We start from the raw sequence: 279,744 nt of genomic DNA, 5'->3' as shown, positions 1-279,744 counted from the left end.
CAAGTACGACATAGCTAATTACATAATAATAAATAATAAACAGTCAGATGATACATGGTCAAATAAATGTATCAGGTTTATCACACGACTCTGCTGCTTGATGCTGCTTAGCAACAATGCCAGCAGCTGCATTGTAGATGGAACTATTTTTCCATCTACAATAAACATAATAATAGCATGAAAACCAGTATGAATATCAACTTCCACATTATAGCCATCATTAGCGCTGGGCAATATATCAATATTGTTGATAATGTGATATGAGATAGATATTGTCTGGGATGTTTGATATCATAATATCATAATAATAATAATAATTTGCCTCTACCTGTTTGGTCATTATATACACACTATTGATGATTGTTCATCAAAAAGCTCTTGCAATTAAAAATCTTATCAAAACACCAATAGTCATCCATACAATTTCGTCACAATATCGTTATTGATTGAAGTTTCTATTTTAATATTATTTCAGTGTGCTCGTGTTGAGTAGGAAGAAAAGGAAGTCTTTGTCAGGCACTATTCCCTCCAAAACATGTCACCTTACATATTTTGTCATATCTGTGTGTTTGTATTTAGGGCGTCTTTGTTAACAGGGATGGGAAATTATTTTCAAGTTAGGGCTGACAACGTAGTCTATCATTTTAAAGATGACAAAATCAATACATGTCAAACAAACATAATTATATGGTATGCACTGCAAAATGATTAGACATATGCAGAAATAAATGGACTATAACTTCAAACACTTCTCTATAAACAGACATGTCAGAGCTGGTCGTGTTTGCTGACTGAGTTCAGTTCACATAAAGATAAATTAGACTATTCTGTATATGCTAAGCAGCACAGCAAGGAGCGCCTAAGGCTTGAGAAGACTTAGCTAATCTTGGGATCCAGCCCAAGCGAGTGCAATTCTCTGACCTTACTCATTAGTGTTTTTTTGTTTTAATTTTCATCACAGCATTGTTGTAAGGCTGCATAATGCTTGAAAATCTTCCGCTTGTAACCTAGATACCACTGAGCCTTCGAGGAAAGGAGCAGTGTGTCAAGTTCACCGGTTCAGAGCCTTAAAAGGCGCTCACGCCCACACACAGACCCAGCAAAATAAAGCAGCAAAATCTAATCTTATCACAGTTTGAGCCACGGTGTAGCAAAAATATTCTCTTTGTTGGATTTGACAGTGCGTTTAATCTTTAATTTCTTAATTTCTACTGTAAAACCATTAAGTTCAAGCTCCCCATTCACAAATAATCACTTACCTATAGCCTTGCTGCATACATGTGTGTGGAAACTGTGTGTGTGTGTGTGTGTGCATGTGTGTGTGTTGATGACTCATGTGCAGACCCAGTTCTTGCTCCAGTGGTAAACACTGTAGACTTTCCTGGAAAGCCCTTGTGCTTCTGACTAAGATGAAAACAAAGCGTTGCCTGGTAGTGGCATCACTTTCCCTTTTTAATAAGGTAGCACAATTTTTTGTTGTTGTTTTGTTAGACAATGGCTTCATTTTTAATTTATGACATCATTGTTCATACGCAGCACTTCGAACAAAAGCAGCCTCTGGTCAGATTTTAATGGTGGTAAAATATTGACATGTTTGTTTTTATATACAAAGTGTTCAATTATGTGTGTGTGTGTGTGTGTGTGTGTGTGTGTGTGTGTGTGTGTGTGTGTGTGTGCGTGCGTGTGTGTGCATAGTGTCATATGTAATATATAGTATGACGACGCTGGTGTTTTTGTAAATTATTTTTATGGTCTTAGTGTGACGGCTTCAAAGCAAACTTTATTAGTCATTCATTTATAAAGTGAAATTACTGTTTCCCTGTAATTGCACTTCTTTTTTCTGTTCCTGATCAGATCACTGGCTATGTGAGTGTGATCTTCACACACACAGAAGCACATACAGTTCAGTGAGTCTCCCTCTTTATCTGGATAAGGGGCAGCCCAGATTGTCACCATAGGAACTGATAAGAGTGCTTAGTAAGTGACCACAACCACAGAAGGGCCCCAGAGAATCATGGGAAAGCAGCTCACACTGACATGATGAGGCACTAAGTTCAGAAGTCTGGTATAATGCACAGAGAACTAGTCATTACTGAACAATAAGCCCAGGCAGGGTGAATCAGAGGCTTATTTTGCTGTAATATTCAACTTTGTCAACTTCCTGGCTCTCATTATTATCCTGCTGATCGCCAGACACTGATCGACAAAAACTCAGAGTTTGTCTCATTTGTAAGAAGTGTCCCTAGTTAGGTAGCATTTTTAGGCAATATTGTCACTTACTGTCCCGTTACAGTAGGGGGGATAGGACACATCCTAATAAAGGTTCCTTGATTTGACCATCAAGTGGTTCCTTAGGACATCTCATCAGACCATGTGGGGAGCCAAAACTTTGGTTGTAACTTGCCTGGCATAGTCATCCTACCAGAAATTGCCTAATTCCACATTAGCTAAGCAAGTATCTAATATTACATTTACATAATGTTTTCTATGGTATAGTTTTGCAGTTACTTTTGCAGTTATAGGTTTGTTAGTCATGTACATTTCCTTGCTAGCTTGTCTAAATTCATGTAACCTTTGAGACAAAATGGATTTCTTATAAGGGATATTCCTAAGTAGGAACCAAGGTGATGGGAGGCTTCCCTGCAAATGAGACAGATGCACTGAGGTAAATTTATTTTATAACAAACTAAAATCAATAAAATTATTTTAGCACAAGTGCAAACCTAGAAATGTATGTAGCTTACATGTATGTGCTACATTGTAGCACAGCAACAAAAAAATCCCATAGATAAGTTTGGTACTGTCAAAGTAATCTTGGAAAAATCATGTTTCTCTGCTTGGTTAGCCATCTGTTTATCTGCAGTAAACTAGGAGTAACATGTTTTTGACAAAAGATGGTCAGGGTTAAAGGTACCCAATGTAATCTGTGGCCACCAGTGGCGCTATAGTGCACACTAAGAAGACGGGGTCCCTGTTTTCTTCTTGAATTTAATTGATGCATGCAATTTCCTCTCAATCTGAGTTTACTTACGAAGAATAACACTACTTTGACCGTCTTTGACAGCCAGCCCTTTAGCTTGTAGCGTTAACCCGGAAACTAGGCTACATCTTATCCCGCATAGCGGACACCAGAAAAATAGATGGTAACAGGCATGGTACACAGAAATATATTTTATATTGTTGATTTGCAGAATGCATAGTCGTTAGAATGGGTTTCCTGAACCAATATAGTTTTAATAAGCAGGAATATGAGACACTTCATACTTATTTTTGGTTGAAATTCAACAACAATAATAATAATAATGATAATAATGAAAAACAATTACTTCCAGTTTAAGCCACAACCACTTTTTTCACAAATGCGAATTGTTTTGCCCCAAAACAAATACAAATAGTGGTGCCTCCACACACCCCTAGTGCATGGGGATGACCAATTACTAAAGCCAATATAAACAATGCAACTTTCAAAATGTCCCGTAGTAAGGCCTTGCAAATGTTTTTTTAGGAAGCAAATGCATTCAACAAGTTCATTAGGCCTCAAGGACACACAGAATGTGTTTTGGTGAGACATGTTTAATGTAAACAAAACCAGGAGAGTTTACAAGGAAAACTACTTTGGGTAGCTTTAATTTGTTTAGAAAACAACAAAATGGACCCGTTGTCTTGACTGAGACAAATATGATTTGGTGTTGTCCAATCAGAAATGTATTTGTAACAAGGCCGTGTAAAAACAGTTGATAGTATTGTCACGGTCAGATAGTTTGTGTGTGTTAACAGTTGTGCAGCTAAAGCAGCATGCTTCAAATTTTGTGAATAGACATTAAGCCAAACTGATACCAACTGATTAATTCATCCTGAACGTGACATTTAAGAAAACCGCCCACCTTAACACGACACAGTCGACACGTTAGCTCTGGGCTAAGCACAAGTGTAGAACAAATGTCGTCGGCTAATATGCTAAAGCTCTCGGTACATAGAGTAATCACTTCTGTGCAAACACTCCAGCCTGTTTGCTGATATGCCCACAAAGACTGATGTGAGGCCCTTATCAGCCTGACCCCCTTTTTCTGGTAAATATAAACCCAACAAAGTGTTTCGCATTTCACTTTTCTAGGAAGAGATTTATGGTAAATGATATTTAATCTAAAAATCCCACTGCTGCTGTAATAAAGAAAATGAGTGGTAAGTCCTAGATCAAAAACGTGCATGCTAGTAAGCTCATTATGGATTATAAAAATGGTTCAAAACATTACAGTAGCACACATGCAGGCAGGCAAACACGCACACAATCTGCAGGAGGGTCAACATGCGAGCAAACTCACATACACATACACACAAACACACACACACACACACACACACACACACATATACTGAGGGCTTTATTTAGAAGGCAGTAGATGATTGGAAATAACTTTCAAAAGCAAACTCAAAAAAGTTGGCAGCTATGGAACACACTGAAAATATGAGAGAACAGCAAAGCTGCAAGCCTATACACCAGACTGTTTACTTCAAAAAATAAACCAGCATTCTTTAATTACTATATACTGAGTGAATCTACTTTTAATAGTAGAACCAGACAGCTGACACAACATGAAACCGCTGGATCATTTCCTCACATCCATTTCTCTGCAGGGACAATAAACCACACAGATCTAAGTCTGTAGTCCTGATACATCTCAAAAACAGGATGTGTACCTTTCTGCTATCAGTCAACAAGCGCTAAGAAACTCCCACACACCGTTGCTTCCTTGCTGTTTACACATTTCAGTGACATAAAAAACCCAGTGACGTGACAAGCCTCAGGAGGGTCACAACACCCAAACGTTGGGCATTTCCTCCTCATTTTGCGGCTTTCAATGTCTTTAGCTTGTCTGGTTTTCATTTTCCGACACAATGTTCGCCAACAACATTAAAGTGTGGTCCTAAGCTGTCACTCAGAAAGGAAAACGAACACCCCAAATCAAAGCTCCACTTGGCAACCTTCCGCAGTGCTTTGTGGACCTGAGATCGGCTCCTCCTAAGACGTTTCAGAAGCAGACGAGGGGTGATGATGCAAAATTCTAGCCGAGGGTACTAATCATCTCTGTCAGATGCACAAAGATGCACAGAAAATCAGTGCGACTGGATGTGTTGTTAGTGGGAAGTGAGTTAGATGGGTAGTGGGAAGATGCTGGGCAGCCCTGAATGGCCCTCTAGTGGGAAGCAGACTATGGAGAGAGAGGAGCAGGGTGGGAAATTAAAAACAGCCAAATCCTATTACATTTTGACTGCAGCTGCTAAGTTTATCTGCTTCACCAGCCACACTGGTAGGTAACAAAAATCATTTGGAGGTGCTATTCTGGTGTGGCTGGTAAAATAGTAAAAGACATGTGGAATTTAGGGGTTTGCCTGCCACTGCGGCTTGTGGACAGAAAGAAAATGCAAGAAAACAGTCCAACAGCACTGGACTGGGGCTGCATTGCATTGAAACAATATCAGGTTATCATGACACAACTCTGCTTCCTAAATTAGAAATAAAATGCAAACTACTAAGCAATCTCATTGCAAAAAGGGATCTGAAACAAGTAGGGGGATAAAGAGTATCATCATTGTTTATATGACCATGCAGTAAGGCTGGGAAATAATTCGATATTATCACTTATCACCAATTATTGACTTTAACACAATTTTACTGTGATGAAATAATGAGAAACTTATAATATATAATTCTGGTTCCTAAATTAGTAATAAAATGCATATATTAATTAAAATCACCACCATACACCAAACAAAATCTGAAACAAATGACCATGCAGCAGGGCAAGGCAATAATTCAATATTATCGTTTATCACCAATTTTAAAAGTATTGTGATGTAATGATATCAAGCTGTCATGACACAAAATTCTGTTGTCTAAATTGATTACAAAAGGCAAGTACAAATTAACATCTACCATAAAATGAGATCTGAGACAAATTAGGGGACATTATTTTCGAATTAAGAATTGCATCATTCTTTATGTGACCACGCAATTATTCAGTGTTATCATTCATCACCATATTTAACAGAATCGTATCAAGATGAAATAATGATATAAAACTATGCTGACACACAATTCTGTTGAGTGAACTAATTATGAGGGGTAAATACTAAAAATGAGATCTGATCACTATTTGAAAGCTGATCATACATTATGTCACTGTGCAGTTCAAGGCACGCAACACCAATTTGATCACTTAACATGATTCCACAGACGTCATTATATATGGATATGAAAGTAATTTCTCAGGATTATCGTGGTATTAATTTTGTCTATAGCGCCCAGCCCTAGTTGTAGCAGAGAGCAGTAGACGTGCTCGGGCATTAGAATGGACTGTCTAATGATAACTGTTGAGCTGCCTTAATCCTGGGTTGATCTAACAATGTAATGTGCTTGGCCCTGCTTCGGTAGAGGGAAATGTGTGGGCCGACACCACGACGACTAGATGTCTGCAGCCTTCTGTGGACAAAGTGTGAATATTTTCCCATAAGGAGGCTCTGGACTGGCCGTATGCAAGGGGATTCAACAGCACAGACAAAGACACATGCCTCCTCAATATCCCTGTCGCCCTTTGTGGTGTGTTTGGGTGGGATGGCGATGGCAGTGGTGGATGGTGGGTGCTGCTGGGCTCATGCATGTCCCTTGGGGAGCAGCGGTTACCTCCGTCATGGTATTTATAGTGCACACACTCCCAGGTGTACAAAGTAAACATGGCACATGTCATGTTGGAAACTAACCTTTTCTTCCACAAGCTGATCATGCAATCATTTATAACTTCAGCAAAACACAAGCCAAATCTTATTTTTAAATAACAGAGCATCTAAAGTGGTTTATTAGGTGTGAAAGGGGATGGCAAAGTAGACATAGACAACCAGGATGTGTTATGGACTTTTACTTTGCTCTCTAGAGTCTGTTCATATTGAATCAAGGCTACTTTCTCTCAACCATTATCCAATTAACATTCATAAGACGTGATGAAAATGTTTTATTGCATTTTAGGAAGCTGCGATCTGTCTAGGCTCCTAATCAAAACGCACACATATATCAGGGTGGCAGATGCAGCAGCAGAGACATTTCTCTTAATGTGACTGTATTGATGAGCTGAACTGTTATTATTCCGCAAATGACAGATACAAATTTGCCGATGCTTCCACAGCGGTGACGGATCGCTGTTTCTCTGTGATTTCTTTTCATTCTCAGTGCAGAGGCCTAGTTGATAATAAAGACGAGTGGGAGACACATTACAGGATTTCATCAACTGTCTTTCTTTCTAACGTAAACATCAGAGTTGCTGTCGCTTTCAAAGTTGGTGTGCTTACAAGAAAGCATTGTGACAACTAACACAGGTAGCGTATGGGTTGGCTTAATCAAGGCCAGTTAGAAGTGGACAGATAAGAGTTTTGGAAAGACGATGCTAATACTTTTAGACTGAAGTCTTCATATTTTATTCTGATAGTCAGTACTTTTGACCATTTCCATGTCAAAAAATAGTACAAGTATTTAGCGTTTCCTGCTGAATTTCCTTCTTGTCAGGGTGGAAAAATCTCTGAAAAAGCACTGGGATCATCATGGGAGACTAAAACTTTGCAATGAAGCCTATTTTTTCAGGTTCTTTAAGACAGGGAGAGCCATATCAAATATTCATCGCTACAGTAGGTGAAACTCTGGGATACATTAGTCCTTTTAATGAATAATTTCTTCCTCTAAACATACGGTTACAATTAGATAAGTAGAAAACACAGCTTCACTGCAGGTGTTACATTTATGTAGCTGCAATCGAAGAGGAATGAACCACATGACCAGCTGATATCTGATGTGTAATAAGGTCAACATTAGCCTGATGTAATCAGCCCAACCGTAACATCTATGCTCCAATCAAGATCTGACCCAATTTTTCCAATGAAACTGCTTTTGTTACAGTAACTTTACCTTGCATGGTAACTTAGCCCTTAATTAGATCAGGAAATGTGAGTCAAATCTTGTTTATTTCCAGCTTGAGCAAAACACAAACAAAACACAGTCTTCCTAATGAGATAATATAATGCCAATGAGTAAAGTAAACCTCTTACCTTGGTGGCTGTGTGATGTCATCGTCGACACGCTGGTCCTGTTGCTGTCCACACTGGACAGCTCGGTGGTACAGAGGGCTTGGTGTGTACTGCAGGACAGATGTGTTTGTGTGTGCTGTGTGTGTGTGCACGTGCGTGTTTGATTTACAGTGTTCAGTGCAGTATTTTCCTGCTGAAATGTGTGGATCTCTGTGAATGTGTGTGTGTTTAGACCGCTCCAACACACAGTTCAAGCAGGTCCTGTCGCGAGAATCCCTCGAAGTTGGAAACACGAAACAGACCAGCAGCCAATCCCCATGCGCCTTTGACTTAGGTAATCCAATCAGGCTGCCACCTCTCTGTCTAGCACTGGTACCAACCTATCAGAGAGAAAAAAAAAAAGGGATTGAGTTACTATAAATTAAAATGAGAGTATCTCAAGCTCTCTATAGCAGGAATTGCAAATTCCATGTGATGCTCATGTGATGTACAAAAGGCTTTATTATTGTTCAAGTTTTGACCACAGCTGAGAACTTATGCCTGACCAATAACCACCGAGGAAATCAGCATAAATAGCACATAAGCTGTTATTAGCTAGGCACACAGCAAATTCTCCAGTCCTGATTTTTGACTGAAAATTATTGATGGGAGAGTTGTTTGTCCACTTATAGAGCTGATATGACTGTTCAAAACAACATTAAAGTCTTAAATTAACTCTGACAGGTATGGACTTGGAGAGATCCTGGTATGTGTTGATTTTTGCCCTCTCAGTGACATTTATTCTGTTGATTTTGCTGTGCATTCAGCTAACAGGAATCCAACTGTAAGCCTTGTAATAATAGTAAACAGTTTAAATGGTGCCAGAGGGTATTTTGTGAAGCAGTAGTAACAAGTTAGCCAGAGCAGTGGAACAAGGAACGGTCAATTTTTAAGTTTTCAATGTGCAGTTAAAAGAGTTATCTTGTGGTTGCAGCAACCAAATGATCTCTCACTTGAGGAGTTTGTTATTGCTGGTAGTTTTCACAGTTATCTGGCTGGCTGCACAGTCCCACCAAAATACTGTCAGCAGCATGCAGATCCAAGATCACCAACCAGAACGCCATCTCATTCAATACGACCTGAGAGGTTTGGCTTTTTTGAGCTTACACTGCAAGAAGCTGTAAACCAATCAGGCAATAAATTGGTTGTCCCAGACATTTTTTTGTTTTCTGACTGCAGCGCTCCAAGATTGGCAAAGAAAACATGGAAAGAGTAGGTTATGATGTATCATTTTTATAAGGATCAGTGAAATTTGTGTGGTGGAACGTTCTATTTTGAGTGTTTGAGCCTAGTCGCGATTTTAAAGATCAAGAGCCCAAAAGTTTCATTGATGAGTGAATTTTACAGAGCAAAAAGCCTTTGGTGATTGCTCTTTTCTTTGTTTTAGGGAATAATGACTGTTCACTTCTTTGTTTTGGAGAATAATGATTGTTCTTTTCTTTGTTCGCAGCATTAGCCTCGATTCCTCGGGCCTGGAGCAGCGGTGTCAGATGTAATCACAGCCTGAGCCCAAACCAGCAAGTAGACTGCACCACTACAAATAGAATGGGTAAAACTGCCCCAGGGCAAGGTGGGGGTGTGGGGAGAGTGTGTGTGTGTGTAAGTGTGTTAGCGGGATCTCAGAGGTCCAGAGAGGCGGGATGGGTGTGGGTTAAGAGGGGGGGTTCGGGGTTGGGGGTCTCAAGACAGAGGGCCAGACAGACAGGCAGCGCAGCCGCGGGACAAATTGCCAAAAAGTCGGTCACTGCACACCCTCACTTGATGGAAAAGGGGGGTGCACTGTGTCGTGGGGGAGTAGCTTACGCTCCAGGGGGGCTCCATGCAACACCATTCTCTCGGGGCATCTCATCTGTCTGGGTGTGTGTGCGTGTGTATGCATATGTGTGTGTGTGTGTGTGTGTGTCCCAGGCTATTGTCCCTAAAAAAAGAGTTGGCTTGATGCAGGGTGACAGATCTGGGGAGACCAGCCCTGCAGCCCTGGAGTAAAAATAAAGACCTTGAAAATGGGTTAGAACCAGTGATGTACTTGGAAATAACAAGGTGGATAAACCGTGACCCCCTGTCGCTCGTCATCAAATCACCAAAATCAACAATTAGATTTTAAAAATATATCTATATTCTTCGCTTGCTTCCCCCTTAAAGGACTTAATCTCTGTAGATAAACACTACAAATTCATAGAATGAGAGCCTAAAAGATGACAACAGTGAGTTTAGTTAGATTTATTCAACACTACGTCCATAAAATAAAGTCCCGAGCATATATAAACAAAATCCACCATTTTTGACTATTATTTACAAATATGGACCCCCTTGTGCGCCATAGCAGCTTCTAAAACAGACATATTATGTTGCTTTGATGGTGCCACAGCCTCAACAACCCGTACGCCTCCATTCACAAAAAAGATTGACGCATGCAGAGAATTACCACCGCCCATCCCGAACCATTCACACACACACACACACACACACACACACACACACACACACTCGCACACATACACATGCACAAACACACACTTTATACAGGCCTATGCCTTCGTTTTGGGCATTTACCTCGTCAACAACGTGGTTATAAGCCGATACAGGCGTACTGACACAGTGTATGTTGCATTAAAGCCTAAGGCCCGACCGTGCACTAAAAATAGCTCTCCAACAATCGGCATAATAAATATCGCCTGTCCATTCTCTGCTCTTGCCTACACACTTCCCGCCCGCTACAGTGCAATAAACCGTAGTGGAAATACTATATATTTGAATTGTGAAGTCATTCCGACCCAATTTAGAAAGGATTATGAGTCAAAATCTGCGGCAAAAAAGGAAGCAAAAACAGCCCAAGTGGAAACTTCAGCCGGACATTGTTTTGATGAATCCTGTGCATCGCATCCTTGTTAATATCAACATCAAAGAGGCACAGCTCGGCTACATTTTCCCATGAAGAGGATATTAACACACCACAGCTCACCTAGACGGGGCCAAGAGCCGGCCAGTTGTTCCCACATATGTCCACAGTTTTTATTTCTCTCCCATTTTAGCCAGGGTTTTCTCAGGACAGGGCGAAAAATTCATCTCCTGACAGATTCCGCCATACTGGATTTTTGTTACAGCGTCACATGGAGCGCCCCTGCATTTACCAGAGGCGGGGTTTGCCTGATGATATTGTGATAATCTACTATACACAGCGTCATATTAGATTTGGATGAAAAGCTGGTGCCTACACAACATGAATATGCTTATCAAATTAATGGCAAAGTCAAAGAGCGTGCCCCGTAACGTAGTCCTATAGTAAAGCTCTACCGTAAAGAATATCACTATAATATTCCCGCACTATTCCTATGATATTCCAACAGGGACTTGAACTGAGTGTCTGTGGTAACCTATAATATAAATCCCACTTTATTGCATTTTTATATGCTATCAATGTAACATTTCCTCTAATATTACTATACATGTTTAAAGTGTGTCTATATTATTTAATAGTAAGCTTGTAATATCCTCAGCCTTATTTATGGCATTCTTCTCTCCAAAGGTATCATTATAATATTCCCTAAAATATTTCTAGAGGGACTTGTGGTGTAAGTCTATAATACTCGGTATTTAGTTTTTCTAACCTTATCCCACTCATGTTTATTTTTTGTCTCCTATGGTATTTAAATAACATTCCTATAATACCAGTATAATATTCCGGTATAAGTGTGTGTTTTTCTAAGTGAGTCATAGTGAGTTTTTAATAACCTTATCATACTTTCCCTCCCATGTTATCAATGTAACATACCTATTATATTTCTATAATATTCCTACTGGGCCTTGGTGTATTTGAATCTCAGTAGTCACTTTGTAGTGACCTGATCATACTTATTTATGTTTTTCCAATCCGCTATAGTATCATTGTAATCTTCCTACAGTATTTCTACATGACACTATGGATACTTTGTTATTTTGTAGTGACATTTAAATTAATCACCCTATAATAAACTTGGATGCTGGTTCTTTCTCATAAGGAATAAACATATATGAAAACACTGGTCTTATCCCATAGATTAATAGTCATTATAAGGGTAACCTGAAACAAGCAGTGGTGCTCCATCCAAAATGCCTCATCATTTTTGCATTAGATTCTGTCTGGACTGACATAGGTTAGGGTGGGTGGGGATGGGGGAGATCAACTCTAACAAAAACAGATCACTATAATGTGTAATATACTGTACACGATAAAATGTAATATACTTTGTTAATACTTTATAAGATAGATGGTATCACTATAATATTCCTGTAAGGATTGCTGTACTTCTGCACATTTAATACAGTGTAATATCAGCATTTGCATTGTAATAACACACTTCCTCACCAGGCTACAGTGATAAAAATTTGCTGCCTGAGATCTATTGCAACATTAATATCTTTCCTTACAATATTTACTTGAGCTTTCAGCATTTCACATAACCAGCAGTGGCAAAATGAAGCGACCGTTCTTATCCAATTCTTGCTCATTGCAACATGAAAATCATCCCCACTGCCTGCTCTAATCTAATATGCTTTTATTTCCATTACCTTATATTTGATTTTGCATCTCAGCCGCCCACAGGCAAAGCCGCAATACCATTGCCAAGTTTAGCTGACTTGATTACTGTAATATGCTAACCTGTTTCTATGTAGGCTACATCTGCTGACAGAGGGTGTTATTATTCATCAGAACAGGTAGACGACACAGTTCATCCTGATATGACTGAAGCTCACAAATGCTGGGCTGCACTGATATTCTGGTCCTGAACTGGATTTTGGAGATTTTAGTTACACTGGATCTGAACCAAATCAACCCACTAAAAGTGCAGGAATTAAACAGACAAAGTATCATTGAACTCCATTACTGCCAAACTTTGTGGCACAGTGCCATTCGGCAATGAAAACAATATTAAGCTATTTAATGACTGTCACACACAGTCTTAAACTATCCACACATTCTTTTAACCCATTTATCATTTTGATTTTTCTCTTTTATTTGAGAAGGGAAATGTCTCTTTTCCTTTCCAGGCTCTCCAGAGGGAGGTCAGAGGTCAAGTGGTACTCAATAGTGTGTTTACATGAACCTTATCCCACTTTATGGTATATTTATCTCCTATTTTTATTCCTGTACTACTGCTTTTGCAATCTGGCACCTTGTATTGTACATCCCAGTTTTAGAACAAGCAATAAATAAATGATTACACATTTAACTAATGCATAAATAGCTGTTAATATCAAGCATATGCACCAGAGCAGATCATACGTATGAGGTAACGGTTCATGCTTTTTGTCATATATCTCAGAGGATGTAGTATAAAATCTTGATGTCACCAGCCTCAGTGTCTACAGCCATCTTTCCAACTTAAAAAATTGTTCAGTGGGTCAGTTGTATTTTGTAATCTCCTATGGTGTCATTAAAAATGCTGTTGCATATATTCTTTCAGTCTAATTCTCCACACAGTTTCTTATATTTCTGAGGGGAAAATTTCTCTTTTTGCTTTCTCTCCTTTCCAAAGGGAGGTCAAAGGTCAGAGGTCAGCTATAGAGCAGTACTCCGGGCACCTGGCAGTGGTTCAGTGACTTGCTCTAGGGCACTACAGCAGGCTTCCTTCCGAGTGCTGCCCACCATCACTATCACCACCATCATGAATTTTTTATCTGGGCTCAGCTTTGTGCTGCTGACTAGATTGGATACGAGTTACATTTATTAATCGAGGTCGCTCCTCTTTTGGAGTACAAGGGAGGCCTGCTGGGACAGCCGTATCCATAGCAACAGAGGATTATAATTTCTCTGGATGAGCTACGGAGCATCAGTTACGTAATGCGGTCGGTCTTGGAGACATCTCTGATGTTGTTGTGCTTAAGTAAGCTCTTTAGGGTGAAAACCTCAGAGATATGCAGATCCTCTCTCCCTGTAGGTGCTTTATATGAATAAAAACACAAGCTATAAATATATATACACACACACACACACACACACACACATATATATATATATATATACACACACACACACACACACACACACACACACACACACATATATGTGTGTGTGTGTGTGTGTGTGTGTGTGTAAGGTCAGTGGGCTGCCAGCACAAGCCTTTTGTTTACACCATACTCCACAAAGCACATTCATTTTGAAGAATTTAAAGGGGTAATGTCACTTAAAACCAGAACTCATGCATGCTATTTCCAGTGTCCAACATAGTCTGATCAGTACTTGTGAGTTTCTCAAAGCTAAAAACCGCAAAAAACAGGAGCTGAACCTATGATTTTATTGACCAGCAGAAAATGTGTATGAGTTTTCTTACGCAGGAAAATTATCGCCCCGCTTTGAATGTTATCACAATGGGTGCCATCAGTCGTGATCACTGCTACAGGTAAGGGTAAGTGGGTCCATACTGCACCTTCTAGTGAGTCAGAAGACTGTTATCATCTATTCCTATTGTGAGTTGGTCTTTAACAATCAAACGTGAGCTTTAGCCACTTTCCTTAGCTTTACTTAGCTACTCAGCTAAGGTTAGGAAAATGTCATGGTTAAGTTTAGGAAAAGCTTCATCGTCATGGTCAAGGTTAGGAAACATTACAAAAAGTTTGTTAACATTAGTTTACTAAAAACAAACACCGCTCTCATTTAACACGGGAATCAAACTCCAGTCTCTAATGTGAGAGTCATGTCTTTGACTGACCCACCCAGTTTCTCCATTAATATTTTCACTTCTGAACTGCCAAATATGCCTTTATCCCCTTGGAATTCCATGTCTGGTATCCATCTTTAACGTAATTCCCAGCTCATTCTTCCTGGAGCAGCGTCACGGTTTACATCTTAACATCTTGTGGAAAGAGCTCACAAATATTGATAGCCTAGACGCAGAGAGCACATTTATGAAATTCTTAACCTGAGCGGTATTTCCCCTTTAAGGCTTCATCAGGATATAATGATCAGCCACTATGGGGCCTATCATCCTTCTTTATGGATTACCTCAAATTCCAGTCCTTATTTGAACTCGAGTATTTTGTTTTGTATTACGTAAACTAAGTACACAGGCGAGCGCCGAGGGGCCTGCAGATGATGGGTCGAACAGTGAGGGGGGGTGGGGGCAAGCAGCTGGTAAGATCTTATCCAGTCAGCTGGGACTGATTTTTACCACAGTGCTGTCAACACAGCACCGCCATCAAGAGACAAATTCAGGTCAGTCTGCACTGTCAGTCTGTCATGTTTTACAGTGCTGGAGAAAATCTTCTCTCAAGTCATGTCTAAAGTTATTATCGTGAACTTAAACTGAAAGAAGAAAGTGTGTTTTCTTTACCAAGCTTTTTAAAGGGAAATGTGTACAAAATGATACACAACGTGTAGATATTTTTTGTTTGACAAGTAATTGTCAAACAAAGCAAGGAACTGCATCTTGAGTATTTCACTCAATATTAGTGTGATCTAGCTTCAGTGAAACATTGCTACCAGCGGGTACAGAATATGTTAGTGGTATTGTCTCATAATGTTTCTTCTAGCTTTTCAAGCTCTGTTTAAGGGGAATTTAGGGGAAAATCTTTAAATATTGATGCAAACTCAAACAAAAATTAAAATTAACTTTTGTAAGAGAGCAAAAAACTGAACTAAAACTACCTGGCCTTATTTCAAAAGTAAATAAAGTCAAGTAAAATATAGGTGGAATGATTTAAGCATTTGTGTTCACGTGCAGAGTAAATAATACCCAATACCACTGCTATTTGGATGAGAGAACATGCTGCATGTCAAACCCCACACACCCCACCTATGCAGCGTCATTAGTAACATGTGTTTACTTTGCTATTTCATGTCAAAATGGCTGCTGTGAAAAAAGGTCTTTTGGGGCTAAATGGTCTGAATTCAGATTTTTTTTTTTTTTTTTTGTTACACAACACCTGTTGCAAGCACACTTCCTCTGAATGTCTATTACTATAGCTTTAAAGATGCATTTTGCAAAACGTAGGGTTGATTGAGGAAAGGACTGTTTGGACTCAAATGACCAAAAACATTGAATAAGCACATTTATCAGTGAGTCAGTCTGACAATGAGAGCCCTGTGGGAAAAAGTACTCTTAACCTTTGTGGAAGTAACACCGTAACAGAAAAATACTCCAGTAAAAGTCAAAGTCCTGCATTCAAAATGCTACTTCAGAAAAAATAAAGAATTATTGTTAGTAGAAAGTAGTAAAGTATGAAAAGAAAAGGAGTCCTTGTGAAGAATAATAGCTTTTTAGAGAGTTGAATTTTTATCCATTAAGTATTTTAATGTAGCTTTAACTGTCTCATATCCCATTGGCTAGTTTACATGAGCAATGCATCACATCTGATGTTTAACATGGAAAAGCTTCTTCTGGAAAGTAGCCTAACTGGTAGGCTAACTCCAGCCGTCAGATAAACATAGTGCAAGGAAGTACAAGATTTCCCACTGCAATGTGTAAAGCAGAAAAGCATAAAATCTAACAACGGAAATACTCCCATTAAGTGTCAGGTGTCAGTACCTTCAGACTGTACTTAAGCGCAGTACTGTAGTAAATTCACTTGGTTACCCTCCGCCTCTGTTAGTTATGTCACCTGACCCTAAGAATATGAAAGTTGTTAGTGTTAAAACTGAACTTTTAAGTATGATTCATCACACCAGAGCTACTGAGTTTTCAAACTCACAAAATGGTCTAGTTTTATTCCCAAACACACCAAGCGACTGCACAACAGTTTCTGCTCGTATTGTCAGGGAGCATAAACGGACAGATCTTGGACAGCTGCATCTGTATTGTTTGTCTGTCTGTTTTTGCTGATGCAGACATAAGTGAATCACTCAGACGTGCGTGTGTATGTGTGTATGTGTGTGTGTTCAGAGCAGAAATGTCAGCGTAGGGATTAGATTGGCTTATATTGCCCCGAGCAGCACATTTGCAATTCAGTGAACATTACACTGGGGTTGCCAAGTCACTGATTATGTTAGTTTAACTGTTTTGCATTGCAGGGTGTAACTATTACCTCCAGTTGTTCAGTTTCTGTCCAATCTGTGTTGTTATAACCTCCTCTTTTTTCGACATTTAAACCATGCTGCAAAGCCTTTATACTAACGTACCTCACAAGGTTATGGCTAAAAAAAGTAGATTCTGAGTAATGATTTTCCAAAAATACAGCACGATTTGGCCAGTGGCTGTTAGAGGAGCAGAAATCAAAGCTAGAAAGTCAACAGGCAGAAGCATGCAGCCTGCGCAAACTACCACTCTCCTACCACAGCAGACACATCACACACAGGCTGTGGACCAGACCACTTGCAACACACACACAACTGGCTGTTAGTGGTTTCAGAAGGGAAGCCGTCGTCTCACCCAACGCGGTCCCACATGAGTCAGACACAGTGTGCACAGACAAAGCGCACCAGACCTCAGCGTCATAAAGAGGCTCGCTCTGCCAGCAAGAGCACACTCCTGCACATCTGAGGGCACGGCCGCTTATGATGACATTGTACAATAACAGGCTCCGGCTGTGACAGAAATCTGACACATGTAAACATAAATCAATGGCACCGAGAGTCATGGCTCATGAAATAAAAGCCCTGCTCAGTAGGTATATTTGAAAATAACACATAAAATCTTTCCACGATGCCGTGGAGCTAAAAAAGTTCAGGGAAAGAAAAGAGAGCGCAAAGACCCATAAAGAGTTCTTGTTAAAAAGCAGCAGAGTCAAGACTTCTTACAACAGAGCCAGTTAGTCTAAAACTTTCCATCAAAGGCTCACTGAGCTGCATGGAGTAATTACCTTTCACACAGCAACAGCTTCCAGGCCTTATTAGTGATACTGTTTGTGTGTTGTGTGGCTGACTCAGAGGGTGTTTGTGTGTTGTGTGTGTGTGTTTGTGTGTGTGTGTGTGTGTGTGTGTGTGTGTGTGTGTGCAGTCCTGTTAACTTGCATAGGTGTGTTTGCATATGCGCATACTGCAAAAAATCTCCATCCTAACAAGAAATTTAGTCTCGTGTTCAGAGTTAAAATCTTGTTTTTCTTCAAAGTGAAAAAAATCTGCCAGTGGGATGAGTTTCCAGTAGCCTATTTTCTTGTGTCAAGTGTCATTTTCTTGATCCTAGTGGTCTGATCTGCCTTATTTCAACATATTTATACTCGTTCCCTGAAAAATTCATGAATGAAGTGCAAATGCATTGGAAACAAGTGGGATTATCTCATCCCACTGGCAGATTTTTTACATTGTTTGAAGAACAACAGGATTTTAACGCTGAGACTGAATGACTCAAGATGGAGATTTTAGACGTATTTATATACATGTGCTTTTATAACATGTCCTCTCTATGTGTGTGAGAGTGTGTGCCTGTGCAGCAGCAGCGGCGGCACCAAGGAGTGTCCTCCTTTTCAGACGTAAACCAGCTTGCTGGAGTGATAAACCAAGAAATGTTGTTATGACGGGTCGGTCCTACTTTCTGCTGTCCTCAGGACGGCAGAGAGAAGCCCACCCAGTGTGCTGTTACACCGTGTCTGTGTGAGATTGGTAAAAATAGAGCTGGGATGACAGATAAAAAAAAAAACAGAAACCCAGAGATGAGAAAGTCAGCGATGTGCTGCTATACACCAAAACTTACTTCCTGTCACTTCAATTTTACATTAAATTGATCTCCTCACCATTAGGATTTGGAATCAATTATCAGTCTCTGTTAGTTTCATGCACTGCAAAAACATCTCCATCTTAACAAGTCATTTAGTCTCATATTCAGGGTTAAAATCTTGCTTTTCTTAAAGCAAGTGAAAAAATCTGCCTGCAGGATGAGATAATCGCACAGTTTCACTTGTGTCAGGAATTTTCCAGGGAACAAATATAAATCTGTTGAAACAAGGCAAAATAAGGCAGATCAGCCACTAGAATCAAGAAAATGACATTTGATTCAAGACAATTCTGGAAACAAGTGAAACTGTATTGGAAACAAGTGGGCTTATCTCAATCCACAGGCAGATTTTTGACTTTGTCTGAAGAAAAACAAGATTTAAACCCGTAATAGACTAAATAACTGGGTAAAATGTAGATTTTTTAAAAAAAAGTTATGATTAAAAAACGATAACCGTCCAGTCAATTGGTTGATCCGTTCATCAACTCTCATGGAAAACATGTTCAGACATTTTTGAGATGTCCCACTGACAGACAGACAGTCAAAAGTATTTTCGGAGCACATTTTTTAAATTCATTTCATTATTAAAACATGTAAATTTATTCTTCTTTTAGAGCCTTAATGTATCCCAGAGTTTCCCCAACCGTTAAATATGTGAAGTGGGTCACGGTACCTTAAAGAGCTGCTAAGCCACTTAAAAGAATTTCATTAGTTTGGGTTTCATTAGAGAGTTTTAGTGTCCCATGCTGGTCTAAATGCGGTTCTAGAGGCTTTTCCACCCTTATAAGAGTACAGTTTGGTTAAAAAAAAACAACAGATCCCTATTCATTTTTGGTATCAAAATGCTCAAAATATAAAGGAACAGAACACTGGCCACCTAAAAACTTCATGTCCTTCAAAAGCTCACATCATTTGAACCCTACTATCCATTATCTAATAAAACACAAATGTCAAAAAAACTGTGTATTGGTATAAGGTTAAAATTCCCAAATTAATTTGATAATGGCAGGGGCTTTTAACTGATGTAAATAAGAGCTGAATGCGCTCTTTTGTTGGCCAAAACACCAGAAAAGCTGCTGAAATACAGAAACAGCCTGATAAAATAAAGAGGAGGTATAACCAGCATCGTAACTAATGTCATCTAATTTTCCAATGTGAACGTCAGATCGCCTCTTCCAGCACAACTCATAACCGAGCGGAGTGTTTATAAATCTTTCAGTCACTGCAGATTTAAAACATTTAAATAATGTGCGCCCTGATGTTTCCAGGTTTTACCACATCATGAGATGGTTGTATTTTTCCACAGTGGGGTTGAAATGGAGGGCCCAGGCAGCCAGTAAAACTTATTTGGGCATGCAGTCCGCAAGCCATGCCAGCAGCATATAGCACGAGACATAAAACCCCAACCAGAAAGCCTGAACTAGACAAATTATGTTAAGTGTTCATAAAATGTCTCTGGCCGGTGAACCTGAGATGGAGAGATTGGGAAAGAGAAGGAATCTCCTTTTAACAAATGAAATACCACTCCGCACTCAGAAATACACAACATTTTCAAGTGTAACAAATGTTTTTAAGTGCAGTGTCCATCCTCTTTATAGTATTTATTTTACTTTCATATTTACTGGATGTGTGCTTGGTGGGTATCTTCAATCATTATTAATTGCACTGAACAGTGGCACCTCTAATTTTGTTGTACTTTTACAACAACGATAAAGGCTTTCTATTCACTTCTATTCTAGTCTATTCTCTTCTCATAATTTTCATCCTGTTCAGCACTGTAACAAATATGTTTGAATGTTAACAACTAACGGTGTAACACTGCAAAAAATCTCCGTGTTAACGAGTCATTTATTGTCATTTGAAGTGATCAAACCTTGTTTTTCTTCAAATAAGGTTATAAATCTGCCATCTTGATGAGATAATCCCGCTGGTTTCCACTGCTCATCAACGTGTTTCCAGAATTTTCTTGAACCAAGTGTCATTTTGTTGATCCTAGTGGGCCAATCTGCCTTGTTTCAATGTATTTATACTTGTTCCAACAAAAAAAAAAAAAAAAAAAAAAAAATTGAAACATGTGAAAGTGCACTGGAACCAAGTGGGATTATCTCCTCCCACTCGTGATTTTTCTCACTTTGTGTGAAGTAAAGTCAGATGTAAAGACTGAATATGAGACTAGACAATTTAAAGCTGAAGCTGAGCAGCTGAGCAGCAGACTCCTGTATCAGATCATCACCCAATCCTCTAGTTTATCTATCCTGTACACTTCTCTCCAGCCTGGGCTTGCTGTCCGTTCTCGGTGATAATCTACTGATCAAATGGGGATACGTGTACCGCTCCGGATACACTGGAGTACTGCACGGGGAGAGTTTTAAAAAAATGTTCATCTAAAAAATATGAGTCACCCATGATGTCTAAAAGTTCTTGAAAGTGTCAAATGTGTGGTCAGAGGTCAAGTTCAGGTTCAAGCCAAGTGATTTTACACATATTTACATAACTTTTTAGCTTTGTTTGCACAACACAAAATCACAAATAAGTAGTATGTACAAATTTAATTGTGGTAATAAAATAAAAAGTCTCTTTACGAAGATTTATACACATTTAAATAGTAAAAACAGTGCATAAAACGTAGCTAAAATAGAAACTGAAGACATGCGAGCCCATAAGAGCCCTAAGGTTGACTTTTTAGAGCTTTGTTGGTGACTTTAGGACGTTAGAGTGAGTTTTTTCCCTTCAAATATATCTCCAAAGACTTACAAAACTTCAAGGTGAAAGGTTGCGGGTTCAAATCCGCACACAAGCGGCTAGCACGCTCCTCGGTTTGGGCAAGGCACTTCACTCCTAACTGTCCCTGCCAAAAAAAAAAAAAGGTTGAAAACATAAATTTTATTTGATGACAGTGTGTATGAGGTTGATAAACATACTTAAGGGTGGATAATGGTTTACAAACGTACCTCTAGTGATTCAAAAACACCCGAAATGCGTCAAATTGATTTAGTTTTTTAAACTCTTTCGCACAGCCGTTGCGTCGTCCAGTTCGCTCATTCGTTGTTATGCCGCCATCTAGTGGACACTGCGTGAACGTAAGTGGCGCGCGACGCTGCAGCCACGTCATCACCGCGCGACCGAGTCCCCGCAACATGTGAAGAAAATATGGGGACGTTGTATTTTGATTTTTCACCTCGACTTGACACAGCCAAATGCGACCTGAGCGACTGAACTTGTAACTCCGAGACACAACACGACTCTATAGGCAGCTGACGACCGGTGGTGCAGCTGTACTCGCTCTGTTGTACTTTTCTCTTGTTTTTTCTCCCCCTCTCCTTACTCGAGTAGCATTTAGCTTGCTAACAACATGGATAACCCCGAGGAAAATGCCGTGGAGCTGCACGGAGATGAGGAAATTATTGAAGTCATCGACCTCAACGACGCGGAGCAAGGTCCTGGTAGGTGGCACTTTAACTCCTGATTAAAACTCATTTTCTGACAACTTGTAGCTTTGAGCACACGTTTGACACCTGGTATCAAACTGTGCATTTGTTTTGGGGAGCTGGAAAAGTGTTGTCAAATGTTATCATATTTACATAACGATATGATGACAATATATCATTCAGCCTCATAATCAACTTCAGTCAAGATGGTCAGAGCTAGTGATGCTTTTGACAGTTTTAGTGTCACCAGCCCAAATTTCCTTTTCCTTGTTAGTAAAGCTGACACGCGTCATCTGTCTTTTTCTATTCTCCTGCCGCCTAAAGATGACTTGGCTGATGAGCTGGAGGACGTGGACTTTGAGGATCCTGGGAACGGAGAGGATAACGAAGGCTGGGAGACGGAGGACGAGATGGAGGCCGAGGCAGAGCAGGATGACAGCGAGCTCACCTTCACCAAACACACCGGTACCGAGCTCAGCGCCCGACCTTTTCCCTCGTTGAAAGTATTTTTGGACAGGTCCAGCCTGCTGAAGGTGTGACTTGTCGTTCTGCCTGTGTCTCTTCCCCCAGGCTCTGTGTTTTGTGTGAGCTTGGATCCCGTGACAAACAGCTTGGCGGTAACGGGGGGAGAAGACGACAAGGCCTACGTGTGGAGGGTGAGCGATGGAGAGGTTCTGTTTGAGTGCACCGGTGAGTGTTGGACGAAGACAAGAGCGCGCATTCACAACCAGTCATTATCGCTTTGTGTTGTTCATTAGTTATCATTTTTATTTCGTTTTGTTAAGTTGTGTTTTCAATGCAGTTTAGTTTCCAGAGTGGGTGTTTGCACGTTTCAGTTTATTTTTTATTGTTTAAAAATGTTCAGTTTGTGTTTCTCTCAGTAAACACCAGCACCAACGCCTCCTCATGCTGCTTGTGTTGACACATGTGACCAAACTGACAGAGTCTAAAACTAATAAATAAACATGTTCTGTATATTTTCACTATATTTCAGTTATTTTTGTAAGTTCACATTTTCACTAACTAAAATGCCTTTTCACACCTAGTTTTAGTTTTCAGTTTCGTTTTAGGTAACCACAATAACCTTGTTCACAGCAAGTGTGTCTGGGACAGGTTTTTCAAACTCTGGTGTGTTTACGTAAGAGGAAGTGAGAACAATGCCATGAGAACTCGGGTATCAAATAGCCACATTGAGCTCATCTGAACATGCGAGTCCTCATCCTCTTCCAAGCAAGCCATGGTTTGGAAGTGAGAGCATAATTAAACCAACCGAAGGCAGCTGCAAAATGCATACTTTTTTTAGATATAGAGAAGCAGATAACAATGTGAAAGAAAACTGCGTTCTGGATCAAAGGGAACAAGCTGTACGAATGATTGCGTCCTGAAATAAAGCATGCCACAACCAGACAAAACAGGTGAATCCGTGGATCGTCTACTAAAAACTTCCTGGTCATCTGGTATCCACAGGACACAAAGACTCTGTGACGTGTGCCGTGTTCAGCCACGACTCGTCCCTGGTGGCGCTGGGCGACATGAGCGGCTTGATAAAGGTTTGGAAAGTGGAAAGCAAAGAGGAGATCTGGTCCTTCGAAGTGGGCGACCTGGCGGTAAGGGCTTGTATGGTTTAGCTGTTTGCCTGAAAAAGTCAAGCCAAGACATTTTTTTTTTTTTTTTTTTGAATTATACTCATTGCATAATATGTGGGTGTGCCAGTTTTGGCTGATATTGCCCCATCAACACTATATCAATACTGGCAAGTATACTTTAGAGAGTAAAACAAACAAAACAAAGTAGTTTGACATTTCTGTTTCACAATACCACCCACCAAAACAAGCATATACTGTTACTTTCCCTCAACAGTTGTTTGTATCTCAACACATAAATCCTGTACTGTGCAGGCCCCTGTGTGTGAGTGTGTGTGTGTGTGTGTTTATATGCATCTGCAAGCACTTGTGTAAATCTTTTTATAGGGACTGGTGGAATTTATGTAGACGTAAGTAAGGGTGACTGTCTCAGCCAAGAATTTCTGCTCTTGCTGAGGAACGAGAATGATTAAGCACTCGCCTCTTCCTCATCTGTCACTGCCAAGGTGCCGTTGAGCAAGGGATTTAACTCGAGATTATTCTTACATAGGAAAATGTGGTCGCTGTGGGCGATTTTCAGGTGTGCATGTAATTGGATTTAAAAAAAAAAAAAAAAAAAAAAAGATCTGTGTGTGTTTCTGCTTGTCAGCAAAACCGCCGTTAACGCCAGGCTGTCTGCTCTGCTTCCTCCTCAGTGGTTGGAGTGGCATCCCTGCGCTCCGGTGCTGCTGGCGGGAACAGACGACGGCAACATGTGGATGTGGAAGATCCCTGCAGGAGACTGTAAAACCTTCGAGAGTCCCGCATGCCAGGCCACCAGCGGCAAAGTCCTGCCTGACGGTAAGAGGGAAAAGTAGAGGAGGGTGGGCTATTAAACCAATTTTCACTTTTTAAAATGGAGTTGCAAAGAGTCTTACAGTAGTTGACAGTAAAAAATAAAAAGGCAAAAAGAAGCATTTAAAGTGCCAGACATGTATTAAACCCAGTGTCACGGAATTTTAAATAGACAAATGCAACAAGGATAATGTGGGTAAAAACTTGCTCAAAATTCACATTAGTCTGTAAAAATAGCCGTCTTTGACTTATGAATTTGCTCAAATCCAAAAGAAACGCTTTTATTATTATGTTGTTGTTTATTTGCAGGTAAACGGGCCGTGGTGGGCTACGAGGATGGGACGGTGCGGCTGTGGGACCTGAAGCAGGGAAATGCCATCCATGTCATTAAAGGTCAGTCTGGCAGCTCTCTCTGTAGTCACATTGTCCTGTCACATTTATATTTATAGGCATGTAGCCGACCTCATGTCCAGAGTAATATAAGGTTAATGCGGCAGAGACTGAGCCTCAAGTCAGATGGATCATGGAAGAGCGAAGTGCTTAGAAAAGACACGAGGAGAGAGTTAGAGGGTATTTTTATTTTCAAGATAAGATCAAGTTGCATGAAGTGGAGGAAGAGAGACTGGGGGAGAGGATGTGATTCATTCGGGACGGTGACGTCTGATGTGACTCTGCAGTTCTGTCTGGAGTGGAAAAGTCATTTCATCATTTAGAGCTGGGAGACAGAAAAGTCAAATTAAAGCAGAGGTCACTGTGGAAGTCTGGCTTACGTGGGTCCTGCACTTTATAAATAATACTCATATGGTAAACAGTTGCACTAAAAAGCTCTTGACTCTTGAGAGTACAAGTTATATTTGTCCTGTCTGCCCAAATTCATTTCTGCTAACAGTTAATGTCACAGGATTATACAGGAAATGACAAAAGATTTAAAATATTTGACACAAACTGTCTCCTTAACAGCAGAAAGGGAGCAGTCTGTTCAGGGAAAGACAGATTCAGTATTGTTTTTATCTTTTCTTCCCTTTGGTATTTGTCAGATTCCAGCAATTGAGTTCTGATTTTCATGGCCCTTCTGCCGTGCACTTGTTCTCTATGATTCTTGGCACACCAATCATGTTTCCTTGGGCAAAATTCAGCACAGTAGGTCATAACCATCGTGTCTCTTCTGACAGGCCAAGACGGACACCAGGGGGCGCTGACCTGCCTGGCGTGCAACAAAGACGGCTCTCTGGTGCTGACCGGCTCGGTGGATGGCTGTGCCAAGCTGATCAACACCGCCACAGGCAAGGTGAGCGCCAGGATAAGGGCTCAAACGATTCCTCGAGGAACTCAGATAACATGATTACTAAAAATCCTCGATTCATATTCTCTGCCTCGGAGCTTCATTTCATCTCTAGAACTCTATACAACAGGCTGTGGAGCGCACGGACGATAATTACTGTGACACGAACACGCGATTTGACGCATTGCAAACTATAATAGGGAGATGCACAACTTTTTTTTCCAAGTGCCCCCAAGTGGCTAACCCTAACCTCACTGTAACCCTAACCGTAACCAACCGTAACCAATGGAGGCGAGTACTTGCCAATCACAGGCGGAGTAAGGCAGGTCTTCATGGAATGTTGGTCGGGTAAAAAATGAGAAAGAGAGAAAAAACACAAGCGAAGAAGAGGCAGGCTTTTCTAGAGCACTGCAGAAAGTGTGTAAGCTATGGGACCAATAGTGACTACAACCAGTGTTTCCACTGCCAGGGACTGACTGGGACTGAGCATCTCTTCTCTTGCTGATACTGTCAGTAATCACTGGCTGCCCCCTGTGACTGAGGCATGCGACCTGTGAGAGATAATAATGCTTCTGAAATGTTCCCACAGTACCAGCCATTTCCCCCGTGAAGTGAGCCAAAAGTTTTGTGCTATTTAAAGAGAGTAAACAGAGGCACCGTCACTGATGACACACAAAGAACTGCATCTTAATCTTGGGATTAAAAACCATCCACGTTCTGTTCACCATTGCTTGTGCATTGTGGAAATGTTGCTTTGTTGTTTGTGACTTTGTTGTCCTGCAGTTTACAGTCTGTCTTCCGCATGTGTTTAAAGGTGGTTGGAGTGTTTTCTGTGGAAGGAGGGAGAGCAAAAGGCTCCAAAGACGAGGAAGAGTCCAACTCTGTCGAATCTGTGGGATTCTGCAACATGTGAGTGGAGATCTAATGTTACTCGTATTCACAGAAATGAAAAATTGTCTCACACAGCATGAGCTTTTGTTCAGCCACAGATTTGTCCTAGATTCTCTGATGTGAAAAGATATTTCAGTATCAAATTGTTTAGATGTCATACTTGAACACTGGCATATAAATTCAAAGTGGTGAGAGTGGTAAAACGTAATATTGGAAAAAGTATTCATACTTGGTTGTTTTATTGCAACATTTTCTAGGCAATTAAATTGTAGTGAAATTAAACTATTTGTCATTTTGCTGAGGAGCCCTCTGAAAAAGTCAAAATGAAATGAAATAAAATAAAATAAAAATAGTCACTGTAGTCATACCCAGTGAATCCAAGTGATGCCATATTAATTTTGAAAGAGATACAAAATATTCTATCCATGGTGAAAAATAAATCAGACGCACAACAAAAATGGACTGTAGTGTTCTTTTAACATAACTAGACCAGTGTTTAATCCAGCCAATGTAAAAAAAGATGAAAAATTGCAGTTCCTGTTGCACAAGGTAATGTCATGAATTCAACAAGGTGCTGACATAAAACACCTTTCCAACATGGTCTTTGTTACCCCAGTGTCATGAGGCCTCCTGGAGTGCTTCTTTTCACATTAATTAAAAAGCAAACGATGAGGTTCACTCAGGTTTGCTCAACCTTTTGTCCGGTCTCAGCCAGTTGTACCCCAGACAGTTTCTAGTGTACATTTCCAGTAATTTCACCTCTTAAATCCACTTCAGTCGTGAAGGGCATCCATGGATGAAGAGCAGGATTTGAAAAGCCTTTATTTCCCCTTGATGTCAAAATTGAGTATATTTTTACCTATTCACCAAGGTTTGAAGGACCGGAAAGGCCATTTAGTGGATGTAAATGCAGTTTTTGGAGAGGCAGCTGAAGGGTTCTTAGCTCTAACTCAGGATGACGGTGATGTGGACTTGCCTTTTTTTTTTTTTTTTCCTCCCAGAATCACTTAAATAGACAAAGGAATCAGTGATAAGTAAGACATAAGCAGTCCCTCATGGATAAGATTACTATTGAAAAACAAAACATCTAGCAGTAATTTGATGTTATTTAATGCCCTCTGGCAATTCATGGTACGGCACAGTGCAGTAAAAATAGGGACACATTAATAAATAAAAGAAAAACACTTAGTAGATTAAAAATTAATAATAATTGCCCATGACAAACTGTAAGCAACAATTCTGAAAGTGTATTTTAGTATCTGTGTCAGTAACTAATAATAACCCATCAGTAATATATGAAACCCGCTACATTATACATTCAGCATGTTTCCCTGAGTCAATATATTGCATATTTTCACTTCTCCAACTTAATGATTTGACTTTATGCCATGGAAATCAGGAGTCAGTCAGTGGTATAAAGTCTTTGTGTGTGTTTGCAGCCTGCCTCTGATCGCTGTGGCCTACCTGGACGGGACCCTGGCCATATACGACCTCTCCACACAGGGCCTGAGGCACAAGTGCCAGCATGAGGTAACCATCATTAGACTGTGTGTTAAGTGTGTGTGTGTGTGTGCGTGTTGGCGGAGGGGGGTTCATATGTTTAGTTTTACATCTGTGTGAGCATAGGCAGGTCGACATACATCCTGCCATGTGCGCCCCACTTTGTTTGACTCTGGATGCTGTATGGAGGCTCTGCAGTTGCGTCACATATTTCTTGGCTGTGCACAGATAATGTATAAATATGTAGGCAAACTTAACAACTATGATATGTGACCAGGGGCCACTGCTAACATGAGCTTCTACTAGATGTGTCAGCTAGTTTCAGCTTCCCAGCAGCCATTTTGACATGAAATAGCAGGGTAAACACAGTGCTCCTGTTGAAGTGAATTAAACGGCTGGTTTGTTTAGGTCTAACAGAGCCAGGGCACACGTGTTGTTCATGCTCGCTCACTGGAAAGACTCTGGCACGCTGAAATGGACCAGAACTTCAATAAATTCCATTCCAATTAATTCGTTCCAAAATTCTGAGTTTTGAGTTGAATTGAACGCAGCATTGATCAGATTTATGAATGGCTTTAAGGACAGTTTAAGGATTCAGTTGTGATCACAAAGTCGTGCTGAAATGTTCACAGCCATCAGTGACTAAAAGCTGAGGTCCTCCAATATGTGCGCCACTCACCTGAGAGCTCTGTGTGTGTGTGTGTGTGTGTGTGTGTGTTCTTCCAGGCCGGCATTGTCCACCTGCAGTGGGAACAGTCTTCTTCGGTGGTGTCCACCTGCAGCTTAGACGGGGTGCTGCGCTTATGGGACGCCCGCTCCGGCAGCATGGTGTCTGAGTTCCGCGGCCACACCGCCGAGATCCTCGACTTCACCCTGAACAGGTAGGACTCAGCTCCACGATCAGCTGGAGGAAGATAACAATAAACTTCATTTTGTATTAGTTGGTTGTCAATAACGGTTTTACTTTAAAAGTTCTGATTTGATTTTGAATAAACAGCTGCTGAAAATGCTGCTGCTCAAGGAAAAAGTGCTCTCTGCTCACAGCTTCCCATGTTAGATAATTTTATATTTGATTATTTATTGTTATAACTGATATCTAATAGTATTTACATGAAAGAGTTAGATTTTGCAGGGATATTTTAGGTGTTTGTAGCGTGAGAAATCATTTGAACTTCTTTCCCTGTCCCCCCTGCAGGGAAGCGACTCTAGCCATAACCGCTTCCGAAGACAACCAGGCGAAAGTCTTCTGCCTCCAAAGACCTGACCGGTAAAGAGGGGAAGGCGAGGAAGGGGACGAGAGGAGGGATTTTAGCCGAGGACAGATTCACACCCAGAACTTGCCACCGTTGATCAGACTTTCTTGTTCTCTGCCACTGGAGAGCACGTTTTTCTTCTTGGGGTTTCTAAAAATGTCCTCTTGTGTGGTCTCACCATCTTATCTGACTGCCTTTTTAGGATTATAGCAGGCAGCCGTGAAATGATGTTTTTTTTTTTCTGTGCTCTTTAACACTTCAGTTGTGTTTGATGTAGCTTGTCAGGGTGTCCTGGGTTTTGCCGTTTTTGTTTTGGTGTCTTTTCGAACCTGGCAGCCACATCAAACCCACTTAATTGAGTTTAGAAGGCAAAGAAGTTTGTGCGTTTTGGTTTTGGTCTGGTTTTAATGACAGAGAACAGACCTGCAGGGTTTCAAAGATGATCCTTCAAAACAAAATAATGGGTAATGGGTCTTCATTACTTTATTTCAAGTGTGCTATCGTACAGGAATCCAGATTAAACGGAGTGAAATTCACTGTGATGTATTATATCCTGTGTGTTTGACTTGCCAATCCCTTTTGATGTCTTGTCCTCCTGCAATATTTTACAGATAATGTCCTGTTATACCCCATATGATGAAGCTCCTCGGATTTTTTTTCCCTCATAATCAAGTTTGTTGTTTGCTTCCAGGAGTGAAGCAAACATTAGGACTTGATTGCTCAGACTCTTGTGTGTTATTCTCTGACGGTGTGTGTGTGTGGTCTTCCAGCTCTCAGACAGCCCGCTCTGTCAGGAATGATCTCGACAGATTTTAATGTGAACTCAAATTGTAAATACGGTATTATAATTAACATCCTTTCCTCCTGGCGACCAGCAAAACACGTTTTCAAACTCTGACTCGTATTTGTGACTTCTTTGATTCCTGTCATCGGCAGCACTAGAAATTAATCTATTCTTGCCCTTTGTGTCTTCATTATTTAGGCACTGCCGTATCACACACGACATAAAGATGCATTATGAAGGAGTTCATTTTTTTGGAAATGTGAGAAGGACATGAGGCATACTCTGGGAATTCAAGTGGCACTTACTTTGTTTAGATTCTTTTCAAATCAGTTTTTCCCCCGCAGTGATTCAGTCGTAATTTAGCTTTGTTTTATGTACTTAAGGTGGGCAGAGAAAAGCAAGGAGACCATCCTGAAATATTACAGTCAAAACACTGTATGAATCAACAAGATTATATAAATATGTGAAATTCTATGATGTTAAGATTTCCAGATGAAGTGGTTGAGTTTGATGCATTATATATAACACAATATAAATGGATAAATATTTCCCTTTAAATCAGGCATGATGTATTTAACCTATTAGGCGCTGTGGCATAATAGTTGGAACAAAAAGACAAGAGTAAAGATGCAGGAAAATCCAAATACATTTTCCCTCTGATTAATGCCCACTGTAATTTTTCTGCATTTTATGGGATACAGATTTGAGCATAAGGCCTTTGGTGCCCGACAGATCTCATTAAAAGCTTTAATATGACCTGTCGAAGTCATTTCTACCCAGAGTGCCATGTTCTGCGCTTCCGGCTGTCTCACTACCACAGCAAATCCATCATCCCTGCTCCTTTGGTCCGAAAGAAAAGCTGCAAAATGGATTGAAGATCAGATTATTGCTTCAGCACTTGCTTGAAACAGAAGTGGGGCAGACCGGCACCCAGGGGACTCGAGGGATTTGACCTCCCACAAACATGGGAGACAATCAGCCTCGTGCTCTGGTCTGTTGCCAGCCTCAAAAATATTTATTCTGTGACAAAATTACACAGGCAACTCAGACTTTGTCATTTCATAATACTGTTAACCTTTACCACAGTTTTTAATATGACCTGTTACTCTAAAGACAAGCAGCATTTTTATTTATAGCAACAATAGATGAAAAGAAAGGACCCAATTCATATGAAAGCGTAAATCTAATATGTCAAACAGAACTGTGTGGAACAGGATTGGGGCCACACAAAAATAATAAATTTTCCTAATCTCAGAAGTTTCATCGTAAATCAAAGAGCCGAAATGAACAGGAAAGATGAAATGGTCCCAACAACTGTGTGTTCACCTGTAACTTATTCACTAGGATTCATTACAGCTCATGTATGTTATACTGGCCTTTGATTTAATATCAGACATCAGTCATTCATCATAAACCTTCCATATAAAGGAGATTGCTTCCTGACCACAGCTACATAAAAACAGCCAGTAAAACCTGCAATGAAATGAGAAAGTCTTCACATATTACGTTTATTAAAGATGATTATTGTAGTTTACTTCTTTTAAAGGGAGCAATCTATCCTCAAATTTACCCTGCTATTGAATAAATGGGTCACTGCTAGTTCAACTAGAAATTCATTTTTCAGGAGAGTTTTATTGTGCCATAATGGTTTAGAGGCTTTTCAACATTGCAGAAAGGAAAATTCTAGGAAAACATAGGATTGAGTATGGTGGTATTAGCCACACGCAGTTCTTCACCTCATGTTTTGCTGCACTTTTTATGGTTGACTGGCCAGCAGTTGCTGTCTATGAACTGAGTGTGTGTTATTGCCTGTGCAGAATCCAGCCATCATGCTATTTTACTGCCCTGGCCCACATTTCCCACAGCCAGGAAACACATTAGCTCACAAGCCTCCGAAGGCAATATCTTGTTGCTATGCCAGGGCTTTTAATAAGACCAAATTGCCAAAGGAGGGCAAGTGTAACTGTGTGTGGATGTTTGCTCACACACGAGTGTATCTGTGTGTGTAAAAGAATGGGAGCCCGTTAAATGATAAGGCTGCGGCAGGACTGCATTTTATAGGTTTGCTCACGGCGTGTTTTTTGACCTTGTGGTAGAAAGTGGGCGTGAGGTCCCTCTTAGCACTGACCTACTACCACGAACACTGTCCCATCAGTTTCTTATTCAGTGGTGTTAATGCACATGACTTAAGAAAATGCAATCAGCGTTTTGACTGATCACTCAGAGCCTAATGAGAACCAGATTTGGCTGAACTAGTGGACAGATTAAAGGACCATACAAGTGCACCTCAAACTGGCAACATGCACTTTTCAAAGCTTGCAAAAGTCTTTAAATATGCACTATCCCTATTTTGTGCATAAAACTAAATAATCATACAATGTTAAAATAAAAATAAAAAATACAGAAAAGGGAACTCTGGCACTGAAATGAATGGAAATGAACGGCTAGGAGGTAGAAAGAATGCATTCAGGCATCTCAAACATTATGATATGTCTTTACAAAATGACAAGTGGTGATATAAAGTATCACCACGGAGCAAAGGGGCAAAAACACCAGTGTTGTCCTTTAGTAGAGAGGAAACTTCCTTGTGATGTATGGCTTCCTAACATGGCCCTCCTCCCAACACTTGCATGAGTTCCTCTTTAACCTCCCCCACCTCTCCTTTAAATCCTCAGCTATTTGATAAATTCATGCTTCATTTCTCTGTTTTTCCGATATTTTCTACAGTGTTATTTGTTGTCTTGGTTATCATGCACTGTTCTTTCTCTCCTCTTCAGCTCCTTCTCAGCTTTCTCTCTTCTTTCTCAGCTTTCCTCTCAGTTCTCCATTGCCATGAAGAAAAACAAGCGTCCGTCAGCATCCTGTGTACAAGTGCCTCTTCCTCATACCTGGATTCTCCACTCGAGCGGTCATTGTCTGTGTTGCCTGTGTTTGAATGTGCACATGCGAGTGTGTATGTGCACATACATTATATCCCATTCACTCACGTAAGGAGGGCAGACGGAAAGATATTTACACAGAAACATGTTTGCATAGTTCCCATAGGCATCCTTAGGCAGCATAAAACCACTGCAAGCATATTATGAGTATGATCATCTGCATTGCAAAAACATTTTAGGTAGGATATTGTTTTGGGGATGGCATCAATTTTTTTTATCCTGAGCATAGTAAGCAGAGGTTTGGTTCACCTTTCCAGGACAGGGCAGACACTGACTGCTGTAGGGACTTGAACCTGTGACCTGAGGGCTGTAGAGACGTCAGTATAAATTAAGCCACACTGCTGCATCATATGCTTGAATGCAATGTGCAAAAGCTCATTCAATTCATGTTGTTGGATGTCTCAATGCATTGTTCACTCTGTGTATTACATGCTCATAGGCTGCACTGGATGACATTAAGCACAGAGCTGCAGCACAATCCATGTTTCATTCATCTGCCTCTCTTATCTACACCTCCTCTTATGTGATTAGTGTAAATGTAAAGAGATAAATCAATAAAGGATCATGGCTTTCACTTATATTCACCTCAAGGGTGCACTTAATGAAAAGAGCGATGTTCCCAACATTAAGATTACAATGTTCCTGCAGTGCTTTGCAAGTAGAAAGTCGCCAAAACTTGGACTTTGCAAGTTTTGGTAACTTTGGTAGCACTTTACTTTCACTTCACTTGCACTTTACTCCCATATGCCGTCTCTGAAACGGAATGAAGTTGCTCTTCAGTGCAGCAGCTGCATCACACTCACCCCTCATCACCTCAGTGTTTCTGAGCATCATTACATACAGCTGGCATGGAGCTCAACTAGCAGTCAGGGGAAAACAGCACCTGGTAATGTGAGCTGTTCACCGGCAGCAGCTTAGCCAGGATATTTTCCTCATCTGTCACTGGATCATGTTTGGCCTCAAAGGTCAGCATTTGCCAGGACAAAGGCAGGGAGTGGCCATGGGATTATCGCCCTGGTGGGAGCACCTCCACAGGGCCAAACCCCCGTCTTATTAAATAGCTGCTCATCTTCACCAGGGCTACTGAAGTGACAACAGTTGCTGTAACAAACCAATTAAGCAGAGACAAGTGCTGTTGTGCTGCTAAGGCAAACACACCTGAAAATAGAAGAGGTAAGCAACATATCCATTAAAAATGCATCTATTTCATAATGATGAAGATAAAGTTTGGAATAAAAACATTTTGCACCTTTGCAGAGATCAGAACCATGACTGATGGTGCTTTAAAGAGCCCTCCCCTCATGAATTAAACCCCTAAAACTCATCTGCGTTCATCAATATTACATATTTAGGATGTTTTTTCCCCATGAAAAGACGCCCCTTCATGCCTTAAAACGGCTATGATATGAAACACTCAAGCGACCAGCAGAGCTGCTGCTAATGATATGCAAAGCGAAGTCCCGTCAGCTAGCAGCTGATTGGCTGTGGGATTTGTGATGTACCAAATCTTGCTGGCCCGGGCTCCATCTGAATGTCAGATTTTAGGGGCGTGCACACACACCTCCACCTTCATAAGAGGAGTGTGAAAACACCTCTAGTGACAAACTTTGCACAGATACAAGTCAGTACCATCAAGGTCAGACACTTTAGAGAACAGAAACATTTTTGTGTAGACGGGGAACTTTAAGCTACTCTAATCTGAAAGTCCTCCTTAATAAGTATTTAAAGGGGTAATATGCAGAACCAGACAATCATTGAGCTTAAAATTCTCTTGTCTGCACCAGTGAAGTTGAGCTATGTAGCTTTGCATCAACTTTATAGAGACAGTTTTTGATGATTTCAACTATGCTGCACATATAATGCTATCTTAATTATATTTCACTATGTATTCCATGGCTTTAGCGTTCTCAGCATAGTCAGGTATGGTGGTGTTTGATACCATTTAACATATCGAGCTGACAGCCTGAAAATCTGATTTTCAGAAATGATGATGAAGCACTTACAAAACAAATAAAATTCCAAATAGCGAGAGGAAAAGTACATCGACCCACTTCGCAGCTCCTACTCCTGTTCCGACTCATTTCCAGTAAAAGCAGATAAAAATAATCTCCTCACTTAGTACAGCTTAAACTAATTGTGTGTTTGTATTCCATAGTTAGAAAGTCACCTGAACATCTTCAAGATTAGATCAGTGATTGATGTCGTCTGCACCACAGCGTTCCTGGAACCCCAACACGCTTTGACATCTCCTCTGTAACTTCAAAGCGCTGCAGTTTCACATCCAGAGCGTCCTCCCTGTGTAATGTCTGGCCAGACGACGGCGGCGCAGGAACATGATGTTTAAAACCATTATCTGGCTGGAGCTCATCCATCTCGCCGCGTCCAGGCCTGCTGCAAACCGTCAGGGAGGGAGTCTTCCGTGTTTGGCCAACATCGCAGGTTAGCCACCGGCCCTCCATCCAGTCCCATGTTTAAATGCAGGACATGTTTGACTGCTGTTATGAATTTATGCATACACACTATTGTATGTATATGTTTGGATCGAACCTTGGGCAAATAGTGGTAGCAAATAAGTCTCTGCGTTAGTTTTAACCTACTTAGAGTACAGGGTGCCTGGGATTAACCTATATGGGACAATACAGATAGCACCAGGTACATTAATAACCTCTGAAAATATGATAAATTGATGCACCAGAAATAGCAGAAATAACACCAGAAAGGTTGATGGATTACAGGAGGCCGAAAAAGGCCAAGTGAAGCTGTTTTGCTGATTTGCATGGAAGCTGGGAAAAGGAAAAGTTGGAGATTTTCTAAAGTTAAAGTCATGCACAGTCCTGATGTGAGATGCATAGGAAAAATAGAAAACAGCCTTTATTTATGATGAAATTTCATATATTCCTCATGTTGTCGGTATCTTTGTGCCTCTGATATGAATGTGTAACGCTTTTATATAAATACGTTATTTGATATGGTCACATTGAATTTGCTGTAGATATTTGTTTATGATAATGAACTGAGTTAGAGCTGAGGACCCATTAAAATAAAAGGATTGAGGTGAATTTTGTTCAGATGGTGAAATAAAACCTTTCAGAATAAAAGCTCTACTATCCATGGCTTCCTTCATGGATTCCCAGGGTTAAAGGGAAAGCCTGGGATCGCACGTTTTCTGCATGTCCTTTGGAATTTGATTGAGTTTTGAGGGGGGGGCATCATCGATGTCCTGGAGGGCCGCATTTGGCCTTTGAGTATCTATGTTGTGCACATTGGCAAAGCAATCCCATGTGCCACCTCAGAAGCATTTCCAGATACTTTTAACTTTTTGAAACAGTTTTGGGAGGGACGAGTCAGAAATTTGCAGGGCTCTGGTGGCAGAGTGTTGATAGAAAGACTCCCACGTGGTTCTTCTGTGGGTTTCGGTGTTTAATAAAAGAGAAAAAGGAACAGAACTGGAAATGATTTTCACTTCTCTTTACATGATGCACGCTGATCCCCTGTCTCTTTGTCTGTCACTGTGCAAAGATGCTTTCAGCTGCAGAGATACATGACGGTCATGCATGTTTCTGGGTCTGCCTTGGGGCTTCTGCGCTCCATCATTGCAGGGTGTGAAATGGGGGGCCTCACATGTCCAAACCCACATGCCATGCCTAACCTGGAATGCTCTTATCACGTGCAGGCGACAGTGATGGCCACCTCCCAGCCTCCTCGCTGTGTGGACCCACGCCACTGTCCTGGACAGTCTTGTAAAATCTGAGAACAACACAGATAAAAGATTGCACAAGAAATGACAGAAAAAAAAAATTAGTAGGTCATGCGTCACTGGTCGCTGCTGTGTCATGTCTGGAAGAGGCAAACCCTTGTGTCACAAATGAAATCCCTGACCCTGCTGTCCCGTCTGTGACCAGCAACTCCCCTCAGGGACAGAGAGACACACTTCCCCTCCTCCTCGAGTGTGTACTTCCCCTTTAAAGGTTTTTCTGAGAGGAACGCCCTCAGACATGACTGTTTTCTCTGTCTCCCTTTCTCTCTTTATGCCTTTCCCTCTCTCGCTCTCTCAGGTTTTGATAAGACTGCTGTCTGGTGGAGTTCACTAGAAGGATCTGCTCACAGTGCAGGAGGAGCTCCCCTCCTTCATGATGGAGGCTGCGTCTTGTTTGCGCCCCTGCCTGTGGATGTGACATGCCTCGCACAACACTGGAGCCATAAGATACAGAGCTTTCACTGAATTTCTTCTCACAAACAACAGATGCGGTTTCTCATCACAACAAGGTAACAGTTTCTAATTCAAAGTTTGAATTCAAGTTTCCAATTCAAAGTCACTCTAGCAACACAGTGGTGTCAGTGATATATTATTATCATCAGCTCCAGTGCTTTGCTGCTGCTACTTATTCAATTTACTCTGAACTGTTTTATGTGTTTGTGCTTTTGTTTATTTATGATTTGCTGTATGCAGCATATGTGTTCAAGACAAATCATAAGACATATAAGAATTGTATATACAACTATACAAGTATACACTATCATATCGTAACGCATTCTATAGTATCGTACATTTCACTCAAAATTTTTATTATTGTATTTTATTATTATTTTATTATTAATATTTTTACTGTGACTAATACACATATTTTCACTCAAAATATAGCAATAATTAGTATTATTATTATTTTTTATTTCCATTCCATGGAAATTTCTGGCTCCTTAGAAAGGTGCTGGAAAAATTTTCAACTTTAAACTTGAACTTTTAACCTTTTAATGACTTCATTTGTCAAAGCTGACACAGGACCTCGATACTGCTCAGTTCCCTCGATTGTGTGTTTGCTTGCCCGCAGCCTGTGATGTGCTCATGTCATTCATCTGAATGTGAGAACAACTTTTACATTAGAAATGCTGATATACTATGATGTTAAATTCCTTTTTAATGTGATTATCAAATATGATTTTTCATTTCATAATAATCCAAGTAGACTTAAAATCAGTCTTACATTTGAGAGAAATAAAATAACCACACACATACAGTAATAAAGCTTGTGCACATACAGCTGCAGTATGTGGAACATATAGGTGTGGTTTATTGCAGGTCTATATATGGAAGGATATAATACACAATACAGAGACGTACTTTTGTTATTTCTGTGTCGCTTTATCAAACTCATACAAATGTAGCGTTCATTTTTGAAACTTGAGCGCATTGGCTCCAAACATGCAACATACAGTATAAAGGGAGAGCCAACTCCTCGATCTCACCTGATGAATTATTGAAAGACAGTTAACTCACGTCCATGAGCGCTTCTTCTCCTCTTACCTGCTCAGGGTTCAGGTTGTTATATGACCAAAATGTACATGGAACCATTAATATTAGACTTCTTTTCTCGTTTTTGGTTTTCCATCTCACTCTCGGCAAATCGCTCCTCTGCCCCCTTGAGATCGGCTTGTTCTTCATCCCTCTGGATTTTTCTTTCTTCCTGTTAGTCTCCACATCATGGAGAGTGGCCTGGAGTTCAATCAAATGTGCGCCTGAGGCCGTCTGGGCCTGCGCGAAAATCATGCACTTTGTCTTTTGAGCCTGAGCCCCACTTCGACTTCCTAAGCAGCAAGAGCCTCGTTTTTTCTCAATGAGGAAGGCTGCTCTTTTTCCTCCATCATGACAGCCGTGACATCTCAGTTTTCCTGGGTTGCTGATAACAGCTTGGCTGGGATTCAGATGACTTACGTTTTTAGTCCGAAAGGCTTGTTTGAAGGGTCTTTGAGAGGCAGAATTCCTGGACTTAGAACACAGGAAGGCATCATTTCTCTGTAAGCTTGGATATCATATCAGAGACCCTGCTAATAGTCTGTTCCATCACACAACCTTAGTCATGTCACTTAACTGTACTTTTTGTATTTTATGGATTTATTTACTTATTTGACATTTGTGATGTGCCCCGCTACAGGGTACCTGCACCTTGTTGGGCGTGGAGACGGGCTCTGAGGGAGAGAAGGCCTGGCGATTTAACCAGCGATGGACGGCAACGAGTCCCAAGCTCTGCTGTCCAAGGAACAGCTCATCTACGCCATCACCGTCCCGCTGTCCACCTCCATCATCCTGGCCAACCTCGTCATCATCTTGGCCATCGCCTGCAACAGGCAGCTCCACAACACGCCCAACTACTTCTTCCTCAGCCTGTTGGTGGCCGATCTGTGCACGGGCGTGGCTCTCCCTTTCATACCGTGGATGGGTCTGAACCGGGAGTTAAGCTTTAGCTCCTGTCTTGTGGTTCACGTCTTCCCAAACTTCCTGTTCCTGGCCTTTCTTTTCAACCTGGTGATGGTCCACTACGAGCGCTACATATGCATCGTCAGCCCCTTGCATTACAGCAGCTTGTGGATGCATCGTAGTTTTCCGTTGGCATTGCTCGTTGTGTGGACGCCACCGCTGCTTTATGCGTCCCTACCTGCTTTTGGGTGGAATAACTGGACAGGGCCGGACTGGAATGGCTGTTGTGCAGATAGCAGAGGGACAACGCCTCTTGGGAACTGCTCAAGAAATGGAACCGCTTGCTGCTCGTACCAGCGAGTTTTCCCCAACGCTTTCATCTACTTGGAGGTGTACGGGCTCGTCTTACCTGCTATTCTTACCATCGCCGGCATGACAGGCCGCGTTCTGTGGATCACCCGAGGCCAGCTGAAAGACATTTGCCGTCTCCATCGCTCGGTGGAGAGGGGAAGTCAAGCGTCAGACCGGGAACAGAGGCTGAACCTGCGATACACTCGCTGCGTGGTGGCCGTGTCGCTGACCTTTCTCGCTTGCTGGGTTCCCTACCTCATTTACATGCACGTCTGCGTGGCGTTCTTACTGGGCGAGACCAAATGGGGCTCCACCACGCTCATCGTGCTGTCCTGCATCGGCATCGGAAGCATGGCCGTCGTGCCGCTGGTGCTCGGCCTTGCCAACCGGCAATACACCGAGCCCGCGAACAAACTTCTCCAAAAACTCAGAGACCGGTGGAGACGGAGGATGCAGGAATCAGAGGAGATTTCACTCTAAGGAAAACAAATACATTTTCATATTTATGATGGTTAATATCCAGTTGGTGATGCAGCCATTGATAATGAACCATTGATGTGGATGGGCTGCATTCCCAATGATGAAAGCTGCTGTGAGAAAATGTTGCCTCATAACAGGGAAATCACTAGAAAACCAACTATGCATATTTCTCTTTGATTCTCTGTTACATTTGTTTATTAATGTCTCCCAAAAAGAATGCCTGTTATTTTACTTCTAGTGCAGTGGATATAATTGTATGCCATCCGTCTTTTCAAAAGTTTTACATTTTAGACATTTACTTGTATGGAAGCATGCTGCATGCACAATAGATATGAAGGGTCTATAAAAATGTCAAAGCAGTTACAGGAATGCATTTGCAAATACATGAATATATTAAATTTGCAAAGATGGGAGGTGCTGTTTTGCTTTTTACATTTGGATAACCACTTGAAATTTGCGACCATTTCAGAGTAAAAGGTCTTCCATCATGAGAATTCAAATGCCTTATTAGAGCCTTCAAAAGCAAGTAGAGCAAAAGACATTCCAGTTATAATTTTGACACCATTATTGCATAATCGTGTGTGATATACGTACACGTTTTGGGGAATACATTTTAATTTTTTGTTTATTCATTCAATCATTTTTACAGAGCTCCTCATAAAACATGCAAATATCTGTTTAAATAAATTGTCAGTACTGTTATAGGAAATGGCAAATGCAAATGACATTATTAAATCTGAGTTTTCATTTTGAGCCACTACTTTGCACATATGAGTGACAAATTTAAATTCAAACATAGGATTACATTGCCATTTTACATATTATTTCAATATCATTATTTCATATTATTTCAATTGTGCACACAGTCTGCTTCCATATTAGCTGACTTATATAAACTGACCCATGTGTTTATAGGCTAATAGGAGCAGGAAGGGCAACATGTCTGAAAGAGTTCAGTTGTGAAAATTGAAGACAAATCAAATCAAATCAGAAATTAAAAGAATGTTTCAAAAGTAGCCATAATTCAATAATGTATTAATCTTGTTATTTTCTTTCCTTTGAATGTTCTCTCATGAGTTTACTTTTCTGGCCTGCTAAATGTGAAAGATGAAATGTACTGTAACTTGCAGGACGCTCAGTGAACTACCTTTGTATCCATGTTATATTTCATAGAAATACAACAAGTCCTTTTCAAAAGACATCGTTTTTGTTCCTCTTTGTTGCCGACAAGTGGACTTGAGGTTTCCGTGGAAACGTCTAGACAGATGTGAACATCAGCTGCACTGGTTGGAGATGCTCTCCATCTGTCACCCCTCCTGCTTGCAGTGTTTACTCCTACTTCCCATCACCAGTGTTTATCTACATGCTGGTATGTGGGCTGAGGAGGGGGGATGCACTCGCAGTCCATAATACATCTAGAAGACACAGGGAGATTAAACCTACAGCAGGAATGCAAAGAAAACAAACATGACGGGGAAACTAAGCTCTGAGAATGACTAACTCCCTTTTTTTAGCTTTCCATTCTCATTGAAATAAATAGCTTCCCCCAAAAAGGAGGCCTGCTTGATGTGAAAGTTTAATATTTCAGCCATATGTGGATAAAATGTTTGATGAAAGGAAAACAAAATCATGCCTGTACTTTTGCTGTGCTTGTTTTCGAAAAATATCACTTCATGAGTCAAGGCTATCTTTTATTTGCTATTTTGCATGTACAATCGTTACATGCACAAAGAGAATGAGACAAAAGGCAGCATTATGCCTGCATATGACTCCTAACCACCTGATGCAAACATGCAGTTTTCTTAAAATAAAAATAACATTTATATAAGCAGAATACACAAGGTCAGAATTGTTACATGACATTTAGAGAGATGGATAATCATCGAAGGGTCTGTCAGACGTGTGTGTGTGTGTATTTGTGAAAAATGAGTGCAGGGGGTGTTTAAAATAGACACACAGTTTAAGTGTTGTTCCTTATTGTTTAGAGCCGATATTCGTACTGACGATTTCCTCGTAAGAATATCACATATGTGTTTATGGGAAAGAGAGATGTGAACAAGTGAAGGAGGAGAAGTTTCTTTCTCTAAACACTCTACATCAACAAGAGAAAGTCTTTCTCCTTCCTAACAAACACAAAGAGAACACACTCTGCCAAAATAAATCCTCAATCATTTACACGCACCAGATAGTATCTTCGGGTTTATGTTGGTAAAAGTGTGTGTATGTTCCAGTGCAGAGAGAACATGCGGCTGTCCAGGTAAACAGAGGTGTTACTGCCATATAGGTTCACCAGAGTCTTTGCAGTGAGCCGGCATGAACATTAGACTGGCTCTGGTTCTGTTTTATTGTTTTGAATTGAATTGAGTTGAATTGAATTGAAAAAACTTTAATAATCCCCAGGGGGAAACTTTTAAAGTATTCCCTGTATTGCTTTTTCCACAGATATCAAGCATCTGTAATCAGAACATGTTTTTAAGTGACAACAGAATACAGTTAAAGGTGATGTGAGTGTTAACATTTGATTGTAGGGGGCTTATCTCGCTGTATGTGCATGATATGATATTATGTGTGCTTCTCTACCTTCAATGTGTATAAAAGCCAACAGGAACACATGTTTGACACCACAAGATCCCCTTTTTATTCTGGACTTCATCACGAAACCTTCACACCGTTAGGCATGTGGGCTTCCGTTTCACAAAAAGGACAATCATATTAAAAGTGTGAGAGGAAGAACAATACAGTCGGGTCAGATCAGAACAGGCATCACTGGGGGTCTTGGCGAACATAAACTAAGATAAGAACTTTTCAAAAACACCTTGGCATCAACAACATGCCTTCAAGCAACTTCAAGCACGGCTTCCAGGAAAACTGTTGGATAATATAATAAGACAGTATGTTCTTTGTAAAGGCTGAACTTGACCAGATAAGCCAGGAAGCACACAAAGGAGCCATTTTGTTCGGTACCTTACACGCAGTATCACTTGTTTTTTTTTTTTTCTAAGAGTGCAAATACAGGCTGACCTATATAGAGCTTGATTTCATCATTTTGTTTTCATTCACATTTGGGGTAGCACCTTAGCGCTGACAGAGAGAGGACTGACAGGCAGGTCCAGTCACTCATCAGTGTACAGGGAGCTTTCAGACACCACTCTGCCTGCCTCCACTTCCACTCGGATCAGCAGGCGTTTCTTGGAGTCGGGAGAGCTTTCCGGGATGATGGGCTCCTTACGTGGAGGCTTCCCTGGCGGCTGCGGCTTCAGCGGCGAGTAATCGTCTGCGTGCAAGTAAGGACTTGGATTGGTTGGTTTGTTTTAAAAATCTGAGCGAAAGAGAGGGTTGATTTTAGTTGGACAAAAAAACAAATCAATCATGAGAGCACATTAGTGGTTATGAGATGGACACTTTTTTGACCCAAACATGAGACCTAAAAAATTCTTTCTCTTTACAATGGCTCTTCACATAGAACCAGGAAACTCAGATTGGAAAAAATATATATTGGATTAGAATTAGTTCAGTTTCAGGGTGTTAGTTGCTGTGTCCAGCCTCTTGTTAGCCTCCCCCAACAATCACCTTGTCTGGGACAATACAACGATGAACCTCTTACTGTCTGTCTGTACTGTCGTGTCTGGCTTTAATATATTTTAGTAAATTCCTGATTTAAAGATTGTCTTAGAGTCACAAAAGATTTTTCTTTGTAATAGAAACTCTCTATTCTCGTGTTTTCTTTAAAAAGCAGTTTAGCATAAAAGTAGTGTTACCACTTTGGCTCCACATGCCTCATTCACGCATGTACCGATTTTTTTCCGGTTAGTAACAGGTTGAAGACACTTTTTTCTGTTGCAGGGTGCCAAGGAAGCACCAGCAATATATGTGGAGGAAATATTGGACAATATTTCTGTTTGCCAGTGGGGTGCCAAAGAAGAAAAAATCTGGTCCATGCGCGATGTGGTCCCCAAAAGTGGTAATGCCACATTTTGTGCTAAAATGTGTTTTTAATCAAATCACTGAGAATTTAAACTACAGCCACTGTGGGGAAAGCCTGTCATGATTCCAAAACAAGCCTTACTTCAGTGAGTGCTGCAGTATTTTAAACCCAGCCACTAAAGTACAGACAGTGAAAGGTTTGTCAATGGCAGCTGACATTGTCCCTGGCAGGGCGTCACTGGGGCTTGGCTCACCACGGAGACACAGGTACTTTACAATGGCGATGCAGTTTTGTTTGGGCGATGTTTTAATGTACTCCCACAAACTGATTGCACCAAAACCAACCACAAAATCTGCCAGAACAGAACATGAAAGCAGATCCAAGCTGAGTGTTAGATTTGGTAGTCGTCAGCAAACAAGCAGCCAAGCACAAACACCCAACAGCAGCAGAGCAAAGCAGCAAGCAGGGCAGATTTTCACAGTTGAAACTAGAAAACACTGTGATTGGTGTATGTCAGGGGTCATCGACTACATTTGACCAAAGGCCACAATTTTTCAAAGCAGAAACTATGGGGGCCGGACTCTCAAATAACAAAATTTTAATTCATTTAGGCCTAATCAGTTATAGTTATAGCCCAATTATAGTTTAATATTTTCACGTTCTGTCAAAATGAATGTCATTTTTATTAGTCTATATCATTCGTTATATTTGTTCTTTTCTCCACCTTTCAGACGTAGAATCATCTCTCTCTGCTTGACAGGTATTGTTTTGATACAGTTACTTTTAAAGGAAAACTTAAAATGTGCCCTGAATGCAAGGTACATCATTGATGTATTAAGAATATGGGTAACACTTTACAATAACAGTACAACAATTAACGTTAGTTAACGTTAGTTAATGCCGTAATGGTTAATTAACTGTTAGTTAATAATTATTATGGCATTGAGTAATGTTAATATCTATAATAACCCTTAAATAACATATAAATCAACACCTTAGCATGAACAGCATTAGTACATGATTCTTAGACACATTAGTTAACGGTTAGTTAACTGTTACTTAATGTTCATTACCTGTTACTTAATGTTTATTATGGCATTAACTAATGTTAATTGTTGTACTCTTATTGTAAAGTGTTACCAGAATATGTTTTAACAATGTTGATGTTTTGTAGTGGATTGTTCCTTTAAAAAAAAAAAAAAAAAAAAAAAAAAAAGATAGTGTCTAAAAAAGAAACAGAATAGTTCTTACCTGTCTGACGCATGAGGTCGTCCATTCTTCACGGAGATGGAGAAGGAGAGACAGTCATGAGCAGGAGTATTTATGCATTATACTGTGTATTTCTGATACAGTGAATACACTAAACGCCCTTTGCTCTTCCCTCCCTGCTCGCTCACCTCTTCTCCTCGCCCTCCAGCAGCTTGCGGTAGGTGGCGATCTCGATGTCCAGGGCCAGCTTGAGGTTCATCAGCTCCTGGTACTCGCGCACCTGACGGGCCATGTCCTGCTTGGCCCGCCTCAGGGCCTCCTCCAGCTGGACGATGCTGTCACGGGCCTCCTCCAGGTTCCTCTGACCGTCTCCCTCCGCATCCAAAATGTCTCTCTCCAGGGACTCTTTCTGCGAGGGGAACAGAGCACAGAATAAATGGGATGAAATGGGTTTTTACAAATATTAGGATGTGACCATGAATATGCACTACACAACTGGATCCCAATGCAAGTGTGAGTGAGTGTGTGTGTTTGTGTGTGTGTGTGTGTGTGAGACCTTCTTCTTGAGGGCCTCCAGCTCCCCATTGAGCCTCTGGGTGAGGCGCAGCATGTCTGCGATCTCCTTCTTGACATCACGCACGTCCTGCTCGTGCTTCCCTGCACTGAGGACCAGAGCGTCCATCTGAGGAAGACAGGGGGGGACAAAACAGCAGCATCGGTCACACCGCTGTTGTGGTTTTCTTTTTGAAAATTTCAAATCACCGTCCTCTTCCTGACCTTCTTCTGGTTCCACTGCTCGGCCTCCTCCCTGGTGCGGGCGGCCATGTCGGCGTACTGCGCCTTGACGCTCTCGATGATCTCATCCATGTCCAGCGCCCGTTTGGCGGTGTCACGCACAACCACTGTGGTGTTCTGGATCTGCGACACCAGCTCCTTGATCTCCTTTAATGACAAGAACAGAAAGAACAGAGAGTTATTTGAGGGTGAGGCCATTTGCTCCCTACTCTTAATATTTCACATCAATCAGTAGCAGTAGCATCAAGTTTTATTTTCATCTTTTATTAAACCAATGAGTGTGGAGAGCAGTAGTTCTAAGCAACACTGTAGTGCATAATCTGATTGGCTCAGGCGGCCTGTCAATCAGTCTTACTTCATCGTAGCCCTCCCTGAGGAACTCCAGCTTTCCCATGAGGTCCTCTGCCTCCAGAGCCAGGTCCACTGTCCCCAAGTGACCTTCATCTACATCCTGTCACACACACACACACACACACACACACACACACACGGCATAAACAACATGTGAGAGCATTGTTCCTGATGACCTTTACAAAATATTATGTATCCACACTGATTAAAATTATACACATTTCCAAAAGTGGATTATTTAGTATCTATAAACTGCAGTATCTTGTCTTGCAGGCCATGCTGTTCCAGTCCTGTCCACTAGGTGTTCCGGTGTTTCCTCCCATTACACACCTGTTTTCTGTGTGCAAGCAACCCAGCTGTTCCTCATCATCACCAATCAGCCTCCAACACTTTATATTCCAGTCACTTTACCAGATGTCCACTGTGCTCCCTAGCTTTGTATCTGTCTGTTGGCTTGCTCAACCATTTGCTTCACTTTCAATTTTCAGCAAACATCTGCCTCTCTCTGTGTGTGTCTGCATTTCAGTCCATCACACAAGGTTTCATTCATTCATTCATTTTATTTACTTAAAACCTCGGAAGCACACTGAGGGAGAACCCAGTGTTCTCACCTTTTTGCAAATGACAAACTCATTTTCCAGTTCGGTCTTCTTCTGGAACTCATCCTCATACCTGAAACCGATTTAGAAGTCATTATGAAAAAAAATAATAATTTACAGCATTCATATGTGTGAGTGTGTCCATGTGCTGAGCAGATCCGGACTAGAGCATTGCTGAGGAAAGCGGCGCAGGATGAATGTGTCTCACCCCCTGTCCTTGGATCTCTGCCCTAACAGTTACATATTTTCACCCAAACCTTTGTGTGTATGTGTGTGTGTGTGTGTGTGCACATCCTCCGTTCTGCACCTCAGACATAGTGCAGGACCCTCCCTGAACCCAAGTTAACCCCTGAGGCTTGAGCTTAAGGTTGATGGATGGTAATCTCTCTCTCTCTGCAGCAGGGAAGCAGGTGGAGAAGCGGACAGCAGTGATGTTGCATGGCGTGGGAAAATGTTCCTGCACAAGTCAGGAGGCTCATCGGCACTACAGGGACCTTTACAGCTGTGCATTTTTCTGTGTGCCTCCCTGCCTCGGATGCTTCTGTTGTCATTAATTAGAAAACTATCAAGCACCACTGATTCATCCATCCTGTGCTCCTTTTATTTCTACATATTTCTCCTCAGTTCTTACTGTGCTGATGGGTCAAAAAGCTTCTTTAATTGAACTGAAAACAAAAAAAAAAGATAAATACACTACACACACTTTAATTAGAAAATAATTTCTTAGTGGTTTAGCTGGTGTGGAGGTACAAATAATCTCACAGGTTGAATTCAACAGCTGAGTAACACCAGGCTCACTTTTTCCAATTCCACTTATAATAGGTGACTTTCCCTCTTTGCTATTAAATTTGACCAGCTCGGTAACTGTAGCCCTTTGGCTCCTCCCACTCAGGTTTAAGTCGACCAATGAGAAGATTTCCAGAGCATTTCTATCTTCTGTCTTCATGTTTGTGTAACCACAAATCAAATTTGTTATCTATTTATAAGGGATGTTCATGATTAATCAAGGAGTTAATGCTCTTAGGAAATTAATCTACTAATGTTAGTGATTCATAGATGATAGCTCTATTATATAGATGTAGGCTATTATTTTTTTGCATCTATTTTTCAGTTAAAAAAAGGCCTTTTTAATTGTTGCATTGATGCATTATAGACTAAGTTAAAAGACAAGACAAGCTAAAGACAAGCACAGTTTTTGTCTATCTATCTATCTATGTATGAACCCAAAGGTCCTCGGTCCACTGACTTCATCCTGGTGTGATCCACCTCCTCCTGGCTCTTCCGCAGCTCGGCCTCCAGTTTGGCCTGGTCGTGCTCCAGGCCGTCCATCTGCTGCTGCAGCTCGCACTCCAGCCGCTTCACGGTGTCGTCGATTTTGCCCTTGTAGTTATCCTGCTCCTGGAGGATCTTCAGCCTCGTCTCCAGGACCTTGTTCTTATCCTCCAGGTGCTTCACCTGAGAGACAAAGACAAGGAGATGCCACCAGTGAGACGCTGGGACTAAATGAAAGACATGAAAGAAATTTAAATAATAATAAAAAAAAAAAAAAAGCTGAGGAGCAACAAAGCATTTGTAAGCATAAAAATACTAATGATGAAAATCTGACTTTGATGTTGGAAGATGATTTCAGAAAAGACATCATCTTGTGCATCGTTGTGGCAGTATGTCATGGTGTAAATTAAATCTCTGATGCCTGTCAGGCCTAAAAAAAATATGGAACTGAGGGCCAAAGTTAATGTGATGCATTTATGTCTGCGGCTCATGTTAAGGACATATGGAAACCATTTTCCAGTTTCTAAACATCCGTGTATGTGTGTGTGTGTGTGTGTGTGTGTGTGTGTGTGTGTGAGTTGTTAGTGGGTGTGTGTGAGTTGTTAGTGTGTGCTTCAGTCGTGTGTGTGTGTGAGGAAGAACGAAAGAATGTGAGAAGGTGGGGTCGGGACAGCAGGTGTATGTTATGCATCCAGTATGATTTTCGATTAATTTAAATTTATTTTTATGTGATAAAAAAACACCAACAACCTTTCTGATAAACTCCTATGTTTCAGGAATATTTTGACTGACTTTTGATCCTTATAAACCTGAGACGATAAGGAAAAGAGGCTACAAAACATGCCATATCATATCACAGTAAGAATTACATAAATATACCTTTTATATTAAAAATGTAGGAGATTATTGAGAGAAAAACAATACAAATACCTGGCATCAAAAGAAGCCTGCATATAGCATGGATTTATTAAATTGTCGCAATTCTCAAATTAGCCGCCAGATGGCGCATTAGCTGTAGATCCAGAGGGGTTTTTGTGTTTGAGAGGCAGAGAGGAGGAGAAGCCCGCCAGCGGCAGCTTTTGTTTTTATCCCCCTCTAGGCCTGTTATTTACTATGAACTTTACAACTTTTTTCTTTTAATACTGACAATAACTTTTCCGTTTTTTTTCTTAAACACAAATAAATCAATAAATAGGCTAAATAAGAATACAAAAATATAAAGTAGATTAAAAACTCGTATTTCTTTTTTTAAAGAAAGGAAGCTATACCTGATGTAAAAATAAAACAACATAAAATACAAAACATAGGACAATAAAATGAAATGTAAAAAAAAAAAAAAAAAACTTAAACTTTAGAGTTTTATAGCCTATAGAATAAGGCATGCACTGAGCGTGATAACCCTGAAGTTAAACACCAAGCGAGAGAGAGAGAGAGAGAGAGAGAGAGAGAGAGAGAGAGAGAGAGAGAAATAAAATAATTCTGTGGTTTCGCTGATTGGAAAAGACAAATTCAGTGACTTTTTAGGCTATAGCCTGTTGCTTTATTAAAAAAGCTTAATTTAATTTAATTTAATTTAATGTATTATATTGTTGATTAATTTTATTTTAAATTTTCCCTTTAATATATTATTTTATTGTATTTTACAGTAGGTATGGGCTCCTTGTGTTTAAAAATATTATACCTTTTTTATTTTTTCAGATTTTGTATTTTGATTGATTGATGAACTGACTGATTTGCAGGTTTTGTTAGGGGCTTTCTTTCTTTCTTTTTTTTTTTTTTAGTGTAAATTATTATTTGTAATAGGTTAAATAGGTCGTCAAACGGCTGCAAACCTTATTGATGAAGGCGACGAACTTGTCGTTGAGTCCAACCATCTGGTCCTTCTCCTTGGTCTTGGCGGACTGGTCCTGCGGGTCCACTTTGGAGTCGTGCGACGGGCCGGTCGGGTAGCTCCTGGGCGCTCCTGCCCTCCCGGCCGGGGAGCAGGACTGGCTGCTGTACGCTCCGGGCTTGGACATGTTGTTATGAAGCAGCAGGTGGACGTTTACCAGCCAGTGTCAGACAGAGGGCAGCTGAGCGGGATGGGCACCTGCGCACCTGCTTTTAAGGTGGACCGGGACCACCCGCACCTCCCCAAAACTGTGCCTGCGTCCAATCAAGAGACGAAGAGCGCACATTTCCAGAGAACAAAATAAGAAATACTTGAATTTCAACGTTGTACCGGTTTGTCCAGGTGATGCGCAGGACACCGTCAGCCAATAGCATCAACGGGGCCGGTTTCATATATCAAACCCCTGCTATAAAACGGTGGTCTACCTGCGTGTGCAGCTTCACCTGAGGTGTCTCCTGTGGCTGCAGCTCCCGCCCAGTCTCAGTCTCTGCCTCTTTGTCTCTCAGTCATCATCATGCCCAAGAACAGCTCCGCCAGCATGTTCGGGGGAGCCGGGGGTCGGGACTCCAGGGCGTCCGTGGGGAGCCTGGAGGGGCTGCGGAACATGATGCGCAGCGAGCCGGGGAAGGACTCCGCTCCCCACACGGCCGCAGCTCCGGCCCCGGCGCCGGGCGATAAGAAGACCATGCGGGACCTGAACGAGCGTCTGTCCGGGTACCTGGGCAGGGTGAGGCAGCTGGAGAGAGCCAACCAGGAGCTGGAGGACCAGATCAATGACATTTTGGCCAAGAGGGGGGCACCCGAGGACCGCGACTGGGAGGAGATCGAGAAACCCCTGGCTGACCTCAGGAAGAAGGTGGCTGTTCCTATGTGGTACCCTTTCTTTCTTTCTTTCTTTCTTTCTTTCTTTCTTTCTTTCTTTCTTTCTTTCTTTCTTGCAAGTGAGTTTCATCCGTAGTTTCATCTTTTCAATGCGAGTTTAATGAAAGTTTGAAATTAATTGATTTGTTCTCTGAAATAATCTTAAATCAAAGAATAGTAAACGAAATAATTCCCCTGTAGGCCTCAGATTATTTAATTTATATTGGAAATAATGGAAATGACAATATGTTTACAGCCGTGAAAACTATTTTAAGAGCAAATATGACACTATGAAAGTCTGATATTTGTTGCAGAGTGTACTCATACAATTTAATCTTTTTGATTATTTCACATTCAGTGCATTTTCTGTTTTGCATCAGCACAACGAGGATTAGTGACATGAAATATACAGCAGAATCTTAAATAAAATTTAATTTCCACAAAAGCTTTTTAATAACATGCCCTCTGCCTCTCAGATCAAGGACAAGGTCATGAACAATGCCAAGCTGCTGCTCCAGATCAACAACGCCAAACTGGCCAACGATGACTTCAAGTCCAAGTAAATGCAACTGCAAAATATCATTTTCTTGTTCTCTAACAAGCCTGTAATGCAGCAATTTTCTCACAAGAGAGAGGTGTAGAACAAGCATTGAAACCACGAGCTGTGTTCAGAGCAGGTCCTGGGTTATCTGTTGCTGCACAGAGTAAACAAAATAGGTTTTAGTCGTTGAAACATTGACAATTTTTACCCTCCAAGTCATGTAAAACTAGCAATTTCACACTTTCATGTCTTAACTATGATTTCCATTGATGTAGCTTCCCTCCTCAGTTTGCTTTATCAACTTGAGAAATGTTTATGACTAAATTAATGCCATTTCTGCCGTGACCGTCGATATGGGTCAGACACAGATCAGCACAATGGTGTTTGAGCGGCCGTGGCTCACTGCTGGGTTCCCTGTGCAGGTTGGAGGCTGAGAAACAGGCGCGACGAATCCTAGAGCAAGACCTGGCTGCCCTGAAGAAGGAAATCGATGACACGCAGCTGAAACGCGTGCAGCTGGAGAACCAGATCGAGTCTCTGAAGGATGAGCTGGCTCTGCACCAGAAGGACCACAAGGATGTGAGGCCTTGAAACACACACATTTACACCCCACAGAAAACACTGCACGTACAACATGTTCCAGAAACACCCATAAACACAGTAATGACATGTGCAAAGGCATTTAGATGCTCACCTAAACACACTCCAGAGACGTGCAGATGGCATATTTGCAGAAACATGTAGAAAACACAGCCTGCCACGCAAATGCATACCATATCTTACAATGAAATCACAAAGTAGCTGCTGCTGTTGTGTGGCTCTTGCAGGAGGTGGACGCCCTCCGTGAGAAGATCAAGGACTCCAGCGTGGTGGTGGAGATGGACTCGCAGGACTCCAACTTGGCCGAGACACTCAACAAGATCCGCGCCCAGTACGAGAAACTGGCAAAGAAGAACCAGAAGGAGACTGAAGACTGGTACCAGAACAAGGTACGTGGACTAAAGCATGGTGCCTCCAGTGCGAATAAAACAAGTCATTTAGTCCCAAAGAATCTTACATTTTTGAAGCCTTTCAAAATCATAGGTTTTCAATATTTTAAGATTGTATATGAGATTAAAATTACAAGTCCTCATATTCTCTCATCTACTTTGCCTCTGCCTCTTTCCTCTTTTCTTTTACCCTCTGATTACATTTATTTGTTGATTACATTTATTTGTTCTTTCTCTTCGACCCGTCCATCCCTTTGTTTTCTTCACTCTTTCCCTCTGCATCATGTTTTTTTTCCGTTGTTAGTTCGACAACATCAAGGTGGAGGTTGCCCTCAACACCGAGGCCTTGCAGACGGGCAGGACGGAGCTCAACGACCTGTGCAGACAGAGGCAGCTGCTGGAGATTGACATCCAAGCTATGCTCAGCATGGTAGCGACACACACACACACACAGGAACACACTCATGCACCATACAACTCCTCCAGCCCAGTCACACATGTGACGTGCCATAATACACAAACAGCAAAAAGAAATGTATGACCTGCAGCAAAAACCAACCACAGCATCAACAAGGAAAACAATGGCACCAAGCCTTATTGTTGTAACGGCAAAGTCATTCTCAAGACGAGTTTGGACAAAAACCTCTACATCTTTTTTGTCCACATCATAATCATAGTACAGCTCGTTCAAACCCACATGACATCAAACCTGCTTCCCATTACACACGAAAGGTAAAGCCCTTAAAGCCGTAAAGCAGGGCTCCACAAAGCCGACAGTGTTGGCATTGTTACTGTCGTGGGTGCAAATATTTACTTAAATCCTCATTCCTCTGTCATGTACAGAATGAGAAAGCCGCCTGGAGCGGCGTTAGTGTACCTATCGTTTTCACAAGCATTCCTGGCAACCCTGCTATTACACTGTAAAGCTGCCCTTTCAAACCAGACATGCTCTCCGTGCCTATCACCGCAGTCCTGTAGGAGCCACCTGGAACTGGGCTTACGCAAGAAAACACGGCAAGAACACGGAAAAAGGTTGAAGGTCTTGAAGTTGCACTGAACATCAACTCATATCTCCATCATCCCTCCCTCCTCAGCCTGTATTAAGTTTCAGTTCACTGTCTCCAGTACAACTTAGGAAGAACGTTCCCACCAAGGAGAATCGTCTTGGCTTTCTTGCATTTCTCAAAAATCGCTTGTCTGCCTCTCAGATCCACTCTCTGGAGGAAACCCTGAAGGAGACCAAGGGGCGGGGCGGTCGCGAGATGGCCCGCCTCAACCAGATCCTGCTGGGCCTGGAGGACGAGCTGACCCGGGTGAGGTCGCAGGTGGAGCGGCAGGTGGACGACTACCAGAACCTGCTGCACGTCAAGATGAAGCTGGAGGCCGAGATCAGCAACTATCGGCAGCTGATGCGCGGCCTTGCTGCCGACGAGGACAGGTGAGAGGACGAGCACGGGACATTTTGTGTTACTGAAATGCAAGACGGTCATTCCAAAACAACAAGGCTATTATGCAAATGGCATCAAGGGGCAACTTTGAAATATGAGCATCAGTAGCCAGAATTCATGTAACCCAACATGTTTACCAACGTGAGAGGCAAAAAGCTTCATTCTGTGGTTTCCTCTTTTGTGTTGCAGCCCCTTTTTGTCATTTGGGATGTATGTGTCTTTTCATAAAAATGTAGGCGACCGTCTCCCCCCCCCCCCCCCCCCCCCCCCCAAATCAACACAGATTCAAGCCTTTAGAAATGGTGCATTCGTGTGTGTTCATGTGTATGGTGTATACAGCATTTATCATCTTCTTCCCCAACAGCTTGGAGCTTTCTTTAGACGATGCGCTGCAGAGCGGTAAGTCCTGGACACTGCTGGGAAACCGTCAGGAGAAGTTCACACACAATGTCCTGTGGCGTGTTTTCGTGTTGTGACCCTGTTGATTGATCAGTGAACCTCCAGATCGAGCCTAGAAGCACAAGATGAAGACCTGGGTCGATTGCTTGGCCGAAATAATTTCAATTACTGTTTTTGTCTGCCTGCACTGCCAAATGGGCTGTGTTTGGACTTAGAGAGCTATCCAATTGGCTTCTTTCCACTTCAAAAAAAAAAAAAAAAATCCCAGAAAAGCAATTGAGTGTCTTTTAAATAATAATTTGATCCACGTCTACATTTGCAGATTTAAAACTCCTAGGGAGGTGTGTGCAATATGGTTGACATTCTACCCAGAATAAAGCCGATATCTCTAAATAACATTTTCTTTCTTTTAAAATCAACAGTAGAGGGCAGGGAAGGGGAATACTCTTGCAAACTAACCCTCACATCACATTTGGTATTGAACACCTCACCTAAACCAAGTGCTTTTGACATTTTGCACCTTGTAACTCGACACAGTCACACATGATCCTAACACGATGTATGGAAATCACAGATGTAATGATTTTTATGTACAAATCAATGTTTTTAATGTTTTTCCCCACGGGCACACGTGCAGGGAAAAGGAAAGATTAAGGACAAATAAAGCTGACATACTGTATGTGTATTTATGTAATTCACTCTGTTTCTTCGTGAAGGCCAGCCCGAGCCTGATGGGAAGGCGCCCCATGACCAAGAGGTGAAAGAAGAGGCTCCTGTGAAGCAGGAGAGCGCCCCCTCCAGTAAAGCTTCTCCCCCTGTCAGCACTGAGGCCCCGAACAATGGTCCCACTGAGGAGAAAGCCCCAAAGAAGAAGAAAACTAAGAAGGGCTCATCTTCTTCTTCATCTTCATCTTCCTCCTCCTCCTCCTCTTCTTCCTCCTCTTCCTCCTCCGAGTCAGAAAAGGAAGATAAAAAGCCCAAGAATGAAGGTGAAAAGGCCAAGAATGAAGATGAGAAGCCCAAAGATTAAAATTATGATTTGAGTCATATTTGAAACCTGCTGTCATATCAAAGCTTTGAACCCTGAGTGATTACAATGAATTGAATTTTGTCTCATTGATCTTTGACAGTAAATAAATATATTTGACTTCAATATCATGTCTTCCAGCTGTGATTTGTTACTGCACTTACGTGGGTTTGCAGAGGATTTATTGTAGTAAACTTTCTAACCAGTTATTTGTGTCCTCATTCAGAGGCTGCATCAGTACATGCTTTAAAAGTGACACAGTAAACAAGATATTTTCAGCTAGAGATGTTATCTCAAAAAATCTCTCATTTCCCGTCAGACCATCGTGCATTTTTGAGCTTATCTAAAGGAGTTTGGCAGGTATTTGTAAACCTGCAGCTGGATACAAAGTTTGTCACCCAAAGAGGATCAAGTACTTAAACTGATATGAAAACCTTAAAATTTTAAAGAATCGGCTGGACCGTCCATATGTGCCATGGGAATCAAAAGAACATTAAGACCCAGATCTGCTTTTTGTAAGAGTAATTTATTATTTTTTTCCAATGACAATGGTACAGACGACATGAAAGCACAGAGAGGAAAAGGGAAAAAAGGGAGATGAGGTGGAAATTTGAATTCATCAAATGCTTGGGGCAGGGCGGGCGGGAAGGCAGATGTAGGGAGGGAGGGCAAGCAAGAGTACCAAATGGAGTAAAAGATATCGTATCAAAAATTTCATTTTTTCATATATATATTTATATAGGACTAATAATTCTCTTTAACTATGCAAAGCAAGGAATGCCCTTTTTCCATTATCTTAAGCCTCGGCTTTCCCTAAGTAGAGCCAACTTTATTCAAAGAAGAGCCAACTTTGTTACTCATTTAAAAAAAAAAAAAAAACAAAAACAAAAAAACAAAACAAAACAAAAAAAAAAACAGACTGGACACGTTTTGGGGCTGGGTGGGGCATTAGAGGCATCCTGGAGTCCTGTCCAATGTGGTGCTGAGTCTCGGTGTGGCGCGTTTAGGCGTGTCCAGGGGGGTCGGAGAACTCTGGAGGGGCTCGGCCTCAGCGGGAGAACGTCTTGCCCCTGAAAGACACAAACACATCAGAGCCCAGTTCCACAAACACACACACACACACACACGTCTGTTGCACTGGAGAGCCACAAATCGCAATGAGGAGGGATGTAGCAACACACGACTTCCTTAGCTGCTTCATTGCTACACCTGACAGGATTTAGGAAGTGCTCAGATATTTATGGTATGTGTTCATGTGTCAACAGGTCCTCAAGCTGCACTGGCAGAGATGATTTGTAGTTATTTATGAAATGTAGCCCAATAAAACAACTGTTTCCCTGTAGGATTGCACTTCATTTCAGGGCTCCCACTCTGTCAAAAGTCAAGTTCCTGATTTTTCCATGACTATAAATGTTTTTTTTTTTCACTTAAGCCAAACTTTAAGTTCAACCACAAGTTAACTATTCTGTTACATTCTGTCGGGGAGAGGAACACAACATACCAGTAAACACAACAGAAAATAAATATTACATTTGGTGAATACCTAGATACTGTTTCTTAAATTGAAGCTGACAAAATTTCATGACTTGTTCAGAGAATTTATTAAATTCTCTGACTTGCCCTGTCTGGAAGAGATTTTTAAAAATTCAGCAGCCTTCCACAGAGTACATGAATCGTGGGAACCCTTGTATTTGAACAGTCTAAAGCTGATAATCATCTTATGAGGTGACTATAATGTGCCACTAAAAGGTCTACGGATTTTCAGAGATTTAGTTAAGGTCAGATTAGGGTTACATTTTCTGTGTAGATGCAGCAAATGGGCAATTTAGACTTTGTTGAACTTTTTGTGGCCTGTAAGGTGGTGATCAACACTGCAATATGCCAAACAGTAATGTTTTATTTAAGAAAGGGGTGGAGGGACGGGATCGCTCTAAAATGTGTGATGGAATTACAGGCTCAAGTTTTTATTTCCACACACTGGTGTAGAAAGAGGTCAACGAGACATATGCCGCTTTCTGCAAACTTAAAGTAATGTACGCTCATTTCATGATGACCTTTTACATTTCAAAAGGAAGAAAACTGCCTCCATTTTATAGCCTCCATGCCACAGTGTCAGATTTCTTGAACCCAGGCATCGTGAAACTATTTCATAACTGTCAGAAATGGCAGCTGTGGGGTTCCCCTTTGGTTTCTAGTTACAAATTAACCAGAAAACAAAGGATTTCTGTGCTCATGTAGCACTGGATTCAGGTATTTTGCAACAATGAAGCTAAAAATGCTGTATTTGTGTAACTGTGGCGAGGTTTTTGTGTGTGCGACAGGTTGTAAAAATTCCAACCCAACTCCCTTCAAACAGCGCAGAAGCGTCGGCGCTGCAGCGGCCGCCCGTGCACACACCTCTAAAGCACACATGGGGATTAAGTGGCGCAGGCCGCAGCTGAGATCACAAACCAGCAGGAGCAAAACACCTCAGAGGCTTCTGAAAGTCTGACCACACGGGAAAGAACCATCACATGCCTGCACGCTACAGGAGAGGCTGTGCAAACACTGAACTGAGTCGAGTTTTGCTTTCAGGCCAGAAAAAAAGGGCTCAAGAATCTCTCATGGGCTGATAAGTCAAGATCTGAAAGGTGCAGCAAGCAGAGGGAAAAGCTAAAATCTTGTAATTCAGCAAGACTGCAGAATTAAGTTCTTTGTTTTGTTGGAGGCTCAGCATCGTAAACCTTGATCAAGCACCTGACCTGTCTTTGACTTCACAACTAACTCTACATGGGAGGAGGCACACACGATAACGTGGGCTGAGCGCTGACACGAGGAAGGGGAGCGGAGGCCACTTACGAGATGGTCTTCATCTCCTTCTTCTCAGCGTCGGGCCGGGCGCGGTTCAGCACCTTGAGGAAGTCTGACGTCTTGGCCCGCATGCGTGTGTGAATGTAGGCCTGAGGAAGGGACAGAGGCAGGCGGAGTACGTTAGGACAGAGGTCAGGGAAATAAATGAAAGGTACATCCAGCACACTGCTGTAAAAACCAGACAATAATTGAACCTCAGTTGCAGTAACCCATGACTAGGCAAGGGGCAATATAAAAATTCCTTATCACAATAATCCAGGCCAAATAGCAATTCATGATATTATTCTGATAAGCATCAAAAAACTTAAAATGGCACTAAACCACACTGGAATCACTTTACCTTATATTTTTTTGAGAAACAAATATTTTTATTGCATACAGCGGTCCCTCGTTAATCGCGGGAGTTACGTTCTAAAAATAACCCGCAACAGGCGAAATCCGTGAAGTAGTCAGCTTTATTTTTTACAATTATTCTAGATGTTTTAAGGCTGTAAAACCCCTCGCTACACACTTTATACACTTTTCTCAGACAGGCATTAACATTTTCTCACTTTTCTCTCTTGTTTAAACACTCTCAAAGTTCAAACCTTCGCAGAAAAAAAAGTAAAAAAAAAAAAAAGCATGCAAAATTGCACTAAAATAAAAAAAATCCGCGAAAGGTGAACCGCGTTATAGCGAGGGACAGCTGTATATGAATTAGTAAATCAATACAGGATTGTATGTTGTTTTTCAAGTCACTCGTGAGGATATTCATGATCATCGCAATAACGGAAATTCATCAAAACCAGATTTTTTTTTTTTTTTAAACTGCGATCCACAATGAAATCCATACATGATCTATATTAAGTATTCCATAAAGGTTCTGTATACATGCAATTACAAGAGAAAAATGTCAGTAGTGTGCACTGTAGAACCAGTGGAAGTGGTAAATGTAAGGCAAAAACACAGTACTGCGGGCGTATTCATGACAGAGACACAGAGCAGTGATTAGTGAGCGCAAAGCCAGACTGTCCCACTTCCCCATCACCATTCACTCCTATCAATAAATCAGCGTGGCAGGTTGCAGATGCTGACATTCACAGACTCCCCCGCTGTTTTGCACCCAGTTTCTTTCTTCCTGTCTGAGCAGCCGAGACACTCATACAAGCATGTCTCCACAATGCTCGTCATGCGTGGAACAACAACTTTTATTAGGAGGTTACAACTGAGAGGTTCTTTGAAAATCCAAAGAAACAAGGCTCTGTTTTTTTGTTCACGCGTTCGCCAAACGCCCACGCGCTGCTCTGAAAACCTGTATGATCACTGAGGCTGGACTCCTACCTGTCTGGACTCTCTGCTGCGGAGGAGCTGCCTAAGGCCTAATGAGGAACTTAAATGGAGGGGAGACTTTACTATTACAGGGGAGGAACTAGGAGCTTCTTTTGTGCTGGTGATGAAATACAAAAGCTTTCAAGCTGTCATGTGGGTTTATGACATGTTTCGTTTTTATTCTCAGAGCCGCTGTCGCCCTTTGCAGTTGAAGACAAATGTAAATGTAAATTTTATAGTGTAAATTATGCTTCATATCTTGCTATCCACTTTGCTGCTGTAATACGTGAAATTTCCCCACCGTGGGACTAATAAAGGAATATCTTATCTTATCTCTTAAATATCAATTCCTCATGTAACCCTTCCTGAACTGCAACTCTGATAAGAACTGATCCTAGAGCTGTTTCCTATATATAAAGTTACATACCTGAAGAAACTAAAAATAAAGCCATCCTAACAAATTGTTCCATGTTGTGATCAAGTCCTATGGTAGGAAAATCTCTTTAGCTGGGACACAGATTGTCTTGCACTTGTTCTTCATCTATTATTCATAGAGTGAGGCTGATTGTTATGGGATGGTGCACATAGTCAATGCTGTTTATAGCATTATTCTCTTCTTAAAGATCATACCAGTGGATTTAAATTTCAGTCATTCATGCTTTAATATTTTCTCTCTATGTTTGGAGGAAATGTATAATGCAGTGGTGAGGGTGAACTGACCTTGGAGCACTTTATGTGGTAGTGCAGGTAGTCCCTGAAGGTGTGGATGAGGTTGATGGTGTTGTCTCTGGCGTTGGCATTGGTGTGACGAGGGAACAGGACTGGACGAGGCAAGGAGACACACACTGATGTCAAGAAACACTCCGCAAACACACACTGTGTCCCTCCATTATCACTTCATTAGAGCTTAAAAAAATGCAAAACAAAAATTCTGCTCTGGAGAAAATAAAACAAAAGACTTTCTAAGATATTTAACTTCATTTTCTGGCAGAGAAATCTGAATATCTTATTTAAATGCTATGTGAAATGCCTCTTCTCAATTCAATATTTTGAATAGCAATTTTGCGTCTGGATAAAAGCCATTTTTGGAGGATTAGACAGTTATTTCAGACGTAAACTGAAGGAAGTAGCCATGTTTCTCCCCTCTCAGTGTCGAGGTGCGTACTGACCGAAGGTGATGTATCCGATGTTGTCCCCGATGGCAGCGTCTGTGTCCTTGAGCTCCAGCGGCGGCTCCCTGTGGCTGAACAGCACCTGGGGGGCTGTGTGGCTCGCTCGCCGGCCCTCCTTGAACTCCTAAATTTACAATATGCAAGAAAGGGTTTTTTTCATTTTCAAAAATACAACACAGGAGGTGCAGTCACATAAATATTAAGACATGCTGCCTACAAGAATGGAAAAGGGGACAAATGCCAGGTGTTCCATGTGCACAAATGACCCTGAGCAAGAACTGTGCAACATGGTTTATCTCTTTCTAAATGTTCATTTTAAGCAAAGAAGTCATATAAATTTGGGGTTTTACCTCTTTAAACATGCTGTTAATATATATACATATATATAATAAATATATAATTATATATATAATAAATATACATGTTCAGTTAAACATATTTGACAGGCATGGCCACAGTGCAAGTTAAATAAATAGAATATCTATACAATTATATTTATCTATTATACTTATTTTTCTATTCTATCTTTTTATTAGAAATCTAAAAAATATCTGTAGTCCAGTAATCCAAGTTTAATATTGGAACGACAGCTTGGGCAAACATTATTATTTACTGACCTGCATGAAGACTTTGCCGATGATGACGTCGTCGTCGTCTTTGAACACGGTGCTGAACACCACCGTCACTCTGTCTTTCTTGGCCTCCACGTACCTGAAATGACAGAGACGGGGAAAAAAATGTTTCAGACCTCCACGAAAATGGGAATGACTTCCCTCAATCACTCAAAATCTTGGGATATTCGTTTTTAAGAACACCTATCGACCATTTTATGATTTAGAAGGAGAGCTGCTGGCTGTTTTGCAATGATGCTCTTGTTTTGTCTTGTGTTGTAAACCCAGCGCACGCTTTCTTTTGCAGCCCTAAAAACGCAAACTCACTCAATGCATGGTGTGTCCAAAGTCAGTGATTAATCATGTAAAATAACTGTAATCTCAATAGTGACCCAAATAATCGTGATTATGATTTTTGCCCAAATCGAGCAGCTCTGCTTTCAAGCTACATCACCAATTCATCAGCAACTGTCTTGTAACTGTCCAAAGCTGTGATCACTGAACTTCTCCGGCAGGTGCACAAGTTTCTCGCTCCTTTCCCATGAGATACTCAAACTCTCAACGGAGAGAGCAAGCACATGAAGGAATTTAAAAAATGTGAACGGGGCCTTGCATCCTGAAACGCTCAGCGGTGCTTTTCCCAGGCAGCGTTATGGCCACCTACATGGACTCGTCGTCTCTGTAGTGGACGACGGCCCTCTTCTCGCCCTCTTTGCCCTCTTCCTGGAACTTGAAGTATTTCTCAAAGACAGAGGCGAAGCAGTTCCTCTTTAGCATGCCCGCCTGGTGGATCACCTCCTCCTTATTGGCTGGTACTGCATCCAGGTCAAAAAGAAGGGACACGTTGTAGCCTGAGGGACAGCAAACCAGAAAGGAGCCGGAGCCAGAGAGAGACAGAGGAAGAGAGAGCTGAGTAAGTCGTGGTACAAAATCGACAGCAGGCTGTTGTTAACGTTCAGTCACAACATTTTATTTCAGTTTTCAATAAAGGAACAAGTGTGGTGCAGAACTTACCAGACTCTGGTGAAACCAGGAAATTCCCATAGACCCTCTTCAGCAGCTACAATAAAAATGGCAACAGACTTTATTTGTAATGCACTTCTCCAAATGCAGTTTACAGAAGAACCACTATGAATGAAAGGCAGCAAAGGAACACAGACGCTTCAATGAGAGAGTCTATATAAAGATGAATAAAAGATTTCTTTTTTTTACTTGTGATCGTGTTACGTCATGAAATCCTGATGAATTATTTATTTTAACTTGCTACTGCTACATCAGCAAGAATCTCCATCAAAGGCTTTTCCTGCAGATGCAGAGCGATGTGCCTTGATGCTCTGACAGCTGAATTCTGGGTGCCCCAAAACAAAACAAACACATCTGATACTTTCAAGGCCACAAACACAACCAGAAGCATTTAAGACCATTTTGCATTTCTTAAATCTTCAAAAGTTGAGGGATGCTCGAGGCATGTGTGAGCCTCAGAGACTCGGCAGGTGAAAGGAGAGAAAAGACCGGCGGCGACAAACAGAGCAGCGACACAAACCTTCTGCACAATAAAAGCTAATCCTGCGGAGGCAGACATCTTCAGCAGGTAAACCTCACGGATTAAAATGAACAGAACTAATAGCTAGCTGTCATTCAGGAATGAGCGAACATATGCAAATCAAAGTTAAATATGGGAGAAAAATGTACCTCTTGTGGGAAAGGGAAACAGAACAACAGATCATGTTGTTTAATTGTGAAACTCCATTGAGGCTTCATCATTTTCAAACTAAATATCTAGGAATCCTAACAGTGGGACTTTGACAAAAAGAGGTCTGTGCTTGATTATGCCCTCAAACTGGAAAATGATTTAAGATCCTGTGTTGTAATATCAGAAAACAAACAAGCCCTTCAAGAGCAGTAAAGCTCTCAGTTCTGCTTTTACATCACTTCCTGGGAGAGCGCCGGCTACTTTCAAAATAGACTTTTCGTGGGCTGAATCACTGATGCTGTTAAATCCCAACCACTTATCCATCTGCGAAAAAGCAAAGCAGCAAAAAAGAAAAAAAAAAAAAAAAAAAAGAAACGAGGAAGGCAGTCAATGGAAGGCAGCCAAGACATTCACACAGTGGCTGCCGCTCTCAGTCAGCACTTCCTCGCCCTGCGTGAGTCACAGAGCACACTTCCTGTTTCTGCCAGCAGCCTCAGCAGCTGCATTCTTCCTTACATGGCTGCACTTGCGGCGTGTGTGAGTGTGTGTGCGTGTGCGTGTGTGTACAGACAGCGACCCTGACCTATTCAGCTATTTTTTGCAATTCGATTCACCTCAGCTCTACACAAGTCATGTATCAGCATGCTAACCTGGTGCATTCCTGTCGACTTTTTCGACACAAGGTTTCTGTTTTTCCAGGCACAAGCTTCGTCAATCAGCAAAAAAAAAAAAATAAATAAATAATAATTCTTATATAATAATTCAAGCTACATTTGCGATATTTAGACGATGTGATCTAGCTGATATGCGGATGTGAGAATGCATGGTTCGGTATAAAAAGGTTTAAAAGTGTACGTGTGCTGGAGGATGTGAAAAAGGACGTTTATAACCACGCATACCTCAATCAAGTGGGTGGCCCCTCGAGTAAAAATAGCCTAACTCAAATCTGCCTGTTTCGCTCGAGAAAGGAAAATGCGTCTCATGGGCACATCAAATACAGTTCATAGATTCCATGCTCGTGTGTGTGTGTGTGTGTGTGTGTGTTCACCTCGTCAGCTCCATGCTCCTGTAGCTCCTTGTAGAACTTCAGGGAGATGCTGACCATCACCTTGGTCTTGTCCCCATTGGGGTTGGAGATGTGGTACAAGACGCCATCGAAATCTACAGCAGAGAGGAACGGCATTAACATCTACAGCTCATTAAGGAGAAACACGAGCGCGTTTTATCTAAACCATGTAGAATAAATTCGATCATTTCCACATGTGGAGGAGTGAAAGCTGGTGTACGAGCTGAACGTGTGCAACAGGTCGTTTGCACAAGACACCAACTGGCTCAGATTCAGTTTCCCCAACAGTGACAGCCAAACTGCTTTGTCGTGATAAGGACGATTTCAAGGAAACTGATACAAAGAATCAGGAAATTAAATACAATTCCCAAAAAAGATTTGAATTTTTTTTAATCCCCAGAACTGATGTTTTTTTTTGTGCTCAAAAAGGCCAAATAACACATTAATACCTCAAGTGTTAGCTCCTAATTTAAACGGTGCTGGTGTGTGTCCAGTGCTCAAGTGGCTTCTTCACGGAAAACATCATTCTCACACTTTTGGACATCTCTAAAATCAACACTGTCAACTAAATGAATGTAGCACTGTGGTTCCAGTGGGGCAGGAGCATATGAAAAAGTATGAACTGTTATGTAAGCTCTCATGTAACCTCACCTGCAAAAGTCACTTCGACTGCCTCTGGCTTGGTTCTGCAAGGACAAAAAACAATCTAATGTCAACAATGTGGGAAAACAACATGGAAAAAAGCCGGACACAATCTGAAAGTCAATGATAAATCCACCCTTATGACCCGTTTCAAAGGGGTCCCTCGACCTCTGACCTCCAGATATGTGAATGAAAATGAGTTCTGTGGTCTCGGAGTTGCATCAGTTGGGTTTGACTGGAAAGCTGAGGCTCTTGTGGATTCGATGAGCCACATTTGATTCATGTGTGATGATGTTAGCCCCCATAGGAGCCAGTTCATTGTAGTGAGACCCTTTACTGAAAATTGATGTCACTGTACAAAAATCACCCATTGTGACCTTTAAGATAATCAGAGCCTCATGAAACTTTACAACCACAAACTGGAAGATGATGACTCAAAAAACAAAAATCACAATAATATCGTAATCGCAATATTGAAGAATATAATATATATGCAATATGTGTCAAATCAGCATCAACATTTTTGACAGCAAGTCAAATCATGAATTTTTCTACAGTGTTCCTCAACATCTTTGGTGTCCTAATGTGGTATTATGGAGGAATTTTGGACCTTGCATGATCAAAACTGGTTAAACTTTGCACCTCATCTGTGTAACAGACAGTATCAAGATAAAAACTGCTGCAACGACTTATGACACATACTCGAGCACGGGCATGGCTACCAAATGCTCCTATCATAATGCTCTCCGGTTTATACACTCTGAATAAAAATATAAGAAGGTGCATAACCAGAACACAATGTTGAATATTAAAGATTTATTGTCCCCTCACTAAAATGCCACTAAAATGAATGGCACGGGGTTAAACATCCCTTCAGGTAAGAGAAATCTAAGCTAATCTGAACCGCATGCTGTTTTCCTGTCAGCCCCGCGGCAGAGGGGTAGAGCGAGGCGGGCGGTGCAGCGACTTGTCCGGGCTGCGTCCCCGCCGTGCCTCCGGGGGCTGGCGGCAGCTTGCGGAGCACCGGCTTGACTCAGCTTGACTCCCGGAATGCGGAAGCACCAAAAAGGGGCGATGGCTACAGTGTGGCAGCGGCTGTGTAATTGCCTCTGCGGTGCCGCTACGTGCTGTAATGCGCCATTAACTGTCAATAACAACTGCAACTACCCGCATTTGATAGCGGTGCGCCGTCATTATCGAGCCAACACTGACATTTTGACACGAGTTGGTCTTTTCTGCCGTGTTAGCTTGGTTAGCTAGCATGGCAGTGAAGATTACCAGTGACGGCTCGTTTTGTGGCTCAGTTTAGGCTTTAGGTGAAATTATTAAATACACAAAATGTTGCTTTAATGTTCTCAACATAATAATAATTTTAAAAAAATGCTGAGTTGAAACAGTAAAAAAAACAGCAGGCTGGTTAGCTCGTTAGCAGCGTACAGGCGAGCCGTGGACACACCCCACCTTTCGACAAGTCAGCCGCCGCGACCTAGCCTCAAAGCTAACGCCGTCTGCGTGTTTATTTTATTATTTCATCTTTCCACAGCTGCTTTATGGATCCCTTGCACAAAGCGTTTGAGCAGCCACATCCCAAATCCCCCGTGCACCATCTAGCTAATCCACCCGTCCTCTTTCGGAGAGGATGATGATGAAGCTAGCTGGAGTTAGCCCAGCTAGCCTGGAACAATGATTTCTCACCCGTTTGATGCGCCGTCAAACTTCAACGTCAGCGTCTCTTCTATAATCCGGTTGTTGATTTCTAACAGAATCATCGCAGCGGACGCTGGTGCGGAGAAGGGGGAATGATCGAGGTTGTTTTATGGGATTCAGCTTCTTTGTGTCAAATTCTGCAGCTTTTTTTTTTCTTCCTTGACAGACCGCTTCCGTCGAGGCTTCCGCCTGTCGCTTCCGCGTATTTCAGTCAGGACCCCGGAGGGATGGCCGCGGATTGCCTGGAATGAATTTCTAATAATATGTAATAACTGAGTCTTCGTTTGCTGGTGCTTTGCAGTAAAAAGCAGGGTTTAAGGTTTAATGTGCTTTACAGTAGGATAAAAGTTTGAAAATATATTTGTAAAAACAAACAAACACGAAAACAGTGAACATCAATAAAATTAATCCAAACTTTATTTCAGGCTCACAAGAGGGTCCATAGTAAATAAAATATGAATATGAAAAATAAAATAGGGATCCAAAAAATTCATCATGCAATCAAAAAAGAAAATACAGTTAATATGTAGGCTGCCACACCAGAAAGGAATCTCACACAAGGGCAACACAGGAAAACCTAATTTCCTGTCCTGTCTCCTGTTGACTATCATGACATTACATTTACAAGCCTTGTCCTTAACAACAGGCACAAACAATGCAGAGGTGATACAGTGTGGAAGGACATCAACAGGTTTACAAACCAGTGAGACACATGGCGAGCAGAGGACAAAGACGATGCCCGGCGTGACCTGGGTCTGGGTGTTGTGCAGTAATTTGATCTGCACCACAAGCCTTGGTATCATCTCGCACCATGATGGCATTGTAAACATCACCTGACCTGACCACCATGTTTTCAGAAAGACCAGCAGTGTTGACTACAAATACATCCCCGTTAACACAGTTGAGTGAATTCTGATGATGCTCATGCCAAACCTCAGCTGTCTGGGCCTCATGCCCCGTCAGTGCCGGGTGGTGAGGGAGGTTTACAGCTATTCATATCGCTGCCCTCTCTCCACAAGTCATTCACCTGGTGGTTATTATTCTGCAGCTCCCTGGCAAGTGAATCACATCCCATGCATTCTCATTTCTTTTAATAAAATGAGGATCTGCACTGGCATGTTTTTTAATGTTCAAGCAATGACCCCTGTCTGAGCCTTCCTGATCCTGACCAAAGTGGAAAAGCCTCTCCAGCTGCTGCATGTTGCCACAAAATCATCCCATCCAGGTTTAAGGTTATGTACTTATTTAATATCTTATATTTAACAAATTATATGATAAGGTAGAAATACAGTTAATATCCTATTAGTTAGATTTGTCCAGTCCAGGATGCAGCATCATTACCAATAGAGGCCAGCAGTGGTATAATCTCAGCATATAAAGAAATAACAATCGGCATTCGAGCACAGGTGGCCACCCCATAGTATAGCTCTATATTATCCAGAGAGGAATGAGCGTATGCTATATACAATATGATCAAGCTTCTCTAATGCAAGCAAAATCTTACCTTGCAGGATAAAATAAGATTGCAGTCGTTGCAGAACTGCAACAAGTGTTTTGCAAATATAGAATAGAATTATTATCTAATAAGTCAGCTTTTAAATCCCCACTGACAAACACACACTGAGCTATTTTCCTCAGCGAAAGATTGAGCAAATGTGTTAAAAAAAAAAATAATAATCATCCTCAGAACCTGTGAGACTCATCAGTGGTGCCAGATGGGGATTATTTGTAATTTTCTTTTCATTTTAATTAATCTCAAACCCAGCAGCACAATGATCAGTCTTCACCTTCACATTTATTTATTTATTATTCCAGTTGACTATATTCGTCACCAGCTCACATGCAACTCCATATGTACTGCATTCAGTTTTTCCAGCTCTTGAAAACATAAACCTTTCATAGGACGGACATTTGAGCAGGCTTGTAAATCTGTACATTGTCAATGATGTGATGTAATTTGGATTATATTAACATGCCAAGTGGGGAAAGCACGGACGTACAGGAATGAAAACATGCCAAAGAGTCACACGAGTCTGGTTCATCTTCACACTTTTCATTCCTGTTGTTTATTCAGCTCTCATGTGACAAACACAACAAACCGGCGGCAGCAGAAGTCATAAAGTTTTACATTCAGCACTTTTAAAATAATAATGGGTAGGTTAGGTGGTGTAAATGAGAAATATGCCTCAGAGTTACAGGCAACGAAGACAATAAGGCTGTCAAAGCTTTCAACACCAATCGAATAAGTGATAATTTGAGTGATTTATGTGACAGCTCATTATTCAACTCATTCATTTGATGAGAGGCGCTGAGCATTAAAGAAAAAAAATTACAATGGCAAGAGAAAAAATGGAGGTGTTCAACTAGAGACTGAAGAAACAGTGGGAAGCTGGATCCTTTCATTTAAATTGGCCTCTGCAAAGGTGTGCAGGATGACTTCTGTGTGTGGATTAAATCATTCTGAGGCACTAAACTGTATTTAATCATCAAAATCAATGCCTCAAATTGCTTTTGAAAATACGCTTTAATTTTGAGGTTGGAACTTCTCTTTCTAAAAAAAAACTGGAGGGATTAAGGCATCATCAAAATGTTTGACTTTATTTTAAATAGAATTAAGTGGTTCAACCTTGTAATTAAGAACTCACTGAGGAGTGTGGTGTGTGTTTTCCCTTTCAGACAGAATGCCTTTGGTCTTTTTGGTGTCATTTCTAAAGAATGAATGAGCAGTAAACAGCTGTTTATATGCAAAGCAGGTGGGTTCGGCGCATGCCAGCCTCTATTTATAGGTAATTACGCTTCACAATTTCTGACATGTATAAAACAGAATAGTGTGTGTGCATGTCTTTACTAATCTGATACAGAGACTGCATAATCACATTGTTTCTTCGTGAGTCCAGATGTTTACACAGAAACTTTTATAGATCTGGCTTCTCAGTTGTCAGTATGATGAGGAATAATAAACCCTAATGATAAAAATTGCTTTTATATACATTTTTTGGTCCAATAGGACATATTCCCATTCAAATTATGAACCAATTTTATTTTTTATACTGTTAGAAGCTGCATAACTGAAGTATTTTTTTCACTCAGCTTTGTTTATCAATATGATTGTTGATATGGGACATGCCAGTAAATTGAGTCCATTGGTAGTTTTAGGTACGTGCACATTCCTAGTAATTCGAGCGAAAAATGCATTTAGATGCAACCGATAAACAAGACAAAGAGCTAAAGCATGATAAAAGGAATCACTCCGTTAGATCTCCGTGGTTGGACATCTCACCCACAGCAAGCTACAGAGTTGCAGTTGTTATCAGTCAGTGACATCAAGATTTTAGTTTCATGTTCAGTGCCTTATTGCAGAAACATACCCAGGTGACATGTGCACATGACCAAGACCGTGTCCAGTTTCCAGGTTTTTATGCCTAAACCTAACCTAACTAAGTGGTTTTTTGGTCTTAACTTAACTGTCCCCCTCCGATGAGCCATATTTGGCAGTTCCCCTTCCTTCCCATTTATGTTATGTTATGATATACTTCCATTCAGCTGTGCTCAATGCCCTCCAGCTCAGGTAATGTAAGCTTCTCTCCTGGAAGCATGGCCATTATTTCTCCCTTCTTGAGATCAAGGATAGCATTAGTAAAGAATAGTAACTCTAATCCTCTGAAGTACCGAGTAAAACAACACACTTCTCCAAAACTATTCCAAAAAGTCCCATGTGCTAGTGCTGACAAGAAGGAGCCGCTCCATCCAAACACCCGAGGCTTGATTTTAAACCCAAGAATTCATCTGTGGGATCCAGATGGAACTAAACAGACTGATGCTAAGTGTTACTGAAGACACGCAACGTATGTCAACAGCTGAGACACCCAGTGGGCAAAATACCAGTGACAAATAGCCGATGTGCACATTAATAAGAGAATGACAGCTGAAACATTTCAAAATAAATCAAAAGTTACTTTACATAGTAATTAATTTCTTTTATATGCAGTAATTCAACTGCTTTTGAGAGAAGTAATTAGAATATAACTAAATACTACATTTTCAGTATCTTGCACAACACTAGATATTACACAATGCAGTAATCATTTTGTATTTCTAGCAACTCTGCTGGGATTCTGTCAAGTTTTGTCACAATATCCAGTTGTGTGTTTATCTTCCTCTTCATCATGGCAGCAGCCAGGCTGACACATGGAGGATCTGGATTATGTTTCATTTCCTTCTGACTGGAATACCTTCTTAGGAATGATCATGTCTGTCGCGTGTCATATTTCAATGCTGTTGACTGAGTACATATTTACGACATAAAACAAACAAAGAGCTGACAGGTGGGATGTGACAGTCATGGACTGTTGAATTGGATGAGTTATGGCCTCTCCTGTCAATACCTCACTTATGCATCGTTTTGTCTTTCTTTCCTTTGAATCAAGGACCTTGTGGTGCGGTACCAACGTGCCTGACTCCAGATAAGATGACTGTGTTAACATGAAGGCACCGTCAAAGCTGAAAAAAATGCAAACTTGTTTTTTTTTTTTTTTTTTTTTTTGGCAAGCCTGACACCTGAAAGAGCCAGGTGTCTTGTCTGATCACATGTCCTTGGTCAAGAAACTGAATACATATAATCTGGTCCTTTATGAGGATATTGTTGAGTTCGAAATTTAGTTTCAAACCTCTTCAACCCTGCTGAACCCATCGGTGTGCTCATCATTACGAATGCATGCTGCTTGAGTGAAAAATGAAGCACTGTAACCAGCAGATCCAGAATATGGATGTGACGTTGTTGTACAATATGGAGAAAAATGCTCTTTTTCTAACTTTGAAACTACTTAAGGGGAAATGTAAGCGTAAATCAGAGTTCAGACAATTAAGTGACACCAGTCTGACACCAGCAGAGTGTTTACAGTTAATGGGAAATTGATGTTTTGGAGCAGATTGGCAGGAGAAAGGAATTTTGTTTGTGAGTGATTTATTGGATTGCAGCGGTAACCGTTTGGATGATGAAACTTTTTTTTTTTTTTTTTTTTTAGATAAATACAATTATATGTGAGCATTCATGAGCATCATTGTGTTTGACTCATTCAACACCCCGCCTACCGTCTTATGTGGACTCTGTTGTACCCTCACACTATGTCACGTTTCTGATCTTTCAAAAAAACAAATTGCATTTTTACACCTTGAGGGTGCAAACCGTGACAATGACACGCTTTGCTTTGGTGGGCCGGCGGGTCTATTACACGCTTGATACTTGGCTGCATAAAACAATAGCATTACTGTACCAAAACAAGTATTATCTTTTCACTGGAGCTTGAAGAAAAAAGTCTCGGGATGTGAATGCCAAGATTCCAAAGGTTATCTGATGCACACACTGACGGTTTCTGAGGAAGTGCGTGATACTCCAGATTCCCGAGAAGGTGGATGTAAATAACAAGTTTCGGGTGAATTTCTTTTGATGTGTTGTTGAAAGGAGCCAAACCACCGGGTCATGCAGGGATGCTCGGTGATAATTAAGGAATTATACAGGTTTTATTCAGGATGCAATGTCTGAGATTCTAAGGGGAAAAAAGCCACAAAAAAAGCCACAAAACAAAAAAAATGGTTGAGAGAGAATTGTTTGTACCGCATTAAAAAATGGGCACACACCAGAGTTATTAAAGTGTCTTGTTTTTCATCTCGAGGTTTTTCCATTGCAATGTGGTTTTAGTTAGGTTAGTTTTTGGCGGAAGTTCAGTTGAAGTTTGAATGTTTTTGGTAGAGCTGGTACCTTTAAAACGTATAGTGGACGTTCACAGCAGGTGATATAGAGTAATACAAACAATAAATGTATAATCATTCTCTCTATCATTATTATTTTTTTATTTGCATGAATTCTTATGTTTAGGATGAAAAGTTGCATGTTTGGAGAAAAAAGTTAAACCTACAATTTACTTAGTGAGCAAGATATTTTCAGTTTTATTTAGTTATTTAGTTTCATTTTTGTTTTAGTGTACAATAGGATTTTTTTGGCACCTGGTTTTTGTTTGCATTTTAGTTGTAGTTGGAGCCTATGTCAATAACCTTGACACTCACGCCCGCACACACACACACACACACACACACACACACACACACACACATGCAGGGAGGCAGACTAACAGCACAATAAGACACTGTGTGCTTGTGGAGCCTGCGTGTCGCCTTGTGTGACAGCAAGCGGACAGCAGCAGTGATGCAGCCCTTCGCTATGTTGATTATTGCCTGTTTTACCTCTCAAAACCTGAGCGAAGTGATTTATGGAGACAAGGGGGGAGGGAATGTCGATACTTTTGTGTCTACCCAGCTAAAAGTCAAATAGCTGTGCGGCAGACTATTTGCATGCAGGTCTGATAAAGAGGAGGAGATGGTTGTTGCCTGGTGCCCTGTCATTACTGATGGGAGGTTGTTATTTTTCTCTGCACGCAGACGAGGCTCGTCACGCCATCTAGGGAAAGAGGAAGATGTTTTAATCTGACAGTTGAGCTACAGATGAGGATACAATAGTAGTTTTCAAACTTCCCTCACTAGGTTTTGTTATTTAAAGTAGCAAATCCGGAGACCAAGACCCAAAATCTATCTATCTATTGGATGTACAGTATGTTGTTTTGCAGTGTTGCTCTCCTTTAAAGAGTCATTAGATGTAAGAGTCTGACTTAGTCACAGTTGGAAATTTAATTTGAGATTCCAGTTCATGTTGTTGAATCTAACATTTAATTCAGTTTGTATTCAAATTAGGAAAAACATGAATTAAATTTCAAATGTTTTGCGCTTTAAATTTCAAACGTTTTGTGATATTTTCATCTTCAGAAGTTTTCGAGGTGAGGGCATCATATTCTTCATGCTCACAGTGATTGCATTGAATTTCATCAGTTTTCTATTCAACTTCCTTTAATTTGGTTCCGTTTCAAAATGTGCTGCCCGTCTGCCACCAAAACTCCAGGTGAAGCTGAAACCAGTTCTGATATGATCCAAACCATGATTATGATTGATGTTATTCAAAAGAAAATCCACTGTGGAAAATCAACTCGAGTTTGTTCATGCTTTCAATCTGGAACACTTCCATCTGAAATAGCATCTTGACACCAAGCTTCAATTTGATGTCTTTCTGGATGTCTTGTTCATGCAGAAAAAAAAAAAACTCCTTAGAATCACAGAGTTAATATCATCATTACTGTTATGGAGTGGAGTTACCATTTAAATAAGGAATTATCTCCATTTTGCTGTGAAACATTTCTTCTTCTTCTTTTTGTAAAGGGTGGAACAAATTTCAACAGCAGCATTCAAACAAACTATTTCATGTTCCATAAAGCATCACAGCTGACATCCTGAGTGGAAAGAAGTGAAGTTTTGTAAAGCACCTTACCCCACATCCACAGTTACCCAATGACTTGCAACAAGCAAATGTTGATATTGGGAACAGCTTTTCAACTTCGGTTGTTGATGGCACTTGTTTTATACTATTCATACAGACATGTATAATCAAAAATTCTCAAATGTCAGCTTCCTTTATGAATTGTGAACTCATGCTTTGTCAGTTCAGCTAATTCAGGCCTCATAATTGAAAGCCGTTGAGATTGCTGCTGCTGTCAAAACTGACAAATGATGACGCAGGCACATGTATGCAGTGACATATTGGGAAAGCAAATAGGAAATTGTGGCAACTTTCCCTAAAGAATAGATGCACTCTTTAACAGATTGCCTTTAAAAATCAGATTCGGGTTGAGGAACAGCACCTCCTTGATATCTACAGCCAAGCCAGCACAGAAGGTGAGTGCCTGAGTTAGTTTTATGTTTGTTGAAAAACACTGCATGCAAAGATAATAAAGAACCACACCGGTCTTATTTTGACATTTCATCAACAGCTGAAATTATGTTTCTCCAGCACCAATGTCGGTTGCATAACTGCATATATGTGCTTTTGATAGCTCAGAAGTTAAAGCTAATTTGCCCCAAAGTACAATCACTCATATTCAAAAAATGTGAAAAACTACAATGTGAAACTTGAAAGTTGCTGGTCAAAATAGGTCCAGTTTGGTCTTTTGAAGTTCTACTAAGCAGCGTGACACTTGGCTCCAAATGGCAGTAGAAGATAAAATGTTTGAATTTGAAAATAAATAAATAAATAAATAAATAAATAAATAAATGAATAAATACATAAATAAATAAATAAATAAATAATAATAATAATAATAAAAAAGTGAAGTTCTTCATCACTTGGGAATTATATATGTGATGTCCAAATAGTTTGCTTGTGTCAGGGAGAAAGTATAGAATTTTGCTTTTAAATTTTGTTTCATCAAATCCAAGTGTTCATACACAACACCAGAATTTTATTTCGGCAAATAGAATATACTGCGGGGTTTTAAAGGTGCACTATGCAAAATTTGTGAAGGCTTATATAAGTGACATAGAGAGTAAGCATAATTTTCAGCAAGTCAGGCTGATTTACATGCTTGTTTCACAGTTGTTCTCTGCTGAGTCTGTCAGGGTCCTTATTTAACTCAACCCTTTGCAATTTTTCATAGCGTACCTTTAAGTTGTAGTCATGGTAATAAAATCCTGCTTAGTGCAGGTTTCAATCATAATGAACTGATGCATAAATGTAGTAGAATTTATGTGTTTTTGGAGGGATTGTGCCCCAGTGTCATGACAGTGTCCATCTTTCTTCGTCCATAGCCATGTCCATCACCTATATCTTTGAAGATTACTATGATGAGCTTAACTCCACCAGCCACAGCAATTCCACCTACATCCCAGACCCAAAGACTTTATCATGCGAGCCTGAACAGCTGGGTCCCTCTGCAACTGTGGCCCTGTGCGCCATACTGGTAGTCATCTTTCTTTTAGCAATACCAGGAAACATAATAGTTGGTTGGGTGATTTGTGCCAATTGGCGGTCCATGAGTCCATCAGATGTGTACCTGGTTCACCTGACTGTAGCAGATACTCTGCTAGCCCTCACTCTCCCATTTTGGGCTGTGGCAGTGATCCATGGCTGGATCTTTGGAGACTTTATGTGCAAGTTTCTCAACCTTACCATTGAGGCAAATTTCTACACTAGCATCATCTTCCTGGCTTGTATCAGTATCGATCGCTACCTTGTGATTGTGCACACTGCTGAGACTCATCGTGACCACAAGAGGATGTGCAGTTCGTTTGTCTGTGCATCAGTTTGGGCCCTTGGCTGGGCTCTTGCACTGCCTGCACTTTTTAACGATGCGTTCAAACCAAACCCTGACTCCAACAGGATCATTTGTTATGAGCGCTATGACCTCGGACAGGCTGCCTTATGGAGACTTGTGACTCGAGGGTTCCGCCACATCCTGGGCTTCTTGCTCCCACTGGTTGTCATGGTGACCTGTTACAGTATCATCATCACAAGGCTGCTGCGTACCCGTGGGTTCCAGAAACACCGAGCCATGCAGGTGATAGTAGCCGTGGTGATTGCATTCCTGCTCTGCTGGACACCCCATCATCTGATGCTGATCGTGGACACACTCATGAGGTTCAATGTGGTGCCAGGCAACTGTGCTGCAAGGAAATCAGTCAACACAGCGCTGAATATCACCCACAGCCTGGCCCTTTTCCATAGCTGCATCAACCCCATTCTGTACGCATTTGTTGGAGTGAAGTTCAGGAAGAACCTCAGGCTGCTTGTTCAGAGGAAACTCAGGATGCAGGAGAGGATGTCAGGCTCCAGATTCAGCAGGTCGACATCTCAGACCTCTGACAGCAACGGGGCTCTCCTCTGAAGGTGTGGTGGACATCAACACATTTCCTGAAGGTTTCAATTAATTTTCAGCTGATTAAATCCAGATGAACTTGTTTTTCAGCTGAAGAAGGTGAGCAATTTCACTCAACAATTCCCTGTTGAAGGGACACTGGAAGTCAGTCAGAGACGGGGGTGCTGAGAGCAAGTTTTCAATTTTTAATTTTTAATTTTTATTGCCATTGCAGTTGCCATCACCACCACCTCCCGTGCTGGTGCCCTGTTGTCAACCATGGAAATGTATTCTGGGGCCATTGTAGACAGGCCCAAACAAAAAAAAAGGGAAATAATTGCATTGTGCTATGTTGGTGGTGAATGCTAACCAGAATGACATGGGCCAGTTGCTGACAGCAGGCTAATTCTTGTTGCACTGGACAAAAAGCCAAAGGATGAACAAATTGAATTCCAAGCTAAATTTGGACTATCAAGTTTTGTTTAACAGGTAATAGTGTGTGAGAAAATAGAAGTACTGAAGTGAAAAATACACAACACCATTAATGGGCTACATAAAATTGACTTTTATACTATTCAATGACATTTTACCAACCAGCCCTAAAATGGAACTGATTACGTTGACTTTGCAGAGCTCTTACCCTTAAAAATCTCAATATCAACATTTTTGATGCAGTTTTTTTTCCTTTTTGACAAAACTCATTAAAGCAGCATTGTGTGTGTGTGTGTGTGTGTGTGTGTGTGTGTGTGTGTGTGTATAATCTTTTTCTACTGTACAAGAACATCTCTGTAGTTGTCAGAGGTTTTTAAGTGGCCAGAGTAATAATGTTAGGAGTTTGGAATAATATAGCTTAACTAGTTGGTCAATTCAAACTCAAAAAAATGTTTGGCATAAAGAGTATCTGCTTGACTAATCGTCACCTTGGTCCTCTAGTTGTAAGGTACATTGCTGCCATCAGGTGGTTATAAAGCTTCTAGTGAAACCTTGCATTGCTGATTTCTGTAAACAAGTCTATGTGTAATTTTTCCTGATTCAGTTCTATTTCCGTCTTAGAAAAAATGTAGTGCTGTGCAGACCAACAGCCAGACTTACAAAATGATACATAATGTGTTTCCTGAAGTGAGGGCAAAGCAAGTTGGATGTTTTTATCCAAAGCATAGAGCACATTTTGAGTACAGGAGTCCCCATGCGACTTGGACCTGTAACTCTGGCAGTGTGACTGCTTTGCTCTTCCAGTTGAGCTGCAGGATTTCACTTACTACATGCCTTTTTTTTTTTTTTTTTTTTTTACTATTTTTTATTTCTATGTGTGGTAAAGTTTGTAAAACTCCAAAGTCCAAAGACATGTGAATGCTTCGAATTATATACAAATTTCCAGTTTCAAGAATCAATCAATGTAAAATAAAAGACATTGCAATTTCTCAGCCTTGACAGTGTATTTATTCCTGCTGGTACCTGCACCAGTGTCAATGTGTCATGGTTCTGGTTAAAACCCCACACTGTGGTCTTTATTTAACACAATGGTCCCAAAAAAGCATATAGGCCCCTTCAATAAATGTGACCTATGAATCCATAAGTGTGAAAATTTATGACAAATACCCGCTTTGAGCATATTATCCCAATTATTAGTGCATACAAGAAGAAAGAAACAGGGTCAGGTCAGAACTGAATGTGTTTGTGAGTGGGAAAACATGGCCTACACAGCTTCTATATAATCCTAATTAAAAACTGCATTAATTTCAATCGCAGCGACCAGGGTTCGAATCCAACCTCAGGTCCCTCGCTGCACGTCATCCCCCCTCTGTCCCCCACTTTCCCTGTCCATCTCCACCGTGACTGTCAAAAGAAGCAGAAATGCCAAAAAAATAATCTTAAAAAAAAAAAACTGGATTAAGTACAGCATTTTATATGTTAAAAAAAAAATCTGTCATCAATACAGCATGACGGACCAACAAAATTATCTGTTTCTGTATTCAGATAGGAGTATGGCTAATACCAGAAGTCCCATTAAAATGGATAAATGTTTTTTCTAACCTTATTTTCATTGGCAATATTATTGTTGCTCTGCCTCTACAAAGAATTTATTATCAGACAGATTTCCACATCTCCATACTATACTTTTTATCTCGCTTTCTCTTAAGCATAGTTTGTTGTAGCCTTATGAAGTTTCACTGTCTCTCTCACTAGTTCACACACACACACACACACACACACACACACTTAGATCAAGATACTTTATTAATCCATAAGGGAAATTGATGTGTCACAGCAGCAGCGTTAACACAAACACACACACACACACACATAAAAAAAAGACAACAACCCATAAAATATACAATTAGATAAACGACCATTAAATAAAACGGATTTAAATCATTAAAGACCCTCTAGTTGAGGTAGAACAACCTATTGGTCATTAAAAAGCCTTATAGCCGTGGGCAGAAAAGACCTTCTGTACCTCTCTGTCTTGCATCTCGGCGGGATCAGCCTATCACTGTGTGTGCTTTTCCTAAAAATCTCAAGTGCATGGAGTGGGTGACTATCGTTGCTCATTATGGAATTTATCTTTCTGAGCAACCCCTTCCAGAGTGATGCCAATGGTGTTCCCTGCTTTCCTAATCAGCTTGTTTAGTCTGTTTCTATCAGCTGTACATGCACTCTCCCCCCAACACACCACAACAAAAAACACAGCACTGGCCACAACAGAGTTAAAAAAGGAGCACAGCAGCGGTTTACAGATGTTAAAAGAGCGTAGTCTTCTCAAAAAGTACAGTCTGCTCTGGCCTTTTTTGTATTTTTTTGTTTGTTTGTTTTTTTGGATTTCAATATACACATGGACAATCCTGCTCTTCCCCTTACCATGGACTTCTCTTCATCACTTGACAGTTTTGGTTTCCATCAGTTCGCAGATTTCCCCACACACATTAAAGGTCACACACTGGACTTAATTTGCTGCTCTGGTCTCATCCCATCTAACTGTACCTACTGCTGATGAACTCCATATTACGGACCATTTCCTACTTTCATTTAATGTCACCCTCCGGCTCTCCATCTCCAAACCACCCCGTGTCATCTCATATCGCAATATTAAGGGCATTAACTTGGACTCCCTCTCCTCCTGCATCGCCACCCTGACTCCGGACTCCTCTTCCACTCCCGATGAGCTTGTCATCCAGTACAATAATGGTCTCACAAACATTCTCAACTCACTTGCTCCTGTCAAGTCTCGCTCTGTTTTCTTTACTCGGTCTGGCCCCTGGTTCACCCCCGATCTCCGCTCCAAAGTGATAAATGTCAGAGAACACCTCTTTTTCATAACACATGCAATAGCCTAAATCGATGAAACATACCAGGTTACTCAACTGTAATACATAAAATAGATTCTCATCACGAGGAACACCGTCTGCTAATACCCCTGTGTGTTGTCGTAGGTGAGTCCTCCAAATCCAGCAGCCGACTTCTGGTTAGCATCCTACAAATCAAATGAGCCGAGGAAACAAAACAAAAAAATGAGTTTACCGTAATAGCAAGAAAACTACATTTCCATCTCTACCAGACTCAGTGATCATTGTAACATTTCATACAGAGTGCAGTGGTGAGTCCTAGCAGTTCCAGAATTTCCCTGGTTGGGATCAATAAAGTATATCTATCTATCTATCTATCTATCTATCTATCTATCTATCTATCTATCTATCTATCTATCTATCTATCTACCTATCTATCTATCTATCTATCTATCTATCTATAATAAGATGCGCTAGAGTGCATATTATGTCACCATAATCTAACACTGATAGGAATGTGCTCTGTATCAATCTTTTCTTTGCTGAATATGGAAAGCACTTCTTTAGTCTAAAATAAAAACCTAACTTGGTTCTGAGGTTTTGTTTTTTTTTAAAGGCTCTCAATATGGACCCCAAAAGAAAATGTATTATCCAGTCAAATACCTAGGTATTTGTATATGTTTATCCTCTCTACCGGAGTACAATTTTGTGTTAAAATCGTATAATCTATCGTGTTTGGGTGCCTTAACAGAAGCTTAATTATTAACGAACGACTGAGTTCAAAAATGAAAAATGGTATCAAATCCAAAACACATTTAAACACATTTGTACTCACTGCAAACAGTGAAATGGCTACTAAACTCAAATACAAATTCAATTTAATCTTGGCAGATGTGTAATTTTGATGCTCAGGTGTCAAGCAGGTGTTTCTGAATGATGCTCACGCCAAGTGCCATGTGAAGTCCAAAGGCACCACAAGGGGGCAGACAAACAGCACGTTACAGACAGACATTCAGTATGTTCACATGAACAATTGTTTTAACACTGCACAGGTGACTCACAGCATATTCAACTTCCGCACCATGCACCTTTGTCTTCTGCCTGCACTAAAGTATTGATGTGGAAGCGAGCTATATGCAGTTACATTGCATTTATGGTTGTAGCATGTTGACGTGAAATCTGAACTCTGCTTGTGAAACAGCAACCACTGCCTGACATCAGAGTAAACCCTTTGAACAACAGACAGTTTCTTTAACACCTCACCTTTGTCATTTGTCCTCATTCTTTCTATGTTTTGCTTTTCATACCTAATTATGAAATGTGGGGCTGTTGGACGAACATTTGAGGCCATGAGATGATGCCTCTTGAGGCTCCCCATGCTGAAGCTGAATGTTGTCCATCTATCGTGAGTGTGCTTCTGTCATGTTTTGCTTTTCCATCTGATCCGAGAAGGAGACAGTAGCAGGCAGGGTGACCAGGGAGGCAGAGGAGGCACAGGCGACCAGGTAATGAGGTCAAAGAAGTATAGTGCCATGAGAGGATCACTGTTGAACACACTCCTGGACATGGAGGAGGTGTCTGCAGAGGTGACATATTTCTGCTCCATGTGCTTTCCTCACAGAGGAACAGACCGAGTGACAGAAGAGGCCAGGCAGGCAGAGATGGCAGGCAGAAGAAAGTCATAGCTTGTGTATTTGGCCAACCAATGTCTTTGGAAAGCACACACATTTGATGTTGTAATGAAAAACTGAGGAGTCATTGTCAAAAAAACATGTTTTTTTTTTTCCTTCCAACTGGGGATTACTGTTGGAATTTTATTTACACACATTTACACACACACACACACACGCACACACACACACACACACACACACACACACACACACACACACAAATTCAATGTGGACTTGTAGCCATTGTGACGTCACGCCGTCCGTCACAAACCAGTGCAGGTGATTGTAAAATATTGAGCAGTGTTCCAGGTGTTGTCTGTGCTGTGCGTCCGACGTCATCATTTGGTTGACTGTGACGTCAGTCGGAGTCTTTAAAATGCCAGGTCGGCAGCAGGGGTGTGTCACATACCTGTTGCAGGTCAGCAGGTGTGTGTCCAGCACACATGCTGGTGTTGGTCTTTGACTGGTCTAACAACCGGTTTGGGTCGCCTTGTCAAAGTGTGGCCCAACGTAGTATGTGTAAGCTGTCCATTGGAGAGCTTACACATAGGAGAGTCTCCAAGTTCAGCTGTTGAGTGTTTCACTCTCCTCAGTCCGGTCTTAGACTGAGCAAAGACCAAGCGAGTCTCGTCTTTCCCAGGCGGGCTCTCCGGCTGGCTCTGCCAGCTGCACAGCAGGTGTGTCCTCAGGCCGGTCTCCGGTGGTCGGTGCAGCCTGCGCAGAGACTAGAGGCCACAGACTGGTGATCCTGAGTGATGCTGGCGCTCTCTGCTGCTACGAGGAGACAGCGCCTGCGTCACGGATGTCATGGAGACGTGGCATTGGCCTGCTGAACATCTGGTCGCAAGGACCGTGCTGTTGTCCGAACTGCGCCGCCATGATGCGCCAATGACTGCTCCGTGGCTTCTCAACAGGGGATGAATACCGTCTTTTGGACCACGGGTCGTTGCCGTTACAGCCATACCGCCTGCGCCTGCTCCTTGATACGGAGACGGGACCTGAGGTCAGTTCCATCAGCTGAGGGTCACGCTGGATCTGGTCTTTCACTGCTCTGAGATCAGGTTAGACTGGTCCAGCTGAGCCTGGCTGGTGGATAAATCTCTGTACAGGGTACAGCTGTATCCAGGTGTACCCTGCATATACATATACATACATATGTATATGTATACACATATGTCTATATCTGTATCTATAGGTCTATATAGATATAGATATAGATGTATATACAGAGAGAGAGAGAGAGAGAGAGAGAGAGAGAGAGAAACTGGCATCCAATTCTCAGTCTACAAACTGTCCTCGTTTGGTTTAGGTATTATTGTCCTTGGCAGAGGCTTGCAGGTAGTGGTATATTATCTATGACTTCTTCAAACATAGGAAACTGAAAAAAGGAGTTAACTGATCTCTGAACTGATCTCTGCTAGGGCACTGCGCTCTCAAAAAACAGGTTTACTGGTGGTTGCCAAAATTTCTAAGACTGGAACGGGAGGCAGATCCTTCCAATTCCAGGCTCCACATTTTAAGAGTAGACTTAAAACCTTCCTCTTTGACAAAGCGTATAGTTAGGGTCGGCCCAGGTTGCCCTGGACCAGCCCTTAGTTATGCTGCTATGGGCCTGGACTGTCGGGGGACTTCATATCATGTTCTGAGCACTTTCCTCTTTCCTCATCTTCTTCTTCCCTCTTCTTCTCTTTTCTTCTTTTCTCTTCCTCTCCCCCTCTATACCCCTCCACCCCCACCCCACCCCCCGATTTCAACTCCTCTCCTTTTTACTCGGTGCATGTTATTGTTGTCCTCGGCCCCTTTGCTTTCGTTGTGCTTTCTGTATCTTGTCTAGGTCATACTGTCCTGCTCGTCCTGGAAGGTCATCCAGCTGCAGACCAGAAGGCTGGATGCTGCGTGTCACTACCATCTAGATTACCTGTCAGGATGCTCTGGTGTTCTGTTGTCATTTGTCCCATTTGGCCCTTATCTCCCTGTCTCTGTCTCTTTGTCTCTCTCTCTCACCTCTCCACCCAACCGGTCCAGGTAGATGACCGCCCGCCCTGAGTCTGGTTCTACCTGAGGGTTCTTCCCGTTAAAGGGGAGTTTTACCTCGCCACTGTTGCCAAGAGCATGCTCAGGAGGGAATCTGTTGGGTTTCTTTGTTTGTTTTCTTCTGTAATTTGTAGAGTGTGTTCTTTACCTGCTCTTCCTGTAAAGCATCATGAGATAACCTTTGTTGTGATTTGACACTATATAAATAAAGATTGGTTGATTGATTGAAAGTCTTAAATAACATTGTTTCCAGGAGATTTTTCATCTTAAAAACCCACAATGCAATCAGTCTTTTCTTCATATTTTTAAGTTGCTCTGGGGTATGTATATTCTGGTAGAATTCTGTTATTTTATGGGGAGCAAAAAAAAAAAAAAAAAAAAAAAAAAATAGATTTTTTGAAAATACATTCAAATATATAATCATTTCAGACGTGTTCAATATATTGTACAATGAAACAGGAGTATGCATTAAAAAAATAAAATGAAAAATCATCGGGAAAATTAGATTCCATTAATATAAAATCAACTTTCCTCCTCAGTGACAATAAGCTAAATATATTTGGGTTGTGGACTGTTGGTTGGAACAAAACGAGACATTTGAGGAAATCACTTGGGCTGCTGGAAATTTTGGTCAACGTTTTTCACCATTACCTGACAATTTATGGACCAAACAACTGATTAATTAATTGAGGAAAATAATGGCCGAAGCCGTCACTAATGAAAATAACTTTTGGCTGCCGCTCTAAAGCCTACAACCTTAAAGTAGCACCAAGCATACACATTACACAGAAGTTTCTCCTGACACTGGTTCCCGGTAAGGGTTAGAATTCCAGTTTAAAATGTTTTTATTACATATGAGGCATTGCATCTGTGCACCTCAGTACATTGAGCACTCAGGCTGAATGCATATCCTACAACTGTAGACTGTACTCACATCTGTCTGACAGAGACAACTCACAACTCACCTATGTATAGTTCTGTTTAAACACCTAGCACCTTAATTGTTTATTTATTATTTGTACTACCTCTTATACTGCCACGTTTTTTGCACAGTTGTACAATAGTCTTTATTGTATATATTTTGCATTTATTCTATTTAATCTATCTGCTTTATATTGTACAGTGTGTGTTTTTTATGTTTCTACTGATGTTGCTGTAACAGAATAATTTCCCAGTTTGGGATCAATAAAATAAATCACTGATTCTTGGGAATTTGGATAAAACAGGTTTTAATTTTGGAAAAAAAAAGTGAGTTAAATTACAAAATCTGAAGGTATAGGCCAAGGTCTTGGCTGTTCAGCAATGTACCGGTGCAACCTCCTCATTTTGCAATTTTTTCATAAAATAGGTTTTTCCAGTTATTAGGCTGCTTTGTTTTTGTCAACACTGTCACCGTAATGTTTTTTTTTTTAATTTGAAAAACATATTTTTGTATTAAAGAGACTATTACTTTAATAACTCAACAGCACCAAAGAAACATATTGTAAGCATATTCATTTAAAACCAATTTAACTGCCTCTGACGGTGGTGACACTAATCTGACAGTGGTGACAGTCGCCTCATTAAAACATACATTTCCAAAATTTATACCACTCAAGTCAATGGCTTCTTGCTTAACAACTTTATTGAACTATTTGGTACAAAAAATAACAATCCTGAGCACTGTCATAAGCATTTTTCAGACTTCAGTCATCACCGTCAGACAGAAAACCTGACGGTGGTGACGTCTGACGGTGGTGACAAAAACCTGCTCTTTCACATGATAAGCATGAGTTGTTCACATTAGCCAGCTTGTTTTCGCCCTGTTGCTACCTACATCAGACCTCTTCTTAAAAAGTATACATTTATTCCATAATCTAATTTAATATTTTTTATACAGAAGTGACGGTGTTGACAATTTATGGTTGTGACAGTAGCAGTGTCCAAAAATATGAAGAGATTTAAGAGAAAATAGAAAACTTCCAGGAGCCTGAGTGTTCTTCAAGCATGCAGTAGAGCTGAAGGTTTGAAAAGGGCTCCTCAGGAATGTAATTGACCTTGTAGTTTTTTTATTATTATTTTTTAAATAAATATCTGACGGTGGTGACGAATATCTGGGACACATTTTGAGCAACCACAAAATAATAGTAAATATTGTTCAAACCCCATCGGTTGTAGTTTTTAATATATATTATGATGTACTCTTTCATGTGGTAAAGATATTATTCAATGAAATTATTACTTTTTGTTGTTTTAATCAAGTTGAAACGATTATCTCCTATCCGAGGACAACTGGTTTTGTAGGGCATGGGCCAACATATAATCATTAAATTAATACAAATTAAAAATAAACCTATGAAAAAACCTTACAAATGTGCAAAGGACCCCCTGATTATGCCCTTGATTCTTTTTATTCATTAAAATGTTGTAAATTTCCAGCAGAAATAGCATTTTTCTTAGTGGGACATGATTTATCCAAATTCTCAAGAATCAGTCATATGTATCTATCTATCTATCTATCTATCTATCTATCTATCTATCTATCTATCTATCTATCTATCTATCTATCTACTCAGTATGATTAAGACAGACAATATGGATGAAGACCTCAGGAAGACTGCAGTTCAGGAGCTCAGCGTTCAAACTGTAACGAACTAAAGCACAAGTTGTATAGGCATTTTGTGAAAAAAAGGGTGAACCTAGGAAAAAATGCAACAGAAACTCTTTCAACTTTTTTAGTCTCATAAATATGTTGGTTATAACATATCAAAAGTCCTACGAAATCCCAGTGGTGGAAAGTATTGAAAAATGCTGAAATAGGTGATGTCCCAATTTCCCATTGACGCCCATGTTAAAAACATGATTTATGCATGTTTTCTTGTCTTATGTCCTCAGAAAAGGTTCAGTACTGTCCACAATCACCCAGAAACTGTGTTGGATGCAGTATAGTGCCTGTGCAGAAGGAAATTATTAATAGTACAGGCATTTTATGAGAAAAAAGGGGTGAACCTCACACAAATTAAACAGAAAATCGGACACATTTGTTGTTCCTTTTTATAATTGCTTTTACTGCTGACAAGCACAATGTCACAGAATGTTGTATTTTCTATGTTATTGTAGTCTCGTACTATTACTGTAGAAGAAAATTTCTTTTTTAAAACACAAGACAAACCAACAATGAAACAACAAACAACCCCTCCCCAATGAAAACCAAAAATAAAGGACGCATTTTGATTCATCATGCATGCAAGTTGCCTGGCTCATCTTCATCATCTTCATTGTCATCTGAAAATCGATCACATTTTTATTAATCAAAAAAGTCAACATCACTCAAAGCAACCTGAAATTGGAAGTAATTATGATAATGACCATTACCTGCAATCATTAAGCATGTAAGTTGCCTGGCTCATCTTCATCTTCATCTTCATCATCATCGTCGTCATCACATACAACCAGACATGAATTTGCACACCCCAATCCTTTGCAGTTGCTGCATGCAACAGAGCAGTCAATGCCATACTTCTTACATGTGCACCTCAGGCTGCTGCAGTCGGTCTTGCATGTGCATCTGATGACTTGTAGGAGTTCCTGTGGAGCTGGTGGCAAGTCAGTCTGGACAGGGACAAGCCTCCCATCATTCTCTTTCCATCCCCACTCTTGTGGCAGGAGTTCAGGTACAGTTCCCTTCCACTGCTGTACTTGGTAGTACACACAAAGACTGTGGTACTTTGCTGCTGCTGATGTGGGTGGTAGACTCTGTGACTTTACGTGAGAAGTGCTAGTAGCCACCTTTTCACAAAAACGCTTGTATTGTAGTGAGTCGAGTCCCTCCCCAGGCTTCCCATTGTACAGGCAAAGCAAGGCATTCTCTCCTGCTGACACAACTTCTTCTGTGGAAGCTGACTGTGTGTCAAACACTTTAGCTTGCTCCCGGAAGTCATTGCTAGTTGTGAATTTTTAAAGGGGAGCTCCTTTTGCAATGCCATAAAGGCGGGACGTAGTGTCGCATCCAGCTATTGCATGAATAAAGAGGATGTGAGTGCACACACTGGGACGAAGCTGCTGCTTGAGGGACATGATGGTCCAGACATGTGGCTTCTTTGTGCTCTTCTTTAGCTCAGGTTTGAATAAGAGGTCGTATGACTCAAGGCTGGCATGGTAGATGAGGAGGACAGGCAGATCTGTATCATCACCAATTTGTATGGGCATTATGCAAAGTGACCTAGGAAAAATTGCAACAGAAACTTTTCCAACTTTTTTAGTTTCATAAATATGTTGGTTATAACATATTAAAAGTCCTAAGAAATCCCAGTGGTGGAAAGTATTAAAAAATGCTGAAATAGGTGATTTAGGTGAAATAGCTGAATTTCCCATTGACGCCCATGTTAAAACAATGATGTATGCATGTTTTCTTGTCTTATGTCCTCAAAAAAGGTTCAGTACTGCCCACAATCACCCAGAAACTGTGTTGGATGCAGTATAGTGCCTGTGCAGAAGGAAATTATTAACCCTAAGAGTGCCAAGTCTGTATATTATGATTTTTTTTTTTTTTTTTTTTTTTTGCACTCTCTGCATGGGATTTCTTTGATGTAAAGCACTTTGTGCGGCATTTCTGTTTGAAAGTGAAATAAATTTTTAATAAATATTTATTTATTTATTATTATTAGCAATACTACTACTACTACTACTAATAATAATAGGGTTAGGGGTTAATTTCAAAAACAGCAACAGATGACTTAGTGAAAATTGATGGCATCATGGATAAGAAAGTATACCACAACATTCTGGTGAGGCACGGAGTACCATCTGGGAGTTGTCTTATTGGGCCTGGATTTATTTTCCACGAGGACAATGACCCTAAACATTCTTCTAACTACTGCTGGAACTACCTGCGACAGAAGGAATCTGCTGGAACATTGAAAATGATGGACTGGCCCCCTCAAAGTCCGGACCTCAACTCCATTGAGCAAATTTGGGGCAAGTTGGAAAATAAACTGGACAGATCTATTGTACATTCAAACGAAAGCCTTTGGCTTGAGTTGCAGAAGGCATGGGATAACATTAGTGTTGACGTTCTCAGGAAATATATATATATATATATATCCTTTCAGTCAATCAAAATTCCCTTCAATGTTCTTCTGTTGCTAATTTAAATTGCACTCACAGGTGTACCTAACTGCCATTTAATTGACAGCATATGGCAAAATGAGAAAATGAATAAAATATTGTGCTTCCCACCTGTTTAGCTGTGTTTCCTCATCCTTACAGTGATACCCTCTTGTAAAGGGGACTGGCATTCCAACAGTATATCTCACAAATCCAATTGGTCTGATCACAGGGGAGAAATGATCAACTGAAAACACATTGAATGGGATTTTGCTCCCCTCAAAAAAGGGGGAAGGGGACATGTTTAGCCATGTTGGTCATACCAATCGACTGACAATCCTTACAACTTATTTCTCATTGAAAAGGAGACTAATCAGGCTTTGTAACGGTATAAAAGACAATACCAATCGGTATTGTTAAATGGGAGAAATGATCAACTGAAAAAATATTGCAGGGGATTTTCTCAAAAAAAAAACATTGGTCGCTTGCCATACAATTACCGGTGTCACTCATTCCAGAAATGCAGGATCCTTACAAGTTGTATCTCATTGGAAAGAGGATGAATCAGGCTTTACAACGGTATAAGATACAACACTATTGGGAATAAATAAAGGGGAGAAATTATAGACTGAAGAAGCGGTGCAGAACTTTTTCTGCCTAGTTTATATAGATGTGTGTGTGTGTGTGTGTGTGTGTGTGTGTGTGTGTGTGTGTATTTATGGGGGGAGAGAGAGAGAGAGAGAGAGAGAGAGAGAGAGAGAGAGAGAGAGAAAATTGTAAGCATTTGACAATACTAATCTTGAATGTTTGAGAAAATCTAAATTATTATTATTATTATTTGCACATTTCAAAAATAACAAAATGAGCCTGAAGCGGCAGCAGCTGTAGCTGTGGTGGCATCAGCAGAAGTTGCGTTGCTGGTCACGGCAAAGAAATTTGGCACTGCTGGAATTGGCAGAAAATTCAAATTTTTTGAAATTGAACCCTTTATTTAGTCCTATAACAATATATATATATATATATATATATATATATATATATATATATATATATGTACACATATAAAAATTAAAAAAACATGTTAATACACGACCTTTCTGATGTATGATATATGATGTACTTGAAGTGCCAATGCCAATGGTATGGTCCAGGGTGAACAGGGGAAGTGTTCAAAGGCATACAACAGTATTTTGGTTAAGTATTGATTAAACTGAAAACGAAAAACGGAATTGAAAATGTGTATCATATATGATACGAATGGCTTTATAGGGTTAATCGCTGACTCGTGACTATCTGACAGCATGTGTCATTTCACCACATTGACGCCTATTGTGCAAACTTTGAAGATCTTTTTGCACACGCTGCAAAATGCCTCTTTGGGTTTACCGTCGACAGGCTGTCACCAGATTCTGAATAATTCCTCCTCCAACCACTTCTACTGAAACTTGCATTTTCCCATTTTTCCGACATCTGCTGATATTCCTCCCGCTCTTTCGCCACAGCATGAGCACGCTCACAGTGCGCTGCATTCCAAGCATCAGCCCTGCGTTCCAATACTCATACTACCATACTATTTAGTAGGGGGAAAAAAAAGAAGTATGTCCCAATACATAGTATGTCAGATGCAGTATGCCAAGAGTACCAGGATGTTCTACTACATCCGGTCAGATTTTGCAGTATGGATTTCAGCTGCTCTGGCCATTCTGACCCACAATCCTTTGCGCAGCGGACGTTACGTCACACTGACTGAGTTGCGTGGTCATGCCCACATGACGACAACAAAACACACATATCGCACAAAACTTGCTCAGTGACAACAAAAGCGGCAGGAAGACAGAAGATAAGAAATATGGCAGACGACAGCGCAGTATGAAACAGCACCGGTATTTTGATAACAACATTCAAATGTGACGCTATGGACGGCGGCAGAAGTGAGCAGGAGGGTCGGATTTCATGAAGGATGTATGTTGTGTGTCCAAATAGTATGCATTTGCATGCATATTGCATACTAAACTACATACTTTGTAAGGGCAGCTGCAGTACATACTAAAAGTATGTACTACAGTATGTATATAGTATGTATATATCTATATATCTATATATATAGATATATAGATATATAGATATATATATACATATATATACATACATGTGTGTGTGTGTGTGTGTGTGTGTGTAGTATGTATGTATAAGTATGTGATTTGGAATGCAGGGCCAGTGTTGTGACTTCGTGCACCGGCCGTAAACAATAGCCAATTAAAGGGTTCCACCTGTCAATCATCACACTATACTTCTGATCAAAATTATGAAATGTTTATATAATCAAAATAAATCGTGAATAACAATGTTTTTTTCCATCAAGTGTAGTTAATTGTTTAATGCCTCTGGACTTCAAATTTAATGCTTTTTAATGCCATTTAAGGCCTTAATTTTCTTAATTTTAAATAAAAAACACTCAAATGTCAACTTCCTTTATGAATTGTGAACTCATACTTTGTCAGTTCAGCTAATTCAGGCCTCATAATTGAAAGCCGTTGAGATTGCTGCTGCTGTCAAAACTGACAAATGATGACGCAGGCACATGTATGCAGTGACATATTGGGAAAGCAAATAGGAAATTGTGGCAACTTTCCCTAAAGAATAGATGCACTCTTTAACAGACTGCCTTTAAAAATTGGATTCGGGCTGAGGAACAGCACCTCCTTGTCATCTACAGCCAAGCCAGCACAGAAGGTGAGTGCCTGATTTAGTTGGTAACACTTTGCAATAAGAGTACAACAATTAACGTTAGTTAATGCCATAATAAACATTAAGTAACAGGTAATAAATATTAAGTAATAGTTAACTAACCGTTAACTAATGTCTCTACGAATCATTTACTAATGCTGTTCATGCTAAGGTATTAATTTATATGTTATTTAAGGGTTATTGTAGATATTATTAACATTAATAAATGCCATAATAATCATTAACTAACAGTTAATTAACCATTACGGCATTAACTAACGTTAACTAATGTTAATTGTTGTTAAGTGTTACCAGTTAGTTTTATGTTTATTGAAAAACACTGCATGCAAAGATAATAAAGAACCACACCGGTCTTATTTTGACATTTCATCAACAGCTGAAATTATGTTTCTCCAGCACCAATGTCGGTTGCATAACTGCATATATGTGCTTTTGGTAGCTCAGAAGTTAAAGCTAATTTTCCCCAAAGTACAATCACTCATATTCAAAAAATGAGAAAAACTGCAATGTAAAACTTGAAAGTTGCTGGTCAAAATAGGTTCAGTGTGGTCTTTTAAAGTTCTACTAAGCAGCGTCACACTTTGGCAGCTCCAAATGGCAGTAGAAGATAAAATGTTTGAATTTGAAAAAAAAAAAAAAAAAAAAAAAAAAAGAGGTTCTTTATCACTCTGGAATTATATATGTGATGTCCAAATAGTTTGCTTGTGTCAGGGAGAAAGTATAGAATTTTGCTTTTAAATTTTGTTTCGTCACGTCCAAGTGTTCATACACAACACCAGAAATTTATTTGGACAAATAGAATATACTGCGGGGTTTTAAAGGTGCACTATGCAAAATTTGTGAAGGCTTATATAAGTGACATAGAGAGTAAGCATTTATAATTTTCAGTCAGACTGATTTACCTGCTTGTTCCACAGTTGTTCTCTGCTGAGTCTGTCAGGGTCCTTATTTAACTCAACCCTTTGCAATTTTTCATAGCGTACCTTTAAGTGGTAGTCATGGTAATAAAATCCTGCTTAGTGCAGGTTTCAATCATAATGAACTGATGCATAAATGCAGTAGAATTTATGTGTTTTTGGAGGGATTGTGCCCCAGTGTCATGACAGTGTCCATCTTTCTTCATCCATAGCCATGTCCATCGTCATTAACTTTGAAGATTACTATGATGAGCTCAACTACACCATCCCAGACCCAAAGACTTTATCATGCGAGCCTGAACAGCTGGGTCCCTCTGCAGCTGTGGCCCAGTGCGCCATACTGGTAGTCATCTTTCTTTTAGCAATACCAGGAAACATAATAGTTGGTTGGGTGATTTGTGCCAATTGGCGGTCCATGAATCCATCAGACGTGTACCTAGTTCACCTGACTATAGCAGATACTCTGCTAGCCCTCACTCTCCCATTTTGGGCTGCGGCAGTGATCCATGGCTGGATCTTTGGAGACTTTATGTGCAAGTTTCTCAACCTCACCATTGAGGCAAATTTCTACACTAGCATCATCTTCCTGGCCTGTATCAGTATTGATCGCTACTTTGTGATTGTGCACGCTGCTGAGACTCATCGTGACCACAAGAGGATATGCAGTTGGTTTGTCTGTGCATCAGTTTGGGCCCTTGGCTGGGCTCTTGCACTGCCTGCACTTTTTAACGATGCGTTCAAACCAAACTCTGACTCCAACAGGATCATTTGTTCTGAGCGCTATGACCTTGGACAGGCTGCCTTATGGAGACTTGTGACTCGAGGGTTCCGCCACATCCTGGGCTTCTTGCTCCCACTGGTTGTCATGGTAACCTGTTACAGCATCATCATCACAAGGCTGCTGCGTACCCGTGGGTTCCAGAAACACCGAGCCATGCAGGTGATAGTAGCCGTGGTGATTGCATTCCTGCTCTGCTGGACACCCCATCATCTGACACTGATCGTGGATACACTCATGAGGTTTGATGTGGTGCCAGGCGACTGTGCTGCAAGGAAATCAGTCAACACAGCGCTGAATATCACCCACAGCCTGGCCCTGTTCCATAGCTGCATCAACCCCATTCTGTACGCCTTTGTTGGAGTGAAGTTCAGGAAGAACCTCAGGCTGCTTGTTCAGAGGAAACTCAGGATGCAGGAGAGGATGTCAGGCTCCAGATTCAGCAGGTCGACATCTCAGACCTCTGGCAGCAACGGGGCTCTCCTCTGAAAGCGTGGTGGACATCAATACATTTCCTGAAGGTTTCAATTAATTTTCAGCTGATTAAATCAAGATGAACTTGGTTTACAGCTGAAGAAGGTGAACAATTTCACTTAACAATTCCCTGTTGTCAACCATGGAAATGTATTCTGGGGCAATTGTAGACAGGCCCAAAGAAATAATAATAATAATAATAATAATAAAAATGGAAATTATAATTGCATTGTGCCATGTTGGTGGTGAATGCTAACCAGAATTACATGGGCCAGTTGCTGACTGCAGGCTAATTCTTGTTGCACTGGACAAAAAGCCAAAGGATAAACAAATTGAATTCCAAGCTAAATTTGGACTATCAAGTTTTGTTTAACAGGTAATAGTGTGTGAGAAAATAGAAGTAGTGAAGTGGAAAATACACAACACCATTAATGGGCTACAGAAAATTGACTTTTATACTATTCAATGACATTTTACCAACCAGCTCTAAAATTGAACTGATTATGTTGACTTTGCAGAGCTCTTATCCTTAAAAATGTCAATATCAACATTTTTTGATGCAGTTTTTTTTTTCCTTTTTGGAAACACAACTCATTAAAGCATTGTATCTATCTATCTATCTATCTATCTATCTATCTATCTATCTATCTATCTATCTATCTATCTATCTATATAATATTTATTTTATATTGTTATTTATATTATATTTATTTATATTTGTTGTCAGAGGTTTTTAAGCAGCCAGAGTGATAATGTTGGGAGTTTGGAATAATACAGCTTAACCAGTTGGTCATCTACACTATAAATCTTTTCTTTTCTTCAAACTCAAAAAAACGTTTGGCATAAAGAGTATCTAGTTGACTAATCATCACCTTGGTCCTCTAGTTGTAAGGTACATTGCTGCCATCAGGTGGTTATAAAGCTTCTAGTGAAACCTTGCATTGCTGATTTCTGTAAACAAGTCTGTGTGTAATTTTTCCTGATTCAGTTCTATTTCCGACTCAGAAAAAAATGTAGTGCTGTGCAGACCAGCAGCCAGACTTACAAAATTATACATCATGGGTTTCCTGAAGTGATGGCAAACCAAGTTGGATGTTTTTATCCAAAGCATAGAGCACATTTTGAGTACAGGAGTCCCCATGCGACTTGGACCTATAACTCTGGCAGTGTGACTGCTTTGCTCTTCCAGTTGAGCTGCGGGATTTCACCTACTACATGCCTTTTTTTTTTTTTTTTTTTTTACTATTTTTTATTTCTATGTGTGGCAAAGTTTGTAAAGCTCCAAAGTCCAAAGACATATGAATGCTTCGAATTATATACAAATTTGCAGTTTCAAGAATCAATCAATGAGAAATAAAAGACATTGCAATTTCTCAGCCTTGACAGTGTATTTATTCCTGCTGGTACCTGCACCAGTGTCAGTGTGTCATGGTTCTGGTTAAAACCCCACACTGTGGTCTTTATTTAACACAATGATCCCCAAAAAGCATATAGGCCCCTTCAATAAATGTGACCTATGAATCCATAAGTGTGACAAATACCCACTTTGAGCATATTATTTGAGCATATTATCCCAATTATTAGTGTAAAACATGGCCTACACAGCTTCTATATAATCCTAATTAAAAACTGCATTAATTTAGATCGCAGCGACTGGGGTTCAAATCCGACCTCAGGTCCCTCGCTGCACGTCATCCCCCCTCTAACCCAACTGTCAAAAGAAGCAGAAACGCCAAAAAAATAATCTTAAAAAAAAAACTGCATTAATTTCAGCATTTTATATGATAAAAAAAATCTGTCATCAATACAGCATGACGGACCAACAAAATTATCTGTTTCTGTATTCAGATAGGAGTATGGCTAATACCAGAAGTCCCATTAAAACGGATAAATGTTTTTTCTAACCTTATATTCATTGGCAATATTATTGTTGCTCTGCCTCTACAAAGAATTTATTATCAGACAGATTTCCACATCTCTATACTATACTTTTTATCTTGCTTTCTCTTTCATTTTTACAAGCAAGCTGTAGCCTTATGAAGTTTCACTGTCTCTCTCACTAGTTCACACACACACACACACACACACACACACTTAGATCAAGATACTTTATTAATCCATAAGGGAAATTGATGTGTCACAGCAGCAGTGTTCACACAAACACACACACACACACACACACACACACACACACACACACACACACACACACACATAAAAAAAAAAAAGACAGCAACCCATAAAATATACAATTAGATAAACGACCATTAAATAAAACGGATTTAAATAATTAAAGACCCTCTAGTTGAGGTAGAACAACCTATTGGTCATTAAAAAGCCTCATGGCCGCGGGCAGAAAAGACCTTCTGTACCTCTCTGTCTTGCATCTCGGCGGGATCAGCCTGTCACTGTGTGTGCTTTTCCTAAAAACCTCAAGTGCATGGAGTGGGTGACTATCGTTGCTCATTATGGAATTTATCTTTCTGAGCAACCCCTTCCAGAGTGATGCCAATGATGTTCCCTGCTTTCCTAATCAGCTTGTTTAGTCTGTTTCTATCAGCTGTACATGCACTCTCCCCCCAACACACCACACCAAAAAACACAGCACTGGCCACAACAGAGTTAAAAAAGGAGCACAGCAGCGGTTTACAGATGTTAAAAGAGCGTAGTCTTCTCAAAAAGTACAGTCTGCTCTAGCCTTTTTTGTAAACGGCTTCCATGTGATTAATCCAGTTTAACTTGTTGTCCAATTGCAGTCCCAGGTATTTGTAGCAGGGGACCTGTTCGACCTTGGTCCCTTGTATGAGGACAGGTTCCTGTTGTGGCCTGTTTTCCTGAAGTCCAGGACCATTTCTCTGGTCTTAGTGATGTTCAACAGAAGATGGTTATTTTGACTCCAATCAACAAATTCACTGGTTGTGTGCCTATATTCCTCCTCATCTCCACCTCTGATACAGCCCACAACAGCTGAGTCATCAGAGAATTTTTGAAGAGAGCAGGAATCCAAATTATGCTGGAAGTCCGATGTATAGAGGGTGAACAAAAAAGGTGCTAAAACACCTTGAGGGGCTCCAGTGCTGCTAAAAACGGTCCCTGAGACACAGTTACTGAGCTGTACATACTGTGGTCTGGAGGTTAAATAGTCAGTGATCCAAGAAACCAGCCCCAGCTCCACCTGCATTCTCCCCAACTTCTCTCCCAACAAATCTGGCCTAATTGTATTGAACGCACTTGAGAAGTCAAAAAAACACAATCTTTACAGCTGCTTCAGAGGTATGAAGGTGGGCATAGACTCGTTGTAACATGTGGATGACCGCATCATCTGCACCGATTTTGTGCTGATAAGCAAACTGCAGGGGGTCTGTGTAAGTGCTCACTTTGGGCCGGATATAAGAGACGATCAGTCACACTAGGGTTGCCAACCGTCCCTTGAAATACGGAATCGTCCCGTATTTGGCAACCAAAACACACGTCCCGTATTGAACCAATAAGTGACGCACTCTGTCCGTTATTTTTGAGAGTCTGCCCCTTCTCCCACTGTTTGACCAATGAGCGGAGCTCATTCACACATGTCAGTGAGTATGCACTCCATTCATTGGTCAAACTCTACTCCTCCGGGGTTTGTTTACATTTGTAATCCTCATGGTTCGGGTCGCGGAGGGGGTCTTGCGATACTCTACCGCGAGAATTGGAAGGTTCTTCCAGTTTTCGTGCCTCCCCTCTTCTCACTAGAATGCCTTGCCAGTCAAATATCCGGTCCCACTCCCACTATCATTGCCACAGTCTACCGTCCCCCCAAGCCTCATTGTGACTATTTAAATGAATTCTCTGCCCTCCTCACCCACCTCTCCACTCTCTCACCCAATGTAGTTCTGCTGGGGGATTTCAATATACACATGGACAATCCTGCTCTTCCCCTTACCATGGACTTCTCTTCATCACTTGACAGTTTTGGTTTCCATCAGTTCGCAGATTTCCCCACACACATTAAAGGTCACACACTGGACTTAATTTGCTGCTCTGGTCTCATCCCATCTAACTGTACCTACTGCTGATGAACTCCATATTACGGACCATTTCCTACTTTCATTTAATGTCACCCTCCGGCTCTCCATCTCCAAACCACCCCGTGTCATCTCATATCGCAATATTAAGGGCATTAAATTGGACTCCCTCTCCTCCTATATCGCCACCCTGACTCCGGACTCCTCTTCCACTCCCGATGAGCTTGTCATCCAGTACAATAATGGTCTCACAAACATTCTCAACTCACTTGCTCCTGTCAAGTCTCGCTCTGTTTTCTTTACTCGGTCTGGCCCCTGGTTCACCCCCGATCTCCGCTCCAAAGTGATAAACGTCAGAGAACACCTCTTTTTCAAAACACATGCAATAGCCTAAATCGATGAAACATACCAGGTTACTCAACTGTAATAATATAATTTTGTGTTAAAATCATATAATCTATCGTGTTTGGGTGCCTTAACAGAAGCTTAATTATTAACCAATGACTGAGTTCAAAAATGAAAAATGGTATAAAATCCAAAACACATTTAAACACATTTGTACTCACTGCAAACAGTGAAATGGCTACTAAACTCAAATACAAATTCAATTTAATCTTGGCAGATGTGTAATTTTGATGCTCAGGTGTCAAGCAGGTGTTTCTGAATGATGCTCACGCCAAGTGCAATGTGAAGTCCAAAGGCACCACAAGGGGGCAGACAAACAGCACGTTACAGACAGACATTCAGTATGTTCACATGAACAATTGTTTTAACACTGCACAGGTGACTCACAGCATATTCAACTTCTGCACCATGCACCTTTGTCTTCTGCCTGCACTAAAGTATTGATGTGGAAGCGAGCTATATGCAGTTACATTGCATTTATGTTTGTAGCATGTTGACATGAAATCTGAACTCTGCTTGTGAAACAGCAACCACTGCCTGACATTAGAGTAAACCCTTTTAACAACAGACAGTTTCTTTAACACCTCACCTTTGTCATTTGTCCTCATTCTTTCTATGTTTTGCTTTTCATACCTAATTATGAAATGTGGGGCTGTTGGATGAACATTTGAGGCCATGAGATGATGCCTCTTGAGGCTCCCCATGCTGAAGCTGAATGTTGTCCATCTATCGTGAGTGTGCTTCTGTCATGTTTTGCTTTTCCATCTGATCCGAGAAGGAGACAGTAGCAGGCAGGGTGACCAGGGAGGCAGAGGAGGCACAGGCGACCAGGTAATGAGGTCAAAGAGGTATAGTGCCATGAGAGGATCACTGTTGAACACACTCCTGGACATGGAGGAGGTGTCTGCAGAGGTGACATATTTCTGCTCCATGTGGTTTCCTCACAGAGGAACAGACCGAGTGACAGAAGAGGCCAGTCAGGCAGAGATGGCAGGCAGAAGAAAGTCATAGCTTGTGTATTTGGCCAACCAATGTCTTTGGAAAGCACACACATTTGATGTTGTAATGAAAAACTGAGGAGTCATTGTCAAAAAAACATGTTTTTTTTTCCTTCCAACTGGGGATTACTGTTGGAATTTTATTTACACACATTTACACACACACACACACACACACACACACACACACACACACAAATTCAATGTGGACTTGTAGCCATTGTGACGTCACGCCGTCCGTCACAAACCAGTGCAGGTGATTGTAAAATATTGAGCAGTGTTCCAGGTGTTGTCTGTGCTGTGCGTCCGACGTCATCATTTGGTTGACTGTGACGTCAGTCGGAGTCTTTAAAATGCCAGGTCGGCAGCAGGGGTGTGTCACATACCTGTTGCAGGTCAGCAGGTGTGTGTCCAGCACACATGCTGGTGTTGGTCTTTGACTGGTCTAACAACCGGTTTGGGTCGCCTTGTCAAAGTGTGGCCCAACGTAGTATGTGTAAGCTGTCCATTGGAGAGCTTACACATAGGAGAGTCTCCAAGTTCAGCTGTTGAGTGTTTCACTCTCGTCAGTCCGGTCTTAGACTGAGCAAAGACCAAGCGAGTCTCGTCTTTCCCAGGCGGGCTCTCCGGCTGGCTCTACCAGCTGCACAGCAGGTGTGTCCTCAGGCCGGTCTCCGGTGGTCGGTGCAGCCTGCGCAGAGACTAGAGGCCACAGACTGGTGATCCTGAGTGATGCTGGCGCTCTCTGCTGCTACGAGGAGACAGCGCCTGCGTCACGGATGTCATGGAGACGTGGCATTGGCCTGCTGAACATCTGGTCGCAAGGACCGTGCTGTTGTCCGAACTGCGCCGCCATGATGCGCCAATGACTGCTCCGTGGCTTCTCAACAGGGGATGAATACCGTCTTTTGGACCACGGGTCGTTGCCGTTACAGCCATACCGCCTGCGCCTGCTCCTTGATACGGAGACGGGACCTGAGGTCAGTTCCATCAGCTGAGGGTCACGCTGGATCTGGTCTTTCACTGCTCTGAGATCAGGTTAGACTGGTCCAGCTGAGCCTGGCTGGTGGACAAATCTCTGTACAGGGTACAGCTGTATCCAGGTGTACCCTGCATATACATATACATACATATGTATATGTATACACATATGTCTATATCTGTATCTATAGGTCTATATAGATATAGATATAGATATAGATGTATATACAGAGAGAGAGAGAGAGAGAGAGAGAGAGAGAGAGAGAGAGAGAGAGAAACTGGCATCCAATTCTCAGTCTACAAACTGTCCTCGTTTGGTTTAGGTATTATTGTCCTTGGCAGAGGCTTGCAGGTAGTGGTATATTATCTATGACTTCTTCAAACATAGGAAACTGAAAAAAGGAGTTAATCTGATCTCTGCTAGGGCACTGCGCTCTCAAAAAACAGGTTTACTGGTGGTTGCCAAAATTTCTAAGACTGGAACGGGAGGCAGATCCTTCCAATTCCAGGCTCCACATTTTAAGAGTAGACTTAAAACCTTCCTCTTTGACAAAGCGTATAGTTAGGGTCGGCCCAGGTTGCCCTGGACCAGCCCTTAGTTATGCTGCTATGGGCCTGGACTGTCGGGGGACTTCATATCATGTTCTGAGCACTTTCCTCTTTCCTCATCTTCTTCTTCCCTCTTCTTCTCTTTTCTTCTTTTCTCTTCCTCTCCCCCTCTATACCCCTCCACCCCCACCCCACCCCCCGATTTCAACTCCTCTCCTTTTTACTCAGTGCATGTTATTGTTGTCCTCGGCCCCTTTGCTTTCGTTGTGCTTTCTGTATCTTGTCTAGGTCATACTGTCCTGCTCGTCCTGGAAGGTCATCCAGCTGCAGACCAGAAGGCTGGATGCTGCGTGTCACTACCATCTAGATTACCTGTCAGGATGCTCTGGTGTTCTGTTGTCATTTGTCCCATTTGGCCCTTATCTCCCTGTCTCTGTCTCTTTGTCTCTCTCTCTCACCTCTCCACCCAACCGGTCCAGGTAGATGACCGCCCGCCCTGAGTCTGGTTCTACCTGAGGGTTCTTCCCGTTAAAGGGGAGTTTTACCTCGCCTCTGTCGCCAAGAGCATGCTCAGGAGGGAATCTGTTGGGTTTCTTTGTTTGTTTTCTTCTGTAATTTGTAGAGTGTGTTCTTTACCTGCTCTTCCTGTAAAGCATCATGAGATAACCTTTGTTGTGATTTGACACTATATAAATAAAGATTGGTTGATTGATTGAAAGTCTTAAATAACATTGTTTCCAGGAGATTTTTCGTCTTAAAAACCCACAATGCAATCAGTCTTTTCTTCATATTTTTATGTTGCTCTGGGGTATGTATATTCTGGTAGAATTCTGTTATTTTATGGGGAGCAAAAAAAAAAAAAAAAAAAAAAAAAAAATAGATTTTTTGAAAATACATTCAAATATATAATCATTTCAGACATGTGTTCAATATATTGTACAATGAAACAGGAGTATGCATTAAAAAAATCAAATGAAAAATCATCAGGAAAATTAGATTCCATTAATATAAAATCAACTTTCCTCCTCAGTGACAATAAGCTAAATATATTTGGGTTGTGGACTGTTGGTTGGAACAAAACGAGACATTTGAGGAAATCACTTGGGCTGCTGGAAATTTTGGTCAACGTTTTTCACCATTACCTGACAATTTATGGACCAAACAACTGATTAATTCATTGAGAAAATAATGGCCGAAGCCGTCACTAATGAAAATAACTTTTGGCTGCCGCTCTAAAGCCTACAACCTTAAAGTAGCACCAAGCATACACATTACACAGAAATTTCTCCTGACACTGGTTCCCGGTAAGGGTTAGAATTCCAGTTTAAAATGTTTTTATTACATATGAGGCATTGCATCTGTGCACCTCAGTACATTGAGCACTCAGGCTGAATGCATATCCTACAACTGTAGACTGTACTCACATCTGTCTGACAGAGACAACTCACAACTCACCTATGTATAGTTCTGTTTAAACACCTAGCACCTTAACTGTTTATTTATTATTTGTACTACCTCTTGTACTGCCACATTTTTTGCACAGTTGTACGATATATTTTGCATTTATTCTATTTAATCTATCTGCTTTATATTGTACAGTGTGTGTTTTTTTATGTTTCTACTGATGTTGTTGTAACAGAATAATTTCCCAGTTTGGGATCAATAAAATAAATCTATCTATCTATCTATCTATCTATCTATCTATCTATCTATCTATCTATCTATCTATCTATCTACTCAGTATGATTAAGACAGACAATATGGATGAAGACCTCAGGAAGACTGCAGTTCAGGAGCTCAGCGTTCAAACTGTAACGAACTAAAGCACAAGTTTTCTTTGAGTTTATTTGACAGACAGGATCAGTGGGCAGGATTTCATGTCTGCGCCACATTCCTGAGCAAAAGGGGGCGCTAATGCTCCCTAATGCGCTGGTTGCTACCGCCGTGTATTAACTACAAAGACGAAGAAGAAGCAATCAACGCGAATGGGAATGCCCTGTGCGTGTAACCAATGCTTACAGATGGGGCACGCGTTGTACACGCTCATGAGAGGTATGCAGCAGTCAAATATTAACTTTATATTCCCTACACCTGGATACCAAACGTAGTATACATTATTTTAGGTAGGAAAGGTGGCGGGTCGTGCTGTATCGAGGTTGTATTTGTTCATGTTTGCCTGTGTTTGTCGGAACGGTGACAATTTAAGGCGCGTTGTTGTGAAGCTCTGTTAATGTAAGCTAACTAAGTAGCCTGCTTGAAATTTCTAGCGGGGTCAGAAACTGTGGACAGACGTGTTTGCCGTGTTGTTATCCCGGCCTGGAATAACGTAACCTGCGTAACCAAAGTGGGCTAGCCATTGTTTGTGTAACTTTGCGTTAGAAATTACGGGCTATTGGTGCGGAATACTAATGTGTGTTAGCTTCAGCAAGCAAACACACATGCCTGCTGTCTTACCAAAGCGCTTGTGTAACTTGTTTGGGATTCCCGCTTGAGTAACCCCGAGACGTTCAGCGCGTTCCTTTGGAGCGGACAGCACACCAAATCTCATGGAAAAATCTGGAAATTTGTTGTTGCATCGCGTGTTGGCACACACCCACACACACTTTGACAGAGCAGTACTTGAAGCGTTATTGGCTTCTGGTGAATGCGGCTTAGACCTGGTCCCAAATATCAAATATTGTCAAAATAAATAAATCTATTAAAAAATAGATAATAATAGATTTACAGTGTGTTTACCTATGTCTACATGAAAAATACCAGATTTCTGAATGGAGTTTGCCTGAATTTGTTTGAGTTACAGCAGCATGTCATTATAAAATTTGCATATGCCTTAGAGCTGTGCATTATGTAAAAAAATCAAACATCACATGACCATTGCTGCTTTCACAAAGTATTTACACAGTGACATTTTGACAGTAAGCTGTAATGTGAATATAATGTCCAAAGCAGGTAGAGGCAAATAGTGGAAAAGCAGCTTAAGACATAATTTGTCATATCATGCCATGACCATGTGCACAATTCCCGGTGATATCTATTCTTATAACATGATATCAGTGTAATATTAATATATTGCCCAGCCCTGATATGGGGTTTGGCTCTGCAATGTTATGCCACCTTTTCACTTACAAAGGCTGGAGTGTAGGAGTGTCACCTGCCATATGACTGTGCATTACGTCAGACTAATTGACAACATTGTTATCTTTTACAGGTTCACAATGACAGGAGACCCAGCTGTTGGATAGCTTGCTTTCAATCATTGTCACTGTGGAATGGAGCAAAGGTCAACAGCTACATGCAAACAGCAGCATGTAGCTGTTTAACTGCACTAGACCATTTGTTCTCATCCTCGTCCATTTCACGGACATGAGAGTCTTGGCATCGGGCACAAGGATAGGGTTGGGAGCACACCAAAACCCTGAACCTGACCAGTTGAATTACTGAACCCAAACAATTGGGTGTATCCATTTTTTTCATTCCATTTGTAAGAAACTAGTCTTTTATGACCAAACAAGCTGCCACATGGTAGTTTGACATCAACAACGATTACACTTGGCACCACAAACCAGCTGTCACAATGGTGCTGGATGATACTGCAGCCAGTGAAGACAGACTGGAAGGGGAACGAGAGGCCCAGAAGCAGCCAAAATCTGAGGACCTGCGAGGACAGGGAGAGCGGGACGCAGAGATGGCTGCCTCTGCTTCTGAAGTCCTCTCGCCTGCTGATGGCCTCCCTGAAACCAGGAACCCCCAGATTTGGAAGTGGTCCGTCATATTCCTGTGCTGCTTTGGGTTTATGGCATCGATAAAGCCCGGGGAGCCCTTCATAACACCATACCTGCTCAGTCCTGAGAAGAACTTCACCAGGGAACAGGTTAGTGATGGCCCCTGATTGGCGTGGGTGCGCGTGTGTGTGTGAAGCTGTATTTGTCTTGGTTCAGTGTGGTGAAAAAGAAATTTGCCTTGTGATATCAAAACAGAGTATGAACTGGAGTTTTTCTAGTGCAAAAAGCCTGACTTGATGCAAGTTAAATCAAATATTCAGGAGGATGATATTTAAGTTGTAGGGCATTCCAGTGTCAGCTGTTGTATTGACTTACACAGTTTGAATCAAGGTTCATATGCAGGAGGCCACCCAGACTAAGTCCAGGCTGAAAATGAATGTAATTTCAGCTCCATGCAGTTTGGCACTCATTATCCAGTGGAATTAATGAATGTTCAGTGGGGAGTATACTGATCCCTCTGTGTGTGGTCAAAGTTCACATTCCTGCAAACTGGGTCAGTAAGGGCCTTTATAAGTTGGACATGGTGAAGTAGCTGCTAAGTTATGAGTGGACTGTGAGTGACCATGACAGGTCACAATGGTCATATCATATCAAGTCAGTTTATTTATAGAGCACATTTAAAAACAAACATTGACCAGTGCTTTACAGAGAGAGTAAAATGATTACAAGAAAAAAAAACACAAGGAATGTGAAATCAAAACAGACATAAATAAGATGATACACGTAATAAAAATAATGAAAGCATAGTATATCTTGGTAAAAGCATATCACAAGCAGTGTTGCACAAACAGCAAATAAAATCCAAATGAAAGCCAGAGAGTGGTCATAATGGCCATAATTGACTAACTTTCAGACCTCACTTTGTGGCAGGCGCCAGCTGGAGTTTGTACGGAGTATATGTCATAGGCTAAAACATGAAAGTGATTATCTGCAAGATTCTCTCTTATTTATTTTGGCAGCACCTTTAGCAAGAGACTTTGGTGTTTTGCAGTGTCTCAGCACTGACCCAACATATTGTGATAGTCACTGTAGACTGCAGGTTCTTACATTTCTTCTTTCCTCTTGCGCTAACTCCAGACATGTACGTGTACAACTTTTTCATAGTAATAAATGTGTTTTTGTGACCACACGAGACCGCACAATAGTGATTCACCCATGGGCTTCACATGATGTCACTGTGTGTACACAGTGCCACCTTCGGGTTCTACTGTGCTGTTGCACTTAGCTTATATTAGTGGAGGGAGAATACCTAATGCTCTGGCAAACTATTCCACAATTTACGGACAACAACTGAAAATGCTCAGTCATCTTTGGTGTTTAACTGGGTGCTTGGAATGGAGAGCGATGACTGGTCAGCGGATCTGAGGGGTTTGGGGAATTTGTTTATTAGTAGTTTCTCACACTTGCTGTGGAACAACACAGCTTGTTGGGGTGTAATTTGAGAGGCTCAGCAACTTCTCTCAAACAGGTTTCAAACTGTCCAGCTACTTCCAGCAGAGTCATGCTTTACCATATTTTGTAACTTCCTGTATTTAATGTTGTCCTCCTTCTGTGGCCTCCCCCATGCAAAATGCTGCCTGGGTTGTTGCTCCTCAGCTGTGAATATGCATACATTTGCTGCATGACTTGATGCATTCGCCTGGAGTAATTTGTTTGAGTGGGGGAAAAATAAGAAACTTATTGACGTTTGGCTGCTGGGACGTTAAAAATTTTCCTTACATAGTAGCCAAGTCTGTCAGACAGTAATTGCAAGCTCCAGTTAAAGTTTAGGCTTATTTTATTTAGGTGACATCAGACTTAATATTCTGAATCATGTTGTATGGGCAGGGGTGGGAGTAACTAATTGAATTTACTTATATTAATGTGATTGAGTAGCTTTTTGTGCACATTTTTCAAATCAAATTTTACATAAGCCCATTTTTGTGTGTTGTATTCTCTTAGGTCTGGAAGCATAAGACACTGGGCCATCGTTCATACACAAATTGTGAACAGTGTCAGAGTTAAAGTTTACACCCCTTTTAAACTTGCATGGAAAAGTTGGCACCAACAAAGTTACTGTATTTTAAAAGTCACTCACCATTTACTTTTCCTTAAGTATATTTTACAGCAGTTGGTTACTCATATTTAAGTAAAATATCAAAGAAGTTAAAATACTTCTACTTGAATAGCAATTTCTAATGCTTTAGGAATTGAGGGGCTGTAAGACAACATTAGTTCAAATAGCGTTTTGGTGTTTGTGTAGCGTAATGTTTGTCATGGTTTTGGCCTTGTGACGTAATATTTGATAATACTGGGTCATGCTGTTAAAAATTGTTTAAATCAAGCTGTGCAGCTGAACAAGAATGAATGCCCCAAGAATAAACGATCATAATGATCAGATATTTGGGACAGTGCCCCTGAATTGAAGGAGATGCCCCTTCTAGACCAGTTATCAAGGCGTCAGCTGTTTCTCATAGACTTGGAGAAATCCATATGGGTGCTGCTACCTCCCACCTAGTAGCCTAATCTGTTTTTACACTCTGCCATTTGGATGTTTTTTGCAACCCAGAATGTATGTTAACACATTTTGATGAATAAAGCAAACTTTTAAATAGTTGTATCCCACAGATGAATGTGATTGACTCTCATAATATATATAACAAGTGACTGCAGGGTATCCGCGGGGTTGTAAAAGGTAGTAAAAGGTAGTAAACAAAAGGAGCCCAAATTAAGGCCCTTAAAAGGTAGTTAAAGGTAACTAACACAATTTTAATTGGTAGTAATTTTTTTCATCATCCCTTCAATATATTATGACTTTTCCATTGATGCTGATTTTTTTCTTTACAGCTCATTTAATTAAAGAAATATTAAAACGAAAAATATGTGCGAGCAGGACACCAGGACCTGTGCTGGTGTTGATAGCCAATCAGTGATCCTGACTGCATTTGCCACCCTGTAGCGTGTACGCGATTGGTTCACCTGCCGCATGTTGCGCTCATGCGGGTCTCAAAACGTCAGTGTGAGCAAGCCACTTGCCGAGATGGGGAAAATGTAAGTTTTCGCAGCTCTGAGCAGTGCTGTAAAATAGCGGTCGCCACTCACCAAATGCGCCTAAAATATTCCCTTGGCGAGTTAATTTTGGAGGTCTACCTGCCACGGTGCGGGTAAATATTTGCACCAAGTCATGCAATAAATTATGCAAGAGGTGGCTTTAAATTCATACGGTGGCTAACGTTAGCGCTTGACCGTTGATGTTTGTGTGTCGCACACCCCTCTATCCCCTCCATCCATAAAGTTGTCCCCCCCCAAAAAAACATTGTTAACACTAATAAATAATTTTCAATTATATAATAATATTCAATGAAAGTACAATGCAAGCGGTGCTAATTATAAATGTAAAACAGTGTGTTTTTAAGTGTTAAAAAGTCCTGCACTCAAGCGAATGCAGGACAGTGAGGGAGAGAGAGGACAGAGAGGACAGACCACAGGAGGAGCAAATACTGAGCTTTTTATTCTTTCAAAAAGTCTGTCAGGATATTAATGTCAGAAATAGTTCATATTTTACTGATATTTTGAATTTGTCTCTAGATATATCTTTTTTTTTGCATTTTAAATTGCATTATTTTGTGGCATCGTTGCATTTCATTTTCTTATTTAATCTAAAAGGGACTGTGTACAGCTCAAACATATACTGTATGTCACTATTTGATGCCATATCTTGCTTTGTTTTTTGTTGACGCTACAAAAAATGTTTTTTGAAGAATAGTTTGTAGTTGGATTATTCAAGATATTTCCTCTAGTTTTAGAGCTTATTTTGAGTTTCTAGTTCTTGTAAAGCTGCTTTAACAGACTGTAGTGGAAATAGAACAGTGAGCAACATGCTGAGCGCTCAACGCTGTACAGCAAGTTTCAAAGGAGCATAACAGAGAAAGAGGGTGGTACAGTTGTGCCAGACAGCAATTTTTTCATGTCCCCCCCAACAATTACTCTCAGAAATTTTGCTGTTTGTTGTCCCCCCCAATAACAAAAATGTCCCCCCCACTCCCCCACCAAAAAAAAAAAAAAAAAAAAAAGCCGCTGCTCAATGCCGTGTTGGTAGTAAAAGATATTTGAAAGGTAGTAAAAAAGGTAGTAAAAGGTAGTAAATTCAACTTGATGATTCCTGTATAAACCCTGGACTACTAATGTCAACGGTGATAGAATGAATGTTCAGAGAAGTGCTTAATGTTTGCATGAAGTACACTGGTAAGGTGAATCCAGGTAAAACCCATTAGCCCTTATTAAATCTATACCAATCACAAAGGAGATGATGTCGATAAACAGAAGCAGAGGAGTTGGAGAAGGCTTTCAAAGCTTTGGGATACTTTGTGCAAAAGTCAGTGTGATGCATTGCAGTATTCATGATCTAAGATGTATAAAATGTTAGTTAGTATTTGAGGTAACATAATATTGCTTTTCATTGGTGTGCAATGATTTTTTAAAACTGAAACCCAGGAAATACGTCTTGTGGAAAAGTCTTTTATTAAGCCTGTGGTTTTTTTGGTATTCTGCTATCAAGTTGCACAACATAGACAGAACACTTGCAAAAGCCCCATTCAGCCTTTTGTGTTGAGTTGTTGGTATATGTTTAATCTGAAAAGAAATAACCTAAATTGTGAGTAAGTTTAATTTTTAAAAATCAAAATGTAATACCAACTGAACCACAGAGGTACAAAGTGAACCATGAAAAGGCTGAACTGTTACACCCCTGTTTTTCATGTAGTTGTGGTCTTTATTTAATTCACCTCACTGTCCTGTCCAGGTGACCAATGAGATCACTCCGGTGCTGTCATACTCCTACATGGCCGTGCTTGTGCCAACCTTCTTGTTGACAGACTACCTGCGCTACAAGCCGGTGCTGATCCTCCAGGCCCTCAGCCAGGTGGCCATCTGGCTCATCATGCTCCTTGGCACCACCCTGCTGGAGATGCAGTTCATGGAGTTCTTCTACGGCATCACAATGGCCTGCCGTGTGGCCTATTCCTCCTACATCTTCTCCCTGGTCAGCCCGGGACTCTACCAGCGCGTGGCCAGCTACTCGCGGTCCTCGGTGCTCATGGGAGTTTTCACCAGCTCGGTACTGGGCCAGCTGTGCATGTCCCTGGGCAACGTGACCTACTTCACCCTTAACCTCCTGTCGTTGGGCTTCGTCAGCTTCAGCCTGCTCCTCTCCATCTGCCTGCCTTGGCCCAAGCGCTCCATGTATTTCAATCGGGCGCAGCAGCAAAGGGAGATGGCGGCCTTAGAAGCCACCAAGGGGGAACTGACCAAAATTAACCCGGATGAGGGCAAGTCGTCTTTGCCGCCCCCTCTGAGACCTTGGTCTTCCTGGAAGAATTCAGTCTTGGTGGAGATGCTGCTGGAGGTGAAGAATGTCGTGAGGAGGCCCAACCTGAGGCTGTGGAGCCTGTGGTGGGTGTTCAACTCCACAGGCTACTACCTGGTGCTCTTCTACGTTCACATCCTATGGAACAAAGTCTACCCGGCCACTGAGAACAAGAACGTTTACAACGGGGGAGTAGAAGCTGCTTCCACTCTACTGGGTAAGAGTTTTCTCTGGAGCTAAGAAGCCCACTGTAAAGTCTAAAGATTAGATGTTGAATATGAATGAGAGTCCATGTGTGAAATGAAGATGGGCATTCATTTTACATATTCATGACCAGATTTAACGGATTACATCAATTGATCAAACACAATATGTTTGAATATATTTGTAATACAACACACGGCATCTGCCAGTGTTTTATTAAGAGGAAAAGATGTGGGACACAATCAGAGCAACGTAAATGCAAAATGACTGGGGACTGATCATAGGTAGACTCCCCAACACAGAAACAAATTTCTGAACACTTTCTTGTCAGGTAAAAATCTAATCACAAAGTTCCTATGCAGGCCTTATTGATTTTGGTATTTGGGTCAAAAAGCATTTTGGAATAATCAAAGCTAGGGAAAAAATAGATATGACTGCTTTTTGGTGACAGTTTTAAAAACTAAGAGTTACAAAGCTTCTTTGTGCTGTGGTGGTGGAATAAAGAAGAGAATATTCACATCAGTTTTATCATTGATATTTCATGGAGTTCAATTGCTTAAATTTGAAAGAAGTGTTAACAGCTGTGGCACCTACAAATTATACGCAGAGTGAGTGTCACATTTGGCTTCCTGGGTATGTAAATGTAAAATTAAAAAAGAGTGTAAAATTCAGCTTCCCCAATTCAGCTTTTTCCCACAGTAACCTATCACTTTATTTGGCCTTTTAAGTGTGCTGTGTCTGTAATTGCAATATGCAGTGTGCTACTGCAGGCTGATGATAAATCTACAAGATAATGAGGTAAAAATTGGACTTTTGGACTCAGTGCAGTCTTTTGGCTTCTGAATCCTGGTGATTATGCTGCTTAGCGTGAGTTTATGGGCAATTTATCATTTAATTTGGTTATTTATTGATTAATTTGCCTTATTATCCACCACACCTTTTGGGTGCCAATATTTTTGGTTTTATCAGCCAAAAATGGACGCATACTTGTAAGCAAAACTGGCATTGCTCTAATGCAGGAATGTGTAATTTTGACCTGTAATGTGAAGGAACCTTGACCGTGTTGAAATGACTGTACAACCCTGTCACCTGTAGTAAAGGGTTTGCATAAGTCATCTCTCAGCCTTATTCACCTGAAGTGATTGTCAGGCTTTTAAATTACGTCAGTATTTGTACTTTAAACAGCTGTAAAACACAACGTTAGCAGAATAAGCATGTTACCTATATGTCTCTTCCAAACAGCTGAAAGGGATGTTGCAAAACAAAATCTATTAGGTAAATGATTAGTTCAAGTTCAGGTTTATTTTGAGGCCAAAATCACTGTTTACAGTCTCAAGAGGTTTACATGTCCACAGGTTTATAAGAAACAAAACGAGATATCACCACCTCACTTAACCCTCATAGCGGGCAAGAAAAAATGGTTCCTATTGAGTGTGTTTGCCCTTTATAGGCTAATTTAAACAAACCAGTAAGTATAGAAGAGACTATGTAGAGTGCCATTGATCCATGAGCAAGCATTTCCTTGCCATAATTTTGAAGGAGCAGAATTTTACAAAAATTTGTGGCTTTGACTGTTATGATATCACACTGTTAAAAAGCAGGCTAATCCATCCTTTGAAAATGACACTCTTTGACTACTCATACAAAATTAAAATAGGTGGCGGTACCTTATCAAAGGCAACTAGTATATCCACTATACTGCAGAATCACTGAATGATCAGCTGTAGGCATTTTAATTTCTCAATTGAAAATTTGAGCAACTTGGAAACTTGCCTTTCTTGTATCGTTATGCAGGTGCGCTGACTTCTTTCGTGGCTGGCTTTGTGAAAATTCGGTGGAACATCTGGTCAGAGCTGGTCATTGCTATCATCACAGCCCTGCAGGCGGGTCTGCTGCTCCTCATGGGCACCACAGAAGACATCTGGGTCTGCTACATAGCCTACATTCTCTTCAGAGGCTTCTACCAGTTCTTGGTGCCTATTGCCATGTAAGTAACTAACTAAATATAGCTGATCAGAAAAAGGAAAATATGTTAATTTACTGCATACATGCAGTGTATACAAAATAACAGCGGTAGAACACAGAGAAAATAAAATCATTGTTTACTGAATATGTAAAAAGTGCCTCTAACTCATCCAGGGTATCCGCGGGGCCTTGAAAAGTATTATAAGGTGATAAATCAATTTTGGGAAAATTAAGACCCTTAAAAAGTATTAAAAAGTCTTATCACGACTTTATAAAGTCTTAAATTGTGAAAGTATTTTTTCTGAATTAGCTGTCCAAGAGTTTGAGTCCCAAAAACTTCGTAAAAGTGTGTGAATTTATTCATTTTTATTAAAAAAACAAAGATGAACAGGTACATAAAAAACTAGGCTATTGTGAGTGCGTTTGTAAATTGTCTCTGAGAGCGCCAGAGCGAGCGGGCGGGTGGAAATTCAGAAGCACAAAGTACGCTCTGGCGCTCCCAGTGCATATTACGAACGCACCGAGATGTTACATGAATCCATGCATTCAACTTAACTAGGGCCGAATCACGGACGGAATCGCGGATAAATAAAAAGGAATCTATTTTTAAATGCGGAATCTGACATAATTTGAATGAAATGCTGTTTTTGTGTGGAATATAAACGTATGTCTGGGGAGAATTACATGGAGGGAAGCAAATCTGGGTGGCACAACCCCTCCAGTCGTTTCACCTGCACCTGCACCACCAAGAAAAAACATTCCAGCACCAGCACTGTACGAGTCCAAAAGGCAGACAAACTTTCCTGCTACAGCAGCGCACTGACATAAATTGTGTAACAAAGTGAAGAGTCGCCACTCCGAAATATTTTCACTGGCTAACAGCAGCACACTGGCTTAGCTTGTCTATTCAGAGAAGAGGTATCACTTCGGATTATTTTTCAATCTATGTTATCACAGGCATATTACTGCTCATTCACACAGGCATACTACTGCTCATGGTAGTTGAATTGTTAGGTCCGTTTGATAATGAACTTACATTTTTAAAACAGATAATAATTTAGCATCTACTCCTTCAAAATAATTTATTGTTCTACAACTCATAAACATACACTAACACTACATACCGAGTGTTTGAGCAACATATCTCCTCTGTTACAAAAGATCCGTGGTAAAAAGTACTCTGTTGTTGTGTGGTGAGGCATTAAAAAATATTGAAAGGGTCTTGAAAAAGTCTTAAAAAGGTATTAAAATTAACTTCAAGATTCCTGCATATACCCTGTCATCACTCATCATGTTCAAGTGTCATTCATGAAAAAACTCACTGTACTGAATTAAATGAAGATGTTAAAGACAGCTCTTGAAACAGATTCCTTTTCCTCACAATTTCACTGAATTGAACTGTTTACTCATGCATTTGATTTGTAGTAATCATCCGTCTTTTCTCCGTAGTTTCCAGATTGCCTCGTCCCTCACCAAGGAGCTCTGCGCCTTGGTGTTTGGTATCAACACTTTCCTGGGGACCATCCTGAAAACCATCATCAACCTGATCGTGTCTGACAAGACCGGCCTGGGACTGCAAGTCCATGCTCAGGTAAAACAGAGTCAAGGCCTATGCAAAGGTCACACACAGAAAAGCACACAAGTTTATAGATTTACTTTGGCAGTGACTTATTTTTTTCCCTAGCTGTGGGGTTAATTTTTAATTCTGTGACTTGACATGTCCATTATAGGGTTAGTCATGCCCAGGTTGTCAGGCCCAGGTTAATGCAAGCATGTATGTATAGATGAACAGGATATACGCATGTAAAGTTGTCATTGGATGAAATTTTAAAATACCGACAACTACTGGTTGTAAAACATTTTATGCCATATATTGGTAATGGATGTAATTGAATTTATTCAACAAAATACTTGTAAAAGCTATTTTACATTTTTTTTTAAATCACATTTTTGATTTTGCTGATACTAGACGTCTTCTGGCATCTATCTAAATGCGTTTCTTTCTTTCTTTCTTTCTTTCTTTCTTTCTTTCTTTCTTTCTTTTTATTGTTTTATTTTTTTTACAGTTTATCGTGTACTTCTTTTATTTCGCCCTGCTCACTGTCGTCTATGTCATCGGTGCTACTGTGGTTATCGTCCGTCACTTTCGAAACCAACCCGGGGCAGGAGGCGGGGCCACTGGGCAGGCCGCGCACACCGAGCTTAGTCCCGTGTCAGCAGATTCAGTCACAGAACCTCTGTCGAACGGCCAAAGCATCAAAGCTTAAGGACAGGGAATTGTTACTTGCCTTAGCTTTCTTTGAGTGAGCCCCGATGTCTGGTAGTAAGTTGAAAGACAATGTTTAAAGTATCGCCACCATTTCAAGCCTGTTGTGATGTTGATGGGGATGGTGGTGAAGTGGTTTCTTCAGTGTTAGTAGGTGAGCCTAAATCATTTAAGTGCCTCATCTGGTACCTAATGGGCCTTTCCCACTGCACAGTACTGACTCGAACATGACTCAACTCTTGTCGCTTTTCTTTAGTTTTCCATTGGGCAAACTTTGGATAGTACCTGGTACCATTTTTGGTATCATCTCCATTGAGTTTCCAAGTGCTGAGTTGATATGAAAATAAAAACACTGCAGACAACAATTGGTCAGAAAGAAATTGAAGAGGTTCAATTGAACAGGAAATGATACAGCAAGACTCGAAACTTGAATCGTAGTTGATAATATATCCATGTATAGATTTTTTTTTTCAGTGAATCTCTTAGTTAAATCATTATTTACATGAAGCAGCCATTTCAAGTTGGTCTTGTTGAAGTTTTTGAAAATAAGACACTCATGTGCAGCGCTGGTAAATAAGGGAGGAAAAACTACTCATCACACCCACAAACTACCAGCGGAGCTTCACCATGAGCGAGTACTATCTGCAGTCGAAAACAAAATCCAGAAAAGTTAAGTTGAGTAGAGTACAGTCGAGTTGAGCTGGTACCATGCAGTGGACAAGGGGTATAAGACTCTTGTAAGGAAGTCGGACCAGCTAAAGATATCTTGTTTTTTGTTGTGTTCACTAGTTATGCTCTTGGAAGATATTGTTGTTTGTAATGATGAAGTCATCGAGGACTAGGCCGTGGAGTTATGGAGGCCCGAGAGCATACAGGTTTTTCTTCCAGCTGAACGTTACACCAGGCGTCTCACTATGGTGTTCATGACATGATGCTGATGCACAGTTTAAAACAGAAGCAAGGATCCAGGACAGATAAAGATCCCAGAAGTTTACTTGCTCGTGGACAATACATCAGCTCATGACTTGAGCATCTAGACAACATTGCAAGCCATGAAAGACACGCTATGGTTTTTCCAACCCTTATTCTACCACGGCGTGCCGTGATTGGCCTATCAATGTGGATGTTTAGGAATTAGGTTACAGATTGTTACGCTCCAGCTTAAGTTGGAAATGGTAAGGTTAAACCAGAGTTAACTGCAGTTAAGGTTATAGTAAAGGAGAAAGACACTGCCATACTCCGATTTTGTGTTTGTTTACCTTTCAAAACAGTCTGGGCTGTTTGGTTGAAACTGTTTGGAAGGTGGCAGTAATGGGCGTTTACAAAAATACATTGCAAGTAATCGGATGTACCATTTGTCTATCATTACCTGACTGAAGTTAAACAAACAGGTTTTGAAGCACATTGTTAGCTTTTTAACATGTTGGTGCACGATTCTTAGCTGCTTTTTTTTTTTTTTTTTGTAAGGAAAATTTGCCTTGTTTCAGTTTCTGATTCAGTGCACTGTAGCCTCTTACTGTCATTATCACCTAAGCCATGCCTGCAGTTCCTCAAAGGGAGCTGACTGATTTGGCAATTTTCTGGCTTCTGATGATGGTTTGGTTGGAGCTTGGCCAGAAGGTTTTGTGAGTCAAACCAAGATCAACTTGGAAGCTCGGCCAGGTATGCAAGGATAGTGGAATATGGGTAGGAAAAACGACGTGTTTGAGACTGCTGGGGAAATGGATAGCTGTCTTAACGGACCTCATGCTTGACAGAAAGCGCACTGCTCAGCTGAAGCTGTAAAGTCTCTCTTAAAGAAATCTTGTGAAAATTGTTCCATGATAACACTGGCATTTTTTGATTTGATATGCCATAGTATTAGACCGTCATTGAAAATGGATGGATAAGTTCGTAAAAATTTCCTGTTTTAGTCTCTGGTTTAAATGAAAACCTGCATACTCTCGGCCCTTCATGGCACATGGTTGCCTTACACTGGACTAATGTGATATTGTGCAAACTTTTAAGAGCAAAATGCTAAGTGATACCATGCTTTTGTATAGTGATAAATCATTGCTAAATCAGGGACCATTATGCAATGGTCAGAATTTTGCTGCAGTTTTTTTTTTTTTTTTTTTTTTTTTTTTTTCACCTACAGATACAGTGGTGGACAAAAGTTTTCAGACACCCTTAAAATTTTACACAATCTCAAATATTATCATGAAATATTTGTGGAAAAATCTTTTTTGTGTTTCAAAAGGTGTGGCTGCATTAGACAGATACAAACAAATACAAATTATATATTTTTTTATTTTTTTGTCGCCTGGCCTTCTGCGTACCCTCACATTAAGGAGGAAGATAAAGCTGGAAACTGGACTCATCTGACCACAGAATCTTCTTCCAGTTCCTGGCTGTCCAGTTCTTGTGTGCCTGGGCCCAACGACGCCGGGCTAACCTCTGTCTCTCATTGATCAGGGGCTTCTTGATAGCCTTGTAGGACCTTAAGCCATGATCTAAAAGTCGGCCACGTACAGTGCGGGTGGAACACTGGACACCAGTTTGGTTTGACCACTGCTGCTGAAGCTCCTGTGATATCATTTGGCGGTTTTGCCTGCACATGCGGATCAGGATGTGGTCATTTCTTGCTGAAGAAACCCTTGGACGCCCAGATCTTGGTTTGTCTTCCAAACTGTTGGTCCGTCTGTATTTCTGCAGAGTGGATCCAACTGCTGAAGGACTGCATCTGCACTTCCTGGCTATCTGGCGGCAGCTGTACCCTCCCTGGCTGAGAAACTTTATCTTCAGGCATGTTTCCTGCGTTAGGTTCCTTGTTTTAGCCATTTTTGTGTCTGAAGAACTTTCAAATGTGCTGGCTTTATATAGACACAAAGCTTGGCAACAAAAATTGTGTCTTTTAATAAAAAGAACGACCTTCATCACTGGTACCAAAATGACCCAATACTCAAAATTTCTTATGTATTTTTATGGAACCAATCAATTTTAAGTTTTTAATGGCTTTTTTAGGATTTGTTTAGTATTTTGGCTGTGACTGTACTAAAAGAAATTGCACTTGAAGACCTCAGAGTGATTCTTAATGCAATATTTCACAAATGCATGGGGTGTCCGAAAACTTTTTTTCCACCACTGTATATCAAACAAGGAGAAAATGGAGATTTTGGTTTGTCTGTAACACACTACAGCTGTCTTCTTTCAGTGACAGTGGGTTACCCTTTTTAAGGTTCATGATTGCTATGCGATCAGTAAAACATTGCTTTAGAATAAGCATATGCTACAGAAGGTGAACTGTTTGGGGGGCAGCATTGTGTTTGATACAGTACATTACACCGTTTTTAATTGGGGACACTCCTACCGTTTAATGTCATAGCTTAATGTTTGTATATGAAAAAAACAGCCCTGAATTTTAACCATATCAGTATGTCATTTTTTTACTTTAAAAAATTTCTTTGTACATTTACATAGGAAATTGTTTTTTTCCTCTTCACATTAGTATAAAGTTGGATTATACAGCACTTTGAGATCTTTTCCCCCATCATTTATGTCAGATCAGTATTTGAGGTTATTAACTGCACATTTGGCAGTATGTTATATACTGTGATTTTTATCTCTAGAATGATTTTTTATTGTCACAAATACAGTTAAATTGCCTTTGTTTTCTTATTAAATCCAGCTGTAATGATTACTTGAATTTTTGAAATTGTCTGTTTTATCTAACAGATTAAGCTATCAAGCTTGTGTTGCTAAAGAGAAAGCATATGGAATATGTTTATACACAGTTTTTACACAGGCATGCCATATTTGTTAATATCTCAATTGACCATTTTATTACAAATACCCATGAACGCAAAAACACAAAAACAAAGAAACAATCATAGGAAAAAACGTGACATTTTCTAGGGTTGGGATTTTGTGGCATGTAGGCCACTCAAAACTATAACAATACCTGGGCACTGATTCTGTTATAGTATTGTGATTTGATATTGATTTATTGCATTTTTTTTTTTTATTTCCTCTGGTTTGTGGTTGTAAAGTTTCATGAGGCTGTGATTATCCTTGAGGTCACTAATAGGTCATTTTATACGGTGACGTCGATTTAAAAAAAAATGATCTTACTACAGTGAAATTGCTCCTATGGGGGCTAACATCATCAAACATGAATCAAACCCAATTTATGCAACTCCAAGACTGCTCAGGCCCCAGTCTGCACAAATACACCATTTTACAACACGCCCACAGAACACATTTGGGCTGCATGGTTTGTGGGCCAAACTGCATGGATTAGCATGAGATGGGCGTGTCTGGAAAGAGGAGACCTGTGGCTGCCCAGAGAACCCATTTTCATTCAGAGATCTGGAGGTCAGAGGTCAAGGGACCTTGCTGAAAATGACCAAGCATGACATGCTTGGTACCAATGGATTGCTTATCACAGGTGTCAAACTCGTGCCATGGAGGGCCAAGAGGCTGCAGGTTTTCATTCCAACCAACAACTCCAGCAGGTGATTTCACTGATTAGTTAGTCCCGCCTCTCTGTTTGGAGGTAGGGTGATCAGAGAAATCACCTGGTGGAGTTTTTGGTTGGAATGAAAACCTGCAGCCTCTTGGCCCTCCATGGCACGAGTTTGACACCCCTGGTAAGTCATCTACTTTCATATGATATGATACCAATATCTTTACTTGAAATCAATCACCAGTAATGAAATCGGTAATAAAAGAAATTGATTTAAAAAAAAATAGAAATCGCAATACTTATGTGAATTGATTTTTTTTTTTTCCCCCCACCCCTAATATTTTCTGTTAGACCTTAATTTTCTGACGTTTACATGAATTAAGACGCAGCCTATCAGGATGCACCAGGCACCAGTATTGCAGCTAAGTTGTTAACTGTGGCTTTTAGCTTTGGCTGTCCTGCCAGCCACTTTGGAAGGTAACCAGCAATCATTTGGGCACTTGTACCAAAAACATGGAGGTCATTTTTTTTGGTTCAAAGCACAGCTGTGAGAATGCGTAGTTTTAGTTTTATAAAAATTCCAAGAAGCTCTTAACAGAATGTAGAAATACATTATTACTTGATGTAGCTGATTCAGGGGGTGTATTTGCATATATTATTCAGAAAGTCAAGTAGCTATCATGAAATACAATTTTGCAAAATTACCGTTTTCTCAGAGTTCATACAGTGTATGTTCTGCTAGGTGCGTTAACTGATTTTTGAGTTCATGATTATCATTGAGATTATATTTGAATTGATTTATTTAGATTGGAATAATTGCTGGGGAATGAATAACTGTGAACTTCAATGCTGTATGGAAAACAACACTGTCTTCATTAACGTTATCACATTTATTTTTTATTTACAAATAAATCAGATTTGGTGGGGAAAAAGTTTGTGCTGAAGTCTGATTTTTCACTTGGTCCTGATTGGTGATTTCTGATGTTGGCCCATGAGCAGCTGCACTGGGACAGTTGAAAGTGGTGTATGCCTTGCTTAAGGGCATGTTGGTGGCAGTTCTTGATGGAGGAGATCAAGGCCTCACACCTAGCACCAAGTGGTGCAAAGCGTGATGCAGGTGTCTTAGCTAGTTACCAACCGGCATAGCTGTCACCCTCCTGTCTAGCACTCGCGTTGTGTAAATTGCTATTTACAATAAATTGCTTGTGCCCATCTGTGCACTCATGGGAGTGCTGGTCCTAAAATGAGGTGTGGTTAGGCGCACTGTTATGTTGAGGTAGTTGAAAGCAATAGCACGAAAACCCAGGTCTGAAGTCAGTGGCACAGTTTTCACCATGCCCCTACTGCAACCACCCTTTTTTTCACTATTAAAATAGAAAAAGTGGATTTGGACACTAAATGCACTATGCTCTTGATCCTGTTCGCTTAGAGTGTTAAAATAGAGTACTATTCACTTTCCTCAGTCAGATTTACCTGTCAATTTGGGATTTTAGCTTCCACCTTTACAGAACATAATAAGCAAAGTACTAACTACAAATCTCATTTTCAATAAAGGCACAACACCAAAAACTAAGGATGTATTGAGTTTTCCACACAGGTTTATTCAATAAGATGCAGCATTTATGAACATCACAATCAGAAAAATAGATTATAATCTCGAGGAGTTAATACAAATCTTACTGCATCTGGTATGGCTCCGCTAGTACATAAGAGTGTCATTCTACGCCCCCCTTTCAACAGAAAATGATGAATGACACTCAAGTTTGACACCAGTGTCCATATCATCTCCACTGGCAAAACACCTGTAGCCCAGTGACAGTGCAGTGCATTTACTGTTGTGGATACAAACGTCCTGTGATAAAAAGTAAAAAGTAGCAAAAAAAAAAACAATAATTTGAAACAGTGCATGGACAAAAATGCATACAGTATATGGCTGATTCCTTATTGGATATCTGTATACAAATTCAATTTGTTAACATATTGTTTGCATTCCGGAAATTTGTCAGAATTTCAATACACATGACAAATCCCTGTGCAAAGCTTTCATATTTACTGTATGTGACAGTTTTAGCATTTGTGAAAACAATCACTACACACAGTAAGGTTTAATAAAACATTAAAATGCATGGTTAATAAAAAATAAATATCCCTTAGTTACTGCTAAAAACATGTTTTTAAAATATCTTCCCTTGTATGACAATGGCACAATGAAAAAGCTGTTATTCAAGTGCTATGGGTTACAGATTACAACAGTTTAAAAATAAAAATAAAAAACAACCGCACATTGCATTGACAATAATTCAACGTTTACCTGGCGCAAAAAGTTGCACTGTTTTTGTTGATGATTACATAGGATCTTATAGACTGAACATTACAGTGAGCACAGCGTCAAAATGTAACATGATAACTAAAGGTCCAATTTTACTGACAATTTTGCACACAATATTGACTTTATAAAATAACGTGGATATCATATTTAAGAGATTGGAAATCTACGTGCAACACATTATTGCTGTGGTTAAGACTTTGTGCTTGGGTATGCATGTGAATATGTGCATGACAGTTGTTTGGTCAGCTGCAGTCATTGCTCACAACATGAATGGAAATGTGTAGGGTGTTACTTGAGTTTGTAGTTTTTTCTGTCTTTTTCTGTTTTTGTTCCACAGTTCTTGGTGGGGATTCAGTTGTTTATCAGGACATATTTCTACAGCTGAGCACAGTGGTACTTCCCCTCCCTCTGAGACGCATGACGTTGATCTAGCCCATAACAGCTTAGACCTCGGTTTTGTTGATGTTGTGGAGAGGAAAGCAAATAGAGGCTTGGCTGCTGCATCAGGAATCTTGCAACCATGTCTGGTGCCATTATGGAGGTCCAGTGGAGAATTAGTGTGTGCAGTTAATAGCTAAATACTTGATGATCTGGCTAGAAGAACAGAGAAAAATGACAGGTTGTTGTGGCTAGTTCCATTCAGTAACACCATGATTAAAGCAGTGTGATGTGTTTATTTACAAATTTGGTTATCACCAGTGCAGAGCCTGTTTAAATGTGGAAAAATGTTAGAATATGTGTGTTTTGGGTGAAGAAGCTCATATGAGAATATTATGGTTTCAATGCAACATTTAATGTGTATGGATAAGACCCAGATTTGACATACCTCAATCGTCCAACCTGAGGTAATACTATTCCCCACAGCGAGCTAGTTACCACTATATTGTTTAGGTGTAGCCTGCACTTGGTCATGGTGAAACATTTCTGCTCCTTATCTTTACTGATTTCATTGTTGCACATTTGTTATGGCAACACTGATTAATTACTTTGGTGTTACTGATTTTTATCATTTTTAATTTACAATACCTCAGTCAGCATTTTATTTAGCTGATAATATACTTTTTATTTTATCAGTTGTGACACACCTTGTAATGTCGGTTTAGGTAAAAGCGCTATAGACTATCATTGATACATTTCTGAGCTATCACCACTGGCAATGGTTTATAGATCTATGTGATGAATTAAATTATATGGACGGTGTAAAGCGTTGCACAGCTGTGTGTAACGATAGCTGATGAAACACAACACACTCGCTGCAATGGCACTTTTTATTACCCGTTTGTTTACTTGACACGTGTAAAGACTGGATATGAAAACAGCTGGTTGTGTCCTCATATGTTTATGGCTTATAGTGGGAATGGAAAACAGGCTCATGCAAACTCTGCCCACAGTTCATCAGTAACTGAGTTTTATTTTATAACATGTATGCTCAGCTTTATGATAATCTGATGAAAAGAATGCTTATGCCTCTTTCTGGCTTTGTGTGTGTACACAGTTTTAGTCATGAGTCTACACAGACGCGCACACATTGTTGCATGTAATATTTCTGTAGTATTCCTTTAGTAACTCAGTTGAGCTTAGGGAAAAGAGATTGTGAATTTAGGCTTATGTAGGTCTAAGCAGTTTAACCTTTTACACGCTGAGAATTGTGAAAATCGTTTTTTTATTACAGAAGGCCTATAGTTTACAATAACTGATAGTGTAATAGTGTGTTGGTGTTTGCGCAGAAATATACTTCTGTCTTGCGAGTCTTTCAAAACTGCAGATAAGAAATACAATCAGCCACTCCTGAGGACTCGAGGACCTCCAATATGGCCACCAGAGGGTGTCTGAAGCATCGCGATGGGTGAGTCTAATAAGTTATAATGATTTGTTCTGTTAGACCTGAACCTAGGACACTGTTTATGTTCAACCTCTGGGAAAATCTTGTTGTAAAGCACCATACAAGAGGGACCATCAAAAATAAAGTAATCATTATTAATATTAAAAACACAACTTTTATTTACAAAGCACCACATACTGTGCATAGAAAAATGCATATTTTTGTATGTGCAACTATGATGTTGGCATGATGGACAGCTTGAAATTGGAGCTACCCTTTTGTCCAGCTGATGCAGCAGTGTGTGGTGAGTGTGTTTCTGTGTGTACAGGTGATGTCTATCTCTTGGACTGGCCGATGTAGCTGTTCTCGATACACAGCACAGCGTAGGAGCTGGAGCAGCTGCTGGAGCTTTGCTGCAGCAGATTGCCACTCTGCAGAGGGGAAGCCATGCCAGTCAGCGCCCTGTCACCCACACGCCATGTCTCACAGTAGTTGTCCACTTGCCGCTGTCCTGCGCTGGTTGACCCGTGCCACATCATCTTTTCTGGCCTGGGAAATGGACAGAATAATAAAAAGGGTGAGTGCAAAATACCACCTTTGCAGTTAATCTACTTGAGTTTTAGTGACATCTGTGATCGTAGTTGTATTCCTGCATGTTAGTAGTTTCATGCCAAGGCTGATACCAAGGTAGTGTAGATTGTAAAGACTAGTTCAGGGGTAGGCAACCATGTACCACAGTGAGCCGAGAGGCTGCAGGTTTTTATTCAAACCAAAAACTCCACCAGGTGATGTCACTGATCAGTTCCTCCTCTTTGCTTGAAGGGGAGGTGATCAGTGAAATCACCTGGTGGAGTTTTTGGTTGGAATTAAAACCTGCAGCCTCACTATGGCACATGGTTGCCTACCCCTAGACTAGTTGAATCGAGGTCAGCTGAACTTGTTTGTAGATTCTCCAAGACATTGAGAACTGAAGACTTCTTCAGTTCTGACAGACTGGCAGGGAGTCCCGGGTATTTAACCTTTGTGGAGATGTTATCCAGGTTGTTGGCTCATTAGTGCTCCTCCCTGTTGGGACAACTGTCCTAAGTGTCACCTGACTCCAGGAGTAAGTGGTGGTTGTCATAACTCCCTGGGAAGGGATGATAGGACAGCATTGTGGGTTGAAGATAAATGGTGTCTGAGATCTCCTCCTCTGTTTTAGCAATAGTTTCTTTACATAGATAGGTTCCTTCACTCCCCTTTCAAACCATCTGCCCCTGCTATCCAAAATATTAATGTTATGGTCCTCAAAGGAGTGTCCCTTTTCTTTCAGGTGCATGCAAACTGCTCAGTCAGTCCTGCTGTGTTGAGCATGTGTTTGTTTAATGGTTATTTAGTTTTGCTGAGATACAGATCTGCGCATACACTAGATCAGTGGTTCCCAACCCAGTCCTCAAGGACCCCTTGCCCTGCAGATTTGTTTCAGCTCTACTCTTTCACACCTGATCAATTTAATGGCTACATGGTGATTGGTGAAACAGATCTACCCGAACAGTTCATGCATGAAGGTGCATGGGCCTTAATTGGGTCAGGTGTGCAAGAGTAGAGCTGGAACAAAAACCTGCAGGACGGGGGCTTTGAGGACTGTCTTGGGAACCACTGCACTAGATTGTTCTTTCGTTTAGGTATGCGGCCTTTTAGGTGGACCAGTTTCTGTCTTAATGTGTTGTGGGATTTGAAAAACATCAGAATGCAGTGCTTGTTGAAAAACCTCCTGAGTTTCTCAGATACCCCAGACACTTATGGGATCTCAATGTTGTTGCGTGTATTCTTCCTGGATCTTGTGGCTGTTTTCACAAAGGTTCAGGTGTTGTGCATTGTTTGTCACATTATCAGCTTAATTGTTTTCTGGGGGGAAAAGGAGCACAAACGCCTGAAGAAAGCACTTAAAGCTTGTGGATACCCTAACTGGATCTTTGTGAAAACAGCCACAAGATCCAGGAAGAATCTGAGAAACTCAGGAGGATTTTCAACACACACCACATCCCGATGTTTTTAAAACTCAGCAACACATAAAGACAGAAACTGGTCCAACCAAACACAAGAAGAGCAATCTAGTGTATTCAGTCCAGACCAGATTTGTGTGTCGGCAACACTATACAACCACATGGCTCAACACAGCAGGACCAACTCCACAGGTCAAGGCTCAGCAGTTTACTTGCACAAAAGGGACACTCCTTGGAGGACTACAACATTCATATCTTGGAAAGGGGAGGACAGATGGTTTGAAAGAGGGGTGAAGGAGGCCATTTATGTTAAGACAAAGAAACTATCTCTCAACACAGGAAGTAGATCTCATACACCATCTGTCTTCAACCCACAATGCTGTCCTGTCATTTCCTTCCCAGGAAGTTGAAGCATTGGTTCCTGAAGTCAGGTGACGGTCATCACAACAGGGAGGAGCACTCATGAGCCAGCAACCTGGATAAAATCCCCACCAGTCTGTCTGAATTGAAGAAGATTCTTGGATGAGAAATGAAATATCTTTGAGAATGTACAAAAAAATCCAGTTGACCTTGATTTAGCTCAATGTGGATAACCATGACCTGGAAGACTGATAACCTCCACAGACTGTATAAGCTGTGTTTGATCTCCATGATAGTGTTATTTTGGCATTTTGTTGAAGTCACTTAGGACATATGATCTTTGGCTTACCATGCATTGTCACTGAGGATGTTCTTGCCTTCGAAGGAATAGATGGGGACGTTGTCCTTCATTCTGCCGCCATTGAAGATGGCATCCCAGCTGTCAAACAGAACCTCGTCCTGAGGAAGAGAAGTGTTATCAGTTGGTGAGTGACAAGACAACAAGGCCTTGGGAATCAAATCAAGACTTGCAGCTTATACTGAGGACATTATTATTACATTTTCATTAAACATCTGATAAACCTTTGTCTACCTTCAGGTTGACTATTGGCAAACGGTCCCGGTCAATCTTGCGGACGATGCTGTGGAGATCTTGGAGCTTGGAGGACAGGAAGGCTCGGAATGTTCCCTGCATCCCAATGGCTCTGGCTTGTGTGAAGCAAAGATAATCTACCCCACGAATGCCCCGCATTGAGCCGGTTTGTGGACTGTTGAGGGCTATCAGGTGGAGCTGTGGAGGAACAGTATTTCTCAAAACATCATGCAACCAGTATATGATAACCATGAATTTAGGACTGCTATCTACACATACATAAACGTGTATATGTATGCATACACATAAATGCATACATACATAAATACTATATAATAAATATATTAAATATGTGCATACATAAATACATATAAATATACATAAATACACATTTATATATTTAAATTTTAAATATATAAATATACATGTGTATTTATGTATGCACATATTTAATATATAATAAATATATTAAATATGTGCATACATAAATGTGTATTTATATATATATAAACATGTATTATATATTTACATTTTAAATATATAAATACACGTGTATTTATATATTTACATTTTAAATATATAAATACACGTGTATTCATATATATAAATACACGTGTATTCATATATATAAATACACGTGTATTCATATATATAAATACACGTGTATTTATATATATGAATACACGTGTATTTATATATTTACATTTTAAATATATAAATACACGTGTATTTATATATATAAATACACGTGTATTTATATATTTAAAATGTAAATATATAAATACACGTGTATTTATATATATGAATACACGTGTATTCATATATATAAATACACGTGTATTCATATATATAAATACACGTGTATTTATATATTTAAAATGTAAATATATAAATACACGTGTATTCATATATATAAATACACGTGTATTTATATATATGAATACACGTGTATTTATATATATGAATACACGTGTATTTATATATATGAATACACGTGTATTTATATATTTAAAATGTAAATATATAAATACACGTGTATTCATATATTTACATTTTAAATATATAAATACACGTGTATTCATATATATAAATACACGTGTATTCATATATATAAATACACGTGTATTTATATATTTAAAATGTAAATATATAAATACACGTGTATTCATATATATAAATACACGTGTATTCATATATATGAATACACGTGTATTTATATATATGAATACACGTGTATTTATATATATGAATACACGTGTATTTATATATATGAATACACGTGTATTTATATATTTAAAATGTAAATATATAAATACACGTGTATTTATATATTTACATTTTAAATATATAAATACACGTGTATTTATATATCTAAATTTTAAATATATAAATACATGTATATTTATGTATATTTAAAATTTATACATGTAAAATTTAAATATACATAAATATACATGTATTTATATATTTAAATTTTACATATATAAATACATGTAAAATTTAAATATATTTAAATTTTACATATATAAATACATGTATATTAATTTAAATATGTAAATACACATGTATATTTATGTATATATACACACACACACACGTGTATTTATATATTTAAATTTTAAATATATAAATACACATGTGTGTATATATACATAAATATACATGTGTATTTATATATTTAAATTAATATACATGTATATATACATATACTTAAATATACACAGAGTTCTCCTTCTTACCCCTGGACCTGAGGTGTGGCGGTGAACTGGAGTCTGGGGCTCAGGGGGACTTGGCCTTCGCTGAGGGGTGACTGGGTAGACCGGGTAGACCGGGCGTTCCTGTGGATACCTGCCATCTGGCTGGTGTAACCGATCAGAGTAACTTGGATACCTTGGATCAGTAGGTGCTGGGTATCGGGGATCTGGTTGTGTCGGGTACCGGGGATCCGGTTGTGTAGGGTACCTGGGATCCGGTTGTGATGGGTACCGGGGATCAGGCTGTGATGGGTATCTAGGGTCTGTTTGCGTTGGGTAATGCGGGTCAGGTTGCGATGGATATCCAGAGTCTGGCTGAGCAGGTCTTAGAGAATCATCTCTGGTGGGGGAATGGTGATCCGGGGAATAGTGGACAACTGGTGGGGGCTCCACAGCTGCAACCTCATTACCCTTAAATTGTGAACAACAACAACAACATATTATACGTTCTTTCATACATACATATTTAACTCCAAAAGACTCCAGTTTTGGTATTTGCTACAGTAAGATTTACTGACCCTAAATGCCTAAAAAGGAATGCTTTTCTCAGAACACTCACCTCTTCACCTGGCAAAGCAATGTAGTTCCCAAGCTGAAAAGTCAAAGGGGAACACTATTATTTTGAAAAATATACAAATTTATTAAAGTCTTATCATGTCTGCTAGTTTCTGTTAATATTTCACCTGGACTTGGCGAACTCCATCTCGGACTCGTAGGTAGAGATCGGTTTGGTCTATAATGTACACCAGAGTGCCCTCGGCTTGTCGTCTGGCTGTGGCCGTCATGGTATCATAGGACCTGAACACAGTCACCTACATACACATATGTTTAGAATAATAATCTGAGCACTCTGTAAGCTAGCATGTGATAGGCAATGCCCACTAAACAAAATCAAATGTTTTACAATACTGGATGATTGAACTGGTTTTTGGCAGTTGAGGGAGCACATGTTAGTTCATTTTAAAATGCTTTTGCACATATTGTTCCTAAGCTTTACGAATGAATAAAGTTTTATGAAGAAATGGGAAATTCTGTCATTAGCTCTCTACTTTATGACATGAATTACTTAATTGCACCAATTTGTGACATTTTTGAGATGACCTTTCCCCATCAGGTGAGTTGGGGCATATGGTACAAGGTCATTTTTGTCCAACTGCTGCAATGTACAGAAGATACATTGGTGGATGGACACTGAAAACAGTGTGCACTCCCATACACTTGACAGACACCACATAAGACTGTGGACTTCAGATATAACAAATACAGCCAAGTGAAACACTGATGGTAACTTAGTCTAATGTTGAACTCACCCCTGAGGACTGTCCAGGTATTCCAGGAGCTCCAGGGGGCCCAGGGGGTCCAGGAATACTGATAGCTGGCAAATCAAAGGGTCTCATGTTCAATGAAATCAAATCAGATTGAACATAAAGACTAAACATGATCTTGAATGTGTGTGTATATGGAACTCACTTGGTGTGCCCCTGTAAGCCCCAGGCAGGGATGATCCTGGGGGTCCCGGTGGCCCTGGTGGTCCAGGATTTCCTGGTTGCCCATCATAGCCTCGTCCTGGGGGCCCAGGTGGCCCCTGGGGGCCCGGAGGGCCAATAACCGAGTCACCTCTTGGGCCCTGATGGGACAAGGATGATGACTTTTCTCAACCAAAGTGTTTTGGAATGAAATCCATAACTTACTCCACCATTAAATGTTGAATACTTCTGGGGTACTAACACTATAAGTGTATTTATGACTGATATTTACACTCAGTCACTGCTTTAGTAGGGTACACCTGTGCAATCTAATACAATCCAATACAACTATTGTGCCATAAAATTTCCTTTTCTGCTGCCTGTAAGGCTCAGTACAGGTTTTCTTTTTGTCACAGTAATAGAGGTGTTCATTCAGTTCCATGTTTGGCATTGAGCTCATAGTTTGTACTGGACTGCATTTTATTGAGGTGTTTCTAATATTTTGTCCCCCTCATGTCTATATAAACAGGGAGGACAAAAAATTAGAAACACCTCACTAAAATGAAGTCTACTGCAAGACCTCTGCAAACTACAACCTCAATTATAAACATAGAATTAAACTGACACGTTAATGTCATCTAAAACTGAACATTATAAACTTTGTTAAAAGGTAGAATTTATGGCAGAGCTGTTGCACTGAAATGCATTAGACCTCAGGTGGACCTGATAAAGTCTCCACTTGACATAAAATGTAATCTTGTAAAAGTGACTTTGCATGGCAGTAAGGATTAACCATTTCAAATCAAGTCTTCATTATTTCATTCTTCTTGGTTTATGTTTATGTGATCTTACCGGAGGTCCTGGGAGTCCTGGGGCTCCAACTCCACTTCCTCCGTAGCGGGGGTCATAATATCCTCCACCTGGCTCACCCTTCTCTCCCTTAAAGCCTGGATTGCCTTGCTCTCCTTTCAACTCATTCTGGATGGAGGAGGAGACAAGAGATGATAAAACAAGAGCCAGAACAAAACAGTAAAAGATGTGTCAACAATAATGTGATACAAATATATGATTGTAGAGTTGAGACTCACCTTGAAAGCATAAATGTCAAAGTTGGAGGAGAGACCTACAACAGAGAACACATGTTCTACTTTGAGTTCGTTTATGAGCAAAGCAAAGCAAAAAAAAACAAAAACTTTTTGAAATTGACTGTAAAGTCAGCACTTGCAAATAAATGTTGTAGTACCTGGTATGCCAGGTATCCCTGGTGCTCCTCGATCACCTTTCTCTCCTTTAGCATCTGAAACGGAGAGGATGAGCAACAACATACTGTATATTCTGCCAGTTTAAAACAATGTTACCCCCTTTTATATAAAGTTAACTTACTAGGATAGTATCGGGAGAAATCGTCAAACCCCTGAAACCAAAGAGAGGAAGATGAGTAGGTAAATTAGAAAATCACTATTTCATTGCCTTGTTTTAATGTTTCTGTTAGAATTTTGTATTTTGTGTTAAATATTCTGTTTAATTTTACTTTGAGTATATCGTAATTTCTCATCCATTAAAATTCAGTTTACATTTGCTGTTTCTATTTTGTTTATTTAGCCATCAGTAATTTGTCTTGTTTTCACTCACACTGAACCTGTCGAGGGGAACAGGAGGTCCAGGTGGTCCAGGGGGGCCTGGTGGACCTGGAGGACCCTGGGATACAAGGAATATTGATCATTGTGCAATCAGACTGATATTTTGATGAACTGATCATTCAAGGCTTTTGATGACATGACAAAGGGTTACAAGCAGCAGTGAATGTGTGTGAGAAGCTCACCGGGTATCCATATCCGGCTCCAGTGCCCGAATCTCCCTTTTCACCTTTGACGCCGTTCAGTCCAGGTCTACCCTGTAATAGAACACACATCACATTCAGACACTGCTTAATTTGCAACAACTCAATGGCCATTTCAGAGGGGATACGTAAGGTTTTTACTGCAAAACAGCACAATCAGACACTCTCTCTCTCTCAATATATATATCTATATGATTGCCTTTGACCTTCTGTCTTAAATGGTGATGTCAAGATGCTGTAAATAAAAATTTCAGACAATAAAATCCTCACAATTTTTTGAAAAATCCCACCTCTCCACCTGACCCTCCAAACTGTCTCCCTAACTGGAATTCAAACTATTGGTTTATTATACTACATACAATTATATATTACAATATTTCATGCAACTGTTCCAACCGTCTCTCAGTTGTAAGTTCTTGGATACATTGTGGGTAATATCTTTGTATGGCATACTGTGTGGCATGCACAGCACTAACATGTAGTACTCTGCACAATGAAGTAGATAAAAGCTACTCACTGGTCTTCCTGGAATACCAATCTCTCCCTTCTGGCCAGGAGGACCAAAGTGACCCTAGGGGGGAAAAGGTCCATAGAGGCTTGTTATGGTATTATATTATTAATTATGAGCAAAACATAAAAAAAAAAAAAAAAAAAAAAAAACATGGAATGTGGCACTTACTGGAGGTCCCATAGGGCCAGGAGGTCCTGCATCTCCCTGTATTAATATTTTAGGCAAAACAGTTTACAGTCAGAGCAACAACAGACTAAGTTTAAGCCTGGAGATCACCAAAATTATAAACAACAAATGTGACCACAGAATGATCATGGAAGTGTTAGAAAAAATACACTATATTACCAAAAGTATTCGCTCACCCATTCAAATGATCAGAATCAGGTGTCCTAATCACTTGGCCTGGCCACAGGTGTATAAAATCAAGCACTCAGGCATGCAGACTGTGAAACAAGACATTTGTGAAAGAATGGGCCGCTCTCAGGAGCTCAGTGAATTCCAGCGTGGAACTGTCATAGGATGCCACCTGTGCAACAAATCCAGTCGTGAAATTTCCTCGCTCCTAAATATTCCACAGTCAACTGTCAGCTCTATTATAACAAAATGGAAGCGTTTGGGAACAACAGCAACTCAGCCACGAAGTGGAAGGCCACGTAAAGTGACGGAGAGGGGTCAGCGGATGCTGAAGCGCATAGTGCAAAGAGGTCGCCGACTTTCTGCACAGTCAATTGCTACAGAGCTACAAACTTCATGTGACCTTCAGATTAGCCCAAGTACAGTACGCAGAGAGCTTCATGGAATGGGTTTCCATGGCTGAGCAGCTGCAGCCAAGCCACACATCACCAAGTGCAATGCAAAGCGTCGGATGCAATGGTGTAAAGCACGCCGCCACTGGCCTCTAGAGCAGTGGAGACGCGTTCTCTGGAGTGATGAATCACGCTTTTCCATCTGGCAATCTGATGGACGAGTCTGGGTTTGGAGGTTGCCAGGAGAACGGTACATTTCAGACTGCATTGTGCCGACTGTGAAATTTGGTGGAGGAGGAATTATGGTGTGGGGTTGTTTTTCAGGAGCTGGGCTTGGCCCCTTAGTTCCAGTGAAAGGAACTTTGAATGCTTCAGGATACCAAAACATTTTGGACAATTCCATGCTCCCAACCTTGTGGGAACAGTTTGGAGCGGGCCCCTTCCTCTTCCAACATGACTGTGCACCAGTGCACAAAGCAAGGTCCATAAAGACATGGATGACAGAGTCTGGTGTGGATGAACTTGACTGGCCTGCACAGAGTCCTGACCTGAACCCGATAGAACACCTTTGGGATGAATTAGAGCGGAGACTGAGAGCCAGGCCTTCTCGACCAACATCAGTGTGTGACCTCACCAATGCGCTTTTGAAAGAATGGTCAAAAATTCCTATAAACACTCTCCTCAACCTTGTGGACAGTCTTCCCAGAAGAGTTGAAGCTGTAATAGCTGCAAAAGGTGGACCGACATCATATTGAACTCTATGGGTTAGGAATGGGATGGCACTTCAGTTCATAGTATGAGTAAAGGCAGGTGAGCGAATACTTTTGGTAATATAGTGTATATAAAACAAGCACAAAGCAAACAAAATGTGTGTTTTGTTTTTTTTTGTTTGTTTTTTGGAGAGTCAGTGGATGAGAGGGGATCTGGGGGATGCTGTGCTATTTGAGGTTGATGTAAAAATGAATTGGTGAATGCATCTTAATGTCAGGTGATCTGGTTACTAAGCAGGGGTTCAGCTCTTTACCGGCGCTCCTCCCAGGCCTCCCAGGTACAGAGGTCGCCCATCGGGGCCCATGATGATACCAGGCTCTCCTTTCTGTCCCTGAACAACAAAACATGAAAAGTTAGCATATTTGAAGAGACTTACACCCCAAACATATCACAAAAATGTGGATGGAAGATTAACATATAATCAGTATACAAAGTTATACAGCTATGGCTTCGAATACAGCTGACTGTTAAGATAAATATATCTCTGCAATGCACTGATAGAATGATGAGCAAAACAAAATGACTATGTGCTTTTAGTGTGAAATTCACAATTAAAGAAACTTGGATTATTCTACCTTCGGTGCATCTCCTGGAGGTCCAGCTTCCCCTTTGTCACCCTTCGGTCCCATTGGTCCCTAAATCAACAGACACACAACATGTTTAGTTCCCCACCAGTGTTTTAGTTCTGGCTGGATTTCTTAAAAATTAATGTGTTGATGAAGGTGATACACACCGGGAATCCTGCTCGACCTGGGATACCAGTGTTTCCCTGGATGAGAGAAAATAATACTACATTAAAATAATGAAATAAACCTTCTGTGCATATCCTACAATCACTTCTGGCAGTGTGAGGTTTATGGTGAGATCGGTTAGGGGGACCAAAGGGTGTGTTCACTCACCTGCCACCCTTCGTTCCAAAAAACGTCGTTATACTACAGCAAGACAAAGTTAGGTCAGTTAGTAGGGACGTGAGTCAATCATCGAGCAAGTCAGTGATTGTTAGTGAAAAGTCGCATAACCAAAATGAAAATTTTAATTTAGTGAGCGACTGAGTGAGTGGTGGAGTTACACTGGCAGGCTGGTATGTGGGTTACTATCTATCAGTGTGTGTAGGATTGGTGCACTTCTGTGACTCACGTCGCCTGTCGGCTGGTAGACGGTCTGTCCTGGAGGCCCGGGAGGACCTGGAGGTCCTGGTGGCCCGCCGTCCCGTCCTGGCAAACCCTATGTCACAAATGGAAACAAGATCAACCAAAGGTGAACAAACAGAAAAATGATCAAATGCCCAAAATGCAAAATAAAATGTCTCTCCACAAGTCATTTAATCAAGGACTGACTCTTACATGTTTTCTATAGCAACTAAAAAAAAATCTTCTAATGGGGTGATAGTTCTTATTTCCAGGGCAAGTAAACTATGTTAAATCAGGTGTAATGTTCAAATGGAAGGGACTTTAGAACTGAATGTGAGACAAGATTTGTTAAGATGGACATTTGTTGCAGTGTAAGGATTATATGATAAGATGAAGACTGTCACAGCTGTTTTGCCACCACAAATTCACCGTCCACTTTATTGCTTTGACCTTGTGCTTTAAAGCAAGAAAAACAAAGAAACAAACAAGCAAAATAGCCTCACCATCTCTCCTCTCTCTCCTCTGTCTCCCTTTTCACCCTAAAAAACAACATGAGACATTTTCAGTGCCATCAAGAGACTGAATGTGGTGTATTATTGCCGGACAACAGTTAATAGTAAAATGGTGCATCAAATATGATATGTAACATCCAGAGTCCTACCCGTTTTCCTGGGAATCCGTCCACACCTGGTGGCCCAGGTGGGCCGCTGGTTCCATCTGCTCCTTTCTGTCCCGGGATGCCTGGAAACCCTGGCTTTCCCTAAAGAAACATGATAATAAAAATTACTGAAATTACTTAATATAATTACTTTACAATAATGAGAATTATTCTCTATGACAGAGTAGCAAACAAAAAATAATTAATCAAAATTCTCCATTCTCACTCAAAAATGTCCTATGATTTATAGTTATAGTTGCATTTATATATTCATTCATTTGATTAATTTTATATCAGTCTGAGAAGGCCGGTAAACGGAGTATCCAACATTCCTGATTATACTACTACTGCTACCCCTACTGCCATTACTACTACTGTAATAATAAGAATAAACTATATTTGATTTTCAACAAAGCTTAAGTTAACAAAATCATATTGATAATACCATCAGTGTTACAACAAAAATAAGATTCATGCAGCCACTTCAGAACATAAAACATAACGTCTCTCTTTTTGGCAGAAACAACACTTACTGGTAAACCTGCGATACCAGGTGGACCCTGCAAAACACAACACAAGTCAGCATGAGGTGGTGCATCTATTGTAGTGCCAAGAGTCAAACTGTCTCCTGAGGCTGAGAGGCTGGCAGCTGACTGGGTACCTGCGGTCCTGGTGGGCCTCTGAGTCCAGGCAGGCCGTTCGTCACTGCAGGATCCTCGTCGTCACCCTGTGGAGGAGCGGAGCGGAGAGGTTGTAAAAGCCTCCCTGCAAACCCACCATCCACCCAGACGGCTAAAGCTCCATGTGCACAGTCATTTCTAAAGGTGCACTCGCCCACAGTTTGAGGGAAAAGTTTCCTTTGCAGCATTTTTGGTTCAATTTGGTTAGTTCAGGCTCATGGAGTCCAATTGCCCAAATGAACAAGAGCACGGCTTGTAAACAGAAGTCACATGGACTCACAAGTATCTCATTTTTTTGACAGCGTTCTGGTAACTCAGTTAATTACAATGATTAGTTTAGATTAGATTAGATTAGATTATGGCAGCAGGGAGAACTCAAAACAATTATGATTTCAGTCCCTGTAATCTAAGCCCAGCATGATGCATTTCTCTGTGCTATTAACCACAATTTACTTTGGTGTTCGTGTTGATTAAAGCCCCTACATGCCTCCCATTCCAAAAGATAAAGGAACTTAACTGAGCAATCCTATTGAGGTATTACAACTACAAAGCCATTCAAATCAAGAACAATCCACCTGTTTTTTTGGGGGGTTTTTTCACCCAGAAGTCAACACCGCTTCTTCCCGAGATTACAAGGTGGTTAGGTCACTGAACTTTACCAGCACTGTCACTCAGTGGCAAGAGTGATGGGCTTTGTAAGAGTGATAATAATTTAGAAGCCATTAGGTGACAGTATACACAAGAGAGCAATGAAATCTATAGAAAAAGAGCATATGGAGTGGGAATGGGAAATTTCCCTCTTTACTTTCTACCTCTATCATCATGTATGAGTGTCAGCACTGTCTCACCAGTTCTATAGGCCAAATCATCTTATTTAACGGTGAAACTGTCATTTATGATCTTCAGGAGGTTCAGAATGAGAGGACAGTTAGTTGTAACAATAGAAACTTTATTGCTCCACTGCTCCATAACAGCAAACATGACAACACACCAGCATGTGGCTGAATATGGCAGAGTCTATGACAAAGGAGTCACACTACGTGGATTAAAACAGCTCATTCTAAACTGATCAAAGACTTTGAATCCTCATCTAACATGTATGGTACTTTTAAGGTCTGAAAAGGCTTGGTAATCCTTGAGCATTTCATTCAGTGTAATATTCATTTCACCCTGCATTTTGGATCATTTAGTCTTGTCTACATTTTCACTTTGAACCACATCGCAGGTTGCTGGGAAGAGGATTGAACATGCTTGATATGGGTGTGTCCTGTGTTTAACCTGTACTCACATAGCCAACACGATATGGCGGTCCTGGTGGCCCAGGGGGTCCTGGGGGCCCAACAGGTCCCATGGGACCTGGAAGCCCTGCAAGCCCACCCTCCCCTGGCTGACCTGGCAGTCCTGGTGTACCCTGGGCACCCTGAGGTGAGGAGGAAAAGCATGTGGGTGCTGCATGTGGAACTGTGTCTTTTAAAATAGCCTCTTAAAAAGGAAGTGTTTGCAGTGTTCTATTACCACTGTTGCCATCCTTTTAAACAGAGTGCATAAAACTGGTGTTAGTAGAGCATCAAAAGACCTTCGATGTTGCAGCACTGAAGCAGGATGAGAGAGGAAATTGGGTGAGGGAAAGCCTGAAGGCAAACATATCACACGCCACAGATGTACACAGACGTAGTGAGCCAAAAGTTAAGAGTTAAAAGAGCTCTCTGCTAGTAATCGATAAAAACACACAGGAAGGGGATGGTGAGAAGCAGCTGGTGATTCAGTCAAACCATCGATGTCTGAAGGGGTTTAAGAGGGGTTAAAAGCGATTCGCCCTGGGCTGCTCAAACTTGCAAAACAGAATCACCAAAGCAGAGACCCAGTACCTGCGACCCGTTACACACTGGAGAGGAAGGAGTAAAGTAAGACAGCAGCCCGGTGAAAAAACTGGAGCCCTGCGAGTCTTGCTAGAGAACAGCAAATACGAAGGAGAAAATCTGTGTTTAACCAGCCACAGAAGTCATTTTCACATCAATTAAGTGAACAAAACTAGATTCAGGAAACACTGTAGCTTTCAGTTTTAAGTAAGGCTTACACTGACGGGTTGGAGAAAATCAAATAACTCACCTTTTCCCCAGCTGCTCCTGGAAGACCAAGATCACCACAGTCACCCTGGAGAAATGAAAGAGTTTCTCATGAGGAAAACACGTTTTCTCATTATCTTTATCTCTATAGGACTGACAAGCAAGACCAAGCAGGAAGTTGCTGGGTATATTGAAAAAGCACAATCAGATCAACCTTTATTAAAGTGATCAAGCATCAAGGCCAAAGTGTACTCTCACCTTCTGGCCTATGAGTCCAGGCTGCCCTGGGAGGCCCGGGGGACCAGGAGGCCCCTAAAACAGAAAACAGATTTATTCAGATCAGATTATCAGTGAGACAGTCTCTTACACACTTTCACCTCATTTCAGTTAGCAAGCTGTTTAAGGCAGGTAAGAAAGTAGCGCAGAATGCTCTTCAAAATGGGAAGAGCATCAGTGAAAAGGTGCCTGAGAGTTTTGAAGTTGTTCAGATGATTATCATGTAAATGATTTGTGGTATTTTACTCTACTTCACTGAATTTGACATTTTTGTGCTCTAAGGTAAATGCATTTTATTACATTACGGAATGTAACTGTCACATAAAATTAAGAATTGCAGTCTTTTGTATGCTTTGTTTAAATGGTGACACAATTGTGTTCACATTGTGACAATATCAAACTGGATGCCACTTAGTGAATCCAATCCTCATATATATGAATTGCACTGTTACAAGTGCAATATTATGAGACAATCTCAAAACAAAACAAAGTAGAGATACTTACTGGTAGACCGGGGGCTCCATCTTGTCCTGGTGGTCCAGGAGGTCCGAAGGCTACTGGACCATTGGTTCCCAGCGCCACTGATCTACCAGGGGGCCCAGGGGGGCCAGGAGGTCCCGGGGGACCAGGGATACCCTAGACAACCACAAACAACATAATCAGCTTGTACAAAATGAATCAGTCCTTCAATTTTTATTTTTTGGTGTATTTTTCTTTTTACCTTCAAAACAATAGCAGATTTTTAAAAAAACCAACATACCCGGATTTTGTCCAAATCTGGGAGGCCGGAGCCCTCCATGTCAAAAAATGTCTAAAAAAACATAAACAAAATTAAGTGACACATGTGCCTTAAAAAAAAAACATCAAGAGCTGAAAGAAGAGTGTGTTTGAAGAGTGGACGTACTGGGCGGTCACCAGTAGCAGGTCCAGGAGGTCCAGGTGGGCCTGGGGGGCCCCGGGGGCCTGGGTGACCCTCTCCACGCTCACCCTGGAAAAATTAAGAGAACAAATTATCATCCTGCACAAATTGTTCTGATATAACAAAAAATAATGATTTTCATTCTTTAATGGGCTTTTCTTCTTAAGATAATTTAATTTCTGAGTTGTTGTTTTGCATCTTACAATACTCTGGACCATATTCATTGTTTTACATTCATTTATATGGACACCAAATTTATCAAATATGTCATTTTTTGTATATAATACAATATCATGTGTACTATACCTTCTCTCCTTTAGCACCAGAAGTTCCTGGTGTTCCTGGGAAACCTCGAGGCCCTGCAGGACCCTAGGAATGGATGTCAAACAACTTAATTGTTACTTTGACTATTTAGGCCAATACTAACTATTTTATCTAAATATATCAATCTACAGAATTTAAAAAAACATACGGCTTTTCCATCTTCTCCTGGATCTCCCTGCATGAGAATACATTATCAGTGAGTAACTCTTATTTTAAAAATGAAGAATTTACAGAATTTAGGATTTAGCTGACAGCGGTATCTGGTACTCACAGGCTCCCCCTCAGATCCTGGAGGTCCTGGGGGCCCCTCAGATCCTGGTGGTCCCATCGGCCCAGGGGGTCCAGCCACCTGCTGAACAACAGAGCCGTCCCCGAGTCGGACCACCTGGGCTGCAGGTCCTTGAGGACCGGGAGGCCCAGGAGGCCCTGGGGGTCCACGGTCCCCTTTATTCCCGGGGTATCCAAACCCTGAACTGCCCTGTTGAGGGAGAGGCAGGAATCAAGAGCACAATGACATTCATCCCAATAAAGAACTGGGCTGAGAGTGGACTATAAAAATGGACAGTTAGCTCGTTAGGGTGCAGTCACACCTCCAGTTTGTTTTCACTGTGCAGAAAACTTTACTGCTTTTTGGTATTTTGTTCATTTAGGTTCATACTAGCCAGTTACAAGACATCCAGAGCTTGTGGACAAAAGTTACATGGAGCCACAAGTGGCTTTAGACTTTGGCAGCAGTAGGGAACCAAAACAAATCTGATCCCAATCTCTGTAACTTTAGCTAAGTATATATATATATAAAAAAAACTCTCCTGCTATTTTTACCTTCTTCTAAAGTTCATACTCATTAGGAGGTGAAAATGAAGATCAATATGTGATCAATATGTCAAAATGTTGGGAGCTTTCGACATTTCAGGGTGCAGACTTTATGCTATTTCAAGCTGCTGCCTTGTCTGTTTGGTTGCTGAGTTTCCCATTTTGGATGCATGAGCTCCATCTCCACTGTCTGTACTCCTTAGGAACACATGAAGAAACAGCTGAATATGAGCATCAGCCCAGACTGTGGCTTGTTACGCTTGTTATGCTTGTCACCATGAATAACTGCTAGTTATCTGTCTCCTAACCCAGAGTCCTGTGTTTTGGTGTTGCTTCTTATAGTTTCTTGTTGTTTGGATTACATTATATAAGTTTGCTGAGGAGAAGATGAAGATGTTTTCACAATTTTTGGGTGCAAATACTTGATGTAAGCCACAATACATCATAATTCACCTGTTTGAAGAAAAACAAGATTTCATCACTCAATATGACACTAAATGACTTGTTGAAAGGGAGATTTTTGCAGTGTGCTCTTGTTTGCCCAAATGAACCAAAATGAAGGTGTGTCAAGGTGGAAAAACACTGCTCCATATGTCTGGTGTGAGTGCACCCTTGCAGTGCATAGTTAACATACCTTTGCACCTTTTTCACCCTGAAATTAGAGAATAAAACACATTATATAGTATTTCAATTGCAGTTGTAATTCATGTAGCTCAACACAAAAGCCCATTCCTGTACACAAACAGACAGACGCTCTACCTTCTGTCCTTGCTCTCCACCTTGTGACGAGAAACCGGAGCCGGAGCTGGAACCAGAACCGGGATCCCCTTTGGGCCCCGCAGGGCCCCTGTCTCCTGTGCTGCCTTTGTCTCCTCTGTCTCCCTTGTCCCCTTTCTCACCTTTAGCACCGGTGGGACCTGGAGGACGAGCACATGGCGAAGTCAGCATGTTGTAATGGTTAAAGAGCTGCCGACATGAGACATGTTGGAGAAGCCCACTACACCTTCTGCATGTCACACTGACTTCTACATTACTGTAGCTTACAGGGCAGCCGAGTTACAGCTGATTTTAACACCGAAGTCAAAACTTCAGCACCACAATGAACTACTCTCCCTAGCTAATCTCATTGATTTACACTATGAATGTTCCCTCTATCAGTTATGACCCTCTCCAAAATCCTGTTTCAATAGCAAATACATCAAACTAAACAGGTAAGATGTTCTCAAAATTTCCTTTCTCTGTGACTTTTGTGATTTGTTTCCTTCTTGCACTATGCATTGCTAAATACTCCAAAACATACCTTTTTGCTTTGCTTTAACAAAAAGAAAGCTCTACGTTGTTATATATTTATTTATTTTACTAGAGTTGAATGCTGCAGATTCATTGCAGGTTCACATTTTTGGATGCATGCCATACAAACTATCAAATATAACTTTGAAGCCATGACATCATTCTTATTCTGTACCACAAAGTAGAAGCATGCACTTCATTCAGTTTAAGGGGAAAAAAACACTCACTTAAACATTTTGTAATATGACAGATAACATAAATAAAACATTTTGATGAAAATGTCCCTTTAATGATCAAGGCTGTTAACAGGCCTGTGGAGATGCATGTGGCCCATGGCAGGAAATCTGGCGGAATTGATCCCTGTGATCTTATATTATTGATGCAAAGTATTGATGAAGTATTGATCTTTCAAAGCTCGTTATGACAGGTAACTTAATGATATGAGCGACAATATTATTCAGAATGCTGCCTTGGACATGACATTTACCAAACACAGTCGATTTTGATATTTATTAAACATTACATGAGCTATCTTTTAGATTATAAATTAAAATACAAAGGTCAAAGGAAAGTCAAATGGAGACAGCACCATATCACTATTGTCAAGTTACTGCAAAATATTAAGGATAATATTACTGTATGTCTTCACAAGTATCCTAATAATTATAATGGGATGTCTTTCAATCCACTGAGCATCAGTTTGCCCCCGCCTGTGCAGGAACCTGGTCATAGAGGAACATAAACATCATCACTCAAATCACCATCAACACCACCACCAAGTTGACACAGGAAACAGAAGTCTGGAATGAAGGAAACTGGGTAAACTGCAAGAGACAGTCCTGTGCTGCCGTCAGCGTCAAAACTGATGTGGACACAAGGTGATTGTGGCTGCGCTGCAAGGATAGTCTGACAACGTTTCCTCAACTGGCTCTTACTCCTCTGAGTGGACTTGACTGGCATGGCAGTGGAGGCAGAGGAGCAATATATCCTGCAGAGGGCGCTATTGCATAACGCATGCAATAGCTTCCCATGTTTCTGAATGGTATTCCTCTCCATATAGACATGTATACATACCAACACCATATTCTATGACCTTCCCATAAAGCTTCTTGTGTAACTATTATGGTGATAAAGTACACTGCGTTACTCAATATTACTTATTTTGTATCGATTCAAGTTTTAACGTGGCACAAACGGCCATACTTACAGAAAAAAAGCCTTTAAATTAGCTAATCAGCTAGCAGCTAACAACAGATAATAGTGTAAACAATAGCAGCTTGATTTGGTGCAGTGCAATGTTACTTTCTGTGAATATACTGAATGCTGGTTGCTGGTTTGAATCCTGGGACCAGCTAGAGAACTTTACATGAGGAAAGGGAGTTATTGTCTTGCTTTCCTCAGAAACTATTGTCAAAGTGATTTTCTGTAAGGTATTTAATCCTCCCAAATGTCTCAGTGGTGCTGTTTAGTATCCAAGAGTGAAAGAGTGTGGTTTTGCAGGACAGCTGCTAGCTGACAATGTGATTAACTGTGTCAATGAATTCTCAGTGGACTTTTCCATGGATGAATCAAGGTTAAAGAAGTACACAGAGAAAGAGAAGAAAAAGAACTGCGGTGCAAGCCCAGCCAGCGTCTCGGACCATTCTTCTCAAAGACAATCCATGATGAGATGCTTGGATCAACATACACTGCAGCTGCAGACACCAGAAAACAAAGTGGCAGCCATCCTCCACCAACATGCTGCAGCTCTGTGTCGAGCACCATACTCCACTCAACATGCTATGCTCATCCTGCGCTGAAATATAGACCTGTGGCCTATATTTCTGCAGGCCTTTAACGGGATGCTTTTTCCCCCAGCGACCCACCTTGTGGACCTGGAGCCCCAGGCCTGTAGTCCACTGATGAGAGACGATACCTGTCGTCTGAAGCCAACAACATAAACACAGCTTTAACATCGGCTGCATGAGGGCTGCAAGTGTTGGCTTGCAGAGCTCGGCTTGTAATGCCTTGTAAATGTGTGTCTGATTGTCTTGTGGGAAGTGATGGGAGAAGAAAAACGTCCTTGTTGCAGAATAACACTTGATACAATTCTGTCAGTGTGTAACAATGTAATCAGTACAGTTGGCCTTTATTTTTTCACATCTGACTGCTGCAAGTCTATGGCTAAAAACATAACTGACTGTAGAGATGACTTTAAAACCAAATGTGCTTTTGGGACAGTTTTCCTTTAGGCCTGTGAGTAGCTGACTTTCAATACAATATATCTGAGAGACTGATTTCAATTGAACAGTCAAAGTCCACTACACTGCATATAAATGGCTCCCAAAGTGTGGCCTGGTGACCTTCAGTGGTCCTTGGAGAAGGGGGCGTCCCAGAAAAATGAGTGAGTATAATTTTAGTCTCATTTTTTGTCAGTGAAAATTAGTCTTGCCCCCAGTCCAAATTCTGTACCTTGTTATATGTATTAACAAAAATCTATTCAGATAGGCTTCCACGGGACAAGTTTTAATAACTGGGGTTTTTGATTTAATGCAGATTTTTTTCATGCTTGATATAAAGACGTTTGGGGACACCTGCTCTATAAGACCATAGGAAAATGTAATATTCCTTTACTGTCCACTTGAGGGAGCTAGACAGCTTCTCTGGCAGAAACCCTGCAGCAAAACTCTTCAGATTTTCAAGTTCAGACAAGTGCTATTATGTGCATATTTCTAAAACAGATGTACTTCCCAGTGACTTTAAGGACATTTTTGGCAATGGCTGTTGTAGCCTATGATTAAAAATTCCATCCCACTGCAACTTTTCTGCAGTGTATTTTGCATTTACTTTAGGGTTATTTTTGCAGCCATGTTCAGGTGCACCTGTGGAGTTTTGCAGTTGTGAGTGACTTGCCCTTTTACCTGTTTCTGCCACTTTTCTTCCTTGTGACGATGTCAGTGGAGGCTCTGGCACCGGCCTCAGGGTTGCAGGGGTCGTCTGCCAGGTACGAAGAGCCAAGAAAAGAAAAGAAAAGAAAAAAAGAAAAAGGTTCAAAACAACTGCACCCACTATGCCCCTTTATTTTGCCACTGCCTGCATAAATTCCCAATGTTAATCTGCCATATCAGATGACTGCACTGATTTGGTTTTATGTTGCTTAATCCAGTGGTTCTTAACCTGGGGAGTTTCAGTTTTCAATTGATATGAATTTTTCATACTTGGTGTTCATGAAGATATTTTTGTATTGAAGCTGCCAATAGCCAGTAGTTTGTGCTGATATTCAAAACTTTTATTTATTCATTTTAATTCCAATAAACTAGAGGTATACAGTGTTTTCCCTGTTGTTGTTAAATCTTGACAGGCTGGCAAAAGCTCTGAAACAGCATTTAGCCCTTGGGACACTAAAACTCCATGTTACACATAACTGGACAAGTAAATGAGTAAACAAAATGTGCAGAGAAGATCCAAGTTAAATGGCAGGTTTTATAGAGCTGCTTACAGCTTTTAGAGTTTTTCTGTAGCTGAGGTCAAGTGCAGTCCCTGTGATATCAGCAGTGGATGACATGACTGCATAACGTCACTTATCATCCTTAACAAAATCTCAACAGTGGCTCTGGACATCTGCAAGCCACCACACAAGTGATTATGGATGCTCTAAACCTCAAAGCTTCTCCCAAAGGATTAATCAGTAAAAGAGCCTCAAAGAGGAAAATAAAAATCAGCATTTGGCCTTGAGGCTCATCACTGCTTTAAACCTGCATCACATGGGTTGTGAGAAAGCAATGCTTTGATTTGGGGTGTAGTGTGCTGACTACTGGCCTATGCTGCTGGACCAAACATCCTCATCCATGCACTGACATATTAAATTATTACAGTTGTGTTCATACTGTGCAGATATGAAAGCTGGTAAATAGAGGAGCTATAAAACTGCTGGTTCTCGAATGACAGACATGATGATGATGATGATGAAGACACTGACCTTCACAGTGTGACTGGTCTGCCTTCTGTCTGCTTCACCACTGCCAAAGTCACCAGAGGCCTGACACACAGAAACAGAGACATTCTTGCGTATTTCAAACACACATGATGACAAAGCCAGGTTAACGACTCCCATAGACTTCAAGTCTTTATGCTAAGCCAACAGGAAATGCTACTCATAAGAACCAAAGCACTGGATATACAGAGGCGAAAATGATATCAAACATCTTGCCTCAGTCTGCGTAAGCTTGAAAATGGATATTTTGCCTAAAACGCTGGAGTTTTCCTTTAAGCCTGCTTTGCAAATAAAATCACAAACACTAATACTCACAGCATCAGAATCATCCTCATCATCGCACAGGCGCTCAGCTGCCCGGGGGTTTCCCACCACTTTCAGCTCTGCAATTGCACCCTAAAACACACACACGCACACACAAATAAAAAGTGAATATGTGTGACAAAAGCTGTCAGCGGTTAACTCTTATCTTCCACTGCTTACAATCAGCCATGAAATATGTTTCCCCCTTAAACCTCTGAAGAGATGGAAAGTATGAGAGCCGGAGAGAAATGACTCACGCAGCGCACAGAGTATTGTGTCAGCTGCCTTTGCCACTCTGTCTTGGGATGATCTGCTTAATCTTATTCTACATGGGCCCATATTGCTCCATGATGTGCAGCGGGACCTGCTGTTAAACACGATACAGGAAGGGCAGGGGTCCAGGTGGGACTTTATGACTCATGAACAGTGAGAATCTTCTGCCACAGAGGTCAGCTTGTGCTCTTGGACATTGGGAGGAAATGCATCAAATAATTTAGAAACGTATCAAATCAAAGGATAGAACAGAACAGAAAAGAACGGCAAATCTTACTCATTTGTCATTCCTAAGCATGCAGAGGTATTTGGGTGAATTTTAGGAGTTGGACCTCAGTTTTCCACTTCAAAGCCCATGTGACTGTCACATGTGGCTCATTTGGGTCACCGATTGGGTGCACGGGGAGGGTCAGCGGTCAAAGGTGAGAGAGGTCAAGTGATAGATTTACAGGGATGGAGAGGGTGATGCCAGTGACCCAGACACATACCTGCTGTGCGATGCCACAGGGAGATATTAAGGAGGAGATTTAACCCAAGTTAGAGGTTAGGCTTCAATGCACAAGCTCATACAAAGCACAAACCACACTGCATACACGCACACATGCACACACACACACCTGCTCCTTTAGCAAACAGTGTAATAATTTGAGTTTGCCGTGCCCCCTGGGAGATATTTGGACGTGCATTCCTTTCTGTTTTTCACTCATCACTGTCTGTGCTCAGAAATATGACCAAGAAGCATCTCTTCAGCACTTGAGCATTTCCTCTCTCAGTACTCTTGAGTTTAATTGACTTTGTCATTAAGTTCACCGTTCAGTATCACTAAAATCAAGATGATCCAGTCTGTAAAAAGGGATAATTTTTTGATTATCACCAAAGATATGATAGAGCTTAATTTTTAGCTGACAGTTCTGATGTTTTGTATCACCTCTGATGTCAGTAAAAGAATATAATCTAGAATGTGTTTAGTCTGATCTTCTGATCTAAATTTATGTTATCATGAATCTTCTAGTGTCTTTGATTAATAGGAATTGGATGCTTTCTATATGCAAGTTCATAATTCCTACATCTGCAGATCAAACATTACCTCAAACCTATCAGGGTCAGCTCCTCCGGCCTGACCCACAAAGATCCCCGCCCCTGTATCCAACTCCATGTCATCTGGCGAACGTTCAAACTTCACCGTCTGAGGCGCAGAATCACAGCCTTGGTAAAACGTCACTTGGTCCTCGAAGACAGACAGCGAGAACCGACTCCAGCTGTTCACCAGGCTCGGCACGTCGAATCTGGCGGCTTCATATGAGGCCTCCGAGTCCGGCTCAGTGTAGAAGAACAGCACCTGCTGGCGCCCGGACCGGACGGCACTCAGCTTGACGCCAATGTACATGAACCTCTGGCTGCTGTCGGTGATGGAGAAGAGAATGGAGGCGGAGGTGGTGGAGGGCTTGATGTAGAAGAGGAGGGAGAAGTGGCGGTAGAAGGGGTTAGGGACGTGAGCGAGAGCCGGCTGGCCGGATGCCGCCGCCGGGGTGAACTGGTACGCTGTGGTCCCGCCTGGCCCGTACACCCTGGTGATCTTATCAGGTGGAGGGTCTCCGATAAGCTGAAGCAAAGAGACGCCGGTCTCCTCTGGAAAGGGGAAGGGGGAGACAGGAAATCAGGATTTAGAGACAGAAGCTGAAGGTATTTTTTTCCATAAATCCGACTGAAGAGCGCGGTTGTAAATACAACGTTGAACATTCAAAGTGATGTGGCAGAAACCCTGTAAACCATGTCAGCAACTGATGGAAACAATGATGAAAGCTAATGTTATTGTTTGGCATCCCAAATGAACAACTAGTATTTTGAACGTTTCCAGGGTCTGCAGATTGATTCCTAAACTAAAAAGAGCCTCTTTGGAATTATTTCCAACCAAGAGCGCTTAAAGGCATCACAAGTTGTATTTACAACCTCCAGTCTTACAAGATGGGGATTATGAGGTGCACTTGAAGGCAGCATGACTCCCCAAACTGTCAATGTGAAGCACAGAAATGATCAGCAAATCACAAGTTATTTGGAAATTCCAGTATAGAAATTATTACGTTATTATTGGTTCTTTGTTTCCCTGATAAGCTGTGACCACAAAATTAATGATACTTGGATATTTGGCAATGTTGTAAAATTCCAGTATGAACATGGCTGTCCATATGAGTGACAGTCGCAAGACCAAATTAGCCATTTCTCATACAATTAAATTATAGCATTTGTTTTAAATAAGATTTTGAATTTTCTTTATGATTTTATGATCCACAGACAGGATGAATTGGACTTCTTAGAGTCTGTAACATTTGCAGTCTGGGAAGAGCAGCAAGTTAGAAAAGCCCCTCCAATTAGTGAACTTCACCAACTAACTCAACCATGGTAACTGCCTCTGGTCATAATGTGCTGGAATAACAAACCCGAAACCACAATGACCCTCCAGGTCAAATAGTAAACCACAGACCCCCAATGCCCAAATCTACATACTGCTGACTCCACATAAACACCCAATTTCCTGTTTTCTATAATGTCTCTGTTTATCAGTGTTAGGGCATTTCTGAGACTGGAGTTAATAGACAGAAACTGCTGATGATTCAGTTCCCATAGACTGAAATAGCCTGAAGGGAAACAAGCAGCGGTTATGAGGCTGCCTATTAAATTCACATGAATCAGCACCACAGGGGAGCCAACCTCTGGATTGGCAGACACTGCTCTCTTGAGGGCGGCCTGTCACGACAGATTCATAACCAGGGATTTTTTTGTGGAGAGACGCTAACCAAAAAGTCCAATCTGTGCATTAAAGGGTCACACAAATCAGCGCGTTTAGGGATTTCCCAAGCTTTACGGATGATGTGAAAGTATGGTATACAGCTTGTTAGGTTTCCTGAGTGTAAGTGTTTTCAGTCGGAGGGGGCAGAGGAAGCCATAACTCAGATAGAGAAAGGCCAACTGACCGAAAGTGAGAGACGACAGCAGGACAGGAAGCTAAATTTACTGTGCATCCTTCATAATGATGGATAGACTGAAAATTACAGGCTACTTACATTATTTCAGCCAAGTATTATGCAAGAAATAACTTCCAGGCTTCACCTAATTATTGAAGTGCCCGGTGGAGCAAACATCACCGGTTAGTGCTAAAAATAAGTTTGACTTTGGTTTCACAAAACAGCCAAAGCCATAATTACCAGTATTTACATCTACTTATCATTTTCCTTCTGCCTTTAAAGTGTAAAGCCAAGACACTCAATTTGCACAGTAATTACAAGCCAATTTATGTAGCTATAAAATAAATAAGGGGAATAACCATGGCTTTTTCCACAGAATGAAGTAGCTGCAACTAATGACCATTTTCACCACTGAACAAGATATTTTATTTTTTCAATTAATCAATTAGGAATTCAGTCTATGTGGTGTCCAATATGATGACAAAATGCACATTGGAAGTTCTCAGATCAAAATGATGTTGCCAAATTGCTTCCTTAAACCAGCAGCTTAAAAAAAAAAAAAAAAAAAAAACAAGATTTACCTTTACAATGACACGAACAGAGAAAAGTAATTTTAGCATCAGAGTGATCTAAATGACTAAATTGATGACGAACTGATGAAAGGACAAACTGTTTCAGCGCTGCAATGATTTATAAAATACCAGGCTGATCCAATTGTAGAGTGAATGAATTTATTTTTCATGCTGCTCATTAAACTGACCTAAACACTGAAGACATCTTGCTCAGGAATGGGACTGACTGCAACTGCATTTCTTTGAGACAACATTTTATACAAAGATTAGCCACTGACCCCTCACAGAGCATCAGACATTAAGTTTAAGCAACTGTCTTACAGCCAGAACCTTCCAGATGACAGTTGTAGATTGAGAATGAGGTCACATTAGTTTGAGCAAGAGTCTGCCATGAAAAGTTATTTATGAGATAACTAGTTCATAACTAACAGTCTGCACCCTGCACAACAACTTTCAACACATCTGCAGTGGCCAAACACAACCCAACCCAACCCTGGCTGGGGATAATCCTAAACACATGTTTTGAAATGCACGCACGCACGTACGCACGCACACACACACGCACACACACACACACGCAGAGTCCTATAAGGCATTGGTGAGTATCTACTCGAACACATCAGCTACGGCTTAGGGTGGATTCTCTAGGATTTTGGCTAATTAGAGATGGGAAGGGACAAACAGGGTGGTCAGCTTCCCACTGAGGGCACCTGCTACTGGTTAATCCTACATGGCAACATGGATGATCCAGCTGAAGATGCAGCCAAACACAGGTGGGTAAATCTCTTGACGAAACCTAAATTTCTATGTATGATGTGATAAATGCTACTGAGAGAAATCCCTCTCTGCACTCTCACATCTGGGAGCTGCTCAGCCTACTGACAGTCCATGAAGCAGGTGAGGAGCCCAGGAGCACTTTCATTCACTTTTCCCAACCATTCGGGGGTTCAAACCTATGACTTTTTGGTTAAAAGCTCGGTTACGTCAAAGCTTCAGAGCTTTGGACTGGATGAATTCTAGTTTTATGGCTAAAAAGGCAAATGTATGAATGAGAGTTGCATACGAAATGATCATGATTCTTAGTTTGATCTTTATCATGTGACAAAGTGAAAAAAAGTACAAAGAGAAGAGCATATGTTTTAACCTTCAAAAGCACAGGCCTTTCTTATGGAAAAAAAAAATGGGCTTTTAAAAAGTAACTAACAATACTTCAAAAATATGTTGTGAAAATATAACTGCTGAGGATAATGTTAATGGTTTTAAAATCCCTTTAAAACAGTGAGACAGTTTTCATCTTTAAAAAAAGTACATAAAATAAAATAATGGCAATCTAATTTAAAAAGTAAATAACGGATAATAGGAGCAGGAAAACTGATGAGGTAAGTTGCGAGTTGCCACAAAAAGTAATCTGTGCATCACAGAGTATTATGAATGACTAACCACAAGACTTTCACTGCAATAACTCTGCCAAAGTTAATGATCAGCTGCTCCCTTGGCTGTTTTCCACAGGACAGATGGAAGCTGGCATAACCTGCAAACGTGGGAACCACGCTCCCAAAACAACAGTCATTATCATCCAGATGGTTGTGGCTTCGTGCCCCGCTTGTCTCCCTGTCTACTGTGGCCCCCTTCTCCATGTTTAGCAGGACCCAACACACAGTATCAGAGCAATCACTGCCCTGGAGGCACTGGCAAATAAAACTAACCTCATGTATTTTGTTACATAAGATTATTGTACAGTGTCTGTGCCTTCCAACGTCTGGAAATTCAATGCCCGTATCACCAGTGATGTAAGGAAAAGACACCGCCGGTCTGTTGTGTGTGTGTGTGAGAGAGAGAGAGTGGTTAAGAGAAAAAAAAAGGGAGAGACAGACAGATGGACGGGCAGAGAGAGACAGAGGAGGGAAATGCGTGTCAGATATCCATGGGAAAGTGGACCATGAGGGACTACAATAGGATGGAGCAGACAGAAAGCATCGGTCCCAAAAGCCTTCATAGACTTGACATGCCAGTTAAAACATACTGAAGGCTCCTCCTGGGACTAATGGTCTCCTACAGGGTTTTCAGAGGTTGAGGCGTATATGACACCTCCCTAAGGTGGTGAGAGACACGACTGAGGGAAGTTCACAGACAGGAGGGACTTAAAAAAAAAGCAGTTGGCTCTGCAATGAATGAGATACAATTGCATTTTATCTTAAAAGCTGCCCTGGGCCACATTTTCATGTAATAATCAGCCTAAAGCACAAAAGTGGGTCCCATCCCCACTAATGTATGTTAGTGACTCACCCTCTTTGCCTCAAAGTTTGGTGTTAAAAGTACATTTTCTTAATGTTTGTGGACTGATTTGTCTTATTTTGTCTTGCATCAACATCCTGAAAGTGTTTTTGCAGTGCATGTCCATTTCTCTGTCTGCACAAAATGATGAACTACAACTTTAAAGCCAATAGAATTACTTTGTCCTCAGTTTCTTTGACTCCTTGCCACAGCCTTCCTCTTTTTGATGACTTATTATGCCCAAACATGTAAAAACCTTCTCTTTCAGCCACCCATAATTAAATAAAAGAATGTTTAACTTTCATTTTGTGTAAGCAATCTTTGCTAATTTAGTCTGGTGCACGCAAAAGTTTCAAGAACACGACCTCATCCTTAAAGTTACGTAGTACCTCAGCCATGTAGAGGACAGTTTACTTTACCTTGCATCTCAAAATCGTCATCCATATTTGGAAATGTGAGTTCTGCAACAGTTAGGAACAACAGACTAATTCCATTGTCTAATTACACACCAGAAGGAAAAGGGCCAGCTATCCTGAAATGAACCACCACACCTGCCTGGCGGTTATTTCTAATATGGTTAAAGACATCTGTAAACTATATATGAAAAACAGAACAATATCTCATCCCAGGAATAGTCGCTGCGATTTTAAAAAAGAGGAAAAAAGCTCAACGACTAAACCCTGGGAAACCTTTGAGTGAATAAGAGACAATCAGTATTTGGAAGAAACCCAACGCTTCCATTCACACAAACAAGTGACCCTCACTGCCAATAAGCCCCTGGGTTCAACCACTAACACCTCCAGCTGCAACTCAACCCTCCTGGGCCCCAACCAACTGGACTCTGCTACTGAAAGGGGCGACGCAGACTCAACCTCAGCCCATCAGTTAACATTTCAAACGGTGGCGACGCAGCTGTGACAGCTACGCCCTCCTCCGCTCCCCAATCAGCCCTTAATCCATGTTTGGTCGAGCCGAGAGCGTGGCCAATTAAAGCTGACTGATGGGGGATTAGGGAAAGAAAGCAATGCCTTCAGGTCAGATGCCATCAGTTTTTCTTATCGAGCTTTTTACGGACATCGAGACTGTTTTGAGAGAGTTTGTTTCATTTGGTTCAGGTCCAGCAAAACAATTGTCTTTCTGTGTGCAGAGCTGCAGGGGGTAGGCTGATCATTTCGCAGGGAACGGAAAAATTTTAGTGTTTGAAAGAAAACCTGTTAAGAACCAATAGTGCAACGTGTGAATATGTGCCCTCCAAAGCTACAGCATGCAACTTTACCCTGTGAGGCAGCCAGGGGGAATGCTAGTCCCACCCTCCTCGCCCTCAGTTGGGCAGCTTCACACCCAAACACTTACTTGTCTCTCATCTTCCTGAGCTAACTGCATTCTGCCTGAGGCTGAGGGACCTGATCTTCCACTGTCTTTCTAAGTAGGTCTTTCCTCTTCTGTTATTTCTGTTTTTGAATTCAGTTCACTGAGTCTTCTCACTGTTGTCACCACCTAAGCCACATCCATGGCTGCTCCGAGGACGCTGACTGGTCTAGACATTTTCTTCTAGACATCGTCTTCCAGTGTTGCTCTGGTTGCAGAATGGCCTTGATGGTTTCCCGAAACAAAAGTGATTGATGAAACCACCAGCTGGCTGTGTGAGGTTAGAGCATTTAGGGTCAATTTCAGACAGACTGATATAATACATTCTACTTTCTTTGCACTTTCAAAGGTACACGAAACACGAAATGCTGCCCACTGGTGCCGGCCCACTGGACATACAGAGCTGAAAATAATATCAAGCATCTTGTCTCAGTCTGGGTAAGTCGGGGAAATGGTATTTTGTCCAAAACATTGAGGTATTCCTTTAAAACATGATTAATTAACATGACTGTATGACAAAATGGAGACAGGGGTTCAGGAACACAGCTCAGCTTGTCCTGCAGTGACCTGCTGTGAACCAGTTTGAGTGAAGGAACGGGTAATTCCCTGCTCACATAAAAGTCTCTGTCACACGCTCATGCTTTGTTCGGCTGGGCGTCAGAAGATGAGCACAGACAGAGTAGAACATTTAATTACAACCCATTAAGTGTTGCTACTGGCAGCGGCTGTGTGCATGAGAGGGTGGGCGACGATCTGTGACCTCTGACCCTTGGCGAAGCCTTCGAACTGCCTTGTCTCATCGCAGGCACAAGGCTGCCTTGTTATCAACCACGACACCCATGGCCTTTCTGCAAAACCAAGGACACAATCGGCACACTCTTTCCCCGGACAGGACCATTTTCCCACCCACAGCCACTATCATAAATGCCATCCATCACTGCCCCGCCCGAGCAACTGGATCAGACGGTGCGATTGTTTCCCTCTCTCTAACTCTGGATACTGAAACAGCGGCCCCTTCTAAATCCAGACAAATGGTAAATTCAAGTCCAGCTGATTACAGACTGTGCAGCATGATCAACAATGATAATCAGAGAATACAGTCATGGAAATGTGTGGTGTGATTTTGGCATCAGGGTGATTGGCATGACAGGGTAGACTGTGATGGCAGGATGAAGGAGCAATGGACTGATTATAGACCGACTAGCCTGATGCTAAGGAAATAATAAATATATCTGCATCATCTCCCATAATAAATGCTGTCTCTCTCTCTTAGATCATAAACACAGAACAATAAGTACGAATACACAATCAATGGATCAGTCTCTTGAGCATTTCCTGATGAACAGAACATATCCTCAAGATGCATTCAGGCCATACAATTTGGCTGAAAGTATTTTAGCTCAACCTCACATCTCACACCTTTCGATCTCTCTCCCTCTCTCTCTCTCTGTGGGCTAATGTATGGGCTTATGCAGGTGTTGGGGAATTCACACCCAATCAAAACTGTGCAATGAAAAGCACAGTGATGTTTAATATCCTGTCTTGGCAGGTGCAGCAGCACAATGTAAATCAAAAGTGTGCACGTGGATGGCCAATTTATGACAGGTCTTGTATGTTCAGCCCTGGATAACAGGTGCACAAGAAAACATGCATTCACTGAAATATTTTAACCACTCAGCAGCGTACAACTCAACATACACTCTACCAGTCTCACCACATCACACACATAACTGTATGTTTTATAGCAAAGGGCCTTCCAAATTTAGTCTCCAAGAGTGTGGTTTATGTTTAAGTTGAAAGGTTATCCAAACAAAAGCCTTACTTGGTAAAAGTGGCACATGGAAAATCACAAAACCATCTGCCACTTAAAATCCAGGCCATTTACATCAGAACATGCCCACGGGAAAACAAATGACATGATAGAGATTGTTTTATGTTTTAGAGTTTACACAATCCACCCCTGATGAATACACCATAGTACAACAATCTATCCCCTAATGAATACACTATAATGTCAAATTTATGGAGCCAATAAAGTTGGGCCTCTTGAACACTTCCGGTCTTGAAGGATAATACTCAGACAATGGCCTCTGAACACTGCACACTTTAACCATTTTCCTATCCTGTACTAAAAAAAAGTATCATGCAAGCCCTTGGACACTTGTTAATTACATCAATGAAGTTATCCTTATCGGTTTTCTGTGCAACAAGAATGAATTTGGATGCACGTATGCATTCCATTTCCAACCGTTTCCTTCTGCTCCACCGATGAGAGCAACATTTCATGGTATGTCTGGCAGCAATATTGCTTGCATGTTTCTCTGCATATGTTTAGTGCTCCAAATAGTGTTGAATTCAAGATAATCTATTCATCTATTTGCATTAGCTTGCTTCAAAAGTCTAAATTCAATAAGAGGTAAATCATTGTTACAACAAATTATCAGTGTAGCAATAATTATTATCAAAGAACCGGTAACATTGCTATTGCTGACCATTCCAGAGTTATGACATATATATATACATGTTATGCATTGAAACCGTGCTAATGAGGATGAAATTCAACACAAATTGTGCAGTTGACAAGACGATGAAATGTTGGTAGCATGCAACCAGTCATGTGTGATCTGAGGCATGCTTATGCAGTAAAGCCACTACTCTAAACATGTGCAGCGGACTTAGTGACACCACAGTAGAAGACAAATCATCTGCAGCACCACATTTACAACAGGATGAACGGCTGCCAAGCATTTACAATGGATAAGGTGACTGGCCAAGAAATCTGAGAAAGCAGTTTGTAGCAATTCTTGCAGTTTTGAAAGGTGGGCGTATGACTAAAACAAAACACTGCAACAAACACACACACACACAGACTAACGCAAAGACATCGACGACAAAAAGAGGCGTGACATCGGATTCAAAATGTATCGCCACACAGGATACATTCTAACCCGCCGGGGTTACCTTTCTGGTTACTAACTGACACACATGGTGGATGCCCGGGCTCCCTGTCAGGCAGGAGGTGACACTCCACCGGGAGCCGCCCGTTTTCCAGGGACGCCCAGCAGCTGTCTTGCAGCACGTGGCAGAAACTGCGACAAGGCAGGTAAGGGTGTGCAGTGGGTGACTGGGCGGGCAATGGGGTGGGTGCCGTGGTGTTGGGTGTGGGGCACCTGGGTGCCAGCAGGAGACAGAGGAACCACTCTGTGCCATGGTGACACCCCGCCCTTAACAGCCAGGCCCACTCCTGTAGGACCACCCCCACCTCCTCCACAGATGTGTGGTTGAAGAAGTTGGGCAGCATGAAATACTTCGACCTTTTGCCAGAGCAAATGGGCCAATCAGAGGGCACAGGCAGACAAGTTGAATCTGAATGATTGATGGGACTAACAGGGGGGGTTAATGTGGATTTCAAGACACCATCAACAGTTCCAGTGATGTTAGAAACATCATCGACAATCCCAGTTAAATTGGTGGGCAGGACTACACCACTTTCAACATCTGGCTCTATGGTGATGCCTGACCCTTCAACAGTCCCTGAAACAGACTCTATACCTGACCCAGACCCAGAATCAGCCCTGGACCCTGATCCTGACCCAGCCCCGTCCCCTGACCCTATACCATACCCCTCCTCCACCCTCTCTTCTATGGACCTGTTCACATTACCCGAAATGTTATTGTTAGTGTTCTCCACCTTCTCTGCCAGTTCTCCATTACTAGTCCAAGTGGTCGGGGTCGTGTCCCACGTGTTAACAAACTTACGGATTCCACTGGCCAAGTTCATGATTTCTGCACCAACCCCGGCCAAGTCCTCCTTCTTTGCGCTGCTGGGTGTTGAGTTGCCTGCGGATTCTGCTGCTGTTGGTGCCGATGTTGTGTCTGCTGGGGTCTTGGTTTGATTTGGATCACTCCACCACAACCAGGCCTCCAAGCCCCCAACATACAGAACCAGCAGAAGGAACTGGATCTTCAGCATGCTGCTTGCTCTACCAACACTCTTCCAAGTGTCTCAGTGTGCACAGAGAACAACAGTAGTCCAACAGTGGCCTCACTGTTTCCCAAACTCCACCTGTTAGCCAGCGGGTCAACAGATAAATCCAAGATGTCCGAGGGCCATTGAGCTACCACTGACTGAATGCACACACACATAAAATCTCAGCTCACACGCACAGACCCTCCCTCTAGCAAAGCTCCCTGTGCACTCAGTCCATCCACTCTGGCTGCTGCAGAACCCCTTCACACAGCCCAGCGCACACACTTGCATGGACAGGGGGAGACCCCGGTGTGTAGGCAGGCTTGCCATAGTGGAGATGGAAGTCATTGGCTAATCAGAGTTGCTCCATCTCACACTGCGACTCCTCCCCTGTACAAGTTGATGAGTAGGTCCCCTCAGACCATTCCCAGCAGGGAGAACATGCTTGCAGGCATTCACCTTACCACAACGACACACCCGTTCTGCACAGAAATAACCTCAGTAAAATATGGAGTTTTCAAAATGTGTTCATAATAGACAATAATAAAATGTAGCTGATTCAGTTCATGTTCATTCAGTTCATGTTCATGTTCAACCAGTCGGGCATGTCTTAAGGGCCAGTAAAGCATCTCAAGTTCATTTTGGCACCAAGCATTTTCACAGCTGCCGATGATTCAGCTCATTGTACCGACATCTATTGTCTTCAACATCAAAATAGTTGCTGGGTGCTGGGTCATTCTGTGTTGCTCTGGATCAGAATGCCTCCAGTGCCAAAAACATTAAATCTTTACTACTAAAGGGAGGAAGGACATGTGGCCACCTGTGTTGCCAGTGAGTCATGGCTGAACTAAAGCTCTTAAAACTTAATTCCACAAGTCTGGCTTTGATTTGATGGACTGGAGAGAAATCTGCAATCTGATTAACTTTGAAACTGAGGTTTGAAGAGAGGTAAAACTTGAACAGTGCATGATTGATGTGGAAAAGGCAAATGCATGGAAGAATGAAGTGGGGAGGGGTTAAAGGGGCCCACCCATGAAGATGAACTTCATCCAAGCCTTGAGAGGATGTAGCAGCTGACAGCTTAGTATGACACCGTGGGTATAAAAGACCATTAATGTTGAGGCTGACAGCTGGTGATTACCTTGAGCAGAACTAAAAAGATTTAACTTGCTGTTTCTAACCACAACAGAAGGAAGGGGGCTTCTGAAAATACGAAGAATCGAGTTACAGTGTATTAAAAGCTTTGGGGTCTGGTCTATTTGATTTATTGCCATGGCTCAAGGAAAGTGTGTTACTTATGATCAAAGCCACCCCACACAATCACACACAAGTTCCATCAAGTACCACAAAGTGTCACATAGTGCCAAACAGGATAGCACAAAGTACCACAAAGCACATTACACAGTACAAATGTATTCCTGCCACTTCCTTCAATCTATGCATTAGTTTAAATATTATATGAAGTACCTCAAAATACCACGACAGACACCGCAAAGTACTTCAAACTTGGAAACATTTGATTCTTTGTGGTATTTTTCAGTTCAAAATAGTACCACAAATCTAACCACAATGTGCTTCATGATAACACAAATCACACCGCAAACTACCTGAAAATGCAAAAGCGGTATACATCAGAACACAAAGTACTTTTGATACCACAAACTGCCACAATCATATTCCAAAATATCACAAAGTAATGCAAAGTAAAATAAAGCATACTGCAAAATATCACAAAGTAATACAAAGTACTGCAAAGCATGTTACAAAGCACAATTATCATACAGCACACTAAACACAAAGCATACTCTACGTTTCAAAGGACACCACAAAAAAAGCACCACAATGTAAAACCAAGTACCTGTGGCTCATTTTATGGTTTTGTTGTGGTAACCTGTGGCTCTGTGTGGTATTTTTGATTAGTAGGAAAGGATTATGGTGTTTAAATGGAGGGAAAGTCACATGAACCGAACCAGGCTGCAAAGAGGAGATACAGCAGCAGCAGGAGAGGTACGAAGTGGACAGCGTGAGAGGGATGAATGAAAGACAGCAGCTGAGAAGGAGAGGTGGCAGGAGGAGGAGGGCGTATCTGATTGGATCGATGTCTTAAGCTCTCCTCCCCTGGGACGGACTCTATTGCCTCATCGGAGAAAAACCTCGGAAGCTGCACCAGCTCCAGGTTCTCACAGATGGGGGGGATAAGGGAGGCTCTTCCCCCCCTTCCTGCACCCGTCCCGCTCTTCCTCCCCCACATGGCCCTGAGTGCCCCCATCATGCCGCTACCCGCCTCATCTGCCAAGCTAGGACGTCCAGCTGTTACACATTCCAGCGCTCAGACCTCCCACACCCACGCTGCATGACACTCGGAGGTTTGGAAACTGCCACATATTGATCGTTTGTGCATTCATGAAACAACAATACTGCTGTCAGCAGTCACTTTCAGGGCTGAAAAGAGTATCACAAGTGTGTGAAACAAACTGTCAGATAGCTCAAATGTGAGTGTTTCAAGGGTACAGATAATTGTTTTTTTATTTTTTATTTTTTAACATTTTCCAAGCCATTACACAAAATGACTTTGTGGTTCACTGATTGTTCTCAAGACAGATCAACAATGGAAACATGAGTCACCTCCTTATCCACCAGTTAACCCTCTGAAGTCTTAAATGTGTCAGCAGCACACAAAATTCCCTTTATTTTTCTTATTCTTATCATTATTATTATTGAAAATTGCTACTCTGGCCTTTAAAGTGTTTATTTTTTTTGTTTTGTTTTTTTGGAAAGCGCACTCTCATGGTTACAAATGCAATTAGTAAATAAAAAAAATATTTGTAAGAATACCAAAAAAAAAAAAAAAAAGCTGAAAATTTTAAAAAGGCATTTGTTCAAAAGTATGCAAAGTCAAAGACAAAATCATCAAAAAATTCAAAAACTAAAAACAAGAAAAAAGTCCATAAAAATAAAAGAAAAATGCTGAGAGCCCACCCTTTCTGACAAAATACATACATAAATGAATGAGTAAATACATAAATGAGTGAATAAATAAATAAATAAATGCAGATTCATCTGCCAAAGAGTTAGTTTCTAAGTATTTTTGGAAGAAATAGCCTAAAGGGAACTCTAGTCAGGTGTCACTGGGTTAATTTGGCTGCATTTTACCCCAAAACCCCTGCTTGACATCTCACAGATCTGTCTTTACCCATGAACATGTCTTTATGAAATACTGAGCCACAACATGCATGCTGCTGAGATACTTTGACTGCACAAACGTTGTGTTGGCAACATGTGTTGGTACATCAACCAAACATGTCAACTATTACACAAATAATGTAAAGGGAAGGTGCTAAGAGAGGTTATTTAGGGCAGAAAAATAGACTTCCTTTTTTTGCCAGATGCTTTAATAAGATTTATATAATTCTCTAAAGTAGAATGCCAGACAAATGTTGGTCTGATGTCAAATTCACCCATCTGAGGACTGAAAATTTGTATGTAAAGCAGAAACATTTTTTTGAGACAATGCCGGCTCTGTATTTCCCTGGGTGTGTTGTCTGTGCCTTGATATATGTTATCTAAAATGCTACAGAGAATGTCTCTCTCTCTCTCTCACACACACACAGACGCACACACACACACTTGTCGCTGTGAAATTTCAAGTACGCTGACGGCTCAAAAATTTTAAAGCATTTGAAACAATGGCTCGTTGTTTGCCAGCTTCAAAATAAGAGCTCCTTTAAAAAAATGAATTCATGATTTGAAAACCCTGACAGAACATTTAATTTAAAAAAAAATATATATATATATTTTAAAGTACTTTTGGTTAACCTTTACAGATTTTTCAGCATTTTTTTTCTCTCTCAGACTAGTTTTTCCTGAACACTGTACACACACAGTCAGTATGTCAGTATCAGAGGCCTGCCACCTCTCCCACATACAGTCAGCACTCCTGCCTGCTCCCTCCCTCTGTGTCCCTCATGTTCCCAACACTTTTCATGAGTTTTAGTTGTCAGCCATAATGACCTGCTCAGGGCCAGGGGCAGGGCAGGTAAACAAAGCAAAGCATTATGGGTTCGTGGCTGCAGGGGTGTGAATTTTCGAGCCGTGTCGGACTTGCCATTTGAAATATTATGCACACACATGCACCTATAGCTCGTCCAGGGGTCGTGTGCATGTCGGCCTGCTCATGTGCTCACACGCGCAAGTGCACACAAAACGCCCACACAGATACACACACACACACACACACACATTATAGCTCCAGTGGGAATATAATCTCTGCTTAAAAGGAAAAAACTCCAGCCTCAGACACTGTTACACAGATATATATCATCAATGTGTGATCCTCAACACATTCCAGGGGTTATTTTGAGATAAAGTGCTGTTACTTTGCTCTACCTGCCTTTTCTGCTGAACTTGTTGCTGTTAATCAAAGATGGCGCTATGGGTAAACATCACTGCCAACCAGTTTGTGAATTTTGATGCATGTCTATGATCACAGTTGAGCATCAGTGCAAAAAGAAGTTGTTGCTTTTTAATCCAGAGTGACTGACACCAAAACCTGAAGTTTAACACCTGTAGATGTTTTAGCAACAACATATTCAGCTATCACACTCCATTGTAACAGTACTGCCATGGTACTGCATATTTGGACTTTAATGTTATTGTATAAACTTTTATCTTTTTAGACTCTGATGTTTCCGCTGGACTCCTGTCTGCCTTTTTGCTACATCACACTGTCTCTGGTCAGTTATCCACGGGACTGAGAAAAAATTTATCACCAACCAACAAAATAGGCCCAGAAATGCAACCAACCTCACCAACATCTGCATTTTCAACACTATTAATGGGTTCTAGCTTGGATTTCTTCTTTCTATAAGCCACTGACCCAAACAACTGAAACCTAAATTAACTCAGAATGTGCATAATATGTGTGTGTGTGTGTGTGTGTGTGTAGAGGGGTCAACATGTGCAATAGGGAAATATTGCATTTGAATGCATAAAAATGCAAAATCTGCTCCAAGAAAACCAAAAATTAGAGCTTTGTGAGGTTTCTGGAAAGAGATATTCAGTGAAGTGTGTTTTGCAGTCTCACTTATACACACAACCTCGCATACAGCGGAGGTGTGTGTGTGTGTGTGTGTGTGTGTGTGTGTGCGTGTGTTCGTGTGCGCGTGTGTGTCCATGAGTGTTTCATGAATAATGAGCGTGTGCCTGAGCATGTGAACTGTGCGGCCTCCCCAAGGGAAACAAGCATGGGAAGAGAAACACGATATCCCGAATGAAAAGAGAGACAATGAGAGGATCCTGTCGACTGGGCCTCTGAAGCCTTAGCAGACACACACACACACACACACACACACACACACATCTTTGTATTTATTGGATAAAGTTTTGCAGGCAAGTAGAGTGAGAGTGAAACTTTGATGTGCCTGGACTGAAAGTGTGTGAGGCTTTGAGAGCGACAAAGAGAGAGAGAGAGAGAGAGAGAGAGAGAGAGAGAGAGAGAGAGAGAGAGAGAGAGAGAGAGAGAGAATAGGTGAAATGAGGCAGGGGAAGGGAGAGAAGTGTCATGGATAAAATATTAGCCTGAAGTGGGTGGTCTGCACACTTACTGTCTTCAGATAGTGGTTGTAAAGATGTAATTGCCACCAATCACTGTTTGAATACGTGCTGGTGACAGGTATGAACTTTGTGCCTCGCTGGTGAGCTCCATGTGGGGAAAGACGCAAGATTTATTCAATTAAAATACTGGGATTTGTCTTGTTTGGGGGTGAAATATTTCATTCAAGATGATACGTCTGAGAAATTTCGTGCAGGAATGGAAAAAAGTGCAGAAAACTGATTTTTTTTTCAGTGAACTGCCTAGGCTTCAGCTACACACACACACACACACACACACAAACACACACACAGAGTCCCCTGGCAGTCAAACAGCTCTGGCTGGAGGAATCTTGTTGCCGTGGTGATTAGTTCAGGTTCGGGAGATTTAGACCCTCAACTGGTAATTTAGCACAGCTGCAACCAACACTCCCTCCCACACACGCATGCACGCACACACGCACGCACACATTCACACACACACACACACACACACACACACACACACACACACACACACACACACACACACACAGTCTCACTTTATTGCATTTACCTCCCACTGCAATTTTACTTTTCTTTCTTTCCCTCTCATTCAAACATACATGCACGTGCACTCGTGTCTTATAATAAGATAACAAGCAGCTTTCACTAAAAAGACTATGATCTCAGAGTCATTCATAAGTCCCAGCTGCTTAAAACAGGCAGTGCTGAAAAATACATCCATGTTTAGACTGGGATGAAGTTGCAGTAGCAAAATGGGCCAGCAGATGGCAGCAATACATGCACTGCAAGGCTCAGACACGTTACTGTATGAACGCAAAGAAATAGTGGAATGTGAGAGCAGAAAACAGCGCAAATGGTTGAGTAAGTATTGCATTTTATTTTCATGTGTATTCAAAACAGGAACTAGTATTAACACCACTATATAAGTTATTTATCATCACTTATGGGTAATCCTGGCCATTTTTTCTTACACAAGTTTCTCGCTTGGAAACAGCAACAGTGGAAACAATTATTGGCGTGAAGAAAGAGTCCTGCAGAAAGTGAACATCAACGTTGTCATCTGAAAACTTTGCAAACTTTGTAATCGGGTGATTTTAATTCCAGGTTACATGGTTCAGATGGGGCCAGAAGAACCCCTTTCAAAGGATACTGCATACAACACAGAAATGCATGGTGGTCATGGTATAAAAAAGTGAGTTTTTCCCTGTTGCAGAGTTGACATTTTGGAGACCCTCATGCAGTCTGAACCAAACTGCAGGCCAAAAAGGAGAAAGATCATGAAATGCTGCCATCTGTCGTCTGAAGCCTAGAGTACATGGAGGTGACAGAAACAAGGAGAGGAAGTTGAAAACTCAAGTATATCTGGTGTGAATGGATACCCCATCAGAGAAACTACAGCCTCTATGCAGCCACTATGACCTGATTGTGTGATATGACTGTGAATTAATTCTTATATTACTGCTAATGTTGCATCTTTACATCACGGTATTCAATCTCTGGCACTCCTCAAAGACTTTTTTTTAAAATCTGTGTTGGCTGCGTTTTAAAAGGTATCAAACAAATACAATTCTTCAAAGTGTAGAGGAGAAGCTCCCTGCAGGGCATCTTGGCAGCGGTTTGGGAGAAATCAACACCCATGACACTCGCCTCCTCCTCCAACTCCTCCTCCTCCTCCTCCTCCCCCCACACCAATCCCAACACCCTGCGGTATGTCAAAGTGGGCTTTTGGCACCGAGCGAAGCAGGGAATTTTCAGACGAGAGGGTGTGAGACGGTCCGTGTTGGTTCCTCACAAGACTCAATGCACAATTCATTTAGGAACACGGGAGGCGGGGGCCAGACAGTCGGCTCCTTGTTTGAAGAATCTTGAATTCATGAACAGGACGGCTGTGGGTCATCATAGAGCCCAGGAACCCAAAATAGACGGAGTTTTGTTCCAAAAAAAAAAGAGGTGCACAGTGACAACCCCTCTTAAATGACTCACAGCACAAAATTAATAGCACTTTTTTTTTAAGGAGTGAGAAACTTAAAGGGGTACCACTTCACAGTAAGACTAGCCAATAAAGGGTTTAGGATTTGTAATTAAGTTATTAATTAGGTTGTACACACTTTAATCACACTTAGGTCATTAATTAACAATTAAACAAGTTTTGACAAATTGATGCAGGCTGACTTTTGGACAAGATCAAGCAAACTAGCAAAAACTGAGACTGAACTGAATACATGCAGCACAGCAGTAACGTGATGTTGCCAAATAGTGAGCCTGTAGCTATGTATGAAATAAAATGTTGTCATAATATGTTATAAAATTTGTATAATTGTTTGTTAATGATCTATAGTGAGTACAAACCAATTAATAACCTCACTATAAATCATTCATAAACCCTTTGTAAGGGTAGTCTGATAACTGTGGAAAACTGCTGAGGGTCGACTGAAGCGATGACGTTTAGACTCCACTTTCAAAAAACATGACATCAGCATGTGATGTTATCACTGAGTCCATATGGTCCTCACTTACATCCACCCTTGGCAATTTTGCATCATGCACCTTTAAAGCGGCAACAGCCAAATCAAACTTGCTGATTTGAGAGAGGACCATTTAGACTCAGCTGACAAAAATAAATAAATAAAATTTGATGGCTGAGTCTACATGGTTCTCAATTTCACAGTTTTAATGATTGTGAGTTTAAAGGTGCGCTACGCAAAAATCATCGAATCTCTTGTGTAATGACAACATCAAGCAAACAAACTCTAACAAACATGTTCTGTGTTTCTTCAGGTCTCCTGGCTCTTCTTTCTTCTCGGTCTCACCTGTCAGAGACAAACACTTCCTGCTTGAGCTTCCAGCGATGTGGCATTCAAGCGAAGCAGAAAGGGCCGTAAACCTGGGGGCTCGGTGTTAGGGTTACATTCCAGGACAGAGGAGCTCCTGCCCTGCAGCCTAGATACTGTACCAGGGCACATAATTCCACTAAATGCTCACGTTGAGCCGTAAAATGTCAAACCGCACACTGTCTCACCCAAAGCACTGAGCCTGATCCAGACTGCAGAGCAATACAGTCCTTTGTTCACCACTTCTAAACAGCTGCATTGTAAGGTATATGAAGTCTCATTTGTCAACCAAGCCATTAAAGCTTCACGAGATAAGAGTTTTATGTAAAAGCAGACCTGTCCTATCACAAAATGGAGCTCTGATAAACAGCATTAACTGAGAAGCAGTATATTCAACCTATTTGTGACAATTGAAACCTAAAGAGAAGCACAAACAGCTGCCTCGACAGCCAGAGAAAGCTGGATTCACCAACATTAGATGCTTTTGTCTCATCCCTCTGGTCTCTGCAAACCAAGGATACATTGAAATGTTGCATTTTCAAGTTGTGTGACATAGTATTAAGCAGTGGTTCCCAACCCTGTCCTCAACAACCCCCTGTCCTGCAGGTTTTTGTTTCAGCTCGTCTCTTTCACACCTGAGCCATTTAAGGGCTTCATGCTGATTGGTTGGAACGGATTTACCTGATCAAGGTGTGCGGGCCTTAAATGGCAGCATTTTATTATGGCGACTGGGTTGATATCAAACCTCACATCAGTGTGGCGTCAACAGTTTGCTCATGATTTGTCAATATGGACGTTCCTCGAGGAGATTTACAGTCTAATTTTGAGGTCCAGCCTGTTTTGGTGTCTTAAAGTCTGTATTACCTTTAATTATTTCTATATGCGTGCTGTAATCTAATTGGATATTTTAACATTTATTTATTTATTTATTTTAATCATTTTTAATTCTAAACGTGCTTGTATAAAGTAGCTTAATATTAACTGCTTTAACGTATTCGTTAGTGACTTGAGTAAATAAGAAAAATATGATAAGGCAACATGGGTAAGGAGGGACTATTTTCTGGCAGGCACTCGAGTACAGCAACATAAAAATAAAACAATTTTTATTTGACAAATTAGTCAAACTGAGGGAAAGTGCAGCTGAGAAAGCAATGCCATTAAATTATTATTTTATGACTAATATTTGACTGCGATTGCTCTTGCAGCAGTTGGTACCAGGCGAACGGCACCGCTCTGCACAAGCTAACATTTAATGAGGGCAGCATGTTTATTTGACGGATGGCTTCACTCGGGCATTTTTCAGGTTTGTGGAAGATGTTTTTCAAATGGTTTCTACAGAGGTAGCAAAACAAAATATGCAAGTGATGCAATATGCAGCAAACATCAAGCAAAAGCACCAGAGAAGTTCATATGCACCGGGTCATGTTTACTGTTTTTCATATAGCTCAGAAGATCTAAACCCTACAGCATGCAGCCCCGTGTTAGCCTGGATCTTTTCAACATTTAATCAACATAAAATTGTTCAGCGTGTACGACTTTCATGTAACGACAGGCAACTGATTTGCTTCTTCAAATGAACCTAAACAAAGCAAATAGGTCTTAGATAATGATGTGCTTCCACTGTAAACTATGGCACTGGGTTTAAAAAGCCTACTATCACAACAGCCCACAAAGAGACAGGCATTTTCAAAATTGGAAGATTGAGAGTGTGAATATTTTAAATGGGTGCTGCATACTTTCATTAAGAGTCTCATCAGTGTCCCACGCGCTGTTTGTCTAACTTCACCGCAACCTGGAATCCAGTTCCAACATCCACATGAGCTGCTAACAAGCGGAATCCAGCCGTTCGTCTTTGGACAGTAAATCTGCCAGTCAGTAAAAACAAGCACAATGCGAAGACCAGCCTCCGAGATCCTCCTTTATCTTTTCCCCTCCTTGGCTGATTAATAGTCGTGTGAATCTATCAAAGTCTGAAGAGGTTCGTGGCCTCAGCCCTGGCAGGGGGCCAGTTCCTCTTGATGCTGTGGGCATAGCGCCTGTTTGGCCACCGTGGTGGAAATTATTAGGAGCGCTTCCTCCTCATCTGCCTTTCTCACTGATGTGAGGTGCCACACAAACACGCTGTCCCCTAACTGGGAAAAATGAGAGTCACCTCTGCTTCGGGTTAAGGACAGAAATCTGTGAGAAACACAATCGGACCCCTGTGTAAAGCAGTTTCACAGCCAGTGAGCTCTTTCTGGTGGCTAGAAATTTGTGACCCTGTAAATAAAGGTGTTGCCTAATGACGAACACAGCGACTGCTTGTAGCCAACAGAAAAGCCTCTGTGCTCTGGGGTCGGGCACAGCAAGAGAGCCTCCACGGCTTGTGCTCGTGCAGTCAAGTGCACTGGAGACGTCTGAGGCCTTTCTGTGCAGCTGCCGTCAGGTGGGCTTGCTTTCCTATAGTTTTTCTCCTCGTCTGTTAACACTCTGCACCCTCAGCCTTCACGAGCACAAGCTGTTCAGTCAGGGGTCACGCTATCAGACAGAGGGCCAGTCGTCAGGTGCTATTGAAGGAGAGAAAGTTTCATGTCTTTATCATCTCAGTCCCTCAGGGTTGAGGAAAGTAATTTGACTCTTTGTTATTTACCTTGCAATAAAGCGGTACTCTTTACTACTCATTAGAGAGCGTCAAAAACATGTCATAACAACATGACCTACTGCCAAAAGTGTGGATGATTGTTGTTTTAATCACTGATGCAATGCAGGATTATTCTGGTATGTGAATCTCATTCACATCAAGCATACTCAGACTGTGTTTTGTGGTCTGCATGTCTTCTGTTGTCTGTATTCAATGGCACAGGGTTTTCATTTTTCAGTACTCTATACAAAAGCATGTCTGCAGTCACAGAAGTATAAATTTCTGCTTCTTTATCTATTACAAGCCATTCATTAGTTAAATCTTAAAGAAGAAATACTAAAAGCCGCCATCTGCATTAGAGCCCGACCCATACTGGATTTTTGAGGCTGATACTGGTATTAGGTAGTAAAAAAAATTCTGGTATCAATATATTGGCCAATATAAATATGGATACACGCATTTTTTTGCGACGATCCGTCAAACATGGTTATCAAACACTTGTGACAAAGATATGTAATGGCATATTTTTTACATTTTAAAAAAAAATTTATTGTCCAATATATCTGCTTATCTGCCAGTAAAATCTGTTGACCAATATATCGGTCGGGCTCTGATCTGCACTGCATGTCTTTATTATTATGGGATGGTGTCTAAACTAAACAGCAGAGTGTTTTTTCATCAAAATGAAATGAATGAAGCATGTTCAAAGAATTCTCTGGATTGTAGGTTTTAGTCATTTTAGCTCACGCCATGACCCACGGTGGTTTACAGTGAGTCGTATCTTGCTAAAAGGCACTTCAACAGGACCTGTGGCTGTTGATATAAACAGTGGCAAAAAGCCCGTGACCATTTAGTTACAGGAGGACCCCCTACTGCACAAAGTCAACCTCCAACTAGAAGTCACATCAGATGTTAATTCCCACAACTGGCACTTCTTCCAGGCCTGAGCCAGGAGCACCAGTGAAGCTCCGTGTGCTACATGTTACTAAGTGCTGATATGATCTTATCCTGCACAGCTGAGCAGGTAGGAGCAACAAGCCCCGTGTTGTTGTCCCTATACAGTCTCCACTTGCACCACCTGAGCACCTCAAAGCCAGCAGCTTCGTCTGCAGCTGGGAAAACACATCATTCCCCGGTAATCAAAAGCACCTTTTGACTGGCCAGTGTAGATGGGAAATCAGATAGAGAGCATAGAAAGATGGAGGAGGGAACCAAAACATCCTCTCACCTCTCAGCATGAGGTCACAGCAACACCTCGACACTTCCGCTATTTGTCACCCTCAAACTGCTGGTAGCACCGACGCTTTTGAGCCTCTGGAAACACCTACAGCTGAAACTGAAACTTTACACCGCTCCACAGATGTAATGAGCAAGATTTTTTGAAAAATTTGACTTTTTCTGAGTACTTTACACACACTGCATTGACATGTTGTTGTGACTTGAGAAAGGGCACGCAGGACGTGTTCCTTTTGTTCCTGCTGGGTCTAATCTGATGAAATGGGTTTGGCCGAGCTACAAGTGCTGAGCCGGTGCACAGAGAAGATGAAAGCAGTAATTACAGATACAATGGGAGCTAACCTGCTGAGGACCGTCCTCCAGGCTACTGAGAAACAGGGAGGAGTGCGCCAACTTTGTCTCAGGAAGCTCAACGTGTGGGTGGCAGAGCGCTGCTGTTTATTCAGCCTGACTCTCTACCAACTCATTCTCTGTCATGCATATCATTGGGCACTACTACAAAAACAAAGCATCTATTCCTTTAAAAAAAAAAAAAAAAAAAAAAGGGTGCAACACGCCCTGGTTGCAGTAATGGCAACCACCGTCTACTTCCTGTCCAGAACAAAGGCCTTTGATGCTGTCGTGGTAATGGGGGGTCAAGTAGCTTAAATGATCAGTGCCCATTCATTTGACCGACTCATGTTGCTCTAAACTGGCAATTTAGCACCTTTAATGTCCAGGAGCGACAGAAGAGAGCAGTGATGCCTGCTGAAAGAAGGAGCTGAGTCAGTATTTTGTCTAGTTCACTGCTGGCCGGATGTGACACTTTATTTACTTGTTTTTACATAGTTAAGCAATTCTAATATTCCTTTCCCCATTATTCATAGTTTTAGTTTCTACCTTTCTGAAATAAATTTGGCATGATGTATAAATATCACTATTCTGCATGCGTGTATTTTATGGACACTAGGATCAAATGCATAACCAATACGAAGGTGTCTTGTCTCATTTTTTTAAGTCTGTGTTTATTAATGTTCTGTCGTTGTGCTGTAAGAAGAAAAGGACACCTGCCGTTAGCCTGCAGAAACCCATCCCTTTTTCAAAATGTCTTCACATAAGGATCATTTTTAATAAAAAAAGAAAAAAAGAAAAAAGAAAAGCCACATCTGAGGTAATCTCGGTTATGCTACTAAAGGTAGATAGAGATCTAAAAACAGCGGAGCCAGACATGTTTTCCAGCCAAGCCCAAAATATTGGATTCCTCATCACGGCTTCAGCGCAGCACCGTAATTAGCTTCTCACCGTAATTAGCACCGCAACTAAGGAGGAACCACAAGGGATGTAATTCATCAAATAATTCATTTCAAGCCACTGCGACGACTTCAAGCCATAAATTCTATCATTTCATAAATAAATGTCTGTTTTGCTTCCCCCTTCACCCTGATTCATGTCAAATAACAATGTGCTGTTCTCAAATCCTCTGGCTGCACGGGAAGAGATGTGTTTCATGTTTCCAGTTTATTCACCACCTTTGGTAGAAATGAACACCTAGAACCAAAGATGACCTTTGACCCTACTGATATGCATAAACATAGGCCTCCTGTATGTGCCTAAGAGGGATATGCAAACAGACAAATGCCCAGGTACACTACTGTATGTGCAAATTGGGAAATTAAGCACACTCAGGCTACATTATATTACCACTCACTCTCTGGCATTTCATACATGAGCTACCTTTATCTGGGCCTGCGGCTGTAATCCCGGCTTATATACACAAGCGAATTTTCCGACTATAATGTTCGGCATCTGTTTGCACTTAATAGCTCTGAAACATCAACACTTCCAAACATCAATCGTCAAATGCCCATAAAACGCAGCGCGGAGAGGTATGATGGCAGAGATGGGACTCGTGTTCACACAGGTTGGAACAGCTGTGCAGCCAGCAAAGAGACAGTGAAAATACATACGAGAGGAGCGGAATAAACAGTCTAAGGCACTCAGACTCAGTGTAACCATCCCATATGCTATGTTTCCTGTACAGCACCCAGTTTGGTGGAGAAACCTGCCCATTTCAAAGTGCTGTAGATACGAGATTGTGCACCACTAAGAACATAGGGCTTATTAACCTGATTTGTTTTCTGCTTTGATGACATGGAGGGCTGTATATTGTGGATAAGGGCTGTTTGGCCACAAAGGTGCAATGTATGGATCTTGAATTATAACATAGTTGCAGAAGCTGCTGATCTGTTAATGCAAATGCAGTTGCAGTCTAATAAGTATGGAGCTAAATTGCTGCCAAACCCTAACAAACAAACAAAACATGTTGTACAAAAGTAACAAAAGTAGTGTGGTTTGCAAATACAAAACACCAACATACGTACCAAACAAATGCAACATAATTCTAATCCATCATGCTACAGAAAAAAAAAATTCCTACAAAGACAAAAAAAAATCATTTCTTGCCAAGACAAAAGCATACCACGTGACTGTGGATTCTCTCACAAATGTCCCATGTAATTTGCCCTCCACAACAGAAGGAGGCGCTATGAGTTAATTTAAACAAGCGCAGATCGCTACGCTGGGAGGATGAGCAGAGCAGAGAACAGCCACTGTCACTGTTGTGTATTTGTCTGATAGATAAGTTTTGTATTTGCAAAACAAAATCCATTAATTTGTTAATGGTGCTTTGTGTTTGCACAGCACACTGTGTTTGGTAGTGAATCACAGGACATCTATGCAACATGTTTTGTTTGTTTGTTTGGGTTTGGCAGTGATTTAGCTCCATACTTATTAGACTGCAAGGGGAATTTTTCTCTTGCCCACCCAACAAGGGACTGGATTATCCACTGTAGCACGCAGTGGAGTCGTCTCATTTGTAATGAAACTTCTTCCAAACTTTATTATTATGATCCTCTGTCATCAAAATAATGCAATATTTGATATCATCAGGTATCAGGCCAAGCCTATAACGTCTAGGAAATATGTGTGCTGAGGAAGCATAGGACACATTCTAGTTACGTCTCAATAAGGAACTGACTGAAACTTATCGTTCCCTTCACTGCTTTAAATTTTTTTTTGTTGTCTTGGTTGTACTGCAATGTAATTTGCCTTGCTTAGAATTTGCAGCACACTGACCGGCTTGCATCAAATTAAATTTTGTATTCTGCAAATTGTGTTGAAATAAATTCCTGATGAGGATCATTTCTAACTAGGTGACAAGGCGACAGGATGCGTCTTTGCACACAGTGTTGTTTATGATGTGTGTGTGTGTGTGTGTGTGTGTGTGTGTATAGGCCTACAGTATGTTGTTGAACTTTTCTGTATGTATGCCTGCATACACGTGTCTGCCTACTTTTGCACATCTGCTCTTTGCATGTGTGTGTGTGTGTGTGTGTGTGTGCCAGCCTAAGGGAGGACAATGCAGCCAGTGGCAAGACTAAGTGTATCTGTTTCCCAGGGAGGGACTGATGAGCCCTGAAGAAGGGAAAATCTGAGCACACCGCAAATCACTACCCTGCACACACACACACACACACACACACACACACACACACACACACACAGACCTGCTCCAACACCCACGCATGCACTCACACTCACAGAAATATGCATCACTACACTTCATCGCATAACCCCTATTCCAAACCATCTCTCTCTTCAGTATTTACCCCAAACTAGTCCTAGTCCTAATCCAAATCCCAACCCTAAACCAAAGTTTACCAGTTTACAAACTAGCCCTTTAGAGAAGAGAGGAGCAGCGAAGCGTCACCAAATTCACCAAGGACAAAGGCGAGGCAGCACACAGCAGGCACAGATAACAAACACACAATTGACACACAACACTCCCGCTGAGCACGAGTGGGAAAAATCTGAAACGACACCGGGCGATGATGTATTTCTCTGGAGACAGGAGGGGAAGATGGTATGGGCCATTCATAATCCCACAGAGACAAGCCCAGACATCCACAACATCCACAGCCTCATTCCAGCTCTGAGATCACCAATCACAAATCAAGCCGACTCATTACTCACAGATATCAGTTTTAAAAATAGGCATGACGTCAGAATCATGCATTTAATCTATATTTGAGGATGGGAGAAAGGTTTAACTGGAATAAAACACTTAGAATAATGAAAAGTCACTGTAAAATTATTATTAATCGTGACAAGAATATTCTACTCCAGTGTCTGCAGCTTTAATAGTGACTTCACGCTTTATACAATTTTTTAATCTCCAACAACACTTTGCTGTGATATGAATTTATGCTTTCAACAAGTACATGCACACTGTCAAGTTTGCATAAGTAAATCAAACTGGGACAAAAACATGAAACATCCATCTACCTCTCTGCTGCGACTTGATCTCTGGGGTGATGAAGAGGAGGAGGAGGAGGGTGATGATGCAGGTCGGCGAGCTCGACGTCGGCCACCTGTCGCGTCCACGCATCCTGAAAGTGGCGGAGACGACTTGTATTAAAAAAAATATATTACTAATAATAATAATAAAAACTAAAAACAAATAAAATCCGCTCAGAGGCTGGGAGGAGGAGGTGTGCACATCTCCGTTTGTTCACTCAGACACGAGGCAGAGGTGAGCTGCTGGCCCGCTGTCTACCTGTGGAGGCGGCGTGCACCTTGACGCACAGCTGCAGGGTGATGAGCGCCTGCGTCAAGTCGCACACAACAACCAACCGCAACTTCCAGACACCTCTTTCAAAATAATGCCCTTTGTTTATGGATGACTCGTGAAGTGAATATAATGACTAATCTATTTTCTATCATAAACCAAAAGGGTCATTTTATTTTAAGGGCAGCACGCTGGTAAGATGATCATCCTTAATTAAGGGCAATAATTAATTTTCAAGTCCCAAAAACTTGGAAATGTGTTCACACAAAACTTACAAACCGAAATAGTCAACACAAGTCCATTTATTTTATTTATTTACTCCCAAATAGGACAACGGAAAGACAGAATATCTCTCATCTTATTCCAAATGTAATACATATATCCATTTAAAATTTTAATTAATTCTGTGCTAAATCAGAATCATTTATGTCATATTGCCCCTCCTCATTCGTAGTCTCCTCCCACTCATGGCTGCAACAAAAAGAAATGTATAAAAACAACAAAATAAATAAAAGTCCATTGAGTTTCTGTGGAGCTTTTAATTTGAAGGCAAAGTCCGGTGAGTTTACAGCATTTGTCTATTTCCGGCTGACTTGACGCAGCGGCAGGACGTTTTACAGTAGGAGCTGCAGGCTTGAGGGCAAAAAAAAAAAAAAAAAAAAATCAGTGAACTTTGCGAGGTTGGTAGTTGCACAAAGTCTCCCTGCAGGCTCCTAGAAAGCTGTAAAAATTATCCGCGAGTGTTTGAGTGACAGCTGACAAAATGACAGCAATGTGAGGATTAGAGATGATCAGGTTTAGGGGGATATGTCACAGCCAAAAGTGCCTATGGGAATATTATAGTGATACCATGATAAACAACATGACATTAATACAAACTCACTACTGAATGCATACTACATCATGAGTCCCTATGGTGATTTTAGGGAAACATCAAAGCTTCAGTGCATAAAATATGTTCTTGCTCTTTATAACAGTGATGACATTGAAAATTTGCATTATAAGCAGAGGCTGCGCTGTGCATGTGTTTGACTGTGCCTCTGTTCAGACATGTCGGCCTACAGTAGAGCAGCACCTGTCTATGGTCTGGCCTAAAACCTGCATTCCTCAAGGAGAGAAAGGCTCCTCAGAGTGACAGATCCCCCTAAAAAACACACACACACACACGCACACACAAACACACACACTGAAGAATCCACCAACTACAAGCTGGTAAAATAAATGGGAACAAATAGTGATTAAACCTAATGCAAACTTGTTCGGTGTCAGATTTTTCCCTTTTTGTGATAGTGGAGCTCGGCCAGTAGGGGGCACTGTTCTGGCTCATTGTCACAATAGAATAGAGTAGAATCTGTTCTTAAGGAATAACACAAGAACGACCCTAAAAACCCCGAGTTCCCCTCAGCAGGATTCCCCGGTGGTGCAGCAGAGAAACAAAAGGCCGCTGTTTGTTTTTCATAGCGCAGCAAGCCAAGGAAAGTAAATGTCAGTGCCATGTCGTAGGGTTTGTCAGAACATGCCCTCCCCAAGAGATGAACCATACGAGCTGAATAGAAAAATCCCTTTGACACAACTCTCCCTGTGGTAGCGGAGCGCTCACACAGGAATCTGCATCGTCTGGATCCCAGCTCCTCTTTGCCCTGTCAGTCCTGTCTGCACATGCAAGATAAGTCCACTTTTTCACGCTGATTTCACCGCTCTCCTCTCCTAGTTTTTTTTTTTTTTTTTTTTTTTTGCCACCGGCTGCACTTCCAGGGCTCCAACGCCGAATTTCCATCCATCTTCTGCCTTGCTATTAGCTGTCAAAGTGCAGGAAGGAGTCATTTGAAAGGTGGTACTTATGTTGCAACCTGCATATGACGGCAATAACACAAACATCTGTCAGGTTCATGTGACCTCATGGGTTACCTGTGTGTGGAAAACATTTTGATTGACTCTGACGGTGGGGAGCTCTGTGCATTTCAGTGGCTGCAGGGTTTCAGACACTAAACACACAACATGACGGCCGTGCCCTCCCACGCACCTACAGGAGAGTGAACCGAGGGCGCCTACACCCCCGAGCTCTGCATCCCTCCAGCGAGTGTTGTTGGACTGCAGCTGCCAGAGGAAGAGCAGGGATACACAAACACGGGTTTTCAAACTTTTTCACGCTCGGGACCGCCCAGGTTCACTTTCATCAGTGTGCAAACCCCTCAACCTCATACTTGAACAATGTCCAATGGATTCAAAGTGGTGAGATTAAGATTTTGAGATTGAGATTTTTTTTTTATTTTTTATTTTTTAGGGATGCACAGTATTGAATTTCTTGCCAAGAGCGCGATGTTTTCCAATTCTTTTGGCCGATTGCCGATACCACTTATTGCAGACATTAAGCTCCTCCTGTAGCGGAAATAACACATTACTATGCCTGCTCTTATTGTGAAGGCCCACTGACAGATACAGACATAAAATACAATCTTTTTCAAAATGTGCACATTCCCTGGGCAAAATCAGAAAACTACTTCAACTCAGGTTATGTACAACATGCCATATTTATTTCATTCATGACCTATTTCACATATCGGAATGTCATATCAGCAGAAATTTTCATTATGGGCCAATGTCGATGTTTTCATTTTCCACTGTCAGCTAATACTGATGATGTGCCAATATTGTGCATCTCTGTTTTTTGTGTATCCTAACAGTTTCTAGTGAAATTAGGCTATTTCTCATTTTGTTGTGGACCCCCTGGAAGCCCCTCAAGGACCCCAGAGGGTCCCTGAACTCCATTTGGAAAACAACTGTGTTACAGAACAGCATGTAACCAAACTGTTTCCTATCAAAATGTCCTTGATCAAAATACCAACTCCCTGCCAGCTCGCTCATTATCAGCCGGGCTGGGAGAGAGCGGCAGCTGAAGCCTTACATGTCAATGATTTTTGCTGATAAAACAAAAACCTGTGGCAGAGAAAGCACTCAAACCTTTTACTTGCTAGCAACAACAGCTCCAATAAATCAATACATCAATGAATGTAAATACTCAAGTAAAGTGCCAAATCTTCAGAATTGCCCTTTAAGTGCAGGATGAGTGAATGCACTTATTTAGCTATTAAATTCTCCTTTAATGCAGCTTTAAAGTGGAAGTTCACCCTAAATTGGCCCATAAATCAGCTTGATCCCTAAAACTGCAGCTCACACAGACATTATTTCTCCCCAACATTTTTAAAACTGTATTGTAAAGTCAGGAAAATTATTTATGTAGAAATGAGAGTTGGATGTACGGAGGAAAAAGAGGGGGAGAAATGGGTTTTCTGAGTTTCAAATCGAGCCGACTGACATTCTGCTCAGAAAACGGTAATCCCCATCAATCTCCTGCATCTGATATTGAAACCCAATCTCGGGACAAAGCGTGGCACTATGCTTTTGATTCCCGGTGCGGTCAGCGTGCCTAACAGCTGCCGGGGGATGACCGCACGGATGAGAATGTCAGAGGTACCGGTGGCCTTAAATGGACGGGCCACTGTGCTGCGAGTCCTCCAAATGACACTCCAACTCATTTAGGAAATCGTTTAAAGGCACATGCTTGTTGGCCAAGATCAGATGTTGCTCTCAACTGTAAAACAATTAAAAATGTATTCATATCTACTGGAGATAGCTCCGTCTTCTGGGACAAAGGCATCCATAAAGAAAACTACATTTAGGGACAAAACTCCAAAAAACTGCTGCCCGGAAAGCGACCTCATGACATCATGTGCATATAACACTGTGATTTCCCTAAATTGGAGTTTGAGGTGGTGCCTCGAGAGCTGTCAGTGGACAACCGTTACAAAGGGATGGAAGCGATGTGACCTCCGCTGAGGGTCACATATCTATGACGACAGTGTGCAGTTTGTGTGTGAGTGCTCATGGCCGTCCGAGCCACTCCACAGCAGCGATAGCTTGGCCGGCTATCGTCTGAGAATGCAGAGGACGTGTGTCATCACCGGATTCAGCTCTGTCACAGCGCGAAGCTGCTACTCACCACATAAGCACTGGCACTTGTTTGGAAAAAAAAAAAAAAAAACATGCACAAAAGCATGTTGTTGCTCTGTGGATTATGGATTAGACTGTCAGTCAATCCATCAAACATGTTACCTCAGCTGACCTCAGACACCACTCGTCTCATGTTTACACTGTGGTCTAGGTTTTTTTTTTGTTTGTTTTCTAAAATGACACAGACTGATGAGTTGCTGACGCTGTAATAACAGGTCAAATTTCAAATCCATAGCTCTCTTAGCCTCTGTTGTGATTTTCACTAAACTTGGATGCTTAATCCCGTCTTCTAAAAATTACATTCCTATACAACTAAACTGCATTCTTCATTACATTTAGGCGAAGAAGTCCAGATTATGTACATTTCTAATCAACATATCTTGCATACCATGTTGGGCAGCATTTTAGCCAGTTTTGTCACCTTTAGCCACCAAAGCTGCTTGGTTAAGGCCAGGAAAAGGTCAGGTTCAGGCAACAAATCATTCTTGTTGATATGTTGGTCATGTACCCCTCGAAACATAATTGAGGATGCAGTTTAGTTGTATGAGAACGTAATTTTTGGATGGATACTCTACAATTAAAAGTCAATATCCACATGTCTAAGGCTCAAATCCACATGTCTAACTAAAATGAAACCTGCTACACAAATCCAGCTTTTCTTTCAGATTACACAGACTGGCCTGATGATGGCTCTACAATAAAAGGTCAGCATTTTAAACTCAAATGTGTTACGTATCTCAGACATCACTGCTGTGAGTTTGATGAAACTTGAGAGGCAAGATGCATTTTGCCACTGAGCTGTGGCTTTGAAGCAGAGACGCTCCTGGTTATCGCCTGGTCTAAGGGCTGTCTGCATCATCCACGGTGGACAAAATGTTTCAGCTGTTTTTCCACTGGTTTATTATCAGCTGAAATCTGTAACTACTTTCTAAAATAAATTATATAGCTTCACATTGGTTGTTGTTCCAGGTATCTTAATTTGAAAGTGAACCCGGTGACCCCACAAAGGCCAGAGGATTTTGGGGGTCTAAAAGGCGGCCATGCAGCAACTGTCAGCTTAAGTGGGATATTGGTTTAATTTCTTGTATGATTTTGAAAATCTAACACTGGCTTGCACAATAAATTGGTTCAGGAAAATTATCATGAGGCATTTTGAAATCCTAGATACTTCACTTCAAAATGTCAGTACAGCAGCTGATTGATGTTAGCTTTGCCTTTCTGTTGGAAAAAATTATAATTTAATACTACCACCACCACTACTACTACTAATATTAATTATAATAACAACAACTTTACTTGTATCACACCTTTCAAAATAAAGGTTTACAATAACAATACAAGTAACAACACTTAAAACTTAAGAAATACAGATAACAGATAAAATTAATAAAATAATAAAACAGATAAAAACTATTTAAATAGTTACAACATCAATTAAGAAAAAGCCCATACAATAAAATTGAGTTTAACGGACTCAAACAAAGATTTTTATCTAAAGAAGAGCAATTTCACCCAGGTCATCATCTATTAGTAGCAGTGTGTATCACTAGAAACTTCCATACAGCTCCTGTTTCAATTATGCAAATCAATCTGTGATCATGTCTTGAATTACATAATTTTTTTGAGATATGACACATTATTTTCTGTGCATTCGATCAATATCCTTTGTTTTAACAGACACTTTGATATTCGACTGCTCTTCCATCAACAATTATCCAGTCACTGGTGGAAGCTTGAGACCCGCAATACATATTTTAACTCTGATCTGACACTAACTTGACCCTATTTATGGGTCAAATGTAAATCATGACTTAAGGAGTCCGAGCCCCGGCAGCTGGGGTGTCCTTCTCCTCAGCACCTTAGCTCAGGGTATCTGTTAAGCTGAGTGATCCATCACAGAGCCCGCACTCCCCTCTATCTTTAGTCGGCCACGGTCTGTGAATGGAGTGCCTAACTTTATCTGCCTCACTGTCATCGAAGCTGGTGGTATTTTTAGGGGGCGGCTTGCAGTGGCAGCAGCTGCGAAAGCATTTAATGCCCTCCCACCCCCGGCCCCAACTCTCTCCCTGTCTCTCTCTTCTTGCCTCGTGCTGGTGGACAATGACAGTATCAGGGCACCACTGGACTGGCTGACGCATGAGGCACACACTCAGACTGAAGAAGTGAACTCATTTTCCTCTCTGCCACCCGCAACCTCACGCCGAACCAACGGCGACACAACCAAGACGTGTGTTTTCATCACAGGTCACCAGCTGTGAATGTTTTTTTATTTTTTCCTGCTCACTTTGCTTTTAAGTGACTTTCAAGAGGAGTGTCAAATGTGACCAGCAAACTGAAGGCCGCCAGACAGAAAAAGAACTGAAAGTGAGGTGCTTGATGACTGAAAAGCAGCACTAAAGAGAGCTCGTCGGTCTTTTTTAAGGGCTCCAGGAATCACGTCGAAAAAGGATCAAAGGTCATTCTAACTGAATCTCAGCTGAAGGGACGGGGGGTCAGTTTCTTACTTGGACGTTTTGAGGATATACCTTCGGAGCAACCAGGACAAAAGTGACAATGTTTTAAAGAAAAGGATCCGCAGGAGTGGTAAGTTTTACTGTTTGAGGGCTGAAATTACAATTTTCCAAAAAATTTGAAAATGGTGACCTCCCATGCAGTGTTTACAAATTGTAATGTTTTTATGCCCTGGTCTGCTCATGGCCATTTTACGCTCACAAATGTAAACAAGCACTTGATTGTTAATTGAATATACGTCATATTACGCAGATTAGAACTGATTTGGATGTTTGCTTTGAAATGCTACACTGTGGTCAAGACATGAGCACGTGATTCTTGGTCCCAGAAGAATGATGTTGACAACCAATGAAACAAATGCACACATGACAGAAACTTTTCCATTGGCTGCTACAAGATCAGACCAGTTACTAGAGTCTAACTATTTTAATCGTGAAAGATGGAAGGTTGTTGATAAACCACAGAGCCCCAGACGAGATGGAAACAATGCATTAAGGATTTCAAGACTCGCTTTCTCTTCTGAATGAATCACTTGTCATGAACTAAGACCATCCATCTGTACAGCAGGTATGCAAGTGGCAGACGCTTCTGGGTTGATCTCACCTTAGTTTTTGACTGCAGGTGTGCCACGGCACAGTTTGTGTGCTATCTGACACATGGGCGCCGGTGTCTTATTTTGGACAGACTGCTTTATAAATACACTCTTCAATGAGTTACAGCACCAGCTGTGAGCCAACTGAGGGAGGCGTGCGTTTGCTCAAACCTCGTTTTACTAAACTTGCGTGTGCACCACAATTTGCTTTGATAGCTGACATCGAGAGAAATTTGAACAATTTGACACTAATACAGTTTTAGATGACCTCAATCAGAACATCCTCTATTTTTCCTGAGAACGTTCCATATTTTCTTCCCCAAATATCAGCATCTCATACATGATGCTTTCAGCCGGCTGTGTCAGTAAACAAAAACAAAAACACTTAAAGGCCAATGTAGGGCAAGACAATAAGTCTTAAACCTCCAGCCATTATAATTTAGAGGTTTCCTTGGCACTCTGTTGATTCTGTGAGGAGGGATTAGTTTGTAGCTCTTTGATGTAGGACAACTTCTGTAGTTTGTAGGTGTCTAAATTTTGGTATGTATAAGTTTTTATCCAGTCAAATGGACAATTGAAAACATTTGGAAAACTTCAGCAGCCTATTTTCAATGAAATCATCTACCCATTGAAATATATCTTCTTCTTCTTCTTCTTTTTTTTTTTTTTACCCCACAGTTACTACGTCAGAGACAAGTGGGAAAGAGATTCTAAAATCTTTCTTCATTCTTCAAAATAGAAAGAAACTGAAGTCATTATGGACATTTTTGGAGGTGCCCCCCGTGTACTGGGCTTTCCCCGGCCTGTGGTGGCACAGTGCGGCACAGACGCCACACTCAAGTGCCAGATTGGCGGGGACCCACGTCCGGATGTGGTATGGGAACGTAAAAATGTCCAGATCTTGTCTGAGGGACGCTACAAGCTCTCCGAGGAGGGAAAGGCTTACTTACTCACAATTAGTGGAGTCACCCTGCAGGATGCTGGCCAGTACATTTGCAAAGCCAGAAATAGCATAGGTGAAACCTACGCAGCAGCCTCGCTCAAAGTGGAAGGGGAGGCCCAACCACAGCACGAGGAACAAAGGCAAACAGAGGTCAACGGTGTGACGCAATCACAAGAAAAAGGAGAGTTCGGGGGACACGTAAACGGCTATGCCAAAGTGCAGCAGAATACATGTTTGAATCAAAATGGAGGATATAAGGAGCAGCAAAATGGAAAGCTTGGAGAAAACTTGAATGGAGAGCAGGAGGTGTGGAGCAGCAACATCAGGCACAAACAAGAGGACATAGACCTGACGTCAGATGACAAACCACGCTTCCTCATCAAGCCTCTGTCGCTGCGGGTGGATCGGGGGGAAGACGCCACTTTCTCCTGCAAACTCTGGGGCACGCCTCTGCCCGAGGTGCTCTGGGAGAAAGACGGCAAGAAGCTGAATGAGATCTTCGAGAGCGCCCACTACAGCGTCAGCACTCAAGACGGCGGCTGGGTCCAGCTCAAGATCTTCCGCACACGCATGCCCGACAAAGGCGTCTACACCTGTAAGGCCGTCAACAGCCACGGCGAGGCCTTGGCCGGCGCCGTCCTTCTCGTGGAGCCCATCCCTGAGAGAGAGGAGAGCAAGATGTCTTCTAACGGTCACACCAGCAGCCAACTGTCCCCAAAACACAGAGCTGGGAGGCACAGTTTGTCAAAGTACACAGAGGAGCCGCCTATCAGTGCTTCCAAAGTCAAGAAGTTTGCGGTGGCGGAGGGGAAGCACGCCAAGTTCCGCTGCTTTGTGACGGGGAAGCCAAAGCCGGAGATCATCTGGAAGAAAGACGGGGTGCCCCTCGAGCCTGGGAGGCGTCACCTGATATTTGAGGACAGAGAGGGTTACTACACGCTAAAGGTCCTGTACAGCAAGGTGAAGGACACCGGCCTGTATGTTTGTGCAGCATCCAACGCTCTCGGACACACTCTCAGCGCCGTTCACCTTTCTGTCAAAGGTAGGTGAGGCTTCTTTCCTTTTTAAACTCAGCCAAAATACCAAAAAATATATATTTTCCCACTTTCTCCTACAGTGAAATCCATCCATGCCAATAGTTTGTGTGATTTGGTGAGGTTTCCAGTCTTTCTCCCTTCGCCCCAGTACAATGGAGCTGGACGGGTATTCATTTGTGGAGCTCATACCTTCAAAAACTGACATGTGAAAAACTCAGTACAATAGCTCTTTCCAAAAAATCAGTGACACTCATACTACACATAATCCTCAACCTTTGGACATGAAGAGTTTTCTAGGGAACTATTTCATCTGCCCTGTATCCATCCGCCCCAAATTTGCACACGCTCAGGGCAGGCACATACAGTTTGCAGGTGTTCTTCGGCAATTGGTGTAAGTCGGTTATCTGAGGTTATCTGAAACTATTTAATCAATTAACCTAAAATGGAGAGGATACAATTTGTAAAGAGCATTTTATGACAAGCACCACAATTTTTTACTGCCAGAAATCCTTTTGTAAGGGAATATTTCTCTATAAAAAAATGGTAGATATCTCATTTTAAAGTGGAACTCACATATATCTTAATGCTTTACAACAGATGTACAGAAATTATGAGAACTGCTGAAGCAAACTACCAGTACAAGAATGCAAATTTGTGCATAAATTATCAAGCTTTTCAGTAACTTAAGGAGTAAACAAATATAACTTTAAGCTATTAACTGTGTTTCAACTAAGGAAAAAAAAACATATATATTAACTTGTTTTCTCCATAATGCTTTCCTTAAAAATAGTATTCCTGCTTCCACTTGCATCACCACAAGTCAAGATATAAAAAAGTATTAACAGTCAGTGATGGCTGAAATGAATGAGTCATGCTTCCTCTGCTGCAGGCTTCCAGCTGCATAGATGAAGCTCTGGCTCATAAGCTGCACTTTTCGCTGCTAATTGTTTGTGCGTGCGTTGTGGGAATGCGTGGCTATAAGTAAAGCACTGCGTCACCTTTTAAATTGGTAATTATTTTGTCCCTAATCCCTTCATAATGAGCAGATAATTTTAGGGTCACATAGCTTTCCCGTAGACAGACCGACATGCTTCCAGCTGGTAATATCAGACGTGTCAGTTTTGTCTCGGATGTAATTTACGGTGGCACTGCGGCAACTGAGCGCTGCTTAAAAAAGATGCACAGATTAATCGGATATATGCAGGTCAAATTGCAGGGGTTTGGTCTAAAATGCCTGTTTGGGGGAAGGGAAAAAACTGAAATTCACCGGTTACCGTAAAAATAAAAATAAAAGTCTCTTCATGAAAACATTTTTCTAAGCAGAGGTATGTGGATACTCTATTTCATTATGTTTGCCCTCATATATATACTTTGTTCTACTTATGATAGTGTGATTTTATGATACAGACTATTTTTGTTAGAATCCCAGGTCCTCCATATAAGGCTATATGACCTCTGACCTCTCTTGCAAACAACTGTATTTATTATTTTTCTGCTTTTAACCTTTTTTATATTATATTAAGCAATTTGTCTTTCGTGTGCAGGCCCACCAGTGCCGTTCAGGCGCCCTTTAAGAGACACTGAGGTGAGGGAGCGGGACGTGGCTGTCCTGGAGTGCGAGGTGCCGGATGAGACCATCCCAGCTGCCTGGTACCTGGAGGACCAGAGGCTGATGCCCAGCAGCAAATATGCCATGGAGCAGAAGGGAACCAAACGCCGACTCACCATTCATGACGTGGGGACGGACGATGATGGAGTCTACCTCTGCGAGATGCCAGATGGGGGGAAGAGCATTGCAGAGCTATCAGTGAAAGGTAAGCTGTGTGTTTTAGACTTTGTGATCATGCATGGGGCATGTGCAGCGTGAAGGGAGCACCTCGCCTGAGGAAGACACACCTGTGCTGAAACATCAGTGGTGCATCTTCATCACAATTTTCTCAGATAAGAAACGCCCCAATAAAGCGACTGCAATTTGACCGGGAATGGACAAAAAACAGATGAAAAAGAGAAAAAAGGAAAGGAAAACGCCATGTCAGGGCTGAAAAAAATTCTTCTGCAGAGACAGAAATTTTACTTTCTGTGTGTAATTTATTTCTTTATATGATTTCCTTGAATGAAAGCTGCATTAGGAGAGATACATTTATAATTGCCTCAAATAATTGCTTTATTTATAATATTGATTATAATGCATGATAAATCTTATGATTTTACTGTGAGACTATTATTTGTTGTACAGCTACCACAGAGTTTTTGCACTTTTGCATATTAGGTATATCAACTCGTTGGATTATGACCAAATTCAAAAGATCACAGTGCCCTGATTATGATCCTTTTGAGCAACACTTCAAATAATTCAACTAAATTATTAATCCCCTTAATATGAAGCTGTAATCCAAAGGCTGCAACATTTTCTCCTGCCCTCAGGCACTATTGTCCGTAAGCTTCCCCGCAAGTTGGAGGTGCTGGAGGGGGAGAACGCTGCGTTCTGTGTGGAGGTGGAGGACGACGACATGGAGATCCACTGGTTCAAAGACAACTTAAAGCTGCATGAGACTCACCAGACCATCATCAAATCTTTTGGTAAAACCCATATCCTGGTCTTTGTCAACGTGGCCTACCAAGACTCAGGGGTGGTGACCTTTGTTGCAGGGAGGTCCAAGACCTCTTCACGCCTCAAGGTGAAAGGTGAGTCTCTTTAGGTGGCAGCATGTTGGCCTTCTCACAGACGTATTGGCTTCTCTAGTGAGCACACTTTGATTTCTCGGGGAATTTAACTGTGACTTAATTCACCCCTCTCCTCTGCGCCTGTTTGTGTTTTATTCAGCTGCACGACACAGTCCCCCCACCTGTCCCGCGGGAGTCAAGATGAACGTGGACCGACCCAACGGCGCCCTGCTCACCTGGGTGCCCGCCCCCTCTAGCCCGAGCACGACCCGCTCCATCTTCGTGGTGGAGCGACAGGAGCTGGGCTCCCAGGAGTGGCAGAAGTGTTTCACGTCAGAAAGCGCCACCTCAACAGAGGTCACCGGTGACAGCGTGCCGTACGAGGGTGACTATCGCTTCCGTGTCTGTTGCATCAACAAGTACGGGCGAAGCGGCCACGTGGAGTTTCCTAAAATTGTCCATCTTGGTGAGTAATTGACTGATATAGTACTGCACCTGTTATCAGTGTAGGGAAGGTTACTTTTGAAATGTAATAGGTTACACTCCGTTTAAAATGTAATAAGGTATAGCTACTTTAATTACTTTGCTTTGCTGACCAACAATTACATTCATTTTGTAATTTAATTAGATGTAACAAGTTACTCCGACACTGTTATGCATTGTTCCCTCTGTGGAATGAAATCCCCTAAAGCTTGGGCCCTTTGTTCATTCTCTCTAGTTCCCGGTCCCAAGATTTGCCGCCATCTTCAAGGCTGTGAGGTGTCAGAGGGAGCAGAAGCTCACTTCTCCATCGAACTGTCAGCCTCCATGACAGGAACCTGGTTTCTGAACAGCACTCAGCTACAGGACGGCGGCCGATACGCGATACGTCAGTCCCAAACGCAGCACTCACTGGTCGTCCGGGAGATCCGCTCCGCTGACAACGCAGCAGAGGTCACGTTCATAGCCAACGGGGTCCGGGATTCAGCAGTTCTCAAGGTTAAACGTAGGTGTCAAAGCAGTTTATCCTGTTACTTTCAGCACTACAGTGTTTTCACGGGTCACATCATTTGTTTCTTCATGTCTTTGCAGCTGCTGTGGTGACGTTCAGGCCTCTGTCGGATCGGGACAGCAATAAAAAGATAGAGAGCGGCGAGCCTGTCGTCCTCTACTGTGAAGTCTCCCACCCGTTTGCCAAAGTGTCCTGGTTCAAAGATGGCGTCGAGCTCCAGGCGACTGACGGCCTCAACATCCAAGCGGACGGGAATATGAGGAGGATCGTGATCCAATCGGCCGAGGCGTCTGACTCAGGAGTTTATACGTGTGAAACTGCTGGGAATGTCATCAAATTCAACGTGGAGGTTGCAGGTGAGTGTGTGTTGTCAGAAGACGTAGGGGGGACGATACACACTGGCGAGGGTTTTGGCAACTTTAATCAGGAGGGCCCCAGTTTGAGCCGGTCCATTTTCAAAAATTAGGTTGGTGTCAGGTCCATTTCCTCATAACAGTTTTCATAAAGCTCGCTAAAAGTTGGAATGCTCATCCATTTCACGTCTTTAGATTTATTTAAGGAAACAGTTTCCATCTCTTACAGCCTTTGCTCATGTTTTTATTTAAGTTATGATATTGTTTGGCATCATCAGTGTCATCCCATATCACTCCTGTATCACCCCACGCAGACAGCTGTACTCACTGATCAATTATAGCAATTTCATTCCAAAATGCAGAAAATATATGTGAAAATTACATGATAACTACATATCAATACTCTATATACCCAAAAGATTTATGCCCTGAAAAATTATAAAGCATAATCCCTATTATCCATATTTTTCCTTCATTTCTGACCATAATCTCATCAGTTACCTCATTATACAGCTAATCACATATTGTTACTGTACACTCCAAAACAAAAGAAAAACACAAAATGACTCAAAGTGTGTTTACTCAGTCTGTACTGTACGGAAGAGTAATGCATAATGATAATAAAACTAAATAGAATTAAATTAAAGTTAGAGTTTTCAGAATAAAGCTGATCCTGTGAGATTAAATTCAACGTAACAGTTTGAGAAGGCTGGAAAAATGTTTCGATTAAAGTCAGAATTTTGAGAATAAAGTCAAAAGATTGAGTATAACAGTTTGATTAAAAAAAAAAAAAAAAGTGTCAAACTGTTACTTTGAGTTTGTCAAAATTTCGACCTTATTTTAGAAATTCTGACTTTAATCTCAAAGTTTTGAGCTTATTCTTGAGGGACTTTTTCTTTTCTCTCCCTGTTTCTCTTCAGAAGCAGACATGTTGGTTGAGAAAAAAAAGTCAGGCCTTTTTCATACAATTTGAACACAATTTTGACCCTTTTGTTTGCACTTACTTGTTTATTCTTTATTGAACCCAAAGAACATTTTTAGGATGCTCTAGGTTTATTTTTGGAGTCTTTGTTGGTCTGTAAGGACTATATTGGGATTATGCATCCTGAAAATTAAGATACTAAGATATTAATTAAGATATAACTAATTCCACAGTAAAGAAATTCATGAGATTTTGGCCAGAATGATTTAAAATGGTGGAAAATGATGGAAGAAATTGGGCCCAGGTCAAAAGAGCCTTGAGGCCTTAAAAATACATAATGGATTGGATCACAGTTTACAGTTTTGGATGGATTACAGTTCTGTCTGTGGTAACCCCTTTTTGGCAAGCAGCTCCTCATTTCATCTGTCACACTAACCCGCTCAAACACTCCCAGCCACTCCGGTCACGTTCGATGAAATCCCTGAGGCCGAGCGGACCAGGTGCCCGGCGGCGGGCGAGCCTGTGCTCCTGCAGTGTGACCTGTCCCACCCGGACGCCCACGTCTACTGGTACAAGGACGGGGAGCAGATTTTCAACCAGCCTGGGATAGACCTGCTGGAGGAGGGGTGCAGGCGGACGCTCATTATCCAATCAGCTGATTTCTCTCACTCGGGCGTGTATTCTTGTCAGACTGCAGACGATGTCACTGCGTTTCAGGTCGCGGTCACAGGTGATCAGCTACGACTGCCGGCCCGCGATGTGTTGTGCCAGAAATGTGATGCTATTAGGTTTTATTTACTATTTTTAATAACTTTGACTGGGTTGACTGCATCAAATGACTGATGGTTGGTTTTGATTGTGTGTTTTTTCGTTTTTGAAGTGAGTCAACCTTGAAACCTCTAACATTTTGTTTCTAGTTAAACATTTTTCTCTCTCATTTTTGTCTTCACTCATTTTCATTCTTACGATTCTAAAATATTATGTGTATTTTCATGATTTTATGATTCCTACTCTCACTCACAAGACTCACTGAGGTTGTGAATGATGTTTACCTCCATAATCTAATGCATGTCATCACTTCACTGATCAGCACCACACTCCATTTCCTGATTTATCTAACCGGACCCAAAGTCTTAATCATGCTCAAAATAACCAATGTAAGTCAACACTAGTATATTTCTGCTACCTTAAATGACACAATGCCTGCCAGAAATGTTATATAATCATGAGGGTACATTTTTTCCATTGATATCATACCTGACACAATTAAATTCCACCCATTTGATGTAACAAGAAGCCTAAAAAAATTCCACTATTATTCTGAGTTAATTATCTCCCAGGTCTGGTCTCATAATCCAGCCAAACCACAATAAAAACATCTCTAACTTCCACGAGGCTTGTTTGCCTCCCGTTACCTCCCTGTTTCCCAGCAGCTTACCCCTCTTCCTCCCACCTTTTGTTGTTGTTGTTGTTGTTGTCCCAGGTCCTTCTGCGGAGTTCAGCCCCATCCCAGAAGAGGACCTCCATAAGAGCAGCATGGAGCTGGACCCTGTGGTGCTGCACTGCCAGGTGTCCAGAGAGGACGCCGCGGTCACCTGGTGAGCGATGAACACTTCAGCCATGCGAGAAACAAACATATGAAAACAGTTAACTACGTTCTTCTTTTAGATCCAATTTAATTTCCCATTTCCCAGTTAAAAAGAACCTAAAATGTAGTATTTGTTTTCGTAAAAAAAAAAAAAAAAAGAAAAGAAAAAGAAAAAGAAAAAAAGCCTGGATTTTTAATTTAATTTGTCATCAGGGATTTTCTAGAGGCTGGTCTTTAATAGAGAGTCTGACTCTTATCTCATTTGCACATTACAACTAATTGGCTGCAGTTTGGATTTTCATGGACAAAAGCACTAATTATGTTTAAATATTCTTCATGCAACCTCCAAATTAAACATTTATACATATTTACAACACTGTTGCTGATGGGCTTCATTTATTAGAAGCAGGCATTTCTCTGCTAAACGAGGAGAATGTGAGACTGTGTTCTGAGTGTCACGGTTGTCTTGCTTGGATTTAATGTTTGGCAGGTATAAGGACGGCTGTGAGATCGAGCCCAGCGACAACATCACCCTGCAGGCTGAGGGAACCATGCGCAGGCTCATCATCCGCTCTGCAGACACCACAGACGCGGGCAGCTACACCTGCCAGGCAGGGAGCAACAGCATCAATTTCACTGTCAGCGTCAGAGGTAAAGTGCACCAGCTGACTCTGTTGCCACAAAACAGGAAGAGGGGTACTGTTCTTCCAGTGCAAATGGAGCTAAAGCTTTCAGAGTGTCTTTCCATGGTAGATAATGGAGGGAGTGAGAAGCAAAGGGAAATATCACAACCAACAACAAGCAAAAAACACTACAACTAACAATTGCACTCGCATGAGACAGAGCCAAATGGCAGCCTCTTATTGACAGCCTTTAATCGTACCAATTCATCAAACTTAATTTGACACTGATGTTTAGAAATACCATATGTATCACCTTTCTGAATGCATCATTTAGCAACCTGTAAGACACTGAATTATGTACAACTCAAATATGAAAAACATGAATTTACCTCTCCAGAGCCTCCAGTGATGATCGTGGACCCGAAGGACGATGTGGTGATGGAGCGCTACATCTCGGAGGAGATCCACCTGCAGTGCGAGCTGTCTCGCTCCGGCGGTCAGGTCCAGTGGTACAAAGACGGCGTGGAGGTGGAGGACGGCGATGGCGTGCAGCTGACGGCCGAGGGGCCCTACAGGAGGCTGACCATCTTCTGCGGCGCGGCAGAGGACTCTGGAGAATACGTCTGCAACACGGAGGGAGACTCTGTCTTCTTCCAGCTTACAGTCACAGGTGAGACTCAAACATGACATGAGAAGATGATGGTGTTCTGATCCAGGTCAACCAGTTAAACCCTCCAAGTTAAAACTAGCCATACTAATCTACCTTCCAAGGTTATGAAAGTAATGGAGAAAAAAGGTATGTGTAATTTCTATTTTTATTTGTATCTGGCTCAGAATTTATTCTTTGCCATTCAGGTTTGCCAGGTACAGGTACAAGTAGTGAGACTCCTCCCATTGACATTTAGCCAAACCAGTGAGCCAGCAAATGTTTTTGTGCCCTCAAAGCAGCTATGACTGTCTAGTTTGAATTTGTAAATTGTTAGGTTTTTGTTTGCAACTTTAAAACTTGATTTGTGCTGCTTTCTTGGCCGTTCACCGTGCAAAATTGCCAAAGGTTGACTTAGTGAGGAGTCAACTGGCAAACATGTGAAATAAGCACATAATCTGATGGGTGAGTTAACACGGGCGTCATTATAGACTCACTGATGACTGCACATTTTTTGTCAGTTGAGTCTAAAGGGTCCACACCTCAGTCAAACCCCTGGACTTTTGCATCGTGTACCTTTACTTTTGGTTGGACTGTCCCAGGTAAAATAAAATTTAATTTAAAAAACTATATTATTCCCTGCTTCTCTTGCTACAGAACCACCAGTCCGAATCATTTCCCCTGAAGAAGCAGAGCTGGAGCTCACCCATTTAGCCTCTGAGAGGCTGGAGCTCAGCTGTGAGATCTCCCAGTCAGACGCCCCCGTGAGGTGGTACAGAGACGGCCTGGAGGTGGAGGAGGGCCCCAACCTGATCCTGGAGGTGGACGGGGCCCAGCGCCGCCTGGTCATCCCCATAAGCACTGTGGACGACACAGGGGAGTATATCTGTGACACTGAGGATGACTCGGTGACCTTCCTGGTGACCGTTACAGGTGAGGCTGCTCTTCAAATTAACCAGGACACAAGTCAATCTGCAGTAACACATATCTTCTGTTAAGACACAACTGAAAACCTGTTTCTTTTTTTTTCCCCAGGAGACTTTTGATATTGTAATGGATTGTTTTTTGATATATTTTGTGATATTTTTTTCCAGTGTTTCCTAAGCTCAGTGTAGTTGTCCTTGTTCTTCTTGTGCTCTTTTTCTTCTTATAATTTTTGTTTCTACTTGAAATAAAGATAATGCTTCCTCCTCACAGACCAATGAGACTGGACTGATTGCTGCTATCAAAAAAATCAATCATAAGCATATTTGACCCTCACTTACTTCATTGTGACTCTTTCCTTCTTCTTTTTTTTTTTTTTTAGAGCCCCCGGTGATGCTTAATCGTTCCAAAAAGATGCCCGAGAAAATGCAAAGTTTTGCCGGTGAGCCAGTTGTGCTGGAAGTCGAGGTGTCCCGCACCAGCGCCGAGGTGAAGTGGTGGCTGGATGGACGAGAGATCGAGGAGAGCAGTAACATCACCATCACTGAGGACGGGCTCATCCGCCGTCTCACCATCCACTCCCCTACCCCAGAGGATTCTGGGAAGTACACCTGCGATGCCACTGATGATAGAATTGATGTCCAGGTTCACATTTCAGGTGAGACAGTTGAGCTTGAATTATCTTTTAGTCAGCATGTGTGACCCGGTGCAATCAAACAAATTAAAGGTTTTATATTCTGAGCACTGCATGTTAGCTTTTACATCAGTTTGTGAACTCAGCAGCCCTTCACATCTCATTTTTGTGTCCCATGATGCAATTCTGTATCCTCAGAGGCCCCCGTGAAGATCCTCAGGAAGTCAGAGGTTAAGACCCATCTCAAGTCCCTGATTTCTGATGATATTGTGCTGGAGTGCGAGCTCTCCAGGGCCAACGCGGTGGCCAAATGGTACAAAGACGGCAGTCGCATCGAGGGTGACGAGCGGTTCTGTGAGGAGGAGGAAGGGGCTTTCCGCTCTCTTGTCATCCTCAACGCTGAACTGGGAGATTCAGGGGAATACTTCCTGGATGTTGGAGATGACAACATCACTTTCCAGGTTACAGTACAAGGTGAAATCTATTTTTTTTCCAGTAGTTCAAGTACTTGGCAAGATTTTTAGGCTAAAATTTACTAATTTTATCAACCTAAATCCCAAAGTGGAGGTCAATTACATCCTATTGCTACTATTTAAGAGAAAGATTTGCCCTCTTTGCCCAGGTTACATTCTGGTTTCAGGTATGTGCACTAGAAGGAAAAGCTAATTGACAAAAACAAGTGATTTCCAAAGCAAAACCTTTGAGGAAACCTGCAGCTTGACCTTCAATCGTAAAATTCTTGTTACTCCTCAGAGCCTCCAGTGACCATCGTGGGCAACTCAAATGACCCCGACTACCAGGAGATGGTGGCAGGAGACGACCTTATCTTGGCGTGTGAGGTGTCCCGTGCCAACGCACCCGTTCAGTGGTACTGCAATGACCGGCCGCTGACCAGCGACTCCCGTACCTACATCGAGACCTACGGCACGCTGAGGAAAATCATCATCTCCAACATCCAGCCCTCAGACTCCGGGAAGTATGTGTGTGACGCCGTGGATGACAAGATGATCAGCATCGTCAGGATTGAAGGTAGAACAGGAAGGGATGTCTTTGCATTTTCATGGTGTGATATGAGATCTTCTTTGAGAGAGTTTCTGAGGTATAAGAATACTCTTGTTCCCCTTCCCCTAAAGAGCCTCCGGTCACGTTTGTGAACAAGGAGGAGGACATCGTCGTGACGGGCTACGAGGCAGAGAGCGTGACCCTGATGGGCGTCGTGTCCAAGGAGAGCGCTCTGGTGCGCTGGATGAGAGACTGGACGCCCGTCGATGGCGAACGGTTCAAAGCCAGTATGGACGGTCACAAGCGCACGCTCACCATCGAGCCGCTGAGGCGCTCCGACGCCGGCGAGTACACCTGCGACGTCAACACGGACCAGATGCACTTCAGCCTGTTGGTCAAAGGTTAACATTCCTTTTGTTTTTATATCAACGTGAATTAAGGTCCTGTTAATGATCACCACTGCATTTTGGCATCTACCTCATTTCCTTAATTTTTTAAAAATGCCTATTCAGACTAGTTGAAGAAAGTTGAAGAAAACATGCTCCTGTGTTGTTTAAAAATGATTCAATAATAATTAACAAAAAAATAATAATAATTAAAAAAAAAAAAAAAAAAAAAAAACATTTACAAACTTGATATGAATAAATCACAATTGTGTTATACTGATCATGGACAGTGTAGCCAAACGGGCATTTATATATTTATGTGAAAATGGTGTTGATTTTTCCTTTAAAGGTGCATGATGCATTGCTAAAAATTAATTTAACTGAGGACAAAACTGACAAAACTGTGCAATAAGCACACTATTTGATGGTGGGAGTCTGTGTGGTTCTTCTCATTACCGGCACAACTGGATTACATGCTGTTTACACTTTTGTCAAGTGAGCCTAAAGAGCTCTCACTGAAATCAAACTTGACAATTTTGCACCTTTAACATATTTCGGTTGATACAAATCTCTGGCAATTTTGTAAAACATGTTAGTTTAGATTAAAAAAGAAAATGAACTATGAATTTTTTTCCTTCGTAGAAATGAGGATCAAGTTTGTGATGCCGCTGCAGGACACAGTGGCCCACGCTGACGGCATGGTGACCCTTCGCTGTGAGGTGTGCAAGCCGAAAGCGGACGTCCAGTGGCTGAAGAACGGCGTGGAGGTGGTTCCCAGCAGGCGCTTCACCATCCGAGCCGACGGGGTGGAGCGCAGCTTGACCATCCACCGTTTAACCAGAGAGGACGCTGGGGAATACGCCTGCGAATCCAGAGATGACAGGACTGTGGCAACGCTGCGGGTGGAGAGTAAGCATGACTGGACCTCATCTCTGACTTAGTGCACGAGGAGGACCACGTTTCTATAGTTACCGGACGTTCACACGGCCTCCCTTGTCTCTTCCCTTTGCAGTGCCTCGAGTGGTGGAGTTTCTCACCGAGCTCCACAACACCACAGTGCTGGAGGGAGAGGACGCCACTTTCAAGTGTGTGGTTTCACCCGAGGACGTCCAGCTGGTCTGGCTCATGGACAACGAGGTTATCACCCTTGGTGACCGTTTCCAGGCAACCCGGAACGGCCTCTGTCACACCTTGATGATCCAGAAGTGCCAGATGTTGGACTGTTCCAAGATCACAGCTGAGGCGGAGGGAAAGATCAGCAAAGCCAGCCTCAAAGTACAAGGTGAGAACGATTGTGAGGTTAGACGGGAGGACAGGGTGTTGAAATTTTCAGTGCATTGTTATAAATTTGAATTAAAAAAGTTATTTTGAAACTCAATTGATTCAGCATACACCAATGCCCCAATATGAAAACACTGATTTATTTCCCTTTTTTGTATTTCTACCTGTCTCCTCCATGTTCAGAGGCTCAGGTCATGTTTACTAGGAAAATGGATGCAGTCATGGCGGAGGAGTTTGGCGACGCCACGATGGAGACAGAGGTCAGCTTGGAGACGGCCGAGGTCCAGTGGATGAGGCAGGGCGTGGTCATCCAGCCGGGACCCCGACACACTTTGGCCCAGAATGGCTGCAAGCGCACCCTGACCATCCACAACCTGACCCTGTCGGACCGGGGGACGTACCGCTGCGAGACGCTGCATGACCGCACGCAGGTCAAGCTCAATGTGGAGCGTAAGTGGCCGGAGATGGACAGAAATGTTTAGATACATGCGTGTAGGGGGTTTGGGATTTTTTACTCATGCACATTTACCCACAGACATTCCATTATCTCCCACTCCTAAATACCCTATATCAGTCCATTAGGGCTCATAAAAAGGACAGATCTAGGCCTGGCTTCTGTCTCCAGCTGCTTTTCACTTGGCAGAGCACCACAACACCCTTGGAACCACTGGCTGCTCTCAGATCTGAGCCAAATAGTATTTTCAAACACTTTCTACAATAATTATGTGCCAGAAGATTTGCCAAACCCTAGAAAACAACAAGTAGAGGGCATTCAACAGTCAATGAAATACACTGCTCTTTGACTAATACCTCACCTGCAGACTGGATCGTCCCAAAGTAGAAAACCCATCAATTCCCACTGAACTGACTCAATACTATCCTGAACAGTTAATGCACAAATCCAGTAGCTGTTTCCCACAACACATCATGGTGCAAAGAGACACTAAGAATAGCTGCCAGTGAGTGAGTGAGTGAGAAAAGGCTTCTGAAACGCTGCTATGCTGTTATACAATAGTGCACTGAGTGATGTGACTAAAACAGGACCGTGGACATACAGTAGGTGTGCGGGGTCGATTTCGTCGCACGTTAACCTCAGCTGTCTGCGGGGACTATACTTGAACGACCTCAGACTGTCCTCGCAGCTGATTCGCTCGCCACATTGTTGTCCTGATGATCCCACGCTGACACAGTTAGGCCTTAAAGCAGTAAGCTCACATTTTGAAATGTGCCGACCACACTGTTACTCCCAAATAAATCCATCAGTGAGCTTTTGTTCATGGAGAGTTATATTTTGAAATTGGTTATAGTCTATGTGAAGAATCTGGCACTTCCTCTGGCAAAATAACTGTCTGTGATACAATGCAATCAGTGTTTGTTATTTTTTCTCAAGCTTATTACACAGATTTTGGAACAGAAATCTTTACCTCTTTACCTGAATATCTAACTGGCTTCTGGTATTTCATCCTAACTAAATCGCTCTCCCTCACCCCCTCCCATCCAGCCCGTAAGATCGCCATCCGCAAAGGCCTCAGTGACCAAGAGACATTTGAACGAGAGACCGCCTCCTTCGAGGTGGAGCTCTCTCACACCGAAGTTGAGGGCATTTGGCAGAAGGACGGCATCCGGGTGAAGCCAAACAGCCAGTGGCGGGTGAGCACCAACGGGCGAGTCCACGGCCTCACCCTGTCCAACCTCACCCTGGAGGACACGGGCACCATCGCCTTCTCTGCTGAAGGGGTGCGAACCACCGCCAGGCTCACAGTCAAAGGTAAGTCGGCAGGTAGAACTAAAGGCCCCTCGGTAACAAAAACCGCATTTGGTAATATTTTGCCCCAGACACCCTCACTGTTGTTGATTTGGTATTGAACTGCACATTGGACCTATAATAATAGTGAGAGTCAAACCCAAGACTGCATCAGTGATTAATTCTAAATATTAAATCACAGGTATATGAAATCATGCTTGGGACCTTTAGTTTTGAGTGTAATGTTATGGCTGCTGTAGCAAAGGCTTTCAGGGACAGTTACTTCAATATTACAATCAAAACACAAAATGTTTTTTGTCATATACATTTATAGAAAATGAGTCACTGGATGAGTGGCCAGACTGATGTTGGGAGTGTATCACAGGATGGTCTAATGGATGTATTGTAGGGAAACAATTAATTATTATTGTCATTTGATCGCCCAATCTAACTTTGATTAATCATTTTAAGTAGCAAAATAATGACAAAACAAAGAGCCTAAAGTAATGTGTTCAAATTGCCTCCGTAGTTTGACTAACAGCCAAAAAAAGCATAAATTATGAATTGTGAATATGATTAGAGAAAAGTACGACAATATTAATATCTTAGTGATTTTAGAGATGCTGAGATCAGTAAATGTGTGCCATTTTTACTTGATAAATTACCAAAACAGTCAAGCTATTGAAATAATAACCAATTTGTATCAATCTACAACTGGTTATTCTGCCAATTGTTTCAACAGCAGATATTTACTGATTGACTGAATGACTGATAGAGTCACTGACTGATTCACTGTTTGATTCGTTCACTGGCAGAGACACCGGTGGCGGTCCTGAGGAAGCTGGCCGACGTCCGTCTGGAGGAAGGAAATCCTGCCACTCTGGAGTGTGAATTCTCCAGACAAAACATCGAAGTCAAGTGGCTCAAGGTAGAGCAAACAAATACAAGAGGAGCTCAAGCATTACAGCCCTTACTCTTGCTGTTTCTGCTTATGGAGGATCAATGACATCATGATAATTATGTGGGAGGGTTTTTGTAGGTAAAACAACAACAATCCCCCAAACACAGGACTGTGATGGTGTGTGTGTGTGTGTGTGTGTGTGTGTGTGGTTCACAGTGGAGCGATGGATCAGGTGAGGTTTAGCAGCATGTTTCAATACCTCTGTCCCGTCTCCTCTGTCAACTAGAACGGGACGGAGCTGAAGCCGGGGAAGAACTGTCGCATCTACTCCATGGGCAGGAAGCGTTTCTGTCAGATCCTGCTGTGCTCCCTGGCCGACTCCGGCACCTACACATGTGACACAGGGGAGATCAGCACTTCCTGTTCGCTGGAGGTCTATGGTGGGTGTCACCAGCTATCAGAAATAACACATTAAAACTTAAAAACACACTTTACATTGTTTCATTAAGTTACAATGGTAAGTTGCAGTCAATTTGGCACCACTTTCATGTGTCAACTACTGATATGATGTTTCAATCCCAAGGTTTTTTTTGTTTTTTGGTTTTTTTTTGCTGCATGTTGAACAGTAATAGGTCAAGTCAAAATTTATTATGGCCAAATATTACAAAGTATGTCTCAAAATGCTGTATTTATCATAAAACAGTAATTTTTAAATATATAAAAAGGTGACAAACTATATAGGAAAGATAATAAAAAAAGGGGAACATTGGTAAAATATTTAAAAAATTATAAAAAGGTGAAATAAAATACACCAATAGACAATATGCTCATAAAACTCAATGCAAAAATGTGTAACACACAGCATGCATTCATAATCATGTGCAGATAAAACTAGATAAAGCCATAGTTCGGTATGTAGGGCAGACTGAATTAGGTTAAAGGTTAAATGTGTTTGGAGTTGACTTCTGAGTGAATGAACCGGGCCGCCCCCTTGAATCTACACAGGAAGCCGATTCCAAAGAAGAAGAGCTTGGTGGGAAAAAGCCCCGCCACCTACTGATGTTTTGTTCATTTTCAGATCAGTCGGGAGAGTGGCATTTTGTGATTGTAGAGCCATAACACATCATGTGAGATATAACTAGAGGTGATAAGTCGGATGGTGCACGTCTGGGTAATATTTTATCACTTAAAAGAAGAATCTTGAACTCAGATTTCACACGTAGAGAGATAAGAACAGGGATAATAGGAGCTGATTTTCCAGTCGGTTAATATCCTCACTTGGTGCTCAAGCAGCCAGACCTGCACTTTGACTATGTGCTATCACCATCTAGAGGTTATGACGTGGAGGTGGTATAACTGTTTTGTGCATCAGAAAATCTTGAAAGTAATAGTACAATTTTAAGACTCACACTAGGCCTCAAAGGACAAAACCAATTATCATCTGCAATATAACAAAGTGCACCTTCTTGCTGTTCTGTTGTCTGGGCTGTCAGTGTGGTTATACTTTCTTCACTCTAATTTCAATCTGTCTGCTCACCTGAAAAGAACATGAGCTGGAGGTCGTGCAGGACCTGGAGGACCTCTACATCCAGGAGGAGCAGAACGCCGTCTTCATGTGCGAGGTTTCCCTGGAGGATGTGACAGGAGAGTGGTACAAAGACGGCCACAGGATACGGCCAACCAGCACCATCAAGATCCGCACTGAAGGTCAGAGAGCGAAGGGGTGGATAAGTGAAGGAACTGGATGATTTATCACTGAGAAAGACAGAACTTAGGACGATTCATCTGATTGCTGATTAAAAAAGCCAGTCACATACAGAACAGATTGTTTTGAAGTGTAAAAGGTGTCAACTCATAGATGCTGTACATATAAAGCAGGATTTAATACAGTGAGTTTTTGATGTGTTCTTTCTTAGGGACCAAACACTTCCTGCTGATGTGCAGCGTCAAAGCTGAAGACTCTGGGGAAATTCGCTTTGTAGCTAAAGAGGCTGAATCCACAGCCTACCTCGAGGTAGAGGGTAAGTCTGTTTTCCTGCTCTGCTCTTGCAGATGGAAGCTGGCAAGGGATGAGCTACATGAACTAGATTCAGAGCTCCAAGCTGATGATTATCATGAGTTTCCTTATGTCAGTAAGGAAACTCAGTAAAGAATATTCCTTCAAAGTTTGTCTGCTGACTTCTGACCTTTGACCTCCCTGTGGAAAGGGCATTCAGAGATATTTGCACCCTTGTTGATCAAGAAATTTTTCATTATTTTTCATTCATATTTTCAACAAATGCCTTTAACCAAATATTTAGAAAAAAAAAAAAAAAAAAAAAAAAAAAAACTAGTCCTATAAAATGATTGGGTATGAAAAAATTACAATGATTACTTTCAAAGACTGGATGCCACACACTGCAGGGACATTGAACAAAACTCCAGGCAATGGTTTTTAATAGATTTTTAATTTTTTTATATGATGCACAGTGGATTTTTAAAACTTCTGCTATTAATTCATCGCTGTATCTCTTATGATATAAAATCAGACATTACTCTAAGACTCCCCTCATTGCACTATATTTCATTCATCTCATACTGAAATCTCAATAATTTCCCTCTCTCGTCTGCTCACCTCAGAGCTCCCGGTTTCCATCGTTAAACCTCTGCGAGACCGAACGGCCCTGGAGAAACACCGCGTGATCCTGGAATGCACCGTGTCCTCGCCGCGCAGCAGCGCCACCTGGTACAAAGGCGGCAAGGAGCTGCTCCCCTCAGACCGAGTGGAGATCCTGGCCGACGGCTGCTGCCACAAACTGGTGATCCAGCAGGTGGCCGTGGAGGATGAAGGCACCTACAGCGTCGAGGTCGGGGAGCACACATGCAAGGCAAAGCTGATGGTGGAGGGTAAGACGGGTGGGGAGCTGAGAGTGTGAAGGGAATCATGGACACTGGTCACAGGTTAAAGGGGCAATAAGTATGAATTTTGCTGGCTCATTATCACAAAATTACTACCTATGGGCCATTTTTTCCCCCAAGGATGGCAAAGTCATTGGAGTGATCATTTTGGCCTATTGGTTAAGGTTAGGAATAAATAGGTTATGTCAAGGCTAAATTAGGAAAAAGCTATAGAGAATAAATGTAAGTGAATTAGGTCATGACTTTGCCATCCATTGGGAAAAAATGTCACTATGTATGGGGTTTTCTTAGGGTTACTGATTCCATATCAGAGATTCAATGTGTACTTCAGCAAGTGCTGTGATTTCTGACTTTCAATTCCCCAGACACTGAACCAGGCAAATGATTCACACTGTAGCTGGATGGATGTTAACTCAGGTATCACACAGACAGTATTATTTATGATTTCAGAGTGTAGAGATGCAAGGTTTATGGAGGACCTTAAAAACTGTACAATATCTTGTATAGTCAAAACTGCATTTGAGTACAAGTAACATTACAGACGTACAATTGTCTCGAGAAATTCAAGTTTACAAAAAATCCTTCACCTTAACCCCAACCCTACACACAAGAGTTTGAACTTCACAAATCTAGGGTTCCCAATCGAGACAGGACCTTTCCAGTGGGCTGACTTTCCAGCTGGCTGCTATGAAAAAAAAAAAAAAAAAAAAAAAACTCCTATGGCAATGAAAGCAAATTAAATTTATTACCTCCTGCTTTGCCCTCTAATGCCCTAAGCAAACCATTTTCATTTCTAAAGCCATTTCAGCTACAAAGACAAATAAGTCCTAGACAGCAGCCTGCATTGTGATGTATTCCCTTTTCACCAGACGTTTCTGTTGGGTCTCTGCTCTAATTCGCTAAATTACTTACCTCTATTATGAAAAATTGACGTTTCAAAATTTAGACAACAACTGTTTATAATAATTACGGGCAGCCAAAACTCAAAGGGGATGGAGGGGTGCTACTTATCATCCAGAAGTACCCAAAAGTGCTCAAATGTACCCAGAAATACCCAAATTACCCACATTTGGGTACTGTATGAGCACTTTAGGCTACTATTGGGTGACTGGAAATTTTTAAGGTTTCTTTAAGTACATTTGGGTAAGCGTTTGAGCACCTTGGGTTACTTTTGGGTGATTAGTAAGACCTTGGAGGGACAAAGTGGTTGTATCTGAGACCAGTTCATGTTGTTGCAATTCCCACTGGTCGCCAGCAGAGGCCGATAGATGTCACAGATTTCTTGCTGCCCCTTGAAATGACTTAACGCTGTTTCTGCCCTGTCCACCTACAAAAACAACCTAACAATGTGCATTCGCTATGTAATTCTATTTTTTACTTCCACTCCTACCCATGTTGTGGACACTGCATAATGCATTTTTTTTTTTGTCTGCTCTTAACTTCCTTGCCTCTCTAGCCCAGTCCATCCTGATAGTCACAGAGCTGGAGGATGTAGAAGTGACAGAGCCGGAGCCGGCGTGTTTCCAGTGTGAGGTGTCCGTCGCCACACACAAGCCCCCCGTCTGGACTCTGAATGGAGAGAGCCTCCAGCCTGGTCCCGCTGTCCGCATGGAAGACAACGGGACCGTCCACAAACTCACCCTGAAAAACACCAGCGTGGACATGAGCGGGACGGTCAAGTTCACCGCGGGGAAGGCCAAGAGTAGCGCCACTCTGAGTGTGAAAGGAAAGTAGAAGGAAGGAGGAAAAGAAAGTGACTGTGAGAGGAAGACAGTGAGGAAACTTAACTCTGAAAGTGGGAATTACATCCGTCCCCCATCACTTTTTTCTACAGCCCAATTATTATACTTGGGTGGATTGCATTAATCCCTAACCTTTCTCAGCTGAGGGTATTCAGTGACGTTAGACAAGTGTAGTTATTCTTTTTTTACAGTGTAGTTTTTTTCAGATTCCTAGCTTTCTGAATCCTAGTGGACATTTACATTCTTATATTGTGATGAAAAGTTCCCAAATAAAAAACACACGTTAATTAAAGTGGTCTGTTCACTTAGTCATCTTTTTTTCTTCACGCTCATGCACTTAGTTGGATTTTTTTATAATTATTATTATTATTCCAGGGTTGAGCAAACCTGTGGCACGGAGGGCGAGTGTATGCAGGTTCTTCCCAGCCAAACAACACCAGGTGATTTCAATTATTAGCTCCTCCTCTCTAACTGAAGGAGTGCTAATCAGTGAAGCCTGCCACCTCTCAGCCCTCCATGGTCCACCAAACTTTAAACGGTGCAACACAGGCATTAAATAATTCATTTTGCATCCAAGAGTGACGTATGATTATCTCACCAATCATTAGAAGCTGATTCATTAGAGCCTGGACAAGTTGTGCACTCCCATTTGAGCTGGTCAACTGGCACAAGGAGGGGTGTGGCTCCCCCAGCTGCACAGGTGAGACTCACTTTGACTGCGGCTGTCATTGGTGGAGAAACTTGTCCATCACCAGGAGGAGTTTTGAAAATGACTGCAGTCTGGAAATCCCTGTCAGGGGACTGTAAACACCAACATAACTGCGATGCATTTGTGTGGTTATTACAGACAAATGAGATCAGGGAGACAACTGGTACCATCTAGCTCATACTTACAAAATTAAGACTACAGTTCCCACAATCCCTTGCTGAGGGTTATAGAGTCATTGAGTCACAAGCTTGCTACTGGCATCTATACAAGTGTCTCAGAATAAATATGGCAATAATTTATTGATGTTAAATGCTTCATGTAGCACCTTAATTGTGGAAAAAGTTAGTTAAAAATATTCATCTAACATTTTCTGTTGTTTTTTTTTTTAAGTTGTTTTTTTTTTAGTGAGCAGTGGGTAATAATCCCCTCATAGTAAAAAAAAAAAAAAAAAAAGTTAACATAAGACACTGTGTATTAATCCCACAATGTAATCCATTTCTTATTGATGTAATAAAATGAACACAGTAGTATTTTTTTTTTCTGTCATCAGTTCAATTATTAGATTATCAATTCAACTGAAACATTTTTGAAAATGAAAAGAATTTCGTCCCCACAGTAATGTAAGGTAATAATATTAAGAATGTTAATGGATTCCTTTTTTTTTTTTTTTTTTTTTTTCAAATTAAATATATTAGGGTTATTTCACTGTCAGTGAAAAATCGGTAATATTTACGACATTGAAGGCATTTTATTAAACATGTAGAACTTAATGCTACCTTCTGTGTGGCATGGAGATCATTTGGTTTGATGTTCAAATGTAAATATAATATTGTCATGTTGCATGTTGACACTTTTTTTCAGGAAAAAAAAATGATATGCTCAACAAAACCATCAGATCATCTTTCATTTAGCATTTATGGAAAAAAAGTCATTATTACATACAGTTCAATATAATTTGGTATGATAAAATGACAGGTCACAAACTAGGTTACATCTATTCGATCATGAGTACAGTAACATGAATATTCCATATATTAATGTCATTTGTTTGCTTTATTACTGTGCAAAACAAAATATACATATCTATTGAATGTGTAAGAAGTACAGTATCAGGGAATGGGCCCTGTGGTAACAGAACACTTTAGTTTAAATGCAATCAAACAAGTGACGAGTCTGAATATTGAATATTCCTATAAATAATTGTTTGCCAAATCCTGATTTCCAAAACACGAGAACAGTTTCAGCATTGAACCTAATCGAGACGTGATGATGGCTTATGCAAAACACACATTTTAAAATATTTACCCTGTTATGTGCCTACAACTGTAGATACTATGCTTTTAGATATTTGCTGGTGTTTTTTTTTTTTTCTTTTTTTTTTTTTTAAACCATATATTGCCTATTAATATATGAGGTAACCAACCTTGTCTTGCAACAGCAAGAAAAATGTTTCCCCCTTTGGAAAACAGTATCAGAGGACTAGTCCTTAATTGCCAAAAGAAATCTGAAATAAAATCAGTGATTATTTATCAAAAATGGCTAATTTGATTGACAAGAATTTGTTAAGCATAGAAAAATAGTGTAATATCTCTTAATATTGTGGATTTACTTTATAGCCTTGCCCCATCTCCATAATATTCCCTCTCAGCCTGAGTCACAAGCCTGCTATCGAGGCTCCGAGTCGAGCCCACCGTTGCATTCGTCACTGTCAACAACACACTGTATTGTCAATGGAGCGTCCATTATTAGTGGACACTGGGAAAATATGTATTAAAAAAAAAAGACAGAAATCATGCAGACCAAAGGGACCAAACCATGTGGTCCGGTTGAGCTGTCATGTGCTTGTCCACACTTCTCCTTTAAAACACACTTACACGGTTTTGTTATGAATCTGTGATGTTCAATGTATTCCAGGGGCCATTTCGCAAATTAAGTGCCATAATTCCCTTTTGTGTTATGCTGCGTTCAATTGTCCTCAAAAATCGAAAATCCGAAACCCTATTCTGAACTCGCAACTTAAATGTGTTCTTGTGCTTTGATATGAAAAAATATGAACACCTTTTGCCGACTGCTGTTATCAGAATCTAGTAAAGTTAATGACAATAAAACTGACTATTAAGTTGTTACGGCACATTTTGACAGCACATAATCTATAAAAATAACATTTTGTAGTATATCTTGATGCAAAGAGAATTGTGCTTAGGCTACATCACTGACAGACACATTTCATACTGGTGATTTGAATGGTGGCATTATCGGACATTTCGGAGTAAGAGATTTTCCAAGCGCAATCAAATGCAGCATGACACCCATTTTTCCTCAAATCGCTCCTTAAGTGAGTTCCTACATTTCCCAGAATGCCGTTCAACAAACCCCAAGAGAACAGGCATGAAATTGGTGCGTTCATCTGTGGGTTGTACCTTTAGGTCAAGAGAGTGATAGTAAAGTAACGGCCAAAGGAACAGTACTGTGTCCACACCATATTGTTGCGGTAATAAGTAAAAACACCACCAAACAATAGAATGGACAGGAATGCAAGGCACATCACCGCCATCTGTCCAACGTCAAAGTGTTGTGATGTGAATTAAACGGTGCGTTGTGTTTTGAGAGGAGCGCCTGGTCTCGCCAAACACTGCCTCCCGAATTCTTGAGTCCTCCCAGAATTCCTTCCCCAACACACATTTTACTTCAAAATAATATATTTTTTAAAAAATTGTTTTCCAGCCCATATGTACTGTACCGCCTGGAGAAAAAGACTCTTACTTTGTACTGAAGCTTATAAATCACACGACTTGAACCACTAACTTGCCGAACCTTTTTGTTTTGCACCATACGCATTTCCATTGCCGTTCAACTGCAGTCCCTAAATGCTACTGATAATTCAAGTTTTGTTTGTGGCTATAAAACAAAGAACGAGTCACAAAACCAGATATCATACATCGACGCAACTGAGGCCCCTCTTTTGATGTAACACTGACCCATTTCCATCCGATCGGCCTGGTCTGCTCGTCTCTGGCATTACCTATCCATGACATCTGCCGACGCACAGATAAAAGATATACTGCATTTCCATATAAACTGGTCTCTTTACACGACCTTTGGAGCTCCACGTACTGTAAGCATAGTAGCTGCACTTCCGCTGTCATGATTCAATATCCAGTGTCAGGTTTGACACTGTTTCTGAATGGGACCTGGGCTGGTTTGCTGGCTGGTTTGCGACTTTTGGCGTGTTGGTCAAATTGTTGCACGAAAAGCCGTTTCTAAGCTGCAATGACAATGAGGCTGGTCCTTTACCTTGTAAAGTGCTGTCCAGTCATTATTTTCGCATGAGTGGGTTTAACAACCCGCCATGATATCTGACAACCCCACTTGGGTTTTGGTGAAGAAATGAAAAAGAGCGTTTTGTTCATCGGTGCAGTCGTAACACTGTTATGATTATCCACAAAGAAGTGATCGCGTTGCTCTTTCTCAAAGTTACAACTCAAACGATTCCCGAAGATCACTGGAAAGAGAAAGGATAGCAATCGGCGAGAGCTTTAAATTCAACAAGTGTCCAGAGAATAGTGTAAAGAGGGCAATGGACGAGAACTGAGGTGGTGTGACAAAAATAATGCTATTTCAAACGCTTAAAAGACACCTGGGGCACCAGCAGCTTTTCCTCCGACAAAACTGATCAGGTTAATTCTTTTCCAAAACTCATCCACTTGAATCAGTCCTGCTTCAGTTGTGTGGGATCAGATTCGCTGCCTCCGTGACACAAGTCTGTTTCCAGTACCCACTCTGTGTATGTGTGTGTGTGTGTGTGTGTGCAGACTGCAGAGGGTTCACGCACAGAAACCTCTGCTTCGTCGAGTTCAGTGATATTGCAGGAAGAAGTGCCGAACATGAGCACCACTCCTCATCCATCCATTCGCTCGCTTGCATGGGCTGGTGCGTGACAGGCGGCCGCAGGTTTATAAGGGGAAGCTACAAGGCAAAATGTCAAGCAGTTTTCGCTTTCACCAGCAGGTGGCAGTGAGGGCACCGTTAGGTCAAGTGAAGACTCCCAAACGTGCTGCAGACTGTTAAAGGCTTGGAGCTGCTGGGGAGGCGGAGGCTCTGCCAGGCCTCATGCAGTCTGTTTGGGGGACTGTGACGGGCAGTAGTAGGCAGGCTGATGCCTCACCGACATTTGTGTGTGTGTGTGTGTGTTGTGTGTGTATGTGTGTGTGTGTACTCTGTAGTTAATTTGCTCTGATCCCAGGTGCAGAGTGACACTGCTAGCTCGTGGTCCCTTGCTGCTTGAGGACTCTGTACACATTATCCACTTTGCTGAGCCTCTCGAAGAACGGGATGAGGTCCAGCAGCTCCGTGTCGGACATGTCGTCAAACCACGAGGCCACCGGCACCTGGACGCAAACACAGAGCAGTGACGGACAGGGAACACAGTGTGTGGACATGTTTCATTTCAACAAACCACCTGACCAAGTAACCGATCAATAAACCAGTTAAAGTATAATGGACTGATGTTACTCATTGCTGCAGGGAAAAAAAAAAAAAAAAAAAAAACGATGCTGGTTTTATGATCTGGCACGGACCAGAACAACCTGGTGCCGGTCCTCAGCAGAGCTGAATCATATGGTAAAAGAATTGCCTTGACTGGTTTGGAGACATGATTCATCATTTTAGAAGAAATGGTTGTTTTTGCCTCCTAATTTCACTGGAAAACTGGAAAGTGAAAATGAAGATGATGATTCATATGATTGTTTCTGGGGTCTCAACCAAACAAACATGTTTTCTTACATCTGGAAAACACCAGCTGTAGGCCACAGCGTCTCCACAGCACCACAATATACCATCAGATATTATAGTGGGACTGTATCACACATTTAATCATATTCTGATTAACTGTTCAGCACTAAACCTCATATTCATTATCAGTATTAAAATCACCTTTTTTCTGTGTGTTGTAGCTGTAAATGACAGTGACTTTTCTCAAATGAATTCAATTTCCTTTCTTAATAAATAGAGAGCAGTCTCTGAGTGCAAACCTCTGACACCGATCAATTCTCCAATATGAGGTTACGAATGTAAACTGATCTCTAGACCTGTGGACTCACCCACAGGATTGTAATTCCAGCCTCTGTCTCCACTGGTTTTACAGTTTTTACAGTGATTATCATCTAACGCTGGTAATTCTCAGATCTACAGTCGACCGCCACCGAAATGTAATCAATTGTTCTTTAGCTCAAGGCTTATCGCTTCACTTTTTCATGGAAATCTGTTCTAGGTTTTTGAGATATCCTGCTGACACACAAACTAACAGGACACAAAAATAATGAAGAAATCCCTACAGTTCATAAATACCATTTTTTGGTCATTTTTGATTATTAACAGGAAAGAGAAACAGGGAAGACAGGAAAAAAGGAGGAAAGGTGATATGCTCTAAGTGTTTTTATTATTATTATTATTATTATTATTATTATTATTATTATTATTATTATTATTAACCCTCCTATTATGTTTGGGGTCAATTTGACCCCAGCCAATGTTTACGTCTCTAAATAAATGATTAACAACATTTTTTTTGCTTCATATTTAATGACTGTTCCTAATGTAATGGGCACTACCGGGTAAACATGAAATTGACATGATGATATGTTTTTAATGTCCTGTACACACTTTGTAACACATTGGTTATAAATAACAAAAATCGTTACTTAGAAATAATATTAAGCCATTAAAATACCAAAAATTAATATTTCTTTCCAATTTTAGATCAATCAGTGAGATTTTATGGTGATTTGAATATTTTTCCATTGTCGCGTAATAGGAATACTGGATGTATTTATGTTTTATTTAAAGGGCTATTTAGGTAATCAACAAAGAAACATAAAGTACCTGACACACAAATTTTGATAACAATTTTAGTTGTAATAATTTTGTGAAAGTTTAAACTGCAGGGGTCAAATTGACCCCAAACATAAAGGATGTTCAAAAATGTGAACATAACAGGAAGGTTAATTAAGTTAATTATTTATTGGAAGCCCAATGCTACTTACTGCGTTATCAGGGTGGAAGATGTAGGAGGCAGGCGAGTTGTCGACAATGATGACCTTGTTGAGGTCCCGTCCCAGGCGACTCAGGTCCTTGACGTAGTTTCCTCGGTGGAAGACGCACGACTCCCGGAAGAGGCGGCATCGGAAGGCGCCCCACTTGTCCAGGAGATCGGACACGGGGTCGGCATACTGCGACGTGGACACGACATTGGAGTGAAACACACATTGAGAGCACAGCGGTTGGTCAATACGTGTCAGAGCGGTGTTGACCCTCAGGACCTGCACCGCTGTCTCACCTTGGCTAAACTGGCAGTGAACAGGACGCACTCGAACAGCTCCCCCATCCTCTTGAGGAACTCGTCGACGTGCGGCCTCTTCAACACGTACACCTGGAAAAACACGGCGGGTCCCACAGAGAGAAACATCAGGACAGAAAACAAATGGAGCCATTCCATCTGTAAAAAAGGGCCACATCTTTCAGAGTAAAGTCCTATACATGGTTGCCTGACAAAATGTGAAGATTTCGTGGTATAAACAGGTGGAAAATATGACAGCGTACTGCACAATATGGCTTTTCAAAACAAAACTCATGTATGGAATGACTACAGGTTTTTATTTAAAAAAAACAAAACAAAAAAAAAGCTATGAAATAATACGTTTTGCGCAATTCCAAAACATTTCAAGATGAAATTTCCTACTTGTCCAGACTTTGCAGACTTCCATAGGAACCTCAGCAAGAAGATAGTGATCTAGATCGCTGACAAATAAAACCCAAGACTCGTTCCATTTGAATGCCTCTGTTTTTTTTTTTTTCCCTCCCCTTTCTTTCTGCGCTGTCGGCGGCTGAGGGCAGCGTTCCTGAACCAAGTCATCCGGAATAGGCTGTGCTTGTCTGAACAAACCTATCCTGGATTACTTGAATCAGGCCCGGGCCCGGGACGTGTCATCCGTCTTCCGGCATCCGTCTTCAAATCCCTTGAGTGCCGGCGGCGTCTGCGCTCGGCGGTCTGGGCCTGCGAGCGCCGCTGTCACTCGAGCACGAGGACGCCGAGGCACTGCGGCGTTACGGCACACACAGGGAGAGGCTTGGGAGGATTTAAAACAATGAACACAATCCTATTTATGATAGTTTTTATCATCTTCAAGTGATGTAACCGATTGTTGAGCAATGCCTGCTTTTTCAAAATTCTGCTCATTTCCTTCTTGTGAGGTTGACTAATAGACTGAGATACAAAACAAATTAGCATTTGCAAATATGCACATAAAGTGGACATGCTCGAATTTTTAAATGTATTAATTTCTCATTTTAGCATTACACAGTCCTATTTATCAAGTATCAGATTTTTTCCACATGGTTTCATGAGAAAGAAGGGGGTGCCAATACAGACGGCTGTACCTGGTGTACTGTTCCATCTATTTCCACTGGAATGATGAAGTCCGCATTGTTCACAGGCTGTGTGAGTAACAACAACAACAACAACAAAAAAAACATTTTAATAAACAAGATACAGCCTATTCCAGATATAGCCACCGCATACATTCCAGGTTGCTTTGCTGAACAACAACTTACAAGGAATAATCTAATAACTTGTTTTGCAATGGACTAATCTGACTCCATAGTATGACAATAATGAATTGGCTTAAGTAACAGTGCAAGTTAAAGTGCAGGAGCAGCGTCTGGTGCACCGGGGACGAGCGACTGTGTTTGTGTTCAAGAACCAGCCAGTCTGAGTTTAGCATGTGCCAACAATGACAGAAATGTCACTCTCAGTGCCAACAGCAACCAGATGAAGAAAATGTAGACCTTACAGTGTTTCTTACAAATAAGCATAACTATCTGATGATGTAATGGAGTCATGAGGGAGAGCCATTTCCCTGAAAGCTGCGCTGTCCTTAAAACTCCACGAGATGCAAAATGGCCAAGCGATACGTAAGCATCCATTCGAGTCAAGGAAAACATCTGAAATGCTGGACTGATACGCAGTTGGACTGATTTGTGCTGTGGCTGCTCGTGATTTAAGCACCCGGACTGTTTGTTCTCTTACCTTAAACGAGCTGTGGACCAGCGTCTCGTCCAGATCGATTACCACGCAGATCTTTCCAGAGTCTTTCGACTTCACTGGAGGCAGCAGCGGCTTCACCTGGTTCTAACGTGGAAAAATGACATGTCAGGCGGGATTTATTTGGAAAACCTGCAAAGGCAACATACGCAAGATGATAAAAGGAGAAGACAGAGAATGACTGTTGGTGCTGTCAAAACAGGACATGAGCGCCATGTGAGGGAAGGGGTCGGAGGTCAGCGCACCTTGGAGACGGTTCCATTCTCTTCGACCAGCAGGGGGGCGTTGTTGTTGACCGGCGGGGCCTCGGGCTGCTCCCGGCACAGGCAGCAGAACAGGCTGGAGAACAGGCCCCCGCTCCTGGGCTTCTTGGACGACAGGGAGGGCGAGGAACCTGCGGCGAGAGAGCAGAGGCGGCCACCTGTCACAGCACTGACCACAGGCCCGGCGCACGCTGGGATTGTAGGAGTCCCGCGGTGCACTCCGTGTGAAGCGTTTCCTCACAAAACAATCACAAAATTGTTACCGCATGCTCATCATCCAGTGACTCTGAAATGGAGAGGAACCAGTTTGTTTCACTGGTTTATAAAAGATACCAACTCCCATTTTGGTTGTTTCGTTCTGAGTGTCTTCAGAGGGGCGTTAGTCTTTCAAAATATGTTTTTGCTTTTGATTCACGCTCTTCAGAAATACCCTAAACTTCAGGCTGACTGGCACTTTAACGCTTTTTACCCATGGTACACACTTGCTGTTTGTTTCTGTTTCATTTTCTGTAGGCACTTGGCCATATGGATTTCCTCTCGGGGGATAATAACGTTTACCTTGACCTTCTCTATCATTATGCAATATCGCTTTCATTATGCAGTTAAAAGCACAATTCATATACAATGTTATGTTGCTGTTACACAACCTTGTCGCTAAAATGGTAACAACTCTGAACTCATGCCCTTGCAAACGCCTTGAAATCCAGACCGACTGCACCTTAATGTAATGCATCAAGCTGCAAAACAACAGCAGCAACAATAATAACAGCATGAGACATTTTGCTGCCTATACTTATGAAATGACGCGCACAAATCATAGTGTCTCATGCACGGTGTTATCTAGGGATTCCAGCTTGTTTCCATATGGACAAGAGAGGTAACAGCACTTTTCTATAGTTTCCTCATGTACACAAAGCCTCCTGGAGACGCACGTGCCTGGCAGCAGCTCTTGCGTAACCGGCTCTCTGATGTCAGCAGCAAACATTCCTCTCAGGAGCCTCGCCCGCCAATGAGCGGTCAGCGACGCTTCCCTTACCGCGCTGCTGAGAAGGCATAATAAGGTATCATAATGCACTTCATGAGGGTTCGGTGCGGTGTGACGTGACGTGCCGGTACACACACACACACACACACCACAGACGCGACATCTAACCTCCTGACCTCTGCAGACGGGACTTGGTAAGGGTTATGTCGGATTCGGAAGTTAGTGACACGTGCGATTGTCTGAGGTAACTCCAATACAAAAAATAAATAAATAAATAAAATAAATAAAAATATGCATGCATTCCAATGTACTTGTCATGTCAGTTGTTACAGTTGCATATGAAGTGCATCAGTATGTAAGTGTATTTATTACTGCATGTGTCTAATCTTTTCTTTTTTGAGTTCAGGTAATGTTTTTTATCATATCATATATTACCATAGGTAAGTTAATAACACTTAAAAAACACATTTGCTGATTATGATCATTTTTTAAGTGCTATTCCGAGTTAAGAATGTTTCTCTTATCTATTCTGAAGTCAAATATAGTAACATTTTTTTTTTTCTGTTGCCTTATGTTTAATTTCACCTGTGGACGTCAAGAAACAACATGCCCCACTCGACTGCTTCACCCAAGATGGATGCTGTGCTGAATTTATAAAGAGACAGCACGACAATTAATATCTTTTCCGCTGCATATTTTGGCAAGACACTTTTCTTCAGTAGGCTATTAGCAAATGATAACCACTATCACCTGTGAGAATATGGGAAAGGAATTGGCCTCGGGCTGTGAGACATGAGGCAGCAGCTTGAAGGAGCCTGGATAAAATATGCATTATGCTTTATGGAAAAGGTGTTAGATCCATTTGATTTTACAGCACTGCATTCAGAGCACTGAGTGATTTTTTTTTTTCTTCTAATCCCGGCTAGCCAAATATTGTTTTTAGAACAGGACAAACCTCCAGATGATCATCTAACCTTCACCCTACCTGCCAAAGTGGCTGGTTAACTAAACAAACTGTTCATTCCCAGGCCTTGTCACAGTCACAGTCACAGTCACTGCTGTGGAGGAGGAAGAAATGTGGATCTGTGCGGCTCAGCAGGTAAAGCATGACATCTCTACTGCCACATAGAAGTCGGTGTTTCCTGCTCGGGCCGTGCACGCTACAAATGCACGTTCATCTTGGTGCTGTATGCTGTTTTGGACAACAGGCTTGGGCTTGCCGAATGATTTGATCCATTGTAACCTCTCAGTTAAACTGAAAATAGACATTGCCTATCTAGCTGTCTGTAGCCTCCCACACACTTGCAATTTGATCTGATTTATATTTCTGGTGACGTACACTTTTAATTTGCTATATTTTCAGCATAAAATGTGCACCTTTACTCCGATCTATTTTCCGTGAACAAACTAAAATCTTGTAAATGACAGGCGCATTAATGCATTTGGTGAACAGGCAGCACTGTAATCAGGTAGCTGTTCGGGTGACTGAGGGGTCCTGCCAGCGTCTCTGATATTACTCAACAGCACTGCTAACTATTTGTCAATATCAATTGATCTGGGATAGTGAGACGGCGGTGAGAGCCACCCCCTCAAACAGCGATACTGCCCCTGGGATAAAGGGGAAAAAGGAATGTAGGACAGGGAGAAAGAAATGTAGAGACATGAATTGATGGAAAGAGGAAGGAAGGAGTGGAGGGACAGCCTCCCTCGCTCACACCCCGCTCTGCTCTCAGAAGCCTGGCACAGGGGGCGCTACACGGTCCAAATGATTTGAAAACCAGCAGTTGTTGCTTTCTGACAGGAGTTCAGGGGTCGGTGTGGTAAAAGAGACACAGGCAGAGAGAACTGTTGCTATTCTTACTGTATTTTATTGTTTTAGTGCCATGCTGTTATACTATTTGCCCATTTTGGGACAAATGTTACTGACCTTTGAGACTTTGGAATGCAGGGACAGAGGGGAGAAGCAGTGAAGGGAAGGGAGGAAAGACAGTCGTTTTCATTTTTTATATGTATTTGTTAGATATATTAAACAAATGGGTTTTCATGCTGGGATTTGATATGTTTATTTGTTGAAAGATGCACAAAATAAAGTTCAAGATGCAGGACATCTTGAAAAGGATTTGCATGCTTTTTTAGATTTTATGAGACAACTTGAGTAAAAGAATAATATATTTTCTCAAGGGAATTGAATCAGGTCAACTGGACTTAGTTATATGTCTTAGAAGACGTTTCGCCCCTGATCCAAGTGGCTTCATCAGCTCATGCTGTTCACTAGATTAGACTGGTTAGTCTGAGGAGCAAACCTGCCACAAAACTGTCTCCACTGTGCTTTGTAGCAGTCTAACAGCGTCGTGAGTAGCTAGTGTAGGAACCAATTGAAACAACTATGTTCCCTGGCTCTATGTCCTCAGGGTCCTATGTTCCTATGGTCCTATTTTCTGAAGGTCTTGTGTTCCTAAGGTGCCCGATGTCCTATGTTCCCAAGGGCCTGAGTTCCTAATGTCCTATTTTCCCAAGGCCCTGAGTTCCTAATGTCCTATGTTCCCAAGGCCCTGAGTTCCTAATGTCCTATGTTGCCAAGGCCCTGAGTTCCTAATGTCCTATGTTGCCAATGTCCAGTGTTCCCTCAATGTAATTTTTTAAAATGATATTGGCTCTGTGTTCCTTCAATCGTCTGTTCCCTCAACGTACAAATAAGAATTTACGCACTTCGGTTACAGTTACAAAAATGCCTAATCTCATAGCGCACTTTCTGTAAGTAATATGTGAAATGCTGCTTATGGACAAGCTGCCTCCAAAGATGCTCTTCCTCAAACACACACTTTATTAACATTGCAAACCATTAACTAACTTAGCATTAACTTTGGCATGAAAAATATTCAGCACATGTAACAATATAAGATATAACCACAGCATCACACACAACCCTATCCTCCCTCGATATAAACAGAAGGATAAGGTTCATGCCCTCTGGTATATTCATGAAAATGCATAATCTAATAGTACATGTCCAGTAAATATCTGAAATAACTTGCTTATCAAGTTAACTTAACATTCCTAGTTGCATTTTTCTCTTTGGAGCAAGAGGATTTATTTCTTCCTTGACCTCCTTGAAAAAAGTGTGGTTCCCTGGCTCCGCCTTTTAAGGTTTAGCTCAGCCAATGAGCACCTCTGCCTCTTTCAGATATGTTTGTTCAGCTAGATCTGTGATTTGCCTCGCTGGCTGTTTGGCTCAGATGTTTCTCTGATTAGCAATCTTTCATTAAGCGCCATTCTCACTTTTCTGCCACAGATTAGACTTTGTGTCTGCCCCTTTATTCTCCCCGTTCTCTGCCTCTCCCACTCGGGACGTGACTGTGTTACCAACACACAAACCTCTGTTGTCCATCTCTCACGCCTCTTTCATTCCCTCTCTCCCGTTCCCTCCTACTCCGTTTGGGGATTCAAACCCAATCTGACCCTGTGCCGGCCTCTGCCTCGGTCAGACCAAAACAGGAAGAGGAAACAGACGGGTATCAGCGTAGGAAGCAACTTGCCATCGTGCTTTAGTGTAGCTGGCTTGGTGTAATTCCACTATACATGCACTTTCTTCACCGTGAGTCGACTACATGGCAGTTCTCCTTTTACCGGTACACACTCATACTTCAAAAGTACACAGACATACTTCTACTTCTTTATGTAGCTGTTTTTAATTTGACTAGTCTTGCTCCTTCTTTTTTTTTTTTAAATTGCAGTTATTCATTTTTGTTCCTCACTGTATTGGCATTTGAATTACTACTGGTGATAGTGTTGTGGTTCTTCTTCTTGTGAATCAAAACTGAAAGAAAAAAGAGCAGTCTCTTTTTGTATCAGGCAATGTGGCCCAGTTTCCTGGAAGCAAAGATCATGCACCAGGCAAGTCAAGCAGTCTATTATGCATTTATTGTCATTTCCCCATATGCAGCATAGGCCGACATACAGGCGAACGAGACTGAGTTTCTCAATAACCGCAGTGCCACATGCGCAGCGATATGATGATGAAATCCTAAGTCAATAAAACAAAGATCATCTCAGTAGGTTTTTTTTTTTTTTTTTTGTTTATTTTTTCTGGAAAACACATGTCCTTACTCGCTCTGTCGTGTCCTCACTTGCTCCCCCCTGTCCTTCCTTCCCTCCGGTCTTCATTCAAAAGCACAGCCTGCTTAATAGCAACGCGGGCTGCTATTAAAGTTAAGAGCCGTCTTGAGGCTTTTTTGCTCACAAATAATTCTGTTTTTGAATGGAGGTTTGATTGTTGACTCATGCATTTCCAAATTATTATCATTTCCAAAATGGTTCCAGAGGATTTTGGGTGAAGAAACCTCTCTCATGTGCGGAGGTAACTGCTCCTCGCTTGATTCATTTGCCTAAACAAATATATGCAACTATAGATTTGAGTATAATTAACTGAAACTAGCTTTACATTTGCACAGCTCATCAGAGACTGCCTAAGCACGGTATGGAAAAAAATACTATCAAAAAAATACTACCAAATATCAATTTCAAGTCATCAAAAGGAATTGAAAAGTGTCAATTGAAAAAATGTAGTTACACTTATAGGTTCTCAGAGTTCTCATGCTTATAGGAACCTGAATTTCATGGACAAACAATATTCAGAAAATAAATTCAATATAACAGAAGGAGGCTGGAGGAACTTCCAGTCACTCCAGTTTAAGAAAGCCTGTGTGGATCCCAGTTTATTCCAGTGCAAAATGACGTTTTGTGTCTGGGTTCACAAGGAGGTCTGGCAAATGGCTGATGCGTGTTGTTGTGTAAACACCAACTGTGTTCAACTTTACCTTCAGGCCTCCACCTTCAGACCTAGAGGGCAAAACCCACATCTGAAGCCATATCCTGTCTACTTGCACCAAGGCTAAAATTAAGATTATGCATGAAAAAAAAAAAAAAAAAAAAAAAAAAAAACCCTGTCCCGTTCTGAATAACAGCAGATTCAAGGCTTCTATGGTGAGTTAGAGATTTCTGAATTCTAAAGCTGCTGAGGAGGCCGTGTCTGCAAGTACACTGCTGTTCCATCACCAACAAGTGAATAAGCAATCCCCTCCATCACAGAACTACAGCTGTCTGAAATAATTAACAGCCCGTCCGCTCCTGATCAGAGGCCCGGCCGGGTCAGCTCTTTTGATCAGCCCCGGCTCCGTTTCAGACACTGACACTGTCGCCTGCTTCCTGAGCTTGACGCCTTATGTAAAGCTCCACAGGGTCTTGGAAACGCTTTATCCACCTCTCCTCCAAAAATCTCTGCCTTTCTGACAGCTGGACCCGCGGTCACATTGGCTGCTCTCTGCGGCTGCCAACAGCCTCCCTCCTCACATGAGGGCTGATCTCACTGCCCTCATGAGCCTCACCAGAGCCGACCAACATGCTGAGATAACGCTGCGCTCTCACTCCCAATCTCTGCAATTACTATCCACATTTTCTTAACACACTCAAGTTTGACCCACTGATTTTGGGCCAATGTCTAATATATTTAAATTTGATCATTTAACTCTATTGGTGTTGGGGTGGAAAGGCTCTGAAACAGCTTTCAGACCAGTGATTCCCAACTTCTGGGTCGTGGTCCAAGAGCGAGTAGGTCTTAGTGAATTTAAGTTCCCTCTTGCACGCAGTTACGCAGGGGCTTTTATTGTGGAAGGAAAAATGGTAGTAGTGGAAGTGTAATGCACTGTCATGCACAAAGTTAGATGCAGTCTTAGTTAGATGCCATCTTGGTTCAGCCTGGGAAGCCTCTGTGTTATTATTTTACAATCCTCATAAATATGGGCTCTGTGCACAGAAATCTAAGGCTGATAGGCCCAGTAGCGTGCAAGATACACACACACACAAACAGAAAAAACACCTTTTCTCACCTACTGGGAGAAGGGAAAATACGGAGGCACTGCCTGCAGATCTCAGGTTCTCAGGTGCTCATTATTCAAAGGTTTTGAATCACAACAACCACCAGAGGTCCTTGACCCTACAGTCATAACTGTGCACAAACAATATGAGGCTGATAGGTCCAGTAGTGTCTGAGATTAGCTGCAGACACACACAAGCAAGCACGTGATCCCCTCCAGGCTACTGCCAAGCGGAGACAGTGAAGGGAAATTCGTTTATGTTACGGCAGTGCATGATTAGTGCCCTTTTCATTTTGCAAAGCCCAAACTGAGTGGCTCTTAAGTTGGCTTACATGTGGACCGACTTAATGACTAAGACGCACCAGCTGAGCGGCAGTGACTCAGCCCATCACAGGACACTAAAACTCAAAATTCAAAATTATTTTAGGTGGATTAGCAGCTCTGTGAGGCTGCAGGCACCGAGTCAGTGGCGGGGACACTCTGCTGCCTTTAAATGAATAATCACAGCACATAAAAACCTCACTCTACAATTAAATTCATACACAAAACAAAGAAAAAAAGAATTCCAGTGCAATGTTTGCTGTTTCCTATAGTTTCATCTCTGTATCAGAGGTGGACGACATGACTGGGCAATATCTGACACACACAAAAAAACGACTAACACATGACTAGAATTGGCCTGGTGCATTGGCAGTCCAACATTTGTAGCCCTTGAAGGCAGCAGAGCGGCTCCAGGCCTGGCTACAGAGGCATCACAGCACCATAATTAGTGGTTCATGATGAATTCACCTGACAACAAACACCATTGTGCTGCCGTATTTATAGATCAGCAGGGAGGGAAATTACCACCGAATGCTGGAAAACATTGCCCGCCGTTCCACAGTGGGCCCCGACCAGACGCTCGGGCAGGTCACCAACCAGCCCGCTCTGCTCTGAAAATGCGGATGGCTAATAAAAGAGTGAAAGTGGCCGGCAAAATCTGGGACTTGGCATAGCAGACACTTTGCCATGTGGCTGGAAAAGATAGAGATAAAGTGTTGTTTTCTTTATTTGCTGACCTGAAACTACAATGAGGCTGAACTGAAATGTAAAAAAACACACCGACTAACAGGGATACTAAGTTGGTTTACGTGATAAAGACAAATCTCTTTGGACAGAGCACATATTTTGTCAGTGTCAACACGGCGTTGGAGGCGGCAACTGTGTGTCAGGGTGGGCAAACAAGTGCACAAAGTGTGGAGACAAGGTTATGTAACGGCTTAGGCTACTACACATTTAAAAGAACATCGCTCGCACACTCACATCTCACCTTATCTGAGATGTCAAAACTTAAATTATGTGTGTGTGCGCATGTCCATGTGGGTGAAATAGACCTACGGAGCCTAAACACACTGTTTTATGTCTGTTTATGACAAACCACTGTAGCCATAACTCAAAGATCAGAGGTTATGAGGAGCAACTTTAATGTTTAAAGTCAGAGGCTTTGACAAATGTGACACTAAGCAGAGTTAACAGAGGACCCATGCATGTGATATTGACAGTATTTATTCAGCACTGGCGGCTGACTGAGGGCCTGTTTGCTCAGCGCAGATTTATATAAACCTCAACAACTTTTACTGTGTTTTCCTTATGGACTATTAAACCCCAGAAATCAGTGCCGCTGAACACAAAACACCGTTTTAGCTGCAGCCACGGTGAAGCTGGTAGGCTTTCACAACGTGGGAATCGGGATTTCACGGGTCTAACGTCTTGTGAAGAGGACTACAGAGTGGCTTTGTACGAAGACGCATCAACAGCTCCAGAAGTCATGATAGGAGGAGATGGGAGATATAAGCAGATATGATATGGAGGTAGACCTCCGTTTGTTGCTTTGTTCTGGTATAAAAATCAACAACAGATAGCATTTCATTGATCATCAAAGACAGACTTTGCCAGAAATATAGATTATTTCCTACAGTGATATAACTGCACCCTCCCTAACAGGAAACCACTATAATATTCATATAACACTATAAAATCCATGATTTACCAGAACATATATACTGTAAAAGTAGCTACAGTTAATATTTACTTGACCTTGGTAATTATACACATTATTTCCCTCAGTTTTAACATAGGGCACTCTCTCTATATATATATAAATATAAAACACTATAGTATTTGCATATTATCTATTAGAAAAGTAGCAGTAGATAATATTTAATGGACATAAAAGACAGATTTAGGCAATAATGTGCAGATGATTTCATTCAGTACTAGAGCTGTTGTTTCCCTGGTGAGAACACACCATAATATTCATACCTGATCCCTGTGGGACATAGTGTTCAGGTACTCAAGGTATGCCATTTTTTCTCCCCACCAGTGCTATCACTATAATATTCATATGGGCGCTTACAGTGCAAACATGACAACTTTAATGCGCTCCTCTAGTTTTATTAATTTGTGTACTAGTTCGTCTAATTAGCAGTCAGATTACGTCATTTCCTTCACTTTTCTCCCACACCAGAGGAGCCGCAACCCGAATGTGTCCAGAGCAGTGACACGGTGCTGTTGTTGGGACGGTGACTGCTGTGTAACTTTACTCAGGGTAGGGATTGAAGTCAGAGCCCTGGCTGAGCAGCTGGGGCTGAGGCTCCTCAACTTGTGTGTGTGTGTGTGTGCAAACTTTTGACATGTGTGCAAAACAAGGCGCACAAACACTCACCTCTCTCTCCCGCGGCTTTATTTCCCTCTTCATCCCGGCTGACTTGCGTGATCACTGAGGACGGATTGTCCATCACATCCAGGTCTGCTCCGGAGTGCTGCGGCTCTTCCTTACACTGTAAAGTTACAGACTGCTCGGCTGCCTCGGCGCATTAAACGGAGCGGGCGCGGAGACTAAGTTGAAATCCCCGGGGAAACATCGCAACAAGTCGCCTCCAGCGCGTCCGTGGGCCGTCAGGTGTCGGTTGCCGCTCGAGTGCCCGCTCAAGTTTGAACTTTGAAAGTTAGAAAACATTTGTCAAGGAGTTGGCAACTTTGATTCAATATGGTGCTCAACTCCGCTCGCAATTTCAAGATACAAACATGGAGGTTTCAAGGCTTCCCCTTTCACTTAAAGCGGCGCAGGAAGAGAACGGCCCTCCACAAGACCCGCTGGCCCGCCGCCTTCAACTTTGACGACGCTCCCTTAAAGTAGCCAGAAACTCAGTAAAGTTAGACCGTGTCTAGTTTTCTAATGCTTACTAATCTTACACACACATCAAAGCTCATAAGATAAAAATGCAGAGAGTTGACCTAAATACTATAAACCCATACAAATAAGCACTATATAGTAATCCCGGATATTATAATACTATACAGCAAAAGCGTAAAATATGACCCTACAAGATTGTAGGCAATAAAATAAAGCATCCATAAAGATCTCTATAGCTGCAACACAACAAGACTCGTTAAAGCAGTAATTTACAGAGGTTTTCCATGAGGTTTCAGTGAGATCAGAAAGATTTAATATTCCCTGTTTGGCGCTCGACCTCAGCCGTGCCGCGTTATTGATCGCCAGGTTTGTGCGTCTACTGTACTTGAGTGATCGTTGTGTAATGACGTCTGCTTGGAAGAGTTTGCTCAAGAGCAAAACTTTGCTAGGAGTCTGAGCAAAGAAACGCCCAGTTCGGGTTCCCTTGAAACCGGCTGGAGTCAGGGAGCGTCGCGCAAGTGCCGTCCCTGTCCGGGGCGACGGTCAAAGGAAGGGGCTCCTCCAGTGGGGGATCAGTCCCAGCCAGGACTGATTGCAGGCAAATGTTTTTGGTTTTTTTGGTTTTTTTTCATCCGCTGTCACACTGCTCTACACCAAGCTGAAGGCAGTTTATAAATAAAAGCTCAACATGTCGACTGGTAAAAAAGAGGAACAAATGCACTGTGGTTTCCCTTTCTTGTGTCATTCATGTTGGCACATGTCATTTTCAAAGCTCCACCGCTGTCCTCCTCATCCACTCTTCTTTCAACCCAGCAAGGAAGCACAACTCTAGTATTTGCTTCAACATTTTACAACATAGCCAACGAATATCGCTGCACACACATGGAAAAACACCGACTTTCAGACTGGGAATAGATATTAATTTTTTCTTTAATTTTTTAAAGATTTTTTTTTTTTTTTTTGACAGGCATAGAGCTTATTATCTGGGTGTACACTGGAGAGCTTAGAACACTTTTAATCACAAGTCAGTAATTACTGATATTTAACAGCATTCACATATTGTATATCCACCTCATACTTATTCTGAATGGTTTTCTCTTTAAATGCGTCACTGTTGGGTTCATTTGGATGCAATCACCCCTCACAGGCTAATCTGGGACAAATTTTATTCCTTGTAACTTAAGCAAGTCACAGTACAGTATGTGCTCTTTCTTGTAATTTATCCTCCGTGGCACAAAACCAGCCAAAAACGCATAAAGAAATGGCTAAATCACTGGGATTGCTATCGCTCTCAAGTATCCAGAAAAACTGCATCCTGCTGGTTGAGAGAAACAAGTCCAGTTTTCCAATTGTATCAATAGTTTATTACATACTATCCCATAAAAACATTTTCAACTTTGTCCACATATAAACACCGCAAATTGGTACATTTACAAATCTGAAACCGTTCAAATTCATACAAAAAGGAACACTGTGATAGAGCAATGCACAAGACATTCCATTATTACAAGGACTGCATGTACCGCAGGTGTGTATGCCTGGTGCTATGTGTGTGTGTAAATGTATGCATGTGAGAATCTGTGTATCTGTCTGTTAATACCACGTCCAAATATTCAGTAGAGTCAAATTTTTGCTTAGTTTAAATCAAAATATCTCACCTAATGTGAATTAGAAGCGATGACTGCACATTTACACGATAAATATTTTGGATATTGATCCGTTTTAGGCACTGACTGGGTGATCATGCTTCGAGCAACCTGACCAACCAATGGGTAATACTGAGAAACCACAGCAATTTACCAGTGTGTATGACTTTTCCAAGTAAAATGTTATCTACATTATTGACTGTTTTTCATACAATTGTATTACAGATAACTTCAGATTTAACCACAGAACAATAAGTTTTTACCACAAATTGCTAGGTTACTCTAACATAGTTCATTTTTTACTGTGTGAATCCTAACACCAACCACAAAGACACTCCTTATTTTTTGCCTCGACACTAATTTGAAAAGTGATTCAAAAATGCTCGCGCCCACACACACATGCAAATAAATAAATTAACATGAAAAAGTAAACAACTTCAAGAAAAAAAAAAAATAAGGTTTTTGGTTTGGAGTTCTAAAATGTGTAAGTAAATGCAAAATAAATTAGCAGCTTAAATCATGGTACATTCACATGAGTAGTTTACTACCAAATTTAGCGACACAATGTGCTCTAAACATGGACAGACATGTTCCAGGCGGATCGTGCAGAGTGAGGAAGGGTGTTTAGCTAAATCAAATATCAATATGCAGTTTCAGAGTTCACAATGTGACAGAGGTTTGTGAAGGAAAACGCACCTCATCTGGAAAAAAAAAAAAAAAAAACAAATTAAAGAAAATGAGAAATCGTGCAATCAATCCAAGAAAACCCAAGAACACCTGTCAGTGTCCTGTCAGTGGATTAAACTGTTGAGTTGAAAGAGAGTTGAAGTTTTTCCATCTGATATCAACATCAAATGGCAGTCTGGCTCTCTTGACTTAGGATATGTGTTTTTGTTGAGTCCTGTTAGTGTTCCTCCTGAAATCCAAAGTGGACACCAGTCTCTTCTGAGGTCTTTTAGATACCTGGCTGTCTGCCCGTCTCCTCTTCTCACCTGTAACTCTCTTGGCAGGCTGACATTTTCAAACGCAGCAGTGCTTCAGGGGGAGTTACAAGGTTTAATGGCGTAAAATATGCAAAAAAAGAGGTGTTTGTTTTGCTTGGCGGTGGGCGGGACTCAGCACCGATGCCTGGTACTTCAAACTGAAACAGATACTCTCCCCCGCTGATGTCACTTTGGCCCGGGAACGTGCGGCGTTGAGCCAGAGGTGGGGGACTGGGGTGAGCTCTGGTAGGTGCGCAGCAAGACCTTGTGCTTGGTGGAGCTCTCTGTGCGGTGGGCCTGCTGCTCCACCAGGAACTCTTTGAGCCGGCTGGTGGTGAAGGTGAGAGTCTGCCTCCGCAGCTTCATCAGGTAGGAGTCCTGCAGCCAGGCGTGCGTGAAGCAATCCCTCGTGGTCGGACGGGCCCTGGGAATACGATTAAGAACAGTAAACGTATGTCAAACTTAGTCACCTAAAGTAAGTTTTGTTGATCCAAAAACTCAGCACAGGGCAAGAGATATCCATTTGATCCAATATGGAGTCTTTAAACAAGTGAACAAAGGCCATGGGGTCGAGATAATTTCACTTTTACGGTCTTAAATGTAAAAGAGTGGAGTGATCCACCTGAACTTGTTCACAATCCAACACAAAATAAATATTATAATGGTGGATTTCTACACTAAATGCACTCATAAATCATTTTTTGTTCTGTCCATTTCAATGGATGAAGAATCTGAAGGGGAGAAAATGCCTTGTATTTATTTTAGATTTCAAAATCCAAACATTCTGCTTCTTTGATCAAATTTCAGTCCCAAGAAGCAAAGATCTGCAAATTTGTAATGTAATGAATGAATGGACTTTCTTGTCTGGACTGATTAAAAAAAAAAAAAAAAAAAAAAAAAAAAAAAGATGGACTACTGTAGTTGTCATTCAACATAATGTGAGGATCTGCATATCATACAATAGCACACAAATCTTTTGATTAGCTCTGTGCACTTGAAATGAAGTGCTTTCATTTGAATCTAAATCACAGCATAGAGCACTTCTGGGTATACAAAAGTACTAGTGGTGTGAACACTCACCAAGGGTAGCTGCTCAACATTTTCTTGAGAAAGGCAGAGGCACTTTGGGACACATTTGGATATAGTTTTGTTGGGTCAAACCTTGCCATCTGGATTTTGGATTCGGTCTGTAGAGGGTCTTTATCTTGGAAAGGCAGCCTGCCACTAAGCCTGGCCATAAAAAGACAAAGAGAGAGGAGTGATAATGCTGCACTGAATTGAGGGAGTAAAGAGGTAAGGACTATTGTTATACCAAACTTAGCAGCTCTCCTGAGCCTTTTACTAACAGAGCAGAGTTAAATACAATCTTATTATGCCTTTTCTTTCCATACAGAGCAATGCGCATCATTCCCTGTTCTGACATGAAAATACAGCAGTTTGAAATGAACCCCTTCAAATAATACAAATTATTTTTAGAGATGGCCACTCACATGATGTAGGTGACAACCCCAACAGTCCAAATATCAGCAGGAGGCCCCACCACATCGCCTTTCACCAACTCGGGAGCTGAGGACAGGGGTGAAATGTTAGAAAAGTTAGATATCAGAATTGTCTTTGCACAGTTAAAGGTGTTTTTTAAATCTTAAAGTAGAATGACACAAAGATGATACAAGCAAAAGACATCTTTTTTTAACTTGCATCTTGGCAATCATCCGTCAGCTACAGGAGCCCGGTGCCCGTCCTCACCCATATATTCCAGTGTTCCTATTCCAGAGTTGTGCTGCGTGAGATTGAGGGGATTGAAGTTCTGAGCGCTCCCAAAGTCCACGATCTTGACGGCGCTGAGGTTGGTCACCATGATGTTGTCCGGCTTGAGGTCCAGGTGGAGGATGCGGCGGTTGTGGAGGTACTCGACTCCCTGCAGGATCTGGACCAGGTAGCCCACCACGTCGTCTTCAGAGTAACGGAACCTAACGTGGGCAAAGATTTGACTTTAAATGATGTGTGAGTAAGTTTGAACATTTATTTGGTTCCTTGTTGCTTTATTAATACTGGCTTTACTGTGCGTCCATATCTGTGAGCAACTCAATTAACATCACAAAACATATTCTCCATATCTAGTACAAACTCTGCTAGGAAACAAAAGCGTGTGAGTGAATCAACATGACATTTTCCATACATTTGCCCTGCGTCAGAGTGGCAGCCGGTTAATCGCCAACGTGTTAAAAAAAATGTACAAAAAAAGCGATATAAAAATATCCATATGACTTTCGTCCTACAATCTGTCACATCCGCTGTCAGCAGGGACCAGCCGTGCCTTGTTAAGTAATTTTTGAAGACGCTGGATGTGGGTTGCCAAGTAGCCTGTCCCTCTACAGCTGCTAGGTCGACTGTCACTTAGTCGTGTCTGGCAACGTAATGTCGTATAAAACACCCACTGGACTGGATGTGTGTCAGAAAACTGGAGATGAACATGAGGGAGGGCGGGAGACGGCCTGCTGACAGGTATGTGTTTGTGTGCTGAATCAGTGAGAAGGAGAAGCGGAGATGTTTTCCAGCTCACCTGTCGACGAGGCTGTGCAGCAGCTCTTTGCCCGTGCAGTACTCTGCCACCAGCACCAGGTAGCGAGGCGTGACGTAGGCTTCGTGTAGAGCCATGACCTTCTCGTTGTGAAGGGACTTGAGGATCTCGTACTCCCTCAGCACCTCTGGCTTGTTCTCCTGGTCGTACGGAATGATCTTTGCCATGTAGACTTTGCCTGTCAAATTCTCGCGGCACTCCCGCACCACGCCGAACCGACCCCTGAAAGACACATGGTGCAGCCTCGTTACTGAGCGACACGCGTATGAGATAAGGAGGGTTCGTCTTGTCAAAGACCGTTCAACATAAACATGACTAGACCTGCTGGAAATAACGTAGTGGTAAATAAACCTTGATTTCCAGTCAGTGATCATTATAAGTAAAACAAAAATCTTGTCACAAAACAATTTGTGCTTTTATTTCTTAACCTCTTTCACTCTGTTTCGCTCTCTCTCAGAACTTTATTTTAAATTCCAGTGGAGATCTCAAGGTTTCCAAAGATGCAAATTACGTCCCCATGAATTACCGTAAAAGGTGTATTAATGATGCACAAGACATCTAAGTATTTTGGTGTCCTCGGTTTAAATATTTCACCCAAAATAAGTGTGAAATGTTGCAACCAGTAGATACACAATATGAATATGACACTGTTGTACAATAAGGAAAAATGCATTTTTTTTTTTTAACTTTGAAGCTACTTAAGCAGAAAGTGGATGGAAATTTATTCTTCAAGGGGCTAAAAGGCAACATCAGATGAGCAGGTACTCGATATTCTGAAACTTCGCAATACACCTTTTTTTCAGAGCAGCCGTTTTGACATGAAAAGCGGGTAAGCAGAGGAATCACGAATGATATTAATTCGGGTTTTGTAGGTCTCACAGAGCCAGGGTCCTGGTACTATTTTTAATGCAGAAACTTTAATTTCTACAGAACAGAATCTTAATTAATGTCATTAGTATCGCCTGTCTTCACCTGCTATTTCATATCAAAATGGCTGCTGGGAAAAAGTTCTATTGTCATTCAATAAAAAATTCATCAAACCCAGACAACCGCCTTCAGAGGTTTATTCTTGGCAGGGTGGAAAAGCCTCTGAAGCAGAATTTAGACCACGAGGGGACAGTAAAGCTCTCCAGTGAAAGCCAGATTAATGAAATTCTTTTAGGTGGGTTAACAGCTCCTCAAGGCAGGATGAGGCAGGTTTTACAGACTGACACAAGCTGTTGAGTAAAACTCCCACACCATGCTGAAATCATTTAAAATCTGAAGTAAAAAGAACTAATAAAAAATGATGATGAAAACATACAAGTGGTTGCCAGGGCAAACGTCCATTACACCAGAGGGGGATGACATGACAGACTGATATTTGATTTTTAATAAAACACAAAAATATCATCCCAGAGTATCAGAATAACCCCAATGTCCTCCATGAATTTTGTTTATAAACATTTTGCCAGCATAAAAAAGCAAACCTTCACAATACACTGCAAAAATCTATCTTAATAAGTCCTTCTGTCTCATATTCAATGTTAAAGTCTCGTTTTTATTCGAACAAGTAAAAGAAAATCTGCCAGTGGGTTGAGATAATTCCTCTTGTTTCCAATGCACTTTCTCTTGTTTCAGAGGAAACAAGTATAACGCTGTTGAAACAAGGCAGAATAAGGCAGATCAGCCCACTGGGATCAAGAAAATGGCACTTGATCCAAAAAAATTCTGGAAACAAGTCGATTAGCATTGGAAACAAGTTAGATTATCTCATCCCACTGGCAGATTTGTTTTACCTTGTTTGAAGAAAAGAAAACAAGATTTTAACACTGAATATGAGACAGAATGACTTGGTAAGATGGAGATTTTTTTGCTCTTAATGAACGTCACCAGACTTTCTTACCTGGCTTTCTCATCGAGGAAGGTGTAGGGTTTCTGCGGGACCCCCTGTCGCAGAGAGGTGGAGGGCGTGGCACGTCCCGAGGGGGTCCCTTGGTTGGGGGTGCTGGTCCCTTCACCGATGGGGCTCAGGCTGGAGACCTGGAGCACTTGAGGGGAGAAGGTGGGAGCTGAGACGGGGGTGGGGGCCACGCGAGCGGTGGTGGTAGTGGGGATGTAGGTGGGCACTGAGCCCATGGCCGGCTTGGTGGGGGTGGAAGGCGGGGTGACGAGAGGGGGTGGGGGGGTTACAGGTGGTATCTGGGTCATGGGTGACACAACATTGACCGGGCTCTGAGGTTTTGGCAGGACAAAGGGTGGAGGCGGCTTGACTGTGGGTGAAGAGGGAAGGGTGGAGCTAACTGTGTGAGCCTCCTGGATCATGGGGCTTGTGGATGGTGATGCTGGAGTGTTTGTTGTCGAGCTGGAAGGTGCAGAGGATGGAGAGGTAGCTGTGGCTGCCATTTTGGAGGCTGCGGTGGTAGCTGGTGGAGGGAAGGCATGTGGGGAAGCTGCACTTGTGGGAGAGGAGGAGGCGGTGGAGCCAGTTTTAGAGGGAGGGTTGGTGTGGGCCGGTGTGATGGGAGGGACAGTTAGTGGGGAGGTGGCCCCTGCTGTGTGCGGGGCTGGGACTGTCTTCACGATGGCCACGGCTGGTGAGGCTCCTCCAACTGTGAAAACAAACAGACAGACAAAATTCAGCTTGTTCTGCTTCAGACCCTTTCCACTGCAAAAAAACTATCTTAATAAAGAATTTAGTCTCATTCAGTGTTAAATTTTAAAATATCTGCCAGAGGGATTCCAATTGTGTCCACTGCAGTTTCACTTGTTTCAGGATTTTTTCTGAGAACAAGTATAATATGCTGAAAAAAGACAGAATAAGGCAGATCAGCCCACTAGGATCAGAAAAATGGCATTTGAGTGAAAAAACAAATTAATTGATTCATTGTCCTTGTAAACAAGTGGGATTACCTCATCTGACTGACGTGTTTGAACAAAAACAAGATTTTAACACTGAACATGAGACTACACGACTTGTGAAGATGTTTTTTTCTTTTTCTTTTTTTTGGTAGCTTAGTTTTCTGTAATGACCTTTTACCATTGTACTTGACCTTCCTGTTATATTTGCCGTTTTGAATTTGAATTTATTAGGAATCCTAAAACACAATTGCTCACATTAATTCCAGAGGATAACACTTAAAAATATTACAGGAACTCTTATTTCCAAAGTGCTCCTCGATGGATTCTTGCCTTGCTCTTATTCTTGATGCACTTGCTTTTGATTTTACGTGTATATTCATTAAATACAGCGCGGTCGTAAAGTGCAACTTAAATCAATAATGATATGCCTCATGCACAACAGGATGAGAATTTGTAATGCACTGCAATGGCAGATCCTTTGAAAAAGACACTGAACTAATGAAATAAAATATAATAAGTCAGCTGTCAAAGCAAACTGGATTCCACCTCTTTGAAACTTTGTGATTTTGTCAGATGTAGTGTTCCGTCCTCCTTATTAGCCTTTGAAAAGTCAGTACACTGCAATACAGTGCTGCACAGTGCATTACAAATCTTATGGATGACAACCATTAGTAATTCAGCACAGTGCAGTGCTATTTAATATGTCATGTCATAGAGGGTATCAACAATACTTTCTGGGTCAATAAACAGGCAATTAAAAACACAAGAAGCAAAATCTTGAAAATAAAATAAATCTCAAGAGAAGTTAAAAAAGTAATAATTTAACCTACACCCCGATAATGTATGTTAACTCTTCTATGATATTTACGGTACCTTTTGAGTCTAGACTGACAGGAGCAGAGCAGCTGCTGTAAGGTCCCTGTCCGGCCTTGTTGACACAGGCAACACGAAACCTGAAGGTGCCCCCTCGTGGCAGCTCTGTCACGTTGTAGTAGCAGTCCACCACTCCAGTGGCTACGATCAGCCAGTTGGCATCTCCTGCAAAACAGAGTGGGAGCGCAGAAAGGAAAGGAGTACACTTGATGTTATGTTGTCTTGAGCATGCAATGGAAATAATACTCCCACTTGGAACAACAATATCAAAAATGTATGAACATATATATGAATATTTTAAATGAAAGACAGGATGAAAATAGGAGGATGAGAGTCTCAGTGGAAAGACAATAGATGTAAGAGATGGTAGAAAACAAACTGAAATACCCTTTACTTTCATGGACAGCAAAGTGTTTGTTGTAGTTTACATACTTAACACCAGATAGCAGTGTTGTCAAATTAATGGAAAAGACTTGTGCGTGGAGGTGAATAAACACCCAAACTTGAGATAATATTCATTACAATAATATTCAGGTATATACAAACAATTTAACACTCAGTTGGCCTGCTGAGAAATGATGCGCCATGGTATTTTACTACTTATGCAGGTATAATGGAACAGACCTTTATTAAAATGGAAATTAGGTGCAGACACAGTATTCTGTGAATAAGGACCGGCAACAGGCGCTGCCATCGATTAAATCTGGAATGAGGCGACGAGGAGATGCATGCTAGAATGCCTCTGAAATGTATCAGACCAAAAAATTCAATAAATATTCATTCATATTCTGATACAAATCTGGTAATCTGAATGTGAGTCACTATATTTTCATCCACCGTATTAGATGATAATAATGAATCATCGTGCACAATGACAAAAGCTTTGACAGCAGTGCTGGTACAATGACTATTCCCTCATGGACTGCTTTTCTCTGTCTAAACACTGTCTATGGATTTAGAAACATCTTCCCCCCCAACCATTTTCCACATGCTCGCTCAGCTGAACATTGTTTAAGCTGTTTAAATATTGTAACCTCCTTGGAACTTGAATCCTTGAATAAAATTTCATTTTTACTCATGTGGCTATGCCTGCTCTGACAATAGCACACTGTTAACAGTGCGCAACAAGGACGTGTTTTTAATTACCAGATTTATATATGAGATTATATATGGGAGTATATATGAGATTAATGTTGGAGGCATGCTCCTGAAGAACAAAACAGGACTGATATAATAACCACAACCATATTCAATGTAACCACCGGCTAAATATACCACTCACCCTCTGTCTTCCTTTCCAGTGTGTAGGTGCAGGGGGCCTTGGTGTCGGCTGGTTTCCAAAGCACGAGGGCAGTGTTGTTGTAAACCTGGGGGATCTCAGGGGTCCCTGGACGTTTAGGGACACCTAGAGTGGAGGTGAGCAGGACATGGGTATGGTTGGAAAAGAAGGATAGTGAAGAGGAAAAGATAAATAAGTAATGGGTAGGATGAAGTAAAAGGACACGCAGAAAGTGTGTTATTACTTAAAGTAAAAATCCATGAGATTCTTTTTAGAAAAATATGGCCAGTACTGTGATGTCTTTTTCCTTTTCTTTTGATGAAGTTTGGGTTTCTGTAGGTAGCAGCCATAGTGGCTGTCACTGCCAGTCATGCCAAAACAAGCTGCTGTTATAGCTGCCAGAAATTTTTAAAATATTGTCCACTAGAGTTATTTTCCCAGGAAAGGCTTACCAGACACCAGGTGTTAAGAGCAAATGTAAAAACTGAACCAGCTATAGGATGAATCACTATTGTGTTATCATCATTCGTTGATATAGAGTATGACAAATTAGCTGATTGAGATTCAAGAGACCCCACAACTGAACTATGTAAAGCACAATTTATCTACAGAAAAACATTCATTTTTTTCAAGCACAGGTCCAGGCAATGCTTTGAGTTTCATCATTAAACCAAACCAAACCTGACACTTATAGTATCATCCCTAATTTCACAATGTGTTTTCCAGGATGAGCAATTGGGCCATGGCCTCAGGTGGGATGAGCTGTCTGAAGAATTTTCCACACTGATAGATTATCAAGGGGAGACAAATAGCATCAGTGGTCGGAATGAGTAATACTCCATGTCTGAAGCCATGACAAATAAAGTCAAAATGCAATGTATTGTATCTGACAGCTGAAAAATATATTTTCTACTGCAGCCTCAAAAGTCAGTTTTCCTTGTATTGAACTGCAACATTGGCAGTATCTTAACACTGTTGTTATTAAGGTGCATTGTTTTTATTAAGGCGTGAACAGATAATGGATTGTGACCTACAGCTACTGATTGCCAGAGCATGACATCTACCTAATTGCAGTGAGCACCACTCATTCACATAACGTGATGAATGCGAGATCAGGCAAAAATCCATCAAGTTAATCTACTGTTAACTGATATTAATGTTCATATCATCTGTATTAATATTCATATCATTAACACTAATTTAAATTCAATTATGTAAAATCCTATGATGATACATCACATTATTATAATAAAAATTTCCATGAAAAGTAAACAAGCAGTTGCTCCTCTGATAATGATGACTTGCTGTGTGCAGTTTGTGTTAATTACATTTGGAATCATTTTTCTGTAAAGTTACAGTAAATGCAAAGATAAGAAAAAAATGCATACTTTTGCAACATCTTTAGAAATTATAATTAAATGTAGAATGGTGGGCTTTGATTGATTATAGCAAATGCTGAGTAGTTGCTGAAAAGAATCTGAATAACTTTTAATACTATTAGATACACACAGGGATAAGATACTTACAAGCTAGGGACAATGTACAGGAGCTGGTGATGGTGGCTATGGGGTTGGTAGCTATACATTCATACAGTCCAGCATCTCTCCGACTTGTCTTCATTATCATAAGGAGCTGCCTGCCATCTGGGTGGGAGATCAGGTTCATTCTGTCATCCACCTCCAGTGGTTTCCGATCTGGGGCACACAAATTCAAGTAAATCAGGAGCACCTCATGGATAAAACCACAAACATTATATTAGGATAAACCTTTGATTTAAAAAAGCAGTACTATTTTTTAATGCAAGACCTTTGTTATTTCTGGATAAAAAACTGCCAAAATTAAAATAAGTATTTTGCAACCTACCTTTCATCCACACTATTTGTGGATGTGGACTGCCAGCTGGAAGACAGCTAAGAGTGACAGGATCTCCCTCCAGTAAGACATGGTCTTTCAGCTTGATGTGAAACACGGGGGGAAAATCTGAAGCAGAGCGGGTAAACTGTTGCCGGTTGGACAAATCCTGATCTTTGGAGACAGATGAAGGGAGATCAGACTGGGAGGGGGTTTTGTCTTTCTTATTTCTTGTCAAGCCCCACCTGTCCCATCGAGATCGCCTGTCACTCTCTGGAGTGCGAGAGACTTTTTCAGAAGGAATGCTATTAGTGGAATCAATTGATTCCTTAGATGCACCAGTGCCTGTCTGTTTTGCTAGCTGATTCTCAGGAATGCCCATTCCTTTGAGGCCACGTCCCTCTGACTGGGAATGACGATGGCGAGTAAACAGAGGGGTTCTTTTTCCTTCTGACTTTGACTCAGCATCCCCTCTTCCCTCTTCAGACTGACTGCGAACTTTTGTGGACATTCCTGCCACTTTGTTCTCAAATTTATGTCGCATTGCCAGGACAGGGGAGTCACTGACCTTTTTGAAATCCTTTTGTTCCAGCTCTTTCTGATTACCTTGAACTCGCATATTTGCTTCTTTATCCTTTCTCTCTTCTGACTGGGTCCTTATTTTGGCAGAAATTCCTGCCACTTTGGACTCAAACATACGTCGCATAGCAAAAACAGATGACTCTTCAGCCTTTCTTTGTTCTCTCTCATCTAATTGTCTCTGTGCCCCTGCACTGTCCAGCTCTTTTGTATCCAAGGACTTACTGCGACCAATAGCCCAAGAAACCCTCCGTTTGCTGGCCAAAGCTTCTGTCACCTCCTTAGGCTTTTCCTCTCTAGGCTTGTCCTCCCTTGTCTTTTCCTCTTTTGGTTTATCAAACTTCTTATCAACAGATGATGATCTCTTAGCGCGCATGGACAACCTCCCAATAAGACCCAGGCCTGTTTCCTTCTCTGCCTCCCTCAAATCTTGAACAGATTTGGATTTCTCCTTAAGTCCTTTGGATACCATTTCAAGAGGTGCCCCTATTGGCCCAGGCCTATAAACGTCCTCACCCCCCTCACCCGCCTTCCGGCTTAGTACAGGTGATTTCTCCTCAGATTTGTTCCTGGTCAGTTTTCGAAGGCCACGGGTCAAAGACGACTCTCGTTTCTTAAACCTGGCTTCAAAGACCTCTTCTGAGTCAATGTCTTTGATGTCTGTTCTGAGCACAGGCTGTCGAGGGGTAGTAAGATGATCAGGGGTGGATGATGTAGAAGGAGAACTGGGAGTATTTGCCACTTTGGAAAATACAGCAGGATGTTCAGGTAATGTGGGGGCATCTTTTGTTTCTTTAGGTGTGCTTGTAGTTCTAGTAACAGTTGGACTTCTGGATTGGTTGCTGTCATCTTTTTCAGAAGGAACTACAATAGTTTGCATAACGCTTGCATATGCAGATGACGGTTTACTATGTTGAGGTGTAACTGTGGGTGCATCTTTATTTTGTTTTACCTCTTCTTCATTTAATTCCTGATTATCTTTCTGCTCTTCATCTTCATCGTCCTCCTCTATGACAATTATAGGAGCTAGTACAGAGGGTGACCTCTCCTGTGAATGCAAACTAACTGATTCTTCCTTATCTGTCTTCTCTAATCGATCTTTGGTCACTGATATCTCATCTATTTTAGCATTCCTCTCATCAGTACTTTGCATCTCTTTAACTTCTTTCACACTGTGCTGCTTTTGCTTTTGGTCCACTCTTTCTGAGGTGGGTATTACAAAAGAGGTGCTTTCTGTGGGTGAGGCAGATGTAGACTCAAGTGTTGCCTGCTCTGTTAGTGCGGACATCGAGGTTGCCTCTTGGAGCTTCTTTCCTTCTAAGCTACTTTGGCCTGCGGATGGGATTTCTAAGGGGGCTCCAAACCTCCTGTGCAGCGGCATGGGCTCAGAATCCCCCTGGGTGAAGGAGGCGCTTTTCTGAAAAACTTTGGTCTTTGGAATATCCTCTCCAGGACTCTCAGATGATGCAGCTCTAATCAGGGTTGGTGGTCCCACTCGGGACCTCCTCAAATTCCGATCAAGAGACCCTGTTCGCTTTTCATCATCCATTCCCAGTGTTTCAAACAAGGGGCCTCTCAGGCCGCTCATCTTCTTGTCCATGCTTCCTCCCCTGAGCAGTCGCTGTCTCATCAGTTCCAGTTTTAGGGCATAATCCTCTTGGCTTAACTTAGCTGCCCCGGGGCTTGGGCTGCGATTGGGTAGCTCCATGGAAACAGCCTTTTTCAGGCTCTTTTTACTTGTCTCTGAGTCTTCACTGGCATTTCCCTCTTCTGGACCAATGTGGAGAAGCAGTGCTGAATCAGCTGAACTGCCCCTCCTCATAGTAGCTCGCCTGGACTTAGTCTGTGAATCCTCTGACTCAACACTAGATCCTTTCTTGAGGGGAGCTCGTACTGTCTTCATCATTTTCTCCTCATTTAGGCTCTCCTCTCCCTCTGTTATTCTCTTATTGGTCCCTCCTCTTGCACTGGCCACTTCCCTATCCTCCCTTTTAGTTATCCCATCAATAGTACCATTGGACTGTCCAGTGACATCCTCATCCCCTGGGATCTCATTAAGGGAAACTCTGGAACCAGAAAAGACCATGGACAGTGGCATGGGAATGAAGGGAAGCTCATCCACATCTTCATCTGAATCAGAGGATGAGGAGGGTGGGGGAGAGCCTTCTTTCAAATGCCGGGCCACAGCAATGGAGATGTGGTTGGATGAGTCATTAAGGAGCTCTGGGATGGTCCGCATCACCATCTTGGATTTATAGCTGATCAGAGAACGCTGGCAAAAAAGCAATAGAAGAGAGGCTGAGTGAAAAAAATTCAGCTAAATTTGTTGAAAAAGTTTGTCCTTGTTTGCCCTATTTTACACTCCCAAGTCTGAGTCTGAATCTGCATTAATTTACACATGCTATTAGCATTTACCACTTTATCATCTACAATGCCATACCTGCCATCGCCTTCTAGATAAGACTTGCTTTAGCATTGCTGTGCTGATGCTTTTGTTTGTTGTTGACTGCAAGACAAAAAAATAAGAGGGGAATCAACATTAACCTCGTGCATGTGCATATGAATAGTTGAGTTTAATTAGAATCATCTAATTCAGTGTGACATCTTTAAGAAAAAAAAAAAGATAGGTCACCTTAAACCAAGGATGACGAAGGCACTCAACTGAACTGGGTCTCCTGGGAGAGGGTAAATATGCATATGAATTAGGATTTTGCTACTTTTGTTAGATACTGTTAATACAGTAAGTATTTCTGAGAAATGTCAGCACAGAGCCACTAAGATACTTACAGTCTGTCCACCACCAAAAGCTTAATGACAAATCCCTTTGCTTCTTTGCAGAGGTCAGAAAACATGCTCTCCTCAAAAGCCACATTGTAGTTACGAATATTTAAGGCAGTGGCTCTATCATTCTCACCAGCAAAAGGAGATACGCCAGTTAGACTGAAATGAACAACAACATTATTAACATCAAAAAAGAAACATTTAATTTGTTTGATTTCTGTGCTGAAGCAATAAAGTCCTAAAGTCCAGCAATGAAGCCACGAATATAGAAGTACTGCAATAAAACACAAAAATACCAAATTACTAGACAAATAACTGTATTTCTAAAATCTCATGCACAAGACAAAATATTTAACAACATACCAGAGGTAAGTGATAACACCAACAGGCCTGCGGGAGAGGAGGAGAAAGGAATGAGAAGTGGGGTTTTGGAAAACAGCATAGGAGTACATAAAAGGCTGAGGTTTTATTTTGTTGCAGATAAAAGGGTAGCGCCTGCAGTTTGTAGTTGCTACTCCGATCCAGGGAACAGGTGGCTCACCAGATGTCTGTTGCCGTGGAGACTGGAGTTTGGTTAACGATCTCTGGTGCAACATATTCTGGCGTGCCATATTTGCAGTAGTGGTCTTCTGACGTCTCCAGTTTCATGGCATTACCAAAGTCACATATGCAGATCTGGTCACTACCAGGACTTGCCATTAAAATATTTTCTGGCTAGGAGGGGAAGAATGTACATCACAACAACAAATTTAGTTTACTTTAGAAATGAAGAAATGGCAATATTTAATTTGCACACTAAAACTAGTTTCGACACATTCTTCAGTTAATAGTGCTCTACCAAACGACAAAATGCCACTGCATAAATAATGGCTAATGCAAAGATCTACATTATGAAAATCCGATGAAGTTGCTATAGGCCAGCTGGCAGGTTGTTTAGGTGTACCTTTATATCAAGGTGGGCAATGCTTTTTTGGTGAAGATAACAAAGACCCTCCAAAACCTGCTGAACACTACACCGGATCTGCAGAGAAAAAGCAACACACCATATACTCATAAAATAAACTTACAAGAATTATTATGTAATGTACACTGCAGTGCAGTGAACACAGGCTGACACAAACCTCTGATTCCATGACTGTTGTTTTCTTGGCCATTCTTTCCAGCAATTCTTCATGACATCTTCACACAACAGTTGAGGAAAAACAGAGATATAACTTACTGCACAGTCCAAGTGGTAGGCGAATGAGAAATGAATTATAAATGAGCAAAACTCCCACACAGCCTGTCTCCAGCTAATTCCACTCATCTGCGATGAGTCAGAGAGAGAAAGCTGTGTTGCGCTTCATTCATACCTCCAGGGGACTGCAGAAGACATTAGGATTAATGCTATGAATCTTCTGTGTCCCCGGGATGCATACAAGTGCAGTTTTGGTTGACAGTGAAGCAGCTAAAATTTGGAACATTGCTTCTCAGTAGTAAGGATGATAGTGCCTTGGTGACTGAAGACTGACATGACTTTGTTATGGTAGTGTCTCTTTCATGTGCACTCCCTTGTTGAAAATTTGTATGAACACCAACTTAAGTCAAAGGAAAATAAATGCGATTAATACTGCCCCATAGCACAAAATTACCATAATATATCTGTGCAAGCTTTACAGGGCTGTTGCTCAGTATCAGTGACTCAGCGATTACTTCACCAGGTGCTGAGATCTCTGGCTTTCAAAACAGACTTCACGGCCCATACTCTTGGCACAAAACGTCCTCCCCACACACCGAATGGTATTTTAACTGCTCAACAATGGAGGATGATGCTACAAGTGAGCAACTGCCATCACAAAACATTTCAGCTACAAAGGCCAGCTGCAAATCCTTATTCTCAAAGGCAAAGCAGTACGATCATTACAGCATTTTCACGACATTTCTGCTGGATCTCTGCTCTAATAAGCTAACTTACTCATTGCTATTTTAAAAACTTCAATGTTTGTGTCAGTTCTTTGAGTTTTGTGTGAAGATACATTCTATCAATGTTGCTGCAATCCCTGCTGGTTGATAAAGGTCGTAGATTATATAATGTCCCAATTTGTATGAACAGCATAATACAGCATGACCACAGTTCACTGAAAATGAAATAGCAAACGGGTAACTATCACTGGAAATGAAAGGATACAACTCTGTGATGAGCACCACAACACTCTTCTTCTCAAAGGCATCATGGAAATAGAGGATCCTCTCGTGGTCCAGATCAGACAGCAAACCCATCTCTCTGAGAGCCAAGGCCTTCCTCTTGCCTCGTGCAGAAATGAACTTGGCAGCAAACTCAGCCTTTCCCTTTTTCTGTGTCGCCCTCTTCACATAGGAGAAAGCCCCCCTGCGTCAACAGCGGCACAATGATGACATTATGGGTTTAGGCAAATACCAAGCCAGCTGTTTTGTTCACATTCAGGCTGTTGTTATTCAAGTCAGAAATCCAACATCCAAACAAATTTTTGTCAATCAATCCAAGCAGAATTACATTTCTAAATGTGAATGAATCTAAATCTGAATGTAATACTAGATATCAAAAAATCATCCCACGAAGGAGAAATCTGCTGTCTGATTTTTTTTTTCTTTTGCAAACACAAATGACATCTGTAGAAATAACAAAAACACGCTAGCTTTTTGAAAGCTGATTTTCCTCTCTGCCCTTCCTACCAAACAATCTTCTGTCATCACTATTGCTCTACAATTAAGGGTAAGTATCTGTCTCCAACAAGTCAGACAAAAACAAATCATCTGTTAGCTGAAGTATTTACTCCATTCAGGCAGGTGACTCATTTCTATTTCCTGACTGGTGTTGTTAAGCAGGTGAAATTGCCCTCCCTCCTACACCCCAAACTTAAGTGCTCATAGAGCCATTAGTAGAGATGGGCTGTCTGCGTGAACGGATGCTGTCTTTACATTGTGCAATCAAGCATGCATGCATTTCAGTATACACACTCACACACAAAAGTGCACACTGACTGTCTCACCTCCCTATCTCTTTGTGGATGTCATAGTAATCAGTCAAACGCCTCATCTTCCTGAGAATAGAGCCCTCGTCCTCCATTGGCTCTGCCACTTCTTTTCGCTCTGTGGGGAGGAGCAACATGAACAAGTTCATTATTGTTGTATATGTGTGCGTGTGTGTGTGTGTTTGTGTACATGTGTGTTCATGTGCGTTTGCCTGTGCATGTGTGCCAGTACAGTGACAGATGGTGTCATACTGTACTCTCAAAACACCTTGGGGTCTTGCCCATATGGTGCAGATTTGGCAGTGCAATTTTCAACGACAGCCAGATTATACTGGTATTTATTGCATAAGAAAACTGATATACTCTGAACTAAATTGTAATATCCACCAACAAATGGAGCTAAATCCTGATAGTACAGTAAAATTCCCCTGTCACTGATGATTAGTACCAAATCTGTCTATATTACTTAGAACGACTTTGCAAAACAACTCAATTCCCCCTCATTTAGTGCTTGCAAACCATGCAAGGCTTCAGTCAAGTGCTTCCTCTTTGCACCTTGGTCTTCCTTGTTTTTGAGGTGGGTCAGAAAGTCTGTTTTCTTCACCACAGAATGGTGCTGGTGTATGGTGTTGTCGATGTTATGCTGGATTTCTAACCTGTGTGAACAGTGAGTTCGGCCTTGCAGCTGCTGGAGCCAGCCAAGTTCTTTGCAGTGCAGGTGTACACGCCAGAGTCTTCTGGACGGGCGTTGAGAACCACAAGAGAATATTCGGGGTCATCATACACAAATGTGAAATGGCTGCTCTCAGAGAGAAGCACATCATCCTGCAACCAACCAATTAACTGTTAGTATTCAGCTTGGTTTAAACTTTTAACAATGTAAAATGTATTTGCAAATTCTATTATCAAATTTTCATTTTTCCATTCTACCATCGTACCTTATACCACAGAATGTCTGGGTCTGGTTTCCCCTCAACCACAACAGCCAAACGAGACGTTTCTCCAATATCCACATCCAAATCCTCCATGATGGATTCAAACTTAGGCGGCACTACCGGAGGGTAAAGAATAAGAAACCATTTGCACTTCTACCTATAATGCTTGAAGATACTGTATCTCCCATACTAAAGCAGCCAATTAACAGGGATTCAACATTATAACTGCTCATAGATCTGAATTATTGATGAAAAAATGAAAGGTAATTACTTCAAAACACTAAAGACATTTTAGGGAAGTTCTCACTTGAACATCATCAGTTATTAATTAAAAATATATATGATTGCATCCACAAAAGCTTTTGCATTCTGTAGGGAAAGGACTGGATGACTTTCACATCAGAAATGATTTTTTAAGGGTAGGTTACCCCTTCCCCAAATAGTGAGCATCTAATTTTGGAATGAAAGTCATCTGATATAAAATGGCACTGTATTGTTCTCTCCATTTTGACCCTGAACTCACCTGCCATGGCCAGCTGCAGCGTGCAGAGGTCGCTGCCAAACTGGTTGTTAGCCGTCACCACCAACTGTCCGATGTCTGTGCTACGGACTCGCTGAAGCTTCAGGGTGTGCTGATCATCGTCTGGCATGCTCATCTCATACATCCCTGGCCTGTTGGTCAACACCACGCCCCTCCTAAGGAAGAACAAGGCAAGGACATTTTAAGTCTATTTTACGTATACTGAAGCACTGTGCACATCTTTCAATATGTAAATAAATACTTTTAATGATCAACAGAGATGTAGCTCTTCCTGTAGCAGCTCAAATCTAATGCCTTCAACAATAAACTAATCAATGCAAAAGAACTGATGAATTAGTTCAACTTCAAGGACTAATGACCAGTGACATACACAGGCTTCCTTAAGGCAAAATCCCTAAAACTGTTTGCAGTGCTGGGATGGAAATCAGATCAATAAATTTATGTATGCTTTTCATACTTTTGGGTGGACAAGAATAATTCAGGTAAACATCCAGTAGTGGCTGAAACCAAGTCATCAAGACCCAGCGTGTTGTTAATTTTCCATCTTACAAAGTAAATTAGTCCCTGATTGGCAAAAATGGAAAACCGGCAGGGCTCTGTGTCCTGAGGACTGTGATTGAGGATCGCTGCAGGAGCAGTTTTGTATTCCTTATTCCACACTTTTGAAAGGAAATAGCGAAGGTCAGAGCCTCCTGCCACAGGGTCCCCTCCCTGGGGAACAAGCTTCTTGCCCTTGTCATTGAGTCAGTATTTAAATTCAGACACAAAATCTATCCATTCAGCAGTGCAAACTGTGCAGTCGCAGCTCTCAGTCTATCATTCACTTACTTCTCCCGCAGGCTGCCCTGATATTGCAATTATTTAACGATAGTGCTGGCTCGCTGTAAAATATCCCTTACATATCAGCCTGTAACATGTCACCGCCACAGGGACTGACCTTTTCCAGGTGACGACTGCATGCACGTGATTGAGGGTGATGGTGATGTTCACAGACTGGTTCTCTACCACATACACGATGTCAGGCTTGTCCAAGATGACTGGTGCTTTCCTTAAATAGGGTCCTGAATCAGTCAAAGAAAAAAAAAAGATGACTAAAGGTATTCTACAACTACATCAGATCAGTTTACTGTATATTATTTATGCCTGGCTACTAGGTTTTAATGAGCTAAAAGCCCTCATGGAAGCCTTCCTCTTAGTAGAACTACCTTTTATCCTTTTATCTTACAACACTTTGTGACTTTCACATACTAAATCCAACAAAATTTTGTTTCTATAGCAAAAGTGCCTCTAACATTAGGAGAAATATAACAGCAGCAACAACATAAGTAATAACAACTATAGTAAGACCAATAATAATGGTAGCAACAATTGTATAAATCACATTATCAATGTTGTTAGTAGCAGCAGAGGTATTCAGCAGGAGACAGTTTGACTTGCAACCTGCGATATTGGCCAGCCACCATGTAAAGCCTCAGTACCTCTGTCTACGAGCTGAACCAGGTCAGTGGAGGGCGATGGTTTGCTGAGTGTCTTGCCGGTGGATGTCAGGACCCTGAAAGCATAGCGGACTCCCTTGGACAGTGAGGTGACGGTGTAGCTTGTCTCCCTCAGGTTAGAGGCTACAACGGACCACTGGATAGAGCCAAGAGGCTGCTGCTGGACTGTGTACAGCAAGGAGCTGGTGTCTGCACACACACACATTTCATTTATTTACTGAGACACTGATGAAACAAGTAAAACAGTGGTGATATAACAAAATACAGAAAGGAGATTTGATTTTCCCCAAATTGGTGCAAATGACGTGAGATATGATGCAGCAAATACACAACAGCATTTCTTTGTTTTTGTCATTAATCAGAATGTTATGTGGCCAAAAGGAGCTGACATCGAATGACAATTAAATCATGTTCAATGGATAATTATTTATTGAAAAACACTTTTCACTGTTGTGTGAATGTGTTTTCCAAGCTATGTATTTTAGATTTAGGGGGTCTTTGTGTTCACTTCCACTCTGCTAATGGAAATGCAACCAATTTGTATTTTATTTTTTGCAAAATCTAAAAAAAACAAAAACAAAAACAAAAAACAGCTGGACGGAGGCATAGCTATTTACTTTCCCATTTGTAAGCCTGCTCTAATTTGGCGGACAGAGCAAAGGTAATGGTTGAAAGCAATTTACACTGAATTGATGAATTGATGTGGAGAATCATCAGAGCAGGGGAGATCACAGCGCTCACAACAAACTAAAAACAAAATGAAAAAAAAAAACATAAAAAGAAAGCAAAGCAGTAGCATGATCATATACTTTGGTCGCCTACCTAATGAAGGGTCAAGCCTCTTTGGTCTCTTCCAGCTGAGGCTTATAGTTTTCCCTGTGATGGCCTCAATCTCTGGAGGGCCATCAAGGGCATCAGGAACAACATCTGGAAATAAATACACAGAAAGTGGCATCTCCCATGTTTTGCTCATCTGAAATTCCAGATGAAACATACTGAGCGCTGCGGTCCCTACCTGTGACATATAGATGTGCGTAGCAGGCTGCCTTGCCCAGCTTGTTGGAGATGACGCTCTTGTAGACGCCCCCATGAGCGTGACAGACGCTCCGAATGACCAGACTGTGGACATCCCTGTCTGAAGAACAGAGACACCCAGTGATTCTCCCATTCTCACAACGACAAGGTATCCTTTTAAACATCTCTGTGCAGATATAAAGACTGTGATATAAAGCTCTATTATTTCTTTTTACAACAAACACAAAATTTAACACACAATGTTTTTTTTTTTTTTTTTTAACATAATCTATTATACATGTACCCTGATCCATCCATCCAACCCTTCTGCTATCCCACCAAAAAAAGATAGGTATTTTCATTGAACAAATGTACAGTAGCTACCATAAGTTATAAGTTATAAGTAGTAAGAAATGATCATCTTTAATGAGAAGAGTATGGGGAAAAAGCAAAAGCCAAAAAAGAAGCAACAATGTTTCATAACCATAATTAAAATTTTCAAACACTTTTGAGGCAGTTTAGTGAACGATTTCTTGTCCCATTTTCAAATCCAAAGTTCCCCATGTATGATCACTGCCTAACACTATGGTTTGTTTTGGAGGGGTGGGGGGCTTTACTTACACTGGGTCATTTTTCGTTCTTCACTGCTGTCGATGCATTTGCCGTTGTGGTACCAGGTGATGGTTGGGTAAGGCATGCCCGCCACTTTGCATTTCAGCACTGCCTCCCTCCCCTCGATCACCTCCACATCAGCCAGAGGTTTGATAAAGTCCGGCATGGTCCTCTTCTCCACCTCACTCTCCAGGACCTCCGGTTCCTCTGGGATGGATGGCATCTTCTCCAATTTAGCCCTGGAAGGAGAAGAAAAAGAGTAACGTTAAGAACCTTGAGAATAGAGATATGGATTGAGAAAAAAATACACTTAAACATGCTATAAGTGGCATTTTACCATCAATAATTCATTACCACATTCATTTTGAGACATTAGCATAAGTGAAATAAACAAACATGAGCACTGCCAATAAGACTGGCAGCCTCTGCAATTATTGTGTGCCATTAGGTGAAATTTCACAGAAAATCAGCCAAATTGATATGTGGCACAGATATCGCTTTCTGGCACAAAACAGAAAGAGGGTTCCAGCACAGATAGACACCGGAGACGAGAAGGGGAAGTAAAAGTAAAATTCTTTTGAAGTATAGAAACAAAAGGGTTTTAATTTTGAGAAACAATGGCATAAAATAATTTTGGCCATGGTTACAAGTATTTATGGTAATTACACTCAAATATCAATTGATTTCAGTATGATATATTGATGTTAACCAAATGCTAACCAGCTTGATTATACATGATAATGTGAGGTATATTGCCTATATAGTTCATAAGTGACTTTGTTTAACTCTCGCATCAGATCTTGAAGATCTTGACCCTAGGGCCAAAACAATATCCAAATAAAGAGCATATGGAGCAAGAGTGTGCGACACTTTTTTCCTTCAAATGTCAGCCCTCGGTGTGTGTGATTTTTCTATTACATGAAAGGCGCAACAAGAAACTTTCCAAGTCTCAGTCTCAGTGAATATCTGTTGACTGAAATTTCTGCGATGTGAAATGTTTTCTTCTGTCCTTGAAAAGAAAAAGACAAACAAGTGTGGCATCTCCTTTCAAATCTATTCTGAAGTTTTTGAAGAGCCACACTAGCTTATAGCTGGTTTTCCATTATGACTGACATTTTCTTACATGTGAGAAGAGATGGCAGCTCGAGGTTCTTGCATGTACAGTTCGGCGGTGCATTCAGACTTCCCGTGAGCGCTTTGAGCGACGGCTGTGTAGAAGCCCTCTGTGTCGCTGGTGACGTGAGCGATGACCAGCGAGTGGCGCCCCCCCTCTTGAAGCACACGTATGTTATCACTCTCCTCCACCTGCGTCTCTGAATGTCAGTTACGATGGACCAAAAACAGTTAGACAGGGTGTTGCTCTGGCACTTAAAAAAATAAAATTGTAGGGATGACATTGAATATTATTAGATATAATGTGGCTGATTGTTACCAAAATGCATCCAGGTGACAGTGGGTGCAGGCGACCCGCTGACTTTGCAGTCAAACCGGGCGGTGCGACCTTCAATGACCTCCAGGATGTCCAGTTTGCGGGTGAACAGGGGCTCCCTGGAGGGAGTGACGGTGAGGCGTGCACTAGAGGTCAACTCCTCTATCAGGGGGACAAGAGGATCATCATGTAGGGAGATTTTCTGACAGGTTTTCTTATTTAATATAACTTGATGGATTCTGCATTTTTACAAATTGTCAATGATAACTTCAGGAAAAGAATTCAAAGTCAAACAACAATAAACGCCCTATTACTTGAGAAAAGCAACACGTTTTCTTATTGACTCGCATTTTCACAAATTTATTATCAGTAAGAGCAACTGAATATGACTGTCTCTATTCCCCTTCCCTGAAATAAATGGGATAACAGTGGCAGTATTTCACCTTTGGCAGTGCTCAGCTTGCAAGTGTACGTCCCACTATCATCCTCGTGTACTGAATTTAGCAGGAGACGGCACCTAGAAGATAAAACAGTCTCTCATCTTGCAGTAAATCCAATATTTTAACATTTCCAGAGTTTCATTCCAAAACGAGACACCACTATTTGAAAAAAACACTGATGTCAACTCTTGCAAAATTATTGCTGGCATGAAAGTGCAGCAAATTAGGGGAATGGGGATTTGAAATGCTGACTGAGGATTTCAGGTACCAACATTTTTCCGATCTGGATATACAGTGTTTTGGAAAGAAAATCCTTCACTCGTTCCAGGGTCTCTATATAAAAAGGCATTCCTTGCATTTTTTGCAGTGATGATGAGAGCAAAAAAAAAAAGTCAAAAGGGACACAAAACTAAAAGAAATTTTAAGGCATGCAAATCTACCTTTTGCCATCAAAATGCATCTTGCAGTTGAGCAGCGCCGGCTGGATCAGCTTCCCACTGGACAGCCAGTCCACCTCGACATCTGGAGGCCCCGTCATGTGACACTCAAACATGGCTGACTCCCCAGCCCTCACTGCCACGTGCTCCACCTCTTTGGTGATGGACAAAGACGTTTGTGCTGAAGCCGCTGATTAAAAAACAAACAAACACAAAAAACAAAGTGCATTTTCATTCCTTTTCTTTCATTTTTCTTGACCTAGGATATACTGCCATTAATTTACTTGCAGATCCATTCCAACTGATTGATTAATTATTATGCAGTTTTCACCAAAACCCAGCCCATACTTCATAGATGAAATCATAATGTCAATGCATAAATTTTACAAGGGACAAGGCTATGCTTCAAGGCTCTCATTTAAATTTTCTCTCCCAGAGAGGTCACAAAAACCATGTACCTTTATCATTCAGCTGCAGCCAGCCATTCTCCCCTAATGGTGTTGTATCAGACACATTAAATCTTCCATTACTTACCTTTGACCTCCAGTCGGCAGTCCATCTGCTTGGTTCCATACTCGTTGATGATCTTGCAAGCGTAAACCCCGGCGTCACACCGCTGAGCAGAGCTGATTCTCATTTCACTCGTGCCGTCCTCTGTCTCACGCACAGCGAATCGCCCAGCGGTCCTCACCGGGGCTCTGTCCTTCAACCTGGATCGATATAAAGTGGCTGTCACAACCATTTACACTCAGGTGTCTACTAGAGGGCGGCGGTATGAGAAGGAAGCAGCTAGCGACCTTGGGCCCTTTGCTCTGGCATATGTAATAGCTTCAGATGCCAGTCACTTATATAACTGCAATACGGATTCAAAGCTTTCTGGGAAAGTGTCTTACCAGGAAACCATGGGTTTGGGCTGCCCTCTCACTTTCACTGAGATGATAACGTCTTGTCCCTCGAACACCCATTGGTCACATGGCGCCACCTTCAAAATCATCACAATATGCCAAATTGTAAAGACATTACCAAGCTTAGGAAGGACTTCCGGCTCATTTGTAGCAGTTGGAAAGTTTCTCCTACCTGAAATGAGGGAGGTTCCTTGAAGTGGACACTTTTAGTTTGGACAGGCGAGTCCCCAAGCTCCATCGCCTCCTCCTGAGGGCTCAGGTACTCCTCGTCCGACTGGATGGGACTAGTGACTTCCAGGGACGCGGTTGGCTCTGGAAGACAGGATGGAGAGAGATAATGCACAAAAAATAACTGAATAACTAAAAAGGGTTTTTTCCACAAATAATTTCTGATTTGTACAGTTAATTTGGGTTATTAAGCCAAAATCTCTAAGAAATATGGTTCAGTACGGCACCATGGTGGCTTGTTAAACCTTTGGATGGGAACAGTCTGTTAGAGCTTGAATGTTTATGTACTTGTGTTTTTGTAGATGAATCTTTGCCAAGAAGAGCAGTTGGCAACACAGAGAGCTGAGTTAGAGATGAGTGGGACACGTGCACGGGCACATGCACCCACATATGCACACACACACACACACACACACACACACACACTCATAAATACACACAGAGCTTAGGGACCTCTCTGAAGTGACCGTAACTGAACAGATAATGAATTAATCCCTAAATCCCTGACCCAATCATTCGCTTATTCCCATGGAGTTCCAGAGCAGACACTGTGTCTGGAGTCCTAGCAGCCTCTCCTAAAGTCCAAATTAATTCACCACTGGATAGAGAAATACAAAGCACCGCCACCCTGCCTCCCTCCTAGATTCTGTATCTGACTCTTTTCCACTTTCTCTCTCTTTCTGTCTCTGCCCCTCTCTCTCTAACTCTCTGTGTCTTTCTCTGTAAAACCTCAAAAATCCCATATCTCTGGCAAAAGCAGATAACAGGCTGACAATTCACTAGAAACGAATAAAGTCCACGAGCGGAACAGAATTAATACATTCCCTCGTGTAAGACGAGACAAAAGTAAAACAATGACAGCCATCATCAGGGAATTTAGCGGGGCTGTATCAAATAGTGTATAAATACTGCTACTCAAATGACTAAAGTAGGAAAAGGAAACAAGGTCATCTGCTGCAGGATGAAGGTGAAATACATCAGAGGAAGGCATGATGACAAGCACTGGTGATCAAAAATATATACACAGGCAAGGCATAAACTTAAAGATAACATACGTAAGAACTGAGTTAAAACATATCAAAAGTTTAACTTCAAAGACCTCCGCCATGCCAAAAATGACATTCAAGCTGATTACTTTTGAATGCTATTCTATTGAATTGTCTGTATGCCGGCATTCAGGCACAAGAACAATATGGAATAACCTACCTAGATTCACATCTCTGAGCAGCGTCTGTGTACCAAGGGCTAACTCCCGGGAGTATTTATGTAAACCTGCCAACTCTTGCACAACTGCTGCATAGAGCTAGCCAGCTAATCTTCCCTTCCAATCTCATCCTCCTTTCTCTCTTTTGCTTTCCTGTCACTGTCATTTCTAATGTCTCTGCCATCCATCCCGAAATACGGCAAGGTCATACAACAGCGATACTGAATGTAGCACTGTTACATGAATGTTTTGGCTTTACAGCTACAAAATCAGGATGATACACACTCAAAAGAAGATACTGTGAAGACTGCAAAATGAATTCTCACACTTTGCACGTGTTAAGCAGGAATTGCAAGCAGATTTCAATACAGCAATCTATTTTACCATATCGAGGTTTGAAATTCCTCGCAGCCTTTAAATTATTCTCTCTAACTATTTTGGCTTACAGTGCCAAAAATCTACCCTGCTCCTAAACAGCTAAAATAACTCATGTAATCTCCCACTACATTCTGACAACTTCTGACTCCAAGCCCTGCAGCGTGAAATCTAGTGAGATGAAAAAATAAATAAATAAAATAAAATAAAAAAAAAAATATCCATGATTGCAGCATTAATCTCACACTGGGACATAAAGCAGACTGCAATTACCAGACAGAACAAGGGGGTGGCTAAAAATACTCCTTGCAAGTTGGACTCCACTGGCCTAATATGGCAAGGCAGGACTAGTGCTGGTGGTGAGCAACCGGAGTGCACGCTCACATTGTTGACAGAACTGGGAAAGTGCAGGGTACATTTACATGAGCTGAATCAACATTCACTAAGCAGTGCACACACACACACACACACACACACACACACACACTGGTATACAATACATACACACACACCACAGGCATATTAACACATATAGCTGAAATATTTTCCAGTAGGAATATCTATTTTGTTTACCCTGATTTTGAATGCCACGCCTGCCTTTAAGACTCAGGGGACCTTTGTGTGATGGGGCAAGTCTGTGTTTTGAATCTGCACCGAGGGGAGCGGAGTGCCTTTAAGAATTAATGGGTTGCCATGGTAACTATCACTGCAAGGAGCCCCGGTCGGGATGCTGAGCTTCAGCAGGCCTTTGTAGTCATTAAGACAGAATGTCAAGCGGAGGAGGGCTGGCAATGGATTAAAGCAAGTTTGTGTGCGCGTGCATGGATGTGTTATGTGTTATGTGTGTGTGAGTCAACACGTTTGTTAAATTCAAGCTGGCCATGATGTTCATGTGCCTCATTTTGGTGTTGACACCTCCGTCTTAATGCAATGGTAAGTGTTCCATGCAGTTTGCTTGGGACATGTGTTGCTGTTCAGCGCTTCTCTGAGAGTAAATCCCTGTGTGCCTTGTATCTGTCAGACAGCGTGTGGGATATCTGCTTCTCCGGCCTCGCCTCACCTGATTGGATGTAGAGCGTGGCGCTGCAGGACGCCCTGCCCGCCGTGTTGACAGCTGTGACGCAGTACGTCCCCGCGTTGTTCGGCCTCATCCGCTTTATCACCAGGCTGTGCCTCTCCCCCTCAGCCTTAACCACATGGAACGCATCACTCCTTATCTCCACATTACTCTTCCTCCATGTCACTGATAAAAGGTAAGAGTGATAGGCACAGGAAAACACGTAAATGTTCCCAAGGGAATAAATGGGAGTCACACAGACTCTTCTACACCCAGTAAAACCTCCCACAGAAAAAAGATACACCACATTCCTCCTACTAAGAATATAAAATAAATCGTGCTGAAAAATTAATTGAAATTGAAATTGCAAAAATATGGCAATATTGCCATATTAATAAGTGTGATATCCAAATTGCACGAGCCGCCACCTTTTTTGTTTAAGATAAAATCTATGACAAAATAGCACTGTAAATGGTAAAGTACTATAGTGCTACAGAAATGCCCTGGCCTAAACATTGTATTCTCCAAATGTAAAAAAGCATGTCTGCAAAAATCGTCATCGTCATCATTTTAATAGTGGTTTCAATACAATTTTCCATATCAATCAGCCCTAATAATGAATATGTGAAATTTAAAAGCCTGTGTTCTCAGCCATACCTGTAGGGGGTGGGCTGCCAGTGATGATGCATTGCAGAGTGGCCTCAGAGCCAGTCTGTGCTGTGGTGTCAACCAGGGGTCTCTCAAACCGCGGGCCCTCCGTCGGTCCCTCATCAGCAGACATGTAGGAGTCATCGGATGAGTCCCCTGGAAATGCCAGGTCAAGTTTATATTTAACTGCCTATTCTCTATTTCCTGGTTTTGTAAACAGGTCAGGCTCCAAAATGAGTCATGGACTGGTTTCTTTTTTGGGTCATCACATGATGTGAGTTCTATCAATGACCTCATTTACACCTGACATTTCATGCCACTTGTATCCACATTGTATCCATTTATGATTTATCCACATTATATCTATTATCCCCCTCAACCCCATGCTCCCCCATTATGCATATTTCCTCTTCTGGACAGTCCACAGTGCCAGTAAACATCTGGCTTCATTTGTACTCCAGCCATCAGTCTCATCGATATCCAACCGATGGTGGATGTTTTCGCCAGCTGTAGACGGTGTTTTCTTTCTCATCTCAGCTCAGAACAAAACAAAATGCTGCACTCATTTCTCTTTCTAGTTACACCTATGGGGACAAAATGTTTTGGGAGACGTATAGCCACGTTATTGGCTCATGGAAACACTTCCATTTACACTTGGCCAACTTGTAGCCATAATTAATCTTGAACAACTTCCTGAGGTGGTTTTAACAACTGGATTTTAATCCATTCCCAAAGCATCTTGGGTGCATTTACATCTGGATATTTATGTGGATAAGTGCGATCAAACAGCTGTCCAATGTCACTCAAGATGCATTTTAATGCCAGGTGTGAATTTACAGTTTGTTTTATGCTTCTAGGTTTTATATAAATAATTTTTGACATTTAAACTATTTTGTTTAAATGTCATAGGCTAACACAGTCAAATAATTTCTACAAGATGGACATATTCTCTCCCCTACCTTCCTCTGGAGATGTGGGACGACCAGAACGCCCTTTCTTGCTTTTGCGACTCCTCCCCTCCTTCCTCCCAGTCTTGCTTCTCTTCCTCTCATCTCTCCTGTCTCCAGCACACTCTGCCTCCATGGGTTCATCCTCCAGTAGGATAGTGGGGATGGTCACTTTCAGAGCAGGAGAAGTCCGCCCCACGTCAGCCTTCCTCCTTTTCAGAAGGGGGCTGACGGAAGGGGTTGGCGATGGAGTGAGTCGGGGCGGCTTGGACGGGTACTGGGACCCCGGCTCCCTGACAGTGACTGGGGAGACTCTCTTCTCAGTTGGGCTGGGTGATCTGTGGTCTGATGTGTTGTTTATCTTGATGCTCCTCTTAGAATCCTCCTCAAATTGAGGTTGCCCCAGATCTCTGGAAGGGGGTGAGGGCTTTGGGGATGTGGCGACAAGTGTGTCCTTGTCAGCTGCAAGGGAGGGCTTTGCTGCTGGAGAGCTCTGGAGGGTTTCCCTGCGTGCAAATACAAAAAAAGCCGTTATGCAATGCTGACACCAAGTATGGAACAGAAATTGTATTTGAGGTGCTATTATTAAAATGCTCATTTTTGTATTTTGTGTTGACACAATAGCAATTCATATCAATCTTTCAAGTAGAATACACACAAACAAACATGCACATAATTTTTTAAAAAAGATACACATTAATCGGTAAAGATAAGCTCATCCAACCTGGTTGGGCTTTTCCTTGTGACTGTTGGCAATGGTTGCCCTGGTAACTGGTGAACCAGTGCTGTCTCCATGGTAACAGAGATTTTCCCCATGCATTGTGGTGATGAGCTATCTACTGGTTTCTCTTGTGAATCTGGCTGTGTCATCATCTCCTTCTGAGGTTCCTTTCTTTGATCCTGCAGACATTTGTCTTGGGACTGGAGAGAAATTTGTAGTTTAGTGTCATCCTCTCTCTTCTCCTCCTTTCTCTCTCCCAGGGCTCGCTCCCTTGCTTCAAGCTTTTTAACCACTTGGGGAGGAATGGGCTCTACCTTGCCCAGGGTCAGCCTCTCTGTCTGTGGCAGCTGCTCGGTGGAATATGCCTTCTTCAAGCTGGGTTTCCCCACCAGCTTCTTGATCCTCTGGAGCTCCTCAGTGAATTTGCTCTGGAAGCTTTGGACCCTCTGAGCATAGCTGGTCTTATCCTCTAAAGAGGAGGCCCGCTGTTTGAACAATGCTCGTCTCTGGGCGGCACCCTGCAGGATTCGTCCCTCTTCCTTGCTGGGGCCTGCTGTCTTCCGACTGCTATCATCTGAATCACAGGAAGCTGCCCGTCCCACTCTGGCCAGAGAGCGGCCGGATACAGAAGAACCCCCTCCTGGTAAATCCACGCTCGCCCTCCGCTCCTCGAAAGCTCTGACCTTGTCAAAAATTGCAGGCCCTGCACGAGCCAGTTTGGGTGTCATTACACCACTGTTAACACTTGTGCTAGATGCGTGGTCTGTCTTAGGGGATTGGGCACGAGAGTCTGAAGGTTTCGTTTTGGCCACTGCGCCTCCCATGGATTGGTTTTGGTTGGGTGTACTGATACTGTTTTTGTGTGCACTGGGAGATGGCTGGTCAGACAAGGAAGAAACAGGAGCAGTTTGTTGGGGAGGAGAAGATGATGGGGCATTAGAGGAGCGCCCCTGAGATTCATCAGCAGTTTGAATCCTATAAGGGTGAGGATTGAGGGGAAATAGAGCATTAAGTGTGAGGCATTAAGCACTAGTGCAGTTGCTGGAGGCTTTGGAGTAATAAAGATGCAGATCAATGTCCACTTGAGTGTCTTTTATGTTTTTCTTGTGTCTGTGTTTTTCTATTCAACAGCGAGTGTTTCAATGCACGTGTTTCATCTCTGTTCTGCATCTCAGTTTTCAGAAAGAAACACATCAGATTACATAAAATGAAATGGATGACAAAATAATGAAATAAATGAATGTTGCCCACATTTACAGTAAGATTTCTTACAACAATTTAATCTTGCTGTGGTGATGTGAAGTTAACACTGTGTCAGCAGTAATAACTGTCATTTGTAGGCATGTTGCAGTGACAGAAGGAAAGGCAATGCAAAGTAATTACATTTCTCATTATCTAATATGAATTCTTACAAAATAACAAAAAATTGACCCCTTTTTCAACTCCATATACAAAAACTCATGCCCAAAAATAAAAGTGTCTGTGAAACACATCGCTATCTATTAATTCAAAAGAACTTTGTGAGACAATTCATGCTAATATTAGCTTGGATCAAAGCCAGCAACCCATGCATGCCACAGCAAATCTATGAATATACTGTATGGTGTTAATCCAAAAGTGAGGGGCTGCTCTAGAAAACATGCAGTGGGTAAAAAAAAGTGTAATCACAGTTTTCAGAAGTGTTGAATATTACATTTTAGCAGATTGTACCACAGATTGTCCTTTCTAATGGCTATAGGAAATAAAATGTCATATAAGAATGAGATTATCCATATTAGTTTCAATTCAAATCACATTCAGAGCAATAAAAAACAAGAACATGGAGTCAAAGGAAAGTGTGACGTCAAAATCAAAATGAATGATAACAATACAAAAAACATTTTATGAAAAAGCTTCAGTGTACGAAATAAAGAGTAAAAAATAGAAAACATTTCAAAATAACCGGCATGGAATACAATTTTTGCGAGTTGGGTCTATGGAGGATGTAATGTCTTATGCCTATGTGTCAGTTTTCTTTGTAAATTAGGTTTTGTGGCCAGTCTTTTTGTTTTCAGTGGAATCCTCAAAGTAAAAATCCATCTGCTATAACGGCATAGAAAATGTTCTCCCTCTGTAGAGGCTGAACATGCTCCCATAGTAATCGCTGCCTACGGACACACTTTCCTCTGACCCCTGAACGGGCCGGGCCAGGTTAGCGTGAGACGCCCGGATCAGTGGTTCCACACCGAGGTGGCGGACAGGGGGGGCCCCCTCGGTGGGACCCCCACCGAGGGCTTGCCTGGTGGGATTTGTGGGGTCCAGGTGGGACCCCGGAGGACGCGAGCCCAGAGCTCTTAGCTCTCGCTCCACCACAGGGTCATAGCCACCAGGGAGGGTGGCCCTGCGATCTGAACCATCTGGGTTAAAGTCCATCAGCCTTCCTCCTTCACCTTGAGAGAGAGAGAGAGAGAGAAAGAGAGGGAGAGACTTGATTGTTTATTGTCGGTTGGTTATCAATTTATTGCAAATGCGTTTGCCCTGCCTAAAGATTATCTACATTTGAGAGAGAGAGCAACAGACAGAAAAAAGACAGAGAGAATGAGACAGAGAAACAACAGTGAAAAGTAAAGAGGCCCAAAGAAAGATGGAAGAAGAGAGAAAGACAAACCTCATTAACTTGAACAGGCCCAGCGGACAAAAATAATTGAGGGGAATGTTTTACTATAGTTAGCATGGAGAGTGGGGGTAATTACAGAAAGAACAAGAAACAAGCTGGAGGGAAAGAACACCAACATACAAAGGAGTACAGGAACATGAAAAGGCATAGATGTAATTGAAAATTGAAAAAAAAGCTAAGATGGGTAAAGAGTAGATTGATGGCCTGAAAGCAGAAAATTGGGGGGGCATGTGGGTTTCACTGTGCGTATGCACCTCTGAAAAAGATCCTGCCCCATCGCAAATCAAGTAATGATTGACATTTTAGTGATGAGCAACGAAGACAGGAGTGCTTTGGCAGCGAAAAGAAAGGGCAGTCAGCATCTTCTGTTAACGACGTGAATGCTGAAATGGGGATGAAGGTGAGGATATAAGACGACAAACTCCTGCTGCAATCACAAATGATACTGACTCAGCGCCATGGTCAGAAACCAAACCTGATCAGTTCCTGGTGAAAAAAAAAACAAAAACAAAACAAGGGGCCACTGAGGAAAATATTACACACTTCAAGACCTTGACATATTGAGCTTTAAACTTCTACTTCTATTTCTCAGCGAAGTTCCCTTTGGCAGCAGCTTTCATTTTGACTTGAGGGCATATTACAGCACAGGCTGATGTGGCAGGGGGAAATGGCTTTTAGCGATGCCTTTTGAAGCTAATGGAGACTGGAGTAGGATGTGCACAAGCAACCTTCTTTCAAACACCAGCGAGCCTGCAACAGTGTCTGCTGGAGTTAATCAAGGTTTAAAGCCCTCCTGGACTGACACAAAACTGACAAGCCTGCCAAACACGCCTTCAGTAATGGATCATAAAGGTATGCTGTTTGGGTTTGTATGCAGTCGAGGCAACTGGGATGAGTCTGCTACTTATTGTGCACTCAAGAAACGAAAAGAACAAATGATGAATAACACCTCATCTTTCCATTTAATATTCTCTTTCTATGTTTTTTTTTTCTTTTTTGCTTGTCTCTGGGGGGGAAAGGATGACGGCATAGTCAGCCTGCCAATGTGAAACCTTAGAAAGCGTAAACACTCTCTGCACAAGCGAGGGTGGAATATGAAATTGATTTGTGCTAGAAGAGAAGGGTGTCAATATTTTGGATCTATATTCAGACTTCTTGTTGACGTGGTAAGTAATGGCTGGTAAGGCCGTGCAAGTTTACTGTCCCCGATGCACAGATACCATTTCAGCGAATCATTACTTTCACCTTTTCATCTTTTTCATCCACGCAGTTCCGACAAGAACATGCTCATGAAGTTACCGATGCCCAATGCCTAGCTCTTAACAAGGCCCCAAGGAAAAAGAAATGCTTATTGACATTCCAAACATTTAAGTTAATACAGCAAACTAAATCTCCGTCTGGTCAGAAATATGAGACTGTAAACTATACAATATCAAAAAATACATCAACACTGGAAATTTTGTCAAAACACATTGATATTCACATATGCTGTGAAGAGCAACACATAATATGTGCAGATAAAAGTGTAACAAGTGTAACTCCGTTCAGTTTGATTAGGCCTCAAAGCACCCAAAATTTGGATTTGGCCTTAGCCTTGCTGTTCAAAATGTTAGATAAATGCCTAATGTATTAATACTGCAGTTATGAATGCCAAGGCAACAACTACTCTTCCACATAGAAAAATTTAAAAAGGAACAACATGACTCTATCGTTCCTTATAACAAATGTAGCCATCAGTGGACATCAATACATTTATTCTCTAAATCTGCTTATTCTAATCTAATCAAAGAGCATACTGTAAATGCACAGTATTCTAAAATAAGTGGTGCCATTAATGGCAACCTAATTTCTGAAGAAGAGAGACCTTCTGTTTCCTGGGCTGTGTGTTCCCTGTGGAGCTCCATAGCCAGACACCGGCCTGAGACAGGTTGCCTATGGAAACTAGGTCAGTGTGTCACACTATTGTATCACACCGTGAGGGATTAATACATTCTGCCATTTCGGATTTCATCCAACTCGCATCTTGGACCAAGCCGATAACAACCGTCTATTAAATCTATCAATCTTCTTTAAATAATAATTTTGTAGCAGTGTGTTTTTGGCCGGGCTGTTGCTGATAGAATAAATCATATGGAAAATCAGCTCATAAACCAGGCTTAAAAGGCTACTGAGTACCAGCATGCGGCACCTCAGTCTTCAGTGGAAGTAAGGAATATGAATGATTTTGTCTGCATTCAGTGTCATCTTTCTCACATATTAGCCATTTGTAGCTATCAATAAATGGGTTCAGAGAAGAGCTGTACTGATTTATTTGAAGTTGTGCTGATATGACTGACATAACACTCTCATAACTGTGACATGACAGCTGTTATGAACATTAATTAATATTTATGAGCGGTGTCATTAAGTGTCATCTGGCAAATGCTTCCACTTTCCCTCCAAAGGTGATTTTGTCTTGGCTAATGTCATGTCGTCATGACTTAGACAAATGTCATCTTTGCAGCAGGGAAAGAGACATAATTAACAACTGATATATGATGACAACAACCACAATTATTTATAGACGTTCACACCAGCTATCATGTCACTGTATTGCAACAGCCATTAATATTCATTAATGTTCATGACAGCTTTCATGTCACGGTTATGACAGTGTTGTGACAAAAGAGCTGAAATACAGACACTCAAGGCTATGTTAAAGTAGACACATCAAGCACTGTTAATGAAAATGTAGCATTGAAAGTGAAATATACACAGCTCATGCCCAGAATTTAGATGAAATACCTGCGGGCCCTCTCCGGCCAGCCTTGTCTTGGTGCTTCCCGGGCCCTTCCTTGTTTTCCATCGGTACCTGAGGTTCGGTGGCCTCATCCTCAGTGGTCTCTGAGTCTGAAGCAGGGAAACGGAAGCAGAGCACAGGAAGGGTGAGATGGAGGAGAAGATGGTAAATCAGACAGGGGCAGAGGAAGAGACATGGGGGTAAAACGACAAACCGAGTCATACTGAAAATGACATTTCACATTTGCTTAAGAGGTGGAGAACTTGATGGGTCCTTGAAAAGGGCCTTGTGGGGAGCCCCCTGGAGAGAAATAAATGGGTTGAAGCTCATCCGTGACGCAAAGGCAGCCAGCTGTGGCTTATAAAAGTACATGGCATGGCGGATGGGGGTGGAGGGTGCGGGGGAGTTTTATCTATAGATGCTCTTCCCTCATGTCTATGTGCATTTGACTTAGCTGCAGGCTGAAGCTGAGCTGACCAACTTGCTGTGTTATTCATCCTGGCTGTGCTCATTCCTCAATATTTCTGATTTTTTCAGTTCCTGAAAACATTAGTCCTGCTGTTTCAAACATTAAGCCTTTCCAATTTGAAATGCTATTCATTTGTTTCTCCTTTTAAAAGCATTAGTCACACCCAATTGAAGCGCACAACCTCTCAACCAAACCATACATTACATTCTAAGAGGAAAAGAGGAAATTTTTTAACAAAGCCCCTAATATTCAATTATTGCACAGCATCCCATCTATGGTAGCTATTTTTGGTGTTCTTGTTCTAAAGGATTGACTTTTTCACATTATTTCTTTCAAAATTCTGACTTTAATCATAAATAAAAGTAAGTGAAAGAAAGGCGATTATTGAATAACCTTTTCACTGGATCAGTGGGAGTGTAACAAAGGAAAGTGACCTTTCTGTGTTAGCAGTGTAGAAAATGTCGGCCATTTAGAAGATGACACAGTGTGATAAATGAGAGACAGTGTTCAAGGGAACTGAAACACAGCCACAAAAATGTAATCCGTCTCTACATAAATAAGGACAGAGACAATTTTCATTTCTTGAGCTTACAAGATACATTCAGGAACAGGGTGGAGTTCCTGATCAACACAAAACAGCTATTATTTATTAGGATTTGATTATTAATTGTTTGAGAAAGCTAGGTTCCTTACATATTAGAGACAACAAAATGGAATAAGGGAAATAAGGGAAACAGGCACGGATGAAACAGACAAAATGAACAAACTGTGTTTCTGTAGCAGAGTCTGAGCTATAGTTAAGACTGCAATCCGTCACCAGGGTGAACAGATGGACTCGGGGCAAGAAGTATGGAAAGAAGGATGAAGCAAGACAAGACAGACATGTTTACCATAGCTTTGCTTTCGGCAGGAGCGGAAAACTTCGCTTCCATAGTGGCAGCAAGAGAGGGCAGACGGGAGAGCACCGTTACTATGGAAACCAGCATCTCTCTCACCCACACGACCAATCCTCTTCGTACCCATTAGAGTCTAAAATCACCAGCCAAACTGCCGGGTGGCTGACAGATATGTTTACTGGTTAGAGAACTCATGAAGGAGGAGAACGACAACCACAAAATAGGTTGCAGCTCACTGCGCTTCACATCAAGTCAGCTTCTATTTAGGTAATTGCAACAGAAAGCCTGCCTAATGACAAGAAAGCCAATGCAACAAGAACAATCACCATCAACTCATCTCATTGTGTCTGTGCGTGTGGTGTGTGTGTGTGTGTGTTTGTGTGTGTATGTGTGTGTTTCTTGGTGTGGAAATGTAGATCCACCCATCTGTATCAAACGGAGCTTAATAGCTTGCACACCAGGCAAGGGAAATTGACCCAACAATGTAATTATGCGAGACTATATTTCACAGCATCTCGCTACAACATACAGCATATGGTGAATTATGTTTGTGAATCTGAGAAAATATGATTTGGAGTCTTATGTAAGCCTCTGGTTTGGCTTACATTATAAATAATATAAATATTGGCAAAAGTTGTAGTATAGCATAAACCAGAGAGAGGCCAGAAATTGTTTACTCAGGGATGTTATGCAGAGGAGCAACAGTATGATTATAAAAGAATTGCTTTGAGGGGGTGGATGCACAATAAAAAGGCCCACTCTCGTGTGAGCAATCAAGCATTAAAAATGTATGAAATACACTAAAACAATGCAGATGTTCTACAACAGCAACTTTAATATAAATAATAATAAGAATTAGAGGGATAAATCAAAGTAAAACATGCTGTTGGGGGCTAAAATGAAACAAAGGAAATTCCTGGGAAAAGGATGCAAATACAAACTTTAAAAATATCAAGCACATTCCCAGGTGGTAGAAATACTGATTTTGGACAGAGCAAAGCAGAATAGAATAGAATAGAATAGAACAGAATAGGTGTGTAAAGCTCATCCTGACAACACACCATGGGTAAATCTGCCAAATGTCCGTGTGGAATGCCCAGTTCTCTGAAACAAGATACAGAGTACAATGCATTATTCAAAAGAGCACGCAGCCAAAGATCCAGTTTTACACAATACTAAAACATGGGAAAGCAGATTACAATGGTCCCTCTTATCCGAAAACACTGCTGTTCTCACACTCCCCAACCCCAGCAGCGAGAGAAGTTGTGAACAGCCGCGTTATCTCTGAGTTTCAATATACTTGCCTTGTGCCACAATTTGCCTCTACTTAGGAGTCATTCAGATATCACTCATGCACAGATGTGACCTGAGACGCATTGCTCAAAAGGCATTATAAAGTCCCATAAGCACATTATGAGAACACTGTGAGTGCAGAATAATCATAGCATGATATGTCAGTCCACGAAGGCTGAACACTCTTTGGGCCAACTGTATGCAAAGCAACACTGCAGGTCCTAAGATGCCAGTAGAGGTAGTTCTCAATGTGTCATATAAAAACAGTGTGTAAATGCTTAAAGGTTTAAAGGGGCACTATGAAAAAAGATGATGGTCAATTTAAGTGAGGATGCTGAAATTCATCTAACAAGAAGTGTTGAACGGGTACATAATTTGATGGTGGGATCTACATAGTCCTCATCATGGACCCAGCTGACTGATAAATTGCCTGCTTATTCCACTTTCTATGTCAGTTGAGTCTAAAGGGTCCTCAATTAAATCAACCCTGGAGAACTTTGCATGGTACACCCTTAAATGGTTACAAAGTGCTTTTCAGGCTATATAACATGTTTCAAGTGTTACTGAAATTACAAGAGCAGGATGCCATTTTGTTGTTAAAAGAAAAAAAAAAAAAAAAAAAAAAAACAACAACAAGAAAGACTCGATATTTTGCATCAAAACTCAGCCCATGTGTGAGTAAGCAGAGGCAGCAGCAGTTGGTAAAACTGCTTCTGGAAGATCTGTCAGTCAGCACCAAGGAGAGCTCCATAAAATGAGTCATTGCATTGCCGAGGATGGAGAGAAAACAAAAGTAGCAAAAGTGCAAAGTGAAATGACTCATTTCATAGATTTCTCCCCACGTTGAATGCGTCCTTCCCATTGGTTAATATTTTTGCCAGGCAATTTGATTAACTGTTGCCTGGTGGTTATTGTTGTGAGACAGAATCCACTAGAAGCTTCCATCATTGTCCTGATCCCTATCTTTACGGCCTCCAGGCAATCCTATCAGCACACACCAGCCACAAACAGCATCTTTTTGAAATGCAACGGTTTGGCAAACATTTCAAAAATATTCAATGGGCATGATCCAAATCCTATTAGGATTATTCAAATCCAGAAATTCTAAAAATTCAGTTGCTGGGAGCATAAGTACACATCTCAGGGGTTTGATATTAATGCAGAACTCACAGAAGGCAGAGTGGTCAACAGAAATAAAGCTTCATCATACGTGCTCTTCAAACTTAGCCCATGCGACTGGGTGCCCTGATTCTCATGTCTCAACAGAGTGTAGCCTACTGACACACTTTTCATCTGCTCTGAATCTGTGAAAACTGTTATATGAATTACTTATTATATAACAAACTGTCACGACTGCCAAGGCAACATACATATTTTAGGACACAGAGAGTGCACACTGGAACAGAGGGCGTACAACTGAAATTTGGGATGTTTGTTTGGTGATGCGAATGAGCCCACAGAGTATTCCGCTAAACTACGGTGTTTCAGTGAAAAGATCGGGTCCTCTCCAGTGATAATTATCCACAGCCGTCCCCCAAACACCTTTGCCACCAGGCAGCCACACATAGCACAGTTCCCCAGGGGTGACTTCTTTGTTACCATGTCCTGTTCTGTCCTCTTTGTGTCATTGTGTATTAGAGAACGGGGAGGGAGAACAGCGAGTGCCATCTATCCTATCCATAGTTTTGCTCTTGTAGCGTTTACAGAGCTGAATGCACAGGCATTCTTAGCAGATCTGAGTTTGAAAGAAAAGATAACAAAATACATTCAGCATGAAACACTGGTCCTGAGCTTTAATCATTTTTGCCACAGAAAACAGACCTAAAATGGTTAATTTACACATCAATACATTTGCATACTATTATCAAGTGAAGGGTGTGGCCTGATCCCAATATATAAAAGTCTACAATAAAAGCAAACAATGTCTACGACAAAGAATATTGACATAGTCTAAAAAGTAAATCACTGTATCTATTTTGTCAGAAAGGATTAAACTCACCTGAAATCTCTTCTTGGACCAGATTTTCTTCATCTCTGTAAGTAGTGCTTGCTCTCAAGTGCGCAAGATTACCTGTGGCACGGGCTCACAAAAACATCTCTACAGTATAAGCTAAAAGCCCAGGGTGTAGCATCAAAAATCTGATTCAAAATGGGATTCAGCAGCCTTTTGTGCGTGGGTGTATTTATTATCCAGTCTGGCAGCAAGACAGGGAGGAAAAGGAGAGAGACAGAGAGAGAAAGAGAAAGAGAGAGAGGAAGAGAGAGAGGGAGAGAGAGAGAGAGCTCCGAAGGGGATGCAAATAAGCCGGAGCCAGGTGTCTTTGTGTCTGAGTGTGTATCCGCTGATGTGAACAGTGTCCCTCGGTGACGTAGAGGTTGCCTAGAGAGAGGCAATTCTCAGCTGGTCTGCCCCCCTCCCCACTTCTGCCTGAGCCGAGAGCTTACTCAGAGCAAGAGAGGCCAGTTATGTATGGTAAGTCGGGGAATGGAGGGGAGAAATCTTGATTGCAGTGAAGAGTGTAGTGAAGAGGAAGAGGGGAAAAAATTGAAGGAGAAAACAACAGGCTCCAGTAGAGCAATTTTGTTTTTCTCCAAAGCAGCAGCGCTGAGATGAGAGAGAGAGACAGGGAGAGAGAGAAGGAAGCAAAGACAAAGAGAGGAGATAGGGAGCAGAGAGAGTGGGAGAGGCAAGGATCAGGGTGGAGAGGGAGAAATGGCTAAGCTTGAGAGATTTTGGGGAAAGAAGAAGAGAGGAGTGAGAGAGAGAAAGAGGGGCAGGGAGTGAGACAGGGTTAAGATGAAGGAAAAGAAGCCAAGATTCAAAGAGACGGCGTGGAGAGCAAAAACAGAAAGGGAGAGGAATAGCCCAGGATGGAATGAGATGGCTAGACATGAGAGAGGGAGAGGAGAGGAGGAAGAGTGAGAGACAAAATGAGTGAGTGGAATATTTCTTCCTCCCCATTTTGTTCATCAAAAAAATACAGATGCAACCATCCACCATCCTTCCTGACTGCACCCCACTAAAAACTGAAAACAAAACAATTACCCGTCCAAGTGCTCCATCTTTCTCTCATTCTATCCTCTCTCTACCTTCTCCTTTGTTTCCCTCTCTAAGGGAGGTGAGGTGATCGCAGCCCTCGGCAGAACAGCTAACTCGCCCGTAAGTCATCAATTATACATCCATATTCCACGTCTGCCAGGATCACACACTGTGTAGGGTCAAGGTTAGCACAGCCTGGGCACCAAGGGCATTTACACCAGAAACCCACAGTGATGAAACACAAAAATGATCGATTAGTGACTTACTTTCATTTCCCTAAAATATCTAGTGAGGATATTTATACCTATATAGTTCAGACAAACGGAATAATTTTAAATGCTGACTGCATTCCTCAAGGATGTCTTAGTTGATGAGAACAAAGGAAGCGTGACAAGCATGTGCAACTGCTTCCTACCATCTCTCATTCCTCTGTGTCTCACACACACATACACACACACACACACTATGCACGTTAATTGTCCTATCAGACACATCTGTGCTCCCCACACCTCATCCATCAAATGAATCTAAAAATAATTACAGGCAGACCCTGAATTAAGACAAGAGCCAACCATCCAGAATCCTCAAACATTTCAGCACAGCTTTTTCCCCCTACTTGATTGCCAACTGGCTTTGCTGAAAATCTGCTTTTTAACATTGTTGATTGAGGCATGTTACTGTTTATGGCCTTGGAAATACAGAATCAATATGCAAGACTTATTGCTGCAATGAATCAGTGACGGCAAGATGCCCGATGAATGTGGATTGCAGATCCAATCATTAACTCTTCCGCTTTATCCCCAATTAACGATGCAGAGTGATGATGTGATTATTACCCTATTACAGCATGAATTTAAGTCAATCATCTTTTTTTCCCCCATCAAAGACATCCCTAACGGGGGTGGTTTGCTGTGCACAGATATTTGCAATTGTTATTTTAACAAATCTCCCTCTCTTTGCCCTCCCCCGCCTCGCTCCCCTCCTCCATCACCAGTGAGAGGCATTCGGTCCAACAGAGAGAGCAGTAATCAATAGCAATGCTTTATGTGTGATACAGGATACTCCCCCCATGTAACAGTTCAAACACCCAGGATCAATAAGCCCATCATGATACAAGATTCCATGACCATCATCCAATGAGAAGTCAGATAAGGTGGTGAAGCTTTCATTTCATGCTGCTTGGAAATATCCCTCATGAGATTGGGCTTTTATACCCAGGGAAAGCCACAACCATTCAGATTCCACCAATCACTAAGTGGGGCAGCACAAAATATCTGCCATTAGGCCATGAGACCAAGGGTAATTAGATTTACCTCAAATGGGGGCAAATCAATCATCTTAATCTGGCTCTTGGTTCCTTTAAGGATGGTGCAGGAGGGGCATGCTGTCATTTGCAGCGTAGCCTATTCAACTGCACTACTCAAATTAACAGAAGACACAACAAGACAATCCAAAACTCAATGCTGACCTAATCACATGGTCCAGACAGGCATGTGCCAACAAGAGACAGACATATTTGTTTTTAACAGTCAAGTTTAAACAGCTACAGCAGGTTACCCTGATCTAAAGATGGAAAAGGACGCAAGATATCTTACTTTGCACATGAGATGGAGAAATTATAGATAGGGGATAAGAATTAAATAGACCTCTTGATACACATTTGGAGAGGTGCAGTTTGAGAGCACTGTAGTTTAATTAGTTTAAAACAATGAGAAAGTGAGCAGACTTCACGGAAACCCATTGATTTTGTGACAGGGGCAGCTTTCTGTGGAGCAGGCTTGATGGATGCCTCCCGGCATACAGCTTTATCAGCAGCAAGTCTGGCATAGTCTCTCTGCAACAGAAAACACACCCTGGTGCTGTTGCAACTAAATCATATAGCTGCTTTTTTTTTTTTTTTTTTTTTTTAGCACAAACCAAGTCTTACCATATGTATCATACCATTTCATGCATCACTACTCTGCAGTTAATTAGAATATTCTTGTGCATCTCTTCTGCATGGAAAAACAACCAGTTTGCAAAAAAGGGACTTGCAAAACAACATCTGTTCATTAAAACAAGCATTAAGTAACATTTAAATGTATATGGTAATTGCGAAGGGCAGGGGCTTAGCTGGCAAGAAAATCTGCATAGATGCCTTAGTGCCTGTTCATAACTGGTTGGAACAGTAATAATAAAACAGTTGCAGTTTATGTGGGGAAAACACTGCTTTAGCTTGAAAGCAAATTGCTTTGATTTTACAGAGCTAGTTTATTCCTGACTGCCTAAGGATAACACACTTTTAAGCATAAAACTTGATATAACATTTATTCTATGCATCCTCCCAAATGGAGCATTCACTATGACAACAGTACAAACTAGACAGTTCAATCTTTTATTTAAACTCACACTTCTTTGTGTGTCATGTGAGACCCTTTTGAGACAAATGTGAACAGCAGTGTGACGATTCAGTTCACATGGTGGAGTGGCTTGGAAATCCCACATGGCAGTGGCCAGTGTTGACCGTCACACAGCAACCCGATCCTATCACCTAATCCTGACAAAATCCCCGAGGGTCCCTGTGAATGACTGTGTACCACTGGGATGGAACAAAAACACACACTTGGTCAAGACCCAACACTGAAGGAAATGGCGTTGGACCCGCCCTCAAAAATTGCCTCTGAGCCTGGCCGCCTCTTTGGGATAAAGACCTCAATTAATTGTACCTTATCTCCACTTAAATATAATATTTCGGGAATGTGAATTCATCAGACGAGAGCTTATCTCTGCACCAGTACGCCTTTTTTGAGTCAGTCACAGTCCTGACTAGAGGACTGGCTTGATAAGAAATGGAGAGAGTAGGAATTCTGTGCCTGTGGTCTAGCAGTCAAATATGTGATCACAGTGGCTGCACAGACAGAAAGGCTCGAGGCAAAAACACCTGGGGTTTTGTAGGGCCCACCTGCGGCACATTTGTTCTGAAAAAAAAAAAAAAAAAAGACTGAATGATATGGTATTTGGTATTTTTAAATTTCATTTTTTCTAGTCCTAGGTTGACAGCCAATTCAGAGCACCTTTAAATGCAAGCTAAATGCTTACCCTAAGGGAAATTCCATCAATAACTTCCTCATTAGTGAATGCACTAGATGCCTTTTTTGAACACCTGCTGATGTGCTGCTCTAAGGCTCACACTTGAGCAAAAAGAATGGGGCAATAATGTCATTACCTTCATAGTTTTCTTGAAAAGGTTTATCACTGGATGAATGTGAAATTTCCAGTAATGTTTTTTGAATGTTTATAGGCAACTATCCATGACCATATTTGTGCTGTAATCCTGTACAGAGAATGATTTTTTGTGAAATGTTATTGACTATAAAGAAAAGGCTACTTTTGCAAACAGAGTAAAAAGAAGTAGCCATGGGTAATTGGGCTTTTAGGATAAAATGACATAAAAGAGAGAGAGAATTAATCCATTTAAGCAGCCACATTAACCGCCTTAAGTGCATTACCATGTTTTGATTTTCACTAAAGCTGTCCCACTTTGTTGACCATGCCTTTAAGATATGCTTGCTACAGCTTGGCCTTTTTTGTCACAGATACCTCAACTCTTACACAGGTTACAGAGTCCCCAACTAACCATTATGTAATAGTGTGCATGTGTTAATGTAGCTTTTTTTTTAATACCAGCTCCCACTCACCTCTCAGCTTCTTTCTCCTCGGCCCACTCACACTGTCCCTAACACTTCTCAAAGCCTTCCGTGCATCGAGCAACTCCTTCCGTATCATGGCTCTTGTTTTTAGTGCGATTCCCTTGTGTGTGAAAATATTACTAGATGGCTTCTTATCCCCGATAAGACTCCTTCTCCAAGTTCAAGTTCAAAACCGAACAGAAGAGCGACTCATATCGCACCCTTTGCTCAAGGTTTTGTCCTTGAAGCAACCCATCGAAAAACAAGGAAACTTCCTCAAAACAGCTCCAACATGGCTACGTCCCTTAAATACATCTTCTCTTGACGGGGGGGTCTTTATGATGGCTTCTTCTCCAGCTTAAAATGTTGTGCTATTGGCCAGGCAAGGATGTGCCCTCTAAGATGGCTGCTGGACCTTACCGCTCCCCAACCCTTACATTCTGACTTCCTCAGCCCATGTTTCTGTTTCTTGGCCTCTCCCTCTCTTCCCCCCGTCCTCCCAAACTTTGACTGCCAACTCCAGCAGTCTATTTCGAGTGAAGCATAGTACACCTCCTCCTGTCGTACTGTACTCTCCCTCTGGACACCCCTACAGAGAACCTGGCCCCCTGGTTATAGCTAGAGATTACACCCACACACATGCACACACTCCTGCACACAAACTGAATGACCTTTGCTGTCCTGTGTGGGTCACTGTGCTTGGACTGAGAGGCGTTCGGCAGCTGCAATGCAAGGCAGATATGTTGTAGCGGAGTATTTCAGACATTTTACAACTAGACATACAGTATGGGACAATGTGACAGTTGACACTGGTTAAAGTGAAGGTGATATATTTCAAAAAGCTAAGTTCTCGTAAGCCTTGGAACTGGAAGCAAAAATAACACTGGGATCTTGCTTGAGGCAAAAATAACATTCAAACTGTATGACTGTGTGAATATTTAGAGAAATCTTGGTAACACCCTCTAAATGAATGTGACTGTAGATCACCATGGCTGATACAATTACAGTTTCCTTTTGCATAATGCATTAAATGATGATCATCTATAATTTTAGACCTGTTTGTTTTATGTAGTAGCTAGAGGTGAACCCTCTCTGTTCACTTGTCACTGTGTATTGTCATTATAATGAATACATGTCTTTCAGGTGATGTAACACCCTCTGGTGGCCAAAGGAGGTCCACAGCTTTAAACAGCTGATTCTATTTCCAAACAGCTACCAAAACATAATTAAATACACATTTCAGCGTTAATTCATAACTGGAAGCTGATTATTTCCCTAGTGATTTTATGCATAGATGTTAGCTTGTTAGCTAACTGACCACTGTATCTGGTTGGCTAATTATCACTGTCCTCTTGTATCCACAACTAATCTATATGCTTATGCAAATAAAATTTACATAATGTAACATTTCAGTGTTCCCTTGCTGTAATACTATACAGCAGGCATTCCATCAAGGCAGACAAAATGGCAAAAAAGAAATATTTTGACTGTAGCACTCAACTCTAAAAATATAAGTTAAAATATAAGTTATCTGAAAAAAGTCTCATCAGAGTAACTGACAAAGGCATTTTTGACAGTGGCATTATTTGTAATTGTAATTACATAAAAAACTAAAATTAAGATATTAATATTTTATGCTATTGTTTTAAAATCATAGCTGGTTATGCATATTTTGTCAACTTTTGTCAGGTTGCAGACGCACAAACTAAAAAAAAAAAAAAAAAAAAAAAGCCAGTATGTGCACAATCTTTCAAAAGTATTTTTTTTTGGAGGAAGCATGTGCCTTAAAGGAAGCTGCAGCGGACGCCTTTTCCAATGTTGGGTTATGAATAACTGCAGGTGATCTCTGGGGCTATCATGCTTCTGTGTCACAATACAACACTGATCTCCCTTTATAAAAACAGAATAAAATATCACAGGTGACTGATGCGCCACTTGTTAGGAGCTTTCATCAGTCTGTTGAGTCTGTCTTTCGATGCCTGACAGTATGTTAATCAAAAGCTATACGCCAGAGGGTGACGTCGATAAAGTAGTCTAGACCTGTGACACAGCACCGGTCTGGTTTCTGGTTGGTCTGATCTCTCAGGCTGATATCTTAAAGACACAGACGTGCACGTAGTCATGTCTGACTCACTGATCAACGCTGAAAAATTGTTTACAGCCACTTAAAACTCACGACACACAAGCTCACAACTCATCCACGCACATGTGCACACACACTCACACAGTCCCTCCAACACACACGCCCTCCCCGTCTCTCTTTCATCATGGTGATAGTGATTGAGTGTGACAGTGCTGCGTCTTGACCGTGGTGATGCTATAATTATCTGTGATGTCTGCTGGTGCAATTGGAGAAGGGGGCCGACGGCATCCACACATCACTAGAGCACCAGCCCTCTGGCCGGCACATTCCACGCCATAAATAACCACAAGGAGAGAGACAGAGAGAGACAGAAACAGAGAGACAGAGACACAGAGAGAGAGGGGAAAGAGGAAACAAAGGTCAGAAAGAAAAGAAAACTGCTAGGACCCAGAGAGCAGGCAAACGAGAGAAATGGGTGGTGTGTGTGTGTGTGTGGGTGGGTGTATGGCTGGGGGTCAATATTCTATGTTATTTGTGCTGTCTTGTAAGCTTGTTAGATACATCTAGATGGTAAATCAAATCCAGCTAAAGTCAGAGGAGAGAAGCGGGAGAGAGATATAAGAAGGAGACACAGGTCATAAAATAGGCACAACATTAGAGGCAGGAAGAGAGAAGATAAGAGTAAAATCTGAGAGAAAAACGGCAGGAATAAAGAGGAGGGAGAGAAAGACAGAGAGAGGTGCTGAGTGATATGACAGCTGGATGATGTGTACCTAGTCATGGTGTGAGAACTGGTGACACGTCAGCTCAACTGTCAACTGTCTCTACAGGCAAAGGCAAGGAAGCCCTGATCAAATAAGATACAATGCAATTATCTAACTCAAACGGATGATCTGAAACTGGCGTTGCTATGTGGATGAATAGGTTATTTTTGAAGCGACATTAAGTGCAATCTTTATCTATGGCTGTATCTAGCAGTATGCGTGATGAGCCAGCGATGGAAATGAAAAATAAAAATCATTTCTGCTCATTAGGCATTAAATAATGCAGAAAATCACAGCTTGGCAGAATTTTAGTTTTCAATACTTTTCTGGCACATTCATTGGAAATGAATGAATTTCAGTTGGACAGCAATGCATTCAGGTGTGACTGTGGTGGAAAATGTCTGCTAATGATGAGGCTAAAGCTGGCGATGGATGCCTATAAAAGGTGTTGTAGTGCTGTGTGGCATCCCTGGCCTACAAATCAATCAACAAGTCAGACAAAATCTTCGGCATTTGCATGGGTGTTAGTGACGGTGCTGCTGATGCTAAGAATGCCTGGGGTTTGGATATCACTGAGGCTCGGGCTGTGGCTTAGGGCTCGAGACTGGTGTCAAGGTCAGTGCCGATAGATGGACTGGGCCTGGAAAATTTCACCCTAAAACATTTTAATGTTGTTAAAAAGGCTACAGATAATTTACCATTGTTAAATGTGTTAAATGTGTGTTTTTCTTATTCCTGTACATAGCCTACAAAACAGAGGTGACATAACATCCAAGATATGTCTGCTGCTGCTACAATGGATTTTCATTGAAGAAAATTTTCCAGAAATCTAAAATATCTACAGAAAATGTCAGGCTTTGCTGTAAATCCCTCAGAATCACAGAGGAAGGGGTTCAACCTAGACTAACCATTTTGCCCCAACATTCAACAATTATACAGGGAGAAATCCATCATGGAAGAGGAAGAAATACCAGTTTCTCTGCCCATAGTAGCCCCAGAACATAAAGTGGCCACAAGACATGTTACGTTTTCATCAAGAGGTGCTTCATACACCCCAGTATTCTCAAACAATCTGGCTGGCAAGCTCACAGAAAGGGCTAGCTAACCAGATAGCAGGTAACTTGTGAGTCCAGGCATCAGCAGGTGTCAGCAGAACAAAGCTATGAATACCTGCAGAAAGGCGGACAAGGCTAAAACATTAAAATACAGTAATATAAAATACAGAGATACATATTATTTGCTAAACTTGCCAGTTTTCCCCCATAGTGTTACCCATGCTGGGATTATACAGCATATAGGCTATGCAAGCAGGCTCATGCATGCCAAATTGTTTGATAATGATATGCCCATACGGCCCTATGTGATTGAAAGCAACAATTTCATGTGCTTTTTCTGTGTTTTTCTGAAAGTGATTTAGAAAAAAGTTGGAAATCAAATGTAAAATCCTGCAAATGGGATAAGATAATTCAACTTTTTTCCAACTCAGCTTCACTTGTTTCAGAAATTTTCAAGAAAAGTTCCAATGATGAATCATGATCACAAGAAAAGGCAAGACAGATCACCCCACTGGTACCATGAAAATTGTACATGACTCAGGCAAATTCTTGAATCAAACTGGTTTGCAATGGAAACATGTAAAAGTATCTAAGTATCTAGTTAAGGTGATGTTTTTGCAGTCTGACTGAGATGAATGTTGCAAGGACTGGGGCTGAGGGCTAGTGCTAGACCTTAGAGGATTCTGGTAACTGCTCATGCTAGAGTGAGTTACTGAGGCTGGAGAGGACATGAGCTTAAAAAAGCCACAGAAGCCACACTGAAAAATGCTATCATTTTCTCTGCGAGGCAGAGGTGAAGGGATAAACTGAGGAAGAAAGGAAAAGATGAGGAATAGAAAGGAAGGCAAAAAATAAAAGCCAGTCGTAGATAAGTGCAGATTTAGATGATGGCTTAGTGTGAGAACAGAAAAGACACATGAGGAAATAAAAGTGAGAGCAAGTTAAAAAAAAAAAAAAGGTGAAAGTAAAGAAAAGTGCCTCTGTCCTTGGATTTTGAAATGGTCAACCTATGGACACATTAAGGTTTGGATGGTCAAATTGGTCTTTACTCAGCACTCAATAACTTAGTTTAAGGAAACCAACCCACAGTGGTCTATTACAAAGGGTGGTAACATTACAGAGGCTGTCCCTCAAGCAGAAGGCCAAGGTTCAGCCCCCCTTTACTGAGACCCGGTCAGCTTCAGGGGCACTGATCCACAGATAAGACTACATTTTGACTTCCTTATGGAAAAGTACAAGTGAAAAAAAAATCAGGTTTTGATAGAGTATCACAAATCACTAGAGAGCAGGATTAAAGGTGACAAAGGAGACAAAAAATTATATTAACAAAGGTTGATCAAAGTTGCAAAGAATATGCTTATAGCAGGAGAGAAGTGAGAAAGTGACAGTGCACTGAGAATGATGCTCTGAATCAGATGATGAGATTGAAGAGGCAATGTCCTGTTCCCACTGCAGCCTCTCAAAAGGCAGATCCATCTCTCTCATGCTGCAGCTCTGCTGTGTGAATTTCTGCCGACAGAACTACCACCCTAAGCACAGCGACCCCTCCAAAGCAGTCTAATTTTAGAAGTGTTACAGAGGTGTTACAGAACTGCTACAGCTAAGATATGTTACTGGACTGTCTTTTAACAGAGATAATAAGATTATTACTCCTCAATCTTTGATATCCAATTTTTAATTATGCTGCAAAATGGATATGTGAACCATGCCCTATGACAATGCCCTGCGTGACAGTTTACAAAGTGTAAATATGTATTTAAGAGAACTAAGCTTTGGATGTCTGAGTAGGAAAATAGTGGCTTAACTGGAAGTTCCAGGTATTACTGTTTGCATTACTTGGTTATCAACATTACAACACAAATGGCTTACAAACTGTAAAAATGTTGGCCACAAGCTTTGAAATCCCACCACTAGCCTTGGCCCTTCCTAGCAGCACGACTGGAGTTTTCCAAGTCATTAGTTTGAATTTCATTTTGTGTACTTTGGGACTTGTATTAAATGCAATATATCCTGTGAGTAAAAATGGCAGCCACACTCGTACCAGATGGCCAAAAGAACAGCTTCTCCAGCTCAGCAAACACAACAATCAGCGCAAGCACAAGATCCAAGAGGTGATCACTTCAGCTGTGCAGCTAATAGAAAGCAATGGCATTTGACAGCGCCCCCACCAATTTCAGTCTATTTACATGCACAAGCTAATTTTAACTATCTCCTACTCCCTCTCCATAGACATGGGAAACTGTTGCTCTTTAGTGCTTATACGACAGAGGCGATCTCGGATCTGGTTTTGTCTGAGTGAACTGTTAAAAAAGGGGGTTGATGGTCCATGGGATCAAATAATAATGATAAAAGGCAGGGTGTATTTGCCTGTTGCTTGACGACATGTCTATTGAGAATGTCATTTAGTGTTTGTACATATGAACAATGTGCACTACACAACAGAAGCATTATACAGATACACTGGTAACAGAATATGCTACCAATTTTATAACTGTCTTGATCAGATCTTGGTGCATCTGATATTCACTAAACAATGGGAAGCACAAGTTTGGAGCACTGAGGTAGAGTCCATTTCAGTGACGTCTGAGTAATGCCACATGATTGATTTTGATGTGGAATGTTAAGCAGACCACTGTTTAACATCCATCTTTCTAAAAGAAACTGAAATGTTTTTTTTAATCCCAAGTGATGCCTCACGGCCTTTCAAAGAGAGAGTTCTGAGAGTTAGCTAACAGTTAGATGTAATTACCTTCTCCGAGGTCCATAATGGCCAAGACAGCACTGCTGCTCGCCTCCCCCAGCTCATTGGTGGCCACGCAAGTGTACAGGCCAGCATCACTTGTGTGGCAGTCCCGTATCCACAGTCCCCCTGAGTCCTGGGCTTCCGACGGGGGAAGGAGCTCATCGTTGTGGTACCAGACCAGGTTGGGCTTTGGAAATCCTGCCACCGACACCCTCAAGCGAATATCACACCCAGTGCCCACCGCTGCCTTGCGGAGTTTCCGGATGAAAACTGGCGCTGTGGGTTCTTCTGTCACAGCCCCGGTTTTGGCCCTCTTGGAAGAGATGTTGAGGCCAGGGCTGGATCCTGGGCGTTCTGCCATCTTTTTCATGATTGTAGCTTGGGCTGTACTCATGTTTTTGACACGTTATTGAGGGAGGTCTCAAAGTAACTGCCTGTACAGGATGTGCTGCAGTTATTTGAGGCCTCTTTTGAGATCCTCCATTGCTTTAGATTTTCCTGGGCTCACAGGGAGTACAGAGGGTTTTTCACCTGGGCTGTAGCATCTGGGTCTGTGTTGGCCAGATTACAGTTATCAGACTGGCACCAAAGTAAAGTAAGAAAGAAAGATAAAGTTAAGGTAATGAGTTTAAAAGTATTCAAAATGGGATTCTATGAAAATACATGAATTCACTTTATACTAGCATAAAGAATTTTATTATTATTTCCTAAGGTATACATGAATTAAAATTACTTTAAAAAAAAAAAAAAAAATCCACGTTTTGAAGTAATATCTACATCTTACAAACTCAGAAATAGCTTGCTTTGCTTCATTAAAATACAGCAACCCATAAATAATGCCCACCCAAATTGTTTCCTAAAACAGAACTGACCCGATAGCAGGGAGAAATCTAACTTACTTCACTTTTGCCCTGAAAGGTGACAGGAATCCCTTTGGACATCCTTGCAAAGTCCAAGTTAAGGTAACGAGATCCATGGAGCAAAATACTTCATCTCAAATCAATTATTAGAGCCTGTGTCTCTGTGTGTCCTTTGGCGTGCTCAGGCTTTAGGTGTAAGTCCCTCCTAGATCATGTAGCATTAGCAGCCACCACCACGGTCCTTTTCAACAGCTCTGTGGTCTGCTTTCATCCTGCTCAAGAGGGGTCAGAAAAAGAGAGAGAGAGATTCTTTCTCTCATGCCTTCAATGTCAAACAGCTCAGGCCTTCTATTCCTTGTTTGCGCAACCAGCTTTTGTCTACTGTTTGTTTTTATAATTTATTTTTTTCTTTTAAGCATATTAGCTGTTGCTCCTGTTCTCAATCTCCTGTCTCTCTGCTGTCTCCCCCCTTCATTGACACCCATTCCCCCTTCCCCTGGACCAGGAGACTAGCAACCCCCTCCCAAGTTTGAAATGACAGCTGCACCACCATGGATAGGTCACATATCTTGGGCTGCCATGTGACCTGCCCATACATACACACAAGCCAGCCTATCCTCTACTCCTTTAGATAATGTTATCAACTCAAATGTATTTATGTGTGTGTGTGTGTGTGTGTGTGTGTGTGTGCGTGTGTATGTGAGAGAGAGACAGAGCATATGTGTGACAGACACGGATGCTATAAAAAGAGTGTCCAAAAATGCAGATAGGACTTGGTGATTCATAGAACTGTAAAGCACTGACAGAACAATACCTCTCACAGTTCTCACAAAGGAAATGTTACAATCTGCTTTTTGAGGTTTGTGTCTTTATTTCACTCTCTGACTACAGTAAAAATAAATAAATAAAATTAATTAATTAAAAATAGGGCTTAAATATATTGGAACACAAATAAATAAATAAATAAAAATATGTAAAGATTATTATATAAATAGAAAATAACACTTTAAATCAAGCCAGCCTTTTTACTTATTTAAACGATTTGTATTGTATTGTTGTATTATTTTATTGCTTTTATGGCAGAAATCATCTCATAAGATAATGAGTCATACATATGAACTTAGGCAATGATAAACCTAACACTGACGGGGATCCTATAGCCCCTCGGTGTCTGAAGTTTTGACTTATAATAATGTTTTTCCCATTGGGTCAATCAGTGTAATCATTTTAAATGCCAGAGCACAGTGACTAAATGAGTAATTCTTACAAGCTTTGTCAAAGCCTGAGTTAGAGGTTGTTTGTGTCCATCAACGATTTTTCAGGGAATATTTCAGATACTGCTGATGTGATTACCACAAAACTTTGGCACTGTGTTGGAACACTTTCATGAGATTGTTAAATAATATGGGTAATGCTATCTTTGAAGATTTGTTTTCACCTATCCCCTTTTTTTTTGCACCATCTAGATTGTTCCTGACCTTGTGAACATGTTCTCAGAGTGTTGCCATGTCCCCTGTTGCATAATGCCATATTAATGAATACACTGTAGTATTACCACACACTCAGATTGTGGAGCCTCTCATTCCACTCCACAGCAGCTGCAAATAGTAAGACTGAACTTCTATCACCTGATCCTGCCTCAATTTGCCTGTGCTGGATCGGTCCATGGTCCAATAACTTTTACTCACTACAATAAATACAGTGCATTTAATGCACTTTATTTAAGTTGCTTGGAAGAAGACCTTCTGAAAACTTTTTATATAAAGTCACATCAGAACTGCATAAGAGTTACCAGACAAGCTAAATATTTGATTAGCAATCTGTAGTTCACTTGCATCAACATGGGAGCGTTTCAAATTGTATTAATAACCTATGTTGAATATCAAAATGCCAATCTAATCTACTCAACATCTGTTTTTGTTGCTGTTGTTTCTTAGATATGTGTGAAATGAGGTGGAAAATATATCACAGAAACTGAAATACATCTAGTAATTAACAACTGAGTAACCTAGCCTTTATCTTCTTGATTCTTTCTGACTTAACAAACATGGCCTTAAAGCGCTGGCAACTGTCTGACAAATAAATATGCTTAGAAACACACTGTACTCTTTTCTTGAATTTAATTAAGGATAGATGTGGTTAAAGTATGAACATCTATGAAATCATCCCATCATGAAATTTTGCCAGATAAATTATATAAAATGTTGCTTACCGGTTGACTATCACTCTACCTCTCTTCTCTACCAGAGCAGCCGAGATGCTCTTGATGACACTGACCACCACTGCCTGTGGGTACAACATTAAGCAATCCGTGTCTTTACAGTTTAATTGTAAAAGCTTAAAGAATATTAAAGTTTTCCATAAGAATGAATTAAAATGTCTTTAAAGGGTGCACATTCCTCCAAAATAACAAGTCACTGAAATTGTTTAGTTTATTCCAGTTTATAATGTGACACTACCTGTTTCTGACCACCAGATGTCACCAAACACTACACTGCTATACTGGCCCCATTAGGGCTGCCAGTAGCTCAATAATAATTTATTTTAAATGTAGGCTCATCAGTTTAAAAGTGATACATCTGTATGCTGAGGGAACTACCAAGGCAGCAGAGGTGGTTAAAGCTTTTCAGCATGAGAGTTTCTGCAGGTTTACAATAAAGAAACAAGATGGCTCCCAACATTTCAGTGTGTACTGACTAACAGCAAAAAGATCCCTTAGAACATGTGGCTAAGATTACAAAGACATGTCATTCCTAGAGACAAGCTGTGCACAACATTCCCATTTCATCCAAAAGAAACAGTCTACACAACAATGCAAATTCTCTAATTATCATTACCTACTCAGCCTCACGTCAGCTGAGACATTAAGGAAGTCTGTATGCCATTATAAGGCACAGCAAGATGGTTGGCACAGATTTTTTTCAGCAATCTCTCAAACAACTGCAGCAAATGGTAGCAGACTAATATGAGTTCCCAACAAAGCAAAATGACCATAAAATTACTCCAAACAGTATAATCCTAGTGTGAAGCCAAATAATGACTTCGTGAAGAATGTGAGGGAAACATGTTCAGGTTGAATTACCATCTGTTAAAATAAATAGACTCTGCTGAACTGCAATTTCAACTGGATAGACTTGTTCAGTCCATAGCAAACTGCATGTTGTCGCATGTAAATAACATAATATAGAATTACATAAGGCAGATGAGAGAAATGCAACAAATATATAGCATACAGGTTTGCCATTTACCTCCTAGAAGAAAATGCTGCTCTTTCCATCTTGCTTAAAAAATATTACATTCCATGTCAACCTTTGCTTATTTGGCAGCATGTTTGCTAAATTGACACAACTCAGTGCAGCAACCAATGGATAGTTTGTAGCACTAGTTCTGATTAATTTATCATTAATCATTATTTTAGCAATTTATCACAAAAAAATGCATTTTTTCTTATTACACATAGTTGTTAACAATTGGATGCAATTATTTCAATTTCAAAAATGGATTTAATAATATATTTGTCTGTGTTACTTCATGCCTGTGGTACTAACAGTGTGTCTCCTCATGTTCAGGGTCCCTCAAGGCCTGTGTGTCCCCTCGCCTGCCCACGCCATTCCTGCTGAGCCCTCTCTCTGGACAGCCAGCCCCTCTGCTCTGCCAGGCTTCACCATTCATCTCCTCGGGCATCTACTCCTACCTCCTCTGCCACCATCATTCAGCAAACTACAATAAATCCTCCTCCTTCTTCACCTTCAACTCTGAGTCTGTGTCTATTTTATTTAGGCTAAGGTCTCTTAACAGTGCAGAAACAAACCTGCATGAGACTCCACCAACTCTGTCCATGTTGTTTCCCCTCACTCATGCATTATTAAACCTCAACTAATTTATCAGATGCACTCCTGTGAGTTCCTGCACTCTGGACTCTCAACATCACATAAAACAACTGATGCTGTGTCCCAGATCATCAATGTACAGCATGACCTCTTGTAAAACAAATGTGACTTGATAATGAAATAGAAGACATTTTGTTCTCACCATTTAGAGCAAGTCAGCATCAAAAAGACCAATCATCTGAGGACAAATTGTGAAGAGGCGCAGTTCCTGTAAATGTGACAAACTGATGAAGATACATCCCCGTGCTCCAAGAAGGTTACTGAGAAATTGTGTCGGTGCAGAGGTTCATTGCTGTCGTGGACTGTGCCAGAGCATACAAAATTGGCAAAACATATTCTGGTTAACTTTAGTTGTTAATTTGGCTGTGCAATTCAATTTTTTGTCTGCATTTGATCATTTCTGTTGTTAATGACTGATTATGATTTCAACATTGCAAGCTCAAATCCCAGTCAGATCTGTATATGCTTGACATGTGATAAGTCTGTTAAGACCGCACTTAAATCTTCGAGCTTGCATTGATGAGCTGGTGAAGTCAGTAATGCAGTGCTGGTTCTTTGGGCTAAGAAATATATTACCAGTCAAATCATTCTTATATCACAATGACATGGTCCATCTGTGCTTTCTCTTGTCTAGATTACAGTGACTCCCTCTACTCCTGTGTCAGTCAAGAGTCCCTCTCACCCGTCCAGCTCACACAGAAGACATGTGCCAAACAGATGCCAAACATAGAAACCACATCACTCAGATTCTTGCTTCCCTCCACTGTTTACCTGTCACCTTCAAAATTGATTTCAACATTGTATTGATCACTTTCAAAGCTCCTCTAGCTCTGGCGCCTAGCCGGTGATCCTCAGGCAGAGCTCTGATGGTTATTCCTCAGACAGTCGAGACTGAAACAAAAGGTGAATGAGCAGTTTCCATTAGAGGCCCTGCACTCCTGAATGACTTGCCAGAAGACCTTATTGGCTAGAAAAGATTTTATGTCTACAAAACCAATTGTGAAAAGTCAAAAATGTCATTTTCCTCCGTTCTTAAAGTCCTCCTGTCACATGCAACAGATTATTAAAAGCATTACTGTGAATGTGAAGCAAAATAACTGTGGCTACTCATGTGAAAGAAACTTGTAATACAAAGCAAACTGCAGTGCTTACTGCAGGCTATTCCCATGGACTGTCAAACCATGCCAATACCATTCTGTAAATCAACAATTTCACAACTATAAATATCACCTGAAGCCGTCTTTTGAGTTTTACGTTTCTTAAGTTCTATTTGCCAATTTTAATGACAGCCTGCCCTTGTGTGCCCTTGTGTGCCTTGCCCTCAATGTGTGCTGCAGGGCAACACAAAGCATTGACATAGGCAAGGCAGCACCCACACATTGTACAGCACGCATACACACTACAGTCATCTTATAATTCATCTTCAAAAAATAAAAAAGGCAGTGGTTGCAAGCATGTTTTGGTTTAAT

General features: G+C 41.5%; 12 protein-coding genes and 1 long non-coding RNA gene across 25 annotated transcripts in view; 7 read left to right on the top strand and 6 right to left on the bottom strand.

Annotated features, from left to right (window-relative positions):
• Window positions 1-11,184, bottom strand: part of LOC115373657 (histone deacetylase 4-like) — a 66,306-nt gene extending 55,122 nt beyond the window's left edge. Inside the window, exons 1-2 of the mRNA XM_030072159.1 lie at window positions 11,072-11,184; window positions 8,092-8,450 (exon numbers count right to left, since the gene is read on the bottom strand). Of these exons, the coding sequence (XP_029928019.1) occupies window positions 8,092-8,113 (22 nt within the window). The 5' untranslated portion in view covers window positions 8,114-8,450; window positions 11,072-11,184. The remainder of the gene's footprint in view (window positions 1-8,091; window positions 8,451-11,071) is intronic.
• Window positions 11,185-21,854: 10,670 nt separating this feature from the next.
• On the top strand, window positions 21,855-30,041 carry aamp (angio-associated, migratory cell protein). Its single transcript, XM_030074172.1, has 11 exons — window positions 21,855-22,177; window positions 22,487-22,627; window positions 22,733-22,852; window positions 23,630-23,769; window positions 24,441-24,585; window positions 24,889-24,972; window positions 25,752-25,867; window positions 26,676-26,770; window positions 28,192-28,282; window positions 28,979-29,133; window positions 29,448-30,041. Exons 1-11 carry the CDS (start codon window positions 22,087-22,089, stop codon window positions 29,521-29,523), a joined length of 1,254 nt encoding a protein of 417 aa, XP_029930032.1. The 5' UTR covers window positions 21,855-22,086; the 3' UTR covers window positions 29,524-30,041.
• A 9,185-nt stretch (window positions 30,042-39,226) lies between these two features.
• gpbar1 (G protein-coupled bile acid receptor 1) lies at window positions 39,227-40,252 on the top strand. Its single transcript, XM_030075452.1, has one exon. The coding sequence runs from the start codon at window positions 39,227-39,229 to the stop codon at window positions 40,250-40,252; it is 1,026 nt and encodes a 341-aa protein (XP_029931312.1).
• Window positions 40,253-42,734: 2,482 nt separating this feature from the next.
• On the bottom strand, window positions 42,735-50,448 carry LOC115373415 (keratin, type II cytoskeletal 8-like). Of its 2 annotated transcripts, none has more exons than XM_030071796.1 (9): window positions 50,236-50,448; window positions 48,378-48,586; window positions 47,144-47,204; window positions 46,537-46,632; window positions 46,164-46,328; window positions 45,943-46,068; window positions 45,575-45,795; window positions 45,429-45,454; window positions 42,735-43,526 (listed from the first exon to the last, which is right to left on the bottom strand). In XM_030071796.1, exons 1-9 carry the CDS (start codon window positions 50,419-50,421, stop codon window positions 43,366-43,368), a joined length of 1,251 nt encoding a protein of 416 aa, XP_029927656.1. In that variant the 5' UTR covers window positions 50,422-50,448; the 3' UTR covers window positions 42,735-43,365. The 2 variants fall into 2 exon arrangements, with proteins under 2 accessions (XP_029927656.1, XP_029927662.1); XM_030071802.1 differs by having other exon boundaries at window positions 43,410-43,571.
• A 309-nt stretch (window positions 50,449-50,757) lies between these two features.
• LOC115374120 (keratin, type I cytoskeletal 18) lies at window positions 50,758-55,612 on the top strand. 3 transcript variants are annotated; one of them, XM_030072893.1, is made up of 8 exons: window positions 50,758-51,150; window positions 51,632-51,708; window positions 52,119-52,275; window positions 52,524-52,685; window positions 52,990-53,115; window positions 53,894-54,123; window positions 54,498-54,532; window positions 55,249-55,612. In XM_030072893.1, the coding sequence occupies exons 1-8, from the start codon at window positions 50,809-50,811 to the stop codon at window positions 55,560-55,562; spliced, it is 1,443 nt and encodes a 480-aa protein (XP_029928753.1). In that variant the 5' UTR covers window positions 50,758-50,808; the 3' UTR covers window positions 55,563-55,612. The 3 variants fall into 3 exon arrangements, with proteins under 3 accessions (XP_029928753.1, XP_029928746.1, XP_029928761.1); XM_030072886.1 differs by having other exon boundaries at window positions 51,632-51,714; XM_030072901.1 differs by lacking the exon at window positions 54,498-54,532 and having other exon boundaries at window positions 51,632-51,714; window positions 55,249-55,366.
• Window positions 55,613-56,066: 454 nt separating this feature from the next.
• arpc2 (actin related protein 2/3 complex, subunit 2) lies at window positions 56,067-66,819 on the bottom strand. Its single transcript, XM_030072913.1, has 10 exons — window positions 66,597-66,819; window positions 64,911-64,945; window positions 64,242-64,354; window positions 62,515-62,560; window positions 62,165-62,351; window positions 61,507-61,600; window positions 60,887-61,013; window positions 60,438-60,538; window positions 58,398-58,498; window positions 56,067-56,629 (listed from the first exon to the last, which is right to left on the bottom strand). The coding sequence occupies exons 1-10, from the start codon at window positions 66,668-66,670 to the stop codon at window positions 56,608-56,610; spliced, it is 900 nt and encodes a 299-aa protein (XP_029928773.1). The 5' UTR covers window positions 66,671-66,819; the 3' UTR covers window positions 56,067-56,607.
• Window positions 66,820-75,295: 8,476 nt separating this feature from the next.
• Window positions 75,296-76,369, top strand: LOC115373456 (C-X-C chemokine receptor type 1-like). The gene has a single exon (XM_030071864.1). It carries the CDS (start codon window positions 75,296-75,298, stop codon window positions 76,367-76,369), a length of 1,074 nt encoding a protein of 357 aa, XP_029927724.1.
• Window positions 76,370-92,276: 15,907 nt separating this feature from the next.
• On the top strand, window positions 92,277-93,347 carry LOC115373522 (C-X-C chemokine receptor type 1-like). The gene has a single exon (XM_030071971.1). It carries the CDS (start codon window positions 92,295-92,297, stop codon window positions 93,345-93,347), a length of 1,053 nt encoding a protein of 350 aa, XP_029927831.1. The 5' UTR covers window positions 92,277-92,294.
• An 8,914-nt stretch (window positions 93,348-102,261) lies between these two features.
• On the top strand, window positions 102,262-115,987 carry slc19a1 (solute carrier family 19 member 1). Its single transcript, XM_030074335.1, has 6 exons — window positions 102,262-102,321; window positions 103,478-104,140; window positions 108,832-109,612; window positions 111,394-111,586; window positions 113,014-113,155; window positions 113,631-115,987. Exons 2-6 carry the CDS (start codon window positions 103,844-103,846, stop codon window positions 113,829-113,831), a joined length of 1,614 nt encoding a protein of 537 aa, XP_029930195.1. The 5' UTR covers window positions 102,262-102,321; window positions 103,478-103,843; the 3' UTR covers window positions 113,832-115,987.
• An 888-nt stretch (window positions 115,988-116,875) lies between these two features.
• LOC115376006 (uncharacterized) lies at window positions 116,876-138,375 on the top strand. Its single transcript, XR_003929766.1, has 3 exons — window positions 116,876-117,107; window positions 131,941-131,948; window positions 138,364-138,375. It is a non-coding gene; the product is annotated as an uncharacterized LOC115376006 (long non-coding RNA).
• On the bottom strand, window positions 122,581-202,218 carry col18a1b (collagen type XVIII alpha 1 chain b). Of its 10 annotated transcripts, none has more exons than XM_030075502.1 (51): window positions 202,182-202,210; window positions 201,482-201,554; window positions 199,558-199,846; window positions 198,481-198,644; window positions 197,203-197,330; window positions 190,778-190,932; window positions 189,815-190,048; window positions 189,335-189,406; window positions 188,668-188,809; window positions 172,908-173,011; window positions 146,243-146,784; window positions 144,895-144,975; window positions 144,565-144,624; window positions 143,507-143,582; window positions 142,472-142,528; window positions 140,076-140,233; window positions 139,951-139,968; window positions 138,775-138,981; window positions 138,652-138,678; window positions 138,486-138,548; window positions 138,165-138,248; window positions 138,021-138,071; window positions 137,765-137,896; window positions 137,243-137,296; window positions 137,028-137,072; window positions 136,207-136,338; window positions 134,900-134,965; window positions 134,772-134,798; window positions 134,242-134,340; window positions 134,084-134,119; window positions 133,588-133,674; window positions 133,350-133,382; window positions 133,184-133,219; window positions 133,026-133,085; window positions 132,704-132,781; window positions 131,102-131,137; window positions 130,940-130,993; window positions 130,405-130,476; window positions 130,215-130,280; window positions 129,966-129,996; window positions 129,826-129,879; window positions 129,671-129,705; window positions 129,435-129,560; window positions 128,587-128,743; window positions 128,427-128,491; window positions 127,800-127,928; window positions 127,676-127,708; window positions 127,102-127,527; window positions 125,363-125,560; window positions 125,120-125,229; window positions 122,581-122,974 (listed from the first exon to the last, which is right to left on the bottom strand). In XM_030075502.1, exons 6-51 carry the CDS (start codon window positions 190,779-190,781, stop codon window positions 122,761-122,763), a joined length of 4,671 nt encoding a protein of 1,556 aa, XP_029931362.1. In that variant the 5' UTR covers window positions 190,782-190,932; window positions 197,203-197,330; window positions 198,481-198,644; window positions 199,558-199,846; window positions 201,482-201,554; window positions 202,182-202,210; the 3' UTR covers window positions 122,581-122,760. The 10 variants fall into 10 exon arrangements, with proteins under 10 accessions (XP_029931362.1, XP_029931378.1, XP_029931386.1 ...); XM_030075531.1 differs by lacking the exon at window positions 122,581-122,974 and adding an exon at window positions 124,615-124,910 and having other exon boundaries at window positions 202,182-202,218; XM_030075532.1 differs by lacking the exon at window positions 122,581-122,974 and adding an exon at window positions 124,615-124,906 and having other exon boundaries at window positions 202,182-202,218.
• A 1,406-nt stretch (window positions 202,219-203,624) lies between these two features.
• LOC115375990 (carboxy-terminal domain RNA polymerase II polypeptide A small phosphatase 1) lies at window positions 203,625-220,783 on the bottom strand. The gene is made up of 7 exons (XM_030075537.1): window positions 220,216-220,783; window positions 210,636-210,784; window positions 210,376-210,477; window positions 209,727-209,783; window positions 208,627-208,719; window positions 208,334-208,519; window positions 203,625-206,680 (listed from the first exon to the last, which is right to left on the bottom strand). The coding sequence occupies exons 1-7, from the start codon at window positions 220,286-220,288 to the stop codon at window positions 206,552-206,554; spliced, it is 789 nt and encodes a 262-aa protein (XP_029931397.1). The 5' UTR covers window positions 220,289-220,783; the 3' UTR covers window positions 203,625-206,551.
• Window positions 220,784-221,658: 875 nt separating this feature from the next.
• Window positions 221,659-273,895, bottom strand: spega (striated muscle enriched protein kinase a). Its single transcript, XM_030075442.1, has 41 exons — window positions 273,532-273,895; window positions 257,520-257,624; window positions 254,163-254,508; window positions 252,083-252,946; window positions 251,371-251,864; window positions 250,421-250,567; window positions 249,767-249,949; window positions 247,072-247,211; window positions 246,888-246,976; window positions 246,529-246,704; window positions 245,998-246,184; window positions 245,561-245,634; window positions 245,121-245,279; window positions 244,812-245,001; window positions 243,698-243,927; window positions 243,078-243,197; window positions 242,885-242,989; window positions 242,045-242,251; window positions 241,504-241,627; window positions 240,549-240,721; window positions 240,029-240,141; window positions 239,747-239,915; window positions 239,109-239,208; window positions 238,268-238,468; window positions 237,222-237,279; window positions 237,044-237,121; window positions 236,642-236,814; window positions 236,464-236,490; window positions 236,107-236,259; window positions 235,952-235,994; window positions 235,760-235,825; window positions 232,753-235,591; window positions 232,416-232,583; window positions 230,893-231,015; window positions 229,611-229,775; window positions 227,782-228,487; window positions 225,879-226,118; window positions 225,062-225,285; window positions 224,806-224,881; window positions 224,396-224,545; window positions 221,659-223,739 (listed from the first exon to the last, which is right to left on the bottom strand). The coding sequence occupies exons 1-41, from the start codon at window positions 273,893-273,895 to the stop codon at window positions 223,502-223,504; spliced, it is 10,587 nt and encodes a 3,528-aa protein (XP_029931302.1). The 3' UTR covers window positions 221,659-223,501.
• Window positions 273,896-279,744: the final 5,849 nt, after the last annotated feature.

The sequence above is a fragment of the Myripristis murdjan genome, chromosome 2, assembly GCF_902150065.1.
Source record: "Myripristis murdjan chromosome 2, fMyrMur1.1, whole genome shotgun sequence".
Taxonomy (NCBI): domain Eukaryota; kingdom Metazoa; phylum Chordata; class Actinopteri; order Holocentriformes; family Holocentridae; genus Myripristis; species Myripristis murdjan.
Note: the sequence above shows the minus strand (reverse complement) of the source record. Positions and strands in the feature narration are given on the sequence as shown.

Coding starts and splice junctions, on each gene's coding strand:
- aamp (XM_030074172.1), top strand. CDS start 22,087: ATGGATAACCCCGAGGAAAATGCCGTGGAGCTGCACGGAGATGAGGAA. Junction 22,178..22,486: donor CGACGCGGAGCAAGGTCCTG/GTAGGTGGCACT, acceptor TGCCGCCTAAAG/ATGACTTGGCTGATGAGCTG. Junction 22,853..23,629: donor GGTTCTGTTTGAGTGCACCG/GTGAGTGTTGGA, acceptor TGGTATCCACAG/GACACAAAGACTCTGTGACG.
- gpbar1 (XM_030075452.1), top strand. CDS start 39,227: ATGGACGGCAACGAGTCCCAAGCTCTGCTGTCCAAGGAACAGCTCATC.
- LOC115373415 (XM_030071796.1), bottom strand. CDS start 50,421: ATGTCCAAGCCCGGAGCGTACAGCAGCCAGTCCTGCTCCCCGGCCGGG. Junction 47,205..48,377: donor GTGGATCACACCAGGATGAA/GTCAGTGGACCG, acceptor AATCGGTTTCAG/GTATGAGGATGAGTTCCAGA. Junction 46,633..47,143: donor AGTTTGTCATTTGCAAAAAG/GTGAGAACACTG, acceptor TGTGTGTGACAG/GATGTAGATGAAGGTCACTT.
- LOC115374120 (XM_030072886.1), top strand. CDS start 50,809: ATGCCCAAGAACAGCTCCGCCAGCATGTTCGGGGGAGCCGGGGGTCGG. Junction 51,151..51,631: donor TGGCTGACCTCAGGAAGAAG/GTGGCTGTTCCT, acceptor TCTGCCTCTCAG/ATCAAGGACAAGGTCATGAA. Junction 52,686..52,989: donor AAGACTGGTACCAGAACAAG/GTACGTGGACTA, acceptor TTCCGTTGTTAG/TTCGACAACATCAAGGTGGA.
- arpc2 (XM_030072913.1), bottom strand. CDS start 66,670: ATGATTCTGTTAGAAATCAACAACCGGATTATAGAAGAGACGCTGACG. Junction 62,561..64,241: donor AGGAGCATGGAGCTGACGAG/GTGAACACACAC, acceptor TTTTTATTGTAG/CTGCTGAAGAGGGTCTATGG. Junction 60,539..60,886: donor CATCGGATACATCACCTTCG/GTCAGTACGCAC, acceptor TGCCTCGTCCAG/TCCTGTTCCCTCGTCACACC.
- LOC115373456 (XM_030071864.1), top strand. CDS start 75,296: ATGTCCATCACCTATATCTTTGAAGATTACTATGATGAGCTTAACTCC.
- LOC115373522 (XM_030071971.1), top strand. CDS start 92,295: ATGTCCATCGTCATTAACTTTGAAGATTACTATGATGAGCTCAACTAC.
- slc19a1 (XM_030074335.1), top strand. CDS start 103,844: ATGGTGCTGGATGATACTGCAGCCAGTGAAGACAGACTGGAAGGGGAA. Junction 104,141..108,831: donor AGAACTTCACCAGGGAACAG/GTTAGTGATGGC, acceptor TGTCCTGTCCAG/GTGACCAATGAGATCACTCC. Junction 109,613..111,393: donor AGCTGCTTCCACTCTACTGG/GTAAGAGTTTTC, acceptor ATCGTTATGCAG/GTGCGCTGACTTCTTTCGTG.
- col18a1b (XM_030075502.1), bottom strand. Junction 138,549..138,651: donor CAGGAGAAGATGGAAAAGCC/GTATGTTTTTTT, acceptor ATCCATTCCTAG/GGTCCTGCAGGGCCTCGAGG. Junction 122,975..125,119: donor ATCCTCAGTGACAATGCATG/GTAAGCCAAAGA, acceptor TCCATTTCCCAG/GCCAGAAAAGATGATGTGGC.
- LOC115375990 (XM_030075537.1), bottom strand. CDS start 220,288: ATGGACAATCCGTCCTCAGTGATCACGCAAGTCAGCCGGGATGAAGAG. Junction 210,478..210,635: donor AGAATGGAACCGTCTCCAAG/GTGCGCTGACCT, acceptor TTTCCACGTTAG/AACCAGGTGAAGCCGCTGCT. Junction 208,520..208,626: donor TCACTGCCAGTTTAGCCAAG/GTGAGACAGCGG, acceptor TCCACGTCGCAG/TATGCCGACCCCGTGTCCGA.
- spega (XM_030075442.1), bottom strand. CDS start 273,895: ATGAAAAAGATGGCAGAACGCCCAGGATCCAGCCCTGGCCTCAACATC. Junction 236,491..236,641: donor TCCACGGCAACAGACATCTG/GTGAGCCACCTG, acceptor CCTCTCCCGCAG/GCCTGTTGGTGTTATCACTT. Junction 228,488..229,610: donor TGTCAGTCTAGACTCAAAAG/GTACCGTAAATA, acceptor TTGTTTTCACAG/TTGGAGGAGCCTCACCAGCC.